This window comes from Hylobates moloch, unplaced genomic scaffold, assembly GCF_009828535.3.
Source record: "Hylobates moloch isolate HMO894 unplaced genomic scaffold, HMol_V3 SCAFFOLD_1, whole genome shotgun sequence".
In the NCBI taxonomy this organism is placed as follows: Eukaryota; Metazoa; Chordata; class Mammalia; order Primates; family Hylobatidae; genus Hylobates; species Hylobates moloch.
In genome coordinates, this window is record NW_026652276.1 from 76,562,806 (window position 1) to 76,819,903 (window position 257,098).

Consider the following 257,098-nt stretch of genomic DNA (forward strand, 5'->3'; position numbering starts at 1 on the left):
CCTGGCTCTGTCTAAATATAAGTAAGCACCTTGGAAAACACTGAGTCAGAGTCCTTTTTACACCCTTGCATGTTGCTTCTTTAATGTTTTGTCTGCCCACTGCCAATTGATCTCAAATAAGTCTAATTTTTGGAAGGAATTTCATTCACATTCATGGATCATGGATTCTTCAGGGGCTTTGAGCTTTTCTTCTGTGATAAGAAAGCACTGCATAAGATAGGAAGTCAGCTAACTCAGAAATCCCAGTACAGAATTTAGCACTCCTGGTCAATGGGTACTCTCCAGGGATCTTGGCCTCCAGAAATCAATTATTGGATTACATCCATCTAACCCAAGAGTGGGTTTGATGGTGGCTGTTTTTATTTTCTATTACGAAGAGAGTGATAATGTTTATTTTATGAGGATAGATGGTAAAAACAATCTTTATTTCAAAAATAGTATCAGTTCTATTGAATGATTTTGCGTTCCACAGGATTAATTTTCAAGATATTTGAATTGGAAAAGCTGAAATCACTATAAAAAGCATGTAGTGCCTTAAGTTTTTTGGAATGAAATGAAATGTGCACCCATTTAAGACTTTCATTTAACTCAGACACTTAAAATATCAAGAAAATAAATGACTTCTCTTGGTTAATTGTCTTATGTACAATAAAATTGAGGGTAAGTATTAGGTAAAAGGTAAGTGGTATCATTGGATTTCCTCTCTAATTAAGAAGAGATCCAGTGACAGTTTGTTTTCATGGTGCACATTAGAAATTGTGATTGTGCTGGTTTCCCATTAAACTTTAGAATAATTTATTATGACAAGTAACAGAAAGTAGATAACAGAGTTTAAGTGGTTTATACTTTCATACTTCTATGTTGTGTTCCTGTCTTACAGACTTTTATAGTATTGAATAAAGGGAAGGCCATCTTCCGGTTCAGTGCCACCTCTGCCCTGTACATTTTAACTCCCTTCAATCCTCTTAGGAAAATAGCTATTAAGATTTTGGTACATTCATATCCTTTTTCAAGTGATTAATATTAACTATTTGTACATAATCTGTAAGCACTTTATAGCTAAATATCAAATTAAGTTGGGAAAAGTCCATATTCTAGTTTTCATCACTCTCATTTTGCATCTTTGTCATATTAGCCTCATTCTTAAAGTTCATTAATCACATAGACATTACTGAAACATGCAATCTTTAACATTTTATATATTATGTATAAACATATATTTATGTACTTTTGTTATCTTTCTAAAAACACTTATATGTATTGAATCCTACAAATCTAAAGTAAGATAACCATGTTTACCTCTACCATCTTTATACAAAGCTTGTGATGGTGTAGAATTTGCAGTGAGCAATGATATAATAACAGAAAAATCTACTTCCAGACTCAAGTTTTTCCATAGTTATGATATAAAACACTTCAGTGTATCTTAGAATAAACCTTTAAGTATATTTACTGTCAGAGAATATCAGAAGTCTTTGGCCAGAACTTAGTTAATTCTTGAAATTTCCTGATGATTTTTGTGAAGGAAGTACTGGAATATTGGCTGAATTTCAAATTCAAGTCATGAGTTATGATGCTGCCAAGCAAAACTGATTGCTGAGTAAAGACTCTGGAAGTTAATGAGAGAAGTTGGCATGTATTTCCAAATGGTCTTAAGGGATTTGGTTTCATGATTCCCGTTGGTGTTAAAAAGGACTCCACGACTAAATTCATTTGTTAATCAATTTAGCAAAACAATTCACTTCTGATTGTATCTTGTTTGATAGCTTTGACAATAATAGATATTAAAATACCATTATAATTATCATAAGCCCATACTACTTTTTTTAAAGGATTCTAAAATTTAAAAGGCCATTCTAATTTTAACATGATATCAAGAAATTTCTTTAGTGGTATAAATATGCTATTACTAAAATGAAAAGATTTGAAACATAGAAATCATATGATCAGGGTTTTTACACTTACGGAAGTTTCCTTGTCCCAGTTTGTATTCCTAGCGCCATCATGTGGTCATTTGATGAAAACTTTCTTTTTCAATTATGGAAAATTTTTGTTTTGGCAGTAAACTATAGTGGAAAGAATATTGGATCTTAATGCAGGAAACTTATATTCTAGTCCTGGGCCCTTTATCTAATTCCTCTAGAGCTTAGTAATGCCTTATTTCCATGATTTTTTAAAGTATAGTGATAAAACTAATTTTTTAGAGTCCCTTTCAGTTTTATAATCATGTTATGTCTGTTCATTTGTTTTAGCTACCACTTAGAGTATATTTACTTATGTGCCGTGACTGTTCCAAGCATTTCCAATATATTAACTCACTTAATCTGCATGTAAAAATTGTTACATTACAAAATGTGTACATTATCAGCTCCATTGTAGAGAAGTAGGAAGAGATACAAGGCAATGGCACAGAGAGGTTGAGTCTCTTGGCCAACATCACTTTGCTATGTTGAATTTTAATTACATTCCCATCATGTTAAGTGCCAACCTTCAAGAATATTCACTTTTAATGTTATCGAATGCTGCTGAACTTGTATAAACTCAGTCAAAATAGAGCAATCCAACAATTAGCATCGTGCTGTACTTTGACTACAAATTGTTTTCATGCGTTGAACTATGTTGGATAAGATATGTTTAAGAAATTACAATATTGCAGATAAGTGGCCTTCCTCAACAATTTACTAGTTTATTCGCCTGAATGAGCTCAAGTCAATACTTTCTGCTGAAAAACTATGCAACTCCAGGCAGCACAAAAATAGTCTTCCCACTGAAGTTCTCTGGGAGGTGAATATAGTGATTTAATAATAGTTGCAAAAACAACACCTTATACTGATATAATGCTTTTATATACATTACCTCATTTAATCTATACAAATACTCAGTGAAGGTGATATTATTACCCACATTTTACACATGAAGAAATTGAAATTTAAAGGGATTAGATGACTTGCCCACAATGCATTTATCCCTGAATTTTGGCTAAGCTGCAGTTTGGGCTTTTCAATGTTAGCTTTTTGTAATATAACACTTGGATTTTGACTTTCTTTTGTGTGTTCCTTAACAATAACCTACATTATTCAGCATGCTAATTATGTGCACTATTTTGACAAACTGTGTGTTTATGACAATGAGTAACCCTCCTGATTGGACAAAGAATGTAGAGTAAGTTCAACTTATATTTTTAATAACATATATACATTTGGGATTTTGAAATTGTGTCTTAATGTAGTCTTAAAATAAAACTGAAGAGCATTTTATTAAAGTCATTCCTAGACAAAATTACACAGCAAAAGGACAATGCTCATTGGCCCTCAGACCTGCTGGCGTTATACTGATTATCACTCTCTTTTGCCTGTACCTGGTGTTCACCAGAAGACCACCACTCTTGGACATTTACACATTTTTCTTTAAAATCTACAGTAGCCAAACCAAATGTGGTCAAAGCAATTGCAGAAAAGAGCCAATATGGTAGACCTTGGTTCCAGTTAAATTCCAGATAAATACATTGAATCAAGAATCAAAAAGGGTTAGTTACAAATGCCATGTGAAGACAATATTGAACCTCGCAAAGTTTTCATTTCCATCAGGCACATTCACTTCATGTCAGGCCAATATAGTTCCAAGCGTGGTCACCAACAAATTGAAAAATAATCCAAAGTTTCAGGGTTGTAGAACTTGAAAATTCAGTAGACTGAAGACTAAACTAACAGAAGTGGAACTTTTTGTAGAGCTTTCAGAAACCAGAAGCATTACTAACTATATTGATGATCTCTCTGTTCTGGCGATACCTTTGAAGCACAGAGGCCAGATTTGTGATAACTGAAGTTGGGCTACTCTAACCATAGCTGCTCACCTGCCCACACTTCCTATTTGTAATGCCTGTTACTATACGGCTGCTGACCCATAGCAACTACAGAAGTATTAGGTTGGTGTAAACATAATTGTGGTTTTTGCCATTACCTTCAATTGAAGGTAATGTTTGCACCAACCTATTTCCAAGAGTGTCTCCTTTCCTAGACACTTCCAGGCTGAAACCAATAAGAAAAATGACATCTTGAAGAAAATAATAAATTTTATATATAAAAAATTCTAAAGTATTGAAGTTAATATGGGAGGCCCCACAGGTTTTCAGTCGCCCTAGTTTTTTTGTGATTTTATGCAAATCTCACACCCCAATTTCTGAGTAGAAGATTTAAACTTTGGAAACACCTAAGTTTCTGAATTATCACAAGAATTTTATTCTAAATTAAATTTTTACTTCTTATAACGCTAGAAATATTTACTTTGATTTTAAAGAAGTCCTTGTTCCAAGCAAGTTAAATTATCTTGTAGAAAAAAAAAAATAAGACATGCTAATTTGTCAATTTCCTCTCATTCTTAGAACACCATTAAACTTGAGATTTTTTTCCCTAAAAGAAAATCATTTCATGCTTCTGCAATATTATTGATTGGCTATTCCATCATGTAAACATACTAAATATTTCTCAGGAGACTGTATTTATGTAAATACCAAGACATTTCAGACAATGGCTAAATAGATTTCATATACCCTGTATTTCTCACACTACTCTTAAGACACTTTACGAAACAACTCTTTGTGTTAGGAAGTTGAATTTAAATTTAGGGCTACGTTTCATTTGTATGAAAATAAAATCCATCTGCTTAGTTTTCTTTCTTAGTATTTATCTATTCCACTAATGGAGTGATAAGGAATTGGTATGCTATGAAAAAACACTGTTACTTTATCAAATTTTTTGGATGCTTGTTTTCAGATACACCTTCACAGGAATATATACTTTTGAATCACTTATAAAAATTATTGCAAGAGGATTCTGTTTAGAAGATTTTACTTTCCTTCGGGACCCATGGAACTGGCTCGATTTCACTGTCATTACATTTGCGTAAGTGCCTTTTTTGAAACTTTAAGAGAGAACATAGTTTGGTTTTCCATCAGTGCTTATGCTTTTAAGAATAGACTTACTTTACCTGTAGAATATTTTGGTGTGATTTATACATTCAAACTCTGGATTTCAATTTAGCACAACAAAGGTCTAAGTGGAATTTCACTATAGCATGAAGGCTTTGCGGTAGTTGAAAACTACAATTTTCACACGTAGCATCTGTCAGAAAATTTCACATATGCCACTCTTCCACACATACATGCATAAACACACACACACACATATGAACACACACAATCTGATGTCAAAACACAAGCATATTTGTAATACATCTGTGAAAATCACTTTAAAAATTACAGCCACAAAACAGTTCTATTGGCTACACAAATTTGCAAAGACCTTGCTCATATTACACAAAGCTTCTTTTATTGGTTTGGTAGAATAATCGAAAGTATCTACTAGCATCAAAACAATCTGACAAATCAAACTAACAGAAGAAAGAAGATATTTGAAATATTATGTTTTTAATATATTAAATTACTGATTTCTAAGACCTGTAGAGGAATACATTCTCTCTGCCTCTTTCTGTTTCTCTCCTGACCCCTTTTCTTTCTTCTTTTCTTCTTTCCTTTTATGGCTCTCTTCATCTCTTTAGTCTGAACATAAACTGCCTTATCCTTATCTCCTATTCATATCCACTCAGTAATATGCACAGTTTACGCACCCCCATGCTTTTTTTTCTAGTGGCAAACTTCCTCAGGAAGAAACCCAGAAAAATAATAGAAAACCATTCCAGACTAAGTGAAAGTACAGTGTAGAAGGAGGCAGCCCAAAAACACTTACCCTCATCCTTCCTTCAGGAGCTGATTTTTTGGTCTCTAACAGTTGCGATGTAGTGGATAGGAGCAGGAGAGGTGGCACTGATATACTCAGGACTCCGAATGTCTGATCTTAATTTCCTACCTGATCAGGATGAGCCAATTCTTTGCCAGACTCTCTGGCCACAGCTCAAAAGAAGGCCTACAGGACTTCTATTTCTTAAGAACAAAATGGCAGTAATAATAGGGGCAGCATTGGACCCTCATAAAGTATTGTTCTTAATTTGCTTAACTTTTATTTAAAAGTTACACTAGGAAAATCTTATCTCATATATAAAAGCAGTAAGGCAATCTGCCTTTTCATGCCTAAATTTCTGTTGGGTGATTTCATATATTTTTTTCTAACTAAAACCCTAAACCATAGCCAAGATTTACTTTCTTTTTACAAGTTACACATGATGTTGGTTGCATTGCTTTCCAGAGTGACAACAAGGGTGCCTACTTTATGAAGTTTACATTTAGCTAATGGCCTTAAATTTTGTGAACAAAGGATTAATGATGGAATCTAATTCCTGATTTGCCACTTACAATATCATTTAAAAACACCAAGAAGGTCTTTATAAAAGACCCGTGCAAGTAATATAAATCCTGCTAAAATCTTGAATAATTGTGATTTGATTCTACAGGTTTGTAACAGAATTTGTAAACCTAGGCAATTTTTCAGCTCTTCGCACTTTCAGAGTCTTGAGAGCTTTGAAAACTATTTCTGTAATTCCAGGTAAGAAGTGATTAGAGTAAAGCATAGGCTCCTTGTACCTACAGCTTTTTCTTTGTATCCTGTTATTGTGTTTGTGTGTGAACTCCCTATTACAGGTACGTCACAGAGTTTGTGGACCTGGGCAATGTCTCGGCATTGAGAACATTCAGAGTTCTCCGAGCATTGAAGACGATTTCAGTCATTCCAGGTGAGAGCAAGGTTAGACAACGAGATGGACCCATCATGTGATTCAGCATCCTTCTCTTTGCTTGACGTTCAGTTTTACAGAAAATCAGGAATCATAAGACTAGGTGTTTCAAAGAAAATGATTCTTATTGTTTAGACATAAGCTTTATCAGCCTTGGAGTTTAACAATGTCTTATGTGAGATACTGTAATTTGAGGTCAAGGTGATTTGCGCTTACAAATATCACGGGTTTTTTTTTTTTTTTTTTTTTTTTCCACCATGTTAGTTTTATCGAGAATTTGCTCCCTTTTAAATATACCAATCTGTAATTTCTTATTCATTACAGTCATTAATGACTATGTGTATACAATGCAAATCTTCTAAGTTTTTTGCTAACAAAAGAGAAGGGAACAAGATAATAAAGAATAGTGTGAGTCTGCATGGAGGATTTATTATCTTAAGGCACAATTATACTGCAAACCACTTTCGGTTGTATAGCAAAATCTTTCCTGCTTATAAATAGGAATTTAAAAATATTTATTCAGGTATTTTGTTATAAAACTGACCTCTGACCCTAATGAAAATGTGAGGCAAGTTTTAGTAGCAAAAAGGAAAAAGACAAGGCCCTTTCCTTAATATAGGCTCCATGAAGAACATGAACCTTCCATTACTCTATCTCGACATAATGGGATATGAATCTTCATTTCATTGTTTAAATCATTACATTTCTGGAGTTCATCTTCATAACTTCTTCCCCCTTCCATGAAGTGTTGCTTTTCCACTAGCATTGCCAATATTCTTGGATTTATGAATGAAATCTATGTTTTCAAGAAAATTGTGTGACGCTTTTATTATTTCACATGTGTTAAGTCTTCATAGTAATAGACTTCTTTCTTTCAGGCCTGAAAACCATCGTGGGAGCCCTGATCCAGTCTGTGAAGAAGCTCTCAGATGTAATGATCCTGACTGTGTTCTGTCTGAGCGTGTTTGCTCTAATTGGGCTGCAGCTGTTCATGGGCAACCTGAGGAATAAATGTATACAATGGCCTCCCACCAATGCTTCCTTGGAGGAACATAGTATAGAAAAGAATATAACTGTGAATTATAATGGTACACTTATAAATGAAACTGTCTTTGAGTTTGACTGGAAGTCATATATTCAAGATTCAAGTAAGAATTATTGTTATGTACATTTCCTTAAAAAGTAGAATTTCCTTGTTTGTAACACAAAGGATAAATACTTGAGGGGATGGATATCCCATTTTACATGATATGATTAGTACATATTGCAGGCCTCTATCAAAACATCTCATGTACCCCATATATACAAACACCTACCATGTACCCATGAAAATTTAAATTTAAAATTTAAAACTAACGAAATAAAACCCCCTCTAAGAAAGAATTACTATTAAGTATATTTAGTCTTTTCATTGCTAATGTGCCTTCCATCTAGGCATGAAAAATATTTTTAAATGACCACATAACAAGACGTGATCTCTTAGAAAATTACCTAATCAAACTATTTAACAATATTTAAAATTATATTTTATTTGGTATTTCTATCCCCTGGATTTTAAATAATAGATTATTTATATTTCTGGAACTAAAAGAAGAATTTTGTTAATCACCTTATTAATGGCTTACACATACATTTAACAATTTTGTTCATAACTACTCTAGTTTTGACTCCTAAATGCCACTTTCTATTTTATCATCATTTGGAAGGCTGAAGAATTCAGCTAGAAAGAATTTTCCTAAGATCCTTGGTTGCTATACATTCTTCCTGTGGTAATTGATATAATCAAAGGAGATAAAATATATGAATGCCCTTTGTGAATTCTACAGTACTATGCAAATGTAACTCATTACACATTAATTACACAATGTCTTTTATCTATCAGAAACTGTATAGTACACTGGGGAATATAATGGAGGTAATGCATGGCTTCAGAGTGTTATAGTTTAATAGATTATTTTATTACCTTAAGGAAATAAAGTGATACCTAAAAGTAAATCTTATATTTGAAAAGTAGTATTACATCAAAAAGAAGAAAACTACAGTTAATAAAGCTTCAAGAGACAGTAATAGAAAATGTTAGTTGGGTGCAGTGGCTCACACCTATAATCCTAGCACTTTGGGAGGCTGAGGCTGGAAGATCACTTGAGGCCAGGAGTTTGAGACCAGTGTGGGCAACATAGTGAGACCCCTCCTCTAAAAAAAAAAAATATATATATATATATATATATATATACACACACACTTTTTTTTTTAATGAGTTGGGTGTGGTGGCATTTACCTATAGTCTCAGTTACTAAGGAGGCTGAGATGGGAAGATCACTTGAAGCTGGGAGGTCAAGACTACAGTGAGCCATGATCATGCCACTGAACTCTGGTCTCAGAAATAATAATAATTGTGCTAATACCCTTTCTCTTTTGAAAGTGACAATAAAAAGTGTGTAAGTTTCCTCTCTCTTTAATTTTAGAATCTGCCAGTAGTGATATTTCAAAAGCAAGAAGAGTTAGAACATGATTAATAAGAAAAGGAAAAGTCCTTTTTAAGGAAAAACATTAAACCTATACAACTTAAATTTTAGATGTTCTTTAATATAGTATATCTTTATTATTTTAAGGTGGTGAATAATATTTTGGAAAAAAAGAAAGAAAACTTCAGTGACTGTGTGGAACAAACAGAATTAATTACAGAAAGTTACTAGTTATTCAATATTTATTAAAGTAATGATAGCATAGTTTAAAAAGCAAGTACTAATCAGTGTCTCCTTACAGTTATAAATCTGGAAAATACCTTGGGTTGATACGAATGAACTCTTCCATGACATTCAGTGATATGCTAATAAATAATTTACAAACAGTTGAAAATCTTTAGACTTAGTTGTAAATCTTTAGTTGTTAATCTTTAGATTGAGAACAGTGTCTGAGCAATACACAAATGTTCCTTATTCACTAGATATAAGGCCAGTAGGTCCACTTCAATCACCAACTCCCTGAAATCTGTTGTTTGTTTGTTTGTTTGTTTGTTTTATCTAAGTTCAAAATACTGACTGAGGGTTATTTAGGGTTTATTCTCTCTAGGGAAAATTTATTGGACTGCATTTTTCCAATACTCGAAGTCAAATAAATAAGTAATATCTGAGGTCATTTTCAGCTCTAAACATCTATGGTTCTTATTTTAAACCAAATGCAAATATAAATAAAATGGTTCATTTTTGAAAGTAATAGAAAATTAAATTTATTAAAATTAAAGATAAATATTATATCTGAAAAATTATATTTTCCTCAGGTTAAGCCTGATCATTAAGGTTAGATCATTGAATTTAATGGGCAAAACTTCATTTATAAATATGAGATATCAAAAATTCACCCAGAAACTATTATAGTCCTTTCTCTTTGTTTAATTTTAATTGAAAGTTAGGAAATACTATGTCAACTTTCCTGTCTAGGTTCAAAGAAGTCAGAATATTAGAAATAAAAATGATATTTTTCCTTATGTGGTTCTGTGTCCTGTACGGAACTATGCATGGAATAAATTCCTCAGAAAACTTAGCATCTAGAAAGTGTATCTTCTTACAAAATCCAGCATTGATTGTTTAATTCCATGTTTTTCTCTTTTTGTCTTTTATTTACTTATTCATTCAATAAACTTTACAGAAAGTCTACCCGGTCTCAAACAAACACTAATATAGAAATAATTAATGATCAGGACTTTCTAGGAGGAATACTTGTAAATAAATAATTACAATATAGTACTGTCACCCTAAGAATAATTCAAGTGTATACAGGTTACTGGTAGCACAGTGAGGGGAGTTCTTAATTACGTCAATATTTAGTAGAAAGAAAGTTGAAAATACCAAGGAAAAAGTTATAGAAGAACTGGATGTTGCAAGAAGCCAAGGCGTTTGCAAGAAACAGGAATCTTTGAGATAATGTAGTGTTCACCTATAGTCATTATTTTAGCTTTAGTATTTAAGACTTTTTAAAATTGCTTTCATTTCAGTTGTTGATATGATTTATGCATATTTTACTATAAGTTGCCTATATTCTGGAAAATGTGAGAATATAAGTTATACTTAATTATTAAAATGTATAGTGTCAAAAATGTAGGCGAGAGGACCAGAAAATATACTATTCTTTTATTTTGAAATATGTGGCTGTTTTGTGAAAACAAAGAAATTCCTGTCATTCCTGTCCATTTTTACTGAATGAATTTTTTTCATGAGAATGGTGAACAAACGCTAATACCTTTTTGAAAGATTATGTTAGTACCTGTCATTATCACTAACTTTACATTCACAATGAAGAAATACTTTGCACTGTAAAGTGTCTAATGTAAAGTGTCTTTGCACTGTATCTAATCTAATGCCATTTCTTCATAATGAAGAAACACTTTGCACTGTAAAGTATCTAGATAGAATATCTAGAATTTGGAGGGAGAAGAGACAAATACTTGTGCCTTTGAATGAATTATATATTTAAAATTACTCAATAAACTTAAAAGTAGAACCTGACCTTCCTGTTCTCATTTTAGTGTTTTTAACAATGCAAACGTTCATCATGTGACTTTCTTTTTTCAAACAGGATATCATTATTTCCTGGAGGGTTTTTTAGATGCACTACTATGTGGAAATAGCTCTGATGCAGGGTAAGTCAAAATTTGTGTGTATCTTTGTATCTTTGTATGTACACATACGTATGTGTATCTTTTCTCTCTTTGTATAGAAACTGAAGATAACAGCCAACTAATTTTATTGACATTAATTTGCTATATGTAAGGTTTTTGATAAAGTATGAGATTATGTAAATATTAGGTAAGATTTATGTTTTCTAAAATAAGAAGTAATACTTTTAGACACATGCACACGTATGTTCATTGCAGCACTATTCACAATAGCAAAGACATGGAATCAACTTAAATGTCCATCAATGATAGGCTGGATAAAGAAAATGTGGTACATATACACCATGGGATATTATAAAGCCATAAAAAATAATTAGATCATGTCCTTTGCAGGGATATGGATGGAACTGGAGGCCATTATCCTTAGCAAACTATTGCAGGAACAGAAAACTAAGTATCGCATGTCCTCACTTGTAAGTGGGAGCTAAATGATGAGAACACATGGACACATATAGGGAACAACACACACTAAGGCCTACCAGAGTGTGGAAGGTGGGAAGAGGGAGAGGATCAGGAAAAATAACTAGTGGGTACTAGGCTTAATACCTCAGTGATGAAATAATCTACACAACAAACCCTCATGACACACATTTACCTATATAACAAACCTGCACATGTACGTACCCCTAAACTTCAAATAAAAGTATAAAAAAAGACAAAAATGTCTATTAAACATCCACTGTATATAACAGCAAAAATACAAAAAGAGGAGTAATCCTGTTCCTACTTTTTTAGGATTATATTAATGTTGTTTCTTTTAGATAAGTATATTGAGCTATAAACTCTGGAGACTCCATAGTAGTAAAAATGAAATGGAGATATTGAAAATGCAAATTATCAACAAAAATTATTTTGTAAAATATTATTAGAAACGCTGCACCATATTTTAATGATGACATCAAGTAGCTAATAAGACTATATGCAGTCAAAAGTTGGAAAATAGATTAGTTACTTATTCATCAAACTTTTATTTTGAAATAGCAAATCTTTTTGACTAGGCAATATTATAGCATAGTATCAGAGTAAAAAGGTAGCAGAATGACTTGTAATACTTTCTTTTACCCCACTTGCAGCCAATGTCCAGAGGGATATATGTGTGTGAAAGCTGGTAGAAATCCCAATTATGGCTACACAAGCTTTGATACCTTCAGTTGGGCTTTTTTGTCTTTGTTTCGACTAATGACTCAGGACTTCTGGGAAAATCTTTATCAACTGGTGAGAAACTAAAGAGCCACACTGTCCATTTAAGTAAAAGTATACAAGAAAACCAATTGAGTTATGAGATTAAAACCGGAGGATAATATAGTAGAAAGAGCAGAACTTGAAACGAGACTTGATTTCCTCTATCCTATTGATTACAACACATATTGAGCAGAGTGATGCCAAGGATTGCAAATCTCTCCCATTTCTTCTTGGCTCAAAACCTGTTCCCTACCCTTCTCAGACACAGATTGTCCTAAACAGAAGGCACATTCTCCCTTCAGCCCTATCTACCCCCTCAAATATTATCCCTCAGGTGGGAAGTAATGACAATGAAGAAGCAGATATAGAAAGATAACTTTGGTCTCTTCCTTGACTTTCCTAAAGGCTCCAGTCTTTAATGGAGGACTCCATGGCATTTTATTGACTGTTTCATTCTTGGTGAATACAAAAATTCTCCCTTAGAGATCATAGTGTGAATGCATAAGCTAGGAGAGAAGGAAGAAGCTGAAGTTAAAGAAACAATCAAAAAAAGTACAGGGTGCTATGACCAACATAATTACTATTTATATCTGAGTTTTGCTAGACACACAAGTAAACTGAAAGTTGAAGCCACCACTTACTGAAATAATATTGAGAAATAATTCTGGTATTTTTGTTTGCAGACACTACGTGCTGCTGGGAAAACGTACATGATATTTTTTGTGCTGGTCATTTTCTTGGGCTCATTCTACCTAATAAATTTGATCCTGGCTGTGGTGGCCATGGCCTACGAGGAACAGAATCAGGCCACCTTGGAAGAAGCAGAACAGAAAGAGGCCGAATTTCAGCAGATGATCGAACAGCTTAAAAAGCAACAGGAGGCAGCTCAGGTAAAGCTGCCCTGTCTCATGGCACTGACCTTTTATTGTTCTGATTGTTGCAATAATATTGAAGAGAAAGTGAGTACCTAAGGGCAGGTGGTGATATGAGGAATTAATAATGATTTCTATATTTTGATCATCCACTTACTTTTGTTTAATTATTTTATTTATTTTGAGATGTGTGTATCATAATAACTGCAATAGAACTCTCTCATGCTATTTTAATCATCTTAAGATTCTCAAAGTAAAGGGAAAATGTTATTTTGGGGTATTTTCAAGTGAGAGACTTTTATTCAATGAGCAGACTGGCATTAGGAGGAAATCATCTTTTCTTAGAACAAGAAATTATTGGTTATCATATGAAGAGTTGCTCCACTAGTTCTTAAACATAGTCTCCTTTTTACTTTAACTAAAAATATGTTGGCTTTTAACGTGGTTGCTTTATTACCTTTATAAGAAAGTGATCAAATAATATAATGATTTCTGATATAGCAGCATCCAATAGACATATGAATGTCACCAATCTTACAGAGATTGACCATCTAAAAACGATTACTTGTTTTTATAGTGAAGTATTAGTCCTCACAGTGTGATAAATCATAAAATGCCTCTCCTATCTCTCTCATCTTTCTGTTTAGCATACAAACTTATTGTCTTTACTAAAGAACTTTCAGAAATATTAATTTACATGCAAGAGTAATTAATTTATTGAGGTTACCCTGGGAACAATGACAATAATAAAAAAGTGTCAACTTAGTACCAGTACAAGCTATAATCAAAAAGCATTGTTTTATTCCATGCCCATGTGCCCCCTTAAGAACCAGTACTGATTTGAAGATGGTGGGGACAGTTTTTGGAGAACTGGATGTCTTATCTTGCTCAGCAGAAACTATTGATTCTCCCTCCCCCATTCTTCTGGATATTGTGGATGGGGGAGAAAGGGATTTTATAACTGTTCATAAATAGAATTAATAATATTTTGAGGGTATTGGACAATCCAATTTCAATAACTAGAGGAAGGACCTCAGGTCCTTATCCCATTCCCCTGCCTGAAGATATGACTTCAAGTAACTCATCAGCTTTTCTTCCATACTCCAGTTTCTTTTTTGGAGAAAAGAAAACAACACTAATTAAATACCAATTTTTAAAGTAAATCAAATCCCAAAAAGTAATGAATTTATTTGATACATGATGGATATTTTTGAATATGTGGTCTGTGGGGCATTAACACAGACATAATAAATGTTACCATGGAGAAAACCAAATTATCTCCGAAAGCCTTCATTAGGTGGAAAGAAAAAAAAATCTCCTCGTATACTTGCAAAGAATCTTCTCTCTGAGATGATCCTCAGTCAGTTCAATATATTTTTTTAAAGCCATGCAAATACTTCAGCCCTTTCAAAGAAAGATACAGTCTTTTCAGGTGCTATGTTAAAACTATTTCTCTTCAATATAGCAGGCAGCAACGGCAACTGCCTCAGAACATTCCAGAGAGCCCAGTGTAGCAGGCAGGCTCTCAGACAGCTCATCTGAAGCCTCTAAGTTGAGTTCCAAGAGTGCTAAGGAAAGAAGAAATCGGAGGAAGAAAAGAAAACAGAAAGAGCAATCTGGTGGGGAAGAGAAAGATGAGGATGAATTCCATAAATCTGAATCTGAGGACAGCATCAGGAGGAAAGGTTTTCGCTTCTCCATTGAAGGGAACCGACTGACATATGAAAAGAGGTACTCTTCCCCACACCAGGTATGGCACTGCTGAGTTTACTGATGCACAGTTTAAAATTAAAACATGGGAGAGAGGGGGAGAATTAGAAAACAGACTCAGGAATTTTTATCAACTGAATCGACCACGGTTGTGTTATATTTAAACCTATCTCTTCTTCACATAGTTATGCAAAAATTTTACTCCACAGATATGTAAGTCTACAGCTTGGTGTAGTTAAGATAACACCAAGTTGACAGTCAGGAGAACTGGACTGTCATTCTGATACTGTCTGCTGATATTTGTCTATAACTAATGACATTTAATCTTTTTGATCCTCAGCACTTTTAAGAAAAAAAAAATGTGGAACTGAGGATAGTTGATCAGGAATGTCCTTAGGTTATTTTATGATTTTATGTTGTTTTTCCTCCTAACGTCTTTATAAGTCATCGTGCATGCTTCTGAAAATATTTGTCATGGTACACTTGATCAAAAGGCACACGACTCTGAATTTCAGAAGTATGAACTTCAAGTTCCAACAATACAATGCCTTATAGGTGAAAAAGAAATAATAATTAAAGTGATTTTAGAAAGGTGGACTAAAGTAAATCGTGAGGACTGTTGAAAGTTTTTGAAAGACAAGATCCATAAAAACCAAGGTGGCCTTGTTAAGGTCATGGTGCCAGTGTTCACTGAATGTTTACCACGTCCATTGCCATATTCTGAAGATGTTTCCCTTTGAACTTGAGAAATGGTGGTTCAGGGTGTGTGTGTTTGTGTGTGTGTTTCAATATGTTAAGGTTGCAATCTATCTCCTCATTCTTTAATCCCAAGGGCTAGAAACCTTCTTTTATCAAGGTAATTTAATTTAATGTGAATGCACATAAAATGAGAATGATAATCAAAAGGAATGAGCCATATTCTGTTATGAATGCTGAAATCTCCTTCTACCTAATCTTGCAAAATGAAATCACATTCAAAGGGCCATATTAATATGACTTTATTTGCTTGCTGTTTCAAACTTCTAGTCTTTGTTGAGCATCCGTGGCTCCCTATTTTCACCAAGGCGAAATAGCAGAACAAGCCTTTTCAGCTTTAGAGGGCGAGCAAAGGATGTGGGATCTGAGAACGACTTCGCAGATGATGAGCACAGCACCTTTGAGGATAACGAGAGTCGTAGAGATTCCTTGTTTGTGCCCCGACGACATGGAGAGAGACGCAACAGCAACCTGAGTCAGACCAGTAGGTCATCCCGGATGCTGGCAGTGTTTCCAGCGAATGGGAAGATGCACAGCACTGTGGATTGCAATGGTGTGGTTTCCTTGGTTGGTGGACCTTCAGTTCCTACATCGCCTGTTGGACAGCTTCTGCCAGAGGTGATAATAGATAAGCCAGCTACTGATGACAATGTAAGGAAGTTTTAATAGTTCAGGCATGGCTGGCCCATTATTGCTGCACCAGCCAGTGTTTCTACGGAACGGCAACCTTGAGAATGATTCCTGGTTGGTCACGCTGTGAATGCACCTGCATCTTGTAATATCTTAAATAGACTAACCAACTAAAACTTAAAACCTTAACAGTCTCCTGCACAAACCTGAATGCATTTACTTATTAAAAGTGCTAAGGATTAATTAGACACAATAATTACTTTCTCCAGTTGGAGGATTTGCTATATGCCCACACTGAATTTAGATAGAAGGACATTCTCTAAGTCTCTGGTATAAAAGTAAATGAATGATCCTATGTTTAAGTGTCAAGGGTGTATAATAAATCTTTCCAGTGGATTATTCAATATATCTCTGCTTTAGTTTAGATTTTCAAAAACACTGTGCTTAAGTAGATAGCTTGTTACCTTAATACTCCTAGTACTCATATTTTTCTTACTAAAAAATGCTGATATAGGTCTTCTCAAAATTAATCTAAATGAAGAGACACAAATACATTATTAATACAGACAGATAAAATAATTGTCTGTGTACAAAGGTATGTTATGTGTTTGTGGATGTATACCCAGATGAGGAATTTCTAAACAGATGCTGCCTCTTAGACTGTTTACTCACTTGGAAATATATCAGCATGAGGAGGCATGACTAAGTCAGAATTAGATGACTTATTGCTTTGGTACCCTGGATGAAACTGTTGTCCATGCAGCATGTGTGTGTTCTTTTTAACATAGAGTTTGTGTTGTCAATGACCATCTACATCTTGTGTCCAGAAAATAAGATGGCAGCTAAGTGTGTTGCAATCATTGATCCTTCCTTAAAATTAAATAGCTACCTTCTCAAAAATCAAGTGCCTTGATCACTTGTAGGACTTTTAAGTTACTAGGCTTTTACTATTAGTTCAGAAATACGGGTAATAACTGTTAAATATGTCTCTTAAGAGTTTTATCAACTATATTACAATTATTTCATATTTTATAAAATTATTAAATCAGGAAGTTAAAATCTTGGTTTTTGCTGTATGATTAAATGGTTAACAGTTTGAACATCCCAGGCTAATGATACAATAAGTCAGAAATATCTGCCATCACCAATTGAATATGAAAGTGCATGATGCATGTGTTTCATGAAATTCACTGTGTCACCATTTGGTTGTTTGCTTGTCATATTGCTCAAATTAATTGTTTAATGCATTAGCATTTTCTTTACAGGGAACAACCACTGAAACTGAAATGAGAAAGAGAAGGTCAAGTTCTTTCCACGTTTCCATGGACTTTCTAGAAGATCCTTCCCAAAGGCAACGAGCAATGAGTATAGCCAGCATTCTAACAAATACAGTAGAAGGTTGGTAACAAATTCTATTTTCGTTTCAATTATTTTCACTAAACTTATATTGTCTCATTTCAAACAAATATATTTGTGAGTTGGGAATAGTGCATTCTAATGAAAAGACAATAAGTCTAATTCAAGAGCTGTTATTTCTTTTATCTACTCAGATATTCTAGAAGCTTTAACAATTTATTTTAAACTCAGTGATATTGGGACTAAGAATGTTTTCCTAACTGTGTGGCAACTCTTTGAAAACGCAGAACAAAGCATTTCTGTTAGGGGTTTCTAATCTCATCAGTCATAGTGACCCTCTTTTTGTTCCATTAGTCTAAGACTTCAGCAGTACAGCCCTTTTCAGCTTCATCCTAAGTACTCTCAAGATTGTAGAGGAAGAGCAGGTCATTTTCACAAAATAAAGACAAGTTAAAAAGATGATTCTTGGGTCACATCAATCCCTATTCTAGCTCTCATAGTCTGAGGTTGACAATGTAGAGTCATTCACATAGGGTTGCACACACAATATCTACACCACCCTAAACCATGTTCCCATTGAGACGTCACGTGAAAGACCACTCATTTAACTTGAGGCCAAGCACTGAGCCACAATGTCAGTGCATAAGACAAAAAACTACCCATTGTTACCTGGGCTCTATGTGTGTGTCTGATGAAATATCTTTGGGAGGTTTAGAGTAAACTGTAATTTTTTTTAACAAGTACAAAAAAGGTTGTCTCTAACAAAAATGTGCTGATTACTGAAAATAAGTTTAGTGGATATGAAATAAATGTGTGTGTATAAAATATACCTTTTGGTGGTTCTTTTTTTTTTCTTCTTAATCTAGAACTTGAAGAATCCAGGCAGAAATGCCCACCCTGTTGGTATAAATTTTCCAACATATTCTTAATCTGGGACTGTTCTCCATATTGGTTAAAAGTGAAACATGTTGTCAACCTGGTCGTGATGGACCCATTTGTTGACCTGGCTATCACCATCTGTATTGTCTTAAATACTCTTTTCATGGCCATGGAGCACTATCCAATGACAGACCATTTCAATAATGTGCTTACAGTAGGAAACTTGGTAAGCATATTGGAAGGTAAATGTGTTTAGTCTTCAAATTTTCTACTTGAGAAACTGTTTACATTTAATTGTGTATAGCAGTCTTTCAACCACCCTTCATGCTTCCTGGCCCCCATGAAATCGCAATTATATTTAGCTGGCTACACTCTACTTCTTTGCCAAAAACAATGACCCTTAATGTGCTCACAAAAACTGAGAAAGGCATAGGCCTACAGCACTACTTGAAAAGTCAACAGCAATATTTATAACTTTTCAAGATCCAGAATTAGCTCATAGATTAAGAACATACTTTTTGAGATATTATTACAATTTCCCTTACTGTAGAAGACTAAAATAAAATTGTGGATCTCTTTTATCCTTAGTCACCATCATTGCAAGAAATAATTTAACAACTCAAAAATGTCTCCAGCTTTTCTTCTTCCAGGATCTACGTAGTACATGTATTGTTTATCCATCTATTCTATATCAAAACCATGAACTATTGAAAACCTCCAGTACATTTTGTGTGTTATATGATTATGAAGGTCATTTTTGGTGAAGGTTGCCACTTAATTTTTCCTTTTTGTGCTTCAAAAACATAAATTATTAAAGTGTTTGCCAGTCAACTCAACTTAGGAATATTAGCTTTTATTTGCTGAAAGAAAAAGCTATCTAAAGTAATGTATGCATTTCCTGTAATATTTGGTTTCAAGTTTAGGATTTTTGATGGTAGAAAGCAAAAGCATCATGCATAACAACCTGCATTTTATTAGTTATATTTTTGAAGTTCTACTATTTATACTACAGAAGTAAATTTATTTTTTCATGTGCATAACAAAGAATGACAATAGTAATGCACCTAGTATAATAACAGAAAAGAATCTATAACTCTGATTTGAGGGAAATAGGAATAAGCTTATAGATAAATAAAAGTGCTCATGGGCAAAATGTTGTCAGTACTTGTGTTATATAAAGTCTAGAGAAAAAGGTAGTTTGGTATAATGGAAAGAGCACTGTTAAAAATAGACAACTTGGGCTGGGCACAGTGGCTCACACCTGTAATCCCAGCACTTTGGGAGGCCGAGGCAGACGGATCACGAGGTCAGGAAATCGAGACCATCCTGGCTAACACGGTGAAACCCCGTCTCTACTAAAAATACAAAAAATGAGCCGGGCCTGGTGGCGGGAGCCTGTAGTCCCAGCTACTCAGGAGGCTGAGGCCCGAGAATGGCGTGAACCCAGGAGGCGGAGCTTGCAGTGAGCCGAGATGGCACCACTGCACTCCAGCCTGGGCGACAGACTGACACTCCGTCTCAGAAAAAAAGATGACTTGTACTCAAATCCTAGTTTTGCCATTTTCTTGCTGTATGATATCAAGCAAGTCATTTCACCCATCTGAAGACCTTAGTTTCCTTATCTGTAAGGTAATAATTGTATATTATCTACTTAGCGTTTCCACAAGGATAAAATTAAATAATGTATATGAGAATCTTTCATCAACTACAAATTGCCATACAAATTTAAGTTAGTAATAGAATCATTGTGGGAAAATAGCATAAGCATTATGTTCTAAGAGCAAATCTTATGTCATGTATGTTATTATCTGGTGGAATTAGATTAATTTTGTTTTGATCTTAGGTTTTCACTGGGATCTTTACGGCAGAAATGTTTCTGAAAATTATTGCCATGGATCCTTACTATTATTTCCAAGAAGGCTGGAATATCTTTGATGGTTTTATTGTGACGCTTAGCTTGGTAGAACTTGGACTCGCCAATGTGGAAGGATTATCTGTTCTCCGTTCATTTCGATTGGTAAAAAGAAAAAAAAAAAAAAGCACCAAATTCAAAAACCTTTCTAACAATCAGGGTTCTTGCATAGCAATGTCATAGTTTTTTTTTGCCATACAACCATTAGCATTGTAAGTTTTTCTGTAACATTTGCATTGTCAAAAACTTTTCCTATGTGAAAAAAAATTCTCAATTATTTACGAAAACCTTTATTTCAAAGAACATAGTTACGTAAAGGTTAATGTATTACTCAGTTGCTATTTTCACTAAGTATTGCTTCTAGAGACTACTACAGTTAATATTTCTAGACCTAAGAAAATATTTTTAATGAAAATGTATCACCTTTTAATAGTAACTTGAAAATATATATAGCCCTTTGTAGCAGTGGATGAAAATCAGATGTAAGATGTGCATGCAGAAACTTTTTCTAATTCTGTCTCTGGAAAATATGCATCTTACAAAAGTCAAAGGAGAGAAAGTCCGTAGGATTACTAAGCATGCCCATTGTCCTTACACATATATCCTTACAAGTCAGGAAAATAATTGTAGAATCATAGGAAATATTCCAAGTTTTTCAATGCAGGTGCATGTAACTACATGAATACCCCTAAGGAGCATTAATGAATAATGAACATTTTTCTCTACTTATATCTGGGCTCAGTATGATGTTACTTTGCACACTATTGGCAAATTAATATCTTTCAGCAGAGATATTTCAGATTCAGATGTTAATATTATAATGTCTGGCCTTAGAACCACCTTTATAAAACAAATTAAGAACAGTTGGATTCCAAGTACTCATTAAAAATTCACTATAAGAGGCCTGGCTTGGTGGCTCATGCCTGTAATCCTAACACTTTGGGAGACTGAGGCAGTTGGATCACTTGAGATCAGGAGTTCGAGACCAGCCTGGCCAACATGGTGAAACTCCGTCTCTACTATATATATATTTAACCAGGTGTGGTGGCACGTGCCTGTAGTCCCAGCTACTTGGGAGGTTGGGGCAGGAGGATCACCTTAACCTGGGAGGCAGAGGTTGCAGTGAGCCGAGATCACTCCTCTGCACTCCCGCCTGGGTGACAAAAGAAAAAAAAAAAAAAAAGGAAAGAAAAATAATTCACTGTCAGAGAAAATGATCTGCATGGTTAAAATAAGGAAAATCCAGCTTTTCCTAGGGAGTCCAAAAATTAGCCATGAGCCTGAGAGGGTTAGGGCAGATCAGATATTGTAAGATATTGAATTCTAATTACCATTTCTAGGTAAAGCTCAATACATATAATGCTTTTAAGAATCATACAAATATATATTAATCTTTCATTTTCCAGCTGCGAGTTTTCAAGTTGGCAAAATCTTGGCCAACGTTAAATATGCTAATAAAGATCATCGGCAATTCCGTGGGGGCTCTGGGAAATTTAACCCTTGTCTTGGCCATCATCGTCTTCATTTTTGCCGTGGTCGGCATGCAGCTCTTTGGTAAAAGCTACAAAGACTGTGTCTGCAAGATCGCCAGTGATTGTCAACTCCCACGCTGGCACATGAATGACTTCTTCCACTCCTTCCTGATCGTGTTCCGCGTGCTGTGTGGGGAGTGGATAGAGACCATGTGGGACTGTATGGAGGTTGCTGGTCAAGCCATGTGCCTTACTGTCTTTATGATGGTCATGGTGATTGGAAACCTAGTGGTATGTACCCACTTAAGATATGCATTTCGGAAATACATTGAGTATAATATAATGGTGACTGTTCTGTCAAAAAGAAAAACAAACTATGATTATTAGTTTAAAAGTCCATTACCTTGGATATATTATCACTTTAACAACACAGCAATATAGCAGTGCCCCTGCATTTTTTATACCAAATTCTATTTTGTCAGTCACTTCATCATTTTTTTTATGTGAATTACAATAGAGTATCATATTGAAGACGAGCCTAAAAGGATGTGCTGGGACCATTTTATAAATTCAGAGCCGAGGAAGAGAGAAGTCTTAAAAAAGTAGAGAGAGAAAGTGCAAAATTACCATCCAGACTAGGACTAAAAAGTGGTGTCTTTAAGAGCTCGTAATGCTTGGCCGGGCGCGGTGGCTCACGCTTGTAATCCCAGCACTTTGGGAGGCCGAGGCGGGCGGATCACGAGGTCAGGAGATCGAGACCACGGTGAAACCCCGTCTCTACTAAAAATACAAAAAATTAGCCGGGCGTGGTGGCGGGCGCCTGTAGTCCCAGCTACTCGGAGAGGCTGAGGCAGGAGAATGGCGTGAACCCGGGAGGCGGAGCTTGCAGTGAGCCGAGATCGCGCCACTGCACTCCAGCCTGGGCCACAGAGCGAGACTCCGTCTCAAAAAAAAAGAGTTCGTAATGCTTGTGCCATTTCTTTGCCCCACTGTAGCATATGATATTTAATCACTCTATGTCATACGGCAGATGCACTAGCCAACCTAAGTTCGTCAGTTCTTGAATGGCTAATGATGCCCGAGATTACCCTAATGGAGTAACTGATCAATCTTTATCTCTCTTAAATTTGGAGTGTTACTGTTTATAGTACAGAAATATATAAAATATTCTAAAGGTATGTACATTCATGTGCCAGACTCATGGAAATATGAGAGATTATTCATAAACAGCTCTACTTAGTCAACAATGAAGTATGAAAAATATAATAGATTAAGAAAATAAGTGTCAATGCCTATGTTAAGCTCCTAATCTTCATTCTGAGTCGTAATGGTTATTTTTCAATTGACATCCAATTTAATATATTTGTTTATCAAAAAATTATAGAATGCATTTAAATGCATACTTGGAAACATTAGTGATTTTTAAGAATTCTCGTATAGTACATATATAAATCTGTTTTCTTTTACTCATTCAATTTTAGAGTTAACAAAACCTTAGATTAGCTCATTCAATTTCACATTACGAATGGGAGAACTTGAGAGCAATAGAAATCATGTCTTTGTCCAAGGATGTACTATTGAGCCAGTCACAAATTCAGATCACCCATCTTCTAATCACTATGCTGTGGTGTTTCCTTCTCATCAAGTCTTAGAACTTAGAGTTTTTTCCACACTTAAAAGAATAAGTGATTGTAATCTGCTCTTCCCTACATCAGTGTAAAATTATAATCATGTTTTTGTTGTTTTTAAGGTCCTGAATCTCTTTCTGGCCTTGCTTCTGAGCTCATTTAGTGCAGACAACCTTGCAGCCACTGATGATGATAATGAAATGAATAATCTCCAAATTGCTGTGGATAGGATGCACAAAGGAGTAGCTTATGTGAAAAGAAAAATATATGAATTTATTCAACAGTCCTTCATTAGGAAACAAAAGATTTTAGATGAAATTAAACCACTTGATGATCTAAACAACAAGAAAGACAGTTGTATGTCCAATCATACAACAGAAATTGGGAAAGATCTTGACTATCTTAAAGATGTAAATGGAACTACAAGTGGTATAGGAACTGGCAGCAGTGTTGAAAAGTACATTATTGATGAAAGTGATTACATGTCATTCATAAACAATCCCAGTCTTACTGTGACTGTACCAATTGCTGTAGGAGAATCTGACTTTGAAAATTTAAACACGGAAGACTTTAGTAGTGAATCGGATCTAGAAGAAAGCAAAGAGGTAAGATTCTATAGGTGTGGGAAGGTATGAATACATACACATATATACATATACACACATACAGATGATCCTCAGCTTAATGATGTTTTGACTTAAGTTTTTTTTTACTTTATGATAATACAAAAGCAATAGCCATTCACTAGAAACCATGCTTTAAATTTTGAATTTTGATCTTTTCCCAGGCTAGCAATTTGTGGTACAATACACTCTCATTATGCTGAGCAAGCTGCAGCTCCCAGTCAACCACGTGATTACAAGGATAAACAATCAATATTTACCATACAGTGTACTGTATTCAGGAAATTACCTGAGTTATCCAACAGTTTATTATAAATTATGCTTTCCTTTAAATGATTTTGCCCAACTGTAGGCTAATCTAAATGTCCTGAGCATGTTTAAAGTAGACTAGGGTAAGCTATAAAGTTTGGTAATTAGGTGTATTAAATAAGTTTTGATGTACAATATTTTCAACTCACAATGAGTTTATCAGGAGCTAACCTCATTGTAAGTTGAGGAACATTTACAATACATGCATTATATTGCCTGTACTTATTATTATATTTTTTCCATATAGATTTTTTTGACATCATGTAAAATTTTATTTCACTGAGAAACAAAAGCTTTAACTCATGGAAATGATTGATAAATTAAAGGGTAATATAGTATATGTGTGAGTTTTCTCATACTTAGTAATGGATATTTGTTAGATGAATGAATGAACGATCCAACAAATAGACAAACATCATCAGATTTAATCCTTAAAATAACCTGGAAAGAAATGTGTTATTATGTCAACTTTTCAGATAAGAAAATTAGCTTAGGGAGCATTAGGTCACATAACTAGTGAGGGGAGTGCCGAGAGTTTAACTTAGAGCCCTTGTTTACAAGTTCTGTTTATTGTTTTTTGCATCACATTGGCTCATGTACATTGAAGAGAATTTAACAACAAGAAATATTCTTGTAGCTCCTTCAACTAAAATTACACTGCCCTATGCATTAGCCTGTTTGGACTGCCATAACACTATGCCATAACTGGGTGGCTTAAACAACCAAAATTTATTTTCTTACAGTCCAGAAACTGGAAAGTCCAAGATCAAGATACCAGCAGAGTCAGTGTCTAGTGAGGGCTCACTCCTTGGGTTGCAGACAGCCACCTCCTTGCTGCGTCCTCACATGGCCTGTCCTCAATGCATGTACATGGAAAGAGAGAGAACCCTTGTGTCTATTCTTGTTCTTATAAGTGCACCAGCCCTATCAGAATAAAGTCCAACCTGTATGACCTCATTTAACCTTTATCACCACCTTACAGGCCCTATCCCCAAATACAGTCATATTGAGGGTTAGAGCTTCAGCATATGAATTTTGTGGAGACAATACTTAATCCATAGCAACCTACATTAAAATATTAAGTTAAAAGTCTAATGGATATATAAGATAATTAACAAGGAGTCTAGGACAAAGCACCTTTACTTCCCATTTAGTGTTTGGAAATCTCAAAAACAGCAGGGTGCCCATCTTTTAGGCTGTATAGTCTAAATATTTTAAAGGATTGAATACATTAAAGACATTTTATTAGAGATATAATTCTATTAGATATCATCATGCCCATTGCATTTTGATAGTTGTCCATGGAAGATACCACAGGTATGTGACATTCTTTTGATTTAGTGACTATATCCCTTAAAAGATGCTTCAAGTATTTATAATGAGTCTCTGAATAATCTAGGTCATCCTCCACTTTTAGGAGTAGGGGGCTAATATTGGAGCTGGAAGCAGCCGCCTTGACCCTAGCATTAGAGCTGCTTAGTTAATTCAGGTTTGTTTGATGAGAGAAAGGAAAGAAATATAGTGCAGAGATGCAATAGTAGATAGATCCTGTCACATTTCCATGCCTACGGAAATAGATTGAGGACAAAAAAAAAAAATAGACTGTTTTTATCAAATATTGTGGACTTTTTTACAGAAATTTTAATTTGGATATTATGTCAGTTCAGACTTTGTTTATTTGAGTTTTCCTAAGGAATCAGATGAAGGCCAACTTTTTGAAAAATTGTTGTCTTTATATTTATAAAATTGATTCTGAACTTCTGTTAAAATAAATTTAGTAATAGCCTAGTCTAGCTTCCTTTGTCTTGAATGTTTAGACCTACATTTAGCATTTGATGAGGACTAATGGCTACCATATGCTGTTATATTAAAAAGGAAAAAGACTCTTTTATTACAAAGACCATCCATAAGATACATATTTTCTGTAAAAATTTGACATGATTCATACTCTTATTGTTTTTGTATATTGATCAAGGCTAAAAGAAACACTAACCTTTTTATAAAGCAACTATCCACTGAAGCACTAGAGGTAGTTCTGTTTCTTTCTACTTTGTGGTATTTTATATCTTGGAACATTACATTAATTGAAATTTTAAATGTTAGGATAATAGAAACTTTAGAGATAATTTAATGCGGTGCTTCTCAAATTGTGAGTCATAGTTTATTCAGACTTGAGAAATCCCTTTAATAGGCCAGTTTTTTTTTTGTTTGTTTGTTTTGTTTTTTAATGAAATAGTGATCCGCCCACCTCAGCCTCCCAAAGTGCTGGGATTACAGGTGTGAGCTACTGCACCTGGCCAATGAAATAGAATAGAATAACGTTAGACCACATTTCATGTCAGAGGGAGAAGTCCTGGTAAATGAAGCTTTTGCCACCTGTGCTGAACTTTAATGTGTTGCTTGTCTAATTAGAATGCATCCACTTGGTTCATGGGCATAGTGTCTGAAGTTCAGGAGTTCTTAAGCTTCAGAAAGACTGTTTCAGCTTTTTGAAGGTAGTGGTAATCAAGCCTTCCCAACCCTAGGCAGAACAGATTCTTTTTTGGTTCCCAGAGATATAAGGCATACAGCATAGTAATAAATAATGCATCTTCTTGACTCATGCATCTTACAAAGTACTATTATATTTTAGGATAGCTACTTATATGCGTGCATGTCTCTCCTTTTATGTGGTGACCTACTTAAACATGTTTGGTACAAAGTAGACTCTCAGATCAAACTTTTCCAGCTCATTCAACTCTTCTTAATAAAACCATTTTGAAGGGCTCTCATAAATACTTTCTCTGATTAGAGCATACTTGAGATTGTCATTTTAATTCCAATTATTTTGGACCAATTTTTTCTCGATTCAAGAGTCACTTGAGTTAGATTTTGTTGTTTTTGTTAGCCATGTTACCTTGTCACTTTATACCAGACTTCTAAGAAAGTAATAATCTCTCATCTTTTCCGCATGAATTGCTGTTGAAATGCAGTTGTATCTCATCCAGATGTAATTTTGTAATTAAATACTGAAACTTCTATTTATCCCCTAATGATACATTTCAATTTCTTTTATTCATTTTTGAATCTGGCTTTCTTTTTATATTCTTTTACAGATTGCCATATTGTATCAAATTTCCTGGCACTTTTACTTCACAGTTCCTTTCTTCTTGGTCAGAAATAAACCCACACAATATTGTTTGCCCTCATTGCTTCATCAGTCTCATACTGTATTCTGTTCATCAAAGTAAGGCACAAATTATGAGATATTATGCTTTTAGAGGAATTAAGCTGACAGCAGATGCCCCAATAGATGAAGAGTCTTTGTTCTACATTAGGAATGCTGCCTGTAGTATATCAATCTCATCATTTTGGTTCTTTTTGTTTTAGCTTTTATTCTTCTTGCCTATTTTCATTTATTTATCAGTTATCATATGCCAGGGAGACTAGATAATGGAGTATACTAATAAGCTATAAGTAATGATTTTCTCTCTCTCTCTCTCTCTCCTCTCTCTCTCTCTCTCTCTGTGTGTGTGTGTGTATTTACAGTTGGACCCTGACTTACAATGGTTTGTCTTAATGATTCGACTTTATAATGGGTTTATCATGAGTTAGCTCCATCATAAGTTGAGGAGCATCTGTGTGTGTGTGTGTGTGTATGTGTGTGTGTGTGTGTGTGTGTGAACTTTCATATTGAGACGTATGTTACTGATGCAAAAATGTTACCTTTCGTGGCCTCTATTAGACTAGTTTCATTTGAACATGTTATTGTTTCCATTCCTGAATTCCACTAATGACTTACCTACAATGCATCATTATAATACCTCCAAAATTATATTAATGCCTTGTGTTAAAATTACAAGTGCCCCCTGTTTATTATTCATACACTAAATATTTGTTTTAGACATGTGAAGCCACAGTTCTAAAGTTGGTAAATGGTTATACTCTGGAGCCAGATACTGGGTTATATAATTTCATTTTAGCCACTTACTGTGTGACTTTACCTATCTAATAATCAGTTTCCTCATCTCAAAAATGTGCATAATGTTACTGACTGCATTTTTGGGGCAGAGTATTAAATGAGATAATAAATGTGAAGTACTTAGCACAGTGCCTAATATAGAATATTTGATGTCATCATTATTATTATTACCAGTTGCATTCCACACCGTTCCAGTAAGTTTTCTTACAAGAATTACTCCTGGTAACATATTCCACTATTTGTCTTTTTTTGCTGTTTGCCTTTTGCCCTCTGTAATAAATTGTTTTGTAAGTTTATCTGGAGATGGTGATACATTTTATGTTTTCTGTTTATTTTTAAATTGTTTTGATTACATTCTTGATATGGTAAGCTCCTTAAAATATTTAAGAAAATTACTTTTCTAAGGGGCATTCCAATCAGGAAATACAAACATGCAGAAACCTAAAGACAGGAAGCAAGAGGATATATTTGGAGACAATTAGTAGTTTGGAATTCCTGGGGCGTAAATCACAGGAGCTGAGGATGAGATGTAGGTAAGGAGTCTTGGTTTCCAGGAAGCAAGAATAGACTGGTATGAAGAAATGTGGTGAGCTGGAACCTCATATTTTTTTGCCTCTTACATCTGTGGTGAACTCACACCTAACTATCCTCCATTCCAGAGCAAACTAAGGGCTGTTTTTTCTACACCTTCCTCCTATTGGTCTCCAAAAGAAGAAAGAGAATAGCATGAGTCACATTTCATCCTCTCTTTAAGTCCTAAGAGACTTCAACCTTCAAAGTACATTCAAGTAATTTGAGGAATTGTTTTTTAAAACCTCAAAAAATTTCTTGACTCATGCCATAGTAGGAATAATGATAAGCTAGAAACATGAATTTTTATTGAACATTAATAATAAAGAATGGTGACTTGGACAGATCTGAGAGAGCTTTGAAGGCTGGACAAAACTGCCAAGACTATGCAAAAGACAACACAAAATCTTACCTCCCCAAATAGAAAGTAAATTTATTTTGGTTTTGGATAGTATTTTATAACATTTCTATCCTCTGAAGCACCTACCACAATGCTGGGTGCATAACAGTTGCCCAGTAATTTTTTGAGTTTTGGTTGATTTATATGGATACTAGATTAAGAGCTTATAAGCCTTAACTCTACTATGAGCAAATCACTAAATCTATATTACCCCGTTTCCTAATTTATTAAATGAGATATCTGCCCTATGATGCTTATAGAAATGTTATGAAGATCTAAAAGCTATTTGGAAGTTAAAAATGTTCAAAAGTGTAAGGTGATGTCAAGAAAATTACTACTGTAATTGCATTTAAATAAAAATTTTAAATAAATTGAGTTATTAAAGTTATACCTTTTGGGAACAAAAAAGGCACATTACTAAAGTAATTATAAAAGAAATACACTTGTTTTTGCAATGAGTGAGCTCTAGAATAATGAGTAAAAATGTCAGTTAGGTCCTTGTAATTCAGGTTATGTTAATAACAGCTATTGTTTAAATGTTCGCCATGGACAAAGTACTATTGGAGGGCATATATTGTCTCATTCAGTCTTTATGCCGTAAGACACACTGTTATTCCAGCCTTAAGATGAGAAAAATAAACATATTTTGAACAAAGGAAAACTTGCCAAAGTTACACAAATAGTAAGTGGTTGGTCCTGGACTAGAATCCAGGCAGTCTGCTCCATAGTCATGCTCTTAACCACTACACTAAATCTTAATAGTGTCTGAAAATGTACTTTCTTTGGCATAGTTCTGAAATAAATAATACTATTTGTTGAAGAATTAGGTACAGGTGTCAACTACAGATTTGGTGTTAACTTCCAATCACTGCACATTGGGCATAGGTTAACAGCATAGTCTGGAGTGTTTCAGAGTCCTCCTGCTTAGTCCTGAGAGGTCCTGTTCCTCCGGTACTGGCCTGCACTTCAGGCTGATCTGCTTCTGCATCCCACACTGACCTGTGGTGGTCTCATTCTACTTAGAGAGCACTTAGTCTCCCAGAGTGTGATAGTTGTGCTTAAGGAGCATCCCCTTCTGAGTTAAAAGCTGCTGGAAGAGTCTTCCAAATCATTAGGAAGAACTTCTATTATGCATCATTAGCTTATGAGGTCTTTGAGAACAGGAAAAACACTAACCTTGTCTTCCCTTAAGTCCACAGCACATACAACGTATTTATTAAATGAATGAATAAATAGGTGATGGGCAGTTACTTCTAGATTTCCATTTTTTCCCAATTGTATCACTGATATATATGCATTTTAAATATACTTGTTGCTTTGCTGAGTATTTTTCCATTTAATACTTTTACCTTACGTTATATGGGTTAAGGAACATACGACAATCTCCAACCTAAGCACATAGTCTCTAAGAGATGGCAACTACTCTCTGTGAAGAGTACTATCCATAGAACCCAAGAGTACTATCTCCATTACTTCTAATTGATCACTAGGGACTGCCAAAGCTACCTATCTTTGTCCACCTCTCTGCATCCCCAAGGCCTTTACCCAGTGTCAGACCTCCAGCATCTTCCAGTTTTACTGCTACAGCGTCCAAACGGGTCTCCTCTCACTAGTGTATTCTTGACAAAACAATAGATGGTCTTTCTAAAATGCAAATCCCATAACAGTTCTGTCCTCTCTAACCTTTCAGGAGTTGCCCATTGCTCACAGTATGGAGTCTATACTACTTAACATCGCTACAAGTCCCTGCAAAACTGACCACCGCTGACTCCTTCAGTATCATGGAATAGTACCCCTCACACCTCCCCACCCAGCTATACTAATCTTTCATTCAATGGAATTCCCTATGCTTTATCAGTTCTCATCTTTATACCTTTTCTCTCTGACAGGAATACTCTCTTACTCCATCCTGCTTCACCTGACTCATCCTCACCCACCACATCCTTCTTGTCCCAAATGTCACTTTATTCTACCCTGTCCTTCCTAGACTGAGCTAGGTGGTGTTCTCAATATGCTCTATACTACTCCTATCAGAGTGTGTGGCAATTGCTTCTCTGTATCTTCTATCTGATTGTGAACCGACGAGGGCAGATACTGAGTCTATTATGTTCACTATTTTATTTTTCAAGTCCTAGTTTTGATGCCTGGCACATTTTTGGTAGTCAAAAAGTTCAAATATCAATAATTACACCTATTACAAACAATACAATACTGTGATGGAAATTGTTACTATTTATCAAATAAGCACACACCAAACATTATTCATGTGTTATCTTGTTCAGTCCTTATAACAAGATGTGAAGTAAGAACTATTTTACAAATTAGAAACCTAAAGCCTAAGGAGGTTGGGATAATTGGTTAAAGTCCATAAAACCAGTAATTGTGATTCAAACTCGAGTTTCTCTGATCCTCAGAACAGTAGTACTTTCAACTCTTTCATTATATAGATACATAGTTTATTTGCCCAGTAGACACTTATTAAGTATGTTATAATTTAACATTAAAAATCAATGTCAAAATAACATTATAGAAACTCTGTGCTCAATTTGGCAAAATGAATTTAACAATGAAAATTACTCATTTGATTTGCATTTTGGTTTCTAGCTTGGGGATCATAAATGCAATTTTTCAGAATTTTTTTGTCTTCTTTCCAATTTTTTTGTATTACCATGATTTTCTATTGACTCAATATGTGTGAAATATGTTGCTTTTGTTCCCTTATATTTAATTATTGATACAAAAGTTTATGTGTGACATATCGAAAGCAAAATTCAGAGTAGTGTATTAGAGCCGTATTCCTCCACCTTCACTTTTATAGTGGGCAAGTGTTTGACTAAGGAATAGAAACAATTGACATTTTGTAAATATGAATAATCACTGAAGATTGTCCTTTCAACATACAGCTTGATGAAGAAATCAACTGGGAATAATGTGGGAATTAATGAGTTAATAATTTGAGTTTTCTAGCTGCCCTGTGGAAATGCTGAGTCTCATTACAGTGTCTCTTCCACTGATATTATATTGTTCCTTTGTTGAGAGTCTTTAATAGGGGTCATTTTAATTTTTAATATGCATGGTGTACAATAGAAATATTTACTAGTGCACAATGTACACAATGAAATATTAATACTAATATTTCTGAGGTTGTAGAGAACCTCATTTTAGCATGACTTAGGAGATATATATGTCACAATAGGAAAGCACCCAGCATTAAAATAGTACCTGTCCAGCTTTAAAAATAAGTACTTTGGGTAATATTCTTTATATGTTACATTTAAATATATATATGTGTATGTTAAATATATATATTAAATATATATGTGTCCACAAATATATACATATACAAACATATAGACATCGCATGACCACATATTAAGTATGCTTTTGACCCTTAAATTCCAGATTTATTTATATTACTTATTATAATTTGAACTCCTACTAAACTCTATAAATAAGCTCCTTATAACAAACCAAGTTTAAAAATAAAAACATAAACATTGTAGGATCAAGTCAGAGAACAAGAAAAAAAGCATTTAATCACTCACTCTCAGAGAATATTGAAGAAAGTTTTCTTTGCCTTGCTTTGTTTTGCCTTACCCTCTAGGTCAAAATCATTTGCTATAGTAAAGAGCATTTTTAAAAAACAAGAAATTTGCATAAATCCACTGCGGAGGAAAAATGCTCTTACCATCAGGGTTGTAGTTATTAAGTGGTTATTGAATGCCCTGGTGTACAAGGCAAAGTGGATGCTTCATATACAACGTGGTCTCTGCATTCTGTCAGCTCACATATTAAGTCAGCCTGCCAAAAATATAAGGATGATACAAGTCAGTGTATAAGTGTATAATTTAGCTATTAAGATTCATGTGTGAAAATATACATATTCTCAAATGAACTAGCCTATTTAGAAATTGGTAAAATTTAAGGTTGATTCACAGTTTAATAAATATTAAAATGGATTTTAAGAAATGTTCCGGGAGGCCGAGGTGGGCAGATCACGAGGTCAGGAGATCGAGACCACCCTGGCTAACATGGTGAAACACCATCTCTACTAAAAATACAAAAAATTAGCCAGGTGTGGTGGTGGGCGCCTGTAGTCCCAGCTACTTGGGAGGCTGAGGCAGGAGAATGACGTGAACCTAGGAGGCGGAGCTTGCAGTGAGCCGAGATCACGCCACTGCACTCCAGCCTGAGCGACAGAGCAAGACTCCATCTCAAAAAAAAAAAAAAAGAAAGAAATATTCCATTAATCTCTAAAACAGTGAGAACAAATTGCTTTATTAGTGAATAGCAAATTTCAAAATGAAATTAAATTTCAATCTAAGAACAAAAAAGGAAAAATTAATTGGCCTTACTGATTTTTAAATCTATAAAAATACTTATTTGAGAATATTTTAGTTTTGCCGTTATCGAATTTCTTTAGTATTTTATCTGAATTCGTATTTCATGTGCTAACATAGAGGTGGACTTTTCCTACACATCTGAAGAGGAGCCTTTCCTTCCCTTTTTGAGTATTTAATAATAAGTGTTATTATCCCAGTCAAATAAAGAATTGGACCACTTCATCTTTTATCTCAACCATTATAAGAATATATTGATGCAAATATACTGGTTATGAAGGTTTTAATACAACTTTTTTAGCCTATGGTAAAATATTTTTAAAAATAGATGACAACATTTAGAATTTGGATAATATTAATAGCAAAAGTAAATATATTATGACTGTATATTATCTCAAAAAACATATTTACAGAAAATTTTTATTTTCAAGGGTTCATGGAATATTTCTATAAAAGTAACCATACACTGGAGTTCAAAGTAAAGATCAATATATTTAAAATAGCTGGCATATAGGGTTATCCAGTCACAATGCAGTTAAGCCTGAAATTAATAATAAATTGATAGAAAGAATTCCAACCATTTGAAAATTAAGAAATTTCCTCCTAAACAAATATTGAATAGAAGAGTAATAAAATATCTAAATAGCCATTTCAAAAATAAGAGCATTTTATGTCAAAACTTGTGGAAGAAGACCAAGTAGTCATTAATAAGTCTTAATATTACCAATATGATTAAGAAGGGATGAAAGAACCTAACAAATATCTTTGAGAAATTAGAAAAGGAACAAAAAAGGAAGAAGGTATACATAAAGAGAAAAAATAGTGAATTATCAATATAGCAGACAATATTGGTATAACAGGTTATGGTTCTTAGGGAAAAAAAATCGGTAAGACACACAAACTTTGGTGTATCAGGCAGAATTCTAAGATGATCTCAGTGACACTTGCCCTTGTATAATCCCCACTCCATGAGTGCGGTTGGAATCTGTGGATATGGTATCACCCTTTAATTACATTACATTTATGACAAAAGGGGGATGATGCTGGGTGGGCCTGACCTAATCAGGCAAACTCTTTAAATGCACAGTGATTTCTCCTGCTATCACATAGAGGAAGCTGAAAAGATATGCTCTGCCTGGCCCAGAAAAAAGCAAACACCCATATTGTAAACTGCATACAGCAGCCATGTGGCCAGGGACTATGGGTGGCCTCTAGTTGCTGAGAGTGGTTCTGGGCCATGAGCTGGCAGGAAAGTAGGAAGTCCAGTCTTATAATTATGAGAAATGAACTCTGCCAACGACAGTAAACTTGGAAGAAGATCCTGAGCCCTGGAAAAGAAATGGATTTCCAGCCAACACCTTGACATCATCCCAGTGAGACCCTGAGCAGAGAATCCAACTAGGCATTGCCAGACTTCCGACCTACAGAAACTGTGAGTTGGTGAATGTATATTATTTTAAGATGCTGGGTGCATGCTCATTTGTTACACAGACATAGAAAACAAATACATTTGGCAAATAATCCTTGTTAGGAAAACTCAAATGATTTTCTATGTATAAAGAGCAATTGCAATCAAATAAGAACACTAATACTCCAATAGAAACATAAGCAAAAGACCAGGCACCGTGGCTCACTCCTGTAGTCACAGCACTTTGGAAGGCCAAGGTGGGTGAATTGCTTGAGCTCCAGAGTTCAAGACCAGCCTGAGGATCAGATGCTGTCTCTACAAAAAATACAAAAATTAGCCGGGTGTGGTGGCACGCACCTGTAGTCCCAGTTACTTGGGAGGCTGAGGCAGAATTGCTTGAACCTGGGAGGTGGAGGCTGCAGTGAGCTGTGACTGCATCACTGCACTCCAGCCTGGGTGACAGAACGAGACCTGTCTCAAATAAACGAACAAATAATAGTCCAAAGAGACAAGTCATAAAAAATAAAACTGGAAGACAAATCTTAAGAAATATTACTCCTAATTGTTATCAAATAAGTTAATATCAAAACAATGGTAGTGTAATTTCTACTTTTCAATTTGGCCAATAAAGAAGAAGAAACCAAAGCAACACATGAAAAGGAAAACAAAACAAAAACTCAGGTAAATAATGTATTATGCTGATGAAGGAGATCCATGAGATAGATACTTAGCACAAATCTCAGAACATGGTACCTTTCAATAAATGTTTAGTAATGGAATATTTCATATACAGCTAATAGCGAAATTAAAAGCCCAGCTATATGTGGATGGTTTCTTTGTCTCTAAGGTGGGAATAGCTATTTGCTTCTCCTTGGTCAGAGACGATCACAGGATTTTTCTTTTTATTTATTTGTTTGTTTATTTGTTTGTTTTTTGAGACAGGGCCTCACTCTGTCATCCACACTGGAGTGCAGTGGTGCAACCACAGCTCACTGCAGCCTCAGCCTCCTGGGCTCAAGCCATCCTCCCACCTCAGCCTCCAAAGGAGCATGCACCACCACATCCAGCTATTTAAAAAAATTTTTGGCCAGGCGCGGTGTCTCATGCTGTAATCCCAGCACTTTGGGAGGCCGAGGTAGGTGGATCACCTGAGGTCAGGAGTTCGAGACCAGCCTGGCCGACATGGTGAAACCCTGTCTTTACTAAAAATATAAATAATTAGCCAGGCATGGTGGCGGGCGCCTGTAATCCCAGCTACTTGGGAGGCTGAGGCAGGGGAATCACTTGAGCCCGGGAGGCAGAGGTCGCAGTGAGCTGAGATTGTGCCATTGCACTCCAGCCTGGGCAACGAGCAAAACTCCGTATCAAAAAAAAAAAAAAAAACACCACCATTTTTTTTTCTTTTTTTTTAGTAGGGACAGCAGGATCTCACTATGTTGACCAGGCTGATCACAGGACTTTTTTAGCCACAGTCCCAGCATGTTACCCAGACTGTGCAGGCGCAGCAGCCATACCCACTCTGAACTTCCTCATCCTTTTCTCCTCCTGAGTCCAAGATCTGCTCCCTCATCACCTTCTCATCAGTCCTCACTTCACATCTCTCTTGGATTTAAGACTGTCCAAATGTATCATTTCAAATTCTGAAACACTACAAAGTCATAGAAAATTAAAGCTGGAACTTTAAAGGTCATCTCTTCATTTTACATATTAAAAAAATGGGCTAAAGGAAGAATTATTTGAGCAAAGCCACACAGAAAGTGAGAGGTCAAACCAGGTCTGGGTTTCTTTCCGGTTTATTATTGGTGGCTTTCTTTCCACTACTGTGGGCTGGGCCAGGAGAAGGGTGAAAAAATAAGGTTGTTGGCTCCACTGGAGGCCATAACTTGTTTTAAAAGTTCTTGGAATAGTTCGGAAATGGTGAGTGACAGATGTGGTTTGGCTGTATAAAGTAATTTACATCATCTACTTACTCCATATATGGATCATTTTACCATATGATAATGTATGCACATATTCTGCATATATGCAAATTAAATGACCAATATGCATACTTATTGTAATGAGGTATAGTTATAAAATATTCATAGAGGCACGATGTTGAATTTAAAAAGAGCTTTAAAGTTGAGAGTTTTGCATCCTAGTTTGTTTTTTTTTTAACCTATTGTGTGTTTTTTGCCAAATTAATTATACTATGCAGGTCTACTTTACTAATCTGAATATTGTAGTTTTCTGAGGTCATGTTCAATTCCAACCCCTCTCAGCTTCTAGTAAAAAACCTGAGTATAATTTGTCAAGTTTTCCTGATTGGTAGTATATGTTTTCATGTAGCAAAGCTTTCACATTTTGCTGCTTCTGTAAGCCTGGTTGTTGGTACTTAGCATTAAAAAGTCAGAACTACTAATTATTTATTTCTTGGAGAAAAAAGAAAACATTATAACTTTTCTAAAATGATTCAGTGTGACATGATCACCAGAGTGACATCCCACTACTTTTGCCACATTGAATGGGCTAGAAGCAAGTCACAGGTCCTGCCCATGAATAAGGGCAGGGGATTATACAACGGCATGACAACAGTGGCCAGAAATTTTGGAGACCATCTTAGAATTCTGCTTACTACAGACTGTCATGAAGAAAGCATGTTTGCAGACATAAAGAAGAGATTCTTACATGTCGTTCAACATACTGTCAATTCTTCTTCAAGTTTATAGATTAAACCCCTGAAATAACTTTTTTAAATACCCACAAAGATACTGTCTCTTCACTTGGTATAACCCCGCCCCCCACCCAGTTACTAGTGGTGTTGGTGACAAATTCTAAACTTTAAGAGCCTTTTTAAAATAATGGCTCTTTGCATTAGCTTAGTGCCAAGTTGTTTCATCTGAAATTGCTAAATCTTGAAGATTTTTTTCATTTTATCATGTTTTTTCCACTGAAATTCATGATACTAAATTCCACATAATTTCCCCTATATTCACCACACATATTTTTTCTTTCATTTAATATCTTCTTTTTAAATTTGGGCATGCATTTCCCCAAATTTTGATTCAATTATGGTTTTCCAATACATTTTAAAATTTTTTAAATTTTCATTTATGTGTTTATTTATTTTAGAAATGGGATCCAGCTTTAATGCTGAAATTGTTCCCAAACTTGTAAGTTCAAGCAATTCTCCTGCCTCAGCCTCTCAAGTAGCTGGGACTATAGGGAGTTTTCCAATCTTTTAAATAATATTTTAATCAAATTTTTTCATGTATCATGCATAAATTAGATGAAAGTGGAACTTCCCTGCTTGAATTAAAGCCTTCAGCCACTTAAGGCTGGAGTGAGATCTCTGCAGAACATCGGCTGGAAACACCTCTTCTGTAACATTAGTAGGACAGATGACTTTCATTGCAACATACATACTGAATGTTGGTATAATTATTGATTGAAATTTAGCTGTACAATTTATCATCTGCAGATGATACTTTCTCAAGTTCTAAAGTACATTAAAGACTAAGCATATAGCATTTTAGAAATAATTTATACAAATTATGTGTTTAAGCTTAATGCCTTTCTTGTTTTTATAAACTTAATATCATCTTTGAGAAGGTCTGGGTGACTTTTATATTAATGTCTTTATGTATTTTAATCATTGACTATGTAAAAGGTTTACTATTTGTTTAATTTAATTTTAATTTCTGTATTGTATTCCTTATTTAACATGGCAATCAAAACTCTTGTTTTTCCCCATGTTTTGGCTAAAAACAGTTTAGTTCAGTCACTTGTTAACTTATTTTATTTTGTTTGTTTTTCTTTCCTTTCTTACACTAATGCTCATTTATTTACATTATATATAAATTTCTAGAAAAAGCAGTAACGCTTCTCTCAGGTTATCATAGTTTATTTAGAGTAATTCATTGACATAAGCCCCATTGCTTATGGTTTAATCTTTCTAATAGTCACATGTCACTTTTTCTGATGTTATTATGATTTGAAAGTAGGAGAAAATTCTTCCTATTATAATGAGAATCAGGGTCTCTCATAAGGGTTAGTCATGATGTGGCTTACCAGCCTCCCTTTGCAAAATGCTGACTTGGGAAGTAGAGCTTAAGCCAAATATGAATGCCATTTTTTAAATCTAATTTTTAATCATATATTGTTCCTGGAAGATGTATACACTTCTCTGGATCCCAAACATTCAACTGCTCCATTTATTTACAAAATAAAAATGACATTTATAAAAACGTCACTTTAGGTGCCTTGTTCTAGCATGGGTTCATTGTTTGGAGTGCTACATCAATGCTTTAGCATGAGCTGCACTTGTAATTCATCATCTATTATTTCTGTTTAGTTTTTTTCCCCCCAGAGGACAAATATCTTAATGAATTGTATAAAGCAACCTGAATTTAGTATCTTCCCAGAAATTTATATTTGTAACTGTTTAAAAAGTAATTATTCACACCTAATTTTATGGTTTTTTTAATGTACATGTATCCATGTAGGGGATTTACCTGTATTACATTTATTCAATGATTTTGACTTAGTTTTTATAAATACAACAACACTTTTTAAATGCATTTTTCAAATTCTACAAGATTAAATTACACACAGTATTTTAGAATAGTGTAAATTGATTTGAAAATAAACATAACTTATTCTTGATAAGCATACCATTCAGCTGATGAAAACAGAAATGTGCAGATATCCTAGGCAGTAACCAACTACCTGAGCAATTTTTGCACATCAAGGTCATCAGTTATTGTATTTTACTGAGAAAACTGCCAAGTGTCATTAATTCGTAAGTCCATTAGAATGAAGAGAAGTTATAATAAAAAAGCAATATGTGCCCAAAGTAGTGCCTGTAAAGTGTTGAAAGGGGTTTAAATAAGAGAGCAATTATTACTCTTCCACAATGATGGGAGGAAAAATCACCATGAGAAAAAGTCAGAGAACATTAAGAAGTTCACCTTGGGCCGGGCGCAGTGGCTCATGCCTGTAATCCCAGCACTTTGGGAGGCCGAGACGGGTGGATCACAAGATCAGGAGATCGAGTCCACCCTGGCTAACACAGCGAAACCCTGTCTCTACTAAAAATACAAAAAATTAGCCGGGCATGGTGGTGGGCGCCTGTAGTCCCAGCTACTCGGGAGGCTTGAGGCAGGAGAATGGCATGAACCCGGGAGACGAGCTTGCAGTGAGCCGAGATCATGCCCCTGCACTCCAGCCTGGACGACAGAGCGAGACTCCGTCTCAAAAACAAAAAAAAAAAGAAGTTCACCTTGATTAACATACAGCTTCTATCTGTGAAAGACAAATTTGGGAGATTTGGTTGGAACTCTAGGTTGAAAACAAAGACTTCATCCATCATTAATATCTGAAACAGAGGTATTCATCTATTCATTCATTCACCAAATGTTTGTTAGTCATTCACCATACATACACTAAGCTTTGTGGACCACAAAGGTCTAAGTTACATGAGGCTAGAATGAGGATGGCCATTTTTATTTATAGTTAAACAAAGAAAAGCTAACAAGAGTAAATAGAAATTTCATAGGAATTTGGAATCTGGCTGAGAAAATAGTTATTTCAGAGATAAAATAAGGAAAACTGACTTTTGATTACTGCCAATGTTTGAAATAAGTACAAGTAAACAAAAAAATTTGAGTCTGGGTGCTGAAAGAGTGATATTGCAGAATCAGGAATTTGGTTAAAGAAGTATGTTTAAGATTGTTTAAAAAGTCATTACTTAGATTGAGAGCATACTAAATTTGAGTAGTATTAGGCACACCTCCACTTTCCTACAGTAGTTCAGACAGACTGTAGAATATACTTATATTGCTTTAAAAAGTTTTAAAATTAATTTGTAAACATGTAGAAGATCACTTGTCTAGACCTGCGAACTTTCCAAGTGCAGATATTCCAATGGAATACTAATAAGGGCATTTGATCATCTTTTAAATCACCTTAAAATTTCTGAAATATGGAGTGACTCTAAGCTCTATGCATTAAAAAAAGAAAGCACACTTAGAACTATATTGTATCCATCCATTGTGACTATCTTTGGCCTTGCCATTAATGTTTTACAATTTGGAGAAGTAACACTATTCACCAATTCCTGGATCTACAGCCCACCCATGGTCCCAGTTTGTTTATAAAGTAGTCCTCATGAAATAGCAAAGTTATTCAGAAACATTTAACATATTTTAAATATAAGCTAATTTAGAGTTCATATTATCTTGTAATGTTCATACAATTATACAGTTCATACAATCTTATAATGTTATTAATACCCACTACATTCTTCAAGAGTTACCAATGTACTATGAGTACTTACAAGCACTTGCTCAGGTACTTAAAATTAGCAGTAAGTTTTACTTTCCTAACATTTAGTAGACAGGGTAGAGTTCGTGTATGTCCAATTGCATGCCAACTCTTATATTGTTCAATTTTCCATTTTGATGTTATTCTCGTATTGTGTTACATCATCATTACACTGTCTTGGTTGAGTAACTCAAAGGGATAAAATAGGAATGGAAATCATATAAACTTAAAATTCAGGTGTTTTTATGAATTGAGACTCTAATGCAAAAACATCAGAAAAACTATAAGTCTACATGTATTTTTAAAAAGTAGTTCTGTAAGAGTGACCATCTTAGGTGAGCATCCTAAAAATAAATGTCTAAATAAGAAATATAAGATGAATATCTGAATAATAAAACTTATTGAACTGTTGATCTATTTGTCTTCTTCAGAGAATGCCATTTTGGAAATGTGTCAAAAAGTAACATAAGGTCTTTTGGGTTCTTGTAATTTTCACAGAAAATAGTCACAACTTAGGTAAGTCAGATAAGTCTTTGTCTTAGAAAAAGTAAAAAACAATGCTGTAATTCATAAAATGAGTAAGTGGTTTCACTTAAAGGCAGAATAAAAATAAATGCTTCAGAGGTATCATTAAAAGTAGTATTCCTCATAAGAAAACAAATATGGTTGGCAAAAAAGCAAAACTAGTTATTGGCAATACTTTATTATCAGTGTATCAGTATACTTTAATATCATGCAATAACAATTGCATGAAATTGTTATTGCATGATATTACTTGTAATCAAGGAAGAACAATTTTTATGTACATATTCATGCCAGGATCTAATTCACCTTACAGTTGGATAAAACACTTACGTGCAAAGAATCAGTCATTTACATGTGGCACTTACATGAAGATTAATTACTCAGCAACTTTTTGTTCTGCTTATTACTGACAACCTATACTGATGAAGAGTAGATTTTTATGCTAATATTCTATTATTTTGTGAGTCTTGATATAGACTGGAAAACTATGTGAGGATCAGACCTAGCAGATAACATTTATATATATATAAAGGTAGATTTGCTATTATAATTCTTTGTACCTGGATGCCTCTCCACACAAATTTATTCACAGGAAATAATATCCTTTCTAGTTCTTAATTAATTCTGGTGAAAACTGTTAAAATTCTCAAATCCCATTCTCTAATTGTTTCATGAAGAATGGGCATTTGCTTTTCTACAGTGAAGAACAATGGGTGATGAAATGTTGCTCACATGGTTTTTATAAAATATGTAATGAATTTCATTATGTCCCGGATAGTGCCAATCAAGGTCATTTTTAAAATATGAAGGCACTTGTTGAAGTGACAAGTCTCAGCCTAGGCCTATCACTTTATGGCCAAATGATGAATCTGTGTAATGCTGAGGATAAGACTTAAGAATTTCTTCAGAAGATCATGTGATGTTATGAGTAGTTTGATTGAGAATGTGACTAACGCCTGCCACTAGGTGATTCTCTTCGTTTGTCAGAGGAAGAAACCAATGACTTATTCCTGGATGTTTTTAATTCAGTGCAAATGACAGAACAGAACACAAAGATAGTCAAAGCTAAATGCAACCCAAAAGTAGATTATAATCTATTTACTACTGTCTATCATGTTGAACAATCAACTTTTCAGCTTCTGAGTATAGTATGCAGGCCTATTTAATATGTGTTAGAATGTTGAAATTAGTCTTCAGTGAGAAATATTTTGTAATTTCAAAGATCATCTTCAACCTGAATTCACAGAGCTATGACAGAGCTACATGCCATTATATGTCCTAATTTTCTGTGATTGTCAGGTAAGTTTTTCTATTTTAAGAAATTAAAAGGAAAGGAAAGAAGGCAACTAGATACGGACCCAGACATATAAGCTATCTTTTTTCAAGCAAATACAAATATTTTGGTGAAACTTTTTCTGAAATATCAACACTCTCCTATGTATGTGAAATTCATATTAACAATTTTAATATTGTGTTTAATTTTTACTATTTAAAATATTGCAATAACGGGTTGAATGGCTTGTTGCTGTGTGCACTTGAATGCCTATTGTCGGGTCTACATAAGCCTAAAGTTTGGAAAATACTGTACTAGATTTGATACTCTAATAAGGATAATAGACATTTCAGTTATCAGTAAATACTCAGCTGGTAGCATATTGTTGGTGTTCAAAAAAATTAGTTGAATAAATTAATGAATTAATTACACTTGCCAAAAACTTATAAGCCAGTTTGCTGGTCTTCAGAAAGAGCGTCATGAGTTTTTCCTATCTTAATATGTAAGTTAATATTTTCTATTATCTCTGCCATCGTTGTCTTCTGAGAACTCTAGAAAGAGAAATGTGTATCCCATCACTATTGTCAAAATATGAAGGATATTGTTGTTGTTGTTGTTTAACTAGATTTTGTTCTTTCAGCTTCACATGGCATATTAACATAAACGTGATTTGTCAGAGGAAACTGAATTTTCCCACACACTATTTATCTCATTTTACAACACTTCAGGCTCTAAAATATTTGCAAGAAACTGAAGATGTCTATTTAATATCTCTAAGGTTGTTTATTGATGTAATTTTTAAGATATTTTATAAAAATTTCTCTCCAAATGAGCACATTTATAGTAAATAACTCTGAACACCTTAACCATGAATCTTAGTAACATGAGTGAAAACAACAGGTAGTATTTGCACACACAGGTAAGACATTGTTAAAGAAATATGTAAAGTCAAACTTTAAACTGCAGAATAATCTAACGACATTATTTTCTTCTAAGGTAAGGTTTCTCTTTCTTCTCCTGCTCCTTTTCCCTTACTCTCCTGTTCCTTTTCCCTTTCTCTTCCTCCCTCTTCTCTTCCCTCTGTCCCCTGCTTCTCTAATCCACAGGGCAGTGTTTTGCTCAGTACATGTGGCTGATGGCCTTTTGTAACCTCATAACATAGCAATCTGATTTCATGCTTACATTGTGAATTATGGTAAAAGAGTTAGCATAGACAATGATTTTCTTATTTCTTCCTCTTATTCAATCTCTCTTTTTCTCTAAAAATATCTCTACCTCAAGAAGAATAAAAAACAAATTCATAGTGATAATCCTTTCTTGGCAGGCAATTTATTACCAAAATTAAAGGACTTTACTTTCTATGTCCATCTCACTTACAGAAACTGAATGAAAGCAGTAGCTCATCAGAAGGTAGCACTGTGGACATTGGCGCACCTGCAGAAGAACAGCCTGTAGTGGAACCTGAAGAAACCCTTGAACCGGAAGCTTGTTTCACTGAAGGTAAAGAAAAGAATCCTAATGTTAATCTTTCATTTGGAGTGCAGCTTGTTTAGATGTTGGTCAGCTAAAATAAACCACATATAATAAAACGGCACTTTCTAATAGATATAATTCAATTACCTCTAATATGTTGACAGACAAAAAAAACTTAAAGTCTAGTGTTGTGCTTTGATTATATCTGCCCAATATGTGGAAGAGATTAAGAACATGGAGGAAAAATATTTTAATACCATCAAAACTTCTAACTTATATTTTTTAATTAAGTAGTGATTTCACAATAAGGTGGCATCTTAGACACTAGTGAAAATGATCCTACACAGAATTTGCCTTAAAAGTAACTTTCTGACTGCTAAAACTAAATGGATTGCTAGTGCTAAATTGTGTTTCTTTAATGAAAACATCAGTTTCCAATAATTGTTGGATGAAATGCGGAATACTGCCCTAAAACTCTACACCTAAACAGTCACTAGTTGAGCCTGGTGCAGTATGGGCAATAGATAGAAGAGATATGTTTTTCCTACAACTAATATTTCCTGTGGTCTGATATCCCTGGGAATTTGAGGTTTGGAAATATGCATACTTTCTATTTGATGTTGTTTTTTTCATAGGCCTAGTATACCTTCAGTCTTCTTCTATTCCCTATACAAATCATGCTTATCACTTAATGTCCTTTTCAAAACTACCCTCATCTGACCATGGTGGAACAGCAACTTGTTCCTCTGAATGGCTGTAACAAATATTTCCATTTAATTTACCTGATAACATATATTATCCTACAAAAACTTTCTCTTTTTGAACTGTTATATGTTGCTTTACTATCTTTTTTCTCCTTTTCCTCCGTTCCTTCACTCCTTTCCTCCTTCCCTTCTTTTCTTCCTCCTTTTCTCCATTCATTCCCTTTCTCCTTTTCCTTCAAACATATCTTTCCCTCCTTTTTTTTTTTTCTGCCTTGGAGCAGGGATCCTGTATTTATATCTTTTTTTTTTTTTTTTTTTTTGAAAACCAGATTTTTTTTGGTAAGGTTCTTGGGAGTAAGGTACATGTTCCATGCCTTTTTGTGTGTGTACCTAAGTGCCTTTGTGCTTACAATGGTACTCAGAAGTACCTGTTGATTTCATTTAGACTAAGTGAAAGCAATGTGTGAGGAAGGCAATGACAAGTCAAAGCTAAACCATACAAATTAGATTATAGTGAACTAAATTAATTATGCAAACTACATAAGCCCTTCTAGGCACATCACAAAAAATCCTAAATGGTAACAAATGCAGCATTGTTGGAAGAAATCTACATTTTTACTCTATATCTTTTATAAAAGGGAAGTTTTCTGCTTATCATTATTAATGTCCAATTTAAAGTTCTTTTCTGGAGTGACTTCAACAGAGTGCAACAGGATGATATGGTACAAGGAAAAGCTACCTCACATTTATTTGTAATTTACAAAGTTTCTCGTGGACAATAACACCGTGAGGCAGACAAAGCAAATACTGTCCACTAGGGCACCATTTAAAGAGGCTGAATGTTTCCACAACTTCACACAGCTGATGAATGTGCTCTTGCTACTCTAGGCTTAGAGAGCTATCCTAGCAAGACAGAGATGGGCATAGTAATAAAAAGACAAGGACATTGCTAAAGGATATTATGGAAGCAGAGATATTTTATCTACTTTTATTTCAACACTATTTCTGCAGGCTGTGTACAAAGATTCAAGTGTTGTCAAATCAACGTGGAAGAAGGCAGAGGAAAACAATGGTGGAACCTGAGAAGGACGTGTTTCCGAATAGTTGAACATAACTGGTTTGAGACCTTCATTGTTTTCATGATTCTCCTTAGTAGTGGTGCTCTGGTGAGTGAGATTAAGAAAAGGTGATACAGCACTAATTTTTAGAACATTCTAATACTGATGACTTATTAATCCTGTTTCATTGTCTTAGTATCCAATGCATTTTTAATTATCCCACCTTGTATCTTCTAGACTATAGATTTACTCTATAACTCTATATTTATGGATTTACTTTTACTATGTATGTAAATATAATTTTAAGAAGTAAATCATTAATTTTTGCTTATTATTAAATAGCCCAGAAAGCGTAGCCCTTCAGCTTATTCATTAACACCAAAGGATGTGAATATTCAATTACTCATTGTTTAATAAAAAAAAAGTTATTGGAAGTCCTGAGATAGGAAATATATATTCTCTGAGTTCTTACGAATTTTATTTCTAAATGTTATTTATTATTATGATCTCTTGATGGACAGTAGTAAGTCCTTAGGGACCACTTCTCTGTTTTTTTCCAATTGTGTGCTCACTATTTTTGTGCTACTCAGGAAATAATGAAAGTTGGTAACAATAAATATTGGGCAGCATGCCCAAGAGATTCATTTAAGGATGGGTTTATCTTTATAACAAGGTGTTCACTTCAGCAGAATCAATTTATTTTTATAGGAAAATCATTTATAAAAATATAAATAAAACACACAGATAGCATTTTAGGGAAACACTAACACAAAGGAAATACCATAGATAGAAAAAGAGAGAGACAGAGAGAGAGAGAAAAACAGAGTTTGCCTGATTGAAATGCAACTCTGTTACAAGTGTCTTTAACTTTTTATAATTCTAACACAGGCATATATTTACCTGTAATTTTTCTGAAGAAAGAAATATTTTCTACATGCTACTTTAGAAGTCTTTCACCGTTGAAATGAATGCATACTTAGAAGTGAAACATCAAGAGGTTTCACTTCTATATAATAGAAGAATATATATTAGAATCTAAGTGAAAAGTAATTTCATTTAATCATTGTCACGCTGTATGTCTGTTGAGAAACAAACAATTAAAAAATAACAAACAACAACAAAAAAGCAGATGAACCCAACTATTTAGTCAAATTGGAGACTGCGAAGATCAATCACAATTTCTGCTTTACAAAAGCATAAGCTTTCATTATTGCTTCAACCTCCTTTCTATAGCAAAAAAAAAAAAAAAAAAAAGCCAATAGAAGGAAGCAAAATAAATGAAACAAAAGGAATATATAACTTCAAGTTGGGATGGCCACATCAGGATACAACATCAAGAACTATTTGCTGACTAAGTCAAATTAATTCATTGGAATCATACTTTTCTTTTTCTTCCACCAATAGTCTTTCCCCTGATTAAATACGTAAAAGACCTTTGAGAGGAAAAAAAAAAGTAACAGTAACTACTGTTTCTCTGCCCTCCTATTCTAATGAAATGTCATATGCATATATGATTAGATTTTTAAAATAGCTTATAGAGTATAATTATTTTTGAAAGCTAATAATGTGTAACATTTTCTTTATAGGCATTTGAAGATATATATATTGATCAGCGAAAGACGATTAAGACGATGTTGGAATATGCTGACAAGGTTTTCACTTACATTTTCATTCTGGAAATGCTTCTAAAATGGGTGGCATATGGCTATCAAACATATTTCACCAATGCCTGGTGTTGGCTGGACTTCTTAATTGTTGATGTAGGTATCATTCATATTTTTGTCTCTGTTCAAGGTAGCTTGTCTTATTTATATTCAAATTCTACAATAGTGAGTCTCAGACCACTATGTTATGTTGACAGACTATAATAACCACTAAACACATATACTCAATGAGAGTGTCATTTCTGGAAGACAAGGGCTAATTTAATTCTGATTTAAAATAGCATTGGGGGATGGAATCTATGGTAGTTCTCTAGTTACCTAAGAAAGCTAAAGAAAAAACAACACATCAGCAGTTTGTAGTGAAAGTAGTGAAATAGGGAACTTAAAAGGTATGCTGCTTAAATCCTTTATGTTGTGAGTCAGACAGACTCAAGTTTGTATCCCAGGACCATCACTTGTTGATTTTGTGCCACTGAGTTAGTTCCTTGGCCCCAAACTCTTGACTCCAAACTTGTACAGTATTAAAGGCACTCAATAAAAACAGTGATGCTGTTGCGTGCTACAGTCATTTAAAAAAATTCTCTTTGATCTACTCAAACTTTTTAAAGAGTAGATTTAAATAGTAGATTATATGGATTATGACTTCATTATAGGGAGTAAGGTATGCAGAGTGTAGGGAAAGACAAGTCTACTTTATGCAGCAGTGAAAGTTTTCCTAGAACGTAAACTAGATTTACGGCAAGCCCAAACAGCCCTTTATAGAATTTGTATCCCCAATGATTAATACTGCATTTACTGAAAACAAGTGACTGACTTCAAGATGTGTTAAAGTTAAGCATCATGTTTTCTATTATCAACTTGGCAAAATTTCAGCTTTAGAAAGCTATAGCAAAACTATCCTGACTTCATATTGAGTAGTTTTACCCCAAAAAGATATTATTAACCCAGCAAGACTATGAAGGTTTCTTGTGGAAGGTGTTTCTTGAGCTAAGAATCATGCATGCATTGTATCTCCTTGAACCTGAACAAAGGCAAAGCTAAGCTATTTGAAAAACTTAACAATGTTACTGTGAAATGAGCCAATTGAGAGAAATCTCAAAGGAAGAATTGCTTTATCACATCAATAAGGGAGAAAGTTTCTAATATTGAGGTTTCAAGCATTAGAAGTTACATTATATTTCAATTTCAGAATTGTTTACATTATAATTTAAATCTAAATGTAATTTAACCCTTTAAAACTTCCTGAGGTTTGTTTTTTCTATTATGTTTATTACACATCAGCTTTTTGGTGGAAGTTTTTTAGTGTCATTTTTGAAACATTTTAAGAAAATAATTTTATAGAGAATTTTGTTTATTTTCAATGTTCTGATTCTTTAATGAAGATCAGTATAGCACTCTATAAAAAGACTAATTACAGCATATCTCAAATAATTTAAGAAGTATATTAAATATGATACAATTAATACATTTTAAAAAAGAAAAGTTTACAAAAATAGTGTCCAGTATATGTGGAATTGTCCAATACTAGCCTCTTTATAACCAAATAAATTGTAATCTTCCTTGAATACAAAGTTTTGGTAAATTCCTTATTTAGAGAATTAGATACGTAATATTTTTCCTTTAGTCATGTATATTACCTACAAATGAATACAAATGAAGTACATTTATTGCTGTGTGTATTTGGTAAATATTCATTGGCCCTTTGGGGCCAGATATCATGGCAGAAGCCATAAATCAGTATAAAAAATTTTGAGGAAGTTTTGTAATGGAATTTCTTTCTAAGTTACTTATGTAAAAATAAGCAAGTGAAAATGCAAGGTATTACCAAGACAAAATATCACCTTCAAAACTGATGTAGTTCATTAATTTCTGAGAATACCAATTATGATTAGTTGAATATACTGATGCATGGTAGAAACTTCTTGCTTTTTTTAGTACAACAGCATTTTTTGTATTTTATAACTAGCTACAAGAAAAGCCTTAAATTCAACAGCAACTTAATAAAATAAAGGAAGAATAGCCAATGAATTTTTTCCAGCTTGATTTCTTCTTTTATTTTACTAATTTTTACTTTGCTTTTTTTTCTAATTATTCAGTTGATAAATTATGTGACATTTAAGGATTTTTTTCAACTAGCTTTTAATTAATGTCCTAAAAATTACATCCTTTACACCAAACTGAAAATATTTAATTTTTTAAAGGTTTACTGAAAATGTCTGAACATTTATCTTCTGAATAATTATAAGTAAAAATTATACTTGTATTATATAGCAACTACACATTGAATGATGATTCTATTTATTAATTGTTATTATTTTTGTATGTGCAGGTTTCATTGGTCAGTTTAACAGCAAATGCCTTGGGTTACTCAGAACTTGGAGCCATCAAATCTCTCAGGACACTAAGAGCTCTGAGACCTCTAAGAGCCTTATCTCGATTTGAAGGGATGAGGGTAAGAAAAATGAAAGAACCTGTGGTATTGCATATAGCCAAAATTAAACTAAATTAAATTTAGAAAAAGGAAAATCTATGCATGCAAAAGGAATGGCAAATTCTTGCAAAACTGCTACTTTATTGTCTTATCTGTTGCATATTTACTTCTAGGTGATATGCAAGAGAAATAGGCCTCTCTTGAAATGATACAATATCATTTATCTGCTGTGCTTATTTAAATGACTTTATTTCCTAATCCATCTTGGGAGTTTCCTTACAAATCTATATACAAAAAAAAGCAGATGCATTATTAAAGTACTATGTGTAATGATATAATAGTAATCTAAAGTAAATTCTATATCAGGTACTTATTCTTTGTGATGATATACTGTACTTAACAAGTTTTCCTGAAAATAATGTGAATCACACATGTGCCTCAGTATGAGTGTTAAGAAAAAAATGAAAGGAGTTGTTAAAACTTTTTGTCTGTATAATGCCAAAGTTTGCATTATTTGAATATATTCAAGGTTAGATGGTTAGATATTAAGTGTTGACTGAATTTATAAAAGTAGTAATACTAACTTAAAGATTACATACAAATCCACACCATTTTTATAACAATAAAGTAAAACACTTATAATGAACAGAAAATATAATTTTGACTCATTACTATAAGTAATTTATAAATTAACCTTAACTTGCATCTTGTTGGTCAGAGTCACACAAAATGTTATTTTATCCTTTTTAAAGACCCAATAATCATTTTCCATCATTCATAACAGATTAGAAATTTTGCCATTATTGACTTGTTATTTTCCATGCCTTTTTTTAAAGCATGAAGCATTAGTTTATAGATGTATAATATAAAAAATTAGTTCCGCTTTTTAAAAAAAAAATTACTATCAAAACAAAACACTGAATTGCGTGATTCCAATAGAAAAACATTGTTCTTTCACCTCCTAAGGTTTAGTTACTTTTATGGAAACTAAGCTGTATTGTAGACTTCCATTCACACTTTGTAGATTGTTTATAGCCTTATGTTCTCTTCTCAAGTCTTATTATAAATGTCACTTTGTAAGAACATAGGACTTGTCTTCGATTTCCCTAACATATATGAAAACTTTGTCCTCATTATCAGCAACTCAGAACAATATAATACAAGTAGTCCTCTTTTATTTCTCACAGACAGCCTCAAATTTTCACCAAAATGTTATCAGAAATTCTCTCTGGGGTATATAAAAATTAAGTCCGTTTTCCAATTAAATGTCACTTTGTTTCAGACTGGCAGTTTCAGTTCTGGAGAAAAAATGTCGTATCTGTACATTCTACTTGAAAACATGTTGCCTGAATCAAAATAATATATTTTATATGGCTTGTGAAATCTGAACAATGTTAAACATTTGAAAATATTATAAACCTTTTACATTTGACCATTTGAAAGTTTATTAAATTCATTGGTCAAGTGCTCAGATATTTCTATACATTACACTTCATTTCTATAAAAAAGTTGATCTTGTGGGTATACTTTTAATTTTCTCAGAAATAACCATATCTATAATTATTAATCAATAATGCCTTTTATATTAAAAGAGGTTCATTTTTGAAACTTGGAGTTTTAGACATAAAATCCTTATAAATGCTGATAGTGATAAAACTAATAATTTAAATGGTCAGATTTATGAATATGGCTCTATTCCTCATAATGACAGCATACACACAGCACTAAAATGACTAATCTCTTCAATACGTGTTTGGCATTGTAGAGTCAAAATAACCTTATAATTGATTCTATTTTTTATACTTCTAGTGTTTGGGTATTTTATTTTGTAAAAATATAATCACGAATGATGGTGAGATTGGATATAAGAATGATGATTATGATTGGGAAGTGAGATTTGAACATACTCAGAAACTCTCATTTAATTCTTTGCCCTAGCAGCATAAAATCACAATAGCTGCATCAAAGCGTAACTCAGGCACTCATTTTATTTTTGTTGTTCTGTTACTTTTTCAAAGCATGTGCTTTTATGCAACATTACTGAATAAAGCATGTTGTACAGTGCTTGATAAGAAGTTAGAAAGTAATGAATAAATTATCATCATGTTGCACTTTGTGTTTTGCATGTTTTATGCACATTTCTGGCTGACAGCTTTTAAACATTTATTGTATTTCAAATTTCCAGTCCAAATTTTTCAACTTGTAAAATTAAACTGAGTGAATTGATGTCGTGAATATCTAGGGTAAAATAAAATTTGTGTTTAAATTTGTTATTTTTAATTTCCTAACCTAGGAAATCTTAAATACCTTCTTTTTCAAAAGAACTCAAGTCTTAATGGATAGGGAAACGGAGAGCATCATGAACAAAAAGTAACACCAAATGTTCTGTCATATCAGATTTCTAACTAATAACAAACTATATATTTCTATTTTGTATAGGATAATCTTGCTCCAACTTGGATGGGGTGGAGCGCTGGTTCCTCCCCTGAGCCCTTTATTATGGGTACTGTATTACCCCTTTTGCTACCTTTAATCCTTGCACTGTGACTTATGTGTAGTGGGGTGAGGGAGGGATTGGGAAGGGTACTATTATTGCACTACAGTAGGGAAAATACAGTATTTACATCCTAATCCCCTCTTTTCAATTGTCTTAAATTTCATTTGAAAAAAAAAAAAGAAACCTTTGAATTTACCCTCTATGGATTTTAACCCCAATGGTTGATATCTTTATTAAGTTTCATTGAATATGATTTAGTTATGTGTATATGGAGTTATCCATTTTTGGGGAGATTACTGGATTGGTGAGGGCGGGGGACCCTGGTGTAGAATGATTATGTGAAAAAACAATTTAACTTGTTAAGCTCATGATACTGTTTGAGGCATACAGCCCCTGCCGTTTAGTACATTGGTCTGGGTCCTGAAATTTACCAGTTAGATACCATCAGTTGATTATTGATATGTATGAGCAGATACTAGGGTGCAATATTTCAGGTTTCATAAGACTGGTATTGATTGTGACCATTCTCATTTTTTATTGTGTAAGTTCATATGGGGTTATTTTCAAAATGTTAACAAGGCAAAACTATATTAAGAAATAGTTGAATAAGCACATGTGACTTGTGTTGTAAACAAAAAGTATAAAAGAATCCACTTATTTGAATTATGCAGAATAGAATACATACCTAGAAATAAAACAAAAACATCTTATCATGAGTATTAAGATAAAATTTAAGGCATAAACTCACTTCTTAGAATAAGTAACTCCCAACTAACTTTCTAGGATTTTAAAAGATATCACAGTGAAAACATACATAAACATAACTCTACATTTTATTTATTCTTAAAGTTTAAGTGTATTATACAAGAAGAAAAGTTTTTATATTTGAGAGACAGAAAAAGTCAGAATTTTTGTTTGGATCACCAATATGTCATAGCTTACAAAAATAACTGTCTTAAAACCCACAACATAATTTTTTTAGATTTTTAAGAAAAATTCTATTATTCTTCTTCATACTTAAAAATGGATGATTACGACTTTGCCCACTTTTATTTTTATTTACATAGATTTTCTTTATTTCTATTAGATAAGCACTAGAATTCATGAATAATGTTGAAGTTCAAAGTAATTAATTCAGATAAAAAGACATTTCTGCATGTATGAAAATTTCTAATGTGAATTTGCATATTAATTATCAATCCTTCATTTAGTGTAGACTTATTTTTAAAAATGCAGGTAATGAACCAGAAATAGAATTGGTTGTGCTAGAGTAGAGAAACTTTATTTGATGATGTTTGTTTTGAAAAAAAGCTTCTGAGAAGAAACAACCTCTAGTACAGTATTAATTCATTAAGATAGTTCCATTCTCAGACATCTCCTTTCATGTAGCCTGAAAGTTCAATTTGTTCTTTCCAATTTATTCAGACTAATTCTGCCTACTTTCTTCCCCCCATGAGAACCAATTACTGCAGCTTTATTGAGACTGAAAAAAGTTAATACACCTCCTTCTCTGCTGAACCAAGGAATGGCTTGGAACTCTTGGGAAAAGACAATCTTTTCTATGATCTTTCATTGTCTAATTTAATACATCATAAATATGACTATAGCTTTGTATAACAAACTCCCCAATACCGTGCCAGATGTTTTCTAAGATAATGTTCTTTTATGTTCACAAAAAAAAATAAAACTTTTATCTGGGCCAAATGTATGCCAACTTTGCAAATCACATCCTGAACTGCACTGCTACAGAGTACATGCTTGCATCATAAATTCCATAGAGTTCGTTTTACCTCTAAATCAATCCCCAGTTTCAAAGTAAACCTCTCAAACATATTACCTAAGCACAAACTTCTCCCTGTGCTCATTTCCTTAATTATCTCATCCCATATTCAGAAAAAACATTTAAAAATTATGCTTTGATCAATAAATACTAAGCTAAACTTTGCTTCATTAGTCCATTCATTTTTGTCAACCATTATTTTATTTCTATATTCAAAGCTCTCTGGTATGTTCTTTTTTTTTTTTTTTTTTTTTGAGACGGAGTCTCGCTCTGTCGCCCAGGCTGGAGTGCAGTGGCGCAATCTCGGCTCACTGCAAGCTCCGCCTCCCGGGTTCACGCCATTCTCCTGCCTCAGCCTCTCCGAGTAGCTGGGACTACAGGCGCCCGCCACCACGCCCGGCTAATTTTTTGTATTTTTAGTAGAGACGGGGTTTCACCGTGGTCTCGATCTTCTGACCTCGTGATCCACCCGCCTCGGCCTCCCAAAGTGCTGGGATTACAAGCGTGAGCCACCGCGCCCGGCCGGTATGTTCTTATATTCAAGACACTCAAGGCCCTGGAAGATTCACGAACATAGTTTTGCATCTTAAATTTATAGAAAATCTTACAATCTGTCAGGATTACACTGAACTCTAGTACAGAGTAATATGGGTACCAGATAAGTGGAGCAACTCTTCCACGTAGACTGGAAACAGCACTAAATGCTATTTATAGGATACTTTCTGAACTTAACTTGTTTTAACCTCATTTTTCTCATATGCCAAATGAGAAAACAATACTGAATTATCTGTACAGTTCTGTTCAGTACTAGAATTCTGATTCTTGAATTCAAAGGGGAAAACATTCTCTTTATTTAGGAGGCTAAACTGGGGGGCAAAGTTAGGCTCCATGAAAGAAGTGCTATTTGAACTAAAGCCTTTGAGAGGGGAAGAATATTTCAGAAGAGGAGCTATTAGACAAAGAATTTCAATGTAAATGGCATCTCAATTATCTGGCAATTATATTAGCACATGGTTATTATATTAATTGAAGTGGCATGAAGTATAGATGACCAGGGAAGTTAAAACTGGAAATATAGATTGTGGAGTGATGTGAATACCAAGGTAAGAAAAATATTTGGTAGTTACCAGAGAGCCAATAAATAACTTTCAGGTGGGACTTGGGGAAGATTAATTCATTTTACATAGATTATATGAAGGAGAAGGTTAGGAGACAGATGATAGCGCAAGTATGAAATAACAGAGGGCAGTTTTAAATGGTGACTGTGAGAATGGAAAAGAGGTGACAAAGCTGAGAAATGTTTCGAAGAAAAAATGTGAGACAGGTAATGTGAAAAGAAAATCAAGAAATAGGTATAGATAATCAGTGTTCTGCTCATACTCTAAATTGGGTGTTGAAGGCAAAATACATATTTTAATTAGTACTCGATACACACTAGAAACAGCATTGTAATCTGGATAGTGGACAAAATATTCAGAAAAGAAGAGAAATAAATAGTAACTTGATTTCAATTTCCAAGTCTCTAATCTGAAAGAAATCTATTTATCCATTTAAAATAAATTATAAAACGAGAATTTATGAAGTCCATTGTATTAATGCAGACAGTCAGATGAGATAAGGCAAAGTGTCACACATCAGCTTGGTAGTTGCATAGGCTACATCGTTTGCTTCTGCCTGGATAACTCAACCAAATTAATTTTTCATACTCATCCCCTCCACCTTTGTCATTACTGGTATTCTTATTTTCTCTGGTCCACTTATCACACTGTTTTATGTTCCCCAGAAGGCCTAGAGTTCTTTACAGACTTTAAACAGGACTCAGAAGTATAAGAAATTGGCTCATGTATTTTTTTTTCAGACAGGCAGTTAAAAAAGATTGTTCTAAAAATACACTGGCATCAAATGGCAAATAGAAGATGTTTTGACAACTACTTCCTTTGGATCAGACTGACAAGAATAATACAAGCACATAGGTGAAATTAAACTTGGCTATTAATGTCCAAGTTTGAGGCAGCTGCCCCTTATAAGCATTTTAGGGTCTGTTTTTACCTTCCCTCTTGGCCACTCCTGTGCAGCTCCAGTGGGAGGTATGGAGGAGAAAGCAAGGAAGCCATCCCTATGTTGTTTCCAAACATGAACACTCAGATTTTTAACTAGTGGTCCAGAAGTAAAGAGGGGGAAAACATCCTTCTATAGAAAAAAAAAAAAGTAGATAATAATTGAACACAGAACTTCATGTGATCACATCAGATTTGAGAACTATGTATGGCATCCCTCTTTTTCTTATTTTTCTAAGAAATTATTTCTATTATGTTTCATTTGAAATAAGTTTTTTGAATTAAACTCAGTAAATGAAACAACTGACATGACTGGAGCTTGAAATAAACGATGTGATGATCTAATGAAATACATAATGCAAATTGTCTTGCTTCTTATGCAAAAATTATTAGTCATAGCAATGCATGAATAATTAAAGACAATTATATTAGGTATTTAATAATATTCTTTATAGTTATCATCTGAATTTTTAAGTTATTTTAAAAATATATTGGTCAAATCAACTCAGGTCCAAATGTTTTAGTTTTGTTCTTTAATATATTGCCTTTTTAAAATGAGTTAAACTTCTGTATAAGCTTTTTAACTTTTCTTTTTTTCTGATAAACAACACAATTCTGACTTCATCTGGCAGCAAGTTCCTCTGATTTTCCTTTTCCTTTAACCTTTTAATGCTTCTCCCTCCCTTTTTTAAAAAAACATTTTTGTTTCATTTCTTGGTTATATTGCCTATAGTTGTTTTCCTAAGTGTATTGCTTAAGAAAAAAAATGAATTTTAAGAGTTTTTTTAAACCTTGCTTTTACATATCCTAGAATAAATAGTCTTGATAGCAAAAAAAAAATGGAAAGACCAGAGATTACTAGGGGATTTTTTTTTCTTTATTAACAGATAAGAATTCTGACTTTTCTTTTTTTCCATTTGTGTATTAGGTGGTTGTGAATGCCCTTTTAGGAGCAATTCCATCCATCATGAATGTGCTTCTGGTTTGTCTTATATTCTGGCTAATTTTCAGCATCATGGGCGTAAATTTGTTTGCTGGCAAATTCTACCACTGTATTAACACCACAACTGGTGACAGGTTTGACATCGAAGACGTGAATAATCATACAGATTGCCTAAAACTAATAGAAAGAAATGAGACTGCTCGATGGAAAAATGTGAAAGTAAACTTTGATAATGTAGGATTTGGGTATCTCTCTTTGCTTCAAGTTGTAAGTGAACATTATTTTCTCTGAATATTTTTATTGTTTGGAATAATAACAAAATAATGACATACATCTACTATTTAGTTCCTAAGAAAAAGTATATATTTCTTTCTATTCAAAAAAATTCAATTTGTTAGTACAAGTTTATGAGCCCAGATGGGTGAAAACTTTATTACATGTAAGGACTGCAGATATAGTCAGTAGTGACCAGGCCAAACAAAGACCTCTCTGTCTTTTTTCTTGTATTTTCTTTGTTTCTATGTTGCTCTTTGTTTCTATATAAACAAGTAAATTAATAAATCAGTAACTTTGCCATTTTTTATTGTGATTATAAGTCTTGTTTCACTGATCAGCTACCAAAACAGAATACACTTAACAGATAGATCATCTTCCAAAACAAATACACTTAATACACCTAATTGGATTGTAATTAATTGGTAGGGATTAACTGTTACTGAGTTCTAATATTTGGATCAAAGTTTGGGGAATGACATTTAGATTTTAGAATTAGATCCTGGCATAGTGGTGGGTGCCACTGCACTCCAGCCTGGGCAACAAAGAGCGAAACTCCATCTAAAAAAAAAAAAAAAAAAAAAGAAGAGAATTGGATCCCCATAGTGAAATGGAAATAATACCTGGAAGCAACTAGAAACAAAAATGAAGCACAAGCAGCTGTTGTCTTATCTCAAATGACCTTTCAGCACCATTATTTAAGTCTATTTTATCCTAAATATTAATGTTTTCACTATTGGGTCTCTAAGACTGGGTTTCCAAGAAAAATATAATTTATATAAAAAAAGGTGGCCCTTTAAACATTTTCATTTGATTCTGCTTCTAGCTGCAGCAGCACCACAACAAAGCAGGGAATAAAATAGAGTCCAGATTATTTGAAAACTCAGCTTAAAAAAAAAAAAGACTACAATTTCTTTCTTCCCTTGTGGTTCTACAGTGTCTTTAGGGCAGAAATCAATTTTTGCTCACCAAGGTTATGATTTCAACTGTTCAACCAGAAGACTAACTAAGCAAACAAACCAACACTGGTCAAAACCCTTTTGCAGCTCTTCCAGAGGTGTCTACTGTGATTACTTTACAAATTCTTCCCACCTTTTTGTTGGAAATTCTTATTTCTCTTCTTAACATTTTTGACCTACTCTGAATAATATTCATGCAATTAAAATAGAGATTTTTTAAATCTGGTAAGAATGGGTGGGGCATGGTGGCTCATGCCTGTAATCCCAGCTCTTTGGGAGGCCAAAGCTGGAGGATTGCTTGAGGCCAGGAGATCTAGACCAGTGGAGGCAACATAGTGAGACCCTGTCTCTAAAGACAAATAAAAATAAAAGTTAAAAAAATCTGGCAAGAATGCTTTCTTTAAAAATTGTCGACACGTGATGATATTTATTTGGGCACTTATTCTAACCCTTAACTAATGACCATACTTGTAAATATCACTAAAGCGACCACTTCCTCCATAAATTTGAGGAAAGAAAAATTAAAAATTTTAAGCAATCCTTTAAAATGTAAGCAATTCTGAAAATATAGTGATGGTCCTGCACAAAGCTATTAAATATATTCTGCCACCAAAAAAAAAAAACATCTAAAATACTGCTTCACGTTTGGCTTTTATAGAATCACCTCTCTATTGATTAGTAAGTCATTGAAATGGTCCCTTGAATCACTTTTTTCTGTTTCTATACTAAGTGTGTAATGGAATTGTTCTATCATTGACCTAAGCCACTGACATATTTAACACATCTCTCTTTCATATACAAAAGCCTTGTACTTTCTAGCTAGGAATCATTACTTTCTTTTCACTGCTGTCACCCACACCCTTGCTTAGCTTTTGTCTCATGATATCCACCACTTCATAAGGGTTAGTGTTATCAAAACAAAGATATATTGTGATACAGATGCTAAAGGCTTTGCTAGCCTCCCTCACTAGCTAAGGGATAATCCTTTTAGGCCCACAGGACTCAAAATTCATGCCCCAGGACAAATAAATTACTGTAAGTTATTAGCCTAAGTATCATACCTTCATCCTGTGAGTGCCAAGTGTCTGCTGTATTATTGTTCACATTTCTTATTCATATTAACTTACTATCTTCAAGAATTTCAGAAAGAAAATAGAATAGGGAGTTATTTCTAAATGTTTTGATCCAAAATTCTTAAAAGGATTGTATTTCTAAATGTTTTGCTCCAAAATTCTTAAAAGGATAGTTGCAATCCCGCCTTTATGTATCCCGGTACTATCCTTACATTGTTACAATAAAGAGAAATCTTAAATTTTCAATCACTTTGATCACCCTGCAGATAAATTTTAGCAGATGATCCTTAAATCTAAGTTGTAATTATTCAGCTGATAGAGCTATTGACACGTGTTGGCATTTGTAAGACTTTCTAAAAAGTGCTCCAGCAAATTTTAACACTGCTTTAAATATCATACCATAAAGAATTAAAAGTGCTTGTGAGTTGGTTATCAAGGGGGAGGATATATCAAATGGCCATTTTGTTCCATATGTGTTCTAGAAATGAAAAACCATACTAAGATACTGTCTTGGTCCAAAATCTGTGTAAAATTTGTTTTGAAATGTCTTTCAAAAATATTCCCTTTTGAAAATTGTATCAGTAAGAATATTTATTAAACATCACGTCTAAATTATTTTTACTCCAAAGTAAAACATGCGTGTCCTTCTTAATAGGCCACATTCAAAGGATGGATGGATATAATGTATGCAGCAGTTGATTCCAGAAATGTAAGTATTCCTTGTATTCTAAGTCTTTTTACAATATTGATCAGGTGGTAAAATTAATCGAATAAAGCATAAATGACAAAATGAAATGATTCTATCTTTATTTAAAATATTTGGGTAAAAGTGTGACAGGTAAAAATATTCAAGCATAGCAATGTTTATCAGAAAGATCTTACTAAGATAATTCAACACATGAATTATTTTGAAAACCAAAGTAACAAATTCATGTATTTAGTAACTAACAAATATTTTTCTTTTAAATATTTTCTATTTTGTTTCCTATTTATCCACACATTACATAATTAGTAGTAATTTTAGTGTGCAGGACCAAATTTGAAGAAATGTATGATTTATATCATTAGTTGAAATGTATAGTCACCCTCCATATTAGACAGCATGAAAAGTTATGGATATTGTTCTGTCAGCCTTAGATTACTGTGATGATTTCTTTCAAATAATCATATTTTAAACCATATAAAAGAATGTTTTTATATGATTTTAGCATTCATAAATTGACTGGAGCCTTTACTAATGTTGCAATCACTTCTGTGGCCAACAGATTCCTTTAAGTGTGTATCACCAAAGTATAAACCTGTTTTATTTGATTTCAGCCTCTTTCAGGCTCCATGACCTAAACTGAAATTCATACGCATTCCAACTTTGCTCTTCAAAACTTCATCTTTCTATTCTGAAGTCCCATCTGTTTAGTTTATCATCATAAAGAATAACCTCTGTCCCTGCAGTCTTCAACCTGATAGAGTTTGGTGTTATCTTTCTTGAAGTGCATTTCAAATAGCTTTAGTTTTATGTTAACTATCGTTTTAATAACCTCCAGAGTTGTTTTATTTCACTTTGTCACTTATATTTTGTTTTGTGTGTTTAGTTGGTTTTTAACTTTGTTGCCTTTAGGACATGAATCTGTTAAAAAACTACAGTGACCCTTTCAGTCCATTACTAAATTATAAGTAATAGCCCATTTGTTTAAAGCACAATCTAGGAATTGAATAATCAACTGAGGATTTATAAAATGGATTGCCCATTTATGTCTACTTAATCTGAAAAATTCAATGACTGTTACTTTAGGGTATAGTGCCAAACATCTGAATGAACAACTCATTTCTTATTTGCTACATTATTTCATGCATACATGAATGATTGTTTCTAAACCTAGCCTATATTTATAGTTTTAAATTTTTTATTAATAATTTTAAAATTACTAAAATTCAGTACCTTAAAAGCTTGCAAATTTAGCACATTACTGTTCAAATGGAAGAATATTATTTGTATTTATAGTTATAAAAATAGATTTTAGAATGTCATAGTAGCCATATTTTTCACATGAAAACATCCCTAAAGGCTAATTCCAGGATGTTTTTTAGAGGTAGTTGATTCAGAAAAAAAAAAATGCTGACATATTAGTAAGAATAATTTTTTCTATTGTTATGAAAAAGCACCAATGACATTTCCAGCACTAAAATGTATGGTAATATTTTACAAAATATTCCCCTTTGGTAGGTGGAACTCCAGCCTAAGTATGAAGAAAGTCTGTACATGTATCTTTACTTTGTTATTTTCATCATCTTTGGGTCCTTCTTCACCTTGAACCTGTTTATTGGTGTCATCATAGATAATTTCAACCAGCAGAAAAAGAAGATAAGTATTTCTAATATTTTCTCTCCCACTGAGATAGAAAATTATTCCTTGGAGTGTTTTCTCTGCCAAATGAGTACTTGAATTTAGAAACAAAATGGGAGTATATATTATAACTGATTTTTCCTTCCTCTTCCTCTGTCATTCACTATCCATGTATTTCCGGCTATAGAAAGCTAAGAATAACTGTGTTCCACACTCTTGTTCATAGGTTCATAAAGTTTTTCCTCCTCTTATTCATTATCAAGAAACATTTTCTATCTTTTAAAAAATAATAATTAGAATAAAACTAGAAAGCAACCGAATATGCCTCTTTCCCAAAAGCAACTTGTTATCCCTACAACTACCCATTCCCCTTGAAAATATATTCTCCAACTAATTCTTTGCAATAAATTAGGCACTGGATGTAAGCTTCTTCTAGTGTTTATTTTTATGCTTTTTTCTTTCATTGATTTATTTTATATATTCCCACTTCTTTCTCCAAGATATTTAATTATAAGCTATCCCTTTCAGTCTTGAATTGTACGACTATTATTTATCATTTATAAGACTCATTTGATTGTCCCAATTACCTATGTACATTATAGAACATATGGAAAGTAAGTAAATATCATCACTTGGAAGTAACTGTTGCCATTCACATTTTGTTTTTCTGTTCAGACTATTTCTACACATACTCTTATTGTACTTTTTATCTATAATTATAAATTCCACTTTTGACTTAACATAAGTATTTTCTCATTTTGTTAAGTCTTCATATATGCATTATCATAATTTACTTATTCATTCCCCAGTAGGTTGATAATTTAGATTGTTTTTAATCTTTAATGATTTAAATGGTACCTTGTTGAAAGTCTTCGTACAAAAAAAAAGAGCGAGAGAAAATAAGGCTTTAATTATTTCCTTAGAATAAATTCCCACAATGAAGTATTTTACTCCCCTAGAGTAATAAAACTACTCAAACTCCCAATAACAGTGTATGAACACCCATGCCACTGTTCCCTCAATGTCACCAAACATTCTGTTTTTATATTTGGTATTTAATAGGTGAAAACTGCATTTAATTTTAATTTTTATGACTTTTATCACCTTAATTGTCATGACTTTTATGTATTTTATTACATTTGAACATGTTCTTAAGTGCTCGTTGGCCATTTGTATTTCTTCCTTTATGTACTGTTGCTTCATCTCACTTGCTCAGTATGTTTGCTTTTTGTATAATGAATGAGTGCTTTCTTTCACTACAGAACATTCTCCCCTCAATTCCCTTTTCTTATTACCAGTAGTATTCTGTAGTCAATATCAGGCTACTCCATTTCACTTACTTGCCAGTGTTCCAATCTTCTATCCCTACTGGTCTGTCCCATACTTACTATGCTCTGAGCTCTGATTTATCCCTTAAATCTCTCACTAACTCATCCAGTTTTCTTTTTATCCCTTTGTTCCAATTCTTGACAGAGTTAGAGTGACTTTTTTAATGAGTAACTCCAAACTGTCTTGCAGTATACATACTCTAACTCTTTGCTACATTTAAGTAAGAAAATTATTGCCTTTAACATCATAAAGGTAGTATGTATAGTATAAGGTACCAAGTATTTATTATCTCAGTGAACCAAATTTCGCCACTCACTAAGCATAAGGTCTTGGGTAAAATACTTAACCTTTTTGAGATTTGGGGGTGTTTGTCTTCATAAGATAATAATAATAAAGTCAATTTTGAATTATTTAGGGAATTAAATATTATCATACCTAAAGAGTACTATTTTTTACATTTTAAATCCCAGATATAATTATGCTAATCAGTTGAATTTTGTATTTCTTTTTTTAGCCATCCATTTTCTATTTTAACATTGAAAAAAATGTGCAAAAGGACACAGTTTTAACCAGTTTGATTTTTCTTTTCTATACTTTGGAGGTCAAGACATCTTTATGACAGAAGAACAGAAGAAATACTACAATGCAATGAAAAAATTAGGATCAAAAAAACCGCAAAAGCCTATACCTCGACCAGGAGTAAGAAATATCAAATGATATGGGGGAAAAATATAAAAACAAAAACTTGCATGCTTGTCTCGCAAAAAAGAAAGTAGCTAGCATTTCCAGTAGGAAAAATTTCTTTCACTTTTAGAGCATCATTAGTTTGTAACTTTTATGGTAATGGTAACAACAAAAAAAATTAAGGACCAAAAAAGAAAAAGAAGAAATAGAAGATACACCCTTGACTTCAAGAGATTTAAGAGCACCCCATTAGAATCCATATTAATTGGCCAATGGACATATAGACAATGTGATGTGCACAAGAGAAAGTTAATCACACAACTCAAGAACGGTTGCCAAGTAGTATCAGGGAAAGAAGTAAACCTTGGGATGGGGCTATAAGAAATGCAATTTTCTAATATTTTAAGAAATGGATGAGGTGTTGAGTGAAATAACAGCTTACTTCTATTTTATTTTTCACTAGAGATACTAAGTGTTTTAAAGGAGGAAAGAATTCCAGTATGTACTATTCATATGTATGGCTATAGAGTTAGATATTACTAATGTCTGCAGAAGTCAGGGTCAGTAATTACAGTTTATGATGATAAATAACAATACTCATGCTTCCATGATGAAACAAACAAACTGCTATGAAAATGGACAGCTATTATCCCACACTATAAATATTTTTATGATGATGATCTGAGAGGTTTCAGTAATTTCTAGGGTGCATCAAGGAAAAAAATACTAGCAAATATTCATGTTGTGATGATTGAATATTGCCTTCCTGATTATGATGAGAAATATGTACTTTCTCCATTAAAATTTAGCACTAAGAGTAGAAATGAACCAACAATTTGTAGGAAAAATATAAGTTGGAAAATGCCATCAGAATTCCTCAGTGGCCCAAAGAAATAAGCCTGCAGATGGCCTTCAGTGACTAGCAGTGGCAGAAATGGGAAGCAGAATCACAGATCAATGACAAAGAACGTGAATTTTTTTTTTAACATAAACATATAGGAAATGTCATTCTGGTCTCATTATCCTTGTGCAGGTTCAGCATTCTGTGTCTGACAATGTTAGCCAAGGCTATTTGGTAGAAGAATATGAATATTGCCATACATGGTATTTAAATGCATAATGTTATAGATGTGTCTTGGAAATTCCAAATTCTCCTTAACAATTATTTGAGAATACAACAAGTGAAATATTAATAGTACTCTATTTTAAAATGGATGTATGGTCCAGCTGCTCATTGGAAAGTCTTGAAAAAAAATTAAATGAGTTTCTTACCTTTTCATGATCTTAAAATGTTGATATGTGTTGCATACCTCTGGAAGAAGTATACAGTGTTGAACGTTTGTTTGTTTGTTTGTTTGTTTTTATCAGAAACCCTCTTTGGACAAGGGACTGTTATTCTGAGAAATACACATTAGTAAATGGCAATTTAAATAACTAAATTTTAACAATTAATATGCTATAAATCATTCTTACAAAAATCAGGGCCAATGACTACTTTGCAAGAAACTAGAAAGTCAATTAATGCAGAAAGTACTTAATGCTAATGCACATGAGAAAACTCCTTTGTTGTTAAAAGCATTTCTATTTCTCTACAGAACAAATTTCAAGGAATGGTCTTTGACTTCGTAACCAGACAAGTTTTTGACATAAGCATCATGATTCTCATCTGTCTTAACATGGTCACAATGATGGTGGAAACAGATGACCAGAGTGAATACGTGACTACCATTTTGTCACGAATCAATCTGGTGTTCATTGTGCTGTTCACTGGAGAGTGTGTACTGAAACTCATCTCTCTACGCCATTATTATTTTACCATTGGCTGGAATATTTTTGATTTTGTGGTTGTCATTCTCTCCATTGTAGGTAAGAAATATTTAAAGTTCTTAAATTCAGTTAAATAAAAGTGAAAGTTGAAACAATCAAGATTAGATTCAAGATCATCCCAGCAATCAGAGATAATCACTGTAAATATTTTGATACATTTTATCCATGTGTGTTTGGTTTTTTAACAAAATGTCTCCTACTATATGTCAGTAGTGTTTCTTATTCTATCCATTTAGAATAATATACTTAGTGTAAATATAGTAAAACCTCATTCATTTGAACTAGAACTGTGCTATTAACTAAAATAAAAATGTTTTTGACATGTTGAGATTGAAGAACCAATACAGTATCTAGATGGTTCTGTTAACAAGACTAGAAATATAGTCTGGTACTCAGGAAAATCGCTTTAGAGAATAGACATGGAGTCACCAGCATATAGATATTAGTGGAAAGTGGTTTCAAGATAAGGAAAAGTAGGCCGGGCGCGTTGGCTCACGCCTGTAATCCTAGCACTTTGGGAGGTCGAGGCGGACGGATCACGAGGTCAGGAGATCGAGACCATCCTGGCTAACACGGTGAAACCCCGTCTCTACTAAAAATACAAAAAAATTAGCCGGGCGAGGTGGCCGGCGCCTGTAGTCCCAGCTACTTGGGAGGCTGAGGCAGGAGAATGGCGTGAACCCCGGGGGGCGGAGCCTGCAGTGAGCCGAGATGGCGCCACTGCACTCCAGCCTGGGCGACAGCGAGACTCCGTCTCAAAAAAAAAAAACAAAAACAAAACAAAACAAAAAAAACAGATAAGGAAAAGTATTGCGTAAAAAGAAAATAAAGACGAGGACTAAACATTAGCAAATGCATATAGTAGGCTCTCTGCAAGTGTCATGTAGAGATTTTCTGGACTACCTTAAAAATGGGTTTATCATAATGACGCACAAGGAAAATAAGGTGGCATGGGACATCATCAGTACTATACTTCAAAGCCTGGAACATATAACTAGCCTCATGAGCAATAGCTCATTTCATTAGACAAAACTAAAGCTCTAGTAAGAGAAAAGCATCTGTCTGTGGGCTTATTCATTCTTCCCTAAACAGGATATGATTGGTTCAATATTTTACTATCCAAAATAAGGCACCTCTGTTGGACAGATTTTTATGCCACTCCCCTCTCTGAAGAAATTAGCCTTATATCCAACTCATTGTATATAGCCTTTGATTCCCACTAATTATAATCCTTGGCTATAACTAGTGTGGCTAAGGTATAAAAGTTGTATTTTCCACGTCTCCTTCTCTCTCTCTTACACACACACACACACTCTTACACTTCGTCTTTTCAGAATGAGGCATTTAAACTTGAAGGCATTTAGTTTATTGAGCTCTTCTTTTTAACTTTACAAGTATTGTTTTTATCTAAAAAGCAAATGGAGAGACAAGCTGAAAATAAGAAGACTGAGATTACAGTGTTAGGTACAGGAGACCAAAAAGAATTGAAATACAACATTAAGTACAGGATACTAAAAAGAGCATCAACCTGGGATCCTTTTAGAAATGCACCAGAACATACATAAATGAGTATATAAAAATATTAGAGTGGAACTTAAGTAAGTACCAAGATCATGGGGAGATGAAAGTAGCATCAAAAGCTACCAATACTTTCCGATGGAAAAGGAGTAAATAGAGAATTTAGAATATGGCAATTTCAGAAAAAGTCACTGTATACACATAAACTTGTACCTATACTGTTGGGCTGCTACTGTTCGGCCAAATGTGCATTTTTAACTTACTTTCTTTTTAAATTCTGACTTGGGACTTTACATAAACTAAAAGTAGTCTATAAACATCTCTTAAAGATAAAAAAGTACTATAATCCTTACAGTTGAAATTATTGCTGAATTTCAAAATTAAGATTTATTTATAATGTATTATGTACAATTATATATATTATATATAGCTGTCATATTTAAGATAATATAACTGGGTTCAGGACTCTGAACCTTACCTTGGAGCTTTAGAAGAAACATGTTTATTTTAACGCATGATTTCTTCACTAGTTGGTATTCTCATTGTTTATTCACAGGTATGTTTCTTGCCGAGCTGATAGAAAAGTATTTCGTGTCCCCTACCCTGTTCCGAGTGATCCGTCTTGCCAGGATTGGCCGAATCCTACGTCTGATCAAAGGAGCAAAGGGGATCCGCACGCTGCTCTTTGCTTTGATGATGTCCCTTCCTGCATTGTTTAATATTGGCCTCCTGCTCTTCCTGGTCATGTTCATCTACGCCATCTTTGGGATGTCCAACTTTGCCTATGTTAAGAGGGAAGTTGGGATCGATGACATGTTCAACTTTGAGACCTTTGGCAACAGCATGATCTGCCTGTTCCAAATTACAACCTCTGCCGGCTGGGATGGATTGCTAGCACCCATTCTCAACAGTAAGCCACCCGACTGTGACCCTAATAAAGTTAACCCTGGAAGCTCAGTTAAGGGAGATTGTGGGAACCCATCTGTTGGAATTTTCTTTTTTGTCAGTTACATCATCATATCCTTCCTGGTTGTGGTGAACATGTACATCGCGGTCATCCTGGAGAACTTCAGTGTTGCTACTGAAGAAAGTGCAGAGCCCCTGAGTGAGGATGACTTTGAGATGTTCTATGAGGTTTGGGAGAAGTTTGATCCCGATGCAACTCAGTTCATGGAATTTGAAAAATTATCTCAGTTTGCAGCTGCGCTTGAACCGCCTCTCAATCTGCCACAACCAAACAAACTCCAGCTCATTGCCATGGATTTGCCCATGGTGAGTGGTGACCGGATCCACTGTCTTGATATCTTATTTGCTTTTACAAAGCGGGTTCTAGGAGAGAGTGGAGAGATGGATGCTCTACGAATACAGATGGAAGAGCGATTCATGGCTTCCAATCCTTCCAAGGTCTCCTATCAGCCAATCACTACTACTTTAAAGCGAAAACAAGAGGAAGTATCTGCTGTTATTATTCAGCGTGCTTACAGACGCCACCTTTTAAAGCGAACTGTAAAACAAGCTTCCTTTACGTATAATAAAAACAAAATCAAAGGTGGGGCTAATCTTCTTATAAAAGAAGACATGATAATTGACAGAATAAATGAAAACTCTATTACAGAAAAAACTGATCTGACCATGTCCACTGCAGCTTGTCCACCTTCCTATGACCGGGTGACAAAGCCAATTGTGGAAAAACATGAGCAAGAAGGCAAAGATGAAAAAGCCAAAGGGAAATAAATGAAAATAAATAAAAATAATTGGGTGACAAATTGTTTACAGCCTGTGAAGGTGATGTATTTTTATCAACAGGACTCCTTTAGGAGGTCAATGCCAAACTGACTGTTTTTACACAAATCTCCTTAAGGTCAGTGCCTACAATAAGACAGTGACCCCTTGTCAGCAAACTGTGACTCTGTGTAAAGGGGAGATGACCTTGACAGGAGGTTACTGTTCTCACTACCAGCTGACACTGCTGAAGATAAGATACACAATGGCTAGTCAGACTGTAGGGACCAGTTTCAAGGGGTGCAAACCTATAATTTTGGGGTTAACATGAAACACTTTAGTGTAGTAATTGTATCCACTGTTTGCATTTCAACTGCCACATTTGTCACATTTTTACGGAATCTGTTAGTGGATTCATCTTTTTGTTAATCCATGTGTTATTATATGTGACTATTTTTGTAAACGAAGTTTCTGTTGAGAAATAGGCTAAGGACCTCTATAACAGGTATGCCACCTGAGGGGTATGGCAACCACATGGCCCTCCCAGCTACACAAAGTCATGGTTTGCATGAGGGCATGCTGCACTTAGACATCATGCATGAGAAAAAGTCACAAGAAAAACAAGTTCTTAAATTTCACCCTATTTCTGGGAGGGGTAATTGGGTGATAAGTGGAGGTGCTTTGTTGATCTTGTTTTGCGAAATCCAGTCCCTAGACCAAGTAGATTGTTTGCGGATAGGCCAGTAAATCTTAGCAGGTGCAAACTTCATTCAAATGTCTGGAGTCATAAATGTTATGTTTCTTTTTGTTGTATTAAAAAAAAAAAAACCTGAAGAGTGAATATTGCCCCTCACCCTCCACCGCCAGAAGACTGAATTGACCAAAATTACTCTTTATAAATTTCTGCTTTATCCTGCACTTTGTTTAGCCATCTTCGGCTCTCAGCAAGGTTGACACTGTATATGTTAATGAAATGCTATTTATTATGTAAATAGTCATTTTACCCTGTGGTGCACGTTTGAGCAAACAAATAATGACCTAAGCACAGTATTTATTGCATCAAATATGTACCACAAGAAATGTAGAGTGCAAGCTTTACACAGGTAATAAAATGTATTCTGTACCATTTATAGATAGTTTGGATGCTATCAATGCATGTTTATATTACCATGCTGCTGTATCTGGTTTCTCTCACTGCTCAGAATCTCATTTATGAGAAACCATATGTCAGTGGTAAAGTCAAGGAAATTGTTCAACAGATCTCATTTATTTAAGTCATTAAGCAATAGTTTGCAGCACTTTAACAGCTTTTTGGTTATTTTTACATTTTAAGTGGATAACATAAGGTATATAGCCAGACTGTACAGTCACATTTAAAAAAACACACTGCTTAACCTGTTAAAAATGTGTTTAGAATTTTATAAGCAAATATAAATACTGTAAAAAGTCATTTTATTTTATTTTTCAGCATTATGTACATAAATATGAAGAGGAAATTATCTTCAGGTTGATATCACAATCACTTTTCTTACTTTCTGTCCATAGTACTTTTTCATGAAAGAAATTTGCTAAATAAGACATGAAAACAAGACTGGGTAGTTGTAGATTTCTGCTTTTTTAATTACGTTTGCCAATTTTAGATTATTTCACAATTTTAAGGAGCAAAATAGGTTCACGATTCATATCCAAATTATGCTTTGCAATTGGAAAATGGTTTAAAATGTTATTTATATTTCTGGTAGTACCTGTACTAACTGAATTGAAGGTAGTGCTTATGTTATTTTTGTTCTTTTTTTCTGACTTCGGTTTATGTTTTCATTTCTTTGGAGTAATGCTGCTCTAGATTGTTCTAAATATAATGTGGGCTTCATAATTTTTTTTCCACAAAAACAGAGTAGTCAACTTATATAGTCAACTACATCAGGACATTTTGTGTTTCTTACAGAAGCAAACCATAGGCTCCTCTTTTTCTTAAAACTACTTAGATAAACTGTATTCGTGAACTGCATGCTGGAAAATGCTACTATTATGCTAAATAATGCTAACCAACATTTAAAATGTGCAAAACTAATAAAGATTACATTTTTTATTTTATTGTTTGCCCAGTCACTTTTTGTTAACAGAATATTCTAGTGATATGGAGATTTTTTACATTACAAATTGGGGGAGAAGGGGAGCGCGCGCGCGCGCGCACACACACACACACACACACACACACACACACACACACACACACACAGAGGCATACCCAGGTTGACAAGAAAACCTAGGGTAGATATGTCACTGGAGGTAGGGGGTCATGACCTCCCAGAATTACAAGCAGCAGGTGTGTTCTCTGTTAGGATGAAGAACTGGTGTCAGAGGATAGCTAGTGATTCTAGGAGGAAGAGAAGAAGTATGGGAGCCAGAGTGATGGTGGATGACCCCTTGAGCTATGAAAAGAAACCCTTAAATCATCATTTAAAAATTTAGAATTGCTATGTGTGTAGGATACTGTGTTTGCTCCTCCAGAGCCACTCTCTATGCTTCTGCATCATTCTGTGTGTCCCAGAAGGGTGACTTCTACACACTGCAACAATGGGCTCTCCTACCTTTGAGCTCCCAATTGGTTTGGCCAACGAGAAGCACCAGTGGGAAAGCACCAGAGAGAGAAGATTGACATAGGAATATTTCTTCTCCAATTCCTTCTTTGCTGGGTTGCCCTGGGTTGGCACAGGACTCATTCCTCCCCCAAAAGTCATACTCCAATCAGACTGCCACTCATACAACTGAAGCTACTTTCTCTGGGGTCTGGTCATCACTCCTCCCCTTGCTCCTTCAGGTCTGCTGCTGCATTAAGAGTGCTTTTGTATTCCTTGCAGCCTTCTCCTAACATTGCTGACACTTTTGTAAATATCCCCTTCATGAAATTCTCCTATATGCCTCATTTCAGCATGCCATCTGTCTCCTGCCTGGCTGATACAAGGTGATTCAATAGCTCATGAATGTCAGCAGGAAGCAAAGATGTGCCATGTTTCAGCTTGGGGTCTTAATCTTGCTAACTTTTGCAGATAAAGAAAAACAGTAGCCGGAGGAACCACAATGAAGTCCAGTGCAGAATTCACAGATATCATGGAAAGGTTACTCGGGTGGTCCAGATAGTAAAATTAACAGCCTAAATAAATCTATCTAAATTTCTGAGGAATAAGAAGCCTTCCCTTGACATCAGGTGAAGCCAGAAGAGGGAATATAGCCTCAACCAGAAAAGGGACAGTAATTAAAAGTGCTTTTCCCATCCTTGTACAATGGACTGACTTTGCCTCTTCATAACATCACAATCCTAAAACAACACAACAATTAATTGAAATATTAGTAGCTGAAAAAAATTCCCATTTCCAACTAAGGTAGGTCAGAATTATAGGATAAACCCTGCAGACTTTTTATACTACCCATCCACGCCATTACTCACTGTTACCTTTCCAAATACAAAGAGAAGAACTGGTAAAACACAATCATATAAATCTCCATATTTATTTTGACAAATTTGGCATGACATTTTCTGTGCTAAAAAGTAATTATTCTTCAAAGAATGAGGAGGTCATGTCAGTAAGACACAGAAACCAACTAGAAGAGGCTTCCCACTGGCCAAATCTGAGGCAAGTTGAGCATCAAAATAAATGACAGTAAAAGATTATAATTCATTGAATAAAATAAGAATCAGCAAATACATACTGATGTAAGTAAATAAGGAAAAATACAAATCTGTTTCTTGCAGTTGAATGTTAATTAACAATTGTAGAAGAAATAATGGAGTTAGAAAATCACTATTTGGCAATCATCCTAATGACAATTGATTCATACAAGAATCATCAATGAGTATTAAAACTCACGGGGGAAAGTTTGATGAGGAATAGGATATTTATATCATCTTAAAGTATCTCTTCTCTATTAAGTAGAAAATTTAAAAAGAAGAAAGTATACATTGGAGAAACACAGCAGACAATACCTTCAAAGATGTCATCAATTATGAGACCAACTGATACTATGTGCCTCCTGATAAGATATACTGAAAGGGCGACATTACTTCTTGGTACACAGTCAAAATTTTAAAACCAGAAATCTAACCACAAGGAAAAACAAATAGAGGACACTCTATAAAATAACTGGACCGAACTCTTTAAAAATGTCAATGTCATGAAGGCAAAGAAAGGCTACAGAATTCCATGAGGTCAAAGAACTATGACAACTAAACACAATTCTGTATGGAATATCAAATTAAAAAATAACAGATAAATAATATTATTGGGAAAGCTGAATAAATTTGAATATGGACTGTTTATTAGTTATTAGTATAATACTGTTAATTTTCCTAATTTTGTTAAGACTAGTGTGCCTATTCCATGAAAATAGAAAACGTTCTTGTTCTCTGAAAATGCATGCTAAAGTATTTATGGGTGAATGCAACAATGTCTGCAGCTCATTCTTGAAATCAGTTCAAAGAAAAATGAGTTACATTTATATATATATATGTATGTATGTAAACAGACATAGATAAAAGTATAGATGTGTGTATGTCTTTAGAAAGGGGAGGATTTTTTTTGGCTGTGTGTTATTGAAGTGCCTATGTCTGCGTGTTCACACTATCATATTTTGTATGCCCTGGACTTTATAATTTCTACCTTCAAAATTAGATCTACTGTTTGTAATTAATTCAGTGTATACTGGTTTTTTAACTACTATTCTCATTTCCTAGCAGTAATCTTCCTGAAAAGTCACAGAAATGATTGCATTTGTTGTTCTTCAGAATAATCACTGTTTAATTAAAATAAGAATATTTTAGAAAAGATCTGTGGCATAGTGGTTAAGACCCCAGTATTTGACGCTAAACAGATCTGATTTGGATAACAGAAGGTGGCGCTTTGCTGTCTAAGCTGGGGACCAGACACTGTGAGTATAAATAGTAATTCCAAACACAGCTCCACAGAGCAGCACCCTTATGACAAGGTTTTCACGTGTCTATAGTTAAGCCAGAAAATTAAGAATAATGCCATAAATATTTATAAAGCTGAACATATCCAAGTTAAAGACCTTTATCCTAAAATTGTGTCTTTTAGATTATTTTCTAAAGACTAATACAATTTAACGTTTAAATGTTCTTTTGAAATGATGGTGAGAATACGTGATAATGGGTTATTGGTTTTAATATTTTATTTAGTCAAGTGGAAAATTGGCAACCTGATGTCGATCCTCCCATTTGTATTTTACTGGTGCATGAAATCCAAAAGTCTAGTAACCATTGGGATAGACAACTCTACTGCATAAGTTTGTATGTTTGTATATCTGTATCACAAAGCCCAGACACTCGAACTAGATAAACTTGTCACACTAAAGACAGCAAATATGTCTGGTAATTGCATATTCTTCATGTGTGCACTGGAATTTCTTATTATATAAGAAAATAAATGTGTTTCTAAATCACCATGAATTGGGTACGGCTGATAATACTATTCTTCCTGGCACATGGAAATATCCCACTGAGGTTGTCAATCAATATTGATTTAATCAGTATGGCAGCAAAGGCACTAGAGGAGGAAAATACTCTAGACAATCGAGTATAGATGGGAAAATTGTATCACCAAGAAATTCTTAAAATCACAAGTGGATAATTTGCAATGTCAATTGATTTTACTCAATTGCTTGAGTCCTTTATCATTCCGTTAGAACACTCCTCATATTTGCAGATAACTCAGCCCCTCACCTCAGCAAGAAACGAGGACATCATTATAAACCTCCTGAATTTCTTTCCTATCCAGTGAAAAGTATCTAAGTCCCTTTTCCCTTCCCTTTTCCTTCCCTTCCCTTTTCTTTCCTTCCATTCTCTTCCTTTTTCCTTCCCTTCCCTTTTCTTTCCTTCCATTCTCTTCCTTTTTCCTTCCTTTGTTTTTCTTACTTTACCTCCCCCTACCTTTCCCTTTCTCCCTTCCTCCCTCTCTCCCTTCCTTCCTTTCTTCCTTCAATCCGTCCTTTTATATCTTTTCAGAGATCAGTTTTTCCCATTCATTTCTACATTCTCAGATACCTTGCTCCATGACTTGTTCTACTTCTCTTGTATCTTTATTCTTTCCCTCTTGACTGATCCTTTTCGTCTGCCTTTGCATTTTCAAAATCAGTTTTTCTAATCTTAAAAAATAACTTTGCTCAACCCTGATGCATCTTTATTCCCTGTGTCATTATCTCATTATTTTTAAAGGTTAATTTCTAAAACCGGGGCACTATACTCACCACCTTCACTCTTGGTTAAAATTAAAAGAAATATAGGTCCCAGTGATATTTATGAGAAAATTTGACTGTGAATAATCTTGTTGATATAAACACTTTGGGTTTTCAAAATGTTATGCTAGCTGTTAACTTTCCCAGTAACATTATGAGGGAAGGGCTGGAAAATACAAAAGGTAGATCTAGGAACCGAGAACATTACCGCTATGGAGCCAAGCTATACATACTCTGTCTCTGATTATCATAAATACATCTCCTATGTTCAATGCTTGCTTATAAAGGCATGATGTCCGCAGAGCAATTCAATTGTTCACTGTGATGGGTTTTTTTTGTTTGTTTTCTCCTCACAGAATGCAACCTTTATTTATGAGAATATGGAGACCAGAAAGTCCCTAAAATAAATTTGTAAAAAAAAAAAATTTTAAGGATAAATTCATGAAAAAAATTGTTACAGAAAGTTTAATTTTTCCTCTAAGTTGTTATGAACTGACTACCCCTGTGTTAATTAAACTCGCCATTATGCATGTGTATATTTTGTTGGAAACCATTGTGATACAAGTCTTATTTTTATTCTTCAAGCTGTTTGAAATAAATTGTGACTCAAACAAATTCAAATACCAGCCCAATGCTGAATCTTATTCTTCCAGAGCACCTTCTCTCTCTCCTTCATGGTCTCAACCTGGCTCCTACTTCTACCACTCTAAATTAGCTAAATTTGATCTTTATTCAGTCTTCATCGTATCTGGCAGATTTTTTAGAATTCAATGGTGATGATGATCATCACCTCCCTCTTTAAATTGCATCTTACTGTGTCTTCCATAAAACTAGACTACCCTAGGCCTCTTAGTGTATCTTTGATTCTTTTGTTGTTGTTGTTGTTGTTGTTGTTGAGACAGAGTCTCAGTCTGTCGCCAGGCTGGAGTGCAGTGGCACAACCTCCTCTCACTGCGACCTCCACCTCCCTGGTTCAAGTGATTCCCCTGCCTCAGCCTCCCGAGTAGCTGGGACTACAGGCTCACGCCACCACACCCAGCTAATTTTTTGTGTTTTTTAATAGAAACGGGGTTTCACCATTTTGGCCAGGATGGTCTCGATCTCCTGACCTCGTGATCCACCCGCCCCGCCTCCCAAAGTACTGGGATTACAGGCGTAAGTCACCGTGCCTGGCCTGTATCTTTGATTCTTTGCCTTTACTCTCTATCAATATTTTCTCTCCTTTTAGATTTGTACTGCAGCAACAGCCTTTTTGCTGAGTTGGTGCTGCATCTCCACACATTTGTTGGACTTTTGTACTTGCGTATTCAGCTATCACCTTCAACTTAATATGTCCAAAACTAGTCCCTTTATAGTCTATCCCTATCAGCTATCAACAAAACTAGCTAGAAGTCAACCAGCTTTCCCCATATCTGTTATTGTTCAAGTTATCTTTCTAATTCAGCAAAAGAAATAAGAACAATTACAGGATATATTGAAGAACAAATGAGTAATGCTATGTGAGGATACAGGGAAAGGTTATATAATAGGAAAACTTTTTTTTTTTTTTTTGACACGGAGTTTCCCTCTGTCACCCAGGCTGGAGTGCAGTGGCACAATCTCGGGTCACTGCAGCTTCCACTCCCTGGGTTCAAGTGATTCTCCTGCCTCAGTCTCCCAAGTAGCTGGGATTACAGGCGCCCACCACCGCACCTGGCCAATTTTTGTGTCTTTGGTGGACATGGGGTTTCACCATGTTGGCCGGGCTGGCCTCGAACTCCTGACCTCAAGTAATCCACCCGCCTCGGCCCCCCAAAGTGCTGGGATTACAGGCGTGAGCCACCACGCCGAGCCTATAATGGGATAACTTCTGATCTGGGTTTTGAAGAATAAGGGGGGTAGGACAGCCAGGACAGCAAAAATATCAGACCAATGGCCAAAACCACAGGCTCTAGAGTCAGATTGCCTGGATTCAAATATCAGCTATACTGATATTACAAAAGTTTCTTAGCCTCTCATTGCCTCAATTTCATCATCTGTAAAAATGGTAATAATAATTCTTATGAGGACTAAAATGAGTTAACGGAAGTAAAGCTTTCAGATCAACAGTTTCAGGCATATAATTACTACATAAGTCTTTGTTCTAATGATGACAATCGAAGACACATATGAAAATGAGAAACACATGGACAGTTCAGGGCATTTTCAAGAGTTCACTGTTGCTAATGTGAAAAGTGAGCAATGACAGTGACTGAGAGACAAGCAGGACTCAGATGATAAAGGGCTTTAAATGCAGGGTGGGGGCCTTGGTGATGAAGACCCATTTAGAAATTTGTAAAAGAAGCAAAACTCGGTGAGAGCAGATTTTGACTTCAAGACAAAGGAAATATCAATGTGAATTTTATAATTGTTTTTTTCTAATTCTGGGAAAAATGACATTGGTAAAAAAAAAATAAATGTTGGTGAGGTACAGTGAAAAGCAAAGGCTTATACACTGTTGGTGGGAACATAAATTAGTACAATTTATGTACTATTTATGTACAATTTATGTTTCCTCTTTGGAAAACAGTATGGAGATTTCTCAAAGAACTAAAAGAGATCTAACATTCTATCTAGCAGTCCCCCTACTGGGTACCTACTTAAAGGAAAATAAGTTATTATATCAAAAAGACACCTGTATTTGCAGGTTTATCACAGCCCAGTTCACAATTGCAAAGATATGGAATCTACGTAAGTGTCCATCAACTGAAGAGTGGATAAAGAAAATCAGGAGTGTCCAAGGTAGACAATACAGTCATGGGTTCTTAGTTTCTATTTCTGCTTGGGTCAGTAAAGCCCCTTGCTCATCTCCCTTTTCTGCTTATCACTAGGGACAGAAACTAAAAGTCATGGCTTCAGGCTGCTAAAGTCTAAAACAAAACAAAACAGAACAACAAGAACAATAAAGTTAGGCGGGACAAGCTTGAAGACTAAATAGTAGTATTTATGGCAGAATACTACTCAGCCATAAAAATGAATGAAACATGTTTTGCAGCAACTAGGATGGAACTGGTCATTATCCTAAGTGAAGTAACTCAGGAATAGAAAACCAAATACCACATGTTCTCCCTTACAAGTGGGAGCTAAGCCATGGGTATGCAAATCCATAAAGAGTGCTATAATGGACACTGGAGATTCAGAAGTAGGGAGGGGGAGAGGGAGATGAGGAATAAAACATCACCTGTTGGGTACAATGTACATTATTCATCACTACGTCACTATACTAAAAGCTCAGACTTCACCACTATACAGTTCACCCATGCAACAAAAAAAAAACTTGTACCACTAAATCAATGGAAATAATAAATAAATAAAATAAATAACAAGCAATTGCTGAAAACAAAAAGACAAAAGAAACAGAAATCAGGGACAAAGTTTAGGAAGCTACTGGGAAAACACAAGCAATGATGAGACATAAGCCTTGAATATCTTCTTTCTTTCTACCCAGTGAAAGCAAGCCCATTCTTCAGGATTCAGAGATAGCTTCTTTGTTTCTTATTACTGGAAAAGAATTTTTTCTCTATGAATCTCTGTGGGATTCATTCAAAAGTGCCAGGGTTTGGACATGTACCCAGATACTCAAACCCAAACACTTTTGAGGGTGAAAGAGGACAATATTAATAATTGTGCTAAAACAGGCACAATCCAGGACTCTTACAGGCACATCAGGACAGAGGGTTACTAATCCACCATTATATGTATTTTGGAATGTAGGTTTCTCCCTTTTATCACCCTTACTTCTACGCTGTCACAAGAAAATACATACCATCTGCCTGATAGGCAGAAATGAACTTCTATAGTGCTTGGCATACACAAAATGATGAGTAAGTATTTAGTAAATGAGCAATTGAATTAAATTTTAGTATTGCTTTAAATAGTTTTTTTAAGTTTTTATGCCTCTAAAATCTTTTTTCTTTACTTATACAGAATATCAGAGGGCTTCCATTATATATAAGATACATAAAAGAATAAGATATCACAAAACTTACAAATGAAAATTGACCTTGGTATATTACAGTAATATTGGATACATATGACTCATATTTAAAAAAGCATATGTTACATGCATAAGAGTACATACCATACCTGTTACCTATAAAGAAATAGACATAGATGTAGATAAGTATAGATATGTTTATACACAAATATTTTCAAGATACGAGTACATAAATTGATTTTAAACTCTTTAGAATTTAAGGATTATATAGTACTCACCTCATTTTTTGTTAGGGTAAAATTATTGAGCTTGCCATTTTAAATTTGTTTATTCTTATCTTCTAAAAGGAAGTAGTGCTACTAGACCTTGTTTTCTCTTCAACATTACTTGGCCTGATTTCTATCTGCATTATTAATGTTCATCTTTCATCAAGGATGATGAAGAAATGTCTTGTTCAGCAGTATTTCTTGCAGTCATGGAAAACAAAAATTTCTAAAGGCAAACAAATTGTGCCTTTGATCAGACTTAGTCATAAGTGCAGCCATTTGCCCTACCTAAGGGAAACGTCTATTGAGTTATACTGATTGATAACCTGAGACAGGTGAAATGCTAGAGCAAAATGTAGTAACCATAAGATTGTGAATGTATAAATATGTAAGAAGGTGAGTAACAGGATTTATGGGGAATGGTTAAAGTATCTAGGAATATTTCTCTCAGAGAAGAGAATGAGGAATGACATTATTACAGCAGAGCTTCTTCTATTTATTATATGTTATGATTTGCTAGAATAAAATTCATTAGGCATTAATAGTATTAAATTTAGCATGAAACTAGTCAGGTATGTCTTAGAATTTTATGACATTCCCTTTTCACAGTAATGTAGACTTTTTTATAGCATGCACCTTAAAACTCTTCCAGCCTCCTTCACCCATCACCCAATTCCAACACTGCTTCCACATTTTTAGGTATTTATTATAACAGCACTCTCACTTTTTGGTATCAATTTCTGCCTTAGTTCATTCAGATTGCTACGACAAACACCATAGACTGGGTGGCTTAAAAACAACAGAAATTTATTTCTCAAAGTTCTGGAGGCTGGAAGTACATGATCAACGCCACAGAAGATTTGATGTCTCGTGAAGGCCTATTTCCTTGTTCGTAGACAATAATCTTCTTACTGAGTCCGCACATGACAGGAGTGAGGGAGATGTTTGGGCACTTTTATAGGGACACTAATCTTACTCATGAGGGCTCTGCTATCATACCTAATCACCTCCCTGAGATCCACCCTCAGATACCATCATATGGGAGGTTAGGATTTCAATATATGAATTCGGGGGAGATATAAACATTCAGTCCATAGAATATGGCAAATGCTATTAGCAATAAACATTCAGCCTATAGCACGTGGCAAACACTATTAGCACATTTGATGTTACTCAATTCTTTCCTATCATTTGAATTAATAAATAAAAAACATTAATTATCTGTGAACAATTATAGTTAAAAGAAGTTAACCTTATTAAGCAGTAGAGGTTTTATTTTAAAACATTCAAAGAGATTGCAAAAGATATTTCTGAAATAGAAATTAGTCTTGATTGTTGTAACAAAACAAGACTATGAAATTTACATAGTAGGAAATGAGAAGCCCAAAGATAAACACAACGAAAACTTAGTTCATATTTTTTCATGAGTTGTAAGTATATGTAAAACTAGATCAAAAACATTTACTTAATTTTTCAAACTTCCTAAGCTACTGTTTCTCAATCACTCTTTCAGAAAACCAGAAATACTGTTAGTCTAATAAAATTGCTAACACCTTGAGTTAATTATTTAACTTTGTTGAACATTGAATTCTCATTTACAAAATGAAGGATTTGAAAGATAAAATCTTTCAAGGTCCATTTTCGTTTCGAAACATTATTCTCCAGAGAGTAAAAACGATTTCTAGTGGCATAAAACAATTATCATAATTAACATAGTGAATCAAGTAAACCTCACGTTAATTTTATAGACTTTTAAGACAATATACAAAGGGTTTCTCCTGAGAAGGTATAACTTCCGTCTATGCAGTGATTTTGGTATTATAACTATGAGAGGAAAAAGGATACCAATATTACAGAAGAGCATCCAATTCTTAGGAATTTGTGGAAGATGATAGGAACCTGCCAAAGGTGATTTTCCTCTACTCTGCCCTTCAAGGCTGTACGTATGTCATCAGGAAGTTCACATTTCAGCCTCTAATTAAACTCTAAAATAGGATCTAACTCTAGATTATCCTGACAAATATAGTCTCCTTGATACTGTCTGAATAACAATTTGGAAATAAATTACTGAATTTTAAGGCCTGCCATATTCAAGTACACATCTTTTCTCTTTATACATAGTAGTTGTACCTATTTTAGTCATACATGTAACAATTTGCTACACTCACATAACCAAATCAGGATAACTGAGATATCCATCAACTTAAATGTTTACCTTTCTTTATTCTAAGGCACTCAAATTATTTCTTTTTAGCTGTTTTGAAATATGCATTCTATTAATGTTAACTATAGTCAACCTACTGATCTATTGAACATCAGGTCTTATTTCTTCTATCTAATTGTACATATGTACTCATGAATCAACCTCTCTTCATTCCTTACTTCCCTCTACCCTTCTAGCATCTGGTAACCACCAATCTACTCTCTACCCCATGAGACCCACTTTTTCAGCTCCCGCATAAGAGTAAGAACATGCAATATTTCTTTCTGTTCTTTGCTCATTTCACTTAGTATGATGATCTCCAGATCCATTTTCTTTATCGATTCATCTGTTGATAGACACTTAAGTTGATTCTGTATTCTGGCTATTGTGAATAGTGCTGAAATAAACAGGGTTGCAGATATTTTTTGATACATTTATTTCCTTTCTTTTGGATATATACTCAATGGTGGTATCACTGTATCATATGGTAGTTCCATTTGTAGTTTCTTGAAGAACTTCCATCCTGTTTTCCATAATGGCTATACTGATTTACATTCCCACCAATGGTATAAAAGGTTCTTTCTCCACATCTCGCCAGCATCTATTATTCCCTATCTTTTTTATAAAAGCCATTCTAACAGGTATGTGCCATGGTGGTTTACTGCACCCATCAACCCATCATCTAGGTTTTAAGCCCCACATGCCTTAGGTATTTGTCCTAATGCTCTCCCTCCCCTTGTCCCCAACCCCCCAACAGGCCCCGGTGTGTGAGGTTCCCCTCCCTGTGTCCACATGTTCTCATTGTTCAACTCCCACTTATCAGTGAGAACATGTGGTGTTTGGTCTTCTGTTCCTGTGTTAATTTGCTGAGAATGATGGTTTCCAGCTTCATCCATGTCCCTGCAAAGGACATGAACTCAATTCATTTTTATGGCTGCATAGTATTCCATGGAGTATATGTGCCATATTTTCTTTATCCAGTCTATCATTGATGGACATTTCGGTTGGTTCCAAGTCTTTGCTATTGTGAATAGTGCCGCAATAAACATAGCTATACATATGTCTTTATAGTAGAATGATTTATAATCCTTTGGGTATATACTTAGTAATGGGATTTCTGGGTTAAATGGTATTTCTGGTTCTAGATCCTTGAGGAATCACCACACTGTCTTCCACAATGGTTGAACCAATTTATACTCCCACCGAGAGTGTAAAAGCATTCCTATTTCTCCGCATCCTCTCCAGCATCTGTTGTTTCCTTTTTAATGATTGCCATTCTAACTGGTGTGAGATGGTATCTCATTGTGGTTTTGATTTGCATTTCTCTAATGACCACTGATGATAAGCTTTTTTTTATGTTTGTTGGCCACATAAATGTCTTCTTTCAAGAAGTGTCTATTCATATACTTTGCCCACCTTTTGATGGGGTGGTTTTTTCTTATAAATTTGTTTAAGTTCTTACTAGATTCTGGATATTAGACCTTTGTAAGATGTATAGATTGAATTTTCCCCCATTCTGTAGGTTGCTTGTTCACTATGATGACAGTTTCCTTTACTGTGCAGAAGCTCTTTAGTTTAATTAGATACTATTTGTCAATTTTGGCTTTTGTTGCCATTGCTTTTGGTGTTTTAGTCATGAAGTCTTTGCCCATGCCTATGTCCTGAATGGTATTGCCTAGGTTTTCTTCTAGGGTTTTTACGGTTTTAGGTTTTATGTTGAAATCTCTAATCCATCTCTAGTTAATTTTTGTACAAGTTGTAAGGAAGGGGTCCAGTTTCAGTTTTCTGCATATGGCTAGCCAGTTTTCCCAGCATCATTGATTAAATAGGGAATCCTTTCCCCAATGCTGGTTTTTGTCAGGTTTGTCAAAGATTAGATGGTGGTAGATGTGTGGTGTTTCTGAGGGCTCTGTTCTGTTCCATTGGTCTATATCTCTGTTTTGGTATCAGTACCATGCTGTTTTGGTTACTGCAGCCTTGTAGTATAGTTTGAAGTCAGGTAGCATGATGCCTCCAGCTTTGTTCTTTTTGCTTAGCATTGTCTTGGCTATATGGGCTCTTTTTTGGTTCCATATGAAATTTAAAGTAGTTTTTTCTAGTTCTGTGAAGAAAGTCAATGGTAGTTTGATGGTAATAGCATTGAATCTATAAATTACTTTGGGCAGTATGGCCATTTCATGATATTGATTCTTCCTATCCATGAGTATAGAATGTTTTTCCAGTTTTTTTGAGCTCTCTCTTATTTCCTTGAGCAGTGGTTTGTAGTTCTCCTTGAAGAGGTCCTTCACGTCCCTTCTAAGTTGTATTCCTAGGTATTTTATTTTCTTTGTAGCAATTGTGAATGGGAGTTCACTCATGATTTGGCTCTCTGTCTGGTCTATTATTGGTGTACAGGAATGCTTGTGATTTTTGCACATTGATTTTGTATACCGAAACTTCGCTGAAGTTGTTTATCAGCTTAAGGAGTCCTTGGGCTGAGAAGATGGGATTTTCTAAATATATAATCATGTCATCTGCAAACAGAGACAATCTGACTTCCTCTCTTCCTATTTGAATACCCTTTATTTCTTTCTCTTGCCTGATTGCCCTGGCCAGAAATTCAATACTATGGTGAATAGGGATGGTAAGAGAGGGCATCCTTGTCTTGTGCTGGTTTTCAAAGGGAATGTTTTCAGCTTTTGCCCATTCAGTATGATATTGGCTATGAAGGTTTTTCATAAATAGCTCTTATTATTTTGAGATACGTTCCATCAATACCTAGTTTATTGAGTGTTTTTAGCATGAAGCAGTGTTGAATTTTATCAAAGGCCTTTTCTGCATCTATTGAGATAATCATGTGGTTTTTGTCATTGGTTCTGTTTACGTGATGGATTATGCTTATTGATTTGCGTATGTTGAACCAGCCTTGTAACCCAGGGATGAAGCCGACTTGATCGTGGCAGATAAGCTTTTTGATGTGCTGCTGGATTTGGTTTGCCAGTATTTTATCGAAGATTTTCACATCGATATTCATAAGGGATATTGGCCTGAAATTTTCTTTTTTTGTTGTGTCTCTGCCAGGTTGGTATCAGGATGATGCTGGTCTCATAAAATGAATTAGGGAGGAGTCCTTCTTTTTCTATTGTTTGGAATACTTTCAGAAGGAATGGTACCAGCTTCTCTTTGTACCTCTGGTAGAATTTGGCTGGGAATCCATCTGGTCCTCGGCTTTTTTTTTGTTTTTTTTTTGGTTGGTAGGCTATTAATTACTACCTCAATTTCAGTACTTGTTATTGGTCTATTCAGGGATTCATTCAACATCTTCCCGGTTTAGTCTTGGGAGGGTGTATGTGTCCAGGAACTTATCCATTTCTTCTAGATTTTCTAGTTTATTTGCGTAGAGGTGTTTATAGTATTCTCTGATGGTAGTCTGTATTTCTGTGGGATCAGTGGTGATATCCCCTTTATCAATTTTTATTGTGTCTATTTGATTCTTCTCTCTTTTCTTCTTTATTAGTCTGGCTAGTGGCTTATTTTGTTAATCTTTTCAAAAAACTACCTCCTGGATTCATTGATTTTTTTTGAAGGGTTTTTTGTGTCTCTATCTCCTTCAGTTTTGCTCTGATCTTAGTTATTCCTTGTCTTCTGCTAGCTTTTTAATTTGTTTGGTCTTGCTTCTCTAGTTCTTTTAATTGTGATGTTAGGATGTCAATTTTAGATCTTTCCCACTTTCTGATGTGCTATAAATTTAGTGTTATATTTATATATATTACATTATGTATATCTACATTTATATATTTAATGTGCTATAAATTTCACTCTTAACACTGTTTTAGCTGTGTCCCAGAGATTCTTGTGCATTGTGTCTTTGTTTTCATTGGTTTCAAAGAATTTATTTATTTCTGCTTTAATTTTGTTATTTACCCAGTAGTCATCCAGGAGCAGGCTGTTCAGTTTCCATGGAGTCGTGCGGTTTTGACTGAGTTTCTTAATCCTGATGTCTAATTTGATTGCACTGTGGTCTCAGAAACAGTTTGTTATTATTTCTGTTTTTTGCATTTGCTGAGAGTGTTTTACCTCCAACCATGTGGTCTATTTTAGAATAAGTGCCATGTGCTGGGAAGAATGTATAATCCATTGATTTAGGGTGGAAAGTTCTGTAGATGTCTATTAGGTCCACTTGGTCCAAATACGAGTTCAAGTCCTGAATATAGTTGTTAATTTCCTGTCTTGTTGATCTGTCTAATATTGATAGTGGGCTGTTAAAGTCTCTCACTATTATTGTTTGGGGGATCTAAGTCTCTTTGTAGATCTCTAAGAACTTGTTTTATGAATCTGGGTGCTCCTGTATTGGGTGAATATACATTTAGGATAGTTAGCTCTTCTTGTTGCATTGATCTCTTTACCATTATGTAATGCTCTTGTCTTTTTTGATCTTTGTTGGTTTAAAGTCTGTTTTATCAGAGACTAGGATTGCAACCCCTGCTTTTTATTTTTTTTTTTCCTTTCCATTTGCTTGGTAAATATTCCTCCATCCCTTTATTTTCAGCCTATGTGTGTCTTTGCAAGTGAGATGGGTCTCCTGATGCACATGAGTCAAGACAGACGGGCCTTGACTCTATCCAAATTGCCTATCTGTGTCCTTTAATTGGGCCATTTAGCCCATTTACATTTAAGATTAATATTGTTATGTGTAAATTTAATCCTGTCATCATGATGCTATCTGTTTATTTTGCATATTTGTTCATGCAGTTTCTTCATAGTGTCGTTGGTCTTTATATTTTGGTATGTTTTTCCAGTGGCTGGTACCAGTTTTCCCTTTCCATATTTAGTGCTTTCTTCAGGAGCTCTTGTAAGGCAGGCCTGGTGGTGACAAAATCTCTCAGCATTTGCTTGTCTGTAAGTGATTTTATTTCTCCTTCACTTATGAAGCTTAGTTTGGCTGGATATGAAATTCTGGGTTGAAAATCTTTTCTTTAAGAATGTTGAATATTGGCCCCCACTCTCTTCTGGCTTGTAGGGTTTCTGCAGAGAGATTCACTGTTAGTCTGATGGGCTTCCCTTTGGAGGTAACCTGATCTTTCTCTCTAGCTGCCCTTAACATTATTTCCTTCATTTCGACCTTGGAGAATCTGATAATTATGTATCTTGGGGTTTCTCTTCTCGAGGAGTATCTTAGTGGTGTTCTCTGTATTTCCTGAATTTGAATGTTGGCCTGTCTTGTTAGGTTGGAGATGTTCTCCTGGATAATATCTTGAAGTGTGTTTGCCAAGTTGGTTCCATTCTCCCTGTCACTTTCAGTTACACTAATCAATCGTAGGTTTGGTCTTTTCACATAGTCCCATATTCCTTGGAGGCTTTGTTCACTTCTTTCCATTGTTTTTTCTCTAATCTTGTCTTCACGCTTTATTTCATAAAGTTGATCTTCCATCTCTGATATCTTTTCTTCCACTTGATCAATTTGGCTATTGATACTTGTGTATGCTTCACGAAGTTCTCATGCTGTGTTTTTCAACTCCATCAGGTCATTTATGTTCTTCTCTAAACCAGTTATTCTAGTTAGCAGTTCCTGTAACCTTTTATCAAGGTTCTCAGCTTCCTTGCATTGGGTTAGAACATGCTCCTTTAGCTCCGAGTAGTTTCTTATTACCCACCTTCTGAAGCCTACTTCTGCCAATTTGTCAAATTCATTCTCCATCCAGTTCTGTGCCCTTGCTGGAGAGGAGCTGCAATCATTTGGAGGAGAAGAGGTGTTCTGGTTTTTGGAATTTCCAGCATTTGGGGGCTGGTTTTTCCTCATCTAGTGGATTTATCTACCTTTGATCTTTGGTGCTGATCCTTTTTTTTTTTTTTTGATGTTGATGTTATTGCTTTCTGATTGTTAGTTTTCCTTTTAACAGTCAGGCCCGTCTTCTACAGGTCTGCTGGAGTTTGCTGGAGGTCCACTCCAGACCCTGTTTGTCTGGGTATCACCAGTAGAGGCTGCAGAACAGCAAAGATTGCTGCCTGCTCCTTCCTCTGGAAGCTTCATCCCAGAGGGGCACCTGCCTGATGCCAACAGGAGCTCTCCTGTATTAAGTGTCTGTAAACCCCTCCTGGGAGGTCTCTCTCAGTCAGGAGCCACAGGGGTCAGGGACCCACTTGAGGAGGCAGTCTATCCCTTAGCAGAGCTTGAGCACTGTGCTGGGAGATCTGCTGTTCTCTTCAGAGCCAGCAGGCAGGAATGTTTAAGCCTGCTGAAGCTATGCCCACAGCCATTCCTTCCCCTAGGTGCCTTGTCCCAGGGAGATAGGAGTTTTATCTATAAGCTCCTGACTGAGGCTGCTGCCTTTCTTTCAGAGATTCCCTGCCCAGTGAGGAGGAATCCAGAGAGGCAGTCTGGCCCCAGGCACTTTGCTGTGCTGTGGTGAGTTTCACACAATCTGAACTTCCCACAGTACGAACTTCCCAGTGGCTTCTTAACACTGTGAGGGGAAAACTGCCTACACAAGCCTCAGTAATGACAGACACCCCTGCCACCACCAAGCTCTATCATCCCAGGTCAACTACAGACTGCTGTGCTGGCAGTGAGAGCTGGGATCTGTGGGAGTGGGACCCGCTGAGACCACTTGGCTCCCTAGCTTCAGCTCCCTTTCCAGGGGAGTGAACAGTCCTATCTCGCTGGAGTTCCAGGTGCCACTGGGGTATGAAAAAAAAACTCCTGCAGCTAGCTCAGTGTCTGCCCAAACAGCTGCCCAGTTTTGTGCTTGAAACCCTGGGCCCTGGTGGTGTAGGCACACAAGGGAACATCCTGGTATCTGGGTTGCAAAAACCATGGGAAAAGCATAGTATCTGGGCTGGATAGTATAGTCCCTCAGGGCTTCCCTTGGCTACTGGAAGGAGTTCCTCAGACCCTTGCCCTTCCCAGGTGAGGTGATGTCCCAGCCTGCTTCTGCTCTCCCTCCATGGGCTGCACCCACTGTCTGACCAGTCCCAGTGGGATGAACTGGGTACCTTGGTTGGAAAGGCAGAAATCATCTGCCTTCTGTGTTGGTCTCGCCAGGAGCTGCAGACTGGAGCGGTTCCTATTCGGCCATCATGCCAGCTACCCTGTGTAATATTCTCTATCTTGCTTTTCATTTTTTTTTCTCTGTGATTTCATATAGCCTGTCTTTTAATTCACTGATTCTTTCCTCTGCTTAATCCATTCAGCTGTTGAGAGCCTCCAGTGAATTTTTCAGCTCAGCAGATATATTTCTCAGTTCTAAGATTTCTGCTGGCTTTTTTTTATTTCAACCTCCATGTTTAATTTCTCTGATAAATTTCTGAGTTCCTTTTCTGCGTTATCTTAGATACCAGTGAGTTTCCTTAAAACTATTATTTTGAAGTCTTGGTCAGGTATTTGATGTATTGTCATCTCATTAGGGTCAATCACTGGTTCTTTACATTGTCCATTTGTGTTGTTCATGGTTTCCTATTTCCTGTTGTTTCTTGCGGATGTATATTTACGTCTTTGCATTAAAGGATTATTTCAGTTTTCTCTGTCTGGCTTTTTTTGGTTTTAATTGGGGATGGGATGTTAACTTAGAGATTCTTCTTAAATTACCTGTTCAATATCTTACACTTTTTTCTCACTTGGTCACTTCCTCCTTTCAGGACTAGATGGCACCTTAAACTCAGGTTTGCCTTTGCACTAGCAAACAATCAGAACACTGCCCATCTGCAATGGGAGATTTGAAAGGGGATATCCTGGTCGTATAAAAAGGCTGGCTGGGGATTTGTGCTCAGGGGACCTGTGACATGTACCTCCTACAGCATGGTGCTGGTGAGAAGCCACTGTAATTTGGCATCTCCTTTGGCCTAAGTACAGAGTAGAGTTTCAAGCACTAAGAATGGTAGTTCCACCTTCTCTCCTTGTCTCTGGCCGTTCTCTCCTTCCAGACACTCACAATACTTGCTGTGGATTGAGGCATGAATAGGTCTCCTGCCAGGGAACCCAAGATGGTAGGAAAGCTGGTTGTTCATCTTGATCTCACCTTATCCAGTGCAGAAACTGTGAACCAAGGGACATTTTCTGCAAATTGGTATGGGGCAGATATTAGGAAGGGGCATTTCAGATATGAAAATTTGATTCTCTTACCATCTGCTCAAAATTTTTTTTACTTCTCTATGTCCTCAGGAACCGATATATCCTCACATTTGAATTTTTGGAAATCGCTGGTGAAATTTCAGGGCTGTATGTTTGTTTTGGCTTGTGGGGGAGGGGGAATGAAGAGTGAAAGAAACCTGTGTCTACAAAAACATTTTGGAGCAGGAAGTCTCCCAGGTACACACCTTGAGAGGTTTTCCTATACCAATATTTTGGAGACCAGGCTCTGTCTAAACCTAAGCTAATTTAGTCTCAGAAGCAGTTCTGTTCTTTAATCTTGCACATCATTGCTGTGCCCCATCCACTGTACACCTTCTCTTTAACTATATAGGAACTATAACCTTCTGTAATGCTCTATTGTACTATTGCCATCTAAAAATAGTATAATTGCAAACATTTTTCTTATGCCAGGTAAAGGCCACCTATCAGTACATTCAGATTGTTGTGTTCATTATAATATTCTCATGGTGAAGTAAGTTTGATCAATAAATAGTCTTAATACTATATTTTAAAAGTTTTACTAAAGCAGTGGCTTTCAAAGTGTGGTCCCCAGACCAACAGCAACAGCATCACATGGGAACTTGTTAAAAATTTATATTTTTGTCTCCTTCCCAGCATCTCCACTGAATTAGAACCTCTACAGGTAGAGGTCCAGCAGTCTGTGTTTTAACAAGGCTTTCAAGTGATTTTTTTAAATGTTCATTATCTTTATTATTTAATTTTTAACTTGACATATAAAATTATGTGTATTTACCATGTACGACATATTGTTTTCAAGTGTACATACATTGTGGAATTAAAAAATCTAGTAATTAACATATGCGTTACCTCACATACTTTTCATTTTTGTCGTGAGAACAATTTATTGTACAACAAGGTGACTGTAGTTAACAGTAAATCACAGTCTTGAAAAATGCTAAGAGAGTAGATGAAATGTCCTCCAAGTCATTCTGATGTATGCTCACATTTGAGAACCACTGCTTCAAAATCTTCTTTGTCTTTTGTATGAGGGAACAATGTCCCCCAGTGGCCACAAATATGTACATTATCATTTTACATAAATATGTTTGTACACTGTGTTTAAAATAATTTACAAAGAAAACTTTTATTATGTTTTTAAGTGGGCTTGAAACTCAGTTGCCAAATTTCTTCTCTTTATTCATGATTAAATCCCAAGATGACACTAGACTGCCTAGAAACTAATTCTTACTCAGTATCATGATATCTTTCTCTCTAGAAATCAACCATATCCACAGGCTTACTTGGTGTATTAGTTCATTTTCACACTGCTGATAAATACCTGAAACTGGGAACAAAAAGAGGTTTGATTGGACTTACAATTCCACATGGCTGAGGAGGCCTTAGAATCACGGTGGGAGGTGAAAGGCACTTCTTACATGGTGGCAGAAAGAGAAAAATGAGGAAGAAGCAAAAGCAAAACCCCTGATAAACCCATCAGATCTCGTGAGATTTATTCACTATCACAAGAATAGCACAGGAAACGCTGGCCCCCATGATTCAATTACCTCCCCCTGGGTCCCTCCCAAAACATGAGAGAATTCTGCGAGATATAATTCAAGTTCAGATTTGGGTGGGGACACAGCCAAACCATATCTTTCCACTCCTGACCCATCAAATCTCATGTCCTCACATTTCAAAACCAATTATGTCTTCCCAACAGTCCCCCAAAGTCTTAACTCATTTCAGCATTAACTCAAAAGTCCGCAATCCAAAGTCTCATCTGAGACAAGGCAAATCCCTTCCAACTACGAGCCTGTAAAATCAAAAGCAAGTTAGTTACTTCCTAGATACAATGGGAGTACAGGTATTGGGTAAATACAGCCATTCCAAATGGGAGAGATTGGCCAAAAGAAGTGGGTTACAGGGCCCAAGCAAGGCCGAAATCCAGTGGGGCAGTCAAATTTTAAAGCTCCGAAATGATCTCCTTTGACTTCAGGTCTCACATCCAGGTCACGCTGATTCAAGAAGTGGGTTTCCATGGCCTTGGGTAGCTCTGTCCCTGTGGCTTTGCAGGGTACAGCCTCCCTCCCGGCTGTTTTCACGGGCTGGTGTTGAGTGTCTGTGGCTTTTCCAGGTGCATGGTGCAAGCTGTTGGCAGATCTAACATTCCAGGGTCTGGAGGATGGTGGCTCTCTTCTCACACCTTCACTAGGCAGTGCCCCAGTAGGGACTCTGTATGGGACCTACAACCCCACATTTCCCTTCTGTATTGCTCTGGCAGAGGTTCTCCATAAGAGCCCCGCCCCTGCAGCAAACTTTTGCCTGGCATCCAGGTATTTCCATGCATCTTCTGAAATCTAGGCAGAGGTTCCCAAACCTCAATTCTTGACTTCTTTGTAGCCGCAGACTCAACATCACATGGAAGCTGCCAAGGATTGGGGCTTCCACCCGCTGTAGCCATAGCCTGAGCTCTACACTGACCCCTTTCAGCCACGGCTGGAATGGTTGGGACACAGGGCTCCAAGTCCCTAGGCTGCACACATATGGGGACCCTGGGCCCGGCCCACAAAACCACTCTTTCCTCCTGGGCCTCCAGGCCTCTGATGAGAGGGGCTGCTGTGAAGGTCTCTGCTATGGCCTGGAGACATTTTCCCCATGGTCTTGGGGATTAATATTAGGCTTCTGGCTACTTATGCAAATTTCTGCAGCTGGCTTGAATTTCTTCTCAGAAAATGGGTTTTTCTTTTCTACTGCATTCATCAGGCTGCAACTTTTATGCTCGGTTTCCCTTTTAAAATGAAATGCTTTTAACGGCACTGAAGTCACCTTTTGAATGCTTTGCTGATTAGAAGTTTCTTCTGCCAGATACCCTAAATCATCTCTCTCAAGTTAAAATTTCCGCAAATCTCTAGGGCAAGGGCAAAATGCCACCAATCTCTTTGCTGAAACATAACAAGAGTCATCTTTGCTTCAGTTCCCAAGAAGTTTCTCATCTCCATCTGAGACCATCCCTGGACCTTATTGTCCATGTTGCCATCAGGTTTTTGGTCCATACCGTTCAACAAGTCTCTAGGGAGTTCCAAACTTCCCCACATTTTCCTGTCTTCTTCTGAGCCCTCCAAACTGTTCCAACCTCTGCCTGTTACCCAGTTGCAAAGTCACTTCCACATTTTTGGGTATCTTTTCAGCTGTACCTCACTCTACTGGTACCAATTTACTGTATTAGTCCATTTTCACACTGCTGATAAAGACATACCCAAAACTGGGAACAAAAAGAGATTTAATTGGACTTACAGTTCCACATGGCTGGGGAGGCCTCAGAATCATGGCAGGAGGTGAAAGGTACTTCTTACATGGTGGCAGCAAGAGAAAAATGAGGAAGCAGAAGCAGAAATCCCTGATGCTCACGCCTGTAGTCCCAGCACTTTGGGAGGCTGAGGTGGGCGGATCACAAGGTCAGGAGATCGAGACCATCCTGGCTAACACGGTGAGACCCCGTCTCTACTAAAACTACAAAAAATCAGCCATGCATGGTGGCAGGTGCCTGTAGTCCCAGCTGCTCCGGAAGCTGAGGCAGGAGAATGGCGTGAACCCGGGAGGCAGCGCTTGCAGTGAGCCGAGATCGTGCCACTGCACTCCAGCCTGGGCGACAGAGCAAGACTCTGTCTCAAAAAAAAAAAAAAAATCCCTGATGAATCCATCAAATCTTCTGAGACTTATTGACTATCACGAGAATAGCATGGGAAAGATTGGCCTCCGTGATTCAATTATCTCACCCTGGGTCCCTCTCACAACATGGGGGAATTCTGGGAGATACAATTCAAGTTGAGATTTGGGTGGGGACACAGCCAAGCCATATCACTCAGTGCTCAGAAAATGGGATAAATTTCTTGACCTTTACTTCTATTACAGACTCTAGTGGACTCCCTACTGCCAAATTAAAGTGGACCCCTGAGGTTTGTGTCCTAGATTCAGCTCTCCTGGGCATACCATGCAACCATTTATCTGAGATTTTGTCTCCTCTGGGTGCACTGCTACAGACAAGCAGCTGGATCCCTAAAAATTACAGGACCTATCGGCCTTTATCCCTTTCCCAGTTTCTGGAAACTTCTCCTCCCTCTCTTGCTTCAGAGGTACTTCTCTATCTCTTCCTGCCCTCCAAGAAATGCAGATTTATTTCTTTAACAAATTTTGTCTTTTAAAGTGGTGTCCAGTAGAACTTCCTAAGAGGATAAAAATGCTATATACCTGTATTGTCCAATTCAGTAACGACTAGCCACATGTGCCCACTGAGCATTTAAAATGTGAGTAGTGCAACAAATCAGTTTTTAATTACATCTAATTTTAATGTAAATTTAAACAGCCTCATGTGGCCAGTGGCTACCTTATTGGGCTGCACAGTTTTAAAGCACAGCAGGCTTTTTCTTTTATCCTGCCTTAAAAATACAAATAGCCTGGCTATCTACTTGAAACAGAGAATGAAAAATACAGACAGCAATACAAAATAGCACTTCTAAAATGTTCTCTGGTGATGAGCATGAGGCATTCATTATACTCTGCTTCAATTTTTCTGTATGTTTTAATATTCTCAAAATAAACATTTGGAGAAAGAAACATACTGCCACAAATTAAAGCACAGTTATAAATAAATTTCTGAAGAGGGATCCTGAGGCGTGAGCTCCAGCTGTTTTCATTTTGCTAATTCCGACAAGTGGATGGGCTGATTAAGAAGGCCCAGTGCATGAGAAAGCAAGAGTTGGATAAAAAGCAAGAGCCTGGGCCGGGCACGGTGGCTCACGCCTGTAATCCCAGCACTTTGGGAGGCCAAGGCGGGAAGATCACGAGGTCAGGAGATTGAGACCATCCTGGCTAACACAGTGAAACTCCGTCTCTACTAAAAATACAAAAAAAAAAAATTAGCCGGGTGTGGTGCCGGGCACCTGTAGTCGCAGCTACTTGGGAGGCTGAGGCAGGAGAATGGTGTGAACCCGGGAGGCAGAGCTTGCGGTGAGCAGAGATCGCACCACTGCACTCCTGCCTGGACGATGGAGCCAGACTCCATCTCAAAAAAAAAAAAAAAGCAAGAGCCTGGACACCATGGAGGGGGGCAGGGGGCGGGGCGTAACAAAAAACCCTTCTCAGCTGGTAGGGGGAAACATAACCTCTGCCTCCAAGCATTACTCTGAATGGAAAGGATTCTCTTCCTGAGGGAGATGGAGTCTGGATGCTGTCATGAGAACAGAGGAATGCTGCATCAGTGTGAAGTGATACTTGGATGAGCTTCCGGCCTCTTTTCTTATATAAACAGATGTCTTAACTGGCAGATGAAGAAGTATCTAGGGCAAGCAAGTTGAAACAACAAGCTGATCAGATGCAGGAAGGGTGGCACACTTTGCCACCCCAAAATATGCCACTTTGGCGTAGTATTATTACTGAGCTAAAGAATTTGAAAAGCAGTAGATGCAAAAGGGCATGGTAGGCTCCCCTTTTCTTCCTGAAAACTGATTAAAAACTTTCATGTGAACGATGTCCTCCTTGTACCCAGAGAAAAGCAGCATTCTTCAACAGGGAGTGATAGCCAAGAGAATTCAGTATAAACAGACCTTTGAAAAATAGTTCTTATCTTCCATTTAACCTCTCCACATAAGTTAATTACTATTCTATAATTGTCTCCCTTTGTTAAACCTCATATAAAAGCATTTAGCTTTTGCTACTTCTTGGGGTCTTCATTTGCTTATGAAGGCTCCCATGTCACATAAAACTTATATTAAACACTTTGCATGCTTCTCTCTTGTTAATGTCTTACACTAAATTCATTCTCAGGATCAGCCGAAGTACCTAAGAGGGTAGAGGTAAAGTTTTTACTCTCCTACGGTTAATTCAGTGAAGCAACAACATTATGTATTGGCTACTAATAAACAGATGCTGAAATGGATGCAGGGAAGAGAGAAACCAATGAAAAAGTCAGGGAAAGGAAGATCAGTGAGAAAAATCAGATACAATGTATCCAAAGAAGATCACATATAGAGCGTAACAGAATCCACAACTTCCATTCTACTGAAGTCTCTGTCTACTCCTTTATTTTTGCAGAGGAAACATTTGGCATTAGCATATGTTTCCTCTAAAGAGTTTGATGACTACTGGGAAACACTGCTATAAACAAAGTTATCAAGAATCAAATATCAATACCCTATTTTTTCTCAAACTTAAAAGAAAAATTAGAATGGAGCATTGGTTTTCTCACATTCAAAAGGAATATGTCATGAATTTGACATTGGGTAAGATTTTTCAGATGTGAATTTGGACTTAAGACAGTAAAATCTAAAATATTGTACTGTTTATCTGAATGTCACACCAGGCAGAGGGAGGAGTTATCACTATTTCTTATTCTATCAATTAGAAAAAATGATTATTCAAAGAAGTAGAAGAAAAAACAGATGGCATCTTGTCTGAAGACATTTTGTATATCACAGTTGTAAACACTTAAATAATTCATTATTTCTATTTCGAAAGAATAGACTCTTAAATGTATCTTTCTGTGTCTTCTCTTCCTACTTTTGCATAGATAAAATGTCAAGATCTAGCCAAGAAAATCAAGAAAAAAATAACTCTCCTGGTAAGTTGCTGTCATGATATTTGAGTAGAAACATTCCCAACATCTGATAATTCAGGTAAACAGGAAATAAATGTATGGCTATCAGAAATTCTTAGTTATCAGGTATGTGAGCTGCTGAGTATTTTTAAAGAAAAACAAAGTATCATACAATAGTCTAAAAGAAGTCAATTGAAGAAATTCAGTCAAAGAATTTCCTGGACTATAACAAGTGATGTGAATTTCACTTAAACCCTAAAGCTTGGCAGAGACCACACACTTTAGGCTCTTGATGATTGCAGCTCTGAAAACAGTTATTAAAGCTGTCTTAACTGGTAATTTATTGTAATTTACTCATTCCCTTTTGTGAAGATCTGTTTAATGTTTATTTACCTTTATTAGATTTTAAGCTCCAGGATACGGGTAGGTACAAACAATTTGTTCTCTGCCATAGGACCTCATTAATTGTTTAATGAATAAATGAACAAATGATTTAACAATACATTGTTAGAACTCAGATTACATCCCCAACTTTCATCACAGTGAGTGCCATTTAGCAAAGGAACTGTAAACAGCAAATGACTGACCATTATCTTCTTCTCCATAATTTAAATGAATAAATTTAAAGAATTTTAAAGGGATAGATTATGACAAGTATCTTATTTTTTGCATTAGCAGCTAGCAGCTACTATACTTCATAACACTATTCAAAAGTGTAATACATTTGTACTATTTTATTTGGAAAAGAAAAGAGCCATAAATGGTATATGCTAGGATTCCAACCTCAGAGTGGTCAGATGGCTTGCCCCATACTTAAACAGCTGTAATCCCAGCACTTTGGGAGGCCGAGGCGGGCGGATCACAAGGTCAGGAGATCGAGACCACGGTGAAACCCCGTCTCTACTAAAAAATACAAAAAATTAGCCGGGCGTGGTGGCGGGCGCCTGTAGTCCCAGCTACTCGGAGAGGCTGAGGCAGGAGAATGGTGTGAACCCGGGAAGCGGAGCTTGCAGTGAGCCGAGATTGCGCCACTGCACTCCAGCCTGGGCGACAGAGCGAGACTCTGTCTCAAAAAAAAAAAAAAAGAAAAGAAAAAAAAAAAAAAGAAGCTTTCCTATGTCTGTGCTATGAAGCTTTCCTGTAAATGTGCTGTGAACTTTTACACAGGGCTTTTCAATTTTTGAAATACTTTCATATAATATCATCTAATCTAAACATTGACAAAGCACATGTTACAATTCCTATGTCCAATTATCCATTACACAAATATAAACTAAAGCAGAGAAAAGTTAATGACTTGACTTCCAGTAATAAAACGGCTGCATAGAAGCAAGCTGGCTTTAGTCACCCTTCTCCCACAGAAAATAAAAAACAAACATGCAGTGCCCAGAACTCAGATATGAAGATGAGACAGTTCCTGGAGCCACCAAGAAGTGAAAAAAATATAGAACGTAACAAAATCAGACTTCTACATCTCTGATGCTCCTCTCTCCATTCTGCCCAGTACCAAACAAATGGAAAAATTTTCCCCAACTCATAGTTTCTACACTAGAAAAAGTGAGACTGAGATACACAACCAGTTCTCCACCATATTGGGTTCCCAGGCAAAGACTTGTCCCTGCCTTAACCAGTGGGAAGCATCTCAAGTGCCTGAAGGGAGAAATATCCCCGAGAACAGGTAGAGACAAAGGGGAGGCAGGACTACCATCTCAGCCCTGGAAACTCTGCTCTATAATGCAAAGGAAACACCAAATCAAAAGTAGCCGCTCAGCAGGACACATCATAGGAGGTTTGTTCCACAGGTCTCCTAGGCACAAAGCCCTATTCAGCCTACCCATACTGCCAGGATATCCCCTTTGGTGCCTCCTCTATTTGGAAAAGGAAGCACTGAGATTGTTTAGTAGAGTCAAGGCAACCTGGGCTTAACGTGCCAAAGGCAGCTGAAGAGGAGGCAGTAGCCTAGCGGTAAAGAACCTTTAAGCAAATATATCCAATAAAAACCCAAACAAGCCAGACAAAGAAGACTGAAATAAATAATAAATCATTCGATGCAAAGACATAGATGTACACCCACAAAAAACAGCAGCAAAGAGGGAACCATGATTTCCCCAAAGCAAGGAACCTAACAACATAGTGATATGTGAGCTCTCTGACCAACAATTTAAAATAGCAGCTTTAAGGAAGCTCAATGATCTCCAAGTTAACACAGAAAAGGAGCTCAGAAATTTATCAGATAAATTAAACACAGGGATTAGAATCATTTAAAAAAATAAAACAAATATTGAAACTGTGAAATATATTTGCTGAATGTCAAAATTCATTAGAGGCTGTCAACAGCAGAATGGATCAAGCAGGGGAAAGAATCTGTAATCTTGAAGACAGGCTGCTGGATAATGCACAGTCAGAAGAATAAAAAGAAAAAAGAATGAAAAGCAATGAAGAACACTTACAAGACATAGAATATCACCTCAAAAAACAAAATATAAGAATTATTGGTGTTCAAGATGAATGGAGCAAGAGCAAAAAGTAGAAAGCTTGTTTAAAGAAATAATAACAGGTAACTTTCCAAAACTTCAAAAAGAAACATTCAGGTATAGGAAGGTCATAGAACACCAAACAAATCTGACCCAAATAACACTACCCCCAAAGAATATAATAATCAGATTCTCAAAGGTCAAGGACAAAGTGAGAATTCTAAAAGCAGCAAGAGAAAAGAAGTAAATAGCATATAAAAAATCCCCAATTGCTTTGGCAATAGATTTTTTTCAATGGATATCACACAGGAAAGGAAAGAGTGCACCGACATTTTCAGTGTTGAAAGAAAAAAACTGCCATTCAAGAACACCTTAATTAGCAAAGTTATCTTTCAAATATGAAGGAGAGATAAAGTCTTCCCCAAACAAGAGCTGAGAGAATTGACCACCACCAGACCCATTTTTAAAGAAATGCTAAAGGGAGTTCTTTAATCTGAAAGGAAAACAACAAAAAATTGAAGATATAAAACCTACCAGTAAAATGAAGTACATAGACAAACCCAGATTACTGTAATACTGCATGGTGTGCAATTCACTGATTCCTCTAACACAAAACCCAAAAGAAAAATCTATCAAAAGCAGTAATAGCTACAGCAACTTGTAAAGAGAGAGAGATAATATAAAAATATGTAAATTGAGATGATTAAAAGTCAAAAAGTAGGGGAATAGGGTTAAAGTGTAGATTTTTTTTCTTTCATTCTATCCTATTCTTTTTGATATAAGTAAGGTAAGTTGTCTTCTCTTTAAAATAACTTATATCTATGTTTTTTGCAAGTCTCATGATAACCACAATGCAAAAACCAATAATTCACTAAATATGAAAAGCAATGAATTAAAGCATTCTACCAGAGAAAAATTACTTAACCACAAAGGAAGAAAGTAAGAAGGGAGGAAAGGAAGGAGTTATGAAACAACCAGAAAACAAGCAACAAAATGTCAGTAGTCTTTACTTATTAACAGCATTCACTGTAAATGGACTCAATTCTCTAATTAAAAGGCATACAGTGGCTGAATAGATAAACAACCAAGACCCAACTATGTGCTGCCTACAGAAAAAAACACTTCACCTATAAATATACAGCCTGAAAGTGAAGAGATGGAAAAAGATATTACATGCAATTGGAAACCAAACAAAAAGCAGCAGTAGCTATACTTATATGAGATAAAATAACCTACGTATCAAAGACTGTAAAAGGAGACAAAAGGTCACTATATAATGATAAAGGAGTCAAGTCAGCAAGAAAATATAACAATTATAAATATCTGTGCACCAAACACTGGAACATCCAAGTATATTCAGCAAACATTAATAGATCTTAAGGGAGAAATAGATTGTAATACAATAATAGTGGGGGACTTTATCATCCCACTCTTAGAAATGAAGAGATCATTAAGAGAGAAAATCAAAAACGAAGTAATGGAGATAAACTACATACTGATAGGCCTAACTAACATTTATAGAACATTTCATCCAACTGCTACGGAATAACATTGTTTCTTTTCATTAATACATGGAACATTCACCAGAATAAACGATATCTTAAGTCACAAAACAGGTTCCAACCAATTCAAATTGTAGAAACAACCAAGCGTGATAGCTTGTGCCTATAGTCTTAGTTACTTAGGAGACCAAAGCAGAAGAAGAGAATTGGTTGAGCCCAGGAATTTGAGGTAACACTGAACTACGATTGCATAATTGTACTCCGGCCTGGGTGACAGAGTGAGACCTTGTCTCCAAAATAAATAAATAAATAAAATAAAACAAAATGTAGAAATTCTATGAAGTATCTTTTCTGACCACAGTAGAATAAAAGTAGAAATCAATTAGAGAAACCTCAGAAGCTTCATGAAATTACACAGCATGGAAATGAAACAGCATGCTCCAGAACAAACAATGGGTAAATGTAGAAATTAAGCAGAAAATTAGAAAATTTATTGAAATAAATGAAAATGGAAATATAACATACCAAAGTCTATGGAATACAGCAAAAGCAGTTCTAGGAGGGAAATTTACCACAATAAATGTCTACATCAGAAAAGTAGAGAGACTTCAAATAAACAAACTAATGATGCACCACAAGAAACAAGGAAAGCAAGAACAAATCAAACCCAAAATTAGTTGACAAAAAGAAACAATAAGGACCAGAGCAGGAAAAAATACAATTAAGACTATAAAAACAATAAAGAAGATCAACAAAATGAAAAGTTGTTTTTTTTAAAGATAAAAATCCAATAAACCTTTAGCTAGACTAGAAAAAAAAAACAGAAAAACCTAAATAAATAAAATAAAAAATGAAAAATGGAACATAACAACTGAAACCACAGAAATACAAGGAATCATTACAGACTGTCATGAAGAACTATACACCAACCTATTGGAAAATTTAAAAGAAACAGATAAATTCCTGGACACATACAACCTAGTAAGATTAAACTATGAAGAAATACAAAACTTCAACAAACCAGTATCGAGTAATGAGATAAAAGCCATGATAGGCCGGGCGCGGTGGCTCACGCTTGTAATCTCAGCACTTTGGGAGGCCGAGGCGGGCGGATCACGAGGTCAGGAGATCGAGACCACGGTGAAACCCCGTCTCTACTAAAAATACAAAAAAATTAGCCGGGCGTGGTGGCGGGCGCCTGTAGTCCCAGCTACTTGGAGAGGCTGAGGCAGGAGAATGGCGTGAACCCGGGAGGCGGAGCTTGCAGTGAGCCGAGGTTGCGCCACTGCACTCCAGCCTGGGCGACAGAGCGAGACTCCGTCTCAAAAAAAAAAAAAAAAAAAAAAAAAAAAAAGCCATGATAAAACGTCTCTCATCAAAGAAAAACCTAGGGCCTGATGGCTTCACTGCTGAATTCTACCAAACATTTAAAGAAAATGTAACATCAATTTTACTCAAACTCTTCAAAAAAAAATTGAGGAAGAGGGAATACTGTCGAACTCATTCTACAAGGCCAGCATTATACTGCTACCAAAAGCGGACAAGGATACAACAAAAAAAAGAAAAACACAGGATAATATCACTGATGAACATAGAGGCAAACATCCTCAGCAGTATACTAGTAAACTGAATTTAACCACACATTAAAAGGACCATTCACCACAATCAACTGCGATTTGCCCCAGGGATCCAAGTATGATTCAACATATGCAAACACGATACCTCCCATTAACTCGATCAAGAACAAAATTCATGTGATCACTTCAACAGACGCAAAAAAAGGCATTGGACTAAAAATAGAAAAAATTAGCTGGGCATGGTGGCAGGCGCCTGTAATCCTAGCTACTCAGGAGGCTGAGACAGGAGAATCGCTTGAACCCGGGAGGCAGAGGTTACAGTGAGCCAAGATCGTGCCACTGCACTCCAGCCTGGGCAACGAGAGTGAGACTCTGCCTCAGACAAAGAAAAAAAAAACAACGACATCTCTTTATGATAAAAACCCTCAACAAATTGGGTATGGAAGGAACATTCCTCAAAATCATAAAGGCCATATATGACAAATCCACGGCTAACACTGCTCTGAAAAGGGAAAAATTGAAGGCCTTTCCTCTAAGATTTAAAATAAGACACGGACGCCTACTTTTTTTTTGTTTGTTTTTTTTTTTTTTTTTTGAGACGGAGTCTTGCTCTGTCGCCCAGGCTGGAGTGCAGTGGCGCTATCTCGGCTCACTGCAAGCTCCGCCTCCCAGGTTCACGCCATTCTCCTACCTCAGCCTCCCAAGTAGCTGGGACTACAGACACCCGCTACCACGCCCGGCTAATTTTTTGTATTTTTAGTGGAGGCGGGGTTTCACCATGTTAGCCAGGATGGTCTCGATCTCCTGACCTCGTGATCAGCCCGCCTCAGCCTCCCAAAGTGCTGGGATTACAGGCGTGAACCACCGCGCCCAGCCAGATGCCTACTTTTACCACTTTAACGTAATACTGGAACTCCTGGCTAGAGCAATTAGGCAAGACAAAGAAATAAAGGGCATTCATACTTAAAAGGAAGAGTCAAATTAGCCCTGAACACAGATATGATCTTATATTTAGAAAATCCTAGACTCCATCAAAAAAACTGTTAGAACTGACAAATGAATTCAGTAAAGTTGCAAGATACAAAATCAATACACAAAAATCAGTAGCATTTATATATGCCAACAGCAAACAATATGAAAAGGAAATCAAGAAGCAATCACATTTACAATAGCTAAAAAAACATAAAATATCTAGAAGTCAATTTAACCAAAGATGTGAAAGATCTTTATAAGGAAAATGGTAAAACGCTGATGAACGAAACTGGAGAGGACACACAAATAAACAGGAGGATATTCCATGCTCATAGACTGGAAGAAGAATATTGTTAAAATGGCAATCCTATTCAAAGCAATTTACAGATTCAATGCAATCCTTATCAAAATAAGAATAAAATTCTTCATAGAAATTGAAAAAAAATCTTAAAATTTATCTGGAACCACAAAAGACCCCTAATAGCCAAAACAATCCTGAACAAAAAGAACAAAGCTAGAGGCATCACATTATCTCACTTCAAAATTTATGACAAAGCTATAGTACCAAAACAGCATTGTGTGGGCATAGACCATACAATGTGTACAGGACAGACACATAGACCAAGGGACCAGAACAAAGAACACAGGTGTAAAGCCATGCCTTTACAGTCAACCTATTTTTGACAAAGGCTCCAAGAACACCATGGGGAAAGGATAGTCTCTTTAATAAACGGTGCTGGGAAAACTGTGTAACCGAATGTAGAAGAATGAAACTAGGCCCCGAATTCCCACCATATACAAAAATCAAATCAAAATAAAGACTTTAAGACCTGAAACTTTGAAACTACTAGAAGAAAACATTGAGGAAATGCTCCAGGACATTGATATAGGAAAAAATTGTATGTGTAAGATCTCAACAGCATAGGCAATCAAAGCAAAAACAGATAAATGGGATTACATCAAGCTAAATATCCGCTGGACAGCAAAGGAAACAATCATCACAGTGAAGAGATAACCCATAGAATGGGAGAAAATATTTATAAGCTCTCCATCTGAGAAGAGATTAAAAACCAGAATACATAAGGAGCTCAAACCACTCAATAGGAAAAAAATATCTGATTTAAAAATGAACATAAGATCTCAACACACTTTTCTCAAAAGAAGACATACACATGCCTAACAGGGATATGAAAAATTGCTCATCACTAATAATCAGAGAAATGAAAATCAAAACTATAATGAGATATCATCTCACACCAGTTAAAATGGCTTTTGATCAACAAGACAGGCGATAACAGATGCTGGTGAGGATGTGGAGACAGGGGAACTCTCATACACTGTTGGTGGAAATATAAATTCGTACAGCCATTATGGATAACAGGATGGTGCTTCCTTAAGAAACTAAAAATAGAACTACCATATGATCCACCAATTCCACTGAGTATATATTCAAGAGAAAGAAAACCAGTATACTGAAAAAGATCTGCACTTCCATGTTTATTGCAACACTATTCACAAGAGCCAAAAAACTGAATCAACCTAAGTGCCCATCAATGAATGAATGGATAAAGAAAATTTAGTATATATGCACAATGTGATATTGTTCAGCCACAACAATGAAGTCTTGTCATTTACAGCAACATGGATGGATTTGGACGTCAGTATATTAAAGTGAAATAAGCCAAGCACAGAAAGACAAATATTGTGTGTTCTCACTGACATGTCAGAGCTAAAAAATCAATCTCATGAAAATAGGGAGTAGATTGGTAGTTGCCAGAGGACATGAAGGGTGTGGAAGTAGCAGAAAGAAGAGAAACTGATTAATGTGTACAAATATATAGTTGACAAAAGAAATAAGACCTAGTGTGAGACAGATCAGTAGGGTAAGTTTACAATATTCTATTGTGCTTTTCAAAATAGTTAGAATAATTTGAATGTTTCTAGCATAAAGGACATAAAATTAAGGTGATGAGATCCCAAGCACACTGATTAGATCTTTATAAAGTATGAATCTATATTATCACATGTAACTGAAATAATATCTATTATGCATCAATAAAATACATTTTTTTTAGACAGAGTCTCACTCTGTTACCCAGGCTAAAGTGCAGTGGTGTGTGATTTCAGCTCACTGCAACCTCCACCTCCCAGGTTCGAGTGATTCTCCTGCCTCAGCCTCCGGAGCAGCTGGGATTACATGCACCTGCCACCACGCCCAGCAAATTTTGTATTTTTAGTAGAGTTGGGGTTTCACCATGTTGGCCAGGCTGGTCTCGAACTCCTGACCTCAAGTGATCTGCCCACCTCACCCTCCCAAAGTGCTGAGATTATAGGCATGAGTCACTGCGTCCAGCCTAAAATAAGTAATTTCTTTTAAAAAAGTTAATGACTTACCCAAAGTTGCAAAGTTATTGAGGGACAGAACTCTTAACAACTCAGCAATTCTGATTTCAGTTAACCTAACTGTTCCATGATGTTGCCTCTGAGACTGAATTATGTGCTAGTTAGTTTGGATTTCATACCTTTTTAACTTCTATATATCATTTCAATTTTGTAGTAATAATGTTAAAAGAACACTTTGAGACAAATTTAGCAGAGTTTATTTGAGCAAAAAAATGATTCATGAATTGGGCAGCACTTGGAACCAGTCAAGGTTCAGAGAGGTCTACCCAGCAACTTCTTTAGGTAGTATCTACAGACAGAAAAAGGAAGGAACATACAGAAACAGCCTGATTGGTTATAGTTTGGTGTTTGCCTTATTAGAATATGTCTGAGCAGTTTGCGGCTTGTGATTGGCTGATATGATTGGCCAAAACTTTGCTATTTTAAAAACATACTCTTAGTTACATTTCAGTTTGTTTACGTATAGCTTATGGTGCAGTAGGTACGTAGGTTTCTTTAGGCCAAATTTAATTTAATTTAACAAGGCTTAAAAAGAAACAAAAGGCAAACACTCTTCTTATTCACAATTGTTGTGCAGGCTAGATTGGACGGTGGAAAACTATTGGTTTTAGCTTTGGGCTTCATCTTACTCTTTCATAAAATAAAATTGTTCAAGCTGCTAACATTATTTTCACCTCCCAAATTTAATGACATATACTTACCTCTGTTTTAGTGTATTTACTTTTACTTTGTTACCAAAACTCCCTAGTTTTCCTGAGTGTTTTTCTTTAATTTGAATATATAAAATAATACAGCTACAAGTAGATCAGTATAAGAATTGGAGGAGGAGAAAATCAAACATAGATATGACTGAAAAAAACTATCAGTGCTATAAAACTTTCTAAATACTTATGTGATCAATACTGTACTCTGGGGCCGGGCGCGGTGGCTCACGCCTGTAATCCCAGCACTTTGGGAGGCCGAGGCGGGTGGATCACGAGGTCAGGAGATCGAGACCATCCTGGCTAACAGGTGAAACCCCGTCTCTACTAAAAATACAGAAAAATTAGCCGGGCGTGGTGGCGGGTGCCTGTAGTCCCAGCTACTTGGGAGGCTGAGGCAGGAGAATGGCGCGAACCTGGGAGGCGGAGCTTGCAGTGAGCCGAGATTGCGCCACTGCACTCCAGCCTGGGCGACAGAGCGAGACTCGGTCTCAAAAAAAAAAAAAAAAAAATACTGTACTCTGGAGTAGTTGGGAGTACAAGTGATTATAGGTAACAGTAATTCAGTACTTACCATACCCCTAATACTGCTCTGTGCTTTAAATATTAACTTATTTAGTCTTAACAATTTTCTGAGGTGTTAGTCTGATAATACAGCTTAAGTACACAGAGAAGTTAAGTAACTTTTCCAACTGAATAGCTAGTGAATAGTAGTATTAATGAGAGGTGACAACCTGCTAGCAGCCCTCACTCGCTCTTGGCGCCTCCTCGGCCTCGGCGTCCACTCTGGCAGCGCTTGAGGAGCCCTTCAGCCCGCCGCTGCACTGTGGGACTGGCTCTCTCTGCTTGCGGGGAGGTGTGGAGGGAGAGGCGCGGGCAGGAACCGGGGCTGCGCTTGGCGCTGGCGGGCTAGCGCGAGTTCCAGGTGGGCGCGGGCTCCGCCCGCCCCGCACTCGGAGCAGCCGGTCGGCACCGCTGGCCCGAGGCAGTGAGGGGCTTAGCACCCGAGCCAGCAGCTGCAGAAGGTGCGCCGGGACCCCAGCACTGCCAGCCTACCTCTGCCGCGCTCGAATTCTCATGGGGCCTCAGCCGCCTCCCGCGCAGCAGGGCTCCGGACCTGCAGCCCGCCATGCCATGCGCGAACCCTCCCCCCTCCCCGTGGACTCGTGCGCAGCCCAGGATCCTTGAAGGGCACCGCCCCCTGCTCCATAGTGCCCGGTCCCACTTACCGCCTAAAGGCTGAGGAGTGCGGGCGCGCGGCGCGGGACTAGCGGGCAGCTCCACTGCGACCCCGGCCAGGATCCACTAGGCGAAGCCAGCTGGGCTCCTGAGTCAGGTGGGGACCTGGAGAACTTTTATGTCTAGCTAAAGATTTGTAAATGCACCAATCAGCACCCTGTGTCTTGCTCAAGGTTTGTAAACGTACCAATCAGTGCTCTGTGTCTAGCTAATCGGGTGGGGACTTGAAGAACTTTTGTGTCTAGCTAAAGGATTGTAAATGTACCAGTCAGCACTCTGTGTCTAGCTCAAGGTTTGTAAACACACCAATCAGCACCCTGTCAAAACGGACCAATCAGCTCTCTGTAAAACAGACCAATTAGCTCTCTGTAAAATGGACCAATCAGTAGGATGTGGGTGGAGCCCGATAAGGGCATAAAAGCAGGCCACCTGAGCCAGCAGGCGCAACCCACTGGAGTTCCCTTCTGCACTGTGGAAGCTTTGTTCTTTTGCTGTTTGCAGTAACTCTTGCTGCTGCTCACTCTTTGGGGGTGTGTGCCCTTTATGAACTGTAACACTCACAGTGAGGGTCCACGGCTTCATTCTTGAAGTCAGCAAGACCAAGAACCCACCAATTCCGGACACATTAAGGTCTGAACTCCAATGACATATTTCTGGAGACGAAGATGTTAACTGCTACATTATATTATCTAGCTTTATAGTTTATCATCTGGTAGAGAACATTAAACAAAAATGCACTATAACTATAATACAAGGATTATGCAAGTGTAGTAAGTCTTATAGAGCAGGGGTCCCCATTCTGAGGGCTGCAAACCAGTGCTACACAGCAGGATGGGGTATGCAGCAGGACAGGGTACACAGCAGGAGGTGAGCTGCTGGGCAGGAAAGGGAGCGTCACCCCAAGCTTCACCTCCTTGTCAGATCAGCAAGGCATTAGATTCTCATATGAATGCAAACCCCATTATAAACTGTGCGTGTGAAGGATCTAGGCTGCATGCTTCTTAGATAAGAATCTGATGATCTGAGGTGGAATAGTTATATCCCAAAACCATCCCCCCTACCCCTGTCCATGGAAAATTTATCTTCTGTGAATTGTCTTCCACCAAAGTGGTCCCTGGTGCCAAAATGATTGGGGACTGCTGCTATAGAGCACTACGCGTTTAATGGAAACTATTGGTTATACAATGCCTATTATGTGTCAGGAAGTTTTAATATGTCTGTAAGGCATTTAGTTTCTTTAGTAAATAAGGAAAATGAGGCTTAGGGAAATTACCTCCCCAAGTCACAAAACTAGCTAGCGTAATAGGAGCTCCACCTCAGATGCAGAAGAGGGTATTCTTGCCACTACGCTGTGGTATTTTTATACCCATCCAGTTATGGTGATCCTCAAAGACTTCATGAAATTTGAAATGAACTCAGAAGAAGGAGATTTTCTCAGGTGAAGAAAGAGCTCAAAACAAAGTAGGGGAAAGCATTCCCAGAAGAAGGAATATTTGTCCCACTGAGCCGGAATAAAGGCTCCTTGAAGGGGAGGTAGAAGATAAGGCTTGAAAAGACAATGAGGTGAAGGGTCATGGATATCAGACTCAAAAGTCTGTAGCTAGTAAAAGTGAGCCGACAAAAATGTTACTGCTAAGGAACACATCGATTTTTCAGGAAAGACAAGAGTTTTTCCTGGCCTGAGATCCAAAATAAATTTCTTACATGAGATCTAATCAGGGCACAGGGCACACCAAGTCACCGTGAGTGTCAAAGCAAATCTCAGAGTACTTTTAATCTAACAAACATTTATGAAACATCAGGCTTGGTGTTTTGTGCTAAATAATTCAACCTTAGAACAAAACTCAGTGAAGAGAATACGAGGCTAAGTTAATATGACTTTAAAGATCTCCAAAAGGTAGGTTGATCATCTGTTAACCTTGATCCTGAGATATTTCCTTACAGATGAACTTTTCTCTTATAACCAAAGGTTTACAGTTCAAGATTATACACTTCATTGAGCACCCTGGTCCTGTGGTATTCTTTGCTGTATACCAAGTGCGGATTAATCCACAGCTTTGAAAATCAGACAAACAGATATCACCAGTTGTTCATCACCACAGACATTTAGCTGGACTATGAATATTGGAAAGAAAAAAAAGTTGCTCATGAAAATATGTGGTGAATTCCTTTAAAGAGAAACCAGTGAGAAATATTGCTTCACCTTAAAGCCTAGGATAGTAGCTACCTTTTTTCTCAAGACTGTCCTTACATAACCTATTGGCATGGGGGGAAAGTCAATGTTTATAAACTCCTTAAGAAACTTAAAATCTGGAAAAGGCAACTACATATCATGTCAACTAAAGTAAGATAATTAACACTAGGATCAAAATTTGGAATCCACGTGAAAGATTCTGCAAAGATCACTTAAATCTCAGACCTTATGCACTATTTTAAATATTTAAGCAGAAATAGAAAATCTTAGTCTATTATATTTCCATTTAATTTTCTGGACTTAAGAAATCTGTGTGTGACTGAGTTGCCTAATGGGTGCAAACATACACATTTGCATTGGGATTCATTTTATTCTCAGTTTAAAATCAGTAGTATCATTGAAAACAAGACACTAATGTTCTGGAAGTTTAATTTATTTGTCCCTCTTATTATCGGGGCTGGTAAAAACGAGCTAATTGAACATACATTCTAACAAAGATTGCAGCAACGCCTGCAAAGACCGGCCCAAGCGCATCGCGTTTTTGTAAAGAACGTGTGATTTTTCTGCGCCATCTTGTGGCCGTAAAACAACTTGCCCCCGTGAAAATTGACCGCTTTTTCCCGCGCCGGCAGAGCCTTGCGGAGAGCCGCACTGCGGGCATCGGCCTCCAGACAAACGTGCAGAAAATGGTGTCTTCCTTTACAACCAGTGACAGTTAACAGACTTTCCCTTCTTCGTACTCCGTTTCCTTTATTCCTTAATTCCATTTCCTCGGCCCGCCCACCCACTGTCCTCAGCCGTTTCCCAGTGTGACCTCCTTTTCCAGCTGCACCATTCGGCGGAAGCCCTTTCCCAGCCCGAACCCTCCCGGGCTGCCTTCGCAGCCCTCCCTCCGGGTCCCAGCCGCGCCTGCTCCATTACAACAAGATCCCCGCCACACAGGCCCGCCCCTCCCTCCGACAGCCAATGGCGGCGCGACCCCGCCCCTCCCGCCGGTTTCCGGGGCGCTAGCGCGCTCCGGGAGGCTGGGGGCGCTGAATTTTGCATCTTCCTTTAGACTGCGGCGAGACAACTCCCCCGAGCCCCGCGGCCCGGCCTTGGGGCAGCCATGGACTCGCAGGAATTGAAGGTGAGCGGGCGGGCGAGCGGGCGGGCGAGCGGGCGGGCGGGCGGGCGGAGTTCCTTTGCGGCCTTTTGGCCTGCGGGCGCGGATTGAGCTCGAGTGGCTTCGCTAGGCCTCTGTTTCCCTGCGGTGCCGCGGCTGCTCGGGTTGCAGGGTGGGCCTGCAGCCTGTGCTCAGGGCCGGTCTCCGCGGGCCCTGCTGGGGAAGCCCGGGTCTGCGCAGCCCGCCCGCGCGCTGTTTCTGAATTGCTGGTCCCCAGGCTATTGCTTGTGTTTACTTTTGTATCATGTTTACTAGGAAAGCTTGGGTTACCTATGACACTGCGCCTCCAGGTGCGATTTTTAAGGACTTAAGGCAAACTAGTGTCAGCTCCCACACTGGACGGTAAAAAGAGCCCAGAAAGATTATATGAAACCCATTAAAGACGTGAGACTTAAAAGTGGAGGAGTGGTTATTTTAGGGTGATGGTCTTCTCTGTTTATCACTGACTCATCCATTCAGCAAATATCAATGACGGTCAACTTAAGAAAGGCTGATATAAAACAGTTAAAGACATGAGGCTTGAAAATAAAATAACTTTTCGGATGTTGGTCTTCTCTATTCATTTGTTCACTGAATCACTCGTTCAGCAAATATTTATGAAGGGTTGTTGTATGTCCATTAGAAGCTGGAGATGGCAGTGAGCAAAACTGAACAGTTTCTGCCTTCCCAGATTTTACTGGCTAATTAATGCTGGGGAAAAACCCTAATTCAGTTGACTCAACAAATATTTATTGGATGCTTCCTATGTGTCTAACACTGTTCTAAGCACTGAAATAATAACACCAAGAAAAACTCTTCCAATCTTGGAGCTTACATTGGAGTAGGAGGAGTCAGACAACAAGTAGGTAAATGAAATGTGTATCCTGTGAGATGGTGATAATTGGATGGAGGACAATTTGGCGGTGTGGGAGGTTAGGGAATGCTGAAATGTCTTGTTTTTCTGCCTGAAGTTTTATATTATCCTCTGTTCTAGCTATCCCTCTATATCCTTAAATTTTTTCATTCCCTTAAATGTATTATTTGCACTGCCACCCAAATGAACTTTTTAATAAAAACACTTTAATGTAAAAATGGGGCTCCTCATCACTTAGACTTGAGGATCAAGTCCAAGTACTTAATATGAGGCTCTTCACCCCACCTTCGTCTCCAGCCTCATCATCCAATACGCTCTGTCTTACTTAAGCCTCCAGAGCAGGGAATGGCAAACTTTCTCAACAAAAGGCAAGATAGTACACATTTTAGACTTTATGGACCATGTGGTCTATCACATCTAATTGGCCATTGCCGTTCAAAACAGCCATAGACAGTACTTAAATGAGCATGGCTGTGTTTCAATAAAACTTTATTTATGAACAGTGAAATTTGACTTTTATGTAATTTTCACGTTATGAAATATTTTTCTTTTTTTTTCCTTGACAGCTGGAAAATATAAAAACCATTCTTAGCTCACTGGCTGTACAGACAGCCAGCCAGATATGGCCCACAGACTGTGGTTTGCCAAACCCTGCTCTAGAGTATAGAGTGGCTTTTAGTCATCTTCATCACCACTACCATTCCAGTGTACCATTGATGATTTGTTATTTGTGTTGTTGCAGTTCCTCTTCCTAACTCCTACACCTTCCTCAAGAATCATGAAAAGGAAATAGGAAGAGTGTGTATGTGTGTGGAGCGAGAATGAGGGGTTTGCAATTCAAGAGTCAGCTCTGAAATCCTCCCCAATAATCTTTCCCTTGATTTTAGTCATCTATCCTCCCCTCACACCACATCCAGTTTTCAAAGCTGTCAAAATGTTACTATCCCATATTCCCAAAGGAATTTATAAGCTCTTTTCTTACATTTACTACATTGTATTTCAGTTAGTCTTCAGATTACAGTCTCATCTGAAAAATGGAAGTTTTTTGGGGGGACAGGAACCATGTCTTACTCATCTTTCTATTCATAGTACCTAGCCCAGTGCCTGGGTACTAGTAGGCAGTCAGTAAATGTTTTGGATTGAACAACCTAACCTGAACCAAGGCAGTAGCATTAGGTATGTTTAGTGGGAGGTAGACTAGAGAAATAGAAGAACCTACTGAGTGGTTAGACTTAGAGAGACTGGGCAAATAGGAAGGGAGGATTCATGAGTAGTAGGGTAGCAGGTGGAAAATGGAAATATGAATCTGGAACATAGACAAGAGGTCTTGGCAGGACACATTTTTTTTTTATTCCATCAACATATGGGAAACAGAGGAACTTATTTTTTTCAGAATATAACTCTTATACTATGATAATTAATTTTCGCAGTGACCTGTACATTTGCATTACTAACAGCATTTTATAAATGAGCAGACTGAGGCATTGTAAGAAGGACCAGAGATTCTTTTTGCCTTTAAATTCGTGTCCTTTTTATGGTGCTATGCCACTGCCTTTCAGGAGGATTATAGATGCTTAGTGATAGTGTGCAGAAGTCAAGTAAGATATTAAACGTGTCCTTAGTTGTGGCAAAGTAAGAGGTCATTTTGCAACTTTAGGGAATGGAGCATTGGAGGAAAACTGCGCTTCACTGAAGTGTGTTGTGGGGGTCTGGAGATGGGGTATGGAGCACACTTTTAAGAAACATGGCTAAAAAGAGGTTAGGGAGCAGGGATCACAAGGAGGGAGGCAGAGTAAAATTACAGAGAACAGTCGTCTAACTGATCTAGAGAAGTACATAGACTATAGCCCTCCAGAAGCAAGAGACTATATAAAACAGAGCCGTCGGACGGGCGTGGTGGCTCACGCCTTTAATCTTAGCACTTTGGGAGGCCCAGGTGGGCAGCTCACTTGAAGTCAAGAGTTCAAGACCAGCCTGGCCAATGTGGGGAGCCCCATCGCTACTTAAAAATACAAAAATTAGCAAGGTGCGGTGGTGTGTGTCTGTAGACCCAGCTCAGGAGGCTAAGGCAGGAGAATCGCTTAAACCTAGGAGGCAGAGATTGCAGTGAGCAGAGATTGCGCCACTGCACTCCAGCCTGAGTGACAGAATCTCAAAAACAAAACAAAACAAACCAGAGCTGTCTAGACACCCTTAGATTTCAATCCTGTCACTTAGTCACCTGTATTTCTCACTGCTACTGAACAAGCCGTAGAGTCCAGGTAGGTAGATATGGGGTGGCCCAAACTGCTTTCTGGTGAATCAGGTGTATCCTAGTGATGACAGGAAAGTGTGGTTTCTGTCTTTGATGAGGTTAGCAACCAAGCCTTAGACATAACTCATTTTTCAATGGTAGACTGCACAGGCCCGTTTTTATTCAGAAGTTAGTAGGTCCTGATAGTAGTTTCGTCTTGTATATGGAAAAATATAACTTTGGAAAAAGCTTGAAGACAACCATTTTCATTGAAAAATAGTTTATTTATTCTTAACTGACAATTTATTTGTCTATTTGTCACAGAACTCGAAGCCGAGTAAGATAACATTTGATGATATGTTGAAGAATTTAATTTGTCATTACTTTGTAATGCTGTAATAAAATACTGGATATTTTAAAAAGAAGATTTTTTTTTTTTTTAAAGAAACCTATGGTCTGGTAATGGAAGCCTTTTGTCTTTTTTTCTTTTTTTTTTAGTTCCTGTTTATTGTCTGCCTTTCTGTTTTCTAAAACGTTCAAGAAAATGTGGGCACAGAAAAAAAGGTGAAAGCAGCCTCATTTCGGTGCTGTTAACAAAAACTTAGGAAAAAGGATTTAAATTATTAGAAAACATTGAATTATTTCGGTAATTTTATGATCATTCAGTTCTGCCATCCTTAGCATTGAGTTCTAACCATTAACAGTATTTTAAGAAATTTGGAAGAAAAAAGTCACATTGCCTAAATTTTACATCTAGATGTTAGAGTATTATCTGCTTCTTAGAGTATTTCAGAGCACCAGAATTCCTTTATAACATTTTTTCATTATTTCCATTTAGACTTTGATTAATTACTATTGTCAAGAGAGATATTTCCATCATGTGTTACTGGTTGCCAGTGAAGGAATTAAGAGGTATGGAAGTGATCCAGTCTTCAGGTTTTATCATGCCTATGGCACATTAATGGAAGGTACGTGTTAATCATTAAACATGTTCCATCAGTTTTAAATTCTTGCTTTGCACTAAGAACAATTTTTCATATCATAATCTTGACTTTCAGGTAAAACTCAAGAAGCTCTTCGAGAATTTGAGGCTATTAAAAATAAACAAGATGTATCACTTTGTTCTCTACTTGCACTGATATATGCCCATAAAATGAGTCCTAATCCAGGTATGATATTTAAATACAATGCTTAGGACATTTTTTCCTATTCAGTTTATTTTGATTTTTCTCAGTTACCAAGTCATTCAGTCTGATCACACTATATTATGTATTTTCTGTAGATACAATTTATACGTATGTTTATCTTCCTGACAAGGGTGTAAATTCATCAGGCACAAGAAATGTGTCTTATACTACTTTTGTGTTCCTTATATCCTCTGGCAGAGGTTTCATTAGTACATAGGGATTTTTTCAGATAAAGGGGAATGTATATTAGTAATTGTTATACAAAAAAAGGACAGCCAAAAAAACAGGTACTGTATATACATAAATTGCTCTGCAGCAGCCAGGTTTACAACTTTTGTGCAAATATACAGCCAATGCAGTTTATTTCTGTATATTAAGCTTCTTGAGAGCCTTAAAACCCTTTATGAGGGCTAGCTCTTGGGAGATATTCAGCAAATTTTTATGCAGTAGTAGGTTGACTAGATTATGACTAGATTATAGAAGGAAATTTATACATAAACCAGCCATTAAAGTTATGTAAACTGCCAGGCGCAGTGGCTCAAACCAGTAATCCCAGCAACTTGGGAGGCTGAGGTGAAGGATTACTTGAGCTCAGGAGTTCGAGGCCAGCCTGGGCAACATAGTTAGACCTCCATCTCTAAAAAAACAAAATAAAAAATAAAGTTATGTGAACTGTCTTAATGGATAGTTAACTTAATGGCGAAGACAGAAGAGTATCCAAATTATATGTAATGAAGAAGAAGTAGTGTTATATTCTTCCATATATATCCAGTAACAGCTAATAGGATTGTAAATATAGATTGTGTTTCAAAAAATTAGATAATAAAGGTCACAGACTGGTTCCTTGAATATTAGACGAGACTTTTTTCTAAAGCCAAGTATGACATACCTCTTTCATACATATGCAAATCAATACCAAGTTATTTAAAACATGTAAATATGTGCTTAATTTCTTCAAGAAACTGTGCCTAATACAGTTACAAGCTACAAAAGAATTGTAATAAGTGGTTCATGACATCAAGTTGGTAATCTAGTGGAGAAAACAAAATGTAAAAAACACCAAGATTAAATAAATTCCAACGTTTCTATTAAATAATATAAAATGAAACAAATGAGTTTGTAATTAATTGAAGTTGGTGTGCACTATTAAGCTGTAAGAGTAGGCTGAGAAGGCTTTTGAAATTTTGGAACTTAATCTGATCTTTGAAAGACTGGTAGAATTTGAATATGAAGAGTATTGGCCAGACAGGAGAAATGGATGGGCAAATACATGGAAGTGGTTCAGGATTAGACTCTTCTGTGGATCCCCTTTCTCCGTACTCCAGTGGGAGTGTGTTTAGCTAGAGCAGAGAATTTTCATGGGAGAGCTGTAGTTAGTATAAATAAAAGAAATTAGTACAAAATAATTTATTATTAGAATCAAGTTTTTATTTAATTCGTTATTTTTACCAGTGTTGATTCTGTTGGACACTGTGATTTGCAGGACACTGAAATGATGGAATCAGAAATACTGTTCAGAGGCATCTGAGTGCTAACTCCGCTTTGCACCAAGGATTATGCTGAATGGACTTGAGCTCTAGTAGGGGTCCAGATGTCTGTAAATACCACCTAGGAAAGTTCTAGATTCTTAGTATACATTCTTCCAGGGTGCTGATATAAACCCTGCTTATAAAAAGGCTGAGATCTGGCAACAGCTTTGTGCAGACAGTGTTAGAACTGATTGATTCCTCATTAGGGACGTGATGGAAATCTGAGTAGGAAAGATTTCCTGTACAGTGCCTGTTCCTGCCTGGTAGTTGTTTTTGTTTGTTTGTTTGTTTTCTTATTTCTGTTTCTGTATCATGGCTGTTTAATGAACACTTCTGAAGGGATTGTAGGGGTGGGGAGAGGAGAAAAGGGTCTTCTTGCTAAGCAATCTATAGACTTACAGAAACAGTTTTGTTAACTCATTAGATTGTACCTTGTTAATTTCACATTTAAATTTATATCATTAGAGTTGAAAGGAAGAGTCACATACCTTTCTCCTTGGTAGCCATTCCAGAAAGAGAACTGTTGGAATCACAGGCCTCAACTTAACATTTCTTCTTCCTCATTGCATGGCTGATTCTGATTCTGATTCCATTCAGGGTTTGGGTGTAATTGACTTCTGTGTCCTAAGCAGATACTTATATATATGAGAGAGAGAGAGAGAGTATAGATTTAATGTAAGTGAATAGAGTTATCTATTTAAGGGAGCAGTCAGTATTAAACTATAACAGCAATTATGCTATCTTTTTACTGACCCATAACAGTAGCTGGCATGTTTATATATTTTAGAATTGTATTTAAGAATTATTAATACTTTGAGTACCAATACTGGACCTGTTCCTATTAATTGTGGTTAGAACCATTATACATTTTTACAAGTCAAATTATTAAAAAATATTAGTATACACAGCCTTTCTATTTTGGGAATGATGTAAACTCTATAGCTGTATTGTGCATTACAGTGATCCTTAACCATATACCTCCTCTGTTGCCCAGGCTGGAGTGCAGTGGTGCAATCTAGGCTCACTGCAACCTCCGTGTCCCGGGTTCAAGCAATTCTCCCTGCCTCAACCTCCCAAGTAGCTGGGATTACAGGTGCCCGCCACCAAGCCCATCTATTTTTGTTTTTTATTTTTAGATGGGGTTTCACCATGTTGGCCAGGCTGGTCTCAAACTCTTGACCTCAGGTGATCCACCCACCTCGGCCTCCCAAAGTGCTGGGATTACAGGTGTGAGCCACCATGCCTGGCCATATACCGCTTTTTTAGCAAGTTTGAGGAACTGAATTTAAAATTTTATTTAATTCTAATTAATTTACTTTTTAAACTTAAAAATGATACTTGATTCAGTTATTAGAAAACTTATTTAGGAATAACTTGAGTCTAAAAATCTTTTCAGCCATAAGTTTTATGAAAACTACAAATTAAGTATTTTTAAATAAAATTTAACTTTTTTTTTTTCTTGAGTCGGGATCTTGCTCTGTCACCCAGGCTGGAGTGCAGTGGCGCGATCTCTGCTCACTGCAAGCTCCACCTCCCGGGTTCACGCCGTTCTCCTGCCGCAGCCTCCCCAGCAGCTGGGACTACAGGTGCACGCTGTCACGCCTGGCTAATTTTTTTTTTTGTATTTTTAGTAGAGACGGGGTTTCACCATGTTAGCCAGGATGGTCTCGATCTCCTGACCTTGTGATCCACCTGCCTTGGCCTCCCAAAGTGCTGGGATTGCAGGCGTGAGCCACCGCGCCCAGCCAAAATTTAGCGTCTTAATTGTGATATGCTGTTAGTATGAAATACCAGATTTCACAGTTAGTAAGGAAAAAGCATGCAAAATATCTCATTAATTTTTATATCAATGATGCATTGAAATTATATCTTAGATATATTGGGCTAAATAAAACTTTAAGATTAATTTTAATTGTTTCTTTCTATTTCTTTGAAAGTGCTACTAGAAAATTTTAAGTTACATATATGGCTTGCATTTTATTTCTATTAGACAGTACCACTGTAGAGAGAAGTAAATTTTTTGCCTTGTTAATTATCTGACCTATTATAAATACCTGATCCAGAATTTAATTTTTATTTAATATCATTTTCCCCTCCCAGATAGAGAAGCTATTCTGGAATCAGATGCCAGAGTGAAGGAACAACGTAAAGGAGCTGGAGAGAAAGCCTTATACCATGCAGGCTTATTTTTATGGCACATTGGTCGCCATGATAAAGCAAGGGAATATATTGACAGAATGATCAAAATGTCAGATGGTAGTAAACAGGTAGCTATTTTTCTGAGTTTAAAATAATAACATTAAAAAATGCTTATGTTACTGATATATCCAATAGTATCTGTGGTTTAGCTCTTTATTATTGTCCACTCTATTGCCACTTTGTAAATAACAGCTTTATTTTAACCCATTTATGGTTATCAATATGGTTAATAGTGTATTGTAGAATAGGAATTCTCTAAGGTTAGTTTTATGCTACTGAGTCTTCAAAGATCCCTGCCTGATTCCTTCCCTCTGTTTTTCTCTTCCTTTTTCTCCTTCCCTCCATATTTTGTTCTTTCCTTTCTCCCTCTCTCCTTACTGAACAGCTGTAGATACAAGGCTCCATTATTTGTACTGTTAATAACGCAAAGGAAAATAATACATAAACTTTGCTTTCATGAATGAATAACCCAGTAGTGGCATAGAGCACATCCCCAGCTAATATTGTGAGAAAAATGATAGATGATATGAGAGATGTGTGATTAAAGTATGCAAGAAAATAATAGCTAACATTTATTGCTTGCTTACTTTGTGCTAGGCACTGTTTTAAATTAAGGAGAGATCACACACTTAAGAGTTAAGAGAATGTGAAAGAATTTTTTTGAAGGAACTAGCATTTGAGCTAAAACCTGAAAGATGGATACAATTTCAACAGGCAAAGATTATGGAAAAGGGAAGTAGATACTCCCAAGGTGAGAAATAATAGATGGAAATGAGACATGTCACTTGAGGGTACACTGAGATACTCATATTTGATGGAACACAGGATACGTTGATAACGAGAAGGGAAGAAAAGCTTGGAGAGGTAACTTGAGACAAATTGAAGGATCTTGACTGCTAGTTAAAAATATTTGTATCTGATTTGACATGCATTGAGAGGCTATTGAAGACTTTTAATTATGGTAGTGATTTTATTAGAGTGCAAATCCAGAAGATTAATTTGACAATGGTTTCTTGGATGAAGTGGCTTGAGAATAAACTGAAATGCAGCGAAAAGAAAAAGATAGTACTTCCTTGCAGAAGGTTTTGAGGCACTACACTAAAATATTGTACAGTGAGTACAAAGTTCAAATTTTTAAATACTCACAGGACCTGTGAACTGATAATAAATAGTTTGGAAAGATAACAAGTTGTCACATATTAGGATGTCTTTGAGGCTTTAAGCCTAAAAAAATTAGAGACCAGTTAGCATAAATAAAAAATACATCAGCATAAGAAACTAATCTTAAAGGGAAGTGATCTATTTGAGTTAAGACATGCTGTATTTCTGGTGCTGGTAGAACAGTAAGATGGAGATAGCAGATGATTTTCTGGAAAAAGAAAAATTTAGAAGAGGTTTTCAGCTAGAAATATAGGCTGGGAATCATCCACACAGAGACAATAGTTAAAACCATTCAAATAATGGCACTGATTTAACACATAGCATTGGTTAAGATCCTTATTTGTATTTTCAGGTGAAATACAGGTAGGTAAATATAGTCTTAGTTAAAGGTTTATAAGTTTGTCAGTTAACCTAGATTTTTTTAATAGAAGAACACATTTCACAGTTTTTTATTTGACCTTAAAGAGAAAAATAACCAGTTTTCATCTTGTTTTCAATCCTTTATGTCTTACAACCCATTGGCCCACTAACATGTGTAAAGATAAATATCCATGAGTTCTTCAGTTTCTAATTTCTCAGGCCATCCACCTGTCATTTGAAATTCAATGGACTCATCAAAGAGGTTAAGAAGATCATTGCCAGATTATCTGAATCTTTAAGATATGTGAAGCAAGACATCTTCTGTTACTTCATCTTAGTTCATTTAGACTGTTTGTCCAAAAAGAGACAACAAATTCTCATCTATATATTGAATTTCATGTTTAAGTGTTATTAATTGTCAATTACTAGCAAAGTCTTAGAGAAAATAATGGTTTTAACAGTAATGGAATATTTGATAAGCTCCTTAATTTTAATATTGAGCTTAATAGTAATGTTAAAGGCTGAAATTTGTAGTATAGTTCCCAAGACACTAGGCTGGCAAGGGTTCAAAAGTGATTTCACTAACAGAATTTTATTGTTCATAACATATTTGATAGAGTCCTTTTTGTTATTAATTGCCAGAAAAATGACATTAGGCTCTTTCATTAACATTTATTTCTTTCATTTCTAAAAAAGTAAAAATAGAATTATTCATTTTACAGGGACATGTTTTGAAAGCATGGCTTGATATTACAAGAGGAAAAGAGCCTTACACTAAAAAAGCACTGAAGTATTTTGAAGAGGGACTCCAAGATGGGAATGATACTTTTGCTCTGCTGGGTAAGGTGAGTTGGAGTTAGGGTAAATAAATCACGTTTCAGAATGTATTCATAATATATTTGAAACCTGACAAAACCAAGTAGCTCAAAAAAGTTGATAATTTTCATGATACTGTTATCAGCTCACAGCCGTAAGGTGGACTGGCATTTGTGTAGGACAATGAGCAATACACTAGAGAAATGTATTCCCTGCCAAAGTTCCTGAATCCTGGATCAGCCATAACTGTTAATTGTTGTTGTTGTTTTGGTTCACACATTCTTTCCTCAGCATTTATTATGTGTCTTATGTATGTGAGGCATCCCTCTAGATATTAGAAACCCTGAGCAAGAGAAAACCTCTTGTTTTTATGGAGCTTATATCCTACTGATGGAGGCAGACAATAAACAAAATAAGTGAGTTATATGGTATATTAGAAGGTGATAAGTATAATGGAAAATATAGCTGGAAAAGCTAGGGCATGAACTTCCAGTTTTACATGAAGTGGTCAGAGAAAGTGACATTTGAGCAAACACATTTATGGAGGTGAGGGTTAAAGCCCTGCAGGCATCTCGGGGCAAGTATTTCAAACAGAGGAGATGAAGAGTTCAGGTACCCTAAGGTGTATTCAGGGCTAGCAAGGAGGCCAAAGTGGGTTGAGTAAAGAGAACAGAAGTGAAGGCCTGAGGAAGAAAGGTGGGATGGGGGTGAGGAGGAGTGGTGGGCCTGGCCTGTTCTGTAAGGCCTTTGGCTTCTGCCTTCAATTAGACAGGCAGCCAATACAAAGTTTTGAACAGAGAAATAACATGATGGGACATACATTTTGAGGGATGAGCAATTGACGGAGTCATTAGAACTTATTGATGGGTGGAAATATTTAAGTAGGACCCTTTCTTCAATCCCCATTGATGCTTTCTAAATGCCTTAATTTTTTTTTTTTTGACTCAGCAAAAAGAAATTATATGTTGGGAAAAATAGTCTGTTAGATAAGCAATAATTTGGAGGGATAAAAAAGAAAGGGGAGAGGATTCATGTCTTGACTTTTGTTAATGTCTCCACGTCACTTTTCCTGTCACTTTGTGTGGACAGTAAGCCTGTTGAACATCTTGTGTTCAGGCCCACTACCCTCAAGTTTTACCTAATAGCACTGCTGAAGAAATTGGCCATATACTTTTCTTGATCATTTTCCTTCTCTTAAAGAAAAGCTAGTTGATAAAAATTTGCTGTATCATCTCTTTTTAATGTACTAACTATATTTATAGCTTTATTTTTTCTGACTACGAGATACATGAACATAGTAAAACTTTTTTTCAGAAAATACAATAACATCTGAATGAGAAAATGAACATCACCATTGGAAATAACCAGTTAAACTATTATATATAATATCTCTTCATGTCAGTAAATCTACATCTACAAATTTATATCATCATTTTTAATGGTTACTTAACATTTTATTAAATTATATATACTATAATTTGCTCCTCTAGGTGCATTTGGGATTATTTTATACATAAACAATTCTGCCATAAATATCATCTATATACTTCCTTGTCGTCTTGTCCAATTATTTCCTTCAGATAATTCATAGAAGTGAAAAATGTTGAAGTAGAGGGATTTGTTTGAACTTTATTTTGCTTGTTCTTTAAAATCATATATTCTTTAACCTGAAAATTATTTCTCAAAAAAGATGCAAAATTTCTTAAAATTTTAGATGCTACTTGAAAATTTCCTGGAAACATTTTAATCTAAAAAGGTAAGTTTCCTGTTCTAAATGGAAACTATTTTATGGTATTTCTGAGAACATTTTTAAAAATTGTATCCTTTAATCATGTTTTTCAGCCATTTAAAAGTAAATTTTAAAACACAATAGCTTATATAATGTATTTGTATTATTCTGTGATGTTTTAAAATTGTTTTGACAAAAACTTACTAATTTTCTCTTTAAAAGTGATAACTGCTCCTCGTAGAAAAGTCAGTAAGTATTAAACACTCATACTCTGCCTGCTCTGCATTATGAGAACTTTGATATGAATGATCACAGTTTGAATATCACTTTTTTTCCCTTCCATTAGGCACAATGCCTTGAGATGCGCCAGAATTATTCAGGTGCCCTGGAGACTGTGAACCAGATTATTGTGAAGTTTCCGAGCTTCCTTCCTGCTTTTGTTAAGAAAATGAAATTACAACTGGCCTTGCAAGATTGGGACCAGACAGTTGAGACAGCACAAAGGTTAAGTAATAAAAGATGACACAAGTCTCTTTGGATTTGGTTATAATTTTGAGAAAAAGCGAAATCTATGTGAATTTTTTTCATAAGAGTTTTTAAATTTGATTTTTTTCAAACAGTATGGAACTGAGGAAATACTTAAAGTCATACTGCTTTTAAACATTGAATTTATTGATTTACATAAATATTTGATTCCTGTTTTAAGACAGACACTCTTTTTAGGCAAACAGGCCAATATCCCTGTGGTCATGAAGCTTATATTCAAGTGAGAGGAACCATATACTAAGCACGCCAGATAAGTATATTGTGTAGTATGTTAGAAAGTGTAAGTGCTATGGGGAAAAGATAAACCAAGAAGGAGATGGGGAGTGTTGAGGGGTTCAGTCTTATGGGATGGTCATGGAAGGCTGAGGCCTTTGAGCCATCTTCTAAAGAAGGTAAGGGAGTAAGCCATGCAGATATTTGAGAGAAGACTTTGCAGAAAGAAGGAAAAGCAAATGCAGAGTCCCTGAGGCGGGAGCACATGTTATACATGTTTGAGGAGTGGGAAGGAGTAAGAGAGGTGAGTAAGGTGTGAGGTCTGAGACAAAGGGTGGGAGTGAGCCCGTGCTAGATGGTGAAGGGTCTTGTCAGCCATATAAGGATTTGGGGTTTTCTTCTGAAGCACGAGGTTACCAGAGGGTTTTGAGCAGAGGAGTGCCATCATCTAAATTCTGTTTTAAAAGAATCACTCTGCCATGGGCGAGGAGGCAAAGGCAGAAGCAGGGAGAACCTTTTGAAAGCTGTTGCCATCATTGAGAAATGGTGGGGGCAGGCCCAGTATAGTTGTGGTGGAAGTGCTTTGAGAAGTGATTGGAATCTGGACCTGTAGCATTTTGTTTAGGAGTAAGAGAAAGAATAGTTTAAGGTGATTCCAAGGTTTTTGGCCTAAACTACCAGAATAACAGCAACAATGATGATAACTGTTGTGAAGTGTTCAGTATTCCTGGCTCATAGGAAGTGCTATTTATTCCTAGGGTAACCCTAAGAGGAAGGTACTATTAGTATTTCTGTTTTACAACTGAATGGACTAAGGTCCAAAGAGGTTAAGAAGTTTCTCCAAAGCCACACAATTACTTGGTGGTGGAGTTAGGATTCAGATCCAGAGCACTCTAGTCCCAGAGTCTGTGCTCTTACCCACTACTTGTGCTGGAGGATGGAGTTTGCTTCAGCTGGACAGGGTGATTATGGAAAAAGAAGGTTTCAGGGCGGGTAAGGAGTTTAGCTTTCAACATTGTAAGTTTGAAATGCCTACGAGAAGTCAAAGTCGAGGTGGATGTATGGTCAGGCAGCTGGATGTCTGAATCTGGAGTTCTTGTGAGAGGTCTAGGCTATAGCTAATATTTTGGAGTCACTGACACATAGATGTGATTTAAAGCCATGAGATCAAGAATAAATGTATTTGAGTCACAAATCAATAACTTTTCTAACAGATGAATTCATGTCACTTAATACTAAAGTTACAGAAAAGTAAATTTCATAGGTAATACAAATATACCTTTAAAATCAGAATGTCTTAATAGAACTTCTCATGCAAACAATAAGCAAGATCCTTTCAAGATACAAATGAAGTATAAATTGCATAGACAGTCACCTTTACTTCAGTTTGGATCAAAGTATAAAGCTTGTCTTAGAATCTTCAGAATAAGTGACTTGCAAGCATGTCTAACTTTTATTCATATCTGACAAAATATTAATGACTATCTCAGGGCCGAACATCTTGGTAACATCTTTGCTAAGATCGTCTATCATTTATTATGGAGAATTTCAGATTTATGTAAAAGCAGACAGAATAACATCATGAGGTACTCTTACCTGTTTCCTGCCCCCAGCTAATGTCACCACATGTCTAAACCCCCATTTGCTTCTTGGCTTTAATTTTCAGTTTGAAGCAAATTCAAAACTCTGCATCATTTCATTTGTAAGTATCACAAGATGTGTTGAAAAAATAGGATAATTCTTTTCCCTCTATAACATAATGGCAATATCATTATCACATATATAAAATTAAAAATAGTTTTTTAATATCAAATATCCAGTGTTCAAATTACCAGTAGTTTCAAATATTGTGTTTTTTAAATAAATTATTTTTTAATCAGGATCCAAATGAGTCTACATATTGTGATTGGTTTATATCTTTAAAGTCTCTAAGCTCCCTCCCAGTCTCTGTAAGTTCTTTCTCACTTTCTTTCTCTCTCCTTTCGTATCTCTCTCCTTCCCCTCTTCCCTCTCCCTCCCTCCTTCTTCCTGTCTTCTTTTCTATTTCCCTGTTTCCCTTCTCTTTTTCTCCTTGCCATTTTTTTAAGTTAAAGAAACCAGTGTTTTGTCCTGTAGCATTTTCCATGATCTAGATTTTGTTGTTTGTCTGCCATGGTGTAGTACAACTTGTTGCTTTATCCTCTCTATTTCCTGTAAGTTGGTAGTTGGATCTAGAGGTTTGGTTAAATTCACATTCAATTTTGTTGTTTTGGCAATTACTTCATGAGTGGTACTGTTGTCTTTCATCACAGTGACAGAATGTCTGCTTGTCTCTCTCTTTTTGTGGTATCAGCAGTTATTCATGCTCAATACCTAGGTGCTTGATTCATAGGGATTATGGTAGGGTTACATTTGAATTCTGTCATTCTTTCTTTGTTTCTTAGCTAGAAAACCTATAAAGAAAAACTTCCCCTGGTTAGTTACTGAGTGATGTGGTTCATGTAAGAAAAGTAGGAGAAGATGCTTAAGTCTTTTCCTTTATTTCCAGGTTTAAAAAAAAATGCCAAGAATTCCTTAGCATCCTTCATTGGTAATTGATTAGTGGCTTAGGTTTGTTTATTTTACATGGCATGGATTTAGATGAGTGCTTCTGGACATTTCAGTCGTTATAATTGCAGTCTTTTCTCTATTAGAAGCTTCTTCAAGTTGTTCTTAAGTCCTTTTGACATGATCCTAGTAGTCTTTGATAGTTACTTTGCTATTTGGTATGACAAGCTGTCCAGGCTCATTTTGTGTATTACTTCCCCAAGTAGGTATCAGTCATTTGTCCAAGGCAATCTAATCTCTTTCAGTGTGAGATGATATTTGAAGGCCACAATTTGGGCACTAATAATTTTTTGATGTATATATCTTTCAAGGTTTTTTTTCTAGGCACTGTGCGTGTGTGTGTGTGTGTGTGTGTGTGTGGTTTCTATATATTTTTAAAATATGTATATATTTTGAGGGTGTTTTAAAAATAAGAAATAGACTCATAATGTACTTTTAAACTTGTTTTTCTCTTTAAGAGAGTATTTCATAGATATCATTTTATACCTATTCACATAGATACACCAAACTGTTTTTTAATAGACAGTATTTTTAGGGTAGTTTTAGGTTCACAGCAAAATTAAACAAAAGGTACAGAGATTTCCCATATATTCCTTGCCTCCACACATAGATAATCTGCCCAGTTATCAACATCTCCCACCAGAGTGGTACATTTGTTACAGTGGATGAACTTACACCATAGTCACCCAAAGTCCGTCATTTATATTACAGTTCACTTTTGATGTTGTGCATGCTAGTGGTTTGGACAAACGTGTAATCACATGTATCCACCATTATAGTATCATACAGAATATTTCTACTGCCCTAAAAATTATCTTTATTGTGTATCCGCTATATATCCCTCCATCTCCCCAACTCCTTGCAACCACTGCTCTTTTTACTGCCTTTATAGTTTTGCCTCTTCCAGAATGTCTGTAATATGGAATAATACAATATGTAGCATTTTCAGCTTGGCTTCTTTCATTTAGTATTATGCATTTAACTTTCTTGCATGTCTTTTCATGACTTGATAGCTCATTTCTTTTTAGTACTGAATAATATTTCATTGTTTGGATGTACCACAGTTTTATCCATTGAAGGACATCTTGATTGCTTCCAAATTGTGGCATTTATGAATAAAGCTACTATAACCTTGTGCAGGTTTTTGTACAGACATCAGTTTTCAACTCCTTTGGATCAAATGCCAAGGAATATAATTCCTGAATCATACGGTAGGAGTATGTTTAGTTTTGTAAGAAACTGCCAAACTATCTTCCAAAGATGTTATACCATATTATATTCCCACCAGCAATGAACGAGAGTTTCTCTTGCTTTAAAACATCTTCATCGGCATTTGATGTTGCCAGTGTTCTGGATTTTGGCCATTCTAATAGGTTTGTAGTGGTATCTCATTGTTAATTTTAATTTGCATTTCCCTGATGACATGACGTGGAGCATTTTTAAATATGCTTATTTGCAGTCTGTATATCTTGCTTAGTTAGGTGTCTGTTAAGGTCTTTGGCTCATCTTTTAATTGATTGTTTTCTTGTTGGGTTTGAAGAGTTCTCTATATATTTTGTAAAACAATCCTTTATCAGATATATCTATGTCTGATAAATATTTTCTCCCAGTCTGTGGCTTGTCATTCACAGAGCAGAAATTTTTAATTTCAATGAAGTCCAGCTTATCAACTCTTTCTTTCATGAATTATGCCTTTTGTGTTGTATCTAAAATGTCATCATCAAACCATAGGCCATCAGATTTTCTCCTGTATTATCTTCTAGGAGTTTTATAGTTTTAAGTTTTACATTTAGCTCTGTGATCTATGTCAGATTAATTTTTGTGAAGAAGATGAGGCCTGTATCTATATTCATTTTTTTCATGTGGATGTCCAGTTTTTCCAGTGCCATTTATTGAAAAGAGTGTCTTTTCTCAATTGCATTGTCCTTGCTCTTTTGTCAAAGATAAGTTTACTATCTATGTGGGTCTATTTCTGTGATTTCTACCCTGTTCCATTGACCTGTCTGTTCGTTCACCAATACCACACTACTGTCTTGATTACTGAAGTTTTATAGTAAGTCTTGAGGTCAACTAATGTCAGACCTCTAACTTTGCTCTTTTCCTTCAGTAGTATGTTGCTATTCTGGGTTTTTTTGCTAATCTGTATAAACTTAAGGATCAGTTTGTCAGTATCCACAAAATAACTTGCTGGGATTTTGATTGGGATTGCATTGAGTTAGTTTACAGATCAAATTGGGAAGAACTAACATCTTACATTGTCTTTGCATCTATGACATGGAATATCTCTCCGTTTGTTTGGTTTTTCCTTGATTTCTTTTGTCAGAATTTAAAAATTTTCCTCAAAGAGATCTTGCACATATTTTGTTAGATCTATATGCACCTAAGTGTTTTACTTTAAGGAGTGCTAGTGTAAATGTTATTGTGTTTTTAATTTCAAATACCACTTGTTCATTGCTAGTGCATAGGAAAGCAATTGATATTATATATTAACCTCATATCCTACAATCTTGCTATAATCGCTTGTTGATTCCAGGAGTTTTTTTAATTGATTCTTTTAGATTTTCTACATAGATGTTCATGTCATCTGTAAACATCTATTTATTTCTTCCTTTCCCTAATCATTTTAAAATTGAGTAGCATTCTACGAATTGAAAATGCAAATAATTTGTTTAATCTCTCCCCACTGGTATGCACCTAAGCAGTTTTCTATTTTTCACTGTTCAGTATAGCGCAGTGTACACACACACATACACACATACCTGTTTGAGCACATGTAGGACTATATCTGCAGAGAAGTTTCCCAAAGGAGAGATTGTTGAATCCAAGATACTGTATTTGTTAGGGTAGGCTAAGCTGCTACAAAAACAGATCTAAACATATAATGATTCAGTGTAATAGAAGAATGTTTCCCCATATGTAACTGTTTTGGGTAAATGTTAGAAGTGATCAGGCAGCTTTGCTCAACGCTGTTTTTAACGGACCTAGACTCTTTCCATCTTGCAGTCCTGCCATCTCCTAAGACCTCATAACACCTGGCAGAAAGGGAAAGATAATGTAGAGAAGTCATTCCACTTTTTATTAAAGCCCAGTCCCAGAAATGGCATATATTACTTTATTTCATGTTGACCACCTCTAAATGCAAAGATATCTAGGAAGTGTTGGCTAGCCACATGCCCAAGCAAATAAGGAGAAAATGGATTTGAGGAGACAAATTGTGGTCTCTGCCTCAAGTATATAAATTTAAAATTTTGATGGGCACTGCCAAATTGCTCTCCTAGGAAATTGTACTAATTTACCCTCCTACTAGTAGTCTATTGCACGTTCCCTTACCTTATCCTCATCCTCACCAATTCTGGCCATTTTCAGTGTGTGTATTTTTTTTTTTCAAGCAATCTGAAAGAGAGGTATCTTATTTTTATTTTCATTTCTTTTATTGACATAGAACAATTTTTCATATGCTAAAACCTCTTGTTTTTCTTTGGTATATAACTGGTTCTAAATACGCTTTTTTTTTTAAGTGAGCCTATTCTCTCCTAGGTTTTCGACGGACTCTGATAATTTTTTTATTTTTATTTATTTTTATTTTTTTATTTTTTTTGAGACGGAGTCTTGCTCTGTCGCCCAGGCTGGAGTGCAGTGGCACGATCTTGGCTCACTGCAAGCTCTGCCTCCCGGGTTCACGCCATTCTCCTGCCTCAGCCTCCCGCATAGCTGGGACTACAGGCGCCCGCCATCACGCCCGGCTAGTTTTTTTTTGTATTTTTTTAGTAGAGACGGGGTTTCACCATGTTAGCCAGGATGGTCTCGAGCTCCTGACCTTGTGATCCACCCGCCTTGGCCTCCCAAAGTGCTGGGATTACAGGCTTGAGCCACCGCGCCCGGCCGATAATTTTTATCACAAGTTCTCCATCATGTTTCTTTTCTTTTTTTTTTTTTTGAGACAGAGTCTTGCTCTGTTGCCCAGACTGGAGTGCAATGGCGCAATCTTGGCTCCCTGCAACCTCCGCCTCCTGGGTTCAAGCAATTCTCATGCCTCAGCCTCCTGAGTAGCTGGGATTACAGGCACCCACCGCCACGCCCTGCTAATTTTTTGTATTTTTAGTAGAGACGGGGTTTCGCCATGTTTCTCTTATAACAGTTTTCTTGGCTCTTTTTTTGCTCTTGACTGTCATAATCAATTTACAAAATAATAAAAAAGAAACCATAGAAGATTTTGGTTTGAATTGCATTAAATGTTTAGTCATTTGTGGGGAAAAAAAATTTTCTTTCCCAAAAATGACCATTATTATATCAGGCAGCTATTGGTGTATAGCAAACAACCACAAATGTCAGGACATATAATAATAAGTATTCTTTCCTCACATTTTTGTGGGTTGTCGAAGGTCTGCTGATCTCAGGCAAGGCTTGGCTCGGCCCCGCTTCAGTTCAGATGCAGCTGGGTGAGTGTGGCACATCATTGCAGTTTGGACTGAAGAGTCCAAGCATCTCCAATAGTGTTTTCCCCTGGACTCACGACAAGTAGCAGCCACTACCCAGAGGAAATTCTTATACTGATAGCAGGTGCAAGAGAACAAGCAGAAATATGCAGTACCTCTAAAATTTAGGCTGATACACTGCTATTCCTGCCCACATTGCATTGGCCAGTATAAGAAAAATGTCCAAGTCCCTAGTCAAGAAGCAGTAGGGTACACTCCAACTTTTGTAGTTAGTTACATGGCAGAAGACACGTACTCAGGGAGGGTTGAAAAACTGGAACCAGTAATTGTGATGTGTACCACATCATCCACAATAAGAGAAGTCTAGGGCGTTACCTTTTTGCTTCAGTTCTTTTTAAAAATGTCCCTGAGAACAGTTTCATAGGAATTTTATAGCTTTTGCACGTTTCTTAAATTTATGCTTGTTATTTTTTTCTTTTTGGTTTTTGTTCCATTTATTAATAGGATTTTTAATGTAATATTTTCTCATTTGTTTTTATCACATAGGAATCTGTTGTTGTGAATAACATTAGTAGGTATTGTAATGTTTTACCCTGGTTTGCATTCCTGGAATTCCTGTAATAAGTCAGCCTGGTTAAGATGAATTATTCTTTTACTATACTGTTGTGTATGGTTAGCTAATACTTTATTTAGGATTGCCACAAGATTTAATGAGACTAGTATAATCTATTCTTATCTTTTAAAAACATATTAAAAATTAAACTCCAGAGACTTTTACTTGTTTAAATAATAAAATTGATAATTTTCACAAAGCAGATGACATTTTCTAATGAAAATTACTTATTTGAACAGTGGAATAGTGAGGCAAGCAAACCAACTTTTCATGCCCTCAAATAAAAGAAAATATATAAATTTATTGTGACATTAACTAAATTGTTTTCCTGCAGGTTGCTGCTCCAAGATAGCCAAAATGTGGAAGCACTGAGAATGCAGGCACTCTACTATGTGTGTAGGGAGGGGGATATAGAGAAGGTAAGTGGCATTGTATTATTTAAGTTTCCTATATTAAAAAATATATGTCATTACACATACACACACATACACACATGTGTGTGCACGTGCATATACATTAAAGCCTTGAAGTTCTCTTTTAGAATATACGTCATGGTAGTTTTTAGTTGATTACTAGACTATACCTTAACAAAGAGGTCAGCTTCTGAAATCTATTAGTAAAGCAAAAATATTACACAGTTAATATTACCCTTGAAAATCCCTTAAATCATTAATTATAGTATATATGGCTTTCTGTATGAAACTCCTGTGTAGTAATATATATGATTAATGTAACCAGTGATACTAGATATGAAAAAGTATGTATGCAAAATGTAATTTATAGTATATTTACAATTTAACTGAATTTGCAAAAATTAAATGGGCTTAGGATAAAATCCCATTGTACCTGATAATAAAGCACATCTGTTTCTGTAGTAGTGAACACATTGACTGTAGATTGGATCATGGAGTGCCAAACTCTAATCTGAAGGAAATAATATTAGTATAACATGTAGTATATTTGCATTGTGTTTAGTGTGGTTAAATTGGTTAATGTGACAGTGTCTGATAGATACTTCAGTAAATACTAGGAGTATCTTAGTAGGGGTAAATCTTCAGTAAATTTTCCATGCATTGAAATTACTTATACTAAGTACTGTAATGATTTTTTTATTCTAGAAAATATTTTGAATATAAACCAGTCTATATAGGCAATTGAAGGGCTGATCTCATATACTTGTAAATACATTATCATTCGTATCTCATTTGTGTCGTGAATTAACTGTTGGAGGTGGAGCTGGGCATGTGCAGTTAATGGAATATTATGGGTGTCTTTGCCTATCCAAAGGTTTCCATTCAATAACAAGTATTAAAGAAACACATTCTAAAACATATTTATAATTATTGAGTTTGTTAGAATCTTAAATATGTTTTATAACATATAATCATCCATTGGAGGAGGAGGAATTTATAAAAGCAAAGGTCTTTTAAAATACTAGTAGGGTTATGCTTTGTTAGTGTATATGTGCCTGTATTATGTTGTTTTTGCTTAGTATATTTTAAAGTTAATACCAGTTCCTTTTGTTTTAGGCTTCCACCAAGCTGGAAAACTTGGGAAATGCATTGGATGCCGTGGAACCACAGAATGCTCAACTTTTCTATAACATTACACTCGCCTTCAGCAGAACTGTGAGAGTGCCTACCATGTACCAGAGCTCTGTTATCTGTAGTAGAGGACATAAAATAAGTGGAAAAGGTGGAAGCAGGGAAGAGCATATGGCCTAGAGTGCAAATATGTATTTAAATATATGATATACTCCTAGGAAAGGCAGTTTAGAGGAGTTGTGGTTTCCAACTATAAGATGCCCTGATGGAGGCTTCATGGAGGAAATGCCACTTATTGATCTTTTAAGCATAACGAAGTGCCTTCCAAAGGAAGTAGAAGGTAGTTTATTTTCATCAGAGCATAAGATTTATGACCAGGATTGCTCTTAGCTTTTGTTTTTTAAAACTATTTTTAAAAAGTTTTAAAGTGTATAAAAGACCATTTTGGTGAAGAAAATGGTTGGTATCTTATTTTTTTAAAAACAACAGGAAAGAAGTGTTTTTATTATAAGCTCCCAGTAGAAGAAAGGTAATCAAGAATGAAATAGAAAAGGCCGGGCGCGGTGGCTCACGCTTGTAATCCCAGCGCTTTGGGAGGCCGAGGCGGGTGGATCACGGGGTCAGGAGATCGAGACCACGGTGAAACCCCGTCTCTACTAAAAATACAAAAAATTCGCCGGGCGAGGTGGCGGGCGACTGTAGTCCCAGCTACTCGGAGAGGCTGAGGCAGGAGAATAGTGTGAACCCGGGAGGCGGAGCTTGCAGTGAGCCGAGATTGCGCCACTGCCCTCCAGCCTGGGCAACAGAGCGAGACTCCGTCTCAAAAAAAAAAAGAATGAAAGAGAAAAATACAGTAGAATCTCGAAATCAATACAAGGAATGAGAATATTGAAAAGTTCATTAAACTAGGAAGGTTAAAATAATTAGCAAGCATAAAGTTGAAAGAAAAAAGGATATTGTTAAATGACATGAATATACTGAATTTTCTTATTTAAAAACAAAGATATCAGATTGTGTAAACTTTAAAGGAAGAAAACTCCCTGCTGCAACAAAAGTTTGAATTAAGGAGGTATTTACCTTTTTTGCTTACCATAGTGCTAGACACATTATTGCAATTAGTTTTTTACTAAGCTTATAAAATTATATAAGTTCAAACATTTGAATAAATATTTTACTCTTAAAGTTTGTTGTCTTGAAAAATTATGTACTTATTCTAACAAGACTGCTATTTCTTGACATTTTTTTCAAGAAGATTCTAAGGCATGAGCTCTTAAAATATTCTCACTGATGGCATAGCTAGTGTTTAGGGGGAAAACAGATCCTAGTCTTAGTTTTTTATTCAATAAGAAAAAACATACATATATTATACACACACACACACACACACACACACACACACACACACGTAACCATAAAATAATGGTTTTCTTGTTTAATCTGTAAAACAGTCATGAGACAGCTTGGAAAAGGAGTTCAAAAAAATGTTTTTGCAGTGACATCATTAGAAGTGTACTTTTCATACTAGTTATTTTGTAAAAGCATTATATTCATTAGGATATATAAGTTCTGATAGAATATAAACTCTTGATGCATTGTCTAGATAATAGGAAAGTTTTATTTTTCCTTAATTATTAATTTTTTTTCTTTTTCATCACTCCTGTGAAGTACAAATAATATATATATTTAGAAAAAATAATCCTTCAGTCTCAGTAGAAATGTTAGACTTTGAAATCTTACATCTTTTTTTTTTTCTTTTTAGTGTGGACGTAGTCAACTCCTTCTTCAAAAAATTCAAACGTTACTTGAGAGAGCTTTTAGTTTAAACCCTCAACAATCAGAATTTGCTACAGAACTTGGATACCAAATGATTTTACAAGGAAGAGTTAAAGAGGCACTGAAGTGGTATAAGACCGCCATGACACTTGATGAGACTAGTGTGTCTGCCCTAGTTGGTATGACAACTGTTTTCGTAAATATTTATAATATAGATACAAGTAGCAATTTCTTTTAACTTGCCGTTAGAGAAGAACACATGGATTTTGTGGTTTTCTAAACTTAAATTGTTCCCTACTACCCACACTCGAAAAAGTCATGTCTTTAAAAATAAAATTTTTAATTCACAAATAATATCTTGAGAGAATAGATTTTTATAACGTGGTTCCTATAAATTATGAATTCTTCAGTAAATGATTTTATAAGGTCCAAGGCTACCCATTTTGTTTTCTTTCACTCTTTTCATTTTCTTTCTGTTGTTTTTAATCTAAAACATTAAAGTATTGTGATGAGGGAAAACGTGTTTTATTAATGTTGTTATGTTAGCTTGAAGAGTGCATCCCTGAATTGGTGTGGACTTTGACTGTCTTTCTGCTGTTTGATTTTAGGATTTATCCAATGTCAGTTGATAGAAGGGCAATTACAGGATGCAGATCAGCAGCTAGAATTTTTAAATGAAATCCAGCAGTCCATTGGAAAATCTGCGGTACAGTATTTTATTTTATCAGATGGTAGATGCTAGCTGTTTATAAAATATTAAATTATTAATCAGTCTTATTGTTTTGTAATGGCTGTAAAGCACTAGTGTACACTAATTTTAATATGTAATTGCATTTATTAATTTACCTCCATTCAAAACTAAACTTTATTCTTCTGAATGATTCTAAAAGTCTATTCAAGCTAATACTTGAGTTTGAACAAATAATTGCATATCAGTAGCACATTACATGCATTTGAAATCTAAATGGAAATAAATGGCTTTATAACTAAATGGAATAATTTCTGAAAACTACTTATTTTCTAGGAATTGATCTATTTACATGCAGTTCTTGCCATGAAGAAAAATAAACGACAAGAAGAAGTTATTAATTTGTTAAATGATGTCCTGGACACTCACTTTTCACAATTAGAAGGTTTGCCTCTTGGCATACAGTATTTTGAAAAGCTAAATCCTGATTTCTTGTTAGAAATTGTTATGGAATATCTGAGCTTCTGTCCAATGCAGGTAAGTAATTATGAGACTTACTTTCAAGGATGCATTTACTTGACGTTTTATCGAAGAACTTAAAAGTTTTCTTTGATGCATTAGACTATATCGGCATCTTAAAATGGTAGTATTTGTATCTATGTTAGTTGAAATCGCTTTTAATCAGACTGTTTTTAGTAATGACTGCTGTCAACTACTGAAAGTATTGGTTTGCAAATATTCATTTGTATTTCATAAAATCTTAAAATCTTCTGTTTAAAGAAATATTAAAAGTCATCTAATTCAGACACCTACCTTATATTTGCTTCTAGTCTGTAACATCACTGTCAAGTGCCTATCCCATGTCTGGACACACTAAAATGAAGTTCTTGTCATATAACTATGATTGTTAGCTTGTGTTTCCTGTGTTAGGTCAAACTCTGCTTTTGGTTAAAAAAAAAAAAAAAAAAAAAAAAGACCATTTACTGGTCCTCCTTCTGCTCCCTAGATTGACATAGGGCAAGTCCAGTTGCTTAGAGCAAGGATCATTCCTCATGCATTAAACAGACCTTCAGATATTGGCAATTAGTTTTCATGTTCCACTAAACAACTCTAGGTTTCCAGCCATTTATGTTTTATATGAAATAGTTTTGAGAATTCTGTGTGTGAATCTGATGATATTCTTTATTTTGTCTGTGCCTCTCATTAAGTTTACTATTCCAAATGTGGATTTGACCTGCAAGAACTAGAGTAGACCTTTTCCTCCCTTATTCTGGAAGTCCATCCAACTTTCTTTTTATAAATCACATTACATTAATGACCTCTATTGAATTAACAGTTAATTAAAGACTTTCAGTCTCTTACTTGTTGTACCTTTGGACTCAAATGTAGGACTCTACATTTATTCCTATGAAATTTTATCTTTTCAGATTCATCTCATAATTCCATGTTATCATATTCCTTGTGGATCATGATTGTCACCTATTTTAGATGGATCTTTATTGTCATCTGTCATCTGCTTTATCTAGCTCTGAGATAACTATTACTATAATGTTCTTTTCCAAGCATTAACAGTTTTGAGTAGAATTGAAGATGAAACCCTATGTTGTACTACCAGAGATTTCTTTCCAAATTGATGTGGATTTATTAGTCAGCACTCTTATTACAGATAGTAAGCAGATACAGACATCCTAACTTTATTATATTCAGCTCACATTCAGCACAGGGATATCAGAGCAGGCACTATCAAGTGTTCCATTGCTGAAAGCAAACTTCTTAGCATTCTCCCTGATCTATAGCTTCAGTAACTGTGTTAACATGGGAAACAAGGAAAATGACCTTCCCTTAGGGAACCCATACAGCCTTTTCGATTATCATGTCCTTTTCTAGGCTTTCATTACCATTTATTTTTTAAACTTAAACGCTCATAGAATTGTACCTGGGATTGACCTCAGACTCCCCAGTCATAATCCATTTTCCCTTGCTTGGAAGTTGGAATACCTTTTTTTCGGTATTAATCTAGTATTCAAGATTCATTCTACAAATGTTTATAGAGTACCTAGCACTCTACTTAGAGCTGGGGAAATACCCATGTAAAACAAACTACATTCCTTTCCCCTGAGGCATGTATTCCAACAGGAGGAGACAGATAATACAATTAAGTCAATTGTATACTATGTTTAGAAAATGACAGGAGAAAATAATAGAGCATGGTGGGGTGATGGTGATTTTAGATACAGTGGTCAGGATAGGCCTCATGAAGAGGGTAAGATCTGAACAAAGACTTGAAAATAGGATATATATATATAACTGCTAGGATATGTGTATATATATATATATACACATATATATATAAAACTGCTAGGATATATATATATATATATACACACACATATATATATAGGAGTTTATATATATACTCCATATATACATATGGGAGTTTATTAAAGAATATTAACTCACACGATCACAATGTCCCACAGTAGGCTGTCTGTAAGCCAAGGAGCAAAGAAGCCAGTCCGAGTCCCAAAGCCGAAGCACTTGGAGTCCAATGTTCAAGGAAGCATCCAGCATGAGAGAAAGATGTAGACTGGGAGGCTAAGGTTAGCCTGTCTAGTCTTTTCACATTTTTCTACCTGCTTTATATTCCAGCCATGCTGGCAGCTGATTAGACACTGCCCACCCAAATTAAGGGTGGGTCTGCCTTTCTCAGCCTATTGACTCAAACGTTAATCTCCTTTGGCAACATTCTCACAGACACACCCAGGATCAAGACGTTGCATCCTTCAATACAATCATGTTGACAGTATTAACCATCACAGAACATGTGAAAATATGGTAGAGTGTTTCAGACAATGGGAGCAGCTGGTGCAGAAGCCTAAAGGGACACGAGGAGACAAATGTGGCTGGGGCAGGGTGAGGAGGAGGAGGAGAGTAGTCAGAGATGAGGTCATTCCACAGGAGACCAGCCCAGGTAGGGCCGTAGCAGTTCTTATAACTCCTTTGGCTTTAATTCTGAGTACAATGGGGTACAATGGGGAGTCACCAAAAGGCTTCCAGAATGATCCAAGTCAACATTTTAACTCAATGTTTTAATGGATTTCTCTATCAGATGTGCTGAGAATAAACTGTAGATAGAACAAGAAATAATGCATTAAGTGGTAGTTGGGTCTCTAGTTCAAATAGACATCCTATTTTCCTTTACCAGGAAATTCTGTTTTCCTTTACCAGCATGATAGAAAGTAATCAGCCTATGTGATACTGTTTTCATGGGGAAATATCAGAAAGGCAGAATTGTCTCTTTAGCTCTGTTCCTACTTCTTTGACCGTTTTATAGACATAATTTTGTTTAGAATTTTAATTGAACAAACGATATCTTAAAGGTCTGCAATAACTATTTTTTCTATGATTGCACATTGAAATTGTTTGCAGTAAAAATGATGGTTGTTCTCAACTCATTCTTAGCAGGTGACAAAGAACATTATCATAACCTCACCATCACACTTTCACTTTTTTTACTTAGGCAGAAAAAAATACATATTTTTAAACTATTTGCTCTGTATCTATTACTGTGCAAAGAAGCATAAAAGTCTTATCTTCAAGACACATAAAAACCCATAGGCCTATAAAAGAAGCAAAACTAAATATGAAACTACCAGTAGAACTGTATGGGTATTATACAGTGCTAAATTTCATTATATAGATTATATATGAATAATATAAAGAAGTTGAAGTATTCTAGGCAATAATAGTCATATTCTGATTATCTTTTTGAGCGTATATATTGTGTGTGTCAACATAAGTAATTTGTAGCACTTTCTTGTTGGTAATAATGGCTCATTATAGGAGTAATTTTCCATAAGAGGGCACAGTCCAATTGAAGATCTTTATGTGTCAGGGGGCATGGGGTGGAGAGGATCATCCTTATATAAAGAAACAGCCTTAGTAAGGCAAAGCAGGAGGAATGAACATTTTATATTTAAATTCTGATATCACATTACTAAATTGTGATTGGATGACCATTGGATAAAGGTTGGTTAGGTAGACAGCCATCATAAGAATAAGAAACAAGGGCCGGGCGCGGTGGCTCACGCTTGTAATCTCAGCACTTTGGGAGGCTGAGGCAGGCGGATCACGAGGTCAGGAGATCGAGACCACGGTGAAACCCCGTCTCTACTAAAAATACAAAAAAAATTAGCTGAGCGTGGTGGCGGGCGCCTGTAGTCCCAGCTACTCGGAGAGGCTGAGGCAGGAGAATGGCGTGAACCCGGGAGGTGGAGCTTGCAGTGAGCCGAGATTGCGCCGCTGCACTCCAGCCTGGGTGACAGAGCGAGACTCGGTCTCAAAAAAAAAAAAAAGAATAAGAAACAGTGAAAAGAATAAAGCAGTGTTCTAGTATCACTTTAATTATCATACTCATTATTAATTGAAAGGAAAACTTTGAGGGTCTAAAACATGCCAGGATGAAGAGTGGGGAATGTAAAGGTATGAGACATTAAGTTTAGCATAGTGAGTGTTCTACCTTCTGTTTACTACTGGGGGAAATCTAAATTCTTTAAAAACTGGTTTACAATAATCTAGGGGATAATGAAAGTAATTGAATTTAGCAAATCACAAGGCAGATCTAGAATTCGAACACTTACTGCCTTGACTCTGTCAGTTCTAGCAAGAAACTCTATCTCTCAGTTATCTTTCCTTTAACGGATATATTTCTCTGATAAAACTTTTGAATAGATATAACCCACTTGATATGTTATCCATTTAGTAATTGTGTAATAGTTTCATAATTATTTTGCTGAACAGGAGCCATTATTTGCATTGTCTGTTCATAGATCCCAGGGAAATAAATTAGTATTAGTTAAGTCATAATAAAGGTATTACAAAATAAGTGAAATCAAAGAAATTTTAGAAAAATGTATATAGCTTGGTTAGTTATACTAAAATTAATATATGTTCATTTTTAGCTAAATATTATTTTTACACTTATAAAATGATCTGCTGGTTTGTTTTGTTTAGCCTGCAAGTCCTGGGCAACCTCTTTGTCCACTTCTCAGGCGTTGTGTCTCAGTCCTGGAGACTGTAGTAAGAACTGTTCCAGGTCTTCTGCAAACTATCTTCCTAATAGCAAAAGTGAAATATTTGTCAGGTAGAGTATACCTTAAAAACTTTTAACCTTTTTATTCTGATGTTGATAAAAACAAGCGTAAATAAATTAAGCACTCTGTATATATAAATAGTCACATAAAATGTACATTTTGTAAATGCATAGATAAGTAATTTTAATCCAAAATAGAATTGCATAATTTACTATTTAATCCTTTAAAAATTACTATAAACTTGTGTGGCTTAAGCGAATTGCTGGGAAAATGCAGTTGTACCACTTTAAAAAAAAGTCTGTCAGAAATTACTGGAGACTGGCAATAAGAATTTACAGTCATTAATCCATGGTTGTGTTCTTACTGGTATAACCAAATGCAACATTTGCCAGATTTCAGGCCCTAATGAAAAGTACTGAGTAATTCCTGTTTAGTTTCTGTGAATAGTTATGGATAGCTTAAAATAAAAGCAACTCAGTTATAACCTTAGTTTCCTAAGGCATAGACAAATGCCTGACTTTACACATAAAAATAGACCATCATGGCTGGGTGCGGTGGCTCACACCTGTAATCCCAACAGATTGGGAGGCCAAAGCGAGCAGATTACTTGAGCCTGGGAGTTCAAGACCAGCCTGGGCAACATGGAGAAACCTCATCTCTACAAAAAAATGCAAAAATTAGCTGGGCTTGGTGGCATGTGCCTGTAGTCCCAGCTACTCAGGAGACTGAAGTGGGAGGATCACCTGAGCCCAAGGAGGTTGAGGCTGCATTGAGCCAGGATCGTGCCACTGCACTCCAGCGTCAGCGATGGGAGTGAGACCCTGTCTCATTAAAAAAAAAAAAAAACAGCTGAGCGCGGTGGCTCACGCCTGTAATCCCAGTACTTTGGGAGGCCCAGACCGGTGGATCACGAGGTCAGGAGATCGAGACCATCCTGGCCAACACGGTGAAACCCCGTCTCTACTAAAAACACAAAAAATTAGCCAGGCATGGTGGCAGGCGCCTGTAGTCCCAGCCACTGGGGAGGCTAAGGCAGGAGAATGGTATGAACCTGGGAGGTGGAGCTTGCAGTGAGCAGATCGTGCCACTGCACTCCAGCCTGGGTGACAGAGTGAGACTCTGTCTCGGAAAAAAAAAGGACCATCATATTATGCTTGTCTGTATGTACCTTTGGCAACTGAATGCTATAAAAGTAAATAACGTTTGTAAAACTGTTAAGAGCAGAAACCAACTTAAAGGTATTTTCATGAATAGTTACTTCCTGTAATATAATGGAGTGATGAGATTGTCTTTACTGCTTCTTTGGACCTCTGTTTTCTTTCTTTATTTTATTTTTTATTTCAATTTTTTATTTGTATTGGGTACAAATAGTTTTTGGATACATGGATGAATTGCATAGTGCTGAAGTCTGGAATTTTAGTGCACCTATCACGTGAGTAGTGTACATTGTACCCAATATGAAGCTTTCTATCCCACACCCTCTTCCCATCCTCCCTCTTCTAAGTCTCCAAAGTCCACTATATCACTCTGTTTGCCTTTATACCCATAGCTTAGCTACTACTTACAAGTGAGAACATACAGTATTTGGTTTTCCATTCCTTAGTTACTTCATTTAGATTAATGGCCTCCAGTTCCATCCAGGTTGCTATAAAACACATTATGTCATTATTTTTTTACAGCTGAGTAGTGTTCTGTGGTGTATATAGATCACATTTTATTTGTCTACTCATCGGTTGATGGACACTTAGGTTGGTTCCATATCTTTGCAATTATGAATTGTACTGCAAGAAACATACACATGCAGGTGACTTTTTGTTATAATGACTTCTTTTCCTTTGGGTAGATATCCAGTAGTGGGATTTCTGGATTGAATGGTAAATCTACTTTTAGTTCTTTGAGAAATCTTCATACTATTTTCCAAAGAAGTTGTACTAATTTACATTCTCACTAGCAATGTATTAAGTGTTCCCTTTGACCACATCCATGCCAACGTCTTTTTTTTTTTTTTTTTTTTTTTTTGACTTTTTAATAGTGGCTATTCTGGCTGTGGTAAGGTGGTACCTAACTATAGTTTTAATTTACATTTCCCTGATGATCAGTGACGTTGAGCATTTTTTAAAAATGTTTATGGGCCATTTGTATATCTTCTTTAGATAAATGTCTATTCATGTCATTTGCCCACTTTTTAATGGGATTTTTTTTTCTTGATGATTTGTTTGGATTCCTTATAGATTGTGGAAATTATGGACTTCTGTTTTAACTGTTAAAAAAAATTTAGATGATGTCAGAGGGTTGTTTTACCTCTAAAACATTTCAATTGTAAGAAGTGACACTAATACTTTCTGACTGAATTGTACTATTAAGCCACATGATATTTCAGCTTTTCTCCTAATTGGAAGGGGTATCACCTACTAAATAATTAGACTGGGACGTTGATTCCTATAATTTATTAAGTATTTATATTGTGAAAATTTATATAAGTCACAATCTAGTAATACTTAATTGTTAAAGTCTCTAGTCAGGAAAATTTCTTATATTAATCCCATTTTTAAGAATAACAGCCTACATAAGAATGATACAATGGACTTTGGGGACTCAGGGAAAAGGGTGGGAGGAGAGTGAGGGAGGGATAAAAGACTATACACATTGGGTACAGTGCTTGGGTGATGAGTGCACCAGAATTTCAGAAATCACCACTAAATAACTTACTCATGTAACCAAACACTGCCTGTTCCCCAAAAACCTATTTAAATAAAAAAAAAGAATAAGAAAATTTCTAGTAACCAAAAAAAAAAAAAAAAAAGAGGAAGAGCAGCCTTAAGTCATGTGAAATACTGCTAGCATGTGTCTGAATAGTAGTATTTTTGCTAAATTGCCAACTGCAATGACTTCTGACGCCAACTAGTTGGAGTTGGGTCAAACATCAAAGGTTAAGGGCACAGTCCTCCATAAAACTGCCCTGACTTCAGACACCAGCCACAGATTTGGGCACTGCTAGAGCCTCCTGTGCTTTTGACTAGCTGCAAATTTGGAGGTCCCTCAGTTTCATTAATTTACTAGAGTGAATCACAGAATTCAAGAAAGCACTAGACTTAAAACTACAGTTTTATTATAGCAACAGGATACTAACCCAAATCAGCAACAGAGAGAGATGCACAGGGTGAGGTCTGATAGGGTCCCAAATGTAAAGCTTCCGTTGTCCTCTCCCCATGGAGTCAGGAGACATCACCTTCCTGACGTGTCAATGTGTGACCATCAGAGTATTAGCAACCAAGGAAGCTCACCAAGATTTGGTGTCCCTAGCTTTTATTGGGATTTCATTAAGTAGGAATGGATTAAATCATTGGCCATATGATTGAATTCAATATCCAGTCCCCCACCGACTGATAATGTGGCTCTAAGCACCAACCCTCTAATCACAGGGTTGGTCTTTCTGGCACAGCCAGCCTCCATTCCAAGTCATATCTTTAGCATAAACTATCTAGGGGCACACCATGAGTCTCTTCATTAGGATAAACTGTCAGGGTCCATAATGAATAACACGGAAATCCCTAACATGAGGGAAATTTCAAGAGTTAGAGTCTCCTTCCAGGAACCCAAGACAAACGCCAGCCAAATGCTTTATTACACAGAATTCTGACAAAGATAGATACACAGGGCTGAAACGTCTTTCAGTTTTACTCAAGGGAAATTGGACTGCTCTTAGAAAGAATGTGATGTTGGTGTTGATCTCTGGTGACGTGGTCTATTTTCCTCAACAGTAATGACCCGCTTCTCATTTTTAACTATTTAGTATCCTTTGAAATATTTTAAATATTTAGTATCCTACCCTACATATCCATCTCCTCACCCTTAAAAGAAACAAAGATTCTCATTTCTGTTACTCATACAGTACTCATTTTCTTCAGTCTCTTAGTTGCAAACCCTAATTCTCTATGCACTTTCTCCTGTTAGTACAACCTATTTCTTCAAATTATCGCCTTAATCCTTCTCCTTCCTAAAAGAATTTTCACACAAATTTATTATGCCTAACTTTTCTTTTTTGTACCTGTGTAGTTTTGAGTGTTGGATTGTATCACAATAAATAAAGAATCTAACATTATTAATTATGCTTGACGGTTGATTGCTAAACTTTGATGCCATGTTTAGTAAGTTATTATGCTATCTCAGCCAGTTAGTTTTCTATTAATCCTCCGTCTCTGAGAAGAACGTTTTCAGTCTCAGTGCATGTCTGTTACCGGTAAGTTAAGCCTTATTTTGTTGACTGAGGCATCAGGTGAAGTTGAGGGGCATAAATGAACAGAAAATCATTTAGGCTGTCTTTTTCCCCCATTCTCCTAGCAAAGAGAAATGGGGAGTTAGCCTACTTACATCTTCTTAAGGCCCATTTATGAGGTGACTAAGTGCAGATCAGTGCAGGTTACATCATGAGAAACTTCTAAGAATCAATGCAATGTTTTCCTCAGAAGAGCCTCTTACCGCATCTATCAGCCCAAGGTCAATTCCTCGATTCCTATCACTTTAATCTTGATTATTTCCTTCTATTTTAAGACTCCCAGATATACAACTGGCATTATTTCCGTTGGTATTTAAAGGTATTTTAAATCTATAACTCGTATTTCTGAATCTCTGAAGTATATCCTTAGACCTTTTTTGTTATTTTATGTATAGTAGTAATAGAATTTTTGACCAAGAATGATTACTAGACTAATATCCTCTTTGTTAACGTAAGTGACACAACAAAATTCTAGCTATTTAAATGTTTTTGTTCTACATAATTTATTTTAATGAAATTATAAATAAAACCTTTTTTTGACGAGGAAAATAAAGGTCCATTTATTGGCCTCTCAGTAACGCCAGTGCTTGGCTCTCATCCTTTCCTGCTTTCCCTGGCTTGCTCGTTAGGATCAAGGGCTTGCCTGACTTGCAGGTGTATTCATTCATGTAGACTAGAAGGAAGCTAACTAGTGCAGATGGAATTAAACCATGGCCTATGAACAGCAAACTTTAAGTTTACAAACACTAGGGCTATCCGTCACCTAAACACTCTTCTTCCTCTTCCCTCTCAGATCTCCATTTCTTAATCATTTGAATTATAACAATGCATTGTTTTTCTTATTAGGTGATATTGAAGCAGCTTTTAATAACCTTCAGCATTGCTTAGAACACAATCCCTCTTATGCCGATGCTCATCTGCTGCTAGCTCAGGTTTACTTGTCTCAAGAAAAAGTCAAATTGTGTTCTCAGTCTCTTGAACTTTGTCTGAGCTATGATTTTAAGGTAAGTATTCCAGACTGAAGTGGATAAGACATATCACCCTCCTTGAAAGCTTACATATTTAAGTATTTTGTGTTTTAGCCTGTAGTATTTTGCTAACAGTTGCATTTTTAATGGAAAAAAAAATTGAACTCACAAGCAGTAGGAGGAAAAATTCAGGCAACTCAGGTATGGGTAAAAAACTGTGGACTTGGTGACAAAAATCCTGAGGTTAACGTCTGGTCTTTCACTTCTCTCTGAGCCTCAGTTTTCTTTTCTGTAAAACTCATTTACTAATACTCTGCTGTTACAGTGAGAATTAAATGCAATAATGAAGGTATATAAAAATGATGATCCTTATGTCAAATATTTTTATGTATAAAGATAATAATTGTCTGTTTATTTCTTGGACCTTAGTTTTTAATAACTTCTTTTTAGATTCATTGTGAAAGAACATCTTGTCATTTTGAAAGTAATTTTGTAGTTTGAGGATATAAAAACACAGTACATTTCTATCCAAGATATTATGTGTTACATCCAGTATCCACTCAACGTTAGGGAGAATCCTAGGTTCAGTTGCTTCCTGAACTACCTCAAGTCATGGAGGAGCTCTGAAAGCTTTTGCTTTGCTTCACAGGGTCATGAACCCTGTTAAGGGAGAACCCTTCAGTGAATTAGAGAATCCTAACTAAGATTTGCAGAAGGCCGGGCGCGGTGGCTCATGCCTGTAATCCCAGCACTTTGGGAGGCCAAGGCGGGCGGATCACAAGGTCAGGAGATCAAGACCATCCTGGCTAACATGGTAAAACCCCGTCTCTACTAAAAATACAAAAAAAGTAGCCAGGCGTGGTGGCGGGCGCCTGTAGTCCCAGCTACTCGGGAGGCTGAGGCAGGAGAATGGCGTGAACCTGGGAGGCAGAGCTTGCAGTGAACCGAGATCGTGCCACTGCACTCCAGCCTGGGTGACAGAGCGAGACTCCATCTCAAAAAAAAAAAAAAAAAAAAATTTGCAGAAAATATCACCTGCTTCTTATGATAGTGGTTTTCAAGACTAGTGTATGTCAGATCCTCAGTGCTGGTGCCCCACCTCTTCTGAGTCAAAATCTCTGAGGAAGGAGCACAAGCGTGAGTCTCACACGAAGCTCTGTAAGCAAATGTGCAGGCTGCCTAAGGTTGAGAACCTCAGCATCAGGAGGATTATAGACTTCCTAATCACTAGGTGGCTGCCATGTCACCTCATTCTGGGTCCTCTCCTTCCCTTTGACTTCTTTTTCCCACCTCATTTTTATCATTCTCTTATGTTTTCTGTATATACTGTTGATAGCCAACGTAAAGATGTAAGCTTCAGAACTACATATTTAGGAATAGTGTCAAAGGGGAAGGTCAATGTTTGATTAAAATGTCCTGAAACTTTTAATCTTCAAATTAAAAAAATAAAGGGGAAAAACAGAGTTTCTAGAAATCTAATAACTTCATATCAGTCCCAGAAGTGCCAGATAAAGAAATTCCTTTCCTGAAAATTCAAATAATCTCTTAGAATGTATTTGCTAGCCTTATAAACCTTGTTTGCCCTTTCTCTTCTGTCACAATAGAAATATGTAATCAACCTCTTTGTCATCTCAAAGGATGCAGGAAGAAGCAATTTTCCTGAATCTGATTTAATGTGATACATAATCAGAGGGTTAATAAGAGGGCAGAGATAGACCTCATGCATACAACCAAAGATGGACTGTTCTCAGTGATCTCATTATTTTAATGTTTGATGGATTGTAAATTATGTGTTGATGTTGTAAGCACTCCAAGGAAATATTATTAAATATTATTCTTCAGGTGAGAGACTATCCTTTATATCATTTGATAAAAGCTCAGTCACAAAAGAAAATGGGAGAAATAGCAGACGCAATTAAAACACTGCATATGGCAATGAGTTTACCAGGAATGAAAAGAATTGGAGCTTCCACAAAATCAAAAGACAGAAAAACTGAAGTTGATACAAGCCATCGTTTATCAATCTTTCTTGAATTGATAGACCTTCACCGCTTAAATGGAGAGCAGGTAGGTCAAGTTTTAATTTAAGGGCTCAGATGTGAACTTCCTTATTCTAACATATACATTAGTAGAAACTAAAAAGCTGCCCGGGCATGGTGGCTCACACCTGTAATCCCAGCACTTTGGGAGGCCGAGGCGGATGGATCATCTGAGGTCAGGAGTTCGAGACCAGCCTGGCCAATATGGTGAAACCCTGTCTCTACTAAAAATACAAAAAAATTAGCTGGACATGGTAGTGTGCGTCTGTAGTTCCAGCTGCTCGGGAGGCTGAGGCAGGAGAATCGCTTGAACCTAGGAGGCGGAGGTTGCAGTGAGCCGAGATGACGCCACTGCACTCCAGCCTGAGTGACAGAACGAGACCTCATCTCAAAAAAAAAAAAAAAGAAAAGAAAAGAAAAAAAATGAAAAGCTAAACGTATTCCCTTGACCAAGTGGTAAACTTTAGAAAAATTTATTTTTCATTACCTTGCACTAAAAATAAACTTCCTGTAAGCCCCTGAAAGGTAAACATAATTTGCTCCTGGTTGATCTTAAGTATCAGTGTGCTCATGTTGGCTACAATGGAACATAATAACATGATGTACAACCCTCTTGGTTACCGTGAATGTAATAATATAATGCAGTTATAATCCTATGGATCTCTAAAAAGATTTATACACATATACACAAACACACATTTATGCACACTCCAGAACTACTGAAATAAAAAGAAAGTACCGACCTGAAATTCTAGTAGATGAGGAAACAAAATACTTGATGAATACAGCTTTGGTAAACTCATAGGAATATTATAAAGTCAGATATTTTTAAAAATAATAATATATACAATAAGATAGAAAGTAATTCTGGGAGAATTACAACTTTGTAGAAAATGAAGAACTCAAAGTCATTTGTATCCGTTGTTTTAGGTTGCAACACTTGCTAATCACTTATTTTTCATATTTTAAGAAGGCTGTATTTCTAAATATTTGCCAAATCACAAAGAATTTCCATTTATTTATTGTATTTTTTAGTGATAAGGTCTCACTCTGTCTCCTCGGCTGGCATCCAGTGATACAATCATAGCTCACTGCAACCTAAAACTCCTGGGTCCAAGAGATTTTACCATCTCAGCCTCTCAAGTAGCTGGGCCATGCCCAGCTAGTTTTTAAAATATTTTGTAGAGGGTCTCCCTATGTTATGCAGGATGGTCTCAAACTACTGGGCTCAAGTAATCCACCCAGCTCGGCCTCCCAAAGTGCTGGGATTACAGGTGTGAGAGAATTTCTGTTTTATTAATTAACTTAAAGTACATTTAACAAGTAAGGCCAATTATACCCTATATAGTTGATTCTGAGGTACACTTAAATTACATTTTAACATTTCTGGAATTCTTATAATCTCTGAAGTTGAGATGACTCTTAAATGACATTTTAGATTCATCAAGGTACACATTTGGAAATGAGGTAGAATATTCACCCAAAGTGTAACAACAGTGTTCTGGTGGAGGGAATAATCTGCCACTTAATGAAGAGCCAGCTCTTCATTATTCAGTGCTGGGTGCTTAGTAAGTGCTCATTAATATAGTAGCAGTGACCCTCTGCAGCAGCTGCTGTTGTCCTAGTTATGAAAACATTTATCTAGCTAACAATATTTATAGGCTCATCTGATTTTGGTCATGGGTTTAGTTTTAAATTTTTGAGGTTTCAGAAAATTCTATCAATTTATTTCATAAATATTATAAATATACTAGCATTTATTCTGCATTACAAGAAAATCTCCCTTTCTAGTGTTATTTGTTCACTATTTTGGAAGAATGATATCTTAATTTCATCTTTACAGCATGAGGCAGCCAAAGTTTTACAAGATGCCATCCATGAATTTTCTGGAACATCTGAAGAAGTGCGGGTTACCATTGCTAATGCAGACCTAGCTCTTGCCCAAGGAGATATTGAGCGGGCTTTAAGCATCCTTCAAAGTGTTACAGCCGAACAGCCTTATTTTATAGAGGCCAGAGAAAAAATGGCAGATATTTATCTGAAGCACAGAAAAGATAAAATGTTATATATCACTTGTTTTAGGTAAGTAATTGTCTTAACCCATTTTATTTTGATACATTTAGCCACTAATATTAATTCCCAATTTTTTTTTAACTTTCTTTCAACTGCTTCACAAATACTTTACAGATCGTTTTCTGAATGTGGTCCTGATTCCTTCTACCACCAACTGCAATCACGCTAACCAAGTTGTTTGCTGTCCCTAAAACATAATTATGATTCCTTCAAACTGGCTTACTGTGGTTTCTCAGCTCTCCTTATCAAATATTATTTTTAGACCCTAGATCTTCCTGTTTGAGAAGGGAAATTGTACCCTGTATTTTAATAACTTAAGAGTGTCATGTAATGTAACAGTAATCTAGGGGATAGGCAGGCGTATTTATTAGTCAATATAGTAGTTGTAGAAAAAAGAAGTTATTTTAGTATGTACCATGCTAACGTGTGGATTACAGATATTTCTTGGTGAAAGAGCATGACCTTAAAAGTAAGTCACACTGATGCCACACACACACACACACACACACACACACACACACACACACACGGAGAGAGAGAAAGAGAGAGATTGCTCTTCCTCTTCCCCCCAAACAGAAGGGTAAACATAGAAGCATACACTCTATGTAAGAGAAAATTAACGTTTTTAGCTCTTGAGATCATAGTAAACTGTTGATGAAGTAATTCAGTATTGATTCATCTATGTTATATCAAACTGAAGAAGCTGCTCAGATTCTTTTAAGCGCTGAGTGATTCAGAGAAACTGAGCAGCACCACATGTTTAGACAGATGGACTGGAGTTCCTAGATTGTATTTTCTAAGGTATTTCCAAAAGATCATCACTGTCATCTCTAATGATATGAAAATAATTCAAAATAGGGTTGATTTATTTTTGATGTACTATAATGTAATAGTTAAAAGTATAGGTTTTGTTTCAGGAAGATCTGACACATCAGCTGCAACTCTTAACATCATCTGTAAAACTGGGATAATAATTCTCAAGAGTTTTTGGACCAGTTAGATGAAATACTGTATATTAAAGACTTAACACCACATTATTATTTCAATAACTTTGGTAATTTGACCTTTAGTAGTCTACATTTTCAGGTCAAATATAAGCAACAAATACTGAAATAGAAGACTTGGTATTTTTTAAGGTAACTTAATTCAGCATATAATTTATGCCATGAGTATCAGAGCTCAAGATGCATAGGGGGACAGTAAAATTTTATTCTCCCATCATTTTTTTGGTACCTTCACTCCCACATCATTTCAGAAGTAAACATAGCAAAATGTGTAAGTCCAAATAAGGAGAACTTAGATATTTACTATCTATCTGAACTCAGTTACCTGCATTTCAGAAAATGGAAAGATTCGGTGACGGAAATAACTGATCTAGCATAAACAATTTAGGTGTGGGTATGCATGAGGTTTTTATAATATTACACTGTTGGGTATATAGAGATACTCTGAAGGCTACTGGCTAACTAAAATAAGGGAGCTTATTTTTTATTTTATTTTATTTTTGGAAGAAGATACCTGTATTCAATATGCTAAGTAATGTTGGTCTGATTTCCAGAGAAATTGCTGAAAGAATGGCTAACCCTCGGTCTTTTCTTCTCCTTGGTGATGCATACATGAATATTCTAGAGGTAAAATTTCTGATGTTACTGAACTGCATTTTTTAAAACTATTTGTGATTACAACTTCTATTAAAAGGAATATTTTTTAAAATAATGTTTAATATTTGAAGATCCAGCCATCACAATAAAAGGGAGGTATCCATTTTAAAGGATAAATAAAAGGGAGATATCAATTTTAAAAAATTGATTTTTTTTTTAAAGTTGAGATCCGGTAATTCAGCACTATTTTTATTTGAAATAGAGATGAGGCCAGGCACGGTGGTTCATGCCTGTAATCCCAGCACTTTGGGAGGCCAAGGCGGGCGGATCACTTGAGGTCAAGAATTTAAGACCAGCCTGGCCAACATGGTGAAACCCCATCTCTACAAAAAATACAAAAAATTAGCCCTGCCTGTACTTCCACCTATTGGGAAGGCTGAGGCAGCAGAATTGCTTGAACCTGGGAGTTGGAGGTTGCAGTGAGCCAAGATTGCGCCACTGCACTCCAGCCTGGGTGATAGAGCAAAACTCCGTCTCAAAAAAAAAAAAAAAAAAAGTAAAGTTGGTACCAGAAGTATGTTAGGAGTCTTCTTTATACAGAAGGATAAAGGGAGCTACAGACTAAGGTGGTGTTTTCTTCAAAGGGAACCAATCCTTCAGCCCTCTATAACTGGCAGTTTAATGACTTCTGGAAATGAAAAGTCAAGATGGTATCTCTTAGTTCACATATTGTAATTTATATAGACAAGAGCACAATTAATATGGGTAGAATTATCCTAATAAATTATACCTACCCATACCTGCTCTTCTCATTTATCACCTTTTTGAAATTGTTAAAGTTCCTGTGCTTTAATATACGCCAAGTCTTATGTAGTATTCCAAATGTAGAGCTTAATTATAGAACTGTATGCCTTTAATGGGACCCAGTTATGCTATTTTTTATTGCTTATTTTTTGTGTCTGGTAATATTAGCCTGAAGAAGCCATAGTAGCATATGAGCAAGCATTAAATCAGAACCCGAAAGATGGAACATTGGCAAGCAAAATGGGCAAAGCACTTATCAAAACTCATAACTACTCAATGGTAAGTACTTTATTGTTTGAAATATGTCGCATCAAATTTATCACACCCTGTCCTCGAGAAGCTTCAGCAAGCACCGTTTGCATCTTTAATGGTTGTAAACTCCAAATTTGTATTTATGAACTGGGATTTGTGTTAAAGCCCTTCTTAGATTTATCAGATTCTTCATTGCTTCATTTTGTGATGATTATTTGGACCCTAGACTTTGCTTCATCTTGCAGCTAGAATCCTTGCTACCAAATCAATTACCATAAAGTTGCTATTCTTACATCTCTTTCATTATGTAACAAAACATGATAAATGTTCTTTCTGTTGCACCAATTTTTGCAAGCTATGCGTTTTGAATTCATTTTCTTTTAGTAAGGGAAACAGATTTTTCTTTAACTGTTATATTCTTGCTATATTCCTGGTAATTGTTGACCATATGTACAACAGCTAGCAAAATGTATGCCTTTGATAAGCTTCACTGGCCTCATAAAACTTGTAAAAAATATTCTTTGCCAAGTACCATTCTTTAGCTACTTAACATAAGAAATGTTAGTTGTTGGCCAGGTGTAGTGGCTCACGCCTGTAATCCTAACACTTTGGGAGGCCAAGACGGGTGGATCACTTGCGTTCAGGAGTTTGAAACCAGCCTGGCCAACATGGTGAAACCCCATCTCTATGAAAAAATACAAAAAATTAGCTGAGCATGGTGGTGGGCTCCTGTAATCCCAGCTACTTGGGAGTCTGAGGCAGGAGAATTGCTTGAACTTGGGAGGCAGAGGTTGCAGTGAGCTGAGATTGCATCACTGCACTCCACCCTGGGTGACGGAGTGAGACTCTGACTTGAAAAAAAAAAAAAGAAATGTTAGTTGTTTCATGTGATGATCTATTCTCTGAGAAGTATGACATACTTAATTGACAGGCAGGTATATGCCTACAATTCTTCCTGGTTATTTCTAGTTATACCAGTGCTTTAAGTCTGTAATGTGTTAAATAGCTCTGCTTGAATGCCATTCTCATTGCCTTGTTCCCTTAAATGAAATGAATTTTGTTTAGGCAATCACTTACTATGAAGCTGCTCTGAAAACTGGACAAAAGAATTATCTTTACTATGACCTGGCTGAGCTCTTATTAAAATTGAAATGGTATGACAAAGCAGAAAAAGTTCTTCAACATGCTCTGGCTCATGAACCTGGTATGAAGTCTTTCTGGTTTGAAAAAAGTCTGATAAGTCTGATCCATTTTATTTTTATATTGCATAAATATGTATTTGTATTCTCAATATTTTATTTGTGGTTGGTTATATAAATACATGTGTATTTTTTCTTTTATCAGAATGCCACTTTACTAAAATGTGATATTTTAAAATATAGTAGCAGATTTATGAAACAGTTAATTGTGTTATGGAAATATAGCTTACTTTCCAAAATAATATAAAGTTATCTTTAAATTACAGCTACCTCATATTTAAACACATTAACATTTTTGTAATCTTTACTTTTTTAAAAAGTAGCATGTTTCTTTTTTAAAATTCAAGCTCTATAAAAGAATATAATGCATAAGTCATCTGTTTCTCCTATGAATTCCATTTGCCTTGTTCTCAAATTACCTCCCTAGTAGCTTGTAATTTAATATATATTCTATATATATGTGTGTGTATATATAAGTGTAATGTGATTTTCCTGTGCAAAACTGTTAGTCTTCCTTTTATGCAATTTTTTCCACATATGTGTCCCAGATAGTTTGATGTCAGTATATCATGCATTTAATTTGCATTTCTTTGATGAGTGATAAAGTTAGGTATTATTTTGTTTATATATCTTATTCCAGGAAATTTTATTCATATTATTCTATCTACAGGCATTATAATGTTCCGTAACACCAATGAATTACTTAATTTTCTTGAAATTATTGGATGTGTAGTTTGATTTCCATTATTTTGATATTATAATCCACATTCCAATGAATATCACTGTATCATTCCTTAGTGTACATTTGCACATATTTCTTAGAGTCAGGTGCTGAGTTGAAGATTTTGTGCATGTAAAATTTGTTTGGATACTATCAAATTACCTTCTTTCAAGTTTGTAAAAATTTACTTTTTTACTTTTTTAAGATCTTTTCTTTTTTTTTTTTGAGACATAGTCTCACTCTGTTGCCCAGGCTGGAGTGCAGTGGCACGATCTCAGCTCACTGCAAGCTCTGCCGCTTGGGTTCACACCATTCTCTTGCCTCAGCCTCCCAAGTAGCTGGGACTACAGGCACCTGCCACCATGCCTGGCTAATTTTTTGTATTTTTAGTAGAGACGAGTTTTCACCGTGTTAGCCAGGACGGTCTCGATCTCCTGACCTTGTGATCCACCTGCCTCGGCCTCCCAAAGTGCTGGGATTACAGGTGTGAGCCACCACACCGGGCCTAAGATCTTTATTTTTAAATAAAATCTAGTGATTGCCCATTGCCAGAATTTAAAGATTACAGAAGGGAATAAAAGTTATATCCTCTCCCACTCTCCAGAGAAAACCATATTTAACAACTTGTATATCATCATATTCAGTCTCCCTGCCCCCATCTTTGCCTCTCATATATACACAATTATACCTACCACTTTTTTCTATCTAAATGGATTATAGTACGCCTATAATTCTGCAGTATGCATTTTTTCATTTAATAACTTCTTTCCTTGTTAGAAATATAGCTCTTCTTTATTTTTTAGCATATGTATTCTACTGTATGTTAATATCATAATTGATTTGATGAGTCTCATATTGGAATAGACATTTAGCTTGGGAAATAGTTGGAAGCAGTACTGAGATAAAATCCTTGTTTATATACATATACCTCTCTGTACTTCCTGGAATTGAATCTTGCCCTATTGTTCTTTCTTAAGGATAAAAACTTCCTGACATTATGTCATGTTAGTCATGAAAAATAAACATTTTAATTTACATTTCTTTGATGAGTGATAAGGTTAGGTATTATTTTGTTCATATATCTTATTTTCTTCTAGGAATTTTTAATTTATAGTCTTTGTCTTTAATCCTTTACCTAATATTCATGTTGTAGATATTTCCTCCCAGGCTGTCTTTTCTTTATCAGATTTGTTTATTATATCTTTGATCAAGTAGAATATTTAATGATCATATATCTGCTTTTCATGTCTTTTTTTGGCTTCTGAATTTCTTGTCACTCTCTAAAAGACCTTCCCTAATCCTAACATTATGAAAGTATTTCCATATATTTTTGTCATTTATATTGTTTTCATTTTTATGTTGAGAACTTTAATCCATGTACTTTAATCCACATACAAGTTTTACTATATAGTTTCTAACATGGATAGCCAATTTTATTTTCATGCCATTTGTGGATAAACTCCTTCATATACATTACTCTGATTATAGGAATCTTTATTTTATTCCATTGTGTATGTTTCTTTTCTTTTGCCAACAACGTGTTTAGTGTAGCTTTAAAATACATTTGAACACATCATGAGAGAAGCCCATTGTAAGTTTTCTGATATTTTCAAAATGATCTTTTAGTTTAGCTTTAATGACATTGGTGCTTAAATTCTTCTAATTATAAATGTATTTATTGTATGAAGTGTTGTTAGTTCCATAAAAATATATGCATGGATTTGTCAGATCTTCTTTTGAAACACTTGAAAGGCCTAAATGTGGATATACATTTTGAAAAGTTTGAAGGGGGAGAGAGATTCAAGTATCATATGTTTTAGTTACAATGGGTATATTATATTTATGTAACATAAATGCTTTCATTTAATATTTGCCGAGCATACCCATGACATACTTAGATGCCTTCATATATGTTTCATACATTATCTCATCAGGACTCATATTAATCTTTGAGGCAAATATAATCATACTCATTTTAAATTTAGCAATCTGAAACTCAGTGTTATTGATATGTCCAGGACTACCTAGTTGGTAAAATGGCGTGGCGTGTCATGAACTGTGCACTTGACAAATGGTGGAGGAAACATTTTTGTTAATTATCTAGAGTTCTTTTATTGTTCTTAGACACAAAACATTTGGCATTAACCAAATATTTAAATAGAACTTACCATGTACAAGAGTTTGTTTTCACTACTTTACATATTTTAACTTATTTAGTAACTTATTAGCTTTTAAAATCTTACATCCACCCTGTGAGGTAGGTACTATCATTTTTCCTGTTTTACAGATGAGAGGGAATTACAGAATGGTTAAGTACCTTGCTCAAAATTAAAGGGCTAGTAAGTGGTAAAGCCTAGATTTGAAACCAGACTGTTAAACATCAAAGTCAGTGCTCTTAACACCTGTACTTTATTGCTTATCAAATATCTATGATTTTTAAAAGAGCAATTATCTTCTTAATTGCATATAGCAACTACTCTATCTTCTAATGACTTCAGTAAACAAATTTTTATACACTTAAGAATAAAAATGGAAATTATTGTGGTGTTAAATTGTTAAAAAGCCTCTAGTTGTTAACCAGTTCTTTAACTTTTCATCCAGCCAGTTTTTATCCTAAATCTTTTCTTTTATTTTTTAATTTGGCCATTCTTCAGGCAACTGACTGAGAAAATTTTAACCATATTCACTATTTTTCAAAATCATTTTTTCTAGAGGCCAGTTTTTAAAATTCTGGAAAAATATAAAAATTTATTTAAGATGAATAATTTTTTCCATTACATTCCATTCTTTCATAGTAAATGAACTGTCAGCTCTCATGGAGGATGGACGTTGTCAAGTTCTTCTAGCAAAAGTTTATAGTAAAATGGAAAGACCTGGTGATGCAATCACTGCATTACAACAGGTAAACATACTTGTCTGTGAGTGTGGTCATGAGGTAGGAGATGGATGCAGAAGGAAATATGCCATGTATAAGAGGAAAGCAATCTTTTTGGCCGAACAGCCACAGAAAATATGTCAAAATCGAAATATTTATTGAATGCTTATGAATTATACATTTTAAATATATTATTACTACTATTATAACAATTTGGGAAGGTTGGAATTTTTTAATCCTGTTTTATAGCTGAGGAGACTTGATTGAATAACTTTTGTGAAGTCATATGAATAGTGTCATAATCAGGATTTGAACTTAGTGCTTTCTTCCTCCATTTATTTAGATCTTCTTTTTTCTCTTAATATTTTGTGGTTCTCATTGTAGAGGTTTTACACAGATTTCCTTAGGTATGTTCCCAAGTGGTTGATGTTTTTTTAATGATGATTCAGTTTCTGGTTTGCTAACAACTTCTTTATAAGCGACTTAAATGATTATCAAATATACTATCTGCATCTATCAAGATGATCGTATGTCTTTCCTCCCGTTTTTCTTTTCAAATGTGGTATATTAAATTGATTTATTTTCAAATGTTAAAACACCTTATATCTCTGAAATAAATGTCACTTTGATATGATTTTTAAAAAGATATTGCAGGAATTTAAAGATGTTTTATAATATTTTGTTCAGGATTTCTACATCTGTGTTCAACAAATTGATACTAATTCTTTTTTTCTTTTCTTTTTTTTGAGACGGAGTTTCACTCTTATTGCCCAGGCTGGAGTGTAATGGCGTGATCTCAGCTCACTGCCAGGTTGAAGCGATTCTGTTGTCTCAGCCTCCTGAGTTGCTGGGATTACAGATGCTCACCACCACGCCCAGCTAATTTTTGTATTTTTAGTATTTTTAGCAGAGACAGGGTTTCACCATGTTGGTCAGGTTGGTCTCAAACTCCTGACCTCAGCTGATCCACCTGCCACGGCCTCCCAAAGTGCTGGGATTACAGGCGTGAGCCACCGCACCTGGCTGCTAATTCTTTGATGTTTGGAATAATTCAGTGTTGCAGACCTTGAGACCTCTTTGAAGGAAAGTTTGTAATAGATTTTAGACTGATCATTTTCAAATTGCTTCTTATATCAATTTGGATTTTTTTAAGTAGTCAGTTTATTGTAAAATTTATTAACATAAACTTGTTTATTGTATCTTTTCTTTTGAATGTCTACAAATGCAGTGAAAAAGGTCCCCTTTTACAAACCTGGTATTAGTAATTTTTTCTTCTTTAATAATCAGTTATGCTAGGGGTTATCTTAATATTTTCAAAGGGTCAACTTTTGCCTTTTCTGGCTTCATTTAATGTTTTAACCTCATAATTAATTTCTTCTACACTCTTTAGGTTTGGTTTACTAATTTTTTTTTTTTTTAGCCTCTTGAAATAGTATGTTAGGTAATGGATTTCGAGCTTTTGTTATTTTCCTATTCATTTGAAGCAGTAAATTTCTCTCTCAACACTGGTTTGTCAGCATTCCACAAGTTTATTATTATTTAGTGTAAAACGTTTCCTCATTTTCACTTTGATTGCTTCTTTGACCGGTGGGTTATTTTAAAGTGTAACATTCAATTTTTATAGAGTTCTGATTTGCTTGTTATCTTTTTGATACTGACTTCTATTACACTTCTGCTGTGCCAAGACATACTTTGAATGATTCAGTCCTTTGCAATTTGTTGAAGCTTGCTTTACATCCTACATTATAATCAATTTTGGTAAAGATTCCATGTGGACTTGAAATAATGTGTTTCTAGCATTACTGTAACCACAATTACTTTTGCACCAGCCTAATAAATACTTAGTTCAACCGTATGTCAATTAGGTCAGATTTGTTGACTGATTTCTGTACATCTTCCCTGTTCTTAGGGTTTGGTCGTTATTTGTTTGTTTGCTTGGTTTTGGTCTATTTGTATGAGAGGGGTGTTAAAGTCTTCCAGTGTGATTGTGGATTTCTTTTTTTTCCATTTAATTCTATGTATTTTTGTTTCATTTATTTAGAAAATACATTATTGAATTATCCAGATTTAGAATTACAATATCTTCCTGGTGAATTAAGTTATTTAAAATAATAAAATGGCCTTCTTCATTTCTAGTAATGCTTCTTGCTTTGAAATCTCCTTTGTCTTGTGTTAATATAGCTAACTCCAGTTTCCTTTTAGTACTTGCATGGTATATCTCCTGCATTCTTTTACTTTCAATTTTACGTGTCCTTATGTTTAAGATCTGTCAGCATATAATTTTTTCTTGACAATCTTAATCTATTATAAATTTTTTAACATTTAATATAATTATGAATTATATTTGGATTTGGATTTGCCATCTTACAATTTATTTTTTTCTGAATTTTCTTGACTTTTATCTGAGTTAAATTATTCTTATTCCACTTTCCCCTCTTATTACTGTGTTATTTATACCTCCTTTTATTATTTTTCAGTGTTAGCTACAACACCCATTTCTTCTTATTCAAATTCTATTTTTCTATCTTTGCCTTTTCCATTATTGTTGTCATGCATTTTAAATTAGTTGTTTGAAACTTTGTTTATAGGGAACACAATGTGATATATTTTATTTCAGTATCAGACACTGGAAGATTTTTAAAGAAATCTTCTAGGTTCTCCATCTCATTTAAGCGATTTTGCCTATCTGCCCTGTCTATTATGTGTTGATTTTGCAGCTTACTTCTGAGAGGGATGATCTTACTTCCCAAGTTCCCTGGAGGCACTTTACTGTTCCCTAGATAGGATCCATAATATTGGTTTGTTTTGCAGTTGTCTAGTTTCTGGATATAAAAGTGAAATCATCACTTACCTTCTTAATACTTTATATTTTTTTAAAAAGACCTCCATTATTTTTATCTCATTCTATTTATTCTGTGTCTGTGAGCTCCTGTGATATGTTAGAATCAACAGGTCTATGAGGTAAGCAAACAGTTTATGTATTACTCTGCTCATTTTCCCACAGAGAGTATTTGTCCAAGATTATACAGCTGATTACTAGAAGAGTTTGAAGTGGAATGCAGATGCCTCAGTCCTAACCCTTTGTGCTTTCCAGGATACTGTACTAGTCACCTTTTGACTTGCTTCTCGTGTACCCAGAAGAGTTCTGCATTCCGCAAATAATTTATAGTGTTTTGGTTTTGAGATTTAACTGACGGGTGTGTGTGCACGTGTGTGTGCATGCATGTGCGTTCATACCCAAGTTTCAGTAGACAGTCCCAAAATTTTTTTGTTCCAGTTGTGAATGAATTGAGCTTGGATTATTAGATTTCTGTGATATCTATCTAAGTTTATGATATCATTAAAATATGTAATCTTAATATTAATATCTTATCCTTAATTGTTGGTACATTTTAGCTCTTATTTTCTGAATCACATGATAGAAAATTGCACCCAGCCCTAGGTTAGTTACCAGAAGCTACAAAGAAAGTGTAATCTTTGGTAAATGTAGACTTTTAAAACATTTTAGAAATAAATTTAGCTTAGTTCATTCCTTTATGAATATCATTAGTCCCAGTCACCATGGTCACATGAGCCCCTGTGTTATAAAAGCAGACATATGAAGCAACATCAAAAAACAGCATGCCATGGCTAGACAATACCAGCACCCCAAACTGTAATCAGTTTATGTTAGATCCCAGGGATTATTCATCTTTAATAAGGTTTGAAGAATTATAACATTCTTCCCAATGATGACATGCTGTATATTCTGAATGACAAAGAGACAAATCTTAAGATGCAATTCAAACAGAAACCATAAGTGGAGTCAAAGTTTTTGATATTTTCTGTTCATTTATTCAGCAACCATTTATTGAGCTTAATTCTCCACATTATGTAACTTAGGGGTTCCATCCTAGTGTTTTTGCAAAGTTGCTAAACATTTTTGGCAGTGACAGAAATGGTAAATTTAGGGAAATAAGTCTTAGGAATTTTGCTTTCTAAATATTTCAGACTTTTCCAATAACTCCACATTTCCGTAGCCCTCTCTGTCATCTTTTAGCTGACTCCATCGTTATTTCTTGCTTACGGTCCTGAAGTAGCCTCCTGATTGATCCCAGTCTCATTTCCCTCTAGTCAGTTCTTCACAGTGACACCAGGGTGATGGTTCCCAAAGGCAACCTGATCCTGTCATGCCAATGCCTAAAAACATGGTGTAGTAGCTTCCCGTGGGCTCTAGGATAAAATGTAGATTATTTAACAGGCTTACCTGTTGTATCTTTCCAGCCATTTCTTCTTCTAATTATTTGATCAAGCAGTGTATCCCTCATTCTCTTTCCTTCACACATGATTCCTAATGCCTATGAGCCATTCCATCTCTTCATCCCATCTCTTTTTCCCCAACTCACCAGAGTGTAACTACTAACCATTCTTTAATTCTCACCTGACTTCCAAGACTGAATTAGATTTTCTATTATGTACTCCCATGGTAACAGCATTTTCCACTTAACTTGTTGGAAAAGGGACAGCTGTCCTCAGGGAGCAGTTTGCCAGGGGGCTCTGTCGCCAACATTTGTTCCACTTTCTCTTTCATTTTTACTTTCTTTCTTACACTTGCAATCCAGAGTCCAGATGTAAAACGGTATAGGGCCATAAGTGATGGGACATCTTTAACAAAATTCTTGGAGGCCGCTACCTGGAAACTTGTGTCCTTGGGATGGTACCCTTACCCCTGAGGTGCTAGGGATGGGCCCCGGGGTCTTTCCCTGCTTTCTACTTTCCTAATGGCTAAGTGATGTCAGAGGAGGACATCTCGATGTGTAGAGGTACAAGAATTGAGGGATGCAAGGATGCCTTCCTGCAAGACAGAGATCATCCTATCTAAACCAATTGTTTTCAGGTTTTTTACTAGGAGCACATGCATGAGTGTGTATATATGTGTATAGCTATGTAAAAACATGAACAGATGTATGCATGTGTATAATCCAAAACACACAAAGGTACATATACTGACATACTGAAACACATATTAATATAACCAAAATAAAAATTTCATGAGACAGTATTAATGTTAACCACATGCTATATACTTATATTTTTCTTTCATTTGCAAAAGAATGCTGTTACGACTCTAAACCTCTGGCTTGAGAAAAAAAAAGAAAACCTGTTTCAAAGCAATTGTTAGCTAACATTTTGACAAGACTCCCCAGAAGGGTGCCCTGTGTGTAGCATTATATATTCCATGTGGTAGGCATTTACTATTTGTTAAATGAATGCATTCACTAGTGAATCATTATGTGTAGCTGAAACATAAATTTTATTTTTGAAGACCTAAAACATGGGAGTTCTTACCATTTATTAAAGGAGATCTCAATGTTCTAGAAACCAGATGGATGGGTGGAAAGGCTGATATTCTTCCAATATAACAATCTACTCTACATTCTTACCCTGAGGAAGGCCCCACCTCTTTGTATTTGTTTCACGGTTGTATTTCCTCCTTAGTGAACTTCCTATATACATGCTTGTAACAGTGGGAAAAGACTCAGTAATTCCATAAGTGTTTTGTTGGAAAGATAACATGCATGCTGGCTCATCTGCAAACAAGGGATGCTTGAGATCTCAATAAGACATTTTCTTTGAATCAGGCTTTTTTAGATCAAGGGTTCATAATGTTTAAATAAATCTGTAAAATTATGCTGTGTGTGAGTTATGGAGAATTTAATTTCCTTTATTTTTTTTTATTCCCTTTTATACTGATTTTTTCTAGGCTCGAGAATTACAAGCTCGGGTACTAAAACGTGTTCAGATGGAACAGCCAGATGCAGTTCCTGCACAGAAACATTTAGCAGCTGAAATTTGTGCAGAGATTGCAAAACATTCTGTTGCTCAGCGAGACTATGAAAAAGCAATTAAGTTTTATAGAGAGGCGCTGGTTCACTGTGAAACAAATAATAAGGTCAGTACCTTTATAAAATTTTAAGTACCTTTTATTCCAGATGTCTTCTAATTTCCTCAGATGTAAAATTTTTACCAGCTTATTTTAAAAGAAGATGTAGGCAGGGTGCAGTGGCTCATGCCTATAATCCCAGCCCTTTGGGAGGCCAAGGCATGTGGATCATCTGAGGTCAGGAGTTTGAGACCAGCCTGACCAACATGGGGAAACCTTGTCTTTACTGAAAATACAAAAATCAGCTAGCGTGGTGGGGGGTGCCTCCTGTAATCCCAGCTACTTGGGAGGCTGAGGCAGGAGAATCGCTTGAACCTGGGAGGCGGAGAGGTTGCAGTGACCCAAGATCGCGCCACTGCACTCCAGCCTGGGCAACAGAGAGAGACTCCATCTCAAAAAATAAAATAAAAAAATAGAAGATTTAAAAAGAAATGTAACAAAAATACAAGTTAAAAGATTAATATTATTCCTCAAAAACTTTCAAAATCTTACATGATGCCTTACATTAAGAATATTAGAGTTTAAGGCTGGATGCAGTGGCTCATGCCTATAATCCCAGCACTTTGAGAGGCCAAGGCAGGCAGATCACTTGAGTCCAGAAGTTCAAGACCAGCCTAGGCAGCATGGGTAAACCCCAGTCTACTAAAAAATACAAAAATTAGCCAGGCATGGTGGCATGTACCTGTAGTCCCAGCTCCTCAGGGTGCTGAGGCAGGAGGATCACCTGAGCCCAGAAGGTCAAGGCTGCAGTTAACCATGATGATGCCACTGTACTACAGCCTGGATAACAAAGCAATACCCTGTCTCAAAAAAAAAAAAAGAAAGAAAGAAAGAAAAAAGAACATTACAATTTATTTATTTATTTATTTTTATTTATTTATTTATTTTTTGAGACAGAGTCTCGCTCTGTCACCCAGGCTAGAGTGCAGTGGCGCAATCTCGGCTCACTGCAAGCTCCGCCTCCCGGGTTCACACCATTCTCCTGCCTCAGCCTCTCCGAGTAGCCGGGACTACAGGCGCCCGCCACCACGCCCTGCTAATTTTTTTGTATTTTTAGTAGAGACGGGGTTTCACCGTCGTCTCGATCTCCTGACCTCATGATCCGCCCGCCTCAGCCTCCCAAAGTGCTGGGATTACAAGCGTGAGCCACTGCGCCCGGCAGAACATTACAATTTAAAAACTGTAATGGAACATGTGATATCAAGCAACCTGCAAATTGTTTTAATATTTGTTTTTAATTATGAAAATAATTTAAATAATTTTCAAATTTATTTTATCAATTAAATTTTAATTTATCAAAATAAATTAATTTTAAAATGATTTAAAATAATTTCTCAATCACAAATACCTGGATTTAGATAATTCAATTCCTTTTACTAAACAGCTGTTGTACACTCTGTATTTCAATTGGCGTTTAGTACTAAGGATGCAAAAATGGCTGGGTTCAATCTATGACCTCATATAGCACAGTGGGAGAATAAATGTAAAGATAGTTTTGGTGTAGCACACTTACATATATGACTGGTTATATAAAAACTAAAATGTTTTTACTCTGTCAAGATCTGAGAGGATTTGGAGAGATTATTAATTTTTGAAAATAATTAATGGCTAAACTTAAGTAAGTGATCGTGTACAAAAGACAACTATCCTCTAGAATTTAATGACTAGTTTGAACATTTTTATTACTATAATTTTTTCAGATAAAGGGCAAAAACAACCTTTAGCAAGGCATAACCAAACAGATACCTTTTTCAGTGGTGGCTAAAGGAGTTGGAATCCTACTTTTAAATCTGAGGCATACCTTAGAGATTATCTGCTTGAAGCTTTTTATTTTACAAATGAGAAAGCAGGTTAAGAGAGGTAGAAGGGACCTGACTTGGCCCTGTCATGGAGGAGCTGGGACTAGAATCCAGTCTCCTGGTTTTAAGACCAGTGTTCTTTTCACAATGCATTATGTCTCTCTAGTTTTGAAGTGAGTTACTACCTGTTTCTCTTTTTTTTTTTTTTCTAGTGTAAGAGAAAATAGAGATGGGTATACATACAGTTTTTTTGTCTATTATACTTGGCATTTTTATTGCAATGACTTTTGGTCAACTAAAGTTTAATCTGTGCCCACGTATTTTCCTCATTGACTTTTTATTCTATACAGTGTCTGATGAATCTAGCCTTTTGCTCTACAGATTATGTTGGAACTGGCACGATTATACCTGGCACAAGATGACCCTGATTCCTGCCTGCGGCAGTGTGCTCTACTGCTTCAGAGTGACCAGGATAATGAAGCTGCTACCATGGTCAGTCCAAGGAACTTCAGTACAATAAAAGCAGTTGTGTTTTATAAGTTTTAAATTTTACCCCATGGAACTACTACTAGATGATGAGGCATGGCTCACGTTGGCTTTTGGAAGAAATAACATTTTTCTAACATTACTACATTTTACCAATAAAGACTCAGAATCATTAGGATTTTATTTATAAGAAAGATAAACCTAGGTCAGGCTTTTACATGCCTTTTGGGTCTAGTTATTTTTTATTTATGCCTAAGGGGATGCTTGGTCAGGTGGAGTTCATGTGGTAACACTAATTTAATTTGCTAAGAACTAACTTTTAAGTACCTAGGAATGCTGGACAAATTTAAGAGTTTGGGTGGAATTTTTGGAGTTACAGGGGAAAAAAAACAACGTCATATTATCAGTCTAAGATGGTCTGTTTTGAATAGAGTTTTTTATTTTTTCTTATTTTTATGTGGGCTAAAATATTTGTTAGCTTTGCAGACAGCTACATGGATGACATTTTGTGAGGTTTATTTAAAGTTATTGTGGTTAAAAAATATATGAAATCTGCATTTTTAAACACATAATAAGAAAAATATCATTAGGTCTTGCTCATTTTTAATTTTTCAAAATAGTTATGATTTAAATTTTGTTTTGTTTTTGAATCTTCTCATTATTATTTTAGTCAGGTCCACTGAGGTATCTTTTCTACAACAGCACATAGAGTATGCAATTCCTTTCAAATTTCTGTTTTTAAAACAATTGCTAGAAACATATTTTTTGCTAAAAATACAATTTTGCAAGCAGAGCAATCCGTTTCACATCCTTGATTATCTTCTGTTACACTGATCTGCAAGTTATTCTGCACAAGGTGGGCTTGAATCTTAAATGCCTCCTTTTTATAAAATGCTGCCCCCTCCTCATGTTTATCATCTATATTTTTCTAGTGCTAAATCTTGACTGGAAGAATATGTTGTGTAAAATACATGACATTATTTTTAGAACCAACTTTTATCTTTATAGATGATGGCTGATCTCATGTTCAGAAAACAAGACTATGAACAAGCAGTGTTTCATTTACAGCAGCTTTTAGAACGTAAGCCAGGTAAATACCTACTGATTGTATTTTTTGAGTGCAGTCACCCCTCCCTTTCTCCTTTTTCTTCTGTTTAGTGGTTATGCCCTCGGGCAAACTCTGTCCCTAGTTGAATCAGACTGTCTGCTTATTCCACACATGGGCTTGAGTAGCTGAAATGGCTATAAGGAAATTGCAACACTGTTGACTGGTCTCACTTTAAATTATGAGCACAAACCTGGTAATCCTACTGTATTCCAAGAATGAATTCATTGATTGTAACTACTTTTCCCACTTTCTCCTGTCTTCTCAAACCTCCAACACCCTTGCCCCATTTCTTGCCCACAGTTAAAAGCCTTGCCACCTACTTCACTAAGAATATTTGTACCCGGAAGAGAACTTCTCCATTCTTTGTCACCAAATTTACCCACCCCTCAGCCTTTGTCCTCCCCAGGCCTATGATCCCGCCTGTGGCCAGCTTCTCACCTAAAAAAGGGCTTTACTCTTACAGGTCTCTCTCTTGAATTATCATTTTTTTCTAATCAGCTTATAACTGTGCTGACATCTTCCTGCTGTAAATAAATCAGTCAATAAAAATCAACTCTTAACTCTCATCCCCTCCCAATTACTATGTCCTTCCTCAGTTCTTCTCGACAACAAATTTTCTGTGAAGGATTTTCAAACATGCTGTGTTCACTTTGTCTCATCCACTGCTGCACCCCAGGGAAGTCACTTCTGCAATGTGGTCGGTGACCCCCATACTGCCAGATCAGATTCAGTTCTCAGTTCTCTGCCGACTTGACCTGTCATCATATTTGGCACAGTTTATCCCCCTCCACAATGAAAGACTTTCTTCATTTATCTCTGAGATCCTAAACTCACTCAGTTCTTCTTTTGCCCCATTGCCTGCTGTTTCAGTCTCCTTTGTTGGAGTTCTCTTCTCTGTATGACGTTTAAATATTAGAACACTCGTAGCTTCAGTTCCTGAACCTCCTTTCTTTTTATATATTCACCCCCTAGGTGACTTTGTCCAGGTGCATGGCTTTATATCCCATGTATGTGCAGATGTGTCCTAAACACTTATCTGCAGCCCTTACTCATGTACACCTCTGCCTCTTTGCATTCCCACTCAGATGTCTAGGAATATTTCAAGCTTAACATGTCCAAAATAGAACACCTGATGTTTCCCTCGCCTCTAAGTTTGCTCCACCCCCACCTCTCACCTCAGTGACTGGCATCACAGCTCACTGTTATGCCGGCCCAGACCTCACAGTTAACCTTTGTCTTATCTTTCTCTCATATATCACCTCCAGTCTATCAGCAAATCCTTGTTAGTGCTACATTCAAAGTATACCTAGAATGCCATCACTTTTTACCACCTCTGTTACTGCCACCCTGGTCTAAGCCATTGCCATCTTCCACGTAGATTATTGCAGCATCATCATAACTCATCTGTGTTTCCATCCCTAGCCTATGAAGAATTTAGAAATGCTTTCACTGAAAATGGCAGAGATACCCCTGAAAATTCTAGGCTAAAAATCACGGCTTTTAATTTTCTCTCTGTAAAAGAAATCTAAAAGTACACTGTGTAGGGACTGGCATGGCGGTTCCACAGTATCATCAGGAAACCAGAGCCTTCTCTCTTTTTGTTCTACGTCATTACCCTGACTTGCCTGAGCATCACCTCATGGTTCAAGATGACCACCGCAGTGCTGGGCATTGATGTTCCAGGGCCCAGATGGGGAAGATGGGTGCAGAGCTGGGCAGAAGGGCTTCCCAACCAGCAAATCGTCATTTTATTAAAAACAAAACAGACAAACAAACAAAAGCCCTTTTTTTGTAGTATCACCTCCGTGGCTGCAAAAGAAGGTGGGAAATGTTATCTTTTAGCTGAATCTAATACCCTCTAGAATAAAATCAGAATTCTGATAGTAAAGAAGAAAGGGACAACAGAAACTAGGTAGGCAAAAGCCCAAGCCAGTTACAGCCTTGAGCCTTTTTGTTTGCTGTTTCCACTTCCCGGAATATGCTGCTCCCAAAGGTCTATCTGGCTGCCGCCTCATTTTCTTTTGTGCCTTTGCTCTGGTGCTCTTCTTCCTTAGAATGCCCTTCCCTCACTGGCCTACATCAAGTAGCACCACTTCTTGCTCTCTGTCCCTTTATCCTGTTTTCTGTTCAGTTGGATTTTTGGGGTTTGGCTTTAGGATTTTTGGGTGTTGTGTAGCCCTTGTGAAACAAAACCAAAAAACTATAAATCATAGAATGGAAGCATCAAGTGACCAGAAACGTTGCCCTTCACTGCTGTGTTTCCAGAATTTAGAAGAATATCTGGCCTAGTTAGTACTCAACAAATACTGGGTGGAAAGAAGAGTGAGGGAGAAAGGAAGAAAGGGAAGCAGGGATGGAGGGAGGAGAGGAAAGAGGAAAAGAAGAAAGAGAGGTGGGAATTGTTTGACTAATACATGACTGTATGTTACTACCTGTGTTACTAAAAAGAGTTTGAAATGGCAGAGGAAGTCCTAGAGCTGTGTTTCAGTTCTTCTAAACCCCACCACCTTCATCTCAGGCTGATGCCCTAGGCAGTCAGAGCTGCCTGGTTAGAGCCTCAGAGACATAGAGGTGGCAATCCTTTAAGCAGGGCAACTCAAAGAACTAGATATGCTCTACAGGCTACCTCTAGTAATGCTTTTAATAAAAAGGTGTTTGAATTTAGAGAACATCAGTTTGTACTTAGAAATAAATTATCCCTAGTGAGCACAAAAATTGAAAGGAGAAAATATGGTCTGTTTTTTACAGTAATATCAACATTTTCTCTTTATTATTTTTACTATTTAATTTTTTTAATTAAATAAATTAAATTTGTTTAATTTTGGGACTACCACAGGCCATTTCATTTGTTTTTTGCCCTATCTATTCCAGAGTATACTCAGATGTTATTTAAAAGAATGCTGTGAATTACTTGACCATCTCACCTCTTCCACTCACTCTGGGTCCAAAATATGGGCTCATCTTGCCACCCACATTGCCCAAACCTACTTTTATTTTCTTCAGGCCTGTGTCGTTTTTTTCCCTGCCATTTCTACCTTGTGTTCCACACTGTTTTCTCTTATTCCTCTTCTCTAAACTACCGTTTAAAAGTAATATACATAATATTTTCATTCTATCTCAGGCTGTTCCCATTTCACAGTCTTTCCCTTTGAGACAATGATCTAACTTTATTTCTTTAAAAAACAGACTTCTTCCATTGTGAATATTTTTAAGTCATTAAAAGTATTACAGTTTTCTAGGATTTAAAGAATCTCACACATTATAGTTTTCTAAGATTTGAAGAAGTCTTCATGTGTCTTGTGGGTTTTGTTTCACATAAGTTTCTGTTACTTGGCAGCAGCCTTTTTCCCAAAAAATTGGCTTAGTAGACTGGCTGCTTTGGACTGTTTGTAAACAAATATAAAAGCAATTTTTTAATAAATACAATATAAGGATCTTGTACTCCAGCAACACCAAATGACATACAACCATGCTTCCAAGTCTTTGCTTGGGTTTTTTCCTTTTGCCTAAAATGAACTTTAGCTTCCTTATCCCTTTTCTCTTTCCAAACACATAATCTAAAATATATCCCTCTTGGGGGAAAATGAAACGGTAAATCTGCATCCCACTACCACCACCTACATTAAAAAATGTCTTATGTGATGCTGGGTAGCATGACCAACCATCCTAGATTTGCCTCGGAGCGAAGGATTTTCCTGGATGCAGGACTTCCCATGCTAACAGAAAGTCACAGGCAAACTGGGATGAGTTGGTAACCCTAATCCTCGGTTACTTTGTCCATACATCTTTATTACTCACAGTATTTTACTAAAAATATTTATGTGCATATTTGTGTTCTTTATTACACTGTAGACTCCTCGAGTTCAGGGATCACACCATATTCCCAATATCAGACAAAATGCCACGCACATGGATGTGGCAACATAGGTGTTTATTGGTTGACTAGATCAGTGAATGACTGTAAAACACCAAGTCAATTAAAAATACAGCAGGAGAATCGCTTGAACCTGGGAGGTGGAGGTTGCGGTGAGCCAAGATCACGCCACTGCACTCCAGCCTCGGTGACAGAGTGAGACTCGGTCTCAAAAACAACCACAAAATTTTAAGTAAATTTTTATTGTCTATGTGATATTTTTAATCTTAAGAGTTTTTAATCTTGTGTTGTATGCTTTATTCTTACATACTTATCCACAGATCTATTTTGTTGGAATTACTCTGAAACATGCATCTCCGTTCATTTTATGCGTACACTATTGGTTATCCTCAGTAACTCATCTTGTACTTTAGATTAAGGCTCTATTTTAGCTTATTTCAGAAATGTACCGTACAAATTTGACCTAATTTAAGTAGTTGAAAAATTCCTCTTCTAGATCTAATTACTGCTCTCATGAGAGATTGCCCCTTTTCTCTCTCAGAATCTTCAGATCGCCTTGAGCTTTCCGCTTCCTTCATACTAACTAATTGGTTAACGTGTCTCCTCAGTTCTGTTTGCTTGGTAGCTAGCTAACACATCCAGTCTGTCGTATCCTAACCCACTGCTCTAGTGAAGACCCTTATCACCTCTCATCTGAACTAGTGCAGATTCCCAACTCATCTTCCAGCCTCTAGGTTCTGGCTGCTCCAGGTCATCATAGGACTAGCATATCAGTTCTAAAAATCAAAAGCTATCCCTTTGCTTAAAATTTAAGTTAGTGCTTCAGGATAAAGTCTAAAATCATGGCATTATTTTAATAATAATATGGCCGCAAATTATTTGACCATTTATATTTCTTATCCTTCTTCCTCCACTTCAGTAATATCAAAGTTACCAACACTCCCCACACTGTTCTCTGCTTCCCTCTTGGCGCATGCCTTCCGCTACTTGGAGTGCCTTTGTCTGTCTAGTAAGATCTTCCTCCTGGGCCGGGCGCGGTGGCTCACGCTTGTAATCCCAGCACTTTGGGAGGCCGAGGCGGGCGGACCACGAGGTCAGGAGATTGAGACCACAGTGAAACCCCGTCTCTACTAAAAATACAAAAAATTAGCCGGGCGCGGTGGCGGGCGCCTGTAGTCCCAGCTACTCGGAGAGGCTGAGGCAGGAGAATGGCGTGAACCTGGGAGGCGGAGCTTGCAGTGAGCCGAGACTGCGCCACTGCACTCCAGCCTGGGCGACAGAGCAAGACTCTGTCTCAAAAAAAAAAAAAAAAGATCTTCCTCCTATCCTTGAGGCTGCTCAAAGGTCAACTCCTATGTGAAATTTCCCAACTCCTCCAGGCAAAGTTAAGAATTCTGTGTTTTGTCATACCATACCATAGCACTGCATGCTTGCCACATCTCATCACCCTATAACTATTTTGATATCTTCCTACTATTCATCAATAAAGATAGACCAGCTAAGTTTTTTAGAAGGTAATATACATTTTAGTTTTTAATGGATTTCTTAAGTGCAGAAATTTGCCTTCTGTCAAATGTCATGGTTAACCAAAAGACAAGTGAATGTAATTTAATCTGTTACTGGTAATTATAACTTGAACTAATAATGAATACATTCCAATAGTATATAAGAAATATTCAAGAAATTGCCTTCCCAATGTTGACAATACTAGCAGTATCATGCAAAAAAAATTTAATCCGAAATTTTAACCTTTAGTTCTTGCTTAATACAATATAGCTTCCAGATGCTGTGGCTTTCTTATGGGGTAGTTATTCTATTTCTTATCAAAATTTTTGGAAGTATAAATATTATTAATAACATTTGTAATTTATAAATATTTTTCATGCCTTTATTTCTGTAGCACTTCTACAGTCAATATTATAATCCTATTTTAAGAAAATAAGTATATTGGACTCAAAGAATTTGAGTAATTTGTTTGAATTCACATAGCTAAAGGACAAGACCAATATTTGAGTTGTCTTTTTCTGAAACCATATTCTTATTGTGCCCTTTTTAGTGATGCTAAAAGGTGTGATGAACAAAATCTCTGGACCCAAGATTGTGTGTCAAGGGGACAAATGATACTATCAACCTGTATTAGTTTGACATCCTGTAATTAAGTAGATACAGTGTTTCCAAAAATTCTTTTTTTAAAGAATATTTTGTATTGTGGTGAGACATATATAACACAAAATTCATCATCTTAACCATTTTTAAGTGTATCGTTCAGTGGCATTAAATGCATTCACATTGTTGTGTAAGTCGTCACCGTTATCCATCTCCAAAACGTTTTTACCATTCCAAACTGAAGTCTGTACACCAGTTCCTCATTCCTCTTCCCGGAGCCCCTGGCAACCATCATTCTTTCTGTGTTGATGAATTTATTCTAGGCACCTCATGTAAGCTGTATCACACAGCATTTGTCCTTTTGTGTCTGGCGTATTTCACTTAGTATAATGTCTTCACAGTTCATCCATGTTGCAGTGTATGTCAAAATTTTCTTCTTTTTTATGGCTGACATATAATATACAATATTTCTTTACATGTACATACTACATTTTGATTATCTATTCAAACACAATGGACATGTGGGTTCTTTCCACTTTTTCTGTCTATTGTGAAGGTTGCTGCTATAAACGTTGGTGTACAAATACCTGTTTGAGTCTCTGCTTTTAATCTTTTGGGTATATACTCAGGAAAGTTGCTGAATTACATGGTGTCATCTCTTTTCAAATAGCAAAATAGAGTCAAGGATAAATAGCTTTAAAACAAGCTTTTTTGTTTGTGTGTTTTAATTCTAGAAATTCAACCTAAGAACATGTTCAGAATAACTTATTTAAGGGTTTTTACAAGTCCCCTACAAATCCCTAGTCCTGTGCTAACTGAAACTTGAGCACACAAACATCTAAAAGACACCACTATAAAGAAATAAATAATGTGAATCATCAGTAAGTAGGCCCTTATGCAACCATTAAAAATCATGTTTTAGAAGATTATTTAATGACAATTGGGAAATGTTTACTGTTTAATGTTCATCAAAATCAACATTAAAACCAATCAAAACCAATGAAAATCAAAACCCCAATGTGACTCCAGTTTTGTATATATTTAAATATCGATTTTGTGTGAATATAAAAGAAATACATATCTTTGCTTATATTTATATATAGGTTGGTTTTCAAATATGTGAAAGAAAGCACACTAAAATGTGCTAATCTCTAGCTGGAAATATGGTGATTTTTTTTCTTTGTACTCTATGTATATATTTTCCTTATTTTCTATAGTGTCTATGCATTATTTTTACAATCCTAAAAAAGATTTATTAAATTATTCTCAAAGCTTAGTTTGTTAGTGATAAGAGAGAACTAGATAGAATTGGAAGAAGGCTTTCTAGGAACCTGCCAGGAAATTATACCTGAGATCAAAGGAATGAATGAATGAATGAATGAATTTTTTTTAGAAGAAGGTGAAACAGGATTAAAATATGGGGACTAATATGCTAAGGTTCTATATGATAAGCTAGCATATGGTATGTTAGCTACATGTACATATCAAAGAGAGACTGGAGAAAACTTCCTTATTGCCCACCCCATACATTATTTGTCAATTGTACTGTTCCCAAGTCCTTCCTAGCAACAGTATGTAGGAGAGGGGTTCTCAGAGACTGACAGTGAACTTGCCCTGTGCAATTAAATCGGTATTCCTGAACTACACAGTTGAAAGTCTAGATTACCTAGGTAGGGGCTGTTTCTCTAAGGTTTTGGTCCCCCAAACAATAGAAAAGTTACAAGAAATATGCATTTTTCTAGATTTGCCTATGTAGACACTGTGACCAGCCTAGCCCAAACTATATTATTTAGTAGATCATCTAGTTGGCCATACAGCCTCTTTAGGGACTTATACCCTGAGGCATTTTTTATTTATATTTAAAATGTACTTTATATGAAGTAAATTATACTCTAATGAAGTAGAATTATAAGCAACAAAGGAAACAGTATAAAATGTTGCCCATATCTGAAGTATTATTTGTTTCTAGATAATTATATGACATTATCTCGTTTGATTGATCTCCTAAGAAGATGTGGAAAACTCGAGGATGTCCCAAGATTTTTCTCAATGGCTGAGAAACGTAACTCCAGAGCAAAATTGGAACCAGGATTTCAGTATTGTAAAGGACTGTATCTTTGGTAAATCCATTGACAAATAAATGCTACATGATTTTTTTCCCATTGTAAATCAAGTAGAATAAGCTTTTCTTTGTAGTAAAAAAAATGTACATTTCAAAATAATTCAACCGTTTTATTTACCAGACAGATTATAAACTAATATAAATTTTATAGTCAGTGATTGAAATAAATAATTCTGTTAAACATCTAACAAGGTACACTGGAGAACCAAATGATGCCCTTCGACATTTTAATAAAGCTCGGAAAGATCGTGACTGGGGCCAAAATGCCCTTTATAATATGATAGAAATCTGTTTGAATCCAGATAATGAAACTATTGGAGGTGAAGTATTTGAAAACCTGGATGGAGACCTGGGGTGAGTTATTTGACATACTTTCCTTTTTTAAAAAACACTTGTTGGAGATAATAAACAGGGATACTATACAAAAGAACTAAATTTAAGATAGCAATAATGAAAGGTCAGATGAATAAATTAAATAAATAGGCATTTCATTGCCTGTTTCAGAGAATAGTTATTTTAGCAAATTGAATAGTTATTCAATAGAATAGTTATTGCTAATGTAACTATTCTCTGAAACAGGCATGAAATGCTTTTAGGTTTCCTAAATAATAATAGACATGCTAGGAAGACACTCCCCTAATTGTAGAATTTGACAACTGTAGCAAAAATTATCCACACAATAATAGTAACTACTTAACAAATGGTAGGCCGGGCGCGGTGGCACACGCTTGTAATCCCAGCACTTTGGGAGGCCGAGGTGGGCAGATCATGAGGTCAGGAGATCGAGACCACAGTGAAACCCCGTCTCTACTAAAAATACAAAAAAATTAGTCAGGCGTGGTGGCAGGCGCCTGTAGTCCCAGCTACTCGGAGAGGCTGAGGCAGGAGAATGGCGTGAACCCGGGAGGTGGAGCTTGCAGTGAGCCGAGATTGTGCCACTGCACTCCAGCCTGGGTGACAGAGCGAGACTCTGTCTCAAAAAAAAAAAAAAAAACCAAATGGTAGTTTTTTTCCAGACCCTGTCCTCTATACTTTCTACGCACTATCTCATTTGTTTTCTACAACAGTATTGCAGAATAAGCTGAGTCAACTTGTTTAATGTGATAGTAATGATGGAGGCAAGATTTAGACTGAGTCCTGACTGCTGTTAGTGTGGTATACTGCTAGTCAATGGTTATTTATCAACCTGCATTAGTAGCTTGTCCTCTCTTCAGATTCAGGCAAGCTATGTGGGGAATGTATTAGGACATAAAGGGAATATAAGAGGTAGTTCCTGCCTTCAGGAGTGTTTAATTTACTTAAGAGGCAAGACAACACCTGAAACCTTTCAATCTGCAACTAAACATAAATGGATTTAAATAGATATTAAGTATTGTCAGAGTTCATTAGGAATCATAGCAGTGCATAGTATTCAGGAGAAGATGCATGGAGGAGCTGGAGAAAATTAGCGGTAGATTGCCGAGAGATTTCAACAACAGATTTTAACGCTTGGATTACCGAGACCAGTTAGAGTAGGGAAGTGGCATGTTTATAGTTGTTTTAGGAAGGTTGAGGTAACATTACTGTTATGGAACTATAAGCTATTCAAATGGAAATCCTCTGCAGGCAATTCAAAATACAAAACCAAAACTCAGAGAGGTCACAGCTAGGGATAGAGATTTGGGAGACATCTGCAGAGTGCATAGTTGGAACTCCATGAATGGTCTCTTTGTGAGTGGTAGGATGAAGTAACAAAAATCTGAGAACTAAATGTTAAGCTTGCTAACATTTAAGGGGTCTGGAGGAGGAAGGAAGGTCAGAAAAGGGCAATCAGCATGGTGGAAAGAGAGAACTAAAGCCGTGTAGTATTACAGAAGCCAAAGGAGAAGAACTTTGAAATGGTAGTCAACAGCGTGTCATGTTTTAGGCAAGATAAGCCTAAGGCCTGAGAAGACGACCAGTGGCTTTAGTGATTGGACTTTGAGTGTTTAATTTCCTTTTATTAATTGATTTATGTATATTTATGTGTGTGTGTGTGTGTGTGTGTGTGTGTATAAAATAAGAAAATTGCTATTAAATATTCAAATTGCACTTGAAATTACTTTTTGATACATATATAATTTCTGAGAGTCTGATAGGCAATGTGGTGAGGAGAACAGAGTAATTTTATATGTCTGATAAACTTAGATTCAGGTCTTAGGTTTACCACTTATTAGCTGTGTGACCTTTAGAAAAGTACTTTACCTGTTCGAGCCTCAGTTTTCCTGTGTGTAAAATGGATTAAACATAGAATGAAATAATACAGTATTTGTCACTTTTTTTATTTCCTTTCACTTTTTGAATAGATATATGTTAATTTTATGATTCTACTTATAGTTTTATATTTGCTGGAATGCACACATTTACAACATGTAGATATTGTCCAACTTTTGTCTTCATTCTAGAGGAAATTAATGCTTAATGGTGTTTTACTGAGTCCATATTAATTTTGTTTAAAATGCATTGTAACTGTGCTTCGCTTTGTATTAGAAGAGAATGAGTGACATTCTTCACAAAAGATTCCTTTTAAATGAGTGACAAAAAGAGTATAAAGAGTGCCCAGAGCTTTTGTGTACAAAAGCTGATTCTAATCTCAATGAATTGTATCATGAGTAAGAGACAGAAGTAATTTATTTTTAATTATATACAGTAATTCAACTGAGAAGCAAGAATCTGTGCAATTGGCAGTAAGAACAGCAGAAAAACTTCTTAAGGAACTAAAACCTCAGACTGTTCAGGGTCACGTACAGCTTCGCATAATGGAAAACTATTGCTTAATGGCTACCAAACAGAAATCTAATATTGAACAAGCATTAAATACCTTCACTGAAATAGCAGCATCTGAGGTTAGTGGATTTCCTTTTTCAGCTTCATATGCTATTTTTATTTGGTGGTATAGAAACATATATTTTGATTAGTTGTTTATTTTCTGAAGATTGACTTAATTACCTAACTTTTATTAAAAATTAGGTATATAATTGGGCATACACAATGTCCCCTTCTTGGCAGAAGAGACAATGTTACTGTTTTGTTGTGTTGTTGATATATTTCTCTCTACTGGAATGTTAAATTCTAGAGAAACGGAATTCTTCAAAAGTACATAAGTTAATTCTCAAGGGAGCCACTTTATCCCCTGGAGAATTTCTGTGTTGTAGATGTAGCCAAGATTAACTAACTAAGTGGAAATAAACACCTGGCTGCCCTGATATCTTACTTCTTCACTTACATGAACTTGGAATTTTTCCAGCTATATAGCTCCATGAGATCAATACTGACAGCTTATAATTTAGTCATACAAATAATGATATTCTTTAGCAACACTGAAATAACCTCCTGCAATCTTTTCATATTTGTTATTTTCATAGTATTATTTTACAAAATCAGAGGCTTTCTTCTCTTCTCACTGTGCTTGAATCCACCTTTTTTCCTTTTTTTCTGAGTCGGAGTTTTGCTCTTGTCGCCCAGGCTGGAGTGCAATGGCGCGATCTCAGCTCACTGCAACCTCCGCCTCCCAGGTTCAGGCAATTCTCCTGCCTCAGCCTCCGGAGTATCTGGGATTATAAGCACCTGCCACCATGCCTGGCTGTTTTTTGTATTTTTATTAGAGAAGGGGTTTCGCCATGTTGGCTAGGCTGGTCTCAAACTCCTGACTCAGGTGATCCGCCTACCTCAGCCTCTTCCACCTTTTTTTTCTTACTCTCTAGGTACTGTTTTTCCTCCCCTCACACAGCACTTTATTTGTTCAATTGCTTGATACTAAGAAAGGAATTCTAGATACCCTCCCATCAGCAGTTGGTAATAGTTAACTTCTAAGCATACTCATTGGATTTCATGTTTGTTCTTCCATTCAGTGATGCTGTAGGCCACCGGAAACTCATTTTATGTCTCTCAGAGGACATACAGAATTTTGCTGTGATTTCTTGTGATTCAGTGGTCACAGTGGCAGCAATAAACTACCCAAAGTCCCGGACAGTGATCTCTTTCCCCTCACCTTTCAGGGCCCTGGAGGAGATTGAGATGTCAGGGGTTTGGGAGACCTGCAACTCTTGTTGTGGCTTGGGTACAAGTATCCTAGATGGCAGCTTTATTACCGCACTTGGAATAAAACAGCAGGACAGCATGGCAGCAGCAACCCTCCAAAGCAAGGCCCTTCTGCAGACATTGAAGTAATGTGCTCAGGGGTCATGCTCTGTTGAATTGGCTTCGTGGAGCAGATGGATGACAGCTGCTGAATGAAGGCAGAGCAGAAGTAGGGCAATCATGTACATCTAAGAGAATCTCTAGGAACATGAGGAAGCACAGTCTCATGTCAGGTGCCATAGCTACCGAATGCTGTGATGTGCTATTCTATCTCATAACAATGAGAAAGTTTATTTTGACTAAATCTGTTATCCCTACTGTGAAGTTTAAGAGAGAAAAAAAGCCAAAAGCAGTGATGATATTACAGCTATTTCCTAGAAAGACTATGCCTGTTTTCTGTTGATAAGACTGCATTATTTTTTTAAATCATCCTTACATATGTGGTTAGTAAAATACTATCTTCAGATCTGTTTACTAACCATATTATTCAAAAGATAATGGTATATGAGCTGAAGTTTCATAAGCATCAAATTTTATCTCACATTTTTTTTCTTTTAACTTCTAGGCTGCATGTATTCAATATAATGAATATTCATTAAGCAGCCAGCGAGTGCTAAGCATAGTGGGAAACACAAAGATAAATAATGTATGGTCCCTTTTTTCAAGTTTCCCATAGTCTACGGAAGACAAGACAAGCATACTGACTATGATGACTTAATACAAAGCAAAATGTGTTACATTCCATACTAGAATTGCAAATAAAAATGCTGTAGGAGACAGTATAAGGAGAGTTGGGAGACCCTTTTGTAAAGAAGGTATGATTTAAGAAAAAATAGGATTTAAGAAACAGGTATGATTGAAGAACCAAGAAAAATTGCATTTTAACAGGCAGAAATGAAGACAATGTGTTTCAGAGGAAGAGGAAAATGTGAACAAAGTCAGGGAGGCAGAAAAACACAGGGTATGTTCACAATCCTATGTGTCATTCAGAGGGACTGAAAAAGAGGTATGTGACAGGAAATCATGGAAGAAATGCTGGAAGATATGTTAAGCCCAAGCTAAAGTGTTTCGACTTGCTTTCATTGCATCACCTTGAACCATAAAGATGAGATGTTTATAATACAGCTGTATTGTCCACATCCGAGTCTTGTCCTTTGCAATCTAAAGTTACTGCAATTTAGAGTTACTGAGAGACAGACAGAGAAGCTGGCTGTAGGTCTTAGGATGTCTGCACCAGAAAAAAAGACGTAATACAGGGATTAGAACTCAGGTTTGCTTTTAGAAACTGTTCTTCAGTTCACTCAGGAGTGATCAAGTTGTGAAAAACCGATACGTTCTAGTCAAACTCAAAGTATAAGAGGTTATTTTTAATTGTGTAGTATAGGGGGAATGTGGGACCTTTTCGTAGGACCCTCCTCCTCTTAGGCTGTGCTAGGACCTGGCTGACAAATGCATAGCAGGCCTCTGTTTTCTCTCCTCTCCTGGCCCACCTGAGGTGGGCTGGGGTGGGGAGAGGGTGAGCCTCAGTAATTGGTAACATCCCACACTTCTTCATAATCTACAACCAATTGGTTGGATTTGACACTCAAACCATTTTGCCACCCCTTACCTAGAGGAACAGATTATATCTTGGAAGCTTATTGACAGATATAGAATTTGAGGCAAGGAAGTTTTTATATTTCTAAAAGCTGTTTTTATAAAACCCTGATGTATTGCCCTTCTCTATTCCAGAGTTATTTTTTACTTCCAAAGATCAGTTGGACATTGAACATTTTACCACTCTCCTTTTGCATATTCCTTATGAGTTACCCAAATTTGCTATCTTACAGTATACTTTTATTATAGTAATGGTATCACCATTCCTCAGTCATAATTTCTTACCCTTTGTTTTTGTTTTTATTTTGAGACAGTGTCTCATTCTGTCTTCCATGCTGGAGTGCAGTGGCACGATCGTAACTCACTGTGGCCTTGAACTCCCAGGCTCAAGAGATCCTCCCACTTCAGCCTCCTGAGTAGCTGGGACTACAGGGGCCGGCCACCACACTCAGCTAGTTTTTCTTGTTTATTTTTAGTTGAGGCAAGGCCTCGCTATGCACTAGCCTCAGCCTTCCGAAGTGCTTCGATTACAGACGTGAGCTGCCCGCCTGGACCCTTTATTTGTATGTTAAGCTGAGGCTTCTTTCTTTATAAATGCATCATAATCCCTCTGCTGAAATTTAAGAAGCATCCTACCTTAATCAGAAACATACACGTTATTGCTTATGAAAGTTAGTTGTCTGGGTAGATTACTAATGGCCTCCATTTTATATGAGTTCTCATTAACCTGTTGGTTTCACAGAGTGACATTCTCTGACTTCAAACTCTATCCAAAAGAATATCATATAGATTGTTTCAGGAAGCTGCAGACTCCAAATCTAAAAGCATATTTTAAGGCATTAGTTTATTTCGTATACTTTCCAAGTGGTTAATTAATTATATGCCTTATTTTTAACATTTTGTTATTCAAACGTTCTTGGGAGAAGAGGTTTTTGGATAAAAGGAGAAGGGAGGGGGAAAAAAGCAATAGAAGTCATAATGGGTAAGGACCATCATCTGCAGGTAAATTGTTACTCGTCTTTGACAGTTGAAAGAACTAAGGAGCCTGAATGTTAAATCTGAAATACGAACTGCCCAATAAGGATTTTACTGAAATAGAGTTTTATTTTTTCTGTTTCTATACAAAACTAAAACATGACTGTTTGAATCCCATTAAAGATGAAGTCTCACTAATTCTTGGAATTGTGTGCATATGGCATCTGAATAGTTGTCATTATCTTTAATTATCTTGACCACACAGTGCTTGACCAAGTTTCTTCACAGTAGCTTGAGGGTACTTGATGTGTTAAATAATAACCTGTAATCACAGTTATCTGTAATGGAGCTAGAAATAGAATCCACAAACTAGTTCTTATGTAGCATTTTCTGCTTTCTGTATGTTTTTGGGGCATTTATGTTTGTGCATCTTGTGGTCTAAAATTTTATTTTCTTATAGAAGGAGCATATCCCAGCACTCTTGGGAATGGCAACGGCTTATATGGTCTTGAAACAGACTCCACGAGCCAGAAACCAGCTGAAGCGTATTGCGAAAATGAATTGGAATGCTATTGATGCTGAAGAGTTTGAGAAGAGTTGGCTGCTACTTGCTGATATTTACATTCAATCAGCAAAATATGACATGGCAGAAGAACTGTTAAAACGGTGCCTGCGTCATAATAGAGTAGGTGATTGAAGAGTAAAAAATAATTATTGACCTTTGTTGCATAAGCTTTCCATATAGATATTGTTGAGTGTTAGTCCATTTCCAAAGATTGCTGTGTGATTTTTGAAAATTAAATGTTTATTCTTACCACAATCAGGAAACAAGCATTAATAATAAGAAAAAAGCCATTTGTCCTTTAAAGTTTAAAAAAAAAAAAGATTTATGCAATTTCAAGTTTCAGCTGTAGTGATGCCCTACTTAACGGAAAGTGTTTTTGGAATGTCAAACGCTTGCCTGTGATTATCCATCTCATCCCAGAACTAATGAAAATTGCAGAAGAACGTTAATTGCGGACGTCTGTCCCTCCCATTAAGAAATACTCTTGATGAATTTACTGCAGCTGCATGTCATTTTCTCATTATTAGAATATTATGCATAATATATTTTGTGGGAGAAAATCTTTTCAGCTTTTAATTTCATTTGTTTAATAAAAATTCCTTGTATTTAGGTATAAATTGAATATTATAAAGTCCTTAGAATTTAAGGCTTTTTACTAACATTTTGATGTTTAATTACAAAAGATGTTGTTATAGCAGTTCTTTAAAGTTAAGATTTAATTTTTTGTTGAGAAATAATTGCACACAACTTAGAAATGATATTTATCTTCATATATTCATATCAATTACTTCAAAATCTTAATCACAGTAAATCTGTTTTATTCTCATTGAGCGAGTTAGATTACAAATGGACCATTTATTTTTTAAAGAGGAATTGTGATTATCTAGTACTATTAAGATACTTTCCTAGGAACTTAAGAGCCTGAAAGATCCAAGCATAACAATTTATGAACTATTTTAGATGATTAGTTACATAAATTTTATGTTAAATTGGCTTTGAAAAGCAGAATGCTCATTAATAGGCTTTGAAAATCTAAACTGCTGAATAGTTTACCCTTCTATATCTAGTCTAGGATTAACCAAGATTGCATGAGAATTTCAGTGCACACAGAATTTCAGTTTGCCAGAATGCTGATAAGAATACATTGCATGGTTGAACATGATGGCTGCTTTAGAAGCTTCATTCAGCCCTGCTGGTTGAATATGTTGATATTGAAAGCATGATGTTTAAGAACTAAAGCTTAGGAACCTTGAATTACATAATTTAAAAAATGGAAGTCATCCATATCTGGGGCAGGAAATGTACAAGATGACACTAGACTGTCTTGCCATACCAGATGATGAAGGAAACTATCCATGATGATTATAGAGTTTGTGTGAAAGATCTAGGGGCCAACTGGAAGACACCTCCAGTAGCCGAAGTTGGGATGCTTTAAGTATCGATAAGAATGATAACTGCAATATATTGAAATACATAAAATCTGTTTAAATCCATGACTTCTCAAAGATCCAAATAGAAAAAACAAAACAAAAAACCTAATTAGTAACTACTACAGTATGCTAGTGAACTGACTGCTATTTCTAAAGCTTGCAAATAAATATCCTGCCTTTTCTGTACAGAATTGGTTAACCAAATAGTCAATGAGACATTTCTCATCATAGACATTTTCCAGCTAATAAATGAAGAAAGACTGATAGGCTATCACCATTTTTCAACCCTGATAAATTTATGTATGGATGTAACATCACAAAAAGAGGGAGAATCAGACATTCTGTGCCTCCCAATAGAAGAACATACATCTATGGCAGGGCTAGGGTTGGGATGAGACAAGTGAAACCCTTAGTAATCAAGATAAATAATAATTTAATGCAGCTGTGCTGAGCTTTATTGGAGCCTGAATCAAAAGGGAATATGTGCATTTCTATATTCATATTTTTATGTTTTTTAAAAAATGGGTAATTGGTAATGGTTTTAATGAAAATATTACTGGTGAGATTTCTTCCATTAAAGTGAGAAAAGTAAAATGATAAGAAATTAAGTTTAGGTATAAATAAGATGTTCAATCTTAAATGTGATTTTTAATATATACTTTCAGATTCTTCAATATTTTTAAACTCATACTGTGGAAAAAAATTACAATTAAGAAATATACAAAAACATGCATCCATGTTTTTATGCCTCAGTCTCCAGTGTGGCTTATCATAGCACTGATGTTTGAAGTAGATTCACCTCTCTCCTCCAGAATCAAAATTGAATCCAAACCTCTAGATCTAATTACAACTTCCAGAAAATGTCAGTGACATAGGAATATATTATATAAACACCACAAGGATGCAGTCAACTAAATCTGCGTTGTGAGAAACTCGGGATAAATATTCTTGTTTCTATTATATTTAATTTCAAGAAAAGAGACACAGAGAGACAGACATACGGAAGGGAAACCTCTAGATCAAAAGAGACTAGATCAAAACATTGACCAGTTACAATGTTTGGTCCTTACTTCAGTCCTCAATCTAACAAAAACAAATTATATTGAGACAAAATTTAGACAGTACTGGATATTTGGTGCTACTAAGGAGTCGTTAACATTTTAGGTGTGATAAAATTGTGGTTCTGTTTAAATAACGTCTTTTTCTTTTAGAGATGCACACTAACACATTTAGACTTAGTTGATATAATATCTGAGGATTTTTTCTGGTAATACAGAAGGGTAGGTTTGTGAGATAGAGGTGAAACAGTATTAGTCACAAAATAATTGTTGAAGATAAGGGTTCATGGAGTTCATTATGCTCTTATCTCTGTATTTGTATGTGTTTAAATTACTCATAATAGTGTACATGTGCTTGTGTAAAATACAAATGCCCTGTTGTATATTTCTGATTCTGTAAAGAAAATCCTGATTCTGCAGATTTGTGATGGAGACTTGCCATCAGAATCATTTATTAAGTTCAGTAAAAAATGTGATTGCCTAGCCAAGGTTAAAAACCATTGTTTGATTTGTCATTTAAATGGGTTGATATGATTGACCTCTATAGTCACAGACATCCCATAAAATCTTAGTGATATCAAGTTTAATATATTGATGTCTCCCATTTTTCTTCAGTCTTGCTGCAAAGCTTATGAATATATGGGATACATTATGGAAAAAGAGCAAGCATATACAGATGCTGCCTTGAACTATGAGATGGCATGGAAATATAGCAATCGGACAAATCCGGCAGTAGGTGAGTTTGGCAATCACCTAGATTTTTCACAGAAAAATTATGTTTTATTTATTAATTTTCATTTAAATGCATTTGATTTTTTTCAAAACAAAATAAACATTTAGTAAATTTTCATTGTCAACCTTTCTGAAAGGAGAATAAGTTTTATATTCATAATATATTATTAGCTACTAATAGTTCAGTTTCTTGAGTTCCAAACTTGTCCTCAGTCACTTAATGTACATCTAGTCTAATTCTGCCCCTTCTCTTCCTTCTAAAAGGAGGAGATATTTTGAAATTGGGAATGCCATGGAAAAAGATGTTTCCATTGCCAAGTAAGTTAGGAAAATGTTGCATTAAATTGAATTACACAGGTTTCTTTACTTCTCAAAGCCTTTAAACACTAATGTATATTGCAGTGGATATCACAGAGGGGCCATGTTTCCCACAATTATTTGACCATGGGACATTTTTTTTTTCTCCTGAGCATCTAGAAACATCATCCAGTCCCAGTGTTTTGCAGGCTGTTCATTTGAGTAATGCTAGTCTACAGTGTCCCTAACAGAGGTGGCATCAGAATGTATGTCATGACCAACCTCTCTGCTCATACGAGGGAGCTCATCCTCATGTTTGTGTACTCTTTCTTTGTATTGGGTTGAAATATGCCTCCTTGAAACTGCCCAAGTCTGTTTTCCGGAGCAACTTAAAGAATGCCTCCCTCTTACAGATCATGACCCTTTAAATTGCAGTCTTCAGTCCTGTGTCCTAGGGCTTCTCTTCAAGCCATCTGCAGTTACTTGCCCATTCTTCCTAAGATTGGATTCCGAGTCTCTCATCTTCCTTGTTGCTATCTCCTGGAATCTCTAAAATAGTGTTTCCCAAACTGTCCTTTGGAACAGTTGGGGAGATTTTAATAATTTTTTTTTTTTTTAATTAAAAAGAATGGAGTGTGAAGGTGGTAGGTGCCATGGCCATGTAAGTTTGGAAAGTGCTGTTTTATTTTTCCATGCCCCTCTGACCTGTTGTACCATAAATGAACAACCTCTCAAATATGATTTGGCTTGTTATAAGTATAATTAAGCTATTTTTTTCTTTTGATTAGGCAATTTGTAGTTGTTAATTCAGCCTAAGATGGCATCAGTCTTTTCAGCAGCCATGTCACAGTGTGAATTCGATTTTGATTTGCAGTCAAATGAGTCACCCTCATACTAACTACTGTCAGCTCAGGTCTTCCCTCATCTTTTAGTTTCCTAGAGTCTGTTCTCATACTATACTAGACTTGTGCAAAGCACAAGAACTAATGATTTTTGTAGTATTTTTTATCCTAAGGTGTGATATATCTTTCAGAATAAAGTCACCTGCTAAAGTGAAGTCCTTAAATATCCTTAAAATATTAGTTTTGACACTTTACTCCACAGAAGGAATGCACATAGAAGTTAAATTATTTATATATTCCATTCCTTGGAAGACCTCAGCAAATAAAGAGATTCCAAATGACTAGTTCTTTCATTGTGTCATCATTGTATTTTATAGATTATTTTATCAGTTCCTCCAACTTTGCTTTGGTTATCATTTCTTTCTAAGGCTCTCCATTAATTCCTCAATTTCATCCTTAAGATTGTCATTGCATCTAACACCCTCAACCTGCCTGGCCAAATAAACAATGCATTTCACTTTTTCAGTTGTCAGAAAACCCTTAAAATCATGCTCATGGCCAGGCGCAGTGGCTCACGCCTGTAATCCCAACACTTTGGGAGGCCGAGGTGGGCGAATCACCTGAGGTCAGGAGTTCGAGACTAGCCTGGCCAACATGGTGAAACTCCATCTCTACTAAAAATACAAAAATTAGCCGGGCATGGTGGCAGGCGCCTGTAATCCCAGCAACTCAGGAGGCTGAGGCAGGAGAATTGCTTGAACCCAGGAGATGGAGGTTGCAGTGAGCCAAGATCGCACCACTGCACTGCAGCCTGGTTGACAGAGTGAAACTCTGTCTCAAAAAAAAAAAAAAAAAAAAATCATTCTCTTACTCTTTCCATAGAATTCAGGGTTGAATATTGTAACTATGAGAGGCACCAGGATGAATAATGAATGGATAATTTGCTTGACTGCAGTAATCATTTATAAATAAATAAATATATATACTCACATATATACACACCCACATCATTTTGTATACCTTAAATATATACGAGGAAAAAAAGAAAAGAAACACACTAGGAACAACTGAGATCCAGTGAGAGAAGAAACTATTCATGTTTCCCCCTTCATACCCATTCTCAGGTTCCATGACAGTCATTAGACTGTGTACAATGTTTGCGTTCTCTCGCTGTCTCTCCTGATTGCATATAGTTGAGTTCTAATAAGTTTGACAGGTGTAGTGCAGCTGCAGTGCACATTTCCTTTCCCCCTTTTAGCTCTTTATTTCCTCTGTGAAATTTTTGTACTAGGTCATGTATCAAGTTTCTTCCAGTGTTAAAATTCTGTGATTATAATATAGTGAATGTTTATATTTTAAAAATGCTAATTATTTTGTGGTATTCTAAGGTTTTAAAAGCCATTTCACAAGTATTTTATATGATTTTTAAGATTATACTAAGAGTTAGAGGGAGGAGTTGTTATTCCTGTTTTAGTGATGAGGAAACCTGAAAATGACAGCTCAAGCCACTTGTGTAAGATCCCGAAGCTAGTCAGGATGCCACAAACCAAAACTGAAATCTTGACTAGTTCCCATGTAAGTATGTTTGGCATGACATCTTAAAAACTGCTTTTCTTTTTGAATGTCACAAACGCTTTTGGTTCATTTTAGAATTTGTTGGTAAGACATTAAGTTTACCTCTAAAATCTGAGCTGTGAGATTCTGCCATAGGCCCTGCACACGTGTGCATGTGTGTGTGTGTAGAGATGTATATATACACACATATATAGACATACATATATATACACACACACATATATAAACATACATATATATGTGTGTATATATATATATATATGCAGTCATGTGTCGCTTAACAATGGAAATATTCCGAGATATGCATCGTTAGACAATTCATCATTATGTGAACATCTTAGAGTATACTTACACAAACCTAGGTGGTAGATCCTACTACACACCTAGGCTATCTGGTGTAGCCTATAGCTCCTAGGCTGCACACCTGTACAGCATGTTACTGTCCTGAATGCTATAAGCAATGTGTGTATGTAAACATAGAAAAGGTACAGCAAAAATACAGTATTAAAATCTTTGGGACCACCATCATGTATGTGATCTGTTGTTAATGAAACATCATCATGCAGTGCCTGACTATATATAAAATAGTGTAAATTTTAGATCATTTCTATTTCTTTCTTTTTACTACCATCTGATAATGTGAGCCAGTAATTCTTTTCAAACATTTAAAATTTTAAACATTTGTTTTGGTACTTTTATTAGAGCCCAAGAGCACTATTCACTTTTCTTATTTCGTATTTTTAAGAGGTAGAGTGAGATATTTATTATTACACATTATTTTACATTGCATTATATCTTGTTTACTGAGTGCACAGCTGCTGTTACTTTTCTTGTCTTCTTAGTTTTCTCATTTTTATAGCATGTTACAGGAGAACAACATCCATTAAGAGGAATGTCTTAAACATTCTTCTAATTGTTGATAGTAGAAGTGTGGCATTTCACTATCAGTAATTATGATAATTATTACCAGTCATTGATGACAAATCTGCCTTCCTCTGTGTCCTTCTCCTATGTGCTCTGTCTTCTCACCATACTCCAAGTTCATTAACTCCCTATGTGTCCTACCAATGGCCTTAATCCATGCAGTTTCCTCTGTCTGAGAGTGTCTTTGATTCCCACCCTAGCCTAGTTTATGCCTCATTCTTCAGATTTCAGACATCTCTTGATACCCTCTTCTTCCCCGATTCAGGTTCTTTATGGTAACTCACTTGGCCTGGATCTTTCTTTCATAACATTTATCTCAGTTTTGAAATTGTTCATTTACTCATGCAATTATTTAAAAATGTACTTTTTCTCCTAATAGAATGCAAACCTCATAACTGTAGGCATCAGTTTGCCTGTGTAAGTGCTAAATAAATCTGTACTGTATAAATGAATGGCTGTGTTTACTGCCCTGTGATGAGTTTTTACTATAACTTGAAATAAATGAGACTTTTCTAGTAAGTTATAGAAACCACACTTGTAGGATGGCAGCTTTCTAACCGATCAGTGTATTCCTGTGATCCTTTTTTCCAACTCCACTTTATTTTCTTCTTACACTTCTTCTGTGTCACTCTGCCTTCTGTTATCACACAACTTCTCTGTATAGTGTAGTTTAGTTGTTCATTCACCAGCCTCCCTTACAAATTCTCTAGTGAGTAAGCAAAGAGAGGAGGAGGCAAGGAAAAGTAATAGTAGCAGTGTACTCCATCATTCTGTTTTATGGTTTTTGTCTTAACAGGATACAAACTGGCATTTAATTACTTAAAAGCAAAAAGATATGTGGATTCAATTGACATATGTCACCAGGTAAACACTTAAATTTAGATTTCTTAAAATTTTTCAGATGCACAATTTCCTACTTTTTTAAATCTCCAGATGTATGTGAGTAGAAGTAGAGGATACATTATTTTAGTTAAATGATTTATCAAGTATGTTTAGGGAGATTATCAGTGTTCAAAATTTAGAAAATGATGTTCACCTAAATAAAAAACATGTTTTTACTTTGAGATCAAATAATAAAATGTTTATGTCAATTTAAAGACAAAGACCACTGAAGGGTACATATTAAACAATAAACCATAGAATATTTACATGTATGGAAAGGAGTAGGATTAAAGAGGTGGAGTAAAAGAGACTTACTTTAAAAAAAAAAAAAGACAAAGAACAGTGGGAGAAACATGTTAAATAAAATTTAGTCTTTAAGTTAGAAGATATTTGAAGACAGTATAGATTCTCCAGATCATTGTTCTGATTAGAAGTTCTTGTGAATGTGTCTGAATCTGGTTATTAGAGAATTCAGATTGATCAATTAGAGATAAAAAGAAATTCTATTAGAAGTCATTCAATTACATTCTGTAATTCATCCCTTACTAAATGATCACCTACTAAAATGACAAATATTTAAATTATGGTTTTAGAATTTGCAGAGTCTCTTTATGTACACATTGTCCCATTGATATTCCATATAAGACATTCTATTAAACATTGTAAGGACCTCCAAGAAAAGTTCCTTAGAAAAGAATTATGTAATGTCCCTTATCCCACACAGTGATCTGTTAGCATCATTACAGTAAATACTTGGCCTTAGTAATTGCTGTTGATTACTGAGTCTCTGTAAAGCAGTATTTCAGTCAGGTTAGGGTTGTGTGTTAATGTAAGGCTATATATTAGGATCATTTTTGGAGTTATTAAAAAAAAAAAAACCAGCATCTCCCCACTCTTAAGACTCAGTAGATCTGGAAATATGTATGTCTAAGATCATTTCAGGTAAAGCTAATGTGTGCTGCCGTATAAAAGTCACTCTCTAAGGGTTTATCAAATATTATGAATGAAAAGCTAAATTATAAAAATATTTTAAATCATTGATACATAATTGTTTTATACAACTCATCTGTTAGGTAAGCAATTATATTTGTTATATTTTCTACATTTGATATTTGCATTCTATTGTTCTCATCTAACTACCATTAATATAAAGAGTCATCATGTTACATTTAAAATGCCACCATTAAAAAGTGTTATAGCTGTTGTAGTATTAGCACAAGGAAATCTTAACTGTAATGCTCATTTCTAGTAAGTTTTGTAACTCCGTAGTTTTTGATCATTAGTTACAAGTTTTTGTGGGTTCTTTATTTGTTTTGCAGGTTCTTGAAGCACATCCAACTTACCCAAAAATCAGAAAGGATATACTTGATAAGGCCCGTGCATCTTTAAGACCTTGAAAATAATTTTAACTTAGGTGTTGGTTTAACAGGAAATGAAAAAAATCTAACTTTCAGTTCTTCCTGTTCAAAACAGGTTTGAGCTCAGTGGTTTGTTATTAGAAGTATACCCTTTTTTCTCCAGCAGAGGTTGCTGCTGTACATCAAGAGAAGTACTATGTGAAATTGGTGTTTCCTAATGCAGTTGAATGAGAGCTGGTCTGTTTGACTCTGTTTTGATTAGGTACAGATTTGGTGACTCTGTGGTAAAGACTATAATTATTTCTATAAAGAATATTTTGTTAAAATCTAGGTAATTAAATACCCTGTATCTTTCCTAAGGAATATTGTTTATTTCAGAAAATATATTTAAAATGCATTGTTCTCTTTTAAAGTGTTTTTGTTATATTCTTTTTTTTTTTTAAGACAGAGTCTTGATCTGCCGCCCAGGCTGGAGTGCAGTGGCACGATCTTGGCTCACTGCAACCTCCACCTCCTGGGTTCACGCGATTCTCCTGCTCCAGCCTCCCCAGTAGCTGGGACTAAAGGCATGTGCCATCACACCCGGCTAATTTTTTGTATTTTTAATAGAGACGGGATTTCACCATGTTAGCCAGGATGGGCTTGATCTCCTGACCTTGTGATCCGCCTGCCTCGGCCTCCCAAAGTGCTGGGATTACAGGCGTGAGCCACCGCACCCAGCCTGTTTTTGTTGTATTCTGTGTTGTTTCAAAGATTGGAATAAATCTCCCTGTAAATAACTCATGAAAAAGACAATATATATATTTTAAATATATATTTTAATAAAGGTTTTATAAATATGTGGTTTATATTCTTCTAGGAACTCAAAAGATGTGGTAAGTTTTGCAAAATCAGGGTAAGCTCCCCCTGCATTCTGTAATGTTAATGGGTGTTGCTATAGTACAGAAAATGTAACTTTCATTAAAAAATCTTTTTTAGAAAAGGATAAAGAGTGTGTGTTTTCCCCTTCCTTTCTTGAGCTCATTCTTCCTGCTTTCAAGGCCATTGTGGTCTTAAGAAGTAATCAGGATCTGAAATCTCAATTTAAATAGGTCCCTTATTAGGGATATTTAACCTTAGCCTGGAAAACTTGGTCTGCAGGTGTAATTTCAGACACTGTAACATTTGATGGTAAAGGGTGACCAAATACTTTTAGTCAGCAGAGAGTCACAAAGGCAACGGTTTACCCAGCTCTGTCTTAACAGCACCCTGGCATAGAAGCTTTCACTCTCTTACACTAAATTTAACCTAGTCTAAACTTAATCGTTAGCATTATTTTTAATTTCTCATCTACATCTTTTTCAGTTTTCCTTAAAATTTTACTAAACACAGTCCTCAATTTTATTTGCATTTACAATAAACAGTATTTATAAGTCATTTGCTGCTTTTTATTAAATGTCCTGTTTGTTTTGAACTCCATTCTCTTGTTTCTGATCATTTCTCCCATTTTTCAAAATCCTTTTAATTTCAATTGTTATAAAATTCCAATTATTCCTCTTTTCACTTAGCAAAACAGTTTTTTGTGGTTTTTTTTTTTTTGAGACAGTCTCACTCTGTAGCCCAGGCTGCAGTGCAGTAGTGCAATGTTCACCCACTGCAACCTCCACCTCCTGGGTTCAAGCAGTTCTGCATCAGCTTCCTGAGTAGCTGGGACTACAGGCACACGCCACCACTCCTGGCTAATTTTTGTATCTGTAGTAGAGATGGGGTTTCACCATGTTGGCCAGGCTGGTCTCGAACTTCTGGCCTCAAGTGATCTGGCCGCCTTGTCACCTAGCTTTTGGCATTTCATAGAAATGTTTAATAATAGAATTTATAAGTCATTTCATATATGTTAAAATACTTTTATATTTCTTACGTTTGATCTTCACAGACCTAAAATGCCAGCATTATTATCCCTGCTTTACAAATCTGGAATCGTGAAACATTACCTCTTTTTCTTTAATTCAGGTGGAGAAATATCTTTCAGCCTGAGTGGACATTTTTAAGGACAATGCTATGGACTGAATGTTTGTGTCCCCCAAACTTCATATGTTGACATCCTAATCTTTAATGTGATAGTATTGGGAAGTGAAGCTTTAGGAAATAATTAGGTCATAAGGCCGAAGCCCTTGTAAGTGGGATTAGTGCCCTTATAAAGAGGATCCCAGAGAGTTCTCTAGCTATCTTTCTACCGTGTGAGGACACAGTAAGAAGTCAACTATTTGCAACCCAAAAGAGGGTCCTCACCAGAACCTGGTGGTGCAGGAACCGTGATCTCAGACTTCCAGCCTCCAGAACTGTGACAAATAGATTTCTTGTTGGTAAGCCCACCAGTTTATGATATTTTATTATTGCAGCTGGAGCTGACTCAGGCAGAAATCACATTAACAGAATGCCGTTAGTAGTTCCAATGAACTTGCATCATGGGATGCTAGAATCATGGAAATTGGATAGGGAAATAGAGCATCTGTTCTCTCAGCAAGACATATCCAAATCAGTTTTCCTATCTGTAAGAGGAAAGGAAGGTTTTGTTTTTGTTTCTTAAGCAGCCGTTTATTTTGTGCCTGCCATTTTTTAGATGCTATTTTAGGGACTTTCCTTACTTTATGTCTTTTAATTTTCAGTCAACTATTAAGAGAAATAATATTCCCACTTTTCAGATAAGAAAGATGAGACCTGGACTAAATGATTTGCCCAGGGTCACAGAGGAAAGTGTCAGAACCTGAATTCCATACTGACTCAGTCAACTTCAAAGCCTCTGCCTGATTTATTATATTAAGATGCCTTCTATAACTAAGATATAATGTTTCTATAAGAAAAAGTGATCTTGTCTACATCTGGCTAGCAGAAGAAACTGATCGGTGTATCACAGAGATAGCTAAATAATGAAGAACAAGATGGACTGAGTGGAATGAACAGCTGTTACAAATGTAGAAACTATCAAAGAGCAGTCTAATTGAGGAGCAGTATACTGTAGCAGTCAAGAGCATGGATCTGAAATCAGACCAGCCTGGATTTAAGTTTTGGTTCTACCATTACCTAGATGTTTCATCTTTCTCCAAGTTACACACTCTCAGCCTCAGTTTTCTCACCCGTAAACAAGCATATAAGGATAATAACCTGTCTCAGGTTGTAAGGATTAAAGGGAACTTATATAAAACCTATAATGAATCTGACTCACTAGGGTCTTAATAAATAGTAGCTCCTCTTATAAGCAGAACAGGGCCAAGTAGTAATTGCAACTGAGAAGAGAAAATGCAGTTCAAAGCAAGATGAAAAGGATGAGTTAAGTCCCCTAGAGAGCTCAGCCCTACAGGATTCGAGATTCTCATTCATTCATACCTTCCCTCCCTTCTCATTTTTCTTCTTCAACTACTTCCCTCTTTTCCTCTCTACCCACCAAACATTATGCTAGACTCCACATGCAGCATCTCATTTTGTCCATCCACCTTGAGCTTGCTTTTGCCCTGCTCTCCTCGGTGTAGAATTCTCTTCCTCTTGTCCCTCCCTTCACCCCCGCTTCCTGTCTCTGAGCTTCCTTGTCCAGGTTTGCTCCCTCTTTCCATCAGGTATCACTTTATCACCACCTCCTCAAAGAGGCCGTGTTCATGTCCAGGCCCACAATCTCAAGTAGCCATCCTGTGATTCTGTATATTATCCTTTTTAAACTCTATGCAGCACTTACTACCTCTGATGTTTTTCTTCTTTAAGGATTTGATTGCCTCATGTGACAAGCCCAAGATCTGTGACAGTTGGAGCTCAAACTAGGCAGTCTTGATTCCACACTGCTCTGAACTAGTATTTGAAGGAACTAATGGCCATGACATGTTAAATGAAAGTTTGGGGACTTACACTCAGGATGGAAGCGGGGGGACACAACAGAAATGAAAGAATTTTCTGTAGATCTGGCATCTGGACACCTGCCCCCCTCATGGTAAGGACACAGTTGTAAGTTTAATGTACTTTTGACCTTAATTCAGCTAGTATGGTGAACTGGGTCCCAAGAGGAAATAGCTTTCTTCCCCAGAAGTCAAGAACCTGGAGCAAATCTGGAAGGCTTTTATGCATGGACAGCTGAGGAAGCAGGTTGAACTTTGCACTAGAGTGGAAGTAGATAATGGAATCACTATGGAAACCAAAAGACCAATTAAGAATCTGACAGGAGCTATCCTGGTTTGCGACTGGAGATGACAAGTGAATAGCTTTAAAATAGGATCATATAACAGCGTTCATGCTGACAGATTTTTTTAGATGCAAGGTTTGCAAAGGTGCAAGGACACCACCACATTCAGACGCTGCTTGTCAAAGTGTAGCACAGCCTTCCTGAAGGGAATAACTTTAAACAGCAAAATAAACAGCAAAAAGCAAGTTTGAGAAGACTGTTCTCTAAAAACAGCACAAAATAAGAGTCTGTCGTTTAACCAAGTGATCCCACATAGAGAAATTTATCACAGGAAATATTCTGAAATTTTCTCAAAGGTTTCCAATTTTAAAAATTGTAACAGTGAATTTTTTGCTGCTTTTTGTTATCAAAACATCCAACATGAGGTTGTCAAATATGTAAGATTTGACCAATAATATAGTACTAGGTAGTCATTTATGTATTTAAATTTTTTGACTCATGGGAGGCCGAGGCATGCGGATTGCCTGAGCTTTGGAGTTCGCGACCAGCCTGGGCAACACGGTGAAACCTCGTCTCTACTAAAATACAAAAAATTAGCTGGGCATAGTGGTGTGCGCCTGTAGTGCCAGCTACTCGGGAGGCTGATGCAGGAGAATTGCTTGAACCTGGGAGGTGGAGGGTGCAGTGAACCGAGATCACACCACTGCACTCCAGCCTGGGCAACAGCGAGACTCCATCTAAAAAAAAAATTTTTTTTTGAAAGATTTTAACTGCTAAAATGCTCACAAAATAAGTGAATAAAGAGGAAAATGTAACTGTTCAAATAATAATATATCCATTTACCAAAAATATAGATGCATATAAGAATACACAAAACTAGATGAAACTAACATAGTTATATCTGAGTGATGAAATATTTATTTACCATTGTAAAAGTTAAATGGAATTAATGTATATTCTACACTAAAAAAAAAAGATTTTGTTTTTTAGAGAACAGCCTTCTCAAACTTGCTTTTTGCTGTGTAAAGTTATTTTTCTGAACACAGATGAAGAGAAAAAGCTAAACAAAAGCTGACATTTCAACTCTCAGTACCACACTTTACTATTAATTGTTAATGCAAAATGCAATCTATATTAGTTCAATGGCCAGCGATAGAGATTCAGGAAGTGGAAGATAGAAAAAAAAAGCCAGAAAGTAGTAGTAGGAGTGGTAACAGAAGTGGTGCTAGAACGTAAGAGTTCCAGAGAGGATGTGTAAGAGCATAGTCCTGCAATTACATAAAGAATTGAGAGCAAACCCAGTCCTCTGTAATTGTAGTCCATTATTCCAGTAACAGAGTTTTAATGATGATTCTACCAAATATAATAAATTAGAAGCCAGTGGAAATATCTGAAATCCTGCAGAGCCTCCACATGTGGTCCTGCAGTGTGTGCACTGCACAGAGTGACCCAGCCAAGGGCACAGGAGATGGAGGCAGAAATCCTCCAAGTCTTACCACTCTGCAACTGCATCTCCATGCAGGAGGACTCTCTTTTCTAATTTGAATACAACTTTCTCATAGGCTAGTGGAGCCCTGCGAATGGAAGGAGAGGAACTAGAGTCAGTATAGAAAAGTTTTTAGAAATAAGGCTAAGGGTGAAAAGTGATGTGTCTATAAGGGTGTGAGAAGTCTGTCTTTTAAGATAAGAGCTACTTGGGCATCTATGGAGAAAAAAAAAAAGCCAGTAAATATTGAAGGTACAAGAAAGAGAGGAGGGGAAAACCTGAATAGAAAAATGATGGTATCCAGGGGTTGCACAATTTTTGCAAGGGGAGTGAAGGAACAAATGAACTGCAGAAAGAGTCACCGATATAAAGGCGGCTTCAGGAGCCGTTATGCTAATTGGCTCCAGTAGTTTTATAATCAATAAAACAGTCTTTGAGCTAAGGGCAATACCACTCCTTCATATGCACAGGATCTTAGACCTCTGTTTTCTTTGGACTCTGAGGTATTTTTCACTTATTTCCAGGTTCCTGGTTGTGGTTGTTGGAATTCTGCCTGCCAGATTAGAGGGGAGTTACTGTAACATGATAAATCCCAGTTATGATAAGAAATGTGCTACCCACCTTCTAATGCCCCTCTTAAGAACCAGATGTTTTCTAGAAAAACGTTTCACTCTGCAATCTGCCTTACAGTGCACATCAATGAATCCGGCACAATGCCCATAAAAGCAATCTGATCCCATAAATGAGGGATGTGGAGTAATGAGCAGGTTCTAAATATCTTACTTCCGAGTGGTATAACATGAGACTCGATGGCAATCCTTAAACCAGGCTGCTTTCAAATTGTATGTATGTTATATTTATCTTCCTTCAAACAAATTCTTTTGGCAATGTAAAAGAAATCCTGTTTTTTTTTTTGTTTTGTTTTGTTTTGTTTTAAGGGGGTATTTTAAGAAGGTAATTACTATTTCCATTTTCACCAAAAGCAGCCTAGTTTTATTTTTAATGGGTAAATGATGTAAGAACCTTAAAAAACCACTTGAAACACAGGACAGAGCTGCAAAATGTTCAGTAGTATCCTCACTTATTTCGGGTCAGGGCAATAGGTCCTTTTGCATAGTTACAGATTAAACTTTCTTTGAAAAACACACTAAGCTTAAGAACTTTGAGGAAAAAGAATGCACTAAAACGCTAAGCAGTTACAAAAATGCTCTTTTCATACAGTTTAATATGTGAAGTTGCTCTAGTAAATAAATAAAAACTCCTCCCTTACATAGTTTCCTGAAGAATTTTTTTGTCCAATTTTTCACATTGACTTAAGTTACAAATTGCAGAGGATAGATTGAGGGGGACTCTGGGTGGGCGCAAGCGCAGGATATTGAGAAATTGCAAGGCCAAAGTTAAAATGATTGAATACATACCATGTGAAGAGTCAAGGTGAGGCAACGGGACAAATGACGTGTCTAGATTCTGATGTCACTTACTTGTGTTAAACACAGAAATCTACTGCTTTTTATAAAATGTACGTGCTGGGTGGTGGTTTTTGTAGATTTTTTTAAATGCCCAATATTCATTATTCAAGTTTCAATAAAAATGATTTTGTTTCTACAAAAAGGAAACAATTTTTTAATTTTTTATTTGGAAAAAAAATTAAACGTACAGAAAATTGCATGAGTAAGATTGCAAAGACCATGTATATGAAGGTAAACATTAAAATATTGCTAATATTTAAAACCATTTGCTTTATCATTTGTGCTTTCTGTGTGAGTATAAGAATTTTATATATACATTTACACTCACACATATGTATACACACATATATAAATATGATGTTTTTTTTTTGTTTTTTTTTTTTTTTTTTGAGACGGAGTCTCGCTCTGTCACCCAGGCTGGAGTGCGGTGGCGCGATCTCGGCTCACTGCAAGCTCCACCTTCCGGGTTCATGCCATTCTCCTGCCTCAGCCTCTCCAAGTAGCTGGGACTACAGGCGCCCGCCACCACGCCCGGCTAATTTTTTGTATTTTTAGTAGAGACGGGGTTTCACCGTGGTCTCGATCTCCTGACCTCGTGATCCGCCCGCCTCGGCCTCCCAAAGTGCTGGGATTACAAGCGTGAGCCACCGCGCCCGGCCAAATATGATGTTTTTTTTCTGAAGATTCTGAAAGTAAGTCACAAGCATCGTACACATCCTTGTACCCCTAAGTACTTCAGTGGTCTGTATTTCCTAAGAATATGGATACACTCCTATATAATCAAACTGTAGTTATCAACTTCAGTAAATTTAACATGGATACCATACTTTAATCCACGTCATTTACCACCAATTGATCCAATAAAGTCCTTTTTTTCCTGCAGTCAAGATCCACTCTGGAATCAGACATTGCATTTACTTGTCATGTCTCTTTATTGTTGCTTAATCTGGAGCATATCCACAGCCTTTCTCTCTTTTACAATATAGACATTTTTTAAAGAAAATGTCCCTCACCCTCACTTCTTTTGTAGTAGAATGTTCTTCATTTAGGGTTCGTCTGATATTTCATCATGATTCAATTTGAGCTAAACATCCCTGGCCATAATGCTATATAAGTAGTATGTCCTCAGGGTATCAAATATGGCAGCACATATTTATCTGCCCTCACTTGTGAATTAATTTTGATTACTCCTTCAAATTTCTCCACTACATAGTTATATTTTTTTCTTGCAACTAATAAGCAATCTGTGAGGAGACACTTGTAGATCAAATATCCTGCTCCTCTTCAAAACTTTCCACTAGATTGATCATGATTCTTGCCTAGTCCCATCTTTACTGTGATAGTAATAAAGGCTCCACATGTACCCGGAAGTTAGTACTCAGCGTTTTACCATAAGCAAGAGCCCTGCCTTTGCTTATTTATTGTTGTTTTTGCTTTTCATTTTTATCCATTATTTAATATAGGACAGTAGGGGACTCTGGAGTTTAAACAAACTATCACATAGTGAGGACTGAGAGTTGAGCTTATTTTTTTTCCTCCTGGATAAAATAATTTTATCCATTGTTTAATATAGAAGGAGAGTAGGGGATTCTGGAGCTTAAACTAGCACATGGCAAGGATTCAGATTTGAGCTTTTTGTTGTTGTTAAAAATATTTAACATCATACAGTCTTATGAAATTCTATTTTTTCAATATTTCATCATTTATTAATGTCATTAATTATTTTGGTGCTCAAATTATTTCAGATTTGTCCAGCAGGAGCCTCTTCAGGCTGGTTCCTGTGTCCTTGTGACATGCTCTCATTGTTTTTTTGAGCACTTTCTTACTTTCTATCATAACAAGGTGTCTCAGGCTCAACTTCTGATTTCCCTACCTCAAGCTTGGAATCAGCCATTTCTCTGAGGAGCCCTGGTTCCTTTTATTGGGAATGGTGTTAGAGATAAAGATCCAAGTGCTAAGTCTGCTCATTGCTACTAGGGTGTAATTGCTTCTAGATACTTTCAGAAGATGGAAAACATATGCATGCATACATACATATGCATATACAGACATATACTCATAGACACACATATAGACACACAGATGTTTGCATGAATACTGTGCATACACACAGTCTCACATACACTGACATCTAGTTCTTATTTGTATGACCCTTTTCCAGAGTATGATGCTGGATCCTAACAATCTCAACCTATTTGTCCATTTCTTCAACCTTATAATCTACCTAAAATGGTTTCAGACTTGATTCACCCAAAAACAAGTCTACAAAATCTACAAAAAGAGTTCAGAATTTGTTTTCAGTCTCCCACCTCCCACAATGCCACCAACTTTGGTCGATTTTTAATTTATTGTTGATAAATTTAACAACCTATCCTAAAATGTTACCAGAACCATTTCCCAGTAGTATGACATATTTTAAAAATCAAATTAGGCCAGGCACAATGGTTCACATCCCAGGACTTTGGGAGGCTGAGCCAGATGGATCATCTGAGGTCAGGAGTTTGAGACCAGACTGGCCAACATAGCAAAACCCCATCTCTACTAAAAATACAAAAATTAGCTTGGCATGGTGGTGGGCGCCTGTAATCCCAGCTACTCAGGAGGCTGAGGCAGGAGAATCATTGCTTGAATCCGGGAGGTGGAGGTTGCAGTGAGCTGAGATCGCGCCATTGCTCTCCAGCCTGGGCAACAAGAGCAAAACTTGTCTTAAAAAAAAAAAAAAAAAGCCTAAATTATTTATTGCTGATAAGAGTGTGTGCTCTGTTTCATGGATCAGCTTTGCAATTTCCTTCCAAATATTCATCTACTTGCAAAATAAATGCCATCCCTTCCCATGCCAACCATATTGATGATGTAGTGGCAGGAAGGAGAGTAGGGGACTCTGGAGCTTAAACAAACCATCACATGGTAAAGATTGAGAGTTGAGCTTTTTGTTAAAAATATGTTGTAGATCTACATTATTATAAACTGATTTTTCTGTTTGACCTTAAGTATTTTCAGCACTTTTACTGTGATAGGTTAACTGTCAGCCATAAACATTTCTAAAGAAATAGGAAAATTTTCTTCCTATATTATTCAAAATACAAGTTTCTGGTTTATAGCAACTAATACTGTTTTTCCTCTCAACCTGCCATTTCCAACTGCTACATTTTCTCATTGAGTGAATCCTGGTCTTCACTTGAAAAAGTTAGATTTATATCCTCTATTCTTTATTTTTGTATTTATATTTTATTTCTATTTTCTTGAGTCCTACAGTCTCATAAAATCGTTTTGAATAGCAGAGCTGCAGAGCTGATGGGGAGGTCAGCTATGTTAATTCCACAGCGCCCCAGTCTTCGGTGTGAGGTTGCCTAGCAACCCATCTCTCAGGCCTCCTTTGTGGATGAGAGAAGAGAAAGCAATTCTTCTATACACTCTCAAGCCGAGATGATTTTTATAAAGTGAAAAACCTTTCGCAAAGGGTCTAACACAACCCCTGCTTCTCCTCCTCTGCCCACTGTACACTTCACATATGATGAGAGAAATATTCCATCCTTTTAAGCTTTAGATCTGATACAGATATAAAGCGGAGCTAGACACTGTATGGTCAAACAGTGGAAGTGACCTGTATCTTCATGTTAAATTGAGACACATTAATTAAACCACTCGTCTTCCCTTTTCTCTTCTATGAAAGCATAGTTTCCCCTCAAGTTCTAAAAGCCAGTTATGTTAAATGAAACTGCAACTGCCTGCTGAGCATCAGTTACCATAACGATGAGAGCCAGGAGTGATGTTTTTCTCCTTAGGCACAGGATGACTGAAATGTGTTCAACCAGGGGATTCAAGCAGCCTGCTGACTAGAAACAGGCATCTGGGAAGAGCCTGCTTGGTTGCTTTTTCTCCACACTCATTTGAAAAAATAACTAACCCCTCTGCTATTCCCTTAAAGCTGTTGCCTTTTTAGAACCAAACTTCAGTGGGTGGCAGAAGTGCCCTACTACCTTAAGCATACAGGAGAAGGGGGAGCAATGATGCATGCTAGTGAAAACCACACGAACAGCTGAGAGGGCATGCGAACAGTGCAGAGAAGATGCACTGCCCTTTCAGATGTCTCTGAAAATACAGAGTACCACATGGATTTTCCACATTGTGAAAATACTTAGGTACATTTTTTTGAAACATTTATAATCCTATTACCTTATTTTCCAGGCAGATGATGTTATTCACAAGAATATTGTGGTTCCAGTGGATAATAGTTTATGGAGGGTTGTTGTAAGTTAAAATAAGTATAAGGAAAAATGCTTTGTGGTATTCTCGTTTGCCTCTAATAATGGCTGAGAAGAGAGAGGCAGGGTAGCACAATGGGCTTTGGAGTCAAATAACCTGGGTTGACCTCCTCTGCCATTTAACAGTGTGATTTGGGGCAAGTTCCATAAGCTGTCTAGGTCTCACTTTCCTAATTTTTACAAAGAAACTAAAAAGAGTATTGTTAACAGTGTGAAGTAAGAAAATATACATAAAGCACCTGATTGAAACACTGATGACTGTTACAATCAATTTGGCTTAATTGACCACTCAGTACTAATTGAACATCTGGTACATGCCCATGCTTGATGTGAGAAGAGTACTGAGGTCCCAGCCAAAAAGAGGGCAGCTAAGTTTGGGGACTGCAACTGCAGGTTATCTACCTTTCTGATGCTTCAGAAAGGTTTGGTATGTCATCCTCACCAATGTTCTATCCATAGTGACAGTGACATGATACTCCTTGTGCGTCTACCTCCATGACCAGTTCACAGGGAAAACTCTTACTGCTGTTTCTTAACTAAATTTTGCTTTTCTACCTGAACTGTCATTACCAGCACGCTCAGTCATCACACCCTCATTAGACTGGACATCTGCCTCCATGGAGAATATGTGAATACCTCTGAATGTACTTCCTGGAGGAGCTGCCAAACTATTTCCAGCAATGGCAAATCAGAATGTATGTGAATTCCCAAAGTGCCTTCCCTGGACATTCTTTTCTAGCAACAGTATACCTTCTGGTGACTTTCTAACAAAACAATTACATAATTCCTGGAAAGCATATACTTTTAAAATTTTAGATCATTGAATCTAACCCTTTCATTTTAGAGATAAAAAGGGAGCTCAGGAACATTGATTAAATTGCCCAATTCATTTTTATGTATGCATTTATTTATATATATGTATACAGCCAAAAATAATATCATATAAATATATACATGTACCTACACACACGTGTATTCATATATAAATACACACATGTAAAGAGAAGGAATCAGTTATACAAATACATAATTTTTTTTCAGGTTGTCTGAAAGTATACTCCAAGTTCCCCCAAGCTAGAGACCATTATTATCAGTGATTGCTCTATAATTTGCAAGTAGCAGAAACCAACTTAGGATGGCCTGAGTTATATGTAAGTCTTCAAGTTGGCACTGGAGCTGAAAGGTGGGAAGGATTGGAACCAGGGACTGGAATATGGGCAAGACTCTATGCCTTTCCTCTGATACTTTCTGCATGTTGGTGTTCACTCAACTATCCATCCATTTAGGAATCCCAGCCATTTGACACATATTCACTGAAGACCTATTCTATGCCAGGCACTGTGCCAGGCAGAGGGAAAGCCCTCATATAGGGCAGACCTGGTCTTCTCCATTAGATCCTGTGAAACTTATTGGCTTTCATTCTCTCTTGCCACTGCCATGTAAGTAGTAGCTTTTGCCTTCCACCATGATTATGAGGCCTCCCCAGCCATGTGGAACTATGAGTTTGTTAAACCTCTTGTATTAGTCTGTTTTCATGCTGATGATAAAAGACATAAACCTGAGACTGGACCATTTACAGAAAAAAAGAGTTTAGTGGGACTTACAGTTCCACATGCCTGGGGAGGCCTCACAATCATGGTGGAAGCCAAGGAGCAGCAAGTCAAATCCTACATGGATGGCAGCAGACAAAAAGAGAGAGCTTGTGCAGGAAATTCCTCCTTATAATACCGTCAGATATTATGAGACTTATTTGCTATCACAAGAACAGCACTCAGATATTATGAGACTTATTCACTATCACAAGAATAGCACCTGCCCCCATGATCCAGTTACCTCCCACTGAGTTCCTCCTACAACACGTGGGAATTCAAGATGAGATTTGGGTGGGGACATAGCCAAACCATATCACCTCTTTTTCTTCCCAGTCTCAGGTATGTCTTTAACAGCAGCAGGAATACAGACTAATACAGTAAATTGGAACCAATATAGTGGGGCACTGCTGAAAAGATACCCAAAAACATGGAAGCAACTTTGGAACTGGGTAACAGGCAGAGGTTGGAGCAGTTTGGAGGGCTCAAAAGAAGCCAGAACAATGTGGGAAAGTTTGGAACTCCCTAGAGACTTGTTGAATGGCTTTGCCCAAAATGCTGATAGCAATATGGACAATAAAGTCTAGGCTAAGGTGGTCTCAAATGGAGATGAGGAACTTGTTGGGAACTGGAGCAAAGGTGACTCTTGTTATGTTTTAGCAAAGTGGCTGGCAGCATATTGCCTCTGCCCTAGAGATTTGTGGAACTTTGAACTTGAGAGAGATGATTTAGGGAATCCGGTGGAAGAAATTTCTAAGCAGCAAAGCACTCAAGAGGTGACTTGGGTGCTGTTAAAGGCATTCAGTTTTATAAAGAAAACAGAGCATAAAATTAAGAAATTTGCAGCCTGACAAGGTGATAGAAAAGAAAATCCCATTTTCTGAGGAGAAATTTAAGCTGGCTGAGGAAGTTTGCATAAGTAATGAGGAGCTGAATGTGAATCATTGCCAAGACAATGAGGAAAATGTCTCCAGTGCATGTCAGAAGTCTTCAAGGTAGCCCCTCCCATCACAGACCTGGAGGCCTAGGAGGGAAAAATGGTTTCATTGGCTGGGCCCAGTGTCCCTCTGCTGTGTGTAGTCTAAGGACTTAGTGCCCTGTGTCCCAGCCACTCCAGCCATGACTAAAAGGGGCCAAGGTAGAGCTCAGGCTGTGGCTTCAGAGGGTGCAAGCCCCAAGCCTTGGCATCTTTCACGTGGAGTTGAGCCTGTGAGTGCACAGAAGTCAAGAATTGGAATTTGGGAACCTCCACCTAGATTTTAGAGGAAGTACGGAAATGCCTGGATGTCCAGGAAGAAGTTTTGCTTCAGGGACAAACCTCATGGAGAACCTCTGGTAGGGTAGTGTGGAAGGCAAATGTGAGGTGGAAGCCCCCACACAGAGTCCCCACTAAGGTGCTACCTAGTGGAGTTATGAGAAAAGAGTCTCCATCCTCCAGACCCCAGAATGGAAGATCCACTGACAGCTTGCACTGTGCACCTGGAACAGTCACAGACACTCATCACCAGCCCATGAAAGCAGCCAGAAAGGACGCTGTACCATGGGAACCCACTTCTTGCATCAGCATAACCTGGATGTGAGATAAGGAGTCAAAGCAGATTATTTTGGAGCTTTAAGATTTAACTGCCCTGCTGGATTTTGGACTTGCATGGGGCCTGTAGCCCCTTCGTTTTGCCCAATTTCTCCCATTTGGAATGGCTGTATTTACCCAATGCCTGTACCTCCATTTTATCTAGCAAGTAACTAACTTGCTCTTGATTTTACAGGCTTATAGGCAGAAGGGACTTGCCTTGTCTCAGGTGAGACTTTGGACTGTAGACTTTTAAAAGCATTAGTGCTGAAATGAGTTAAGACTGTGGGGGACTGTTGGGAAGGCATGATTGTTTTTGACATGTAAGGACATGAGATTTGGGAGGGGCAAGGGGCAGAGTGATATGGTTTGGCTGTGTCCCCACCCAAATATCATATTGAATTCCCACATGTTGTGGGAGGGACCCTGTGGGAGGTACTTGAATCATGGGGGCAGGTGTTTCCCCTGCTGTTCTCATGATAGTGAATACATCTCACAGGATCTGATGATTTTATAAGGGGAGTTTCCTTGTGCAAGCTCTGTTTGCCTGCTGCCATCCATGTAAGACGTGACTTGCTCCTCCTTGGCTTCCACCATGATTGTGAGGCCTTCCTAGCCATGTGGAACTGTGAGTCCATTAAACCTCTTTTTCTTTATAAATTATCCAATCTTGGTTATCTTTATTAGCAGCATGAAAATGGACTAATACACTAGTTCTCACAGATGTTTCACTACTCCCATGTTGTAAGTTTGGCCACATGCAGAGAATGATGTGTAGTTTCTTAGTCCCCAGCCCCCACCACAAATCTGGCCAGGAAGGAGGCCACCAGGTGACACAGGTTACCCAGGCCCACATCTATGGATAAGAAGGTTGCTGGGCAGACAGCCTGAAGGCTCCACTACAGTGTGTTATCTGATCCTTTTGCACTTCTCCCTCCACAGTATTTAGTCCAATTTTTTTTTTTTTACTCACTCAAGTGCTAGCTTTTTTGAACACCTACATTTAAAAAGCCATAACTTTTAGTTAAACAATGTAGAAAATTACTGGACTTGCACTGATAAAGAATTTGCAACATGGTAAATTATTTGTTCAAAATCGTAATTCTCCCATCTGTTTTATTTCTCCAAATGTCCAAGAAACCCAAACCAGGACAGTGCCAAGGGCTGTACCACCCTAGTGGTACCACCACTAAGTATCACCACAGCTAAACTAAGAGTTTAGTTGGACCTGTGCTGCTGAGAGTATCAGTGAGTTGACAGCTGCCCAGGCTTGCGCTTTTCCAAATCATGGAAGAAGCAGCCATAAAGAGCTGGGCTCATCAAAATTGAGTATAAGCAGTTCTCAAAGGCCATGTTAATATACAAGACCATTGACCTTTGTATTCCTTCTTTATGTGCTAGGTGGCCCTTATATTTATACATTTTAAAATTCTTATATAAAAAGAGCCATTAACCATTGTCCCAGCTCATGTAAAAGATGGAGAGTTGCTGGGAAGGTATCAAATCAGTTTGGCTCCAGTTAGCCCCAAGGATTCTTCATTAGGCCACGCTACTAAGTTTCTCGGACTTTAATCCCATTTTCTTGGGCTCACATATATCCTGGGGTATTGTGAGGTAAGAATAAGTCAGTCAGGAACCAAACAAAATTCAAAGAAATGTATAGGCATCATGATATGGTTTGGCTCTGTGTCCCCACCCAAATCTCATCTCAAATTATAATCCCCACATATCGAGGGAGGGACCTGTTGGGAGGTGATTGAATCATGGGGGTGGTTTCCCCCAGGCTATTCTTGTGATAGTGAGGGAGTTCTCACAATATCTGGTTGTTTGATAAGTGTCTGGCATTTCCCCTGCTTGCTTGCTCTCTCTCCTGCTGCCTTGTGAAGGAGGTAGCTTACTTCCCCTTTGCCTTCCACCATGATTGTAAATTTTGAAGACCCCCTGGCCGTGCAGAACTTTCAGTGAATTAAACCTCTTTTCACTATAAATTACCCAGTCTTGGGTATCTTTATAGCAATGTTATAACAGACTAATATTAATACATATCACTTCTTTAGGGAAGTCAGCAAACAAGATGCTAACTGATGGAGTGAAATCCCCAGGAGATGCAGAAGGCAAGTGCAGCTAACTGAGGCCTCAGGGGCAGGAGATGCCCATCGTGATGAGAGCTATGGCTTTCTCCAGTGATGATTCTGCTTCTATGAGGTCACTAGCAGTAGAACCATATCTTGCTGGCATACACTTGGGGTAAGAATATCATTGGCAAAGTTGCTTAAGATCCAATCCGCTTAACTACAACTACCTCCCCCTTCCCTATTTTCTTCATCTTCCTACTCATATACACATGGTACTTTCCTCTCCCTTTTTCTAGTTCATCCCCCTGGGAGAACTGCTTTCTTGCCTAGAGTGAAACCCTACTCTCTTGTTTATGTTCAACATATTTTGTTGATGCTCCAAATTCTCTTGTTCTGGCTTCTAGCCAAGGCATTTTGTCCTCTTCCTTACAACTAATGTAAAAAAAAAAAAAAAAAAAAATCCTTGAACTTCAACATTTTTTATAATAAACCTTAGTGATCCATCAGACCCAAATGTCTAATCAACAAAAAGAATTTAAAAACATTAACTTTTGCTCAAATACAAGAAGAGCTTAAACTCCAGACTCTTCTAGCACAGCAAGGAAAGAGAAACAACAGTACAGCTGGTTCCATATTAAAAAAATAGGAATGTTCATCTCCTTCCATAATTCAAAAAATACTACAGAAGAATCAGGAAAGTAAAAATTGTGCTTGTATAAAGAGTTCCTGGATTGTGCTGGCTTCCTATATCAATCATTTCTCTCCTGCTTTCCTGTAGAGGGCCCCGCCCCTCCTGGACTTCCATCTGTCATCAGGAGAACATGACCATCTGGAGTCAGTACAGATCATCAATCCTTCCACATATACAAGGTTCATTTTAAATTTTTAAAAATATAGTGCAACTGAGAAGTCTTCATTAAATTGCTCTGATTGTCCTACCTGTTTTCTGTTAGGGATCCATTACATCTCAGAGCCACATGGGTGATGCCATAATACCAGGGCTGAAACACTGCTTTGGGGGTCTGTTACTTTCCTATTGCTGCTATAAAAAATTGCCACAAACTATGTGGCTTCAAACATCACAAATTTATTTTCTTACACTTCTGGAGGTCAGATGTTCAAAATGGGTCTTAGAGCTAAGACCAAGGGGCAATAGAGCTCCCTTCCTTCTGCAAGCTCTAGGGAAGGCTCTGTTCCTTGACTTTTCCGGCTTCTAAGGCCTGCCTGCATTCTTTGTCTCATGATCACATCACTATGACCTCTACTTCTGTCATCACGTTTCCTTCCCTAACTTTCCTGCCTCCCTCTCTCCCTAATAAGGACCCTTGTGATTATATTTGGGCCTACACGGATAATGCAGCATATACTCAAGATCCCTAACTTAATCACATCTGCAAAGTTCCTTTTGCCGTGTAAGTTAACACATTCACAGGTTTTAGGGATTAGGATGTGGACATCTTCAGTGGGCGTGGAGGCATTATTCTGCTGACCACAGGGTCTGATATAATCAGAGGCCCACTTCCTAGAAATCAGAGAACCTGATTTCTAGTCTGCAATTAAGAAATTCAATTACGACAGTGCATAGGGATTGTTGGTATTTCTGTTTTACGTTTGTCTTATTAGACTGTAGCCACAAATTCTGGCCCCAGCCTATAGAATGTTATAATGAGAAGCACTGGCTTTAAAGTCTTACTAACTTGACTAGGATTTGTTTGTTTGTTTGTTTGTTTTAGACAGGGTCTTGCTCTGTCACCCAGGGTGACAGAGTGGGGTGCAGTGGCGTGATCATGGCTCACTGCAGCCTCGACCTCCCAGGCTCAAGTGATCCCCACATCTCAGCCCCATAAGGAGCTGGGACTACAGGCGTGCACCCACCAGACCCAGCTAATTTTTTTATTGTTTGAAGAGATAGGGTCTCACTATGTTGCCCAGGCTGGTCTTGAACTCCTGGGCTCCAACAATCCTCCCACCTCAGCCTCCCAGTGCTGAGATTACCCTCATGAGCCACTGTGCCTGGTCTCACCTGGGTTTTCATCTCATAAGAACTCTGAGAGCTTGGGCAAGTTCCTCACTTTCTGTGAACTTCAGTTTTGACCTCTCTTCTCTGGGGAGGTCTTAGAGGAAACAGACTCAGAGACTCGCCTGCAGGATACTCTTGGGAATAATGCTGGTAAGGGAGAGAGAAAAGCAGGACTGGACTGCAATAAAGTCACAAGGAAGGCTTCAGCTGATCCCAAAGGGACTATGCTGATGGGATGGCCTCCCATGGCCTCCCTTTAAGGCAAAGGAGACAGACATTGGTTTCCCCTGAGTCAATCTGCCAGGATTGGGACTACATAAGAAGAGTGAGACACTTGCCTTGAGGACAAAATTTAGAGGGCATCAAAAAGCTCAGTAGACAAGATAAATAATATTTTAATGCATTATTATTTTGCAAACCTAAATTACTGCAAAAGTCAGTCTTTATTTAAAAATTTCAGTATTTTGTTCAGGGCGAACTTTTGCATTGGTTTGTATTTTTTAAATAATGCTTTAAAATAGAGAGTGTTTTGGGGAGCCCATATTGGAGCCTCAAGCAAAGAGAAAAATCAGTCATATTGATTATATCTTTATTTAAAATTGTGATATTTTGATAATTACAGAAACTTTGCATTTTTTTATTTTTAAAATATTACATTAAAATATTGTTTATTTTGTACTGAGTTTTTGGCTCCTGTTTAAATTTAGCACTAAAGGCCAGTTTTTCACCCTAGTCCTGGCCCCGCATTGTACACAGGCTGCCCCACTCTCTCTTCAGGGGGAAATATAGTCTTAATCCAAGGCCAATGCTTGGAGAGGGGATTAGCTATGAGCCATTAGCAGCCAATACTCCTGGCATGTGGGGAAATGAGTGCCTTGATTTTGAATAGGGGCATGGTGCCTACCATAGTATCCACTGTGATACTATGATGTCTACCTATAATGAGATTGTTTTGTCATATAGTCATTCACTCATTGGGATAGTAAGATTGTCATGAGGGACATAAAGACTTATGTGAGAGGAACTTCAAGAAGCCTGACTGGAGGCATCTGACACTTACCTCCTCCACAGACAAGAACCAAAATAGCAAGTACATAAACAAACTTCGAATAGAGCGTCTAAGAGAGAATACTGGAATTCAACAGAGAAGGAACAGGAAGCACCTGAGGCATGGAAGGAGCAGGAAGGGAGGCAGTCAGCTCAGCTGGGATCAGCTGGGAGCTCATAGAGGCTCCCTAGTTCAGGAAAAGGGTAAGCAGTAGATACCCACCTTTCCATATTCCCAACATGGACTCCTGAGACCCTAGCCATGGGAGACCCCATCACAGGCTCTGAGAATAACACAGGGACCTGTCTAGAGATGACACAAAGGCATTGCTCTACAGTGGGAGTTCATAATGGTCCAACACACCCACCAAGTCCTAAGCAGATTCACCCTGGGGCCATTTTGAGAGCCTAGAACCCACTGGAGGTTGCATCCTGCCCTGGGGCCCAAGAGCCCCTGCACCTTCACAACCCTGGAGCCCCACTGACACCATTCTGTGTCCACCCAGAGAGCCGTAGCAGCAATAACACCAGTCAGACTCAGCAGAATGGCAGGGTCTCCAGCACTCCAGCACACACAGTGCCCTGTATGCCAGGTAAACGGTGGTGCAGCACCCTAGGGAGGCTCTCCCAGGACAAAGAAAGCCAAAGCACATACTCTCTATGGCCAGAGAACCACCCACCTGGGACAACTACCACATATAATGACCTTGCCCCCAGCAGCAGGGCTGCTGCAATCACACTCTGAGGACAGACTCTCTTATCACCAGCCACAGCCACTATTGCTGCCACCAGAAGCCAAAACACATGCAGCTGGTCACGACTCCATCTACCAAGCAGCAGGGCTGCCATCACGCATTTGCACATTTCCTGAGAACTAGTTTTCCCTGCTGCTACTACAGCTGATATACCACTGCCACTGCCATTGGGGACTAAAACATCGCTCCTCCCACACAGCCTAAGAACTGCCCGCCTGTGGCTATAGTTACTGTCAGAAACTCTGCATCTACCCCAACAGCAGGACTGCAGCATACTTGGACATACCCTAATGGCAGGCTTTCCCTGCCTACCACCCCTGTTGTAGCAGACTCCCAAGCTCTCTACTGGGAGCCTGAGTGTCACTCCACTCTGCCCACCACAGCAAGGGCCTGATTACATTCCTGGGGTCCCTGGAAACAGGCCTACCTGGCCTGGCACTCCCCCCACTCCAGTGCCCTAGAACACTGTCTAGGGGCTTATCTCACCCTGTCCACCACCACTGGCATCTGTGCAGTCCTCCTAGGGCTGCTACGACCACAGCAGCACCCACTACACATACTACCTAGGGAACGAGGGACTGACCTACCCAGCTCATTGTAGGTATCACTGACACCAATGTGTGTCACTTCAGAGCCCAAGGATTGTCTTGCCATTACTGCTGCCATCCCCCACATCACACATGTTATCCAGGGACCAAGGACCCACTCGCCTGACTGACCCACCACTACCACTGCAGCACCTGAGCCACCTGGAGACCTAAATATTGGCCTGTTTCAACCCACTAACACTGGTGACTGCATACGCCAACTGGGAACCCGAGGCCAGGCATACTTGGTCTACTGCTGCCATGACTGGGATCTGATGACTGGCCTGCCTGTAATCCTCATCCTCAATAAAACCTCACCATAGCCTCCACTAACAACAACAACCTAAGCCACTGAGGAAATCACAGACACAACTGATGCTGTTTACAGCTGAATAAATCATATGGAGACTACACTACTGCATGCACCCAGAATCAAAGCTAGTGTCCTACCCAACCAACAGCATAGATGTATCTTCAGGAAAAATCCCTTCCCTTGTAAAAGCCAAAAAAAATTGGAAGAAGTGACTGTTACACTGGAGGTACAGTAATCAACATAAAAACACAAGAAACCAATCCAGGCAACATAGCAAAGCCTTGTCTTTGCTAAAAATAAAAATAAAATGTTAGCCAGGAATGGCAACACACTGCAGGCTATAGTCCTAAATACTTGGCAGGTTGAGGCAGGCTTGAGAGTAGGAACTTGAGTTCATAGTGAGCTATGATTGCAAACAGAAAATAATTGAAAGAAATCAGAAAAACAATTCAGGATGTGAGTGAGAAATTCACCAGAAATAGATATAATAAAAAAGAACAAACCAGAAGTCCTGGAAAGAAAGAATTCAATGAATGAAATTTTAAAAATTCATCCAAGAGCTTCAACAAGAGATCAAACAAAAGCAAAAATCTCAGAACCTGAAGACAAGTCTTTAGAAATTGCCCAGTCAGATTTTTTAAAAAGAAGAAAAGAGAATAAAAAAGAATGAACAAATCTTGTGACATAAGAACACCATAACACAACTAAATACATGAATTTTGGGTGTTCCAGAAGGTGAAGAGACCAAATACATAGAAAACCTATTTAACAAAATACTAGCTGAAAACTTCCCAAGTCTAGCAAGAGATTTAGACATACAGATATGGGACGTTTATAATCCCTAAATAGATATAAGTCAAAAAAGTTATTCCCCGCCAGGCGCGGTGGCTCACGCTTGTAATCCCAGCACTTTGGGAGGCCGAGGCGGGCGGATCGCGAGGTCAGCAGATCGAGACCATGGTGAAACCCCGTCTCTACTAAAAATACAAACAAAAATTAGCCAGGCGTGGCGGCGGGCGCCTGTAGTCCCAGCTACTCGGAGAGGCTGAGGCAGGAGAATGGCCGGAACCCGGGAGGCAGAGCTTGCGGTGAGCTGAGATCGCGCCACTGCACTCCAGCCTGGGCGACAGAAAAAAAAAAAAAAAAAAAAGTTATTCCCCAAGGCATATTAAGGTAAAAATCAAAACCAAAGAGAATTCTAAAAACAGTAAGAGAAAAGTGTTTAGTCCCATATAAGGGAACCTCTGTCAGACTAACTGGGGATTTTTAAAAATACATATAGCAAAAACATTACAGGTCAGGAGACAATAGGATGATATATTCAAAGTGATTAAAAAAAAAAAACTGTCAGCCCAGAATACAATACCCAGCCAAGTTGCCCTTCATAAATGAAAGAAAAATAAAATCTTTCCCAAACAAGCAGAAACTGAGGGAATTCATCACTGCTAGACCAGAGCTACAAGAAATGATCAAGAGCATTCTATACCTGGAAACAAAAGAATGATATCTACCATCATGAAAACACATGAAAGTATAAAACTCACTGGTAAAGCAAACCCACAAATAAGGAAGAGAAAGAACCCAAATGTTATCACTACAGAAAAACACCAAACCACAATGATAAACAACAAAAGAGAAAGAAAGAAAGGAAAAAACAAAGGAAAAAGATAGAAAATAACCAGAAGATAATTAACAAAATGACAAGGAAAAGTCCACACTTATTAATAATAACCTTGAATGTGAACAAATTAAATTTTCCACTTAAAATGTGTAGACTAGCTAAATATAATAGATTTTTTAAAACATGACTCAACTATATGCTACCTATAAGAAACTCATTTTACCTATAAAGACATATATAGACTAAAAGTAAAGGGATGGAAAAAGACATTCCATACAAATGGAAAACAAAAAAACAAGCAGAAGTAGCTATACTTATATCAATATCATATAAAACAGAATTTAAGTCAAAAACAGTAAAAATAGATAAAGAAGGTCATTAAAACATAATAAAGGGATCAATTCAGCAAGAAGATTTAAAAATTCTAAATATATATCACCCAACATTGGTATATATAAATTAAATATTATTAGACCTAAAGGCAGAGATAGACTCCAATATAATAATAGTTTTAGACTTTAACACCCCATTATCAGCATTAGACAAATGATCTATACAAGAATCAATAAAGAAACACTGGATTTAATTCGCAATTTAGACCAAATGCACCTAATCAACATCAACAGAACATTTTATTCAACTACAGTAGATACACGTTCTTCTCATCAGCATATAAGACATTCTCCACAAAAGACCATATGTTAGGCTACAAAACAAGTCCCAATAAATTCTTAAAAATTGAAATCATACTCAGCATCTTCTTAGACTGTGGTGGAATAAAACTAGAAATCAATAACAATAGGAACTTTGGAAACTGTACAAATATATGAAAATTGATATGCTCTCAGCAACCGTTAGGTGAATGAAAAAATTAAGAAGGAAATTAAAAAAGAAATTTTTGAAACGAAAAATGGAAACATGACATACCAAAACCTGTGGGATACAGCAAAAACAGTGCTAAGAGGGAAGTTTATAGCAATAAATGCCTATATCAATAAAGTAAAAAAATAACAAATTAACAAACCAATAATATACCTAGGAGAACTAGAAAAACGAGAGCAAACCAAACTCAAAATTAGCAGAGGAAAAGAAATAATAAAGATAGGGCAAAACTAAATGAAATAAAGACAAAATAATTAAGACAAAGGATCAACAAAATGATAAGCTGATTTTTCTAAAAGATAAATAAAATGGATAAACTGCTAACCAACCCAGCCAAGAAAAGAATTTGCAAATAAACACAATCAGAAATGAAAAAGGCGACATTACAACTGATACCACAAGAACACAGAATACCATCAGATACTATTATAAACACCTATACAACAGACTGAAAAACATAGAGGAAATGGATGTATTCCTGGACATATATAACCTACCAAGAATGAATCAGGAATAAATAGAAAACCTGAGAAGACTAATAACAAATAACAAGATTGAATCAGTAACAAAAAGTCTCCTAACAAAAAAAAGTCCAGAATCAGATGGCTTCACTGCCAAATTCTACCAAACTTACACAGAAGAATTAACACTAATTGTTATCAAAATATTCCAAGAAATTGAAGAGGAGGGAATTCTTCCCAACTCATTTTACAAGGCCAGCATTACTCTGATACACAAACCAGACAAGGGCACAATAAAAAAAGAAAACTACACATCACTATACATGGTGAATATAGATGCAAAAATCTTCAACAAAATACTAGCAAACCAAATCCAGTAGCCCATCAAAAATATAATACAAGTGGGATTTATCCCAGAGATGCAATGGTGATTCAACGTATGCAAATCAATAAATGTGACACAGCACACCACCAGAATGAAGGACAAAAACCATGTGATAACCTCAATAAATGCAGAAAAAGCATTTGATAAAGTCCAACAATCCTTCATAATAAGAACTCTCAACAAACTAGGCATACCAGAAGCATACCTGAACATAATAAAGTCCATAAATAACAAACCCTCAATTAGCATCATAATAAATGGGGAAAGACTGCAAGCATTTCCTCAAAGAACTGGAACAAAACAAGAATGCCCACTTTCATCACTCATATTCAGCATATTACTGGAAGTCTTAGCCAGAGCAATCAAGCAAAGAAAAGAAAGAGAAGCCTTCCAAATTGGAAAGGAGGAAGTCAAATTGATCCTCTTTGCTGATGACATAAAACTGTTAGATATGATAAGTAAATTTAGAAAGTTGCAAGATACAAAGTCAACATAAAAAAAAATCAGTAGCATCTTTACATATCAGTAATGATATAGCTGAAAAAGAAATCAAGCAGGCAATCCCACTTACAATAAATCCCATTTACAATAAACTAAATGCAGGAATAAATTTAATCAAAGATGTGAAAGATCTCTATAAGAAAAACTACAAAATACTGATGAAAGAAATTAGAGAGGACACAAAACAAATGGAAAGTCACCCCATGCTCATGGATTGGAAGAATTAATATTGTTAAAATGACCGCATAACCCAAATCAATTTACAGATTCAATGCAATCCCTATTAAGATATCAATGTTATTTTTAAGTAGAATAGAAAAAACAACTCTAAAATTGTTACAGAACAAAAAAACAGCTCTAATGGCCAAAGCAATACTGACAAAAAAAAACAAAGCTGGACATATCACATTACCTGACTTCAAAATATATTACAAGGCTATAGTAATCAAAACAGCATGGTATCGGTACAAAAACAGACACAGGCCAATGGAACAAATAGAGAACCCAAGGCTAGGCATGGTAGCTCACATCTGTAATCCCAGCATTTTGGGAGGCCAAGGTGGGAGGATTGCTTGAGTCCAGGAGTTCAAAAACAGTCTGGGCAACATGGCAAGACCCCAGGTCTAAAAAAAAAAAAAAAAAAAAAAAAAGCCAGGCATGTAGTCTGCTTCTGTAATCTCAGCTACTTGGGAGGTTGAGGCAGGAGGATTACTTGGGCCCAAGAGGTTGAGGCTGCAGTGAAACATGATTGTGCGACAGAGCAAAACTTTGTCTCAAAAACAAAAACAAACAAAAAACAAAAAATAGAGAACCCAGAAATAAACCCACATTTTTATAGCCAACTGATTTTCAACAAAGGCTCCAAGAACACACACTGGGGAAAGGATATCCACTCCAGTACGTGGTGCTGGTGAAACTGGATCTTCATATGCAGAAGAATAAAACTAGATAGCTATCTCTCATCATATAAAAATATCAATTCAAAATGGATTAAAGTCCTAAAAATAAGACCCAAAACTATAAAACTACTAGGAGAAAACATAGGGGAAACACCACAGGATATTGGCCTAGGCATAGATTTTATGGCTAAGATCTCAAAAGTGCAGGCAACAAAAACAAGAATAGAGATGGGACTATGTTAAACTAAAAATCTTCTGCACAGCAAAGGAGATCATCAATAGAGTGAAGAGACAACCTGTTGAATAGGATAAAATATTTGCAAATTATTCATCTGATAGAAACTAATATCCAGAATATGCAAGGAACTCAAACAACTCAACAGCCAAAAAAACCTAATAATCCTATTAAAATATGGGCAAAGTACATAAATAGACATTTGTCTAAAGAAGACATACAAATGGCCAACAGTTGTATTTTAAAAATGTTCAGTATTTCTAATCATCAGTGAAAGGCAAATCAAAACCACAATGAGACATCATCTTACCCCAGTTAGAAGGACTATTAATAAGAATAAAAAAATAACAGATGTTAGTGAGGATGCAGAGAAAAAGGAGCTTTTATACACTGTTGATGGGAATGTAAATTAGTACAGCCACTATGAAAAATATCATGGAGATTTCTCAAAAATCATACTATCCAGCAATCCCATTGCTGTGTATTTATCCATAAGAAAGGAAATCACATCAAAGGGATACCTGCACTCACATGTTTATTGCAGCACTATTCACAAAAGCAAAGATATAGAATCAACCTGAGTGTCCACTATTGGATGACTGGATAAAGAAAATTTGTATATATACGCGATGTAATACTATTCACCTTTCATTAAGAAAGAATGAAATCTAGGCATTTGCAGCAACATGGATGGAACTGGAGGTCACCATATTAAGTGAAATAAGCCAAGCACAGAAAGACAAATATTGCATGTTTTCGCTTGTATGTGGGAGCTAAAAAAGTGGATCTCATAGAGGCACAGAGTGAAATATTAGGTTGGTACAAAAGTAATTGCAGTTTTTGCCATTTAAAAGTAATGTTAAAAGTAATAGTTACCAATTGGCAAGAATGTGTGTGTGTGGGTGGGTAGAGGAATGGATGGGCATAAATTGGTACAAACATACAGTTAAGTAGAAGGAATAAATTCTAATGTTTGATAGCAGAGTAGGATGTCTATAGTTAGCAGCAGTGTATTGTATATATATCAAAACAACTAGAAGAGAAGGCTAGAAATGTTCTCAACACATAGAAATGACAAATACTCAAGGTGCTGGACACCCTAAATTCTCTGACTTGATCATCACACATTCTATGTATGTAACAAAATACCACATGTACTGCATAAAAATGTACAAATAATATATATTAATTACAAAAAAAATCGTGTGGCTACCAAAACTCATTATTTCAGGTGCTAGCAAATGTAGTCACAACCAAGACTAGGCTTGAACTCTTCCTTTCAGCTTCCTGACAGCCAAGTTAACAGAGTGAAAGGTCAGATAATTTACTTAGACCTGAGGCTGCCATTAATATTGTCAACAAATTGCTTTGATCTACAGCTCAGTAGCTTTGGTTAGAATTGCTAAGCAAATAAGCCAAAGTGAAATTTTGTTCTATCCCATGGCCTATCTAGTACCTTAACCCCAGACAACCTTCTTACATGGTGATCACAACCAAGCTGGTGGATGGGCATAAATCTTTTATTGCTACCAGAAAAAAAAATCAAAGTGCAAGCTCTATCAAATGTAAGTGAATGCCCATGATGTGTCTAGCATCTATACACTGTGTTCTAGAAGTGTGTTAATTTGGCTTAAAGAAAAACTATAAATTCTTTGTCTTCATTCAGAAATCAGTAATTCTCAAAAGGGAAGTTAGTTTATAACCCCTAGGAAGATCAGTGATTCTCAAAAGGTGGTACGGTTTATAACCTCTAGGGGTCACATCAGAATCTCCTGAGGAAAATGCTGAAAACTATGCAATCCCTTCTCAACTTTCCCCTAGAGAGAGATTCTAACAACATTGTCTCCTATGAAAGATTTTGTGATTACTGTCATGAATCACTATTATTGATGGGAGAAAAAGTTTATATCAGGTATATTGAGATGCAAAAGGAAAAGAATCACTGTTATAAGCCGAAATTGTTAATAGAAGTGCACATGAAACAAAACAGCAGCAAGATATTACACAATTAGTTGACATGTATAGTGACATTTTTGCCAGATTATACAGAAGAAAATATAACTGTAGTTTTTTCATGAGCCAAATTTCAATAATAGCTATTAAATGGTATTTAAAATGCATCATTTATAGAAATGACCTTTTTCAGAAGAACTGGAAAATTTTAATTCATATATACTAGCTGAAGGAAAGAAACGTACTTGCTTATATTTCAATAAGCCCTCTCTGCATTGAGAAAAGAATGTTGTTGACTACCTTTTGTTTCTTGGCTCGATACTAGTTCTCTAGCTTTCTTCTTTTTTTTGTTTTCTTTTTTTTAAATACACAATTCTTACTAATGCAAACCTCACATTGACTCAGACGAAAGAGGCAACAGAATTTCTGGACACCATGTACCCTTTAGATAATGTACCTCAACAATGATTCAGTTTCTTTTTCTAATTTTGCAGATCATTTAACAAAGTGTACAGCTGAAAATGGTTTGTGTAAGTGGTTTTTCATCTGTGAGCTTATTATATTTCCTTTGAAAATTGTTCTTTGTGATTTCAACATCTTCTGGGGGTAGGGTGGTGACATTTTATATATATAATATGTATTTTTTTCCTCTCTCTCTCTCTCTGTATGCCTTTTAAATCCAACAGTCACTTCTCTTTCCTCGTGATAATCACTTCTTTTATGGACTGAAAGCACTTTGTGCTTTTTCCTCTGTAATCCTAGTTGATTATACAGTATCTTCATTGTTGCTCGGTGTATAAGTCTTCGAGGTTTCGGCTGCACTGTCCAAATCATGATGAGCTTCAACCATGGCCACTGACGAAACCTCAGGCATTTCGGCTGGTATTTTGAACAAATTTATTTACTGCCTTTATTATAATGTTGTCGGACAGTTGTGCATCTAGATGATCTGATGGAGTTTACACTTCAGAGTCACTGGGAATGCCAAAGATTTATTTGCCTCTCATTCATTAAGAAGAAAAAAGAAAGAAAATGTAACTAATTGAAGAGTCTGGATGACAATTATCTTTTTGTGAGTATTTTCTCCTCGATCTCCTCCTAATTTAAACCAATATAATCCTTAACAAATGCTCATTCACATTTCCCAGGTATTTGTTTTGTTTTTTTTTTTAAAACACCTAACTCCTATACATAAAGGGGAAGAAAATATAAAAATTTTTTAAACCCTGGAAGAACTTCTAAGTCCTAGAATATTAAAGGAAAGTTGCAGATAAGTTAACCTCACAAGTATGCTACTAAATTGAGATAAATTACAAAAGGAATTATTACAATATGGATTCACTTCTGACCTTTAAGGTGGAAAGTATAAGAATGAAATTCATAAGTTTCATGAATTGTACATGTTTTAATTATTGTTGTATTATGCTTTAAAAGTATCTTTCCACTGGACATTCTTAAATCAAGGTAAAAATTACATTAAAATTGTAGTTGCCATTATATTTCTTCTCATTTATATGTATATGTATATCAGAAAAAAATTTTATGTATTTGTATATTTCTTTTTACATTTGCCATCACTGAAAAGAAAAGTTTTTATAATATCACAGAATACATCAAGAGTAGACTATTTTATTTCTGCCACTGGTAAACTTGATTATTTTCAATAGTTTTCTTCATTGAAAATTGCCATCTATCACTTGTTGGTGATCTTTATCTGAATGTTACTATTCAGAAATATAACCAAAACTTTGTCACTTTTGAAGGAATGAAATTCTTTTTGGGGAAACTATCTATTACATGTAAATTTGTGATATAATGTTATTTGTGGCTTGAGAGTATAATGAAGATGTTAGATTTACACAGAAATATTTTCTCAGTATGACATCAGGGTTGACAGTACATCATTATTTAATAATATTAAAGAAATACAGGCACAAATTAGAAGATAATTTTCTCATTTTTAAAATTCTTTTCATGAAAATAACCTGTGAACCCTTGAAAAAAATATTTGTTTTAATACTGATTTAAGACATTATATTGGATTATGTGCGATTATAGGAGCCCAGCATATTGCAATTCATGCTTTTTTGAGCTTTTAAGTGTTGCTATTCTTGTGTGCCCTCTGGGCTTACATGTTCAAAATTATTCATGTGACATTCAGGCTGTTCTGAGGGTCATTTGATGAAATTGTTGGTGCATCCCATGGTGCAGGGCCCAAACCACCCAATCTGTCTTTAACAATTGCACTTCTGCAAAGAGGCATGATGGTCGATGCTGGGAGGCTCTTAAATTGAGAGAACAGAGACCAATTCAGAAATACTTTTGCCACTGAGTTTGTGTAACCAGCTTGGATAGCCAGATACATCTTCTTCTTTTTTTATTCTTAAAAATCAGATAACAATATTTACTAGTTAAGGCTATTTTAAGGATTAAGGGAAGGGAAATGGTGATCTGCTATTTATAGAGTATCGACTATGAATAGGGCATTGTATTTGGTGTTTGGAAAGCTCTGTTTGCAGGTCACACTTTAGGTACTGTTGGTTATGTTAATAGCTCAACTTCAGAGACCTTCTAACAAAAAGTTGGTTACTGTAATTTTATTACAATTCCACTGACAAGTGTGGAGACATAGCCCCATTCACGAGGTTTACTCTTTGCAACTGGAGAGTAGCATTCTAATGAGAAAAGAGGCTGAGAAGTTATTCAGACCTCTTCAGATGAAGAAATGTTTGTACCTTCCAATGCTAAATTTGCTGTTGCTATAACAAGAACTAAATAAGATTCAGATTTTGTCAGTCTCTGAATATTTTGGAGTTAGCCAAAGAGGAAAACAAAAACACCTTTTTTTAACTCATTGGTAAAATTCAGGAGCTGCAAAATAAAATAGGTACTACTAAAATTCTATCTGTTGCTTTTGGTTGATCACCTTGTAGAAAGAAATGAACTATGAACCCCAAATGGAACACATATATCTATTAGTAGGCAGATAAATCCAAATAAAAACCATGACAATTTATTTAAAATAATTTTGAACAGAAAGGACTCCCTACTCTGGGTACCACAAAGTTCTTAGAACTTCCCCTGGATCCCCTGGATAACTGAGATTGGTACACATACCCTAAAGTAAATAGCAAGTAACTTCTCTACATGGTTGTCACAAAACCCATGGACTTTTATATATAGATATATATAGATAGATATATGCATATGTATTTATATATATATATAAGCATATATTTTACATATATAGACAGATAGATATATGCGCGCGCACACACACACACACACACAGAGGAAAGGATATGATCATGATAGGCATGAGGATGGCCAAGGGAGGGTGTAACATCTAAAAAAAATCATGGTAAAAAGAAGTAAAAGAAAACAGAAAACAGAGAGAAAATGTACCAAGAAGAGGCAAATTGAATTTGTAAACATGTGGAAGTTCAGGGCTATTCGCATCGTGCCAAGTCCTCACATTCCAGTGACCCTTGCAGACATTACTGTTATAGCACATTAATTGTTATGGATACTTGGATATTCTATGCCAAAAGTATATAGTTAATTTCTAATCACCGCAAACAATAAATGATTCTACTGAAAACATTTAGATTTTTTTAAAAAGGGAAATGAACTAAAAAAAGTAGTCATCAGGTTAAGTGATGAATCACATAAAATAAACTGTAATTCTTAAAAAGTGTAGATAAATGAAGTTATTTCTTATTTAGCCTATTTTTTCTTTATCCTTCATCTATCTTATCAAAATGGATAAAATCACTTTCAGCCAAATTATAACATTTATTGTAGGACGTATTACCTCAAATTTGTAGCCAAGGGTAAATATTGTATTTAAGGTAAAGATGTGTATCTTAGGTTTTCTGTTTTGTTTTGATTGTTTTCATTTTTTGGTTTACTTATTTACTCATTTATTAATGTATCATTTCTAACTTCCTGAAACACTGGATTGAAAATGTGTTCTGGACCCTATGTCTAAAAATGTTAAAGTTGTGTGATTATTTGGAGGAGGATTATGTTAGCTTTTCCTAGTATTTCCTTCCTTATGAAATCAGGTTGACCAGGACAAAAGAACAATTCCATTGGTGCATTCTGCCTTGCAGAGCAAGGTGTTCACAGGAACCTGTGTGTGCAGGTCACAAAGCCCTTGAATGGTGAGTGAATGAGTGGGATTGACAGTGGAACTCTGGCTGAAAGATTCTTTTTGCTATTTATACATAGAGTAACGATCTACCACGAGATTGTTCTGCTCAAAGGCAATGATTTTGTCAAACAGATTCTCTTCCATTAAGATAAGACTAATGAACAAATTCTAACACTGGCCAAAATATTTGCCATCGTGTTTTCTCCAAGTACAAATCTAAGAAATTAATTATCTTTAGAAAAAATTTTCCTCTGCTCCCCACAGAATTTCAGACCACATTTTCCTGGTGTGGCTTCCTTTCTCAATAAAATGTTGGGTACATACTTTTGTAGATTCAAATATCCAAGGTCAGCATAAGCTCTTTAGCCAGTAACAATAGAGCTTCATTCCACAACAGTTTTAGTTGTCTTTGGGGATACCTCAAGTGCTGAGAGATGAGTTAGTCACACTCTGTAGTTAATAATGTTCAATCATTAGCTGTCTGGTCAGTCCTCTCTCTTCTTTTCCTTCATAATATTTTTTCAGTTCATTCTTGATCTCATTTCCATTTCCCTTTCCCCCACAAGCAGCCATTCTAATGAGCTTGATATATGTCATTGAATGTATAAATATCTTTGAAAAATACATAAACTCATTATATGCATGCATGTTTTAATTTAGATAAGTGATATTGTGCAGTAGATTTCATTCTCTGCCATACTTTTTATTTACTCAACATGCTTTTTTTTTTTTTTTTTTTTTGAGATGGAGTCTCGCTCTGTCACCCAGGCTAGAGTGCAATGGCACAATCTCAGCTCGCTGCAACCTCCGCTTCCTGGGTTTAAGCCATTCTCCTGCCTCAGCCTCCCAAGTAGCTAGGATTACAGGCGCCGCCACCATGCCAGGCTAATTTTTTGTATTTTCAGTAGAGACGGGGTTTCACTATGTTGGCCAGGCTGGTCTCGAACTCCTGACCTTGTGATCTGCTTGCCTCAGCCTCCCAAAGTGCTGGGATTACAGGCGTGAGCCACTGCACCCAGCTCAACATGCTATTTTTAAGATGATGCTATACGTACTAATTCATTGCTACTAACCATTGCATATTATTCCATAGTGTGCATTGAATACATTTTATTTATCTGTACCCTAATAATAGAACTTGTTTGACACCAGCTCCTAGCTCTCACAAAATACATGGGAGACCTTATCATTGGATCTAGGGTACACCCACAAATTTCTCCAAACATTGCTAACTGACCTCATCAGTCCTAGATTCCCACTAACCTTGTACAAAGGCTCCAAGTCTCACTGTCCCCCCAACACCTAGTATTATTGAAAATTATAATTTTTACAAACCTGATGGGTATAAAGGGATATCTCATTTAAATTTGTGTTTTTCTAGTTATTAGTGAGGGTGACCATTTTACCAAACATTGTTAACCATTTGAAGTTCTCTTCTATTAATTGTGTTTTCAAATCTTTTCCAAATATTTAAATTTGTTTTACCTTATAGCATATTTACAGTTTTTTAATGTAAAATGATTGGAAAAAATTAGGATGGTTACCTATCTAGCAGCATCTTTCGGCTTAGAAGATGGCATAGAAGTTGGAATTAGATTACTTGGGAAATTTTTCAGATCATGAGGACTATTAAATATGGGTTTAAATCACAGTTTTATAACTTAATTGTTGGGTGAATTAGAGCAAGATACTTTTTCTTTGTGTGTCTCTGGCTGGCTGTGTGTGTGTGTGTGTGTGTGTGTGTGTAAAATGGGGGAAATAATTGTGACTTATTGTAAGGGCTTGCTATTTTCTATAAGATGACTTATATAAAGTTTGCAGTATAGCACATGGACAACTGCAGGTGTTCCATAAAAATTAGTTTCTTCCTATTCTGTATGACCTATATATATATGAGGAACTCAGTAAATAAAAGCTCACAGTATTGATGTCACCATCATCATCATCATTATTTGGAAGTATTTAGGAAAAGCCTTACCTGAAGATGAGTATAGACCGCCCGTCTTCTTAAGATCTTGCCCAGTCCTATGTATTCATAGAATTCACTCACACAAATTTGCCTTAGTGGTGATGAGTTATCAGATTTCTTATATTCCCTTGAAGCCCTGGTAAATTGCTGACGTTTGTCATTTTCTTAAAATCTTGTAATTTCTTCAGATATTTTCTGTACTGATTTGAAAATCACCAAATTAAACCTAAAAAAAATCCATACAATTTAACTAAGGCCATATTCCTTCCATCTTTTCTTTCTCCTTCCTTCTCTCTTCCTTTCTTCATTTTTCTTTTCTTTCCTTCCTTTTCCTTCCTTCTTTCTTTCTTTCTTTTCTTTCTTTCTTCTCCTTTCTTCTTTCTCTCTTTCTTTTTCTTTCCTTTCTTTCCTTCTTTTTCTTCCTTCCTTCCTTCTTTCTTTCTTTCTTTCTTTTTCTTTCTGTCTTTCTTTCTTTTTCTTTCTTTCTTTCTTTCTTTCTTTCTTTTTCTTTCTTTCTTTTCTTTCTTTCTTTGATGGAGTCTCACTTTGTTGCCCAGGCTGGAGTGCAGTGGCACGATCTTCACTCACTGCAACCTCCACCCCCCAGGTTCAAGCGATTCTCCTGCCTCCACCTCCTGAGTAGCTGGGATTACAGGTGCCTGCCACCGTGCCCGGCTAATTTTTGTATTTTTAGTTGTGACGGGGTTTCACCATGTTAGCCAGGATGGTCTCGATCTCCTGACCTCGTGATCTGCCCATCTTGGCCTCCCAAAGTGCTGGGATTACAGGCATGAGCCACTGCGCCCAGCTCTTTCTTTCCTTCTTTCTTTCTCCTTTCTTTCTTTCTTTCTTTCTTTCTCTTTTTCTTTTTCTTTCTTTCTTTCTTTCTTTCTTTCTTTCTTTCTTTCTTTCTTTCTTTCTTTCTTTCTCTTTTTCTTTCTTTCTTTCTTTCTTTATTTCTTTCTTTCCTTCTTTCTTTCTTTTTCTTTCTTTCCTTCTTTTTCTTTCTTTCTTTTTGGTTTTTCTTTCTTTCTTTCTCTTTCTCCTTCCTTCCTTCCTCCCTTCCTTCTTTCTCTCTTTCTCTCTTTCTTTTGACTATTTTTATAGCTTATTTATAACCAAACACCTTGTATTACTTACCTTTGCTGTTTAATAAATTACGCCCAAACTTACTATCTTAAAACAAAACACTTTTATTATCTCACACTTTCTGTGAGTCAGGAGACTGGGCATGGCGTGGTTGAGTCCTTTGCTTATTGTCTCACCAGTCTTTAAGCCAGGTGTCAACTGGGCTGAATTCTCATCTGGAGGCTTAACTAAGGAGGAATCTGCTTCGAAGCTCATTCAGATTATTGGCAGAATTCACTTCCTTGCAATTGTAGGACTGAGGGCTCTGGCTTCTTGCTGGGTGTTGACTGGAGGTTACCCTCAGCTCCTAGAGGCCACCCTCAGTGCCCAAAGGCCACCTGCAGTTCCTCATCACACAGGCTTTCCTAACATGGCTGCTATTGTAACTTCATCAAGCCAGTAAGGAGAGTCTCTAGAGCAGTCTGCTAGCAAGGTAGAATCTTATATAAATGTAACATAGAGAGTGACACCTGATGACCTTTGCCATATTTCATTGGGTAGAAGCAAGTCACAGGAGCTTCTGGCCACATTCAATGGGAAGGAATTACCCAAAGATGTGAACACCAGGAGGCAGAAATCTTGGAGCATTTCTGCCACATGACTCAAACACCACCATCTGCAAGTAGACAAACAAAGACAAAGACAGGAGACTGCTGAATAGTATTATGCTCTGTCATAGTTATTTAGAAATCTTAAAATTTGTGAATCAGGTAACTCTTCAGTTCTTTTCATTTAGTTCTGCTTCTGTCTCTTATTCCTTAACATTCACTTGCTATTCCATTTTTCATATCAATTTCTATATGAGTCCCTCCCTCCATCTCCGCTTCCTTCCTTCTTCCTTTTTCTGCAAATGCATATTTATCCCCCTTTATATTTGCAAACACTATTTTAAGTACTGGGGATACAATGATGAAAAAGATGCCCAGTCAGTCTTAATCTTCACAGAGCTTATAATTAACTAGGGAATCAAAATTATATAGACAATCCCAAGATATTGTCACAAACAGGATCACAGAGAAAGCCCAAAGTGATGATCGGGCTACCCCACCCGGGAGGGAACTCAACCCATTCTAGAGGGGAAAAAAGACTTCTCAGCGAATGTGACCTCAAAATTCTAGTTAAAAACGTAGTATAGTAATGAAGTGGTAGAATGTGGAAATCTATATTGAGGACTAAACATTAATGATCTAAAGAGCAAGAAGCCTTTATTTTCACATGCTTGCTTGAAATTGTAGCTTAAACCTCAATCAATAAGTACATGTAGTTCTACTGATGCATTAGTAAAAAAAAAAAAGTATAAAAAAACCCAATGAAGATTATATTGTAATATCATTTAATAAAAATTATTATTAGCTATCTAAACTTGGGCAAACTCTTTACTTTTTGTATTAGGCCATTCTTGTGCTGCTATGAAGAAATATCCGAGACTGGGTAATTTATAAAATAAGTTTGGCTCACAGTTCTGCAAGCTGTACAAGAAGAATAGCAGCATCTGCTTCTGGGGTGGCCTCAGGAAGCTTCCAATCATGGCAGAAAGCAAGGCCAGGTGTGGTGGTGGCTCATGCCTGTAATCCCAGCCCGTCGAGAGGCCAAGTGGGGGCAGATCGCTTGGCACAAAATTTAGAGACTAGCCTGGGAAACATGGCAAAACCCCATCTCTACGAAAAAATACAAAAATCATCTGGGTATGGTGGTGCATGGCACAAAATTTAGAGACCAGCTTGGGAAACAAGGCAAAACCCCATCTCTACAAAAAAAAAATACAAAAATCACCTGGGCATGGTGGTGCATGCCTATGGTTTCATGTACTTGGGAGGCTAAGGTGAGAGAATTGCTTAAGCCTGGCAACTCAAGGCTACAGTGAGCTATGATTGCACTATTGCATTCCAGCCTGAGTTACAGAGTGAGACCTTGTCTCAAAAAGAAGTCAAGGGGGAGTAGGCACATCATGAGGCAAAAACAGAAACAAAAGAAAGAGAGTTGAGGTGTGAAGGAGGTGCCACACACTTTTAAACTACGTGATCTCAGTGTTAACTCAGAGCTCACTTATCACCAAGGGGATGGCCCAAGCCATTCATGAGGAATCTGCCCCCATGATCCAAACACCTCCCACCAGGCTCCACCTCTAACACTGGGGATTACAATTCAACATGAGATTTAGGTAGGGACAAATATTCAAACTATCTCACTTCTCTATGCTTCAGGTCCCTTATCAACAAAATGGGTGGGTATTAGTCATTTCTAAGGCATTTAACTAGTTCAAAACTCCATAAATCTATGAATCTGTAGGGTGTGAGAATGGCATGTTATGCTAACAAGAATGTTGCTCTTGGACGACACTTTAGCTGAGATCCAAACCTAGGTCTCTCCTCCAGTCAAGGTAAGGCCTCCCTCTACTAGCAAGACCTTTGTGTGAATTATCAAAAGGCGCTGCCTCCTCAAGGATGCATCACTGAAAGGCATCCCTTCTGCAAGGCACAGGGCTTTTCAAGAGCTGTGAGGGTTGGATTTTAGGCACCCCAGATGCTCACATGCAGAGCAGAAAAAAAGTACATGATGGTTCCGAGATCAATGTTATTTCTGATCTAGTTGTGACATTTAAAGTTCTGGCTTCATGAGAAATGAGAGATGTTCTGGCAGAGGTGTAGGCAATGATTTGTCCATGGTCACTACCAACCTTATATACATATAAATTCCTGAACACTGCAGTTTAGGAAAGGAGGTCCTCTTGGATTTTAACAATATTTTCCTTGGCACTTAACATTTTTGTAGGCAGAATTGTGTGTTTGCATTTAAAAAAATCTATTTTAGTTTTCTCTTTAGCCAGTCTTTTTTCAGGCTTTGGTATAATTATACTTAAGATGTTTTGGGCACAGCAAAATGATCAGATTTACAATGCACAGACCACTGTCTATTGAGGTAGATTTACCATTCACCACTTCTGGGTAAGGGCTCCTGTCACAGCCCCTCCTCTGCTGCGGAGCTGACAGACTGCATTTATTGCTTTTCCTGGGATCCCAGACACCCCTCTTCCCTTCTCCTAGGGACTTGCTACTACCCACGGCTCAGCCTGTGACTCATCTCCCTAGAGTAGGTTGCACCACTGGCTGTCTGGTGGCTATTCAAGAGTCATTATTTATACCTGTTTAAATCCCCACTGGTCTCAAAGGCTCAGAGGAGGTGAGTCCCACCCAGCAGATGTCTTTCTTTTAGATAGAATTAACTTAGGCTTTTAAATGCCCTAGAAGCTAAATACCTTCTTTGCTGCCTCACTAACTGACAGATGGATGGATTGTATTTTTTGTTCAATTTTGGCACTGTACTAGGTCGCCATGGGCTGGGCAGATCCTGAAGAGAACCAACTTGAGTCTGACAGTCCTTCCAGAACATGGCACCCACCTCCACCATATAACACAGCCAAGTACGTCCTTAAAATGAAAATATAAAATGGGAATATTATATATAAATGTACATATTGGGCAATTAAATAAAATAAGCCACCTCTCTGACAACAGAAATTTATTGAGAGTGAGCTTAGAGAGATAGTCATCTTTAATCATCACTATCATCAGTATCATAATGGCTAATATTTATTTATCAATCATTTACAATCTGCCAAACATTTGCTAAGCATTTTTCTGAATTACCTAATTTAATCCTAGCTAAGTTGCTATTTTATTTTGAGGGCAGTCTCCTTTATTTTACAAACAATTTTCCAATAATTAATTAGTAAAAATATTTAAATGACTCTGTATATGGTGTTTAAAATGGGATTGTTGAATATGTATATACATGGAAAGATGCCCAGGAGACATTTTAAATTGGGAAATGAACAAATCAAAAAAGCTGTTGCAAAAGATTTTCTTTTCAACAACTTTGAACTTTCTGCAAAAAAAAAGATTTTTTTTTCATTTGGAAATAGAAAATTATATTTTACATGTGTATATCCCGTTATATAACAATGTTATTTACATACAAGGAATAATTGGTTACATTGTAATATGGTTAATTCTAAAGAATGGGATGGAAAAGAAGGAAGGAGGTAAACTCTCTTCTTTCACTTTACTCACGCCCCTATAATTTATTTTTAACAACAAACATTATATTGATTTTTGTAATAGAGAACTTTTTAAGGTAAAAGTAAATGAATAAAAGATGTCATAGCCTCATCAAGTTCTAAGCATTTTCTTTATACCACCCAAATGAGTGTTTCATCTAAGCTCTGAAGCATCAATGTAATGGCAAGCCTATAAACATTCACAGTTGACAAAAGTTAAGTAAACCTAACAAAAGCAAAGAAGTCTGTATCAATCTATTTTTAATTGACCTAAATATAGATTGATCATAGTAGAGCATGCTGGCACTTAGCCAGTTCCTGTAATAATTTAATAGTGATGATGATAATTATAACCAACATTTATACAGTGATTCTCAGATTTACAGATTAAAAAGCAAGCTCACTTATAGGTTTCATCTGACCCTTATAGTGACCTCTTTAAGGAGATATTTTATGCTAGTAATAAAAGTAGTCCTAAATTAAGCACCTGCATTCCCAGGTGCCAAGCACTGTACAAAGTGGACTACATATGCCATCCCATTTAATCCTCAAAAAGATGCTACAGATTAAGCATGTGTTAGGTTCAGCAGCAAGTTGGAGAAAATAAGTAACAACAATGGCTCAAAAAAATAGAAATGCATTTCTTTCTTCTCTAAAACCCTGGGCTTTGGTGGTGATTCCATGATCAGGAGAGACCCAAGGCTCTGCTCTTGTTCTACTGTACTCAACACAGTTTACATTTCATGGTTCAAGATGACTTCTCTAGCTCCACCCATCATGTCTGAATTCTAGCCATAAGGAAGAAAATAGCATTCTCCCTCGTTTTTTAAAAGGATACTTCCTGGAAATTACAGACACCACTTTTGTTTTGACCTCGTGTCCAGAATTTAACCACATAAACACATCTAGCTGCAAGAAAGGGCTGAAAACATGGACTTTTTTCTGGGCATCTGTGTCTAGCTAACTTTTGGTGATTATTTACTGATGAAGAAGGGAAGAATGGATATTGGGATATTGGGATAAAACTAGCAGGGTCAGACATAATATATTATTATTCTCATTCTACAAGTGAGAAGCTAATGAATATATCCAGCGTTACAAAGCTAGTAAGTGATAGGGTTAAGTTTGTTTGACTCTGAAGTTGATCTCTTTCCACCGTAGTAGACTGTCTCTTACACTGTTAGTTGATCTATTTCCTAAGATAGTTAGAATTCAGCTAATCAGATATAAAACACTTTTTAAAGAAAAGGCCAACTATCAAAATTTTGTTTTTGGCCTGGGTACCTATTTGCTACACCAGCTAGTGGGCTTACCAGAAATAAGCAGATACCCCATACATGTGTAATTTTGGTTAATACATAGTTTAAAACTAGAAGTTTCTAAAATAAATTATAATCTTCCCATCTAATAGCTGTAAATGTGACATTCGGTAAAGAATAATAAGGAAATCTTTGGATAAAGAGGAATGACATCTCTATACCCATCAAGACTGGCTTATATCTCAACTTAAGAAAGTCTTTTATGTAAGATTGCAATAAATCAGATAGGGCGCTGGAATGACACTTGTTTAATGATGATTGCAATAACAATGTAATACAGTTATGTAATTAATAGATGCTAAACGCTATGTGTCCAAGAGTTTTATGCTGTAACAGAAGTAAAGGAGATTTGTGTGTGGCTACAACTGTGCTGTCTATTGAGCACTTGAAATGTGGCTGGTCCAAATTGCGATGTGCTCTAAGTGTAAAATACACACAGGATTTTGAAGACTTCGTATAAAAATAAGAATGTAAAGTAACTCTATAGTTTTTATGTTAATTACATGTTGAAGTGATATTTTAGATATATTGGGTTAAATAAAACATAATATTAACTTTATTTTCACCTGTTTCTTTTTACTTTTTGAATGTAACTACTAGAAAAATTTAAATTACATATATGTAGTTTGCATGAGAAGCTCATGTGATATATGCTTTTTGAACAATGATGGTCTACACAAAGAGAAGCAAAGGAGAAGACAAGGACAGAGGGTCTTCACCATTGTTCAAGAAGAAAAAAAAAGTTCTCACTGTGGAGTGTCTTGAATCTCTCAGTCACTAGAGAGGGGACCTTGTTTCTGGGTTGCAGTACTTCAACAGGATTTCTAAAAATTTATTTCAGGCTCTCTGAAAATTCATCCCATTCCCTTTTAAAGAACTCACCCTCAGGAGGGAAGGAAGGAGTTGAGGCAGAGAAATTTCCAATAACTAATTTGGTTTCCCAGATCTTCCAATAGAGGAAGGAGTGTCTAGGGGAAGCAAATAATGCCTTGTGGTTATTGGAAAGAATATGCCCCACTGGAAGTAAATGCATTGATCTTGAATCAATTATAGCACTTTTCACTGCAAATAATAGAAAAACTGGCTTAAGCAATGAGGAAACATATTGTCTCAACTCTGAGTCCAGAGATAAAGCAGGCTTCTGCTCCATTTTTCTGCAGTTTCTCAGGCTCTGCTTTTCTGGGTATATTGGCTTTCTTTTCAAATTATTTTTAATAACATAATGAATTTGTGGCTTCATTTCTTCTTATTATTCTGTTTAATTTTTACCACACTCTTCGTCATTAAAACTTTCCAAAAAATAATCACACAAACTATTTTGCAGGCTTTTGTTAGCCTTTATTTATCTATTCATGTAGTGAATATATTTCTTGAGCACCTACAATGTGCCAGACATAACACAATTCTTGTTCTTAAGGAGTTTGCCATCTCTCATTAGATAAAATAGACAAGTACACACAAATCATATCTCAAGTTTGTCAAAATGATAAGGTTCTTCAGTAGACTTACAGTTACCTAGATTCAAGTCCAAAATTTTGTCTTTGAAATCCAGTGGCCAAATTGAGTGGAAGAACCAGCCTGGTCAGTCCAAGCCATTCCTGAGAAGGGACTTGTATCAGCAGGTTTTTCTGTTCTTCAGTCCGTGCTTTGGATCCTTCAATGACTAATGCTTGTGGAACTGTATGATGAATCTTGCCAAATATCTTTGTCAAAGAAAGAGAGTAAGGCTTTAATTTTCTGTGAAATTCTGTTTTTCTTTTTGCCCAGGTGAAACACTAAAGAGGCTCTGTAAGGCATGACTCTGAAGAAGGCCACTATCTTTTACTGCCGTGACACCATTTCTCAGAAGACATCCCATGGGCCCTGAGTGGTCAGGAGTCCAGAGAAAAACAGTCAAGCCCTCCTTTAATAGTAAAATTTTTGTCTGACCCTCTCAAATGGCTATTTAGATCTCTTGCAAATTGAACCAGAAGGTCTTTGGTTCAAGTTCCTGACTTAGCAATTTTGGATGTGTTATCTCACATGCCATGATCAGGTTCTTTGTGGAAGTTCTCTCTTTAATTCTTCTTGAAATAGGTTTCGTTTTGTTTTGTTTTTTTAAATGCCTATTTGAAATCTGAGGAAACAAAAACTCAGAAAGTGACTGGGTCCTTGACTTCCCAGCTCTTTACTACAGTCACCGGGGGACACAGTGACCCCATCCCTAATCGCTTCTTCAAGAGGTGCAAGTGACCCAGGAATTCCCCTGCCATTGCACAATGAACTTTCCATACCTTTATTGGCAATTCAGTTGTGGGGAGGAAATCAAGGCTTTCCAAAACATTATCAGGAGACAAAAATGAAGCCCCATCTGCATTTGAATTTTCCAGTTTCTCAGTGTCAGGCATTGAATTGTCATGGTTTGGCTCCCACTCGTTTTCTGCTTCAACGCTCAACAAGAAGACATGGAAGTGCAGCACCACCTAGAATTCACTTGGTAAATATTGTTGAAAGAATGAATGAATGAATGAATGAATGAGCCCAGGTTTTCTCATCCTAGAGATTGCTATGAACTTCTGTCTTTAAAGATTGGTTTAATTTCAGGCCCATCTCAGAAAGAATAACCAGTTGGTGTGATGAAAAGTTTTTACATATGGGGTTTCATTCTAGAGCTCTTATTACATTTCATTACCATTCTCCAGAGCAGACTTTCTTTTTTCTTTTTTTTTGAGACAGAGTCTCGCTCAGTCTTCCGGGAGTGGCGCGATCTCCGCTCACTGCAAGCTCCGCCTCCCAGGTTCATACCATTCTCCTGCCTCAGCAGAGCAGACAATTTTAACCGAGGATTAGGAGAGCTCAGAATATCTTTAGCATGCCTCGATTTTCCCACACTTTTGACTAAGATACAGGAAAGAAAACAAAAAGTAGGGAGAATGACTAGCGAACTCTTAATTCTTCAGGTTGGAAAGAAATGCATTTCCTGTGAGTTGGAGAAGGTCCTTCCGTTCTTTGCAGGTGAGTGGACAGCAGAAGCATTTTTCTTGGTATTCTAAGTAGAAGTGGCCCTGGAAGCCACTGAATTTTGGTTTTCACCAGTCAACTGAATTTGGTTGTGTTATGGGAAGTGGACCGCTAATCACGAGTGCCTCTCCTGGGATATGCCATAAAATCCTCCCACTCCATTTCCTGGCACTATAAGCCCCTTGTTTTGACAAATAGATCTTACCTCGTGATACAGATAATTGTTCCAATTTATGCATAATGTTTTTAGTGGTAAATTCATAACACACTATGTAGTGCTTAGAGCAGTGTATTGATAACACACACATACATATGTGTAGCTAAAGACTAATAACTTTCTATTTTGTCACTTACAACAATTTGCACTCATTAATGATTTTTTTCCCAATATTTATGATCCGGAGGTAGAGTCATTACAAATAAAGTGAGGGACCTATGGCAAGAGAGGGTTTGCTTTTCCCCAAACTACTCTCTATCATACCCCCTGACATCCTATCTCTATCTCCCTTCCCTAATCTGAAAAAAAGAAAACCACAAAATCTCTCCTAAAGATGTTTGTCAATGATTAAAATTCTACCATCAATGGCATATATTCCTTTGATAGACTGCATCTCTTAATGGTATATAAATTGCTCTGGAAAAAGGTTAACGTTGTGATGCTGTTTAGCCTTTCATGTTGACGGCGAAGAATGCATAGATCATGAAGCTGCTAAATAAATCTTCACAGTGGTTTGGTGGTAGGTGAGACTGCACCAGGCAATTTTGAGTATCATGGGAAATTTTTGTCTACTGAACATTGTGGGCAGGCTTGGCACTCAGATTGTGCTTCTTGCTTTTTGCTCATGGCTGTGGAAGAATAGAAAAGTGTTACATAATCATGAAAAGCACTTGGAACGACTCCTGGTACTATCAGCTTTGTTGAAATTTGTACTGACTTGAGTTATGTTAACTAAAGTCTAATTGTTTAAACATTTATTATCAGAAGGTATTTCTGATAATGTTTATACAATCAAGAAGTGGCAAAGTTGGCCTAAGAAGCCTAATGTATCTGATTCTAGATACAAACCTTATTGTTTTGGGATCATATACATTAGGCTTCTTAGGCCAACTTTGCCACTTCTTGATTGTATAAACTTCGACTCTCAGAGCCTCATTTTCAGTTAAAGTCTATTTAAGTCAAGAGTAGTCTCTCTTTAACCACAGTTTCACTATCTGCAGTTTCAGTTAGCCCTCGTCAACCTGATAATATTAAATGGAAAATTCCAGAAATAAACAATTCTTAAGTTTTAAATTTTGTACCCTTCTGAGTAGCGTGATGAAATCTCGTGCTGTCCTGCTCTGTCCTCCCTGAGACATGAGTCCTCCCTTTGTCCAGATCCTGCACGCTGTACACACTACTCACCTATTACTCACTTAGTATCCGTCTTGATTATCAGATTGACTGTCCTGGCAGCCCAGCGCTTGGACTCAAGTAACCTTTTTTACTTAATAATGGCTCCAAAGTGCAAGAGGAGGGATACTAGCAATTTGAATATGCCAAAAAGAAGCCGTTAGTTGCTTCCTTTAAGTGAAAAGATAAAAGTTGTCAACTTTAGGAAGGAAAAGAATCATATGCTGAGATTGCTAAGATGTTCTATCTGTGAAATTGTGAAGAAGGAAAAGAAATTTCTGCCGGTTTGGTTGTCACATCGCAAATTGCAGAGATTACAGCCACAGTGCATGCTAAGTGCTTGGTTAAATGGAAAAGGCATTAAACTTGTGAGTGGAAGACATGAACAGAAGTGTATTCCAATTGATGGCCATCAGGTGTGGTACTCTTCTAGGTTTCAGGTATCCACTGGGGTCTTGGAACTTATCCCCCATGGATTAGCGGGGGACTATTGTACCTATTTTGTGATATTAGTATCATATATTGTATAGTACTTTATAGTATTACATATTAAGTAAGATAATGTGTGGTGGTTATTTAACACAGTGTAGATTTACTTAAATAATAAGGGTAACAATGATGATAATGATGATGATAGATGGGACTTTAACAGATGCATGTCAAGGTTTTACTCTTTTCAGTTGCTGTATTAGTATTAAAAGAAAACCTCTTAGGTTCCTAAGTGAAGACATTTTTGATGACGTGGTAATAGAATTTTTGAACATTAATGTTTTTTGACATGATAAGTCCAAATCTATACCTATTCCCAAGGCCCAACCTGGATCTATTATTACTAAAGATATTAATACATGCTTTGAGTTATTTGCAATATAAGTAAGTCATATGCTACATATCGTCCTACCTCTTTCCTTGACAGTCTGTGAGCTCCTTGAGTTCCATCCTGCGTACTTTTTAGACTGTGCTTCCGTTTTGACTTCAATCATTTTCATAGAATCAACCTACAGTGATTCCTTACCCTGTATCCATCCATATACCCAACTACCTATGGTTATCTCCATCTGAATGCCCCTCCCCAGCCCACCTTACCTTCTCGGAGCCTTAAGAATTTGGTTTAGGTATCACCTCTTCTAGAAACCTTGCCTTTCATATATAGTTCAAGAGCTCCTCTTCTGAGTACTTACACATTACATTACATACTTTATGTAACATGACTAGTTGGCAACACACATGCTTGATATATAATTAGTATATCATGAATAGTTAAAGTCACTTGGTCCTTTCAACCATTTCTATTTTCACACACATATGCTCCACTTACCTTATTTATATTGAACACGTCTTACAGATTATTATCTATGCTTAATGCATCTTCTGAGCTTCACCCATCCTGTTTGTTTTCTTGCCTTCTACAGCCGAATTAATTACTTGCAAATACACATTACAGATTATGTATTTTTATCATTCAATACCACCAATTTGAAATATTATCTCTTCTTGAAATTTACCCTTGACAGTTTACCCTTTGAACCTAATCCAGGTATTAAAGATTTCTAATTTAAAGGAAAAAAATTTGTTCCTTTAAGTCTCAAGGTGATTTACAGAAGTCAAGTTAAATGGCACCTACTTAACTACTTAAACCTCTCTGAGCTTTAGTTTTCTCTGTCATAAAAATAAGATTTTATATCAGATACATGTGAATGCTGCCATTTCAGCCTCAGGGGCACAGGGGGATGTTCACGTTTGGATGGTTTAGCAGATCATATGGAGTGAGTATCTCTCAGGTCTAAGGATGGGTGGAGAGGGTTGAATATCTAAATCAGTACAGTGAAAAATACCCTATAAGGCTGGACATGGCAACTCATGCCTGTAATCCCAGCACTTTGGGAAGGTGAGGAAGGAGGGTCGCTGAGTCCAGGAGTTTGAGATCACCCTAGAAACATAGTGAGACCCCAAAATTTAAAATTTTTTAAATTAAAAAAATTAGCCAGACATGGTGGCAGGCACCTGTCATCCTAGCTACTTGGGAGGCTAAGGTGGGAGGATCCTTTGAGCCCAGGAGTTTGAAGCTGCAGTGAGCTATGGTTGTATCACTGCACTCCAGCCTGGGTGACAGAGCAAGACCCTATCTCCAAAAAAGTAAAATACCCTATAACACAGAAAGAAATGCTTGCTGCCATGTGGAGTTGCTTTCAAACCTTTAGTGCAGTAGGCCTAGCCATGCCTTTTCCATAACCAGTTAGTAAGTAAGTGACCTGCTGCTGCATAAGGTGACCAACCATTCTGGTTTGCCCAGGAGTCTCCTGGTGTTAAGAGTGAAAATTCTGCAACCTGGGAAACCTCTCAGTCTAGGGCAAATCAGGATGGTTGCTGAACCTATTTCTTAGTCTCTTTAAGCATCAGTTTCCTCAAATATAGAGGGGGAGATATAGACATATCCATCACAGCAGTTACAAGGGCTAAAAGAAGTAATGAGAGTAGAGTGCTTAACAACAATGCTTTTACTATGAAGGCCATGAATATCATGTTTCTCAACCACCAATCTAGTCTGGAGTTTCATCATCTCTGGGTAAACTTGTGCTTATTTTTGTTTTATTTTACTTTATCTCATTTTTCATGGAAACACATGTAAACTGTCAGAGAATGGCAAATGGTTCCTCCTAAAACTGCTGGTTCTTAACAAATTTAAAGGATGGATTTTCCTCCTCTGCATGTTATTACATGCAGCATTTGACTGCTAAGGGTTAAGGTTCCTCCTGTGTGTGGTGTTCATAGTTTCAAATCTTCGGTGCATAGGCTTAGTCATGCCTTTCCCACAACCAATTAGTAACTAAGTAACTTATGCAGATCATAGTTTCAGTCAATATCTCCCAGGCAACTTATTAGCTTCCCGTAGTTCACTGTAAATCAGAATAGGCAAAATTTTCCCTACTAACCAAATATGATGTTCAACCTAAACTTAGAGTTTCGAAACATTTCAAACAAATGCAGAGTAAAATGTTCGGTAAGTGTAGCCAGATTTGACAATTACATTTTGAATGGCTGATTACATGTTTTAGAGCTGTTTACATTTAAGTGTTTCAATTTGGATGCTTAGTTACCTTCTCCCCTGTGAGATCACTTTGACTACTCCCTGCATTTAGCCTTCCTTGTAGCAATGAGTTCTTTGGAGGAAGTCAAATCTCATTCTTGGTGGCAGAAAGAAAGTGAGCAGTGAAATGTAAACAAAGTCTCTTGACTTGACAAGATGTTCAAAATCCAAAATCCCTCTTCACAGTGTAATTGCTGTTGACACAGTTTAAACATATATACTCTTAACAATCATGTTGCACCTCATTTAATGCTGAATTATTTTCCTCTATAAATCAAGCTGCAACATTTGTGGGCATCTATTTTCAAAGGATTGTTTTAACTTTGGAGAAGACTTCACTGGAACTTTCATCTCACTTTCTTTTCCCTAAATTTGAGACACTTTTGAATTTGCAAAGTAAACTGTTTTCTGAAATTCTATTTCTGGCATAGGAATGTATTTAGATGACAGAGGGAACTGATGAGATGTGAAGAGAAAAAGAGGGTTATTAATCCAGGTAACAGTTATATTGTGCTTGTCGTAGGTAATTTATCATTATGTGTTATCTCAACTCTTAGAAAACGGGATTATTATGCCTTAGAGGGGCATCGTCTCCAACACTCCGATTTACCTTCAGCTGTGTTTGGATGACCTGTCTTAAACTTCAAGGAAAGATTAACACTTTAAAATATCTATAGAGAATCAAACAAGGATATTGTCTAGTAGATTTCAAAGGAATAGAGATTGACAGGCTGTTCCTAGATGGGAAGGGAAACTTACAAGTCACAAGATCTGATACTAGGTGGGGCTCTTGCTCATTCTAGGGCTTATTCTTCTCTGCATCATTTGTCTATTGTTACATGACTTGGTGGCACAAATCAATAGCAATCACTTCCTGTTATTATGACTTCTCATGGTTTTGAGTGCTGACTGGACTCAGCGAGGTGGTTCTTATTGGATTATCTCATATGGCTGCAGGCAGTGATTGCAACATCTGGTGCTCCTTGATCACCACTCTCTATCATGAGGTCTTTCCAGCACTGCAGATATGGGGTGTTAGATTCCCACATGGCTCTTCAGGAGTTCAAAGGCACACAGAGAGTTTCCAATCTACTTCTTAGTTCCTCATTATTAAATATGAACACACAGCCAAGGATCATCAGGCATTTGAGGAAAATGTCTAACACAAATGATAAAGAGTAAAATAAAACAGAAAAAAAGGAACTTGGAGGAAATGGATATAATAACATATCATATGGGCTTCCTTTTTTCCAGTTACTGTTCTGAGTGCCAAGTACATTTTGCTGTCATTTGTACCTCACAATAATGCCATGCATTATTGTGTACTCTTATTGTTTCTATTTTACTGAGACTACTGATGAGCAGGGTTTAGATAACTTGCCCAAGGTCATAGGCACAGTCAGTGGTGGTACTGATTGACATTTAAACTGGATTCAGAGTCTAAATTTCCAGCCAGTACACCATATACTAGAAACCATTCATGGAGTAACAGGAAAAGTTTCTGTAAGTAATATCCCCAGAAACAAAAGTAGATTTTGCACCCATGAAAAAGAACAGAATGCTATCTAAAAGAAATAAATTTTTTAAAAGCTCTTTAAATTTTAAAAAAATACAGTAGCACAAATAAAAACAGAAGAATTTAACCACAAAATTTGAGAAAATCTTTCAGAAACTAAAATAAAAATCAAAGAGATGAAAAACAGTATAGAAAAGACAAGAATCAGAGGTTTCACATCCAATTAACCCATTTATGCAGGAGGTTGCAAATTTTTTTGTGTGAAAAATCAGACCTTGATGATGACCTTGGGTGGTAAGATATAAATAACTCTCACAAGCTTAGTGTTCCAATAATGGAACACTAGGCATAAATGGATTAATAGGAGTTTCACAAACAGGAAAGAGATATAACAGAGGGGATAGCATTATCAAGGAAATCATAGTATAAACATTTTTGGTACTGAAGGACACATTCTCAGATTGAAAAGGCTGATTAAGAACCTAACACAATGAATGAGGAAAGACCCACATCAAGCAAGGCTTATCATCAGGAAGCTGGAGATAAAGAAAAGACCTTAAAAGTCTCCCAGAGAGAAAAATCAGTTCTCATTACAAGGATTGAGAATCCGGATCAGATTCCACTGAACCTCTCAACAGCAGCATGGGCCCCATTCCAGTCGGAGCACTGCCTTCAACATTCTGAGGGAAAATGAGTTCCAACCTTGAATTTGGCACTGTGCCAAGCCACAATCAAGCATGAGAACAGAATAAAGATATTCTTGACATGTAATACCTCAATATATTTACCTCTCAAGTCCTCTTTCTCAAGAGGCTGTTTAACTATTTGCTTCTTCAAAATGAGAGGGTAAATGAAAAAGAGGAGGACATGAAATATAAACTATACAGGGCTGATTAAAAATGAGAAGGAATGGGAATACTCAGAAAAAAACAGATGAAATTTCTAGTACCACAGCAGTTCAGGCTACAAAATCATTTTTGGTAAAGACTTGCAAGGGGAATAAAATTAGCCATTTGAGAGTAGGATGAACTAAGGAATCTCTGGAAAAATTCTTCTAGAGAGACAGTCTTGGGAATCTGTGTCTATTTTATAGGCAAAACACAGCAACATTTGCTCTTTGCTGGTTATCCCTCACTCACAGAAGAAACCTTATTTGAAACATAGGAAAAATAATGAAAATGAAAATAAAGTTATGTCTTCAAATCACATGTCAAGGCTGCTCTTCACTAAATATTGAGCTTTATTATCATTTGAATGAAGAGATACAGTTAGGAATAATAGATTATCTGCAGTAGACCAGAGAAGCAAAAGGACAGACAGCCCCAGGAGGACTGTCTCCACAAAAGGAGAAGTACTACTGATAGTTCACCTAATGTGTCTGATTTTACTGAGAGTTTAGCAGCAGTATCAGAAAATTTGAGATTGCGTAAATGACAGGCATATAGGAAACGAAGAAAACAGAACAGTGCATGACTATTTTAAAGTCTAGGAATAATGGAAATTAATATGAGAGAAGAAATGTAAATTACAAAACATGGCATCTTTCAGCTGTGAGTGGTAGACACAGTGACATCAATGGAAATATTAAATATTAATTTAACCCCAAAGTCTGTTATAGAGTAAGAAGATGGAAGGAGGGACATGTATTTGTGGTGTGTGGTGAGAAGCGTGCATCAGAGTGCTTAATCTTCATTTCTCATACAGGGAAATCATTCATTAATGATATCTAAAATTGAAAAGTCAATAAAGTGGGCAGGTAGTTTAGAAATTCAGAAGTACACATAAACAAATCAAGTCTGGAAGATCCTGCTTTTGAAGTGGGGCAATGTGACAGGCAAGCTACTTTTATTAAAAGCTCTCTGAGTGCTATTTTACTTTATAAAAGCATGTATCTGTACATTACTCTGATAAAATTAAAAATTAAATAGAACCGAAGCTCCAATGAAATAACATTTATCAAACATTTATCAGTACTCCTACCTGTATCTATGATTGTGACTAGAAACTAAGAGCTGTTGCCCTGCTTGGTATGACTATGGATTGAACAGAAAACATCCTGTTGCAAGAAGCCCGTATTCCCTTTTATGGAACAGATTTCTTTCCACTGAAGCACTGAAAGACACTTTTAAATTGCTCTTGTTACCTGGATTAGTAACACACTGGTCTACCGTCAGTCATTAATTTTCAAAATAGATCATCAGTTAAAAGAGCATCATTTAGGAGTGCCTTGAGGAAACAAAGTCAAAGGCTAAAGCATTCAGAGGGTAGAGAGTGAGGTAAATCTGGTCCTTGGAGCCCCACCTAGAAGTTCTGTCTGCAGGGACAGAGCTGAACAAGAAGGGGAGAGGCTTCAGGCTGAGGTATAGCAGTGTCAGCTGGAAAAGTTGGGCACCAGAGAAAGTGTGGGGGAAGATTGGACAGTAGTATTTGAAATAATACATTTTTCTATTTCATGGGTTTGCCATGGGCTTGTTTTGCAAAATTAAAGACCTCTATGGTTTTATCCATTTAACAGACACATTTGGATTTAAATGTCTGTAGAAGTATAAGAATCATCTTTATTTGCTTTGGAAAAACTTCAAAACAATAACTTCTTTTTCTATATGTAGTGTCTTCTAAAGATATTTGTTAACCTGATCTAAACAAGAAGATCCTGATACAAACAGAAGTGTGAGGGGGGAAAAGGACAATGCATTTTTTTAACTATAGTAGGAAAGGGAAGACTTGTTTTTATAGCCTACTGAAAAAATTATTAACATTATATTTGAAAATAAATTTAAGCAATGTCTCTTGTTACTTTCTAATCTCCTGAGTGAAACAGTAACCTTCCAGCTCATTCATACTAACTTCTGAGTTTCTCTCCGACAATTAACTGTAGGTTCACAAGATTGTTCTCTCAGCAACTTCTTTGGATTGGTGCCTAACTTCATGTAACACATACCTTTTTTATTGTTATGAATTCAGCATCTCTAAGCTGTACCATTTTTCTATCTTCTCATAGACTTTTTTTTAAGAAATATATCCAGTATCATCCTCATCTCTTAATCCTCTATTCCTCCTAGTCACTTCCTTTACCCAAAATCTCCTTCCAAATAACCTTTATATAAAGTAGAAACTACCTTTAAGGATATTAAAACCATTGGTTTTAACATTGTTGAAGGGGAAGTTAAGAATACATTTCAAACATTTTAAATATCTGTAGTTAGTAGCCTTTGGGAATAAAACCTAAAGAGATAATCAGAGAAACACACATTGGTATTTGCTATAGTGTTATTTAAAATTGAATTGAAATTACTTAAATATTCATCAATAGTGGATTGGTAAAATATGTAAAATAGAATCTAATACGATGCAGCACTTTAAGTGGTGTGTTGGAGATCTCTCTAATCATCTACTTATATTTATATATTTTAAAGAGTATATTGTTAATTTTAAAAGAGTATGGTATTATAGAGGAAATAAAATATGTCTTCTACCTTCTTGTGGTCTCTGACTGGACCTAAAAGTCAAATTGACATAGATAGATGAATAGGAGAAAAGCACATATGTTTTATTAGAATGGTACATGTGCATGGGAATCCTCACAGGAAAATGAAACCATGAAGAGGTGACCAGAGCAGAAAGCATATGTACCTTTTGGACAAAGAAATGATGAATTTGTGAAGAAATGACAAGACAAAGTGGTTTGGGCTAGGGGCAGTTAATTGTGGGGAAGTGATAAAACATAAAGTGGGGAAAACTAGTGGACAATAAGAGTTATTTTAGTAAATGTGTGTATACAGATTCATTTTAGTGTTGATTCCCAGTCTCTGCTGATAAGGATGTTCTTCACTTTTTGATACAAGGAAGGCACCTTTTTCATAGGGAATTTTACGGCCTGTTTTTAAATAGAAAAGGGGCGGTCAGAAAGCCCTTCTAATACCTACTGTCTTCTAAGTGTCTTTTTTTTTTTTTTTTTTTTTGAGACAGGATCTCACTCTATCACCCAGGCTGGAGTGCGGAGGTGTAATAGCTCACTGGAGCCTCCACCTCCTGGGTTCAAGCAATTCTCCAGCCTCAGCCTCTCAAGTAGCTGGGACTACAGGTGAGTGCCACCACTCCTGGCTAATTTTTGTGTTTTTTCTGGTAGAGATGGGGTTTCGCCATGTTAGTCAGGCTGGTCTGAACTCCTGACCTCAAGTCATCACCTATCTTGGCCTCCCAGAGTGATGCGATTAAAGGCGTGAGCCACCATGCCCAGCCCCAAGTGTCTTTAAATCAAAATAATCAGTATGCCAAAGGGACATATTTTGGGGTGGAATGTCCTGAACTCCTTCAGTATTATCCCATTTGTTTTAAAAAATGTGTATGCCTAACGTCTATCCATATATATGTCTATCCATATAAATGTCTATCCGTATAAATGTCTACCCATATAAATGTCTAAAAGAATGTTCATGAACATTTTCATAGTGGTATTCTTTGGGTACCTAGAAATATAGGTGGGTTGCATTGGGTTTAAACAATTTTTTAATGAATTCTCCTATTTTGTTTTGCTACAGGTAGGCATTTTTTTAATCAGAAAGAAAGAATAAGTTATTTTCATTTAAAAATACATATGGAAAATTAATACTCTGTAAGTTCCCTACAGATCATTTCAATAAAGAGTTTACCCTATTCTTGATATATCTGAATTAATTATTTGGTAAAAATAGCTAAACAGCTTTCAAATCATAAAGCGATAGTCTTGGAAGCAGCTCCAAGATATTGCCGTGATCTTTGAGCAAGATAATAATTAAGTTAAATATTTTATATATTTTTCTATGGGGATATATTTAGGGGCAGTGTTGGGAGTATAATTAAAAGGCCAACCATAAATCTTAAATGGAAACAGCAATGCCTTTTGGGCAGAGGCAGTAACTGCTTTCATACACTGAGTGAATATCACTAATGAGAACATTTTATTACATGTGCACAATGGAAGTCAAAATCTCACTGTTCCATGAACACATTGTGAAATAGAGTATGCCGACTTGCCAGAAACCCTGGGAATACAAATGTGAGTTTTAAGTTTCTTAAGACAAAAGTGCAAAAGTTTTGACTGTACCATACACATACTTTCTGCTCATCAGCGGAAGTTAGCACAACTTGATTAGAAAAATTGACCAGAGAGAAATTGGAATATCTAGAACCTAAAGAAAGGTTGTAATCACCTGCAAGGCTCAAACTCATTGAAATACAAATGAAGTGGATTTCTCAGAGCTTCCAGAGTCCCTCATGTTAGTTCCTAGTTTTATCCAGTTTCCTTGCCCGGCAGTAAGTATGGATTGCTTTTGTAAAAATTTTTACTTTTATACTAATTGTTACTGCTCTTATTAGTGAGGACAAGTAGCTTGGATTAGGTCCAATTTAAGGTCTGTGGGAATTAGTTTGGTTTCCTTCCAGAACAAGCCAATGAAAATAACTGGTTCCATTCATTTATTAGTCCAGAAAAACAGAGCCAGTTTTATTCTGGGCATAATGCTTATCTGTGTGACTGACCTGCACTGAAGCAGAGAGGAAGACAGAAACCATGAAAGGCAGAAACTGAAAAGTTGGCCTCTTTTCCCAAGAGCTAATTGTGTTCCAGAGCAAAGAGAAATATTACGCAGAGGAGCTGATGTTAAGAGCAGTAGGCTCTCCGGTGTTTTGACCTTTGATAGGGAAAGGTCAAAGTAATTACTGATTAAAATAATTTTACAGTGTATTCTGCAAGAACAGTTTTTCTTAGTTTGTACTCAGCTTAAAGATACACAGGAATGCAAACGAAATTACTCACTAAGGCACTACTCCCTATTTGAAAACAATACTTCTCTCTTTCCCAAACTGTGTGAAACATACTTCCTTTCAAAATTAGATTACCACTTTCTTTTATTTTGAGATCTTTAAAATAATTCTACAAGTTCTTGAACTACTCAGAAATGAACTTGTAATAAAATCAAGATTGGGAAATACTGGTTTATTAATTTGGGCATTAATTTCATGATTGCATATTACTTAGCCTCTAACTAGCCACTATGGAATTGACCAAAAATGGCTTACCTCCAGTAGTTATTCTTTCTTTAATTAAATAATTTTTAATAAAAATATATTAGCATGGTAAAAATCACATAATACAAAGGACAGGCAATGAAAAGTGTGCTTGCTGCATAGTCCAGATTCCCATCCAGAAATAATCACTATTTGTACTTTCTTGCTGATCTTTTCAGAAATGTTCCATGCATACATAGCATTCATGTGTACTAAATAAATATACAAAGCACAGATAAATATTTATGTCTCACAAATGGAAATCTTCCTTATACCTATTCTATGCTTTTCTTTCTCTCTTTCTTTTGTTTGTATTTGTGTTTTAATTTAAAAACATGTCCTGGAGATCATTCCAAATAAACTCATATAGATCTATATTATTCTTTCTAATGACTGAATAATATTAATTATATGGATATGTCATAAATTAACTAGTTCTCTATTGAAGGATAGTTGGGCTGTTACCTGCTTTTTTCCCCTACAAACAATGCTTCAAAAACAATAAACATTCAGATATATATGTCTTTGCACATATGTATAAATATGCATAAGTAGAATAAAATTCCAGAAGTGAAATTGCTCGGTCAAAGTCTCTCTGCTTCATTTTAAAAGCTCCCTGGGTAATAAATTTGAAAAAATTTTGTCTTCATTGGAATAACTTCACAATGAAAATATTAAAAAGCCAAGAAGCTCACGGTATAAGATAGAAACAGTGATGGGCATTGATTTAAAGTCAATAACATACTCATTTTTGCATGTTCAGTGCGTTTTAAAAAATCAGCATATCGATGCAGCTAAACCAAAGAGAAAGGTTCGCCACAAACTTATGCCCCTTTAAAACACATGCAACTTTCAGTTCCTGAAAAAATTTGCCACCAAGTTGTGAAGAAGATACCTTCTAGAGCATTTAAAATTAAATTCTCTACTAATTCAGTTGAGATCTGCAAGTCTCTATTGCCTGCCCACTCTTTACTAAGCCCACATAAACTGAAAAAAAAAAAAAAAAGGATTCTCTACCATCCGTGTACTGTAGGGACATGGGAGTGAGAGAAAGCAACTGAACAAAGAGTTTAATGAAAGAGCCCTATTTTGGGCCTAGTTTCACTGTAACTTGGAAAATTATTTATCACATTTCTGATATAACTGTGTTTCATATGAGATGATTTCTATTATATCACTTATCATGGGACAAAGCTCTGTTATGCAACAGGTGATATAAGGAAAGTCATATTTCTCTAGCACATTGTAGGTATCAATAAACGTATTTTGAAGGAAAAAAGGAAGGAGGAAGGTAAGGACAAAAGGACACAAAAAACAAAAACAGTCTCCAGCATGCATCATCCAAAAATGTTTCCTTCAGGTCTTATTCATCTTTGTGTCTCCATTGCTCATGTGATGTCCCCAAGTACACATCTTCCATCTCTCTTGACTGCTTTGCTTTTTCTGTAAAGCGCACACACACACACACACACACACACACACACACACACACACACACTTTTTGCCCTTTCATGCTTCTATGCCTTTGCAACCATTGTTGGTTTCATCAGGAATGCCTTCCCTGCACTAATCCACCCAGCAATAGTCTACCTAATCTTGCATTGCTGACTCAATGATCATTACCACTCCTTCCAATCTGGAAGGTACACCCATGTCTTCCTCTAGGATCGCATGCTCCTAGGGGATATCTCTTCATTTTTTGAAGAGATGGGGTCCTGCTATCATGCCCAGGCCATGATGAGGAGGCCATGTCTCTATTATAGTTTTTTTTTCTTCCTGATCCCTTATTCTTCTGAACTATCAATTGGACATATCTGATCTTTCTTGCAATATTTATTACATACCATCTTTATTATGATTACTTGTGAATGTCACTTATGACAAGGCTATAATTTCTTTCATGTCTTCCCTAAAAATACAAGGAACATTTATATTTCTTACAATGTTTAGCACAGTGCACTATAATAAAAAAATAGCATCTACTATCCAGGTAATATGGTAATTTAATGGCTTATATTGTATCACTAAACACTTGGTAATAATAGCAAATGGTTATAGGGTTTACCATGTGTAGTCACTTATTAAAGTACTTTATATCATTGACCTATCTGTTTAATTTACAATTACTGAGAGGTCAGTTTGCTATTATCATTTCTATTTTCAGATGTGGAAAGTGAGGTAATGATAAATTCAATAATTTGCCCAAGTTTAATAGCTAAATGTTAGCACCAGACTTCAAACTGAGGCAGTTTGGCTTCAGAGTCCATGCTCTAAGTCATTATACAAGACTGCCTCGAGGCCTGAGGAGATGTATACCTCAACGCTTTGGGCTAAACATCACAATTCCTATTTTAGAGTGGAGGCTTAGAGAAGCAAAATAACTTATTCACAGTCACCACAGCTCATTGGTGAAGATGGGTTCAAAATTATTTTTAACTCTCAAATCCATACATTTTCTACCGCCTATGCTTCCACTGGAATCAAAGTTCTACTTCTCCCTTAGGCATGCCTCAAGTCGCGGTTTGTATTTTTCAGCAGAAGTTTTTGCCTGCCCAGCATCTGTTTCCCCCAAGCACACTGTTATTTCTTCAAGGATCTATCCCCTCTCACTCTCAGTCCACAGAGGCAGCATAAGATTTCTATTGCCCTTATGTTTACATATCTTCTAGCCAGAGGATTTGAAGCTCCTGAGAACACGGATTCCTCCCAACTTCCTCCTTGTCCTCCTTCCTTCCTTCTCCTCCTCCTTCTTCTCCTTCATTAAGGTGAATCTTATGCATGATACATAGTAGGAGTTGAAAATATTCATTGAATGAATTGCTTGCATATGGTACTTGCTCACTCAGTGTTTGTGGGATTGAACTGTTTGTCAAATTCCATAGCAAATAAAATGGAGCTCACCAAAATGTTAGAATGTCAGTAGGCAGAGAGAGAGATTAAGTATCATATATGCCCCAGGAATCCTCTACTTCCTTGTACCATTCAAGGACAAGAGTATTTGAGGCACTGGAGGTTTCCGAGGCAGTTTTTATGGGAGGGACCATGTAGAATACTTAAGCATAATCTAACCTGTTAGTCATAAGGGAGTGACCATACTGACAGATTCCTTGTCTTAAAGGGGGGAAAAACCCAACATTCTCTGGATAGAGCAGTAAAGGGATTATGATACCTGTCTCAATGGCAAAAGTAAAGTAATTCCTATGCAGTCTTGGACTGAATCAGATTAAGACATTTAGAGTTTCTAAATAGTAAAGAAGATTACAATGTCCATCCACCTTCTACCCTTCCAAAAATATAGTTAAACAAAGAAACCAAACAAAACAAACTCTAAGCCAAAAAAAAATATAACAAAGTCCTGTGAAATTCCAATTTTTTCCACTGATAACTTTTTTAAAAAGCATCATATATCTATTTTCTTCCCCAAAAAAATGTTTATAGGAGACTTCCCTGCTGTGTCCTAAATACGTTCTTGAATTTTCTTTTGCATAGTTTTGTGCTGCCTCTAAGATGAAAAGCAATGGTGATGTAAGTGCTGCCACAGTCATGAAAAGGTAGCCTCTCAGATTATGTCCTCTGTTGCTGTACAGTGACCCTGACTTCAGACTTACTGGTCTACATAGATTGTCTATTTCTAGAATACTATTCTATTCTATTCAATACTATAACAGACATTCACTTTTCTTGTTCAAAAACCACCAGTTATTTCCCATTATCCACAACAATATTGCCCTGAGTATTTTCTGAAGAAAGCAGTCGTAATCTTCCTACTATTCCTAATTTTACACTGCATCTGCAATACAGAAAAACTGCTTTGAGGTCGCTCATGTATGGGCCACTCTATCTCATTCATTGGGGATATCATATTACACTTATTATCATATAAAGGCCCTAATAGGTAGAGAAGGTGAACACAATGATAATATTGGAGTCCCAAACATTTGGCTTTGAGATACCATATTTATCAGGGAATCAGATAGAAATGAAGAACGCCAGTGTAAATGAGGAAGTTAGACAAGATGCAAATAATTGTATTACCATTATTCTTAGTACCACACTCTAGTTCCTGCTTCTAATTAAAGAACATCGTATTTCAATCAGTTTGTGTCCACACTGCTGAGCCTAGTTTAGGATGATTGTATTTTTGACTCTGCATAACATAAAATTGTAGGAGTGGAGGTGAAAAAGTTCAAGGGAGAGGGGTATGAAAAAGGAAGTGTTTACCAAGAGAAAATTTAGCCTAGGTCTGCATTACTTCCTTGTGCAGCCATTGATACTTCTCGTTTTGCTGGTTTTAGTCTAAGTTTTCCATTTTATGTCTCTATTTGCTGAAAGACAACAAGAGGAAGGCTGGGCCTGGAAAAGAATTGGCCCACAAAATAGTTTTAATAAAGGCTAATATTTTGAGTGCTTACAATTTGCAGTCACAGTGCTAAGACTTTGATCATCTGACTAAACCCAGTGCTCATGATGTAGGCACTATTGTTAACCTAAGTTTACAAATGAGGGAATAGAAGCTTAGATTGGTTAAGAAAAAAATAAAACTAACCAAGGCACACAGCTGTACTTTAATCACTATTCTAAAATGACAAATGAACGATGTGAGTATAATAACCTGAGATGAGACAATGGCTGAGTAAAAAGCATCTTGGTCTAGGAATAAAAGGGCTCAGTTTTTCATCTGCCTCGATTATGGGGTTATTGTGAAAGGTCAGCTAATGTCTCTTTTAAGGCCTCTGTAAATGTACATGAACCAAACAAACACAGTGCATTACTCTAGTACACATAAGACAGAATGGTTTGAGAATTAGGAAAATCCCATCAGAGAACTAAAATTGATGGAGTTCACGCTTAATATTAGAGGGAGAAAGATGGCTATATGACTGTGTGATTAGGTATTCTGATGTTTAGGAAGTTGGGGCAGACAGAGGAGGATGGGCCCAAGGTGCTTTATAGGAAAGCCGAAAAGCAAAAGAGGAAATACCAAGTGAGGATGAGTAGGTGTTGGCTAGCATGGCATGGAGATGTTTAGATTAAAAAAAAAAAAAAAAAAAAAAGGAAAAAGCAGCAGAAGGAGACAGAGACACCTAAAGCCCAATTCCAAACTAGAGAAACAAGGAAGTGGATTTTTCTCTGGCTGCTGGATTGTCTATGTTTGCCACTGTGGCTGCTGAAACAAATGCTAACCTACTTGGTCTTCTGCATATTTGTTTTGTGGATGCATGGGCCATCTAGGTTCCATCTATGGGCTTCGCTTGCTTTGCTTTTCTTTCCTCTCTTTCTCTCTTTCTTCCTTTCTTTCTTTCCTCTCCTCTCCTTCCTCCCTCTCCCTTCCCTTCCCTTCCCTTCCCTTCCCTTCCCTTCCCTTCCCTTCCCTTCCCTTCCCTTCCCTTCCCTTCCCTTCCCTTCCCTTCCCTCCCCTCCCCTCCCCTCCCCTCCCTTCCCCTCCTTCCCTTCCTTCCTTCCTTCCTTTGTTCTTTCCCTCCCTCCCTCCCTCCTTGGAAGCTCATGAAGTTGAATTTGAGATTTTTGCCAAATATCTTAAACCAGTGGTCTTCAAATTTAGTAAGCTTTGGAATCCCTGGGATTTGTTTGCCAGATTTAGCAATTAAAAGTACAGGATACTCCACTTATTTTGAATTTCAGATAAATAATAAATAATTTTTTAGTGTAAGTATGTTCCAAATATTGCATGGGACAGACATACTTATACTAAAAATTATTCATTGTTTATCTGAAATTCAAATTTAACTGGATGTCCCATAATTTATCTGGCAGCCCTAGCTGGGGGAAGCTTGTTAAAATACAGATTTACTAGTTTCATCTTCTAACTCTGTGAGTTAGTCTGAAATGGAGCCACGTGGGCCTCCAGGTGATTCCAGTGCAGCCTGTTCTTGGACAACACCTTGAGAGATACTGGTCAAGCTCGGATGATGCTGACTCGAGGATGAAACATTTCAGAAGGAGAGAAGGACACCTGGGAGAGAGGAGGGAGCAATGCATAACCATGGTAAACCCAGGGATGCTAGAGGACCTGGTCCTTGAGTAAGACCAGAAATAGCTCTGAGTGCTAGGACCCCAGTATGGTAACAAAAGAAGACATTGATTGAGCCCCACTGTTGTCATTTAATCCTCTCAACAACCACATGAGAAAGATAAATCTTATTATCTGTATCTCATTAGATGAGGAAATAAGAGCTCAGGATTAATTAACTTGTCAAAAGTCGTATAGGTAGTACTGAGTGGAATCAGGGTTTGATCCAAGACTGGTTATTTCCAAAGTCCACATTCTGAGCCAGTCCTCTGAAAAAATAGTAGGCTTGAGGAGTTTTGTCCATACAGCTATGTATATATATTGCTAAGTTACCTAAAGTATAGTCAGGGATGTGACATTTGCCCTCTGGAAGTGCTCAAACATCTCTACATTCTAATATACAACAGGCAAAGTGCCTGGGCATTTGTGAAAAGCCTAAAGATTTAAGCTACAAAATATTTGGAGACTGATTAGTTGAGATATTGTTTAAGGAAAGCTTTTTTTGTCTAGAAGGCTCAGCCACATTGCCAAACCCATCATCCTAAAGGAAAGTATGTCAAGCGACCACTTCCTCTGGAAAACAGACCAACAATTCTCTCACCAGTTGACTCGAGACAGCTGAAAAGGCTCAGAAGAAAATGTCAGATAAGACCACTAGATACAGGGAACAGGTCAGTGGAGGAATTGGAGCCAATTAGACTAGAAGAAAGACAGCTCGAAGAAAACATGGCTAAGGATTCCTAACATTTGTAGAGCTGGTAAAGAGAAAAGACAATGGGGAAGGAGAGATATGACTTGGAAAAGGATTTGACTCAGTAACTATGTGGTACATTGCACTGTTATTCCAGATATTTATTGCTGTTCTCTGGGTTGTCTTGCTCCTGGCCCTGTCCTTCTCTGTGGGATGATTCATGTGATGCATGTTGGCTAATGATATATGGAAGCACTAATGGCCAGTATACAATCCTCCAGGACCTCTTTTCCTCTGCCATGAGATCAGAAATGTCCCAGGGAGGGGCTTCTCCCTCAGCCAGGATCCCAGATGGATATCAATATATACTGGAGCCAAGCTGATTTGATAGGCACATAATGTTAGCAAAAAAAAAAAAAAAGAAAAAGAAAGCCTCTGTTGTATTAGAACTGGCACTTTAGGGCTGTTTGTTACTGCAGAACAGCTTAGCTATCCTGACTGGTGAAATAAGAAAGCACGCTGTAAAGTCGAAGTTGTCTAAGCATGGAAAGGACTACTTGAGGAATTGTTAGTTTCCACGGACTGGAAGTACTCGATATAGCTATACTACCAGTTTGGAGGATGTTAAAGAAAAACAAAAACAAAAACAAAAAAATGTCCTGGGGAGAGGTGGGTTGAAATTTTGGCTGAGTAGTTGGATCTTAATCTCTTTTCCATACCTGAGAGTCTATGCTTATGCTGTGTTGATGGAAGATAAAAGTAGGTACAAACTGAACAAGACAAATTGTGTGGATCCATGCTTTCAACTCACTTGAAGAAGAGGAACACAGTGACATTAGGGTAGATTAGTATGAATTTGTGGTTACTGAAACATATATTTGTTTGAGAACAGGCTTCTGCAATGTAACTAAAAGGAGAGCTAAATATTTATATGGTTTGAGATTAACCATAAAAGACCTTCAGGGGAGGATTAGAACACAAGAATAGCTAGGGAAAGTGCAATTTGGTCACTACCATGAGCCTCTCCCCAGAACGCTGCTAACTGTTAGTTGTGCAGTGCCAAGCCACACACTTGGCCAGAGATCAGAGAAGACAGGGTCACAGGGTGGGATACCACCATTCCATCAGATCCACAGTGCCCAGAGAAATATCTGGATAGTATTCATTCTCTTCTTCTCTCTCCTCTTTCCTGTTTATTCCCTTCATAATCCTGAGCTTTCACCCCTTCTTCCCTTTCATTCACCTCTCACTCTTAACTTCATCTCTCTTAATAATCTGATGTCTCATTATTTTCTCATCTGTCAATGATCTGACCTTGTTCCCATTGATTCATCCACATAAGTCACCAGTGAGAAAGCTAGGAATGAAAAAGCATAAAAACAAAGCAGAATTATAAGAGGGAAGATTTTATTCATAAAATGAATTAATCAGCATCTAGTGGTATGTGCATTATGTGCAAGCATGGCTTGGGAAGAAAAAGAGATCTTGTCCAAACTTCAGCTCCACTGCTTATGCCCTGGGTGGCCTTGAATGAATTTCTTAGCCTCTCAGTGTTCTTAGTTTTCTAACACTTAAGATGAGGCTAATAACTACCTAGCAGTGTTGTTGTGAAGATTAGATAAAGTACGTTATACCATTATTACATAATAGGCACCAGATAAAAGGTTGCTATTATAGATTACGTAACATTTTAGTTCAATTTGGATCTGTGTTCACCACTTCTTATTTCAGCTTAGATGCATTAAAAGCTGGGACCATTTTCTGTTGGTATTTTTTCAATGTCTACAATTTTGCTGGGCATAGGAAGGTTTAATAAGTATTCTAATACATGGAGCAAAAATTGACTTCTGGGAATATTCTATATTATTTTTAACATATAAACAAATAATGGTCTAAACGCTTATCTTCCCCAAAATTTATATGTTGAAGCCCTAACCTCTAGTGTGATGGTATTTGAATGTGGAACCTTTGGGGGGTGCTCAGGTTTAGATCAGGACATGAGGGCGAAGTCCCCATGATGGAATTAGTGTCCTTATAAGAAGGGAAGAGAGGCAGGAGAACTGTTTCTACGCCATGCAAGAACACAGCAAAGGCACTAAGAGGAGATCATTTAAACCACCTAGTGCATCATATTTTGCTATAGTAGCCTAAACTGACCAAGAATATGTATATTTATAATCTCTTTCTAGTTTTGTGTTCAGTAGCATCCCCATATTAGAAAAATTGAGTGAAATTTGGGGATACTGCCTTAGTGTATAGAATTTGTAGTGTCAAAGATTTTTCTTATGATCTGAGTCCTATACACAAAGAAGAGAACAGGCACAATCCCAGCCTTTAAGAATTTTACATTCAAATGAACTAGGGCATTTAGGCAGATCCTTTCTGTCCCCTACCAAATATTCATTCCTCTGTGTCCTTTGCTACTAGAATTTAAGATTTTGTTTGAATTGTCAATATGCCTTTTCCTAGGCAATGTCTCACAATGGTGCCAAAAATGAGAATCTTGTTTTCTGCTTTTCCACTCTTTGAAATTTGTGGCCTTGAGATGTCAGGAGGAGTTGCTAAGAGAGCTTCCTGGAAAGCTTTTGCTTTTCTGACAAAAGGAGACAGATACAGCTAGCAGCCCCTCCCTCCATCCTGCCGTCGCTCGAGCATTCAAGTATTACTGGGCAATAGCAGCCATTTTGTGACCCTGATATGACACCCACCGGGAAGGAAACCCAACACGTTGAAGATAGTGAACAGAAGTATAAAAAGACAAGACAGTGATTGATTATAGTGTTGAATAACTGAAAGAAAGGCAGCAACCACCTACTTCTTGACTTGTTACGTGAGAAAATAAACCTGACACTATGTTATATATTTCAAATCATAGCCAAATACATTTTCAATAAATACCAGATAAAAGGATAATGTATAGCAGAATTTCTGCTGCTGTGAAATTTCAGGACAAGTAAACAATAGGGTGAA

At 36.4% G+C, this 257,098-nt stretch overlaps 2 protein-coding genes and 2 long non-coding RNA genes across 8 annotated transcripts in view; 3 read left to right on the forward strand and 1 right to left on the reverse strand.

The window, feature by feature from the left end:
* The window catches only part of SCN1A (sodium voltage-gated channel alpha subunit 1), a 138,576-nt gene extending 66,681 nt beyond the window's left edge, over positions 1-71,895 (forward strand). Inside the window, exons 4-28 of one of the 2 annotated variants that reach the window (XM_058441497.1) lie at positions 881-999; positions 3,073-3,162; positions 4,773-4,901; positions 6,593-6,684; positions 7,563-7,832; positions 11,260-11,323; positions 12,433-12,574; positions 13,225-13,431; positions 14,879-15,163; positions 16,150-16,530; positions 17,775-17,907; positions 18,732-18,970; positions 20,588-20,761; positions 22,063-22,419; positions 23,879-24,361; positions 44,848-44,968; positions 46,657-46,811; positions 48,290-48,463; positions 50,697-50,819; positions 58,061-58,342; positions 61,036-61,089; positions 62,602-62,739; positions 64,645-64,749; positions 66,330-66,600; positions 68,636-71,895. In XM_058441497.1, the coding sequence (XP_058297480.1) occupies positions 881-999; positions 3,073-3,162; positions 4,773-4,901; positions 6,593-6,684; positions 7,563-7,832; positions 11,260-11,323; positions 12,433-12,574; positions 13,225-13,431; positions 14,879-15,163; positions 16,150-16,530; positions 17,775-17,907; positions 18,732-18,970; positions 20,588-20,761; positions 22,063-22,419; positions 23,879-24,361; positions 44,848-44,968; positions 46,657-46,811; positions 48,290-48,463; positions 50,697-50,819; positions 58,061-58,342; positions 61,036-61,089; positions 62,602-62,739; positions 64,645-64,749; positions 66,330-66,600; positions 68,636-69,813 (5,766 nt within the window). In that variant the 3' untranslated portion in view covers positions 69,814-71,895. Of the gene's footprint in view, positions 1-880; positions 1,000-3,072; positions 3,163-4,772; positions 4,902-6,592; positions 6,685-7,562; positions 7,833-11,259; positions 11,324-12,432; positions 12,575-13,224; positions 13,432-14,878; positions 15,164-16,149; positions 16,531-17,774; positions 17,908-18,731; positions 18,971-20,587; positions 20,762-22,062; positions 22,420-23,878; positions 24,362-44,847; positions 44,969-46,656; positions 46,812-48,289; positions 48,464-50,696; positions 50,820-58,060; positions 58,343-61,035; positions 61,090-62,601; positions 62,740-64,644; positions 64,750-66,329; positions 66,601-68,635 lie in introns of those variants that run through there. The other variant, XM_032755518.2, reaches the window with a different exon arrangement.
* Positions 71,896-111,193: 39,298 nt separating this feature from the next.
* On the forward strand, positions 111,194-208,997 carry TTC21B (tetratricopeptide repeat domain 21B). 4 transcript variants are annotated; one of them, XM_032755532.2, is made up of 32 exons: positions 111,194-111,325; positions 115,286-115,415; positions 115,506-115,616; positions 119,264-119,430; positions 121,606-121,728; positions 123,775-123,932; positions 132,157-132,241; positions 133,352-133,450; positions 135,126-135,318; positions 135,748-135,845; positions 136,164-136,364; positions 140,841-140,970; positions 146,043-146,200; positions 148,007-148,231; positions 150,047-150,285; positions 151,835-151,907; positions 152,850-152,960; positions 153,999-154,137; positions 157,649-157,755; positions 163,472-163,660; positions 165,832-165,942; positions 166,945-167,026; positions 174,994-175,144; positions 175,339-175,500; positions 177,815-178,010; positions 182,276-182,500; positions 185,484-185,604; positions 185,865-185,918; positions 190,035-190,102; positions 191,440-195,433; positions 208,059-208,248; positions 208,855-208,997. In XM_032755532.2, the coding sequence occupies exons 1-30, from the start codon at positions 111,305-111,307 to the stop codon at positions 191,515-191,517; spliced, it is 4,005 nt and encodes a 1,334-aa protein (XP_032611423.1). In that variant the 5' UTR covers positions 111,194-111,304; the 3' UTR covers positions 191,518-195,433; positions 208,059-208,248; positions 208,855-208,997. The 4 variants fall into 4 exon arrangements, with proteins under 4 accessions (XP_032611423.1, XP_032611424.1, XP_058297508.1 ...); XM_032755533.2 differs by lacking the exons at positions 185,865-185,918; positions 208,059-208,248; positions 208,855-208,997 and having other exon boundaries at positions 191,440-191,876; XM_058441524.1 differs by lacking the exons at positions 111,194-111,325; positions 115,286-115,415; positions 119,264-119,430; positions 208,059-208,248; positions 208,855-208,997 and having other exon boundaries at positions 115,522-115,616; positions 191,440-191,876.
* Positions 116,682-131,610, reverse strand: LOC116810719 (uncharacterized). The gene is made up of 4 exons (XR_004370362.2): positions 131,136-131,610; positions 117,652-117,798; positions 117,084-117,121; positions 116,682-116,974 (listed from the first exon to the last, which is right to left on the reverse strand). It is a non-coding gene; the product is annotated as an uncharacterized LOC116810719 (long non-coding RNA).
* A 10,482-nt stretch (positions 208,998-219,479) lies between the features above and the next one.
* LOC116810724 (uncharacterized) lies at positions 219,480-234,854 on the forward strand. Its single transcript, XR_004370364.2, has 3 exons — positions 219,480-220,807; positions 230,315-230,409; positions 234,132-234,854. It is a non-coding gene; the product is annotated as an uncharacterized LOC116810724 (long non-coding RNA).
* Positions 234,855-257,098: the final 22,244 nt, after the last annotated feature.

Coding starts and splice junctions, on each gene's coding strand:
- TTC21B (XM_032755532.2), top strand. CDS start 111,305: ATGGACTCGCAGGAATTGAAG. Junction 150,286..151,834: donor TTATATATCACTTGTTTTAG/GTAAGTAATTGT, acceptor TCTGATTTCCAG/AGAAATTGCTGAAAGAATGG. Junction 175,145..175,338: donor TGTAAAGGACTGTATCTTTG/GTAAATCCATTG, acceptor ACATCTAACAAG/GTACACTGGAGAACCAAATG.